The 241,377-nt window shown below is 37.6% G+C and overlaps 6 protein-coding genes and 1 non-coding gene across 10 annotated transcripts; 2 read left to right on the top strand and 5 right to left on the bottom strand.

Moving 5' to 3' along the window:
* Positions 1–1,567: 1,567 nt before the first annotated feature.
* LOC134536841 (uncharacterized) lies at positions 1,568–24,386 on the bottom strand. Its single transcript, XM_063376849.1, has 11 exons — positions 24,111–24,386; positions 20,409–20,555; positions 20,109–20,251; positions 17,578–17,768; positions 16,269–16,439; positions 12,353–12,548; positions 11,262–11,490; positions 9,732–9,871; positions 8,292–8,504; positions 4,741–4,853; positions 1,568–3,753 (listed from the first exon to the last, which is right to left on the bottom strand). The coding sequence occupies exons 1-11, from the start codon at positions 24,211–24,213 to the stop codon at positions 2,793–2,795; spliced, it is 2,607 nt and encodes an 868-aa protein (XP_063232919.1). The 5' UTR covers positions 24,214–24,386; the 3' UTR covers positions 1,568–2,792.
* A 170-nt stretch (positions 24,387–24,556) lies between these two features.
* LOC134536840 (peptidyl-prolyl cis-trans isomerase H) lies at positions 24,557–30,916 on the top strand. Its single transcript, XM_063376848.1, has 4 exons — positions 24,557–24,824; positions 26,748–26,924; positions 29,187–29,282; positions 30,150–30,916. Exons 1-4 carry the CDS (start codon positions 24,741–24,743, stop codon positions 30,345–30,347), a joined length of 555 nt encoding a protein of 184 aa, XP_063232918.1. The 5' UTR covers positions 24,557–24,740; the 3' UTR covers positions 30,348–30,916.
* Positions 30,917–34,084: 3,168 nt separating this feature from the next.
* Positions 34,085–37,408, bottom strand: LOC134536838 (coenzyme Q-binding protein COQ10 homolog B, mitochondrial). Of its 2 annotated transcripts, XM_063376846.1 has the most exons (3): positions 37,320–37,408; positions 36,976–37,143; positions 34,085–35,759 (listed from the first exon to the last, which is right to left on the bottom strand). In XM_063376846.1, exons 1-3 carry the CDS (start codon positions 37,331–37,333, stop codon positions 35,300–35,302), a joined length of 642 nt encoding a protein of 213 aa, XP_063232916.1. In that variant the 5' UTR covers positions 37,334–37,408; the 3' UTR covers positions 34,085–35,299. The 2 variants fall into 2 exon arrangements, with proteins under 2 accessions (XP_063232916.1, XP_063232917.1); XM_063376847.1 differs by lacking the exon at positions 36,976–37,143 and having other exon boundaries at positions 37,320–37,399.
* A 7,614-nt stretch (positions 37,409–45,022) lies between these two features.
* Positions 45,023–93,892, top strand: LOC134536842 (splicing factor 3B subunit 1). 2 transcript variants are annotated; one of them, XM_063376851.1, is made up of 21 exons: positions 45,023–45,129; positions 49,554–49,732; positions 50,676–50,762; positions 53,414–53,540; positions 73,790–73,869; positions 74,305–74,496; positions 75,254–75,467; positions 76,411–76,707; positions 77,247–77,387; positions 77,594–77,775; positions 78,541–78,822; positions 79,703–80,060; positions 81,598–81,743; positions 82,599–82,871; positions 84,042–84,263; positions 85,635–85,817; positions 86,376–86,564; positions 87,528–87,703; positions 88,965–89,237; positions 90,170–90,386; positions 92,789–93,892. In XM_063376851.1, exons 1-21 carry the CDS (start codon positions 45,102–45,104, stop codon positions 92,945–92,947), a joined length of 4,005 nt encoding a protein of 1,334 aa, XP_063232921.1. In that variant the 5' UTR covers positions 45,023–45,101; the 3' UTR covers positions 92,948–93,892. The 2 variants fall into 2 exon arrangements, with proteins under 2 accessions (XP_063232921.1, XP_063232922.1); XM_063376852.1 differs by lacking the exons at positions 45,023–45,129; positions 49,554–49,732; positions 50,676–50,762 and adding an exon at positions 61,390–61,465 and having other exon boundaries at positions 53,525–53,540.
* A 2,758-nt stretch (positions 93,893–96,650) lies between these two features.
* LOC134536843 (corepressor interacting with RBPJ 1) lies at positions 96,651–107,941 on the bottom strand. The gene is made up of 7 exons (XM_063376853.1): positions 107,701–107,941; positions 105,714–105,808; positions 103,702–103,851; positions 103,294–103,394; positions 101,632–101,792; positions 100,418–100,518; positions 96,651–99,509 (listed from the first exon to the last, which is right to left on the bottom strand). Exons 1-7 carry the CDS (start codon positions 107,770–107,772, stop codon positions 99,101–99,103), a joined length of 1,089 nt encoding a protein of 362 aa, XP_063232923.1. The 5' UTR covers positions 107,773–107,941; the 3' UTR covers positions 96,651–99,100.
* A 7,127-nt stretch (positions 107,942–115,068) lies between these two features.
* LOC134536837 (transmembrane protein 107-like) lies at positions 115,069–124,738 on the bottom strand. Of its 2 annotated transcripts, none has more exons than XM_063376845.1 (5): positions 124,554–124,738; positions 122,125–122,192; positions 120,808–120,908; positions 118,192–118,471; positions 115,069–117,460 (listed from the first exon to the last, which is right to left on the bottom strand). In XM_063376845.1, the coding sequence occupies exons 1-4, from the start codon at positions 124,641–124,643 to the stop codon at positions 118,311–118,313; spliced, it is 420 nt and encodes a 139-aa protein (XP_063232915.1). In that variant the 5' UTR covers positions 124,644–124,738; the 3' UTR covers positions 115,069–117,460; positions 118,192–118,310. The 2 variants fall into 2 exon arrangements, with proteins under 2 accessions (XP_063232915.1, XP_063232914.1); XM_063376844.1 differs by having other exon boundaries at positions 118,192–118,510; positions 124,554–124,729.
* A 29,890-nt stretch (positions 124,739–154,628) lies between these two features.
* Trnal-cag (transfer RNA leucine (anticodon CAG)) lies at positions 154,629–154,712 on the bottom strand. The gene has a single exon. It is a non-coding gene; the product is annotated as a tRNA-Leu (tRNA).
* Between the last annotated feature and the right edge of the window lie 86,665 nt (positions 154,713–241,377).

The raw sequence follows: 241,377 nt of genomic DNA, 5'->3' as shown, positions 1-241,377 counted from the left end.
GGTGATTGTATACGGGAGTGAGGACTGCAACCTAAATATGTGTTGAGGGACATAACAATAATTATAATTATGTTATTGCTTTTGGCACATTTGTACCCAAAACTCAAGAGAAAAAATTATCTCTTAAAATAATTACAGACACGAAACACTCATTTAGTATCTTTTCAAAAATTTTATAGTTATGAATAATGGATTGATTAACAGTTGAAGTTCAATTATTTCTTTGAAGTTCTTTGAAATTTTTTTAGCTACTACGCTGCATTTAACATAGGTGGCATGGCAGGCTTTTGTCAGCAGAAGCTGCAGATACAACTCTATTCAGTTGGAAATCCTAACTGTGTAGATAGATAAAACTGTAATGGACTCCCTCAACAGCTGGCTACTAATTAGACAAATAATACAAAATGTTTTTGAATAAAGAATAAATATACATAGTATTTATATCATACAATCAGTTTTCATAAATAAGAAATTAATATGGCATTTCTGTTTAGTACTGGAGCTCTCAAATGATAAGAAGTAAAGGACTACGTCAGGCTAGACTTTCTGTTGAATCATGACACAGGGCTTTTCATGTAGCGTTACTAATTTTGAGGGATGGCGTAACCAACCAAACAATGAGCAAACATGATAAGCTGCCATTTGAAATGTGTAGTTTTATCTGGTTGTAGGCTGTTTGGTTGAAAATCTAGATGAGTACAAAAATTCTGCCTGGAAGCAAAATACATATACTACTTAATAACTGAGCTACAAATAACATTTCTAGGGTTATTATCTTATTTATAGGGACAAGGTTATATGGTGCGTTGTCATAAAACCGAACAAACAACAAAAAGCACGTCTAAACTGAAAACACTGCATAACAACCAAAATGCAAGTTTATACATCATATAGTACTGAAATGCAAATATATCATGGAATTAAGTAACATTTATCCAATTCTTAATTCAAATCATAAAAATAAATTTTTAATGTTTGAAATTCATTAAATGTCCTTATTTCGGGACAAAAAATTGTGCCAAGGCATGGATCAGAAAAATTAACTTAATATGTTTAACTGTGCATCTCTTATTGAATCACTTTTGAACCACAAATTTTGTTCTGGATGTATCTGTTTTATACAAATTATTTTATCGTCAAAATGCAGCATGTAAATTTTACCAAAATTCTGGTGGAATAAGTATAACAAAACAGCTTTTTTTTAAAAATAAAACCATATCATCTTGTCTCTACTTACTGAAGATATTATCAAGCTATTGCAGCTAAAATTTATATTCAGAATTTTTTCATACAAAATAAATAAAGAAATACATAAAGATTCTGTATCACTGGAGTTGGCTTTTTAATTTTTTCTTGTAATTAATATTAACTAAGGCATTTTCCTTCAAATTATTTCCGTTAAATCTTTTGCATTTGGAGTTGGTTCACAATTTTTTTTATACCAGATAGTTACTTAATCACGAAAATTGTGTGAACTTCAACCAATTTTAGAAATGAAACAAAAAAGAACATTATTTATTTCTAACCACGTGAGTGCCTGAGAATGGGAAGAAAGTAAATATTTGTAGACATTACTAGTCACTTTTTAAAACCACTATGTCACATACACAAAAAATCAAAACATTATAACATTCAACATACTGTAATATTATAAGATAACAAACCCCAGTTCAATTATTCTGGAACCACTGTCAAAAATTGTACACATATTTTACTACAATTAAAATAGCTGAGTGGTATCTAAAAAAGACAATATAAGCTTTCTCATGAAATATCAAGATTTTAAAAATAACTTTCAAACTAAACTAAAAGCTGTATTAACATGGCTGCACCAACGGAATCAAGCAAAAATAATGAAATAGTATGCTTTAGTATGTCTATGAATAAAATTTTATTTAATGTGATACATATGAAACACAAGTATGAAAATCCTTTCAAGAAGTTCCACCCAGAACATTTTCTCCTCAAAAATATCTGAATATTTTTTTTTACTTTATACACACGCAGTTATTTCCTGGTAAATAGTTAGGTAATAAGGCAAAAATTTAAATCCCTTAAACTTCTCAGGAAAGTTTTACAATTTTTTTTGCCAACAAATTTTCCAACATAGTTGTGAAACTTGACTGTCTGGACTTAGTTTTTAACAGGTCAATGTGCTCGTAAAACAACCAAGTCAAGAGCTATTTTTGGAACTAGGGGAAGTAACTGTGATGGTACCATATTTTTAATAATAAAAAAACTGATGAAACAACAGAAGTATACAAAGATGATTTTTAAAGGAAAATTCATGCATATGTTTATAGCATGTAACTATCAATAAAATTCATGAGCCAGAGAGGAACATATATGATGATTGATCACTTCTGTTACGAGTTTTCTTTCTCTCTTACCCCAAAAGCAGGTACTCAACAGCAAAACACACCCGATCATGATTTAAGATTATCCAATACTGTTTTCAATACATTATTATGTACAGTATACATAAAACATGTGTGTTTCAGAGTTTTTTTGGAGAGAAATCTACAATTTCTAATAACAATAATTATTTTATGCTTTCAAATTAATGAAGTTAATGATTCACACTAAGAGAGTTCACTGAAACAAAATACTTTGAGCAATGCAGATTTCCCACTAACAACTGTATCAAAAAGTTTCTGCTTGAACGATAATCTTTTTATGTTGTATAAATAAAACTTACGCTGGTACCATGGATCTGGCATATTCTGGCTGACACTTACTGGAAACAAAAACTGGACCAGCGAATGAATGTTTCAAACAAGACCCCAGATTTATCATCTCTTTTTGATTTTTCCTTTCATTTTACCTTTCATTTTCAACTTGAGCTTCAACTTCTTTGTTTTCAACTTCTTCTCCCGCAGCATCTGCTTTGCTTCTATCAGGTTGAACGTTACCTTCTTCGCGCTGCTCATCGGCGATATTGCAGACTTCAGCAAGGACTTCCGTGGGAACCCGTTGACTATTGGTGCATCAACAGAAACTGGTTCCTCGATGTTCGCAGATGCTTTCAGATTTCTTTTGGCAGGTGAAATAACCATAGGGAATTGTGATGCCCGCAAAAATTTCTCCGTTTTCGCATTCTGAGATCTGAGCCTAATCTCTGAAGGATTTTGTTTACTTGTGTTAGTGTTGTCATTTTTTTCCTCCTCTAGTTTTTTAAGTACATTCTCATTATTTAACTTCTGACCCCCCTTCTTAAAGTTGATTTTCGTTTCCTTCAGACTCACTGTGCATTGCAATTTAGCTCTGGAACCCTTTTCCTGAATTATATTATGTTTTAATTTCTTTTTCTTTGTGGACGTACCATTTACAAGTGTTACAAGAGATGCACCTCTCATCACCGATTTATTTTTGGATTTTCCCGACACGTCTGGACCAGAAACCACGTTCAGATGCTGTTGGGCTTGATCTTCCTCGCTTTCCGACTTTGTTTCCATCACGTCCGAATCTTCATTGCTTTCTGGCTCAATCTCTTTCACGTCTGGATTTTCGTTGCTTCTAGATTTAGTACTCTTCGTCTTTTTCTTCACGACCGGTTTACCGTCTCCAGCGACACCCGGATCACCTTGATCCTGATTTTGTTCCTGCTCCAGCGTAGGCTCCATGTCATCCTCGACATCGTTGACGGGCTGGCGGATGACATTGGAGAACTTCTTCAGCTTGGCGACGAAAAAGCCGTCCATGTTGTGGGTGTGAGGGTAGAACCTCCGTGTCAGCTTCATGTTCGGGTGAAACCTGCAGAAATAAAAAATGTGAAAGATTTAAATAAAAAAATTTAAAAAAGCTGCAGCAAGTGTACACTACAATCTGTGTAAAATTTGAGGTGGAGCGATTCAGATGCACGTTCATTCGATATGGCTACATTGGTAAGTAACTGGTACACTAAGAGTCCTGATTAACTGTGCTTAAATTAACCGAGGTTCTGTTTGATTCAAGCCGACTTAAAAGTGCTATTCCTGGCACAGAAAGTTTAAAAAATATGCTTAAGGACCTAGAAAATGATCTAATCATTGATGAAAGCCTCAATACTATCACCTCAATGATACTGCTAACTAGCAAAGCGAAACCTGGAGTGACGCGACAGAATTTACACTGAAGAAAAGCTATACAGATATTTTTCTTCAAAAAATTATACCACTGGACCAAGTGAAAACCCATGACGGTTCACAAATTATATCCTTGTTATAAGAGATTTTGCTTACCCGAGTTTTCCGCGGCTTGGTTAACTTGAGACACTACTGTATCTGCAAAATTCAATAAATAAACAATTTACAGAAGCTCAGATTGATGAAACAGCATTCTGAGTGTTTGTTCTGTGATGACAGTGAATGATTGCTAAGAACTGAAGTACAAAAGAAGAATATAACTTTTCTTCAGAACTGTTCTTATAAATTTATGTATCAAAAATCCATATAATAAGTAATTATATTACGGTACTGAATCATTACTTAATAATATTGAATTTTTAGAAGCTTTAACTGTGATTTTTTCAAAAAGTTTTGATTCTGTGTGTATCAGTTATTGGCTCGGTTAAAGAAATGTATCGGTATTTGATTTTATCCATACCGCCCATCACTAGTAGTTCTATGTACAAGAATACCTCGACAACTACTTGAAACAAATACTGGGCCATAGTAACAAAGGTGAAACATGTTAGGAAGTGCATGATATCTCGAGTACAAATCATTTACAGAAACTTTGGGTTGTTTGTTTGTGACCGACCTGAACTGGCGATAGTTGGCGAAGCCCTCGGTGCCGAAATCCAACCCCGTCGGGACGATCTTGACATCGCGCTTCTTGAGGGCGTACTCCACCACCCACTCGTTCTCTTCCGGCTGAAACACATTCGCACATGTCCTCAGCACACGAGCGAGACCAATGGGGCATGCTCTCGTGACGTGATAGCGCGAAGCAGGCAGGAGTGTGCTGACCAGAGTGAAGGAAGTTGCTGTCCCCCTGTAAGTAATATAAGGGGGGAAAATTGTGTATGTATCTCACAAACCCCCCACCCCCATTTCCCCACATTTACATTTATATTAAATATCTACTCTTCCACAAGAAACCATTTCAATTGTAATTAGGGACAAGATTTTATGGTTTTCTTTTTTTTAGGTCAATTGCACTTTTTAAAACAGGGAGATTTCCGATGTTGTTGTTTTTATTCTTATACATCTGTCTTCATTCATAAAAAAAAATTGTGTTTTATTCTCCATATATGAAACTAATATTTATTTACTAATGTGTATTTCACCAAAATTGTCACATTTTGACTGACACGTTTGCTTATTAATACTCGACATAGTATTCCTAGTGAGTTTGTCATATATATTTTTAATGGTACTTAAAAATCAAAAACATGAACAATAAGCGATGTTTGAACATTTAACAAGTAGGTATTAAAAGCTTTTTCTGCTACTATCTCACTAAACAGTAATGAAAAAAATCAAGTAAACAATTCAGAACATGCCATATTTGTCATTCCAAACTTGAAAACAAAATAATATTTGTATTCTTTCCATCAAACACACTACCAGTGGGCAAAAAATCAAACGTCAAAAACCATGGACTACAACACCACAAAACATGGACACTCCACTGAGATGGGCAATAAAAGAAGTAATCGTCATAGTTTCAACAGGGTGTAAATTGATAGCCAGAAACGATCTAACACCATGTGATACAGTACTTGCTTACTTGCTGTAACTATCTATGACCAAAGAGACGTTTCATCTCAAAAGTATATTAAAAAGTAGATAATGGTTAAGATTCAAGATGAAAGTAGCAAAAATTCTGTTTATAATATTGCTGAAATAAAATACAATTTACCTTACGCCAGTAACAACTAAAACTCTGGAATAACTAGGGTTTAAAAATGTAAATATAAGCTCACTAATTTGTGAATACATAATTTTTAAAAAAATTCACATTTTTCATAAAATAGATTGCAATGGATTTCAAGGTACTTTATGGCTAGCAAAAATTTTCTGAATCAATATGTAGAGTAGCAGGTTGACAAAAATAAGGCAATTAATTAGGAACTGAAAAGAAAGTTTGGTTGAGTTAGGTTCGGTTAGATTAAGTTAGGTTAGCTGCATTACTAAAAAAAAATATATTTCATAATTTAAATATTTAACAAAAATTTTTGATATAATTATTGTAGCCAAATTAACCAACCTTCATTTTAGATAACATTAAATTATTTTTTAATATTCTGATATATGTATATTTGATTCAAATCAAAAAACTGATGTTCGCACAGGCCTACATATTTGTCATTTCAAACTTTAAACAACCATGGACTACAACACAACAAAACATGGACAGTCCATTGTGTTGGCCATTAAAAGAAATAAATGACAGTTTCAATGGTACAAAAATTGATAGTAGCTTACTTATCTATGATGAAACAGACATTCCGAATAAAAAGTAAAAAAACTTTCAAATATTAGCAGAAATTGTGTTCAAAATACTGCTGAACTAATATAAAATTTACATGGCTGCCGTTAACAACAACTTGTGAATAATGAATAACTAAAGTTTAAAAATGTAAATATGAAATCATTTAATCACTAATTTTGGAAATACAGCATTACACAAAAAAAAAACACACATGTTTTTCGTGAAATTGCATTGGATTTCACAGTATTTTGCGGTTTGCGAAAACTTTCTGGATCAATTATGTAGAGAAGTAGGTTGAGGAATTTAAGGTGAATAGGAACTGAAGTGAAAGGTAGGTTTGGTTAAGTTAGGTTAGCTGCATAAATAAAATTACAATTTTTAATTTCATAATTTAAATGTTTTAACAAACATTTTCCATGAACCTAATTATTGTACCTGAGTTAACCAACCTTACAATTTAGTATTTTTTGTCTAATTTTCCAGAATTTGTCACATGAGTGAAAACATTTTTCTAGTGGGGTTCTAATCTTAAATAGTAAATAGGTATGTATCAGATTCGAACTAAAAAACTGATATTTGCACAAGCATAGTTATTTCTGTTTTTAATTTTTCACATTTGTTCAGTATATAATTTTAGTTGTTATGCATTTAAGTTTAAGTAATATGTATGTTTTTATCCACTTCTTTTGTGTCACGTAACGTAATAGAAGAAATGTTATGTAAAACCAAGTATCAGTAAAAGACACATTACTTAGTGTTGTACACACAGTACAAAGAGCGAAGCATCACATTTAAGGCATTCATATATAATATTGAATGGTGCTGTAAAAAAAAATTATTTTAGAGATACTGAAATACTTTGTTAATGAAATTGGTTGGTTTCATATGTTAAAAGCCTATGCTGTACAGTGTGGCATATTAAAAACGACAGGGACCAACTCATGTATAAACAGCTGTATTTCGGGCCAAACTTTGTTTTTCCACAAAAACGTTTAAAATTTTGCAAATAATTTTGTCACTTTTCACGAATTTCGCAGTTGACAATTTTTCAGGGTACCTAAAGATAATATATTAAAATGAAAAGTAGGGATGTGCGAATCCTTGATTTTCAGTTTGGTTTGAATCTGATTCGAATCCCTGGCAATATTTGAAATATGAATCAGATTCCGAATATTAAGCACAGAATAATTAAAAATAACTGATTAATTTAAAAATAATGTGTGTTCTCTTTTTTCTAACTGTAACTACTGGCAATTATTTATTACACTGAGATTGAAATGTTTATAATTATGTAAACTTAATTAATAATAAACACTTTAAAATATGAAAACCAAAACATATTCAATTCTCCAACTCAATCGTAATAAACTGCATGCCACAGGGAAATCTCAGTTTTATAAACGTTTCAGCAAACAAAACCATTTTTTTCTCCAATAAGTAGCCAAGATGTTTTTTTCTTGTAGGTATGTAATTGATTTGGTTTATAGTTTGCTATACGACGAAATTCGTAATTATAGTTTAAGCTCTCGAAATCACGAAATTCTTTTAATGTCACTGTGTTAATTATTTAATTTACATATCTTTCTTTGATACATCATATTATAAATACTTACATAATAGTAGCCTAATTTTATTTTTCACTGCTAGTATTGTTGAGCCATATTAAATTAATTTATAACTTTTGTGAATATTCGTAATACTGTTCAAACCCATGTACGTACAACGATTCCGGGTTCGAGTAATGGTGGATTTGAACCGTACCCGAAAATATCGGGTACTCGCACATCCCTAATGAAAAGAATAACATCGAAACTGACCTAAAAATAAATCCACGAGATGTTTTCTCTCTACTCATGAGACGAGGAAAGACTCACCAGCACGGAGCAGGTGGAGTAGACGACGTAGCCGCCCGTGGGCGAGCGCGCGTTGACGCAGTCTATGGCCGCCAGCAGCAGCTGCCTCTGCAGGTTGTAGCAGCGCTGCACGTCCACCTTGCCCTTGGTGCTCTTGACGCTCGGGTCCTTGGCCACCACGCCCGTCCCGGTGCACGGCGCGTCGCACAGCGCCCGGTCGAAGCCCTTCATCACCTGCGACACACACCACCCGCGCACGTGCTCGTTGCCGGCAAACCATGCTGCCGTTGAATTATAGCACGTCATATCCTTACTTTCGAAGCGTGCATTTAAATGAAGCATTTAAGGCTCCCACCACAGGATCAGTCCGAACTTAACAGTCGGAACTGCCGTTGTGTGTGTGTGCGCGAATGGTGGACTGATCAGTCGGAACTGATGGACTGCTGACGAATTGATGGCTTCTCATCAGATCAGACTGTGGGCTCCAGAGCCCTCAATCCGAACTGACGTGTGTGGTGTAATCAGTGAGACTGTTTCCAGTTTCATTTTTATTATCTTTATTATTGTTTTAAACTAATTTGCATCATGGGGAACAGTAAAAGTAATTTACGTTATGTGAAGTCCTACATATTATTTGGTTATTAATTTCTTTACTCAATTTTAAAAAACTTTATGTAAGTTAATTAAAAAAAAATGTCTCTACGAACATTTCTTTGCAGTTCAAGCAGTTGGTATTTTACATTGTGTGTAGTGGTACCCATGCTCTAAATAAAGCAAGTTTTGTTTTATTATCTAACTTTACTGTGCTGGTGATATATTTATTTATGATGTATTAGATTCAAGAACTTTATGTAATTACGTTATTTACTTTTGAAATTTATGCAAGACCCAATCTCAATTACAAGGAAATTTTTGTCTTAATAGAAACAAATTTTAAAATAAATAAAAATTATTTATTTAATTTAGTATTTACTAATGTCCATAACATATATAAATAGAAGAAAATTTAGACTGGATAAGAAATATCCAAAACAACAAAGACTTTTAAAATGTGTCGATTGTAAAACTGGGATGCAAAAAAAAACTTAATTATATACTACTATTTAGTATCACTTAGTGAAAATGAAATAATTGAAATGTAGTTTCAAGCCCGAGGCACAGTATACATGGATTGAATGGGGCTGACACTCACAGGAGCCGGCTGTTCTACCCGAGGGACAGGCCTGTCGTTCCAGCCACCCTGGAGAATGCGTGAGGTGAGATGGGATGGGGTACGGAGTAGCGACAAATGAATTGGTGGGTGAAACGGAAGTACCCCAAGAAAACCCACAGGTCAGGGCAAAGTCCGCCATGTTTCCCACTTACGAAAAATCTAGGTTAGACCCCCCCGCCAAAAACTGAACCTGGCACATCTTTGTGGGATGTTGGAAATGAGTGTTCCAACAGTGTAACCCAACTCACGGAAGGAAAATTACGACCGTCGTAGCTGCAGATGACGGAGTTGACGATGCCAAGGCGATGGAAATTGCCGACGACAGCCTTCACCCTCTCCTTGTTGGCGTCGTTGGCGAATAGCACCCCTGTGTTTTTCATCACCGCAGCTGAAACAAAATTAGTTGCATATGCAATCCAATCACAGTCATATGAAACCCAAAAAAAACATGGTACTAGGACTAGCAAATAAACTGTATCATCAACAGTCATGATTTTGAATGGATGGTTCCCAATAAAAGGGATAATATCCTTAAAAAGACAGACCGGCACTAATGGAAGGCATTTTTAATATTTAAAATTTTTCTACATTAAACACAGTTACATATGTACGATTATATTTGATTTAAAAAATTGGACATTTATGAGGTCTCTGAAATTTGATTCTACATATTTGAATTTAAAACAATATGTTTCATAGAAGCTTACACCTAATATCAACTACAGTGAAACTCAGACAAAGCAATGCGAGATTATGTAATCTCAACCATGTACCAGTGGCATCTGCCATGACTAGGGACTAGATTAGTACCTACACTGTAAATTGTGATGAAACCGAAATAACACAGAAATGGAAGTCATCACACTGCTTAACACAGAAAGGCAGGGCAAGACACATAAAACATAATACAACAAAATTTACTTGACTTACGTATATTACAATGTAAAAAAATTAATAGATCTCTAGTTTAGGCTATTATTTTAAAATCAAAATAATTAATTACTATGCACAAAATAAAATATAACATTTTCTAAAACAAAACTAGTACATTTAAATCTAAAATATAAATATAAATCTTCACTAAATATTTTCAATTTTTTTATAATTTTCTGAACTAAGGAACATTACAAATGAATACTGAATTTTTTGTTTCTAATTTTTGTTTGCTCCCATAAATAAGTATTCTTTTATGTACATAATTTAAGTTTCTCACCACCAATAGTTGAAGCAGTTGATTAATGCAATTGTTCTTGATATGTAATTATTATTACGTGCATTAAACATTTTTTTGTTTTATTTTTAGTACAATTTGGTTGATTTTAAAAGAGGATAAATTTGAGTGTGGTTATTTTTATAAAAGCTCTTTTGTAATACGTACTCCACCTAAATAGGAATAAAATTTATTTGCTGCATTTTTTTGATAAAATAATTTGTCATAAACTGGTCTGAAACAGACACATTCAGAAACAATAAAAATAAATTATTGAGCATTTGAGGTTTAAAAGTGGTTCAATAAGAGATGCTCTTTGGTACAATTTTTTTGTTTGGTAATAATGACATTCCTTGAATTTCAAACATTAAAAGATTACGTGTTTCTATGATTTGAATTAAGTTTCAGTTAAATACTGCTAAATGCTACTTAATCCCACGATATAACCTGTACCTAGGGTCTACATGGTGTATAAACTTGCATTTCGGTGTTATTTCGGTTTGATCGCAATTCGCCAGGGAGTCCTGTCCCCAACCACGAGGAACACACACAAAACGCGGGCCGTCACCTATGTGGGAGGCCTTGCCGCCGGGGGCGGAGCACAGGTCCAGCACTCGCTCGCTCTCCTGCGGGGCCAGCGCCATGACGGGCAGCAGGCTCGACGCCCCCTGCAGGATGTAGTGGCCCGCCAGGTACTCGGGCGTCGCGCCCACGGGCACCGAGCTCGAGTACACCACCAGCCCCACCTTGGTCCACTTGCCCACCGGGTCCAGGTTCACCCCGCGGTTGATCAGCGCCTGGGCACGCCAACAACCGCGCTCTCACTCCACTAGCGTCGACAAACACAATAAATACATATATTCACTTTACTAACCCTTCAGGCCTATAATCAGATTCAATAGGTAGATTTGATGGTACTCTTTGTGATCACAATTTGGACAGCTTTGATAAAAAAAAGAAGTGACTTTTTTTTTTTAAATTACCTAAAATAAAGACCTAGAACATATGTATGTTTAGATAAATAGAACCACTCTCCTTGTACCCTGTGCTGCCATCTGAAACGGAATGAACCACAATCACGTAATATTTAAATAAAACAACAGTAACTTCTTTACAACGTGTTTTCTCGGTCCCAGGCATAGGTTGCTTGGGGTCCACTTGAGAACTGGATTTGAAAAAAAAAAAGTGTTCACAAAACACAGAGGTGTGACTCACCCCCACTAACCTAATGATGCCCCCCCACCCCCCGAAATTTTTTATGCCATTTTCACAATGATTTACTCAATTATTTTATAATATACTTTTTTAGTATTATATTTTATCACATTTTGCATTAATTAAAACTGATTTTCTAATAATAATTTTGGTCATATCAGGTAATATTTCCATCCTGAACCGACAGATGCCAAACTGCTTTTGTTGAGGGAAGTGCGGGGTTGCCAATTTGATTTACAAGATCCCTTTCAATTATCAAAGCACCACAAACGTATTTTCACATTAGAAGCTATAATTATGTAAATAATATATACATTTTTCTCGTCTTTTAACCCCCCCTGAAATTTTAATGACGCAGTCTGCGTCGTTACCCGCCCTTGTGGGCACCCCTGCAATACAGAAGATCCAGCCCCGGAGCAGCAGGCGAGGGAGCCAGCTAGCTACCTGGGCGAGGTCCCTGCGGCGGGTCTTGAGGCTGTTGGTCCGGACGGTGAGCGGCCGCTGCACCTCGCTGGCCTCCAGGAACTCCAGCAGCTCCGAGACGGGGAACAGCTCCATCAGCCGGCCCATGAGGAACTCGTTGTAGCTGTAGTACTCGCACAGGCTCGACATCAGCAGGTCCGTGTACTCCTTGCGGGACCTGCGGCACGCACCACAATCCTGCTCTCTTCCGCACGGTAACGTCACACCGACGCTGGGATCACGGTAGCGCGACGGTGGCGACACCAAAATCGCTTAACAATCAACCTTCGACACATATATGACGTAAGCACTACAACGACCCCACATGAAAGAATTCCCAGTTAAAAATATTTTTACGGATGTGTGAATCCTTGATTTTCAGTTCGGTTCGAATCCGATTCGAATCCCTGGCAATATATGAGATATGAATCCCTTTCCGAATACTAAGCACAGAATAATTAAAAATAACTGATTAATTTAAAAATGTGTTCTCTTTTTTCTAATTGTAACTACTGGCAATTATTTATTACACTGAGATTGAAATGTTTATAATTATGTAAACTTAATTAATAATAAACACTTTAAAATATGAAAACCAAAACATATTCAATTCTCCAACGCAATTGTAAAAAAACTGCACGCCACAGGTAAATCTCAGTTTTATAAACGTTTCAGCAAACGAAACCATTTTTTCTCCTATAAATAGCCACGACGTATTTTTCTTGTAGGTATGTAATTGATTTTAGTTTATAGTTTGCTATACAACGAAATTCGTAATTATAGTTTAAGTTCTCGAAATCTCGAAATTATTTTAATGTCACAGTGTTAATTATTTAATTTACATATCTTTCTTTGATACATCATATTATAAATATTATAAATACTTACGTATTAGTAGCCTAATTTTATTTTTCACTGCTAGTATTTTTGAGCTGTATTAAATTAATTTATAACTTTTGTGAATATTCGTAATACTGTTCGAATCCATGTACGTACAACGATTCCGGGTTCGGGTAACTGTGGATTCGAACCGTACCCAAAAATATCGGGTACTCGCACATCCCTAAATATTTTCTATTTCAATAGTGACATTACCGAAATGTGCATCAGAATTTTGGTTTTCGAGAGATGGTTAAAATCTCTGAAATGTGATTACGCTCAGTGAATGTTAAATTTTAAATCAAATAAAATTCCTCCCGAACATATCAATGAGAAAACCTGCGAGCATCGATGATGATCATACGTTTGGTAAGTATGCAACAGCAAGAAAAATTTCATATACAATAATTTATTTTTAGTTGCTGCATGAGTAAAATCTGTATGTTTACAACAACGCTATATGTTGCAGTTGCAACAAAAATTTTCTAACGCATCATCCCGCTAATGATTCGAGCATTAAGTGTGGTTTAATCAAGTACACGCTTTGTTGAAAGAGAGGTCATTAGGCACAGACAACAGAAAAAAAAATTACAAAGACAGAAACAAAGAACACAATTCTGGGATGATGAGGAACGAATGAGCCACGGCCTGTAGTGAACGATTCTGCCTATCTGAAGACCCAGCCATGCTACATGATAGAAATTAACATGTTAATAGGTATTTCTCGACATGATTAATCCACTCTTCAAAATGTCACTTCCAAACAAAAAACCACATTCTGCATTGCTCACAGGAGAGGGCTATAAAATGAAAATAATGACAAAAAAATTATTTTAGATTTGTGTTAATAAATTTTAAACATTTCAATACAGCATTTATGCTCCAAAAAATAAAAAATATTTTATGAAACATGCATAATTGGGATGTTTTTCTATTTAATATATTAAACTAATTTTTAGTGGTGCACCGATGCGGATACCGATTAATCGTAATCGGCGATTATGAGTACTTTCCGATTAATCGTAATCTGCGATTATCTTAACGATTACTTTGCCGATTATCTACGTCCCGGCGTAATTAAGTAGGTTTTTACCGTGTAATATTTTGTTACACATTTTAGGACGAAATATGGTAATATTTGTATATATTAAAAAATTCATCTAATTCCGTCATATCATGATTACAGATATTTCGTACAGATATTAAGTTTAATAAATCTCATTGCCTCGAACAATAAAAAATACGTTTTTCCTACACGTTTATTTACGTTTCGTCTTTTGTTCTGTCTTTTGTTTAGTGGCCTTGTACATTACCTATAGCCAGAGACGTAAAAAAGATGGCACGCAATCAAAATACCACATGCAGTTCCAGTGGATTCTATGACAATCGATCTTTTCGAGTAGTAATAGCGGTTCAAAATCGTGGTCCCGATACCTTCTAGAGTTTATCACTGCGTTTTACAAACTCGTTATGGGTATCTTTGGGAACATTATCCGTTGTGTTATTTGTATGTGACGTGAAAAGTGTAAAAGTATTTATAATTTTATATATTCAGTCAACATAAATAAAATCACATGTGCTAGAATTGGTTTTGAGTCATTTTTATATAATTATCGTGAGATGGCGAGTAGGGAGAAAAAAAAGTGAAGTGTGGAAACATTTTTCTATAAACTCAAGTGAACAAAATAAAGCAACATGTTTACATTGTTTAAACGGTAATTTCTCTATGCAACCTTATGTGATACTCGATAATAATGCTAGTTTTCCGCAACAAAAACTTACCCATTGTAAATTACAATTATTAGACTGTAGTTCAAGTTGTTTACAATAACAAATATAAATAGAAGTTAATTTAATTTACACTTTGCAATGACTTAATAGTGTATTTTATATATTTTTATACTGTTGTTATAACTGTATTCTCAATTTTACCTAATCTTGTTATTAAATTCACATGGGAATAAAAAATTTTGTGTGCATTATTACACTTAAAAATTTGTTCATTATAATCGGTAACTGAATCGGTATCTGCCGATTATTGCTCTCATAATCGGTAATCGAATCGGTAATCTGTAAAGTCATATCGGTGCACCACTACTAATTTTGTACTTGAGCTACAAACATTAAGTTATTTATACTTTTGCGAATCTAATTTTGAATTGAATACCATAATAGTCATGAATATTGAATATTTTTTAAATCAAAATTTAAAACTCACTAGATTTTTTTCCTCCAAAATACAGTAAAATAAAAAAAAAGATATGCACATGGAACCATAACAAAGAGGTGTAGGATGTAGGAAAATAAAAAAAAATCTGGCATACAGTATTATTTACAATTTTAAATCATTATCACCAGTTTGTTAAATATAAAAACAAAGTGTGAATGTTACAGAAAACAAATCTAGATTTATCAATAAATCATCTTAATCTCATACCGGTTACTTTTTTTTTCTAAATGATTTTTTTTGTGAATGATTCCGGATTCCCACATGGTAACAAATAATTAAATATGGTATATACGATTTGAAATGTTGAATCGAATACGAAATTCTTCAGAATACTGAATAATTTTTCGAGCACTCACAGACCCTTAGTTATTTAACCTTGTTGAGACGTGTTCCTGCTAGTAAAGTCTAAAGTTCCTTTAAAACAACCTTCTTAACAGAGTTTCCCTGCAGACACGAGAGACAAGGGGACACCTGAAGTGAGTTCCGTGCCGCTGCAAACGCCCTCACACACTGCGACGACCGCGACGAACACGCCGCCTCACCGGGGCGACTGAATTGTTGCCCACTGGAAGGGCAGCCCTTCAGGATTTTTCTGACAGTAGTGTTTTTAAAAGGTTGTCTGAATTGTTGCCCATTGGATGGGCAGCCCTTCAGGATTTTGCTGACACTGGTTGGTTTGTAAAGTGACCTAACCTGACCTGACCTAACCTAACCTAAACTAACCACTTTCAGAAAAATCCTGAAGGGCTGCCCATCCGAGGGGCAACAATTCAGCTCCCTCCGCCTCACCTGCCCTCCTCGCGCAGGCGCCCAAAGTCGGACAGCACCATGACGAGGTCCTTGATCTGCTGCTGCACCTCGGGCAGGCCGGCCGGCTGCTTCGCCTCCTCCTCCGACGGGAACGCGAACACCTCGCGGCTCGCCACGTTCATCTGCAGCTCCTCCTCGCGGGCCAGACGCCTGCGGGCGCGACGACACACACGTTCCCCTCCTTCCCTCCCTTCGGCACTTCTACAATCTCTCTCTCGTGCACCACCAGCAAAACTTACTTCGTGATCCGCCTAAACGATAATTCCTTAATAGAAGACTCGTGTAGCGAGTGTAGGGTCTGTATTACGTACCACCTTTTAACCAAGTCCCGAATGAATTTCTTCAATGGGATAGTTTCAAAATGTGCGTTACTAAACCTTGAATATGGAATATCTATTGGTTTATCACAACTTCTGTAGAGATGTTTTGATCTTTCCTAAAATAAATAATGTTCATGATTGGAAAAATATAAAAAAACTTTTTTAATTATTGCAAGTTTCAAAAAAATAATGTGGAAGAGTGGAAGAGAAGCATACATGCCTTAATTAACTGTGCCAATAATAAATTTAATAAAATTCCAAAATTTTTTAATGTATAATTCTATCTCTAATGTAATGAAGGAGCACCAACTTTCAATGACTGAACCGTCCGAACTGACAGTTAGACCGAACTGAAGCCTCCTCCACACACGATCAGTCTTGTGGTTGCTGTTGCTGTTGGATGTATCGTTTCATCTTAGAATATGGGAAAAAAAAACTTTGAATATTGCAATTGCAGTTTCACTTTCGGTTAGAAAAAGGCAGGGGGAAAAAAAAAAGCAAAGCAACCAAAGAGAACAAACAAAGAAATCTGCCATGACACTCACCTGGACCAATTTTTTTTTTTGACTGACGGTTTGGACTGGCGAGACACCGTTCCCACAAACAGCAGGACTTTAGTGCCCACAGTCCGATTTAATGGGACGCCATTGTCAGTTCATCAGAACCATCATCTATCTTTGCTCACACACTGCAGTTCTAAATGTACAGTTCCAAGTGATAAGTCCGAATTGATCGTGTGTGGGGGTCTTAAGTGATTTTGTCTTCAACTTCGTCTTTGGCAAAGAATTCAGTCTTTGTCTCCGATTCGAAAAAAAAATTGGTCTTCGGATACCCCCAGGATCTTATTTTTAACTGACTGTAATGCACACCAAAATAAATATTAAGAGACAGCAAACCTCTAAGACTACGGGAAAGTCAGCTCCAAAAGGGAGACGTGTGTATGACAGCGAACAGAAGCGTGCTTTTACATGTCTTTCTCGTGCTTCTTCTTCAGCTTCTTCGCGGCCCTCTCGATGGGCAGCTCGTCATCCGCCCCTCTCTTGCCCGCTGCGGCGCTGCCCTCCGAGTCGGAGCCCTCGCCCCCCGAGCTGCCCGAGAACTCGTCCGGGACCTCGCCGTCCGAGTCTCCGCTGTCCGCCAGGGCGTCCAGGGTCCCCGCCTGTGGGGCAGCACGCTCAGTGTCGGAGCGACGCGACCGAACAATCAAACTGAAGTGTGAAATCGTCACGCAGTTCCGAACCGCAGCCAGGATCTCGTGAAGGAGGGGATGCACCGTAACCATTCTATCATTTTTTTATGAATAAATTTTCTTTATAATTTAAATTTTTTTTTTAAAAAAATGTGTCACACAAAAATATTAGGGAATAGTAAACTCTAAACCTTACACATAGAAATTTATAAGTTATGATCCTACTTGAGTAAAGTAAACTGAACCTTAATGTTTTAATTGTTTTTAGTATTTTGTTCTTAAGTCAACTGTTTGAAGATTTCACTAAAGCAAGTCATAAATACATACATACATACAAACAAATGTTATTAAATACAGGCAACACACATGTCAAGTTTGTACGAAAGACATGCTTACAGCAACACGTGTGTAAACTGGAATTAAAAACAAACTACTTGGAATCACGATTTCTGCCACTTCTGTGTGTGAGTAATGTCGGGCTACAAAGGGAAGGAAATACATCATTGAAACCCACTAAGGATTACAGTAACTGTTCCAAAATAATCTCTCTGGATCCTTATGTAGATAAGCTGTTATAATTATCCTATTGTCTTTGTTTATTTTTCTTTTGAATTCTCAAAGGGAAGGGTTCGGACCCCACGCACCAACTCCCTGGCTAAGTCCCTTATGCAGTTACGTAGTGCACAAACATACATACAGTGGAACTTCACAAAGTAATATGCCTACCTCAATTTACAATTTCTCACTTTACTTCAAAATATCTGCAAGATGTTTAATATTAAGTAAGGATGGTAAGTACAAAACCTCAAACACAGTGGAATATCTAGTATTTGAAAGTACAGTACACTCCAGATTATCCGCAAAATTAAGTGGCAGGTCCACTGCGGATAATCCGCAAAGAGCCGAAAATGGGAAACAAAAAAGGAAACATTAATTTAAACTTAAAAATCTAAAAATGTATGTACAGTAAACGTTACAATTAACAGTAAAAAATTTTTAATCATGCTAAAATTTTTGTATTTTACTGAATAATTACGCATGCCAGCCTATTGTGTGAGTTCCGAGAAGGCCTGTGACGTTTTACTGTATACTGAACACAATACACTCGTCAGTAGAGTTCAAATTTGCTCACTTGTAATAAAATACAGATTTACATATTTGCTGTATTTTTTCATAGCATGCGCAGATCATCCGCACCGCGGATCATCCGCCCGCGGATAATAGGGAGTTTACTGTACTTAAGATTATAGGAAAAGTATTCTAAGAAACATTTTGGAGTAAATACAATACATTGAAAAATAGTACACTCAACTTTAAAATGTAGACAGTCTATTTCTGTTTTCTTTGTATCCATCCAATTCTCATTGCCAAAATTTTGTACTTTTAATATGAAATTATGTCATTAAAACTATGATATGTAATTAGATTGTGTTACAAAAATGGGTGCATGATTCTATAGTTAATATTTATGTTATAAATTGCATGATTTTATTTTTAAATCCTGAATCATATATTTGGATTCAAGGAGTATATTCAAGGTATTCTTTGTGATTCAAATCACTTATATTTAGTAACAACTCAGTATAAAATACTATTATGTGGGTACTTAAAATACATGCTGTGGGTATTTTTCAGGTTAATTGCAATCAGATTTTACACCACAAAAATTAATCCCCAAAACTTCAATACACAAAACAATGGTAAACACAGACCAATAAAATGCTGACTTAAATAGAAAATGTCGATAAGCCTAACACAAGAACACGCAAAATATGTCAGTGGGCTTGCGGTTACGACAATTTTCTGGTTGGACCAGCTTCCTCAGCAAGAAGAACACATGTTTTCTCAGCACTCAAGAAGACAAAGTAATCAGGATAAAATGTGTATTTTTTAATGTCTTTTGTCTTTTAGATCAAACTTGTGCCGTATTTACATTCATTTTTCTCTCTTTAAATTAACACATAAAACTTTCAGTCACTACACCATAATATTCGCCGGTTTGAAGGCAGTTTGAAATCACTATGGGTTGTCAATTGTTCATTATGGCATCGTGTAACCAAACAAAACTGAAATTAAAACAAAACTGAGGTGTCCGTGAGTATCTAAGCTTACCCAGCACTGATCTGCTTTAAAAAATAATGAATTAACAATTAAGGCACAATATTATGAACAAACAGAGATGGAATATTTATAAATTGGTAAAACTGTTAATGTTAATGACTGAAAATTTTTTAGGAAGGAACTTGATATTCTTTGATTAATATGAGATTCTGGTTATGAGATTCATGCAGGTTAACACAAAGTACAAACCTGGACTTCCTCATCACTTGCTGCCTCGTCTTCTTCCTCACTTTCTCCTTCATCGTCAGACCCTAACGGCAACTCCTTTCCTTTCGCTGGCTTCAACCACAGTTTATTATCATCCGTAAACCCAACATTTCCCTTCGCTGCCTCTGTAACAGTGCAAGGAAATCTTGAAATACATGCTCCTTAGGACCCAACAACTTAAAAACTTCTAGCTAGCTATTTTTTTTTTTAAAAAAAAGGGGGGGGGGGGGGTGGAAATTAAAAAAAAGCACACACTCATTAATTAGTAATTAACAAACTCACTTGAAGTAAGAGGCTCATCCTTTTTTTGCTTGTTAAGTTTGGCTGCTTTCCCTCTCTCGATTTGAGCAAGACGCTTCTTTGCCCTCCGATTAGCTCGCTGCTTCTGTCTGTGACTTAAGGGCTTTGCTTCCTTTGCTTCGCTTGTAGCTGCATAAAACAAAGTACAATACATACTGCACTTTAGAAAATACCTTTTTGGAAAGGCAACTTATACATAAGCGAATTTAATTTGAAAAAAATAATAATAATAATAATAATAATACTAGCCACCCTGAATATTCATCTATTTCTTCCAGTCTGCTACACTGTGGCCTTCTAGGACTGCAAGGTATGCTATCTAGTTTAAAAATAAATGGCTGATAGGTGGCAACAATTTGCTATACAAAAACACACTGGCAGAATTTTTTTTTTTGCCTTGTGTTATTGTTATCTGACCAAGTGCATAATAAAGAGGAACCACGGACCAGCACTCATTAATACGGTAAATATGTAGTTGAGCGGTATTTGCGAAAAAAAAAATGTTAAAAATCCGAAAATACCTTTATTAGATGCTCAACTTCCTCTTTTCATTAAAAGCGGCGGAGGTAAGAAATTCCAAATACTTTAGGAGATATCGAATTTTTTAATTTCATCATATGTAATTGAGCGGTATTTGCGAGAAAAAAAAATGTTAAAAATCTGAAAATACTTTTATTAGATGCTCTTCAACTTCCTCTTTCATTAAAAGCGGCGGAGATAAGAAATTCCAAATACTTTAGGAGATATCGCCGTTCTTATTTTGCTATACACGACCTGTGTAATCAATTAACCGACGTGAATTTTTTTTTATTGCAGTGTGTTTGTGAATTCCTAATTTATGAAAATGGTTGATTAGGTCAGGTCAGTGACATTATAAATACTTTGAAACTAAGCGTACATTAAAAATAATATGAATTAATTTCAATGGTTCTTTAGTTTTAAAGTATTTATAATGTAACTGACCTGACCTAACAAACCGGGACAAAGGTTGAACAGTAACAACTCACGTAAATTTTTTTTTTACTTATTACTTGCGCAACAATAACAAATAAGTCTTCAAAATTAGAAACGTTAAAAACTCGCCTAAGTTGGAGGCGATAATTAAACACAGTTTTAAACAATAAATGAACTAAATAATCACGTATTGGTTCATTTGAATTCTGGCCTATCACGAACAATCACATGACATCATTATCCAATAAAAAAATAGATACTCGTAAACAAGAAACAATTGTGAATTCCACATGAATGCACTGGTATAATTGTGATGAAATTTAAAAATTCGATATCTCCTAAAGTATTTGGAATTTCTTATCTCTGTCGCTTTCAATGAAAAGAGGAAGTTGAAGAGCATCTAATAAAGGTATTTTCGGATTTTTAACATTTTTTTTTCTCGCAAATACCGCTCAACTACATATGATGAAATTTAAAAATTCGATATCTCCTAAAGTATTTGGAATCTCTTACCTCTGCCGCTTTTAATGAAAACAGGAAGTTGAAGAGCATAGAATAAAAGTATTTTCGGATTTTTAACATTTTTTTTCGGAAATACCGCCCAACTACATATTACCATTAATACAGGTAAATGTACGAATGAATGTACGGGCTTAACATCTTATAAACGTCAACAAGGTAGGTCTGAAGAATACTTTATGATACCTGAGAAGTTTAAACAATAGTAAAAAACAATAAATAGTTTAAATATACAAATATGGTATGGCAAAATGGTAAATATGTACAGTCGCCATAGATGCCAAAAAAAATGCTAAAAATCCGAAAACACTTTTATTCTGTGCTCTTTCACTTCCTCTTTTCAAATCAACTGGCGGAGATAAGAAATTCCAACTACTTTCGGAGATATCGAATTTTTTAATTTTCATCACAATACCTGCGTATTCATGCAGAAAAAAATGCTAACAATCCGAAAATACTTTTATTCTATGCTATTTCACTTCCTCTTTTCAAATCAACCGGCGGAGATACGAAATTCCAAATACTTTATGAGATATCAAATTTTTTAATTTAGCAATACAACGCCCGTTTAACCCTTCGAACGTGGCCATTTTTTATTTTGACGTGTGTTAGTGAATGCGTAATAAATAAAATGGTTGATTATGTCAGGTCAGTTACATTATAAATACTTTCAAACTAAGCGGACATTAAAAATAATGTGAATTTAATTTAATGGTTCTTTAGTTTTAAATTATTTATAATGTAACTGACCTGACCTAACAAAACCCGGACAAATGATGAACATTAACAACTCACATAATTTTTTTTTTTACTTATTACTTGCGCAACAATATCCAAATAAAAAAATAATACTTTAAAATTAGAAACGTTAAAAACTCACCTAAGTTGGAGGCGGGTACATTTCCTTTGCCACTATAAGGAAATGATGTAGTCGTTCACGGCAGAAGTTGACCGATTAATTAAACATCGTATTGAACAATAAATGAATAAATAATCACGTATTGGTTCATTTGAATACTGACCAATCACGGAATAAATAATCACCTATTGGTTCGTATGAATACTGGCCAATCACGGAACAGTCACGTGACAAAATTGTCCAATAAGAAATATGATACTCGTAAACAAGAAACCTTATTATCTATGACAAGAAACAATGGTGATCGCCGCATACTACGCAGGTATTGTGATGAAAATTAAAAAATTCGATATCTCCTAAAGTATTTGGAATTTCTTACCTCCGCCGGTTGATTTGAAAAGAGGAAGTGAAAGGGCACAGAATAAAAGTATTTTCAGATTTTTAGCATTTTTTTTGGCATCTACCGCGACTGTACATATTTACCGGCAAAATATATCAAACCGGGTGGGACTTTACCACAGAATATGATCCCACAAATACTATTAGCACAATATTGTGGTCAGTACGTATGGGCAGAACTGTTACTGTAGTACATAATATCATACTCAAAAGTTATTTAATAAAAAAAAAAATTGTGCGTGGAGTCCCTCCGCACGAAAGAAGTGAAACTTCACTGTTTACTTCGCTGCATAGCAAGAATACCACGTGCATGTGCTTGGGATCTACCGACTCACTCTCTTTCTCTCTCCTACTTTCTACCTTTATGTATCTTTCTTTCTCTCTCCCTCTTGCGTTGGAATATTGGACGCTACTCGTTGCTAACACTCGCGCTGGCCTGTAACAGGTATACTACGCACATGTGTTCGAGTGCCACACATTCAATCTCGCTCTCTCTTTCTATTCTCCCTCCCCAGGAGCGTTGAACGTTTTAACGCAACAGTGCTTTCTCCATGGTAGCGTTAAACATTTAACGCAACCTTGTTGGAAGTCGCATTAGAAGTTTCACTTCAATAAATGTATTCTGCGTGATGGGGGGGGGGGGGGGGGACATGTGAATGCTCCCCGTCCAAAACTTCCATGTTCCTGGCGTGTTCTGTAAGAAAGTAGAGGTAGTTACGACGTCAGCGTCTCCACGTTTGTGACGTGATATAAGACTACTCACTAACGGCTTTAAGTTTTACTAACGCAGGTAACCTAACCAACCTTACGAGTTACTAGCCACCTCATTAAACAAAAGCCACTCTTAGCAGAATTACTCTACGTTCACCAAGTATTCAAATATGATTTCATATCAAAGTTTACAAATAATGCTATAAATTTGACTTCGAATGCCCAAAAGATACCGTACTTACAAAGCAAATGTTGAGGTATTACTGGATCTTTCTGTTTTTTTGCTTTTCTGCCACGACCTTTTTTTGGTCTGGTCAGATCAGAGAACTTTCCTTTTCTCCCCATTTAAATGGAAGATATGCGTATATAAAGTACCAAATCAACTAAATTTATTACTTCACCATGTGGTTAACTACTGACGTAAACATTACATAGACTACTAGACTACATATATAATGAAAAGGTAAAAACAAAATAGTTAAGTAAGTACACACTCATCTGTGATGTAAGATATCTGCAATATCGATATTTATCTACCTCAATAATATTTGAATTAGTTGTTTAAATAAAAGGGTTAAAATAATTTTAGGTAAAGAAAATAAATTTGTTCTAAAAAATGTTTTTCCTCAATAAAGTAACTAAATTTAGTCAATATTATTTTGTATTGCTGTACTATTGCCACCTCTGTATTGCTATGAATTCTAGCAGTGGCATCATTGAACATGTAGAGTATTCATTTTATAACCGTTTTTTTCTATGGTTAAATAGTTTGTTTACAAATACAATGCGTTTGAAAACTTACCCTGAATTATACTGAAATTTTTTTTTTTCTTTAATTGTGTTATATTAGCGGTTAACCTGGGTTAATAAAAATGCCAACTTGGAATCAGATACAGTCTCAATTAAGGAATACAAATAATCCTGTTGTATTTTTCGATATAAGTGTGGGGACAACTGTGAGTTTTATTACGCTTACCTTATCGCTTTTGCCTAAAATAGTAATGAAATAAAATGTTTTATTTATTATTATTTTTTGTTTAGTAGGTGAGTTTGTTCTATTGAGGTTTTTTTAATCCAGAAGAATTAAAGCAAATACTCTTTATCTTTAGTTATGTTAGGAAAATAGTCAAATTGTGGAAATTGCATATTGTAATACTGCTAATGTTTCAATCATCCCACATAACCGTGTTTTTAATCTCAACAAATATTTTGACTTTTTAAATGAAAATTTCCATTATAAATTTCTGCAGCTTTGAGGGCACCCATATAACTGTCGTTTTTTGTTAATTATTTAAAATTGTAACCCATAAAACATAGCTGAATAAACTCTTGAGGGTCAGCAAATGATAATTATGTTTTAGTTCAGTCTGAAATATATTCACACAATATACATGTGGCATTTAACAAAAGATTAGGCTCATAATACTCATCATAAGCGTGTATCATGATGATAGCTTAATAACTCTGTTATAGGAAAAAATATAACTGAACACAAATGTGATCATAACCGACCACCTAAAACAGTGGGCAAGTACGCAATTCATTCTCAAGGGGAACATAGCTCATCCTCACACTAATCCACATATAGGCCTGTCACTAGGAAATGTAATATAAATGCTAATAAGCAACTTCGAAAATCAAGCAAAGTGACTTCACAAGGGTGGCCAGGGTGCCCACATTCTGGAAAGTTAGAGGATTTCCTTGAAAACCTGGAAAAAGTAATTGAAAATTCCCAGTGATATTAATTTGACAGGGAAATGTCTTGCTCTAGTCTGCTGTCAGACAGACTGTGAAAGCATTTGTTTTTCGAATGGTGTTTTAGTACATAGTCATGTACATTATAAAATTGTGTATGAAAGGTTCTGTTTTAACTAGCTATGAGGATTGTGGAGACTGGATTTTATTTATTTCAGAAAATTTCAAAATAGGTAACAGGCCTATATTAAAAAAAAATTAGCAGGGGAAGTTTGGAATTGTGGTGATGGGAAAGTCAGCCAAATTTTATTGCAGATTTTTGTGGACACTGTGCCTGCACAGGTTGGCCCCATAAAAATTTGGTAATAACACTTAAACAAGCTTCGTTACAGTTCACAAACCCTATTTAAAATGACAGTACAAAAGACCAACTTATCCACATCCCTCGAGCAAGCTGATCCCAATGAGGGAGAGTGCAGCCAGGCTTAAACGCAGTGCAATAACCGCACTCCCCCGTTCCCCGTCCTCATGCTTGCTGCTGACGACTGTCACCCACACCAACTCGTCAATCTAAACTTAGAATGGGACGGCCTGTGGCCACACACACCTCTAGAGATGAAGGCCACTGGTAAAGTTAAAGTCCCACATGAAATAAATATTTGATTGGTTGTTATTGCATCATTGTGTTTTTATAGTTTGACGCTAACATGACTCATCCATTAACTTTGTACCAATTTGTACAGATTTAAAATAATTACTGGATGCCATAAACTTAAGTTAAAGTATATTCCGCATTTGTTCCCAGGAGTTGAATTTTTGACAGAATTACTGTTTTTTTTGTCTTATTTAGTTGTAACCTACATTTATTTATATTTATGTTTTATAGAAAAGTTACATAAAATTTTTTTTAGTTATAACATATAATGATGACCGTATACCATGATTAATTTTATTGTAAATAAAATATGAATTGTTTATAAATTTGTACTGCCAGAATCATCCTGGCTTTTAACAGAAATAGCAAAAGCACAATACCTACTAAGAGTCGTAATGTAGTGTTAATTTAATTGCTGTTAAGTGATTGCCTGATTTTGGCTATCTTGAAAGGTAATTATAATAATTGCAATCACCTGTAAATAGTGCAGAATGCTTTGAGGTTGAGTTTCCTGGACTTTGATCCCCAGGAAATAGGGAGGATGATCATGGAGCTGTTTGCCGACGTGGTCCCCAAGACGTGCGAGAACTTCCGCGAGTTCTGCACGGGGGAGTACCGGAGAGACGGGGTGCCGTTGGGCTACAAGGGCGCCACCTTCCACCGGGTCATTAAGGACTTCATGATCCAGGGTGGAGATTTCGTAAACGTGAGTCATAAGAAGAGAGAATATATTATGGTCTAAAAACTACTTGCTGGCTTCAGGTTTGACATGATGATGTGCACAGCATTTGAGTGTGCCTCATTGCAGACATTATCAAGAGCGATTAACAACTAAGACGTGGTAATTAATTTTTTTTGGCTCGCCAGCTAAAAGCTCTAACCTTGAACTCAGCAAACAAAAATAACATGCGAAACTCTATTCCCAATTTACAACAGAAAAAAAAAGATGATCAAAATCTTCTTCATATATTAAGGGCCCCGCCTACTTGGGCGCACATACAGTGTGCAGGGCTTCAGAAAAAACCACGGGATTTGTAAACTGCAAAAGTTATCAGATTGGTGTCTGTTTATGAAAAGTGTTTAAGAATACGCTGAGGGCAGGGCTGTTTTCGTATTTTATTTTCAAACTATTTTTATAAGAGTGAAAATGGCTGAAATGTCCCCCATCCCCCTCGACCCCCTTCCAGAATAATATTTACGTATAGATTTTCGAAAGTACTTGAGAATTGCAAAACATCTTTATCTTCATTTCTCTGCCATATACCGTATTTACTCGCATAATGTCCGCAGTAATTTGGCTTCATTTTTGACAAAAAAAATGGGGTGCGGACATTATGAGGTGAAGTTCGAAAAAAAAAAATTTTTCCTCAAAATTTTACGTTTTGTGTAGAGTAAAAAAATTGTTCTCTCATAATTAGTTTACTAGCAGAGCGCTGGTGACTGGCGACCCTCCGCAGCGGATGTGAGAAATGTGACAGGTGTCGAGATAATTGGGTGCCGGCGATTAGTGGAAGACGTCACTCATTTTTTTCTTCTTCTCTGACTCGCGTGTGCGCTCTTACGTTCAGAAGCCGCAGCCAGCCTACACAAAATAAACGCTTTGCGTGAAAAGATATTTTTTTAATCTTTTATTGAGATGGCCACTGACGGCACGGGGCAGATGTCTAATGTCTGCATTAGCCGGAGCCGGCGAGCCTCCCTCCCTGTCCCTTGCCATTGTCTGTATAAAAAACCCGTGCGCATGTACCCCCACCACTTCTCCGCTACCTCCCCTACTTTGTGACGTATGTAGTGTGAGTTGACGTGTACTGGCTTGTGCTATATATAGCCCATCCCCTTGCAACTCGCGTGACGTCGCAGTGAGTCCGGACGGTTTCACCACAAAACCCTCTCAGCGACCGCTCCGGAGAAATGAACAACTCAAGGTCAAAGCATTGTTGACAGCGTCTGTAATTTTCCATCCCGTTACTGTGCCTTTCAGGGGTGGCCAAGGTTTCTTTGTCTGGTGAGGACTTTATGCGGATTTTAAAAAATTCCTTTTCAAGTATTTAAAAAGAAATGAGCAGACATTAAGCGATGGCGGACATTATGTGATTAAATACGGTAGTGTTATGGTCCCTACTCGGATCTCTTAGTCGCCCTATGCACGACGAAACGACTGCGTGCCAGTCCACAGTCTTGCGCTTGTAGGAGATACCGTGCTAGAAGCACCACAGAGCATCGCGCTTATCATCCCACCTAAACACAAACACACCCCTGACTAGCCGGGCCCCTTAAACTGCTGGTAGGTGACTAGGTACTTGTAGAAAAAAATTATTTCATAACTCTTTGTAGGGACAAAGATTTCATTTCTAGACCAATTTTGTAATAAATCAGTAGGTTTTGGTGTTATTGTTTTTATTTTCTATGAATAGTTTTTTATTCACAAAGATAGCATATTATTGAACACATATGACTCCTTATTTCACCAAGTACTCGTTTCAAAAATGTACCGTCATAGTCTAAAAATAAGTTACTAATCACAGTTGTGAGATCAAAAAAGAGTAAAATAAATTTTTCCTGTCTATTTAGTGCATACATTTTTTTGTAAAAACTTCATGTTGAATACATTACATTCATTGAATTTAATTATTACATTTTTGTGATTCAAGTCAAGTTTTCAGTAAAAAATGCTGATGAAATTTCATAGTAGTATAGTAGCATTTTGGTGCTTTGTGGTGAATTAACTTACATTTCGGTGTTTTATGGTGTTTTGAAATGCTTTATGGCGTTATTTGAATTCACCATATTATCTTGTCCCTGCCGAATGGCTTGCAAAATTACATGTCACACCAAGGGATGGTACCGCAGTGGTCTTGAAGTGCCCCTGGACGTAGCGGCAGGTTCGTTCGCACGTTGTGACCGGTGGAGCTGGGAAGCCAGTCGCAGACGATGCTGAGGTTCTTGTCGTAACGGGACTGTCTGGCAGGGCGACGGCACGGGAGTGATGAGCGTGTACGGGGGAGGGAGCTTCTCGGACGAGAACTTCAACCTCAAACACGATGCTCCTGGCCTGCTGTCCATGGTGAGTTTCAGTAGAGTTGGAAGTTATTTGTCAATTTTTCTAAAAAAAATTTTTATATACTTTTTGATTAATACAGCAGAAACAATTTATTAACATATTCATAATAATTTGAATGTGATTCCTGGGTTTTACTTGTTCATTACGTGATATTGCATTTAATATTACATACACTATAGCCAACACACCACACTACTGTATAGTGATAAATCCTGTGGGCTGGTATAGGCACGTTGTTAAGAGATTTTGCATATAGCATGGGCTGTGCCACCAGCTGTGTAAAATACTGTTTTACAATGGCTACAACAAAAAAAAAAAAATATTTTTTTACTGTATAAAATTGAAAAGAATTTTAAGACAGAAGAATAAAGCTAAGGTTTGGAAATTACCTTAAAAAAAATACTGGCATAATTTGGAAGAATGACATTTACAAGCATTTTTTTCTTTCTTTTTATTTCAGTTGAAAACTTCACATTCTTTCTTTACATTATAGATATTTGTACTAACCATCTTTATTACATGTAATTGTCTAACCTTTCAACAAAAATTTGTTCTTACGTCTATACATCTGTGTTTATCTTATGTATGTTTTTGTGTTGTTATAAGCTTTTTTATTGTATTCTGTATTCTAATTTCCTTCCCATGCCCACCATAAAAGTGTCATAGCTGTCGGTAGGCATGTCGCAAATGCAATGAACAATAACCATACCATTGTGTTGAACAAATAAATCTTGCACTATAACTCCTGTGTCATTTCTAGGGACTTTTTAAACACTTTGTATTAACAGAGTTTGTATTAATGAAAGGTTTCGCTGTGTGCTATTTTTTTTTGTAAAGGAAACCAGTGTTAATTGCTGGTTGTTTCGGCAGGCGAACAGCGGCAAGGACACGAACGGCTGCCAGTTCTTCATCACGTGCGCCAAGTGCAACTTCCTGGACAGCAAACACGTGGTGTTCGGCAGGGTCATCGACGGGCTGCTCGTCATGCGCAAGATAGAGAACGTGCCGACGGGACCCAACAACAAGCCCAAGATCCCGGTCGTGATATCGCAGTGCGGTCAGATGTGACGTGGCCTGCCGCCTCGGTCGGACATCCGCACGTCCGAGTCTCGGCGAGGTGGTGGCGTCAAGAAGGTTTTTTTATTTCCTCAGACGTTCCTCGCGCAAACGCACTCGCGTATTTTTGTATTGGCTTCAGCCGTTACCCTCGCAAGGGACTGGTAAAAACTTTTAATTTATACTTGTTGTAATGTTGGCACTTTATTTTGCTGATTGGATTTTTTTTTTTATCTGAAGAATCTAATAGCTGTCCTTCCTTCGAACCTTCCTAATCTCTAAAAGGTTTAGAACAGAGGTCTCGCAGATATTGAGGAGTTATCGAAAAGTTTTTTGTTTTCTCCCCATCTTCATTTTGTTATACTTGCTCCACCCTTGCTTAATCAATGAAAGTGACTTATCAGTCTCTTGATACAATAGCCTGTTCCGTGTACTGTCTGTGTCTTGTGTAGGTGTTATTTTTTTACGGAAGGCCACACTGATGTACAATTAATTTAACATATGTTGTGAAACAAGTTTATGTGTTGCTTTTCATAAATTTTAAGTATAAAAGTACTTTTTCAGTACCAAGTCAAAAATTACTGCTGCTTTTCTAGAAAAAGTCATGTTTGATAATCTCATTCTTTCCTTATCTCAGTTTATTTCTTAAGTGTGAATTTTTTTTCCAGGAACCACTTGTGATCCCTGTCCTAAACCACCCCATGCTTTTATACAGACTTGTGGTGCATTATTCGGCTGTTGGACAAAAAACTTAATTTTTTTTTTTAATTTTTAGTTCACTCAACTATAAGAGCTGTTTTCTTTACTATAAGTTTATGTTTATTACTGTGCCGTTTATTATGTTAGTTTAGGTTTACATTTTTTATTCTTGGTGATATTAATACATTGAGGCCTTATATTACGGATTTCACGCCAAGTTATAAAGGAGAGCTTGTCATCTCCAGTTTCACAAAATGTAGCGTCCCCATGTACATGAAGCTGTACAGAATTTATAAATGTCACTTCCACCAGTTTAAAGTTTGACTGGACTATCAATAAGTGACATTTTTGGAAGTTACCAGGAAAATGTACACAGTAATGTTTAGTTTAAATCTCTTCCCTACCTCAAACTATATTATGATTACTTCAAATTCATTACTAAGGTTTTTATTGTTGTGTCGTTTCTGTAGATATCTGTTTCAACAATGCATGTTGACATTTTAATTTTTATTATTACAGAGCCGTTCATTGTATTATATTATTTTATCTTAGTTTAGGTTTACATTATTTTTATTCTTTATACCTAGTTTTCGTACTATTATTTTCAAAGCAAAAAAATAGTTCAATTTTAGTTGCTACACAGTTTTCACTCGAGCAGCTACTTCATCACCAACAGTTCTGCATATATGGTACTTTATAACTACATAATATTTTCATCTGTATACACACTCATGTTGGCATTAAATAAAATAATATATTTTAGTAGTTACATAACAAGAAATTATAAAAAATTTATTATGAGAACAATTGAAGCGTATTATAAACATCTTTATAATTCATTCCACTGCCACGGTACTTCACAATGTTGCTAATTGAAACAACGCATGAAATTGAATGATTCTTTCGTACTTTTAGTGGGTGCCACTCTGAGTCGTATCATATTGTCAGGCTGAACTTCACTCAGATGAATCATTTTGACACGTACATCTCTAGTCGCTAAGTAATTGTTGAGGATACAAGTGACCTTCACTGTCTTATCAACTAATGCCACTGATATTCACAACGGTTTGTAGAAGACGTTCTATCAAACAGCCAATACGTCAAACACATTTTATACAAATCTTCTTGCACGTGAAAACATGTAATTATATACTAAATTCTCTCTACTTAGAGACTTTCCTGGGTAAGGATGCATAAAACATTTTAAGAAAGAAACGCCTCATCTGCAACTGCTATGTAAGGCATTGATTCCCCTCCATCATTTATAATTATAATGCATTATCAAAAGGTATTTTCTGTTCTGTCTTAAACAGCTCTCCTATAAAATTACTGGAGAAAATTCCACCAACATCCATCATGGTAAATGCATAGTTGGCATCTACTAAGGCCAACAATTAAATCGAAAATGTTTTCTTGTAGTGTAATTCCGACAAACCTGAATTGGGAGGAGCTTTAATTTGTGTGTGTTTGCCGTCCAACACATCAATACAGTAACCAAAGTTCCACTTCTTAAACCCTTCAGTTGTTTGGTTGTAGGTTCAGGTATTTCAGTTGGATGCGAACGAAGGCAAATAGCATCGCACACTGTAACTGACAATACGTGCTACGCTTTTGTATCGAAGTCTACAGCTATATTCCAGTGATTTGAATGAATTTCCAGTAGCCGTGTACCTGTCCAACAGAGACGACACATTAAAATACATACTATGAAAAACACTTTTTAGCATTTAGAGGATAAGAAAAAGTGACAACCTAAATAAATCAAAAATATATACTGACAATCAGCAATTTATTATGTCTACATATAAACTAAAATTTTTAATAACCTGTTTTACTATAGGTATATTTGACTTCTTAGCTTACAAAAAAACAACAAGTTTGAGAACTTATTTGGCTTCCACCAGTTTTTAATCATATTACTTATATCAGCAGTAATAATTTTGTGAACATCTTCAAACTGGGACCTGCTTAGCCTAAAAAATAGTTCTTTACGGCTCATCAGTCACTAATGTGTGAAATTAAAAAAAAAAAATTATAATAATTCTCTTTGCCTTATGTACTCTATCAAATCCTCTCATTATTCACTACTAATGCACTAACTGAAAATTCTTTATTTTCTGTTATGGATTGTGAACTCAGATCCAGAAGCACATCTTTACAGCTTGCATCCATATCTCAGAATGAAGTGCAATCGCCTGTCACCTGTTCACTCAGGTCTGGTGGCTGTGGCGCATAGCCAACATAGTGGGCTCAAGTCGGTACAAGTCAACTCCAGTCTGTTCTCTGTGGTGCTTTAGCTTTATCCTAATTTGGCACAAAAGTCATTTTTACACATCTCTGGCAGAGAAACAAGGAACACCAGCAGCATCGTATCCGTAATATGAATCGACAGTACTTGAATTAAGACTGAAAAGTTACTATCGCAATGGGGGTTAAAGTGTTCGTCGAATCCTAGGGCGCCACCACGTGTATAATGGGCATGTGGACCCGGCTACTCTGTTCACAGGGCCGTGACGTAGCCCGTTTCCCCCTGTATCACTAAAAAGCTTCGAAAACTATGACAGGTGCACGAAGCTCTTTCCTCCAGCAGCAATCGCGACTCACTGCGCGTTCGTCCTCGTTCTGCAACTTTCGGGAGCAGAGCAATGACATCACATCGGGGTGTGCGGCCCGACACACGCACACACGGGCGGGCGATTTTAAATGCCGGGGTCATTAGAGGGTGGTGGTGCAAGGAGGGGGCTCACAGCGTGTAAGGGGTGAGGTGGCTCAGAAGGGTACAGCCTGGGACGATGTCAATGTAAGTATGGTTTCATTGTTTTTCGATATAAAAAAAATCAACGTAGTGAGAATGCGACATTTCTAACGAATCTTGTGGTCTTTTTTTTTTTTAGACAAACCAATACAATTTCCTTTATTTGTTACCAGTTGGCCAGAATATGAAGTCACACCAGCAATCGTTATTTATCACTGTTTAGTATAATAAAAAAAAATTCCTAAACTTGAATTTTTATTAAATAAAACTAATATTTTTAAATAACAAAACATTATTATCAAGCTTAGCACACTTTAATTCTCTACTGACTTTGTAGTTTAATAAGTAAACAAATAAACCAGGTTACTATGTACATATTTTTAATTAGGTAATTTGGCAAGACATTTAGTCGAGAGTTTGAAGTAAAACTTGTTAACAGTGAAGGAATCATTAAAAAAAAGCAAGATTGTGTTTGCCAAAAAAAAAGTTTTTTTTTTAAAAAAAAAAAGCTAATACGTTCAAAATTAATGTTGCCATGGAGATATAAAATATAATTTTTTTTAAAACAATTTTGTTTTAAACATACACTTAGATTCTAAAACCCTTTCAGCATAGACCAATTCAGGGAATTGAAAAGGTGTCCTTAAAACCTGGGAAGGCAGGGAAATTCACCAAATGTTAGTTACCAACTTGGATTAATAATTTTAAATATTAATTTTCTTTTAACATCTTAAAATAAGTTTGTATTTATATCACAAATTGACAGCATTAGTTGATTAGCATTGATGTAAATAACAGTGTAAACTGTGTTTTCTGCAAAAAAATATTTTATGGTTATTTTGACATGTTACATGCTGTTAAAATGTGTTTTGATAATAATTGCTTATACTTGATTATTTTTATGTCATTTTGTCAGGAAAAAAATGACTGAACATGGGAAATGGGTATCAATCAGGATAACTGGATGATGTAAGAGTGTAGGAACACAATATTTAAATAAGACACCGGTTCACGAAATTTTGACTTCAAATGTTACTATCAGTAATTGAAACTTAAATTTAACGATGATAATTAGCCTAACTATAATTATTGAACTGACACTATGTGCATATTTTATTCATTCAAAATATTCAAAAGATATAGGTAATGTCATTTGCTGGTTTCATATGAACAACTCAGCATTATTATTAATTTACAGACACACCCATATTACTCACAATTTTTTAATGTATTATAAATATAAATTTTAACCAAATATTAAGTTCATCACACACATTATAGTTAACAAGCATAATGGCAACAAGAGAGCTTTAAAATTACAGCTTCTCTACGTTTATCTGATTAATTAAGATCATTGGCAACATGTTTCGCTTGTCACATAGTTGAACAACATGTTCAATAGTCGCTGCATCGAAATAAATTAGGGCATATGAATAAAATCTTGCATGTTGGTACAATTAATTCAATATGTAACTCTATACAACCAATGGGTACCTAAAGACGTCTACTATCACGAGTTAAAGTGAACATTCTTCAGCATACGGCTCTTCACGGACGCCTTCCCGTACCGGTTGGCGACCTCTTGGATGAAGGCGTTCTCCATCTGGCGGACCAGCTCGTTGAAGAAGAAGTGCGCGAGTTGAGAGTGCAGCAGGGAGCGGAACTCGAACGACACAAAGAAGTCGATGATGCAGGTTTGCTGATTGTCCGCCATCCCGGGGCTGAACTTCCACACGGTCTGCAGGTGGTCGAACAGCTTTCCCTCCGTGCACTCGGCCCGGACCAGGGTCGGTCGCTCCAAGGTGACGTCCGAGGTGTAGCGTTCCACGACCGGCGGGAAGCCGATCTCCAGGTTTGCCCGCATCCGCGTGGGCAGCTTCAGGAACACGTCCGACTTCTTGCAGAACGGGACGAAACTGGTGTAGTTCTCCACGTCTGACACCACGTTGAACATCTGTTCCATCGAGTACCTGAGAGTTACAAAAAAAATGTACTTGAAACACCCAGTGTGTCTACACCCTGGAATGTCAGGGAACATAAGGGAAGTTGGAATTGGTCAGGGAAAGTCAGGAAATTTACTTTAAATCATGGAGAAGTCATGGGAATTCCCCAGTGATAATTATTTGAGGAAAATGTCATGCTTGAGTCTGCTTTCACCCAGACTGAACACATTATTATTTGTTTTTTGCAGATGGTGTTTTTGGGCATAGTCATATCCACTATAAAATGGTGTGTACAAGGCTGGATTTTCTTTATTTCTTTTTTGAAAAATACAAGATAAATATTTTTGAAATATTGTTCACGTAAATATATAATTTAGGTCAGGGAAAAGTCAGGGAGATTATATTCCAGATTTGTGTGGCCATCCCGTTAACAAAAAAAAATAATAAAGATGAACACCATGATTACATACTCGACGATACTAATTCAAAAGATGTTTAAATGTAGTGACCAATATGTCCATCATGCCTTTATCATGATTACACACTAATAAAAGGTAGTAAGAATGTACACCTGATTCATTTAATTTGATTGATAAACAATATAGTACATTCTATAGACCAGCCCCAGAGGATGTTTTTATTCTTGTGCTTCTGTTGTGGACAAACTCTGCTGTGTATTAACACATTTCTGATACATTTATCAAACCCAATACGCCTCACATTCTTGCTGACATTTCAGCCAATTTGGGGCTCCCGGCCTTTATTTTTTGCAACCTACGCTAGTATAGTATTTCTTGGTTGTGAAGGCGGGAATGAATCCAAGCATTAATTTAACAAAAGTAATTTCAGTATTATTTGTTTCTTTATTTATAGATATAACATACCCACAGACAGTTGGAAAAATTCTGAGATGGGCATGACAAAAAAGACAGCTAAATAAATACATATAGATAACACAAATGCGCAATGTGGAATGTAGGCCCTGCAAGCAGGCAGGCACATACAGGGAAAGGTCTACATGCAGGTAGGCACCACTGGTATTATTTGTGCATGACCAGGTATTACAACCTCTCCTTATCACCCTCCCATCTCATCCTGTCATTGGTAAATCATTCTTCAATTGTATTACTGTTCTTAGATGATGCAACAACAGGTATCAACTAAGAAGACCCTATTACTGAAAGTGATTATTCTTGCATAACACACAGATATACAAGAATCGAAAGAAAAGTGTTCTGCTTACCCTACTAGCTTCCGCCCATAATATTCTTTCTTTTTACTCTTTTTTCCTCCCATTCCTGGCATAGACATAAATTTTCTGTAAATTGCAGCATGTCTTCTGTTCACCTCAAGCTTTAATAAAGCTTTACTCAGCCTCAAACCAGCTACGAAGATATTTTGATGAAGAACCCTGAAAGTTGAAAAGACCTTGTGATCATGGTCAGTGATAAAAATACATCTACAATATTACATAAGGAAAAATTGATGTTTAAGTTAGGAAATAACTATGTATCACAAATGTGCAGACACATATGGATTACCAAAATTAAAAATCTTTTAAATATTAGCTTAATATATCTAATATACCTCCCAGCTAACATGACATTAAACTGTCAACAGCAAATTACTTCGTCTGCACAGAAAACGTTCCTAAAGTTTACTACTCTGCCTCCAAAGACGACACAATAATAATAAAAAAAGATTGACTCTCTAATACAATCAAAGATTAAATAAGCAGAACATTATATTGTTATTAGAAATTTTCATAAAAAAATAAATAATAAATAATCATATTAAAAAAATAAAAATGAAAACGCCACACACTCCACTTACTCAGCAAAATAGTGGAGACCAAAATTTATTATTTTAACGAGTTCTCTTGTGACATTTTCTAGAATGATCATTTAATTTAATTAATGTATATAATTGACAGGGTAGAAATAAATTTATAGAAATCATTTTGTTTTCAATATTATTTAGACGAAATAATTTTTTTTATGTTTTAATTTTCGTAAACTTTTTTAATAAAATTTACAAAGATGATAATTTGACTTAAGAGGCCACTCCAGTGTTTCAGGGGCACTACGCAACTCGCGTTAACCACATAAGATTCAATGCTATTTTCATTTTGCTTATAACTAATTAACTAATATAGATTTCGAAATGATGCTTGCTTGATATGTAAGACAAAGATGCACTTATCAAAGCCCCTTTCTTCATAAACGTGCATAAATTATGGTTTTAAACTAATCTTTACTAATATGAATAAGTGTATATTGTCTAGGTTTGAACCATAATTTATGTACGTTTTTGAAGAAAGGGGCTTTGATAAGAGCATCGTTGTTTTACATATCAAGCAAGCATCATTTCGAAATCTATATTAGTTAATAAGTTATAAGCAAAATTAAAATAGCATTGAATCTTATGAAGTTAACACGGGTTGCGTAGTGCCCCTGAAACACTGGAGTGGCCTCTTAATCTCTCAAGTTCATGAGTTCAAGAGCTGTTAAATTTAGAACAGGAGCCTAAGGTGGGGCTGTTTGCATATAGAGTGGTTTTGATATTTAAGTATTAAGCAATAACTTCGTCAAGAATATCTTGATGTCCCTCTGCATTAGGTCTCTGATTTCCTGTTAGAGTAAATGTCTTGTTTTGCCCGTGTAGCTCTCGTTGGTGAGGAGTGAGTTCAGGCCAACGTGGCCGGGACTGGAAATTACGGGACCTGGAGGGAATTTAGGTGGGAAGGAGGAATGGTAGGCCGCTCCAAGGATAACTCGGTGATGTTCGTTTCAACGAGCCCCTTTTATTTTCGCATAGAGAACCTGCCACAACCTGGCGGACACGTCACGGAATGAGGGCCTTCCCGCCGCGACCCGGACTCCCGGAAATAAGTCTCGTCTTTAGAATACGTCCCGACACGAACTGGGAAGGTAATCCCGTAACTATGGTTCCGGTTACGATTGTTCTGTAATGATGCACAGCGCGTGCGCGGTCCGTCACGTAAGAGATTCGTACTGACTGAGAGGTTCGGCGGTCCATAGATGCGCGTACACGGCCTATGACGTTCGGCTGATGACGTCCCGGAAAAACTCGTAAAACTCAATACGGCCAGCGTTACAACGAATGCAGCTCAGCTGCAGAGACGACCTGTGATGTTTCACTGTCGGCGGACTAAGATATGAGAAAACGCGCCTCACGAGCAGCTCGGAGCGGCGTGCACGTCTGCTCTCTATCGCGCCCAGAACACCACTGCGCTCCCCCGCCCGCCAGCGGACCGAGGCCCACGGGCCGCGGAGGAGGGGAGGGGAAATCGGCCAGCGTGGGAGAGGCCCGCCCCGCGACGCGCCAGGCTGCGATTACATTACTAGCATGGCATAAGCACTTGAGAAAAATCACAGAATTATTAACACCACACAATGAGTAATTAATTAAAAAGTGAATTTACACATGAATTAATTAGCTACGATTAAATGACAAACAAAGTATTTACACAGTGTTTCAGACGTGAGAGTTTTGTTATGTTTCAAAATATACACAATTGTTGAGGCTCGTGACCATTTAAAAATACATAATAAGCATAATTATTTACAACACAGAAAGAAGCCCACTGGCATGCTAGGGCGCACGCGGGTGCGTCCCTGCTCGTCGCACTTCACAGTCGGTGCACTAGTATTGCAAGGGAGGACGTTGACGGGGCATAACGACCTGAAGGAGCCGAGGAGACACTTGAGTCGACGTCAATCTTTTATGCATTCTTATTTAAATGTTTGTGTGCCATTGACATTCCTTAAAATTTTCTCTAAATGATTGCAAACAAGACGGTGTTGATGAAAACAACTGTACGATAGTACCATATTCTTGTATCTAAAAGGGCATTCATTCTCTTGACTCATAGTCCTGGATGAGAATACCATCGCGGAAGAATGCTTCATAGTTTCAGAGACTGACGTTGCCTAAGATTACGAAATAAGTGTTTCTGCCAAGACCACTGACGTCGACCCAGGTGTCGACCCAGCTCTCACAGCCCGTTATGCCGCGCCAACACCTTCTCATGCCCTGTGTTGCGTGTGCGACGACAGTGTTGTGCGGCTAGGACAGGGGGGCGGGAAAGAGAGGTTCACACGCCAGTGAAAAGTAATGTAAATACTTAATAACTGGATGGGACGAATTGTTGTATATATTTTTTAACATTACTTATTGTTACTTGTGTATTTTATTATTTAAAGGGTCGTGTTTTCTTTATTGTAAATAGTTTATTATATTGTATGAAATGTTATGTAGAATAAGTTCTCACGTGTTCACCAGGCGCCAAGGCCGTGGCTTCCGCCTGTGACCAATGAGCGTGTTCCGCGGGCTCGCGAGGAGAGGTGGGACGCGGGCGCTGGGTCGCGCGAGGCGGGGAGGTAGTCAGTCGGCAGCTGGGCGCTGGAGACAGCGGACGTGTCTGCGGCATCGCTCCAAGATGGTGAGAACGGGCGCGGTGTCTCGCTGGAGTCCAGGCCTTGCCGAGAGGAAGTAATTCCTACCTTTACAGTCGTGTTGTCATTTAGGCGCGTGTGTCACCGAGTCATTCAGTCGCGGCGTGCAGTCAGTCACTTCTCTCGCATGCGTGTTTTCTCCGGTGGTTTACGAGTCGCGGAGTTCTGTTTGCGGACTGGATTTTCGCCATCGTTTGCACTGTAATTTACGGGCCCTCCCGGGCACCGTGTTGTCTGGTCAGTCGCTCAGCTTAGGGGGCGAGTCATATAGAGTTCAAGTTTTAGCGACGCGGGTATTGCTTGTCACGAACGGGACGTCACGTATTTTTCCCATACAGTAACAGTGCGCGGAACCGGGTTTCGCCCTACAGAATCAGTCACAGGCGGAAACGCGGCAGCCCCCTGTAAAGGGTTTGATTTACCGTATATAAAGAACCTGGAAACTGTCTTCGAGTGTGTCAATTGCTATCCTGGTGACTAAGTCCCTTGGCCACGCGGCCCGAACCCCTCTCTACAGAACACTGGGTAGCCGGCAAAATACTATCATTCAGGGGCTAGTCAGCCAGGCGACGACACCACCACATACATGTTTCAAGCAATCACAGTGTATAAAGTGGCTGATTCTTTTAAACCTAGTATTTTTAACATACATAAGTTAAGTATTAATTGCTGAAGCTTTTTTATATTAATTTAAAACAGGTTAAGTGTTTGATTGTGACCAAAGGTTACATTTTCCAGTGCTAAAAAGACTTGTTTATTTACATATCGATAACAGAACGAATACAATAGAGTTGAAAAAGATTATGTGTTTTGATGTGCAATAGCTTACCCTCCTGACTTTTGAAACTGTAATAGAACGCCACCAATCAACCCGAACACATGTATTCCAAGATAGTGTAGAGGTATTCAGCAGCGGAAACAACTTGCTGTAACTGTTAAGTAATTATATCTAGACTAAAATTATTTAAATACATTTGTACTGTTGACCTGCTGCCAACTGCCACTGAAAAGATAATCGCGATGATTTTGGTTGTTGTAGGTGCCAACTGTGCTGTGCTTTTCCCCACTCAGCTACTTTCTAATATTATTATGCTAGATAGGTTTGACTGTTGGTTACTATTACTTTCTGCCGATATTGATATCTATATATATATATATATATAATTTGTAATAGTGTATAAGGGTAGGTCAAACAACACAGATATTATTCAGGTTCTGGTAATTATGTGTAATATTTAATTACATGTGTGGCAATTTATTACATCGGCGCCTATTGCTGCACAAGGGCCTAACCCACTTAACACAAATGAGTATTAGACACAACACAAAACATAGGTTAATATGACAGGTTCATTCATATCTCGGTAAATTGGTAAGGAAAATTAACATACGTTGAAACTTTATTAATTGCAAAAATTTTAAATAAAATATTTAAATAAAATTTATTATCAATAAATTACTGAACTGGGTTGTGGAATGACTATCATGTTCGTTAATCATCTGGATATTTACATCGCACACATGATTACGATACAACAGTTCATTTAGGTCCATTCAAAAATACGTAATATTATGTTGCACTTTTGCGTGATCAACGAGTTAGCAATCCACAAAATCAAGTATTTAAATAACAATTTCAGTTCGTTGTAGAGTTCGTGTACCTAGGCTTTAGCTCAGTTTTACGATCGGTAGAACACAAAACTATCTCTCTCGTTTCACCTCTGGGTTAAAATTGATAAATTAGATAGTTTACAATTACAATTATCTTTACTGTTTTTGGTTATTTAAAGTCTTTTAAAATGTTGATAATATAATTTAAACTCAATGTTCTTTCAATTAGTACGTCGCTATAACAACTTTAGTATGGCGCTGTTTCACATGGTATGGAGGGTTTTTACTTACATAAACTAATCACTCCTGGGTACATATTCGTCAGAATATGCCCTAACAAACTAGTAAACATTTAACAACACGACGAAAAAAACTCATCCTTTGTTGCGGATGGTCTGAAATAGCTAATATCTTTTTTTCTTTTGAATTTTTGACAGGCTCCGCGCCCTTGCATCTCACTGGGACGCCATCTCTTACATAACTCTTTCTCAAATAGAAACGTTCCAGACGCCTTCTACTTGAAACATGGCCTCTGATTGGCCGGGGCGGAATGCTGTTAACGAAATTTACAAAATCACATCTTGTAAACAAAAGGTATTAACAAAGTTGCAAACACAAAACTGAATTAAATTTAAAAACAGAATTTCCAACAATGCCACATCCTTCGTTATGACACGTATAATAACACAGTTTATACGTTTTGTTCAATTGGTCCTTAGAGGGGTATATCTAATTGCCGGTCCATAATATATGTCTTCCCCACTGCATAGAGCATATCTCTCATAGATATACCTAATTAATAGGAATATATATTTAATAACTTTTGCGGGCGAACAATATACAAATTAAATAATAAAATTTCATAATAATAATAGTCAATATAATAAGTTTTTATAAATAATAGTATCATTAAAATAAGTCATAACTTTCTGTGCATTCTGAAAATAGTAACAGCACACAACTAGCATTTATGCCTGTGTGCTAGTGATGTCGACACATGGCAGCAGTAGGTGTTGGCCCAACATAAACACCCCAGGCTATTGTAGCCAAAAAAAAGATGCTATGCTAAATTATGCTCGAAGCGCGGGTGAAGGGGTGGTGTCGGTGCTCCCGCCCTGCTAGTATGCTTGCTAAATTAAGGCCCCTGGAGGGTGTGGGGGAATTGCCTATCATGGATTAGCCCCATTGAACAATTTGTATTTATCAGATAAGTAATTGAAAGCTGTTACAAGTTTTAGTTTATCCCTGAAAATAAATACAAAAACCCTTTTACTTAGTTCGGCGGAAGCATCTTGTCACACACTGCGGAGTGATACTGCCAACGTGGCTGGTAGCGGCACTGTCTTTGTAGGGTTCACGCATTGCTTACACGTGCACTACGCTGCGCGCACGGGCGCGTTCGTCGCACACGCTTCAGGACAGGTGTTAATAATGCATAATGGCCTGTGCAACGAGAGGAGCACCGATGGGTGGCGTAAACTTGTTAAAGTGATGGTTAGTATACAATTAAAGTATTTAAATTTGAATATAATATTAGTTTTGGATATAAATTTTAAACCAATTTTAATAAAACGCAAGTTCCCTTTGGAAATAATGGTGGTATTCCATGGCATCCGGGAAAGTTAGTGAATAAGCACTACCTTGTTGGGATTCGACCTTAAACAAACTCGCAGAACATTTTCCAGAATGTGTAAAAACCCAACCCCTGTTACGTAAAGAAAAAGTAAACGTGCCTAGCACGTGGCTAGAAACTAATTTAAATGCATTCTAGCTGATATTTGTCAACGTTCAATACATTTTCTATGATAAATATCCTACATATAGCAGCTAAATCATGCGAATTAAATGGTGTAATTGTAATATTCTCTAGTATTTTTAGTCACGATTAATCGTTTTTATGACCATTAATGTGTATAAACTCAGCATATAAAGTACTTTGTCCGATGATAAAAAAATGATTATGTACGAGATGATGGAAATATATGTTTTTTTGCCATCTGGACAAAATAAACGAAATTTTGTGTCCCTTACATGCTCGTAATATGGGCAACGGCTAGAGGTCACCATTATCCGTTGCCTAGAAATAAACGCCTATCGGTGTTCTATTTGCACTAGGAATATTCTTTGTGTTTTACCTTTACTATTTAAATAACGTAAAATGTGTTTTTGTCTCTTGGAATATCGGGTTTATTAAGGGCGCGGTTACACGGGAGTCTGAACTACTTCAGGTGAACATGTTCAGCTGTTGAGTGTGGTTACACACAGTCTAAACATGTTTCGTTCGAGGCCATTTCCCATTTAACTTAAACAGGTTGGCAAAGTAGTTCAGATCGACATATCTTCTACATTAGCCTCTGATTGGCTGTTTAGAATATAAACAGTCCTTTGCAGAAATTCAAGATGGAAAGTGTTCCTGGCACAAGTTCGAGAATATTTTACCTAATGCAACAAAAAAAAATCAACAGGTAATTATATTATTTATATTTTTTTAATTGATCCTGACCTTAATTTTCTTAAAACTGAGATAGGTACTCTCGCTCAAAAAAAAAAAAAAATATTGAGCAATATGAAAACACATTCCATTTATGCTGATAATGCTGTATAAACAAGTGAGAAAATCCCGCGTTTTCTGGATACAAAATAGAGAAGATCAACAACACTGTTATTCGTTGACAGTAGACAATCGGTTTTAGAGCTGAACACACTTTTCAGCAACTACCGTGTAACCGTACACTTTCGCGTTTGTAAACGTGTTTACTTAAACATGTTCACCTGAAGTAGTTCAGGGTCCCGTGTAACCGCGCCCTAACTCCTTGTCTGTAAACTGGATATTTACCTTAACCCTTTCCTGCCTAGAAATGTAAAAAAATTGAATTTTGTAATTTTTATTTCATTTTTATATTTAATAGGCATAAAAGGAGGCCATATTTTTTTCCAAATTTTTTTATTTATATTTAATATTTTTTTTAATGATGGGACTTTTAAGTCCTGACAGGCATTTATCATATGTCCAGCTCAACAAACAAAAAAAGGGCGCTCCAGACTGGTGCAGTGCTGCCGTTTTAGTGCTGCAACCTCTTGGCTGTCAATAGAACTTCTTCGACAACTGGCAGAGCGGAGCTATACAGGGACCCAGAGGTCCCGACAGGCAGCATGTGATTTCAAACATGCACACACTATTTCTATGGGGCTTCAAACATTGTGGGACTCACAAGTACCGCCAGGCAGGAAAGGGTTAAAACGGAAAGCGGTCTATAGATTATGTGTTGCTTTTAACAAAATGGCTGCGATTCCTCGTACTCATGAAGGTAAACTCTAAATAACGTTTTTAGATGTAATACTCCCCTTACAGTCCCCTTTTTAAGCATGCTAATATATTTTTTAGTGTTGCTTTCACGAACTGTTTGTATTAGTAATTTTAAAGTTGGAATTTCCCGTATTAAATGTCCTACGTGTAAGTTTATTGATAGCTGCTTAGTGTTCAGTTAATTTTTTATGTTTGTGTTTTTACCTGATCTTATCCGAGAGTAAGTTAATACATTTACGTTAATATGTTATTACTAGCAGTTTTTTTGTTTTTCTTATGTCTGAATAAGTATTATCAGGCTAAGGCATTTTGACGACACAATAACGGAGTTAGTTCACGTAAACCAATCTCCCGTAAACCAATCTCCCGGAACATTTCACTATTGCGTCTACTGCTTCCACAGTCCACGGAAACATAACACAAGGCATCCTAAGAAAATAAATTCTAAAAGAAAATTTAGCCTTGTGATCATAAATTGGTCAGGATTTACGTATATTTTAAAAACATGACAGTCATAATAGAACACTAGTCGACTCGTGCGGTATTACGCAGTGCGCACCAAATCGTTTTGTGTGGCGTTCAATTCTCTAAAAATTTAATCGAAATTACATTTTGAAGAAGAATAGATAAAAGTAAACAGGTGTTGGTTCAAAAGAAGACATGTAATTGAACACAACAGTACAAATAGCTGTTACACATTTTTTTACAGAAGTACGTATTATTTTCAAACATACCAATATACGCGTAAAAGGGTAAATATGTAGTGTACGGATTAGCGCCAAAAAAATCGTAAAAATCTGAAATAACTTTCATTATATGCTCTTTTACGTCCTCTTTTCATAACCGCTTGCGGAGATAAGAAATTCATATTACTTTTGGAGATATCGAATTTTTTAATTTTCATATTTGGGCGATATTTGTTAAAACATTATTTAAAATTCCGAAAATACCTTTATTCTGTGCTCTTTAACTTCCTCTTTTCATTAAACCCGGCGGAGATCAGAAATTCCAAATACTTTAGGAGATATCGAATTTTTAAATTTTAATCACTATACCTGCACATTCACACAGCGTCGACCATTGTTTTTTTGTTTACGAGTATCAATTGTTTTTTTTTATTGGATAATGTTGTCACGTGATAGTTCGTGATAGGCCAATATTCAAATGAACCAATAGGCCGCCTCCAACTTATGTGAGTTTTTAACGTTTCAAATTTTTATGCTTTAAAAAATTACGTTCGTTCCTAATGTTAATGCGGTAAATATTTACAATTGCGGTAGATGCCAAAAAAAATGCTAAAAATCCGAAAATACTTTTATTCTATGCTCTTTCACTTCCTCTTTCCAAATCAACCGGCGGAGATAAGAAATTCCAAATTCTTTAGGAGATATCGAATTTTTTAATTTTGCAATACAAGACCTGTGGAACCATTCGAGCGGCGCCATTTTTGTTATTTTGCCGTGTGTTCGTGAATACGTGAATCGTGAATGCGTAATTAATAAAATGGTTGATTAGGTCAGGTCAGTTACATTATTAATACTTTCAAACTAAGCCGACATTAAAAATTATTTTGTGAATTAATTTTAATGGCTGTTTAGTTTTAAAATATTTATAATGTAACTGACCTGACCAAACAAACCCGGACAGAGGGTGAACAGTAAACTAAAATGGTCGATTAGGTCAGGTCAGTTACATTATAAATACTTTAAAACTAAGGTGATATTAAAAATAATGTGAATTAATTTTAATTATTCTTTAGTTTTAAATTATTTATAATGTAACTGACCTTACCTAACAAACCCGTAACAAAGGATGTACAATAACAACTCACGTAAATTTTTTTGTTACTTATTACTTGCGCAGCAATATCAAAATAACAAATAAGACTATAAAATTAGAAACGTTAAAAACTCACGTAAGTTGGAGGCGGTAATTAAACATCGTTTTAAACAATAATTGAACTAAATAATCACGTATTAGTTCATTTGAATTCTGGCCTATCACGAACAATCACGTGACATCATTATCCAATAAAAAAATAGATACTCGTACGTAAACAAGAAACAATGGTGCACGCACGCCACAGGAATGCGCTGGTTTTGTGCTGAAATTTAAAAATTCGATATCTCCTAAAGTATTTGGAATTTCTAATCTCCGCCGCTTTTAATGAAAAGAGGAAGTTGAAGAGCATATAATAAAGGTATTTTCAGATGTTTAGCATTTTTTTTGGCATATACCGCGACTCTACATATGATGAAATTAAAAAATTCGATATCTCCTAAAGTATTTGGAATTTCTTACCTCCGCCGGTTGTTTTGAAAAGAGGAAGTGAAAGGGCACAGAATAAAAGTATTTTCAGATTTTTAGCATTTTTTTTGGCATCTACCGCGATTGTAAATATTTACCGTTAATGCTTTGTTCCGGTTTGTTAGGTTAGGTCAGCTACATTATAAATACTTTAAAACTTAACAACCGTTAAAATTAATTTTATTATTTTTAATGTCCGTTCAGTTTCAAAGTATTTATAATGTAGCTGACCTGACCTAATCTACCTTTGTCCCGTTGTGATGATGAACATTAACTCACGTAAAATTTTTTTGTTACTTATTACTTGCGCAACAATATCCAAATAAAAAATAAGACTTTAAAATTAGAAACGTTAAAAACCCACCTAAGTTGGAGGCGGGTACATTTCCTTTGCCATTAGAAGGAAATGGTGTGTTCACCTACGTCGCGATACCTCAGATGGAACATTAATAAATAAATAAATAATCACGTATTGGTTCATTTGAATACTGGCCAATCACGGAACTGTCACGTGACAAAATTGTCCAATAAGAAACATAATAGATACTCGTAAACCAGAAACAATGTTAATCGCCGCATGAATACACAGGTACTATTGTGATGAAAATTAAAAAATTCTATATCTCCTAAAGTATTTGGAATTTCTTATCTCCGCCGGTTGATTTGAAAAGAGGAAGTGAAAGAGCATAGAATAAAAGTATTTTTGGATTTCTAGCATTTTTTTCTGCATATACCACGACTCTACATATTTACCCAAATAATATCTAAAGTGAGTGATGTGTTAGTTTAGGTGGTAATTCAGGAGAGTAGCAGCTTTGGAGAAGTAAGTGTAATAATAATGTGGAAGGTTTGTTTGTTTATGTGGTAAAATAAGAAGGCAGTGGCTTTGAGGAATAAGTTCGGTAATAAGTTATGTGAAATTTTCATTTAGAAAAAAAAAACAATTGAATGTTTAAATATTTCAAAAATATTTTATGTACAATTAATGTAGGCTATCTGACTAAATATATCCAAATTTTCAGTTAGGTTATTTTTCGCCCTATTTCAGGAAAGATGTTCTGCAGAGTTAAACCACACAGATTTATTTACTTGTACATCTGCATACTTTAGGTACTTCCACTTGAGACAGTTCTCATGATCTTACTTCTATGGAGAAGTCGATGGAAGTATGTATTTTAGACAGCAATCTTAGACCTCCCCAGTCAACAATTTTAATATTATTTCATTCAGGTTTCCATTATAAGCCTTTGAAAATAGATTTCATGCATGGATTTCTCTAAAACTTAATATCACACTCTGCTTATCCTTAGTAATTTGTGTTAATTTTAGGTTAATATGATCTTCTGTGGTATCCTTTTGTTTGGAAGACATGCAGCTACTAAAATTAAATGTAGTTTAAGAATAATTTCTTGCAACTGGCTAGGTATTTAAAATGCACTTTGCACTGGCCGCTTGCCTAAAGTTCACCACGACACCGTTTTATGGTAGCATTGGTAATGAGATCCTAGTATATACATTTATAAAATATTTAGAAAAGTACTGCATTGAAATAAATCATCCAATTTTTGCATTAGAAACCACTCACCTATTATAGTTATTATGTAATTTGAGATAAAATGCTATATTAGGCTTGTGTATCACATGTGCACTACTTCGCAAATTTCCGTGGTATCCCTGTTTAAACATCAAGGTTCAATAATCTGGCAAAATCTACTCCATTACCACCTTGGTCGTAAATGTGGGAGATTCTAAAGCTTTTACTGTAATACCCTTACAGATTTTTAGAATTATTTTTAGGGTGAAGATGCACTTACCTGTTACTATGCAATTTATTTTTAATGCTGTGCTTGCTACACCACCAGTGTTGGCATTTTAGAATTTTAAATAAATATTTGTAAGGTTTATGTGCATATTTAATTTGTTGTCATTATATTATTGTGTTTTTTATACCATGACTTTTCCAAGAACTTTGTGCAAACCTGATCAGCCCCACCCCTTCTCTTTCCCTTACTTTTTTACTTTTTACTTTCTCTCTCTATATTTCTTTCTCCTTTTCATTCTATCTCACTTTTTTCTCTATAACATTATGCAAGACTTGAGCTGTGTTCAATATTGCAGATATCGAGTCACAGATCCGAGATATCCAGTCCAGAAAAAAAGACCTTGCAGATGGGTTGACTGAGAAAGACCGAGTGGGTCTGGGAGAGAGTGGATATTATGACCGAGACATTTATGATGGTGGAGGAGGGAAGTTTGATGGTTACGTGACATCCATTGCTGCCAATGATGAAGTGGAGGTAAGTGCTGCATAACTATAATGATTCACATAGGTACCAATTTTATTCACTTGTCAAATTTAAGGATCAACTCTAATTTATGTATACTGCCTCGTGGTGTTGTTATGTTATAATTTAATGGCAGTGGTAAGTTTTTTTTGTTTTTCATTGTAAATCCAATGTGATAACTCCATTTAAAAGTTACATTTGCTTTTACACTTTTATTCCCAGTTTTAACAAAGCTGCCATCATTTATTTAGTTTGCGATTGGAGGATGGTTCACAATACCAGTTGGCAGAAAACCTACCCCATTTCTACCTCTTCATTGAATTTTGTCCATTTACAAACTCAACCAAGACTAGAAGTTATTTGTGCAAAAGTATTGCATTTATCGTGTCCACAGAAAAGTGAAATACATACGGAAGATTGCAAACTGACCTGACTTTATTTATTGAGTTGGCCAACTTGTCTGGGTAATCAAAGGGTGTGCTAGTTAACTATCGTTTTTTGACGTGATAACGTCTTATAAATTGATGAACGCCTGCTGCACGTACGAAAAAGCATGACGTCATTGCCACGTTCCGCCTGAGCCGAGCGTGCAAGAACCGGTCAACCACCGTGCGAGAAAATCTTCTATAATATCAAACAGGTTAAGGCGGGCTCTTTAAAAGCAGCAATTTAAAAAATTTGATTTATTTGTCCAATTTCGTTCATTTCAAATTAACAATTTATTGACATTGATTTGATTTCAGTTTTTTTCTCTAACTTAATTATTGTTCATGAATATATTTAAACAAATTATTTAAACAAATTATTTAAATTAAATTTGCAAAAAGTTTAAATAATATTTGAAAATTAAAAAGCATGCAATTTTTCATCTATGTTTTCTTATGACGTTATCACGTAAAATTATCGTCCGTAAACAGACTTTACAGACAACCCGCCCCCCGCCTTTTTTTTTTAGGATGAAGATTATGATGTGGTGCCATTCACTCAGAACAAGAGGCCTGGCTACACTGCGCCAGCAGCCCTGCTCAATGATGTTGCTCAGGTGAGTAGTTGTGATGCATCCCCACCTTGAACATTTTTTTTAGTTTATTTCCCTCTTAACGAGTGTTGTATTGAGCGTTAGTGAAGTCCCCAAAATTCATGAATTGTTTAAGTTTTAAGTCTTCATTAAAACTTCTTGATCACCTTAAAATTAAACGTGTTTTGAAAGTTAATGTGATGTCTGATGTGTTAACTCTTTAGCTGCGGAAAAACAAAATGAAATTTTTACCTAGAAATTGTAGCGGTGGGTGCCTAGCTTGCTGGCAAAGATAACAACACACAGAAATATAACACAATATGTAAATACACATTTCTATGAAGGAAAAAAGACACATCACTTTGAGGTATCGATTTTACAAATGGCAGCACCAAAAACACTTTGACTACAGACATGATGCATCACAGCATTGGAAAACACTCCATTCAACAAAAGTTGCATGCCACAAGCAAGCAATATTTTGTGCATTCAAGATAAGTCGAACAATGCAGTTAGAGAGTTACTAAGAGTACTATTTGTACTATGCTCCTCATTTAAAAATAGGTTTAGTAAAAGCTAATTATTAGCTAGACTGCAACCAAGTAAGACATACTGTATCTGCATTTGTATGAAATAATTTTGTGTATTATAGAAAAACCTCATGGAATCTTAGGAAATGAAGATTAACCTGGAAAATAATACAGATAAAAGTTAGCACCATGAATAAAATTATATTTTATTGCCAAACATTTTAAAACTGTACTGTCTTGTAGATGTAATTACATCTGCCCTCAAAGTAACACCCTAATTCAATCCAGGAAAACAGAGTGCTAATCAAATATGTTTTTTTCTTTGAGAATGTATATTAATAAAAAAATGATTTTGTGCATAACATTTACCTACTAAAGCTGGACTCGCAACGATCCATTGCATCCGTCTATTTACAATCTATCAGTTTGTCAATCTAGTGACCCCAAGCCAATCAGAAGGCCTCCAAAATTCCAGCTGTCTATCAAAAGCTTCACAGGCTTTGACTTTTGACAACAGACGGATAAAATTATAACCTCAGAAATGTTTGCAAGGCATTGCCTTTATCTTATAGGTTTTAAAGTTGATTTGTTTAGCTTTTTCCATAGCATATTTTTAAATTGCTTGTGAACACATTATAAAATTTTGTATTTCAAACAAAGTTGACCACAACACACAAATTTAATTAATAATGTAGAGTCACTTGAAAATATATTTAATTAAATATCAGAGCAAAATAATTTTTTTTAAATTATAAGTTTTTAGCTTGCATGATCGTAGCTCATTATTCTTTACAAGATAATTTTTCTCCAAAATTTAAGCCTTATATTTTGTTGGCATTCAAGTGAAAAAAATATTATGACGGACGTGCTAGTGTTGGGAATCTGTCGCCTAGTTGACGGGTGAACGGATGGCAAATGGACAAATGTGATGTCATGAGAGTTCACATCCAACATATATGAGTACCAAAATTATTATGTTATTGATATTGAAGCTGTGTTTCACTGTGTAATAAGATTAATGAAGCATAAACTTACATTTTCTGAAAACAAGAAAGATTATTTAATCTGTTAACGTAATTCCCTACTCTATTTTGAACTGAATGTACATCTGCCAACTGTAACACTTTGAATCACTAACCACATGACTAGCCACTTGCGCATTCTTGTTTCCAAGTTGTAAACTTCCCCTTAAAGCACTCACCAAAGCTGCTGCTGAGTGGTGACATGCAGGACAGTGTAGTACAAATATTGGCTGAACACACATTGGCATTGGAGATATTTTTTGTGTAATAAAAATCATACTACCATTTTAATGGGGCTCAAGTAATTAGACAATGAAGGCTATTAAGAAAAGGGTTAGCTATCAATTTGATTATTTATATTAATTTGTTGCATTGTGTTTAATGTACACAAGTGCTATTGCCTTTGTGTGTGCATAGTAATTCAAAATTCACATACAGTGAAATTCCTCCAATCCGGACTAGATAGGACTGCACCCAGTCCGGATCACTGAAAGTCCGGATGGAACTGAATTTCCCTTAAAATAAGTGAAATACAAGTTTTAAATGAGTAAAATAATATATTTATAGATATTCATAAATACAACTACAACTTTACCTATAGCTTAATTATAGTTCTAATACCACTGTATATTTAGTTCAGTTTTTAACCTACAATTGATGTAGTATTAACAAAACAAAACATTTTTGTAATCAAATTCAATCTGGATTAATCAGATATACAGACGAGCAGGGTCCGGATTAGTGGCTCTATTCTGTAGATGAAAAACAGCTATATTTAGAATCATTGTCTTTACTACTTCAAGTCGTTACCTAATTCATTGCTTAATGATATCGTTAACTTTGAAACAGCACAAATTGGATAGTTTTACACTAAGGGGCTGGTGTAGATATATGATCAAGCATAAAAATTTATTTTATTACCATATTTAAGAGTGCTATTTATGAAGTAAATATTATGTAATGATTTTTGTCAATGCTAAACATTTCTTAATATCAGTTATCAGTGCTAATTTACTTGTTAGTGGAGTGCAGTTTTTTTTTATAATTTTCACAAAATTAAATTGTTCTTTTATGTCTTTGCAAGTGTTACGGCAAACTGAACTGATGTAACGTTTGTGTGCAGAGTGAGAAGGATTATGACCCATTCGCCGAACGGCGCCGGCCCACAATTGCCGAGAAGGAAGATGAGTACCGGCAGTACCGCAGGCGGATGGTCATATCCCCAGAGAGAGTGGATCCCTTCGCTCAAGGTTTGTTCACCACAAGCTCATTAGCAGTTCGCAGCGTTTGACGATTCCTGTTGTTGTGCCTGCCAGTGTTTTGTTTCTTATGTAAGCGAATGTGTTGCTGTCAGTTCATTTTCATGTCGATGTTTTTTTCCTTCCAAATATTGTACTAATTCGTGCATAAAATATATGATTGGGATAAGTACTATAACCTGGATTATATTTATATTATATACGATTAAATATTGTTCGTCCAACTATAAAACAAGACGTAAAACTTAAAAATTTTATAAGCTGGATTTTTTTTTATGGCCACAGTGGCTTTCGGTTGCAATCAAAGTGTTGAAAACCTATGAAAACAATGTTATGAAATTTTGTAAAACTTAAATATAATTATTTAAAACATGATTTTTTTTTTATCGAAGATGACAAATGAAACCGACAGCAAGCAGATGGCATTACATTGAGGTTAGGTTTGTGTGTGGATGTGGGCGAGATTGCGTGTGTGTTTGTGGTCAAGGGAAGACTGATGTAGTATTGGAGGAGGCGTGAGACTCAGTGGCAGTTTGGATGAAATGCTGTATATTTAAATGCTTTTAATTTTTGAATTGTTCTGATCAGTTCATTAAAATTTTTTTAATCAGTCAAGTTTTGAGAAGTCTTGAAATGTGGGTGGGGTACATAAATCAGTTAAAAGTAAATTTTTTTTTTCTTTTGAGGGTGGTGGGGTATTGTGGGGCTACAGTTTTCACCTCTTACTAATTGATACTCGATTTTCTTTCCCCCTGAGGACGATCTACAGCGCTGTCCAGGGACGTGCATCACCAAAGTGGAAAGTTATGAAGCAAAAGGTTATGGTGCGTTGCTTGCGCCAATTATTTTGAGCCACTTCGAACAGCTTTCAGGTTTATGTAGTTTAGCTAGATTGGAAGAAAAAAAAAATTTTTGCTCTAAAAGGTAAAGAAAAAAAAATTTAGGGAAAAGACATCAAAGGATTATTTAATTAATTAGCTTTTTGAGATTATTAATTACTCAAGTTAAAAACTAGCAATCACTAGTTGGTGTTCAAGGTTGTCATGAAGTTGTCAGAGCAGTGCTCATGTGTAGGAGAAATAGCTTACGCTGTTAGGAAATACGTTGTAGTCATTCGTACACTTATAAATTAAAGCTGACTACCGTAGATTAGCGCATGTAACAACACTGCGAATAAAATGTCATCTTTTTAGTCATGAAAATTGGAAAATGATTTTGCTACCTCTAGGCATGTGGCCACTTGGTCTTGAGTGTAGAAGTAGCACAGCTTTAGTTAAAAAAAACTTCTGGGCTGCATTTTATGAGGAAAATACATTACTCTCTCTGTGTAGGATATGTCTGTGTGTGCTCACTTTTTTCTGGCATAAAGGCATAATCTAGAAAATTAAAAAGAAAAGACATTTACAGTCATGATAGATGGATAGGGTAAGATATTTGTTTTGTGGTCTGCAAAAAAATCCCCCTTCCCTCCACCCCAATCTCACCAAGATAGTACTGTCAAATACTGTGTGAGAGAGATAAGAATAGGTTTAATATTGAAAGATGAATGGGAAGGATTGATGCCTGGAATCTTTCAAATGGCAGTTTCCAGAGTTCATACACGTCCTTAATATTCTTTTAAAGTTCTTAGTTTGATTTTTATTTCTAAATAGTTCTTAAAATGTCCTTAAATTTTCAGTGGGTCTTGCATAAACTTCTTAGGTAGTGTTATTTTCCAGTTTGTTGCTTAAATTTTTTTATTCCTTTGTTTCGACCCCGGCAGAAAACAATGTTTCACACACACACAATGTTGTATGCGTAGCGTCTAAAATTCTCATGTGTTCCTGCATTTATTTTGTCTGTGACGAAGCAGATAATCTCGTAAGTTAACTCTTTGTATAATAATAATTTTACTAATTTTGAAGTTTGAGTTGATCGTAAATTTATGAACTTTCATTTTCATTTTAATTTATTAAAATGCCTTAAGTTTTATTAATGTTTAAAGTAGGGATGGGGCGAATCCTGATTTCCTCGAATCCGAATCCTAACTCGAATCCTCGACTGGAATTGCAGAATCTCGAACCCAAACCCGAATCTTTTAACAGATGATGTCCACATATCTAATGTAAGTGAGATGTATTCTGCTTGCACTAAAAGTCCCTTGACTTTATCACATGTAGATTGGTACATTTCTGGTATAAGTGTATATAAAGACAACAATTTTTTCTTGAGAAATTTCAGTTTTAGTACATACCGTATATACTCGTGTATAGCGCGCCCTTTTTTCCCCTCAAGTAAAGGAAAAAAATAAGGATGCGCGCTATACACGGGAAAAAATTTTTTTGGGGGGGGGGGGGAGGCGGGGAGGAGTGGAAGTCGTTAACTGCCGGGTGACGGGTGAGTGACGGGTGACGTTTCTGGCCAGCCTCCACACATACGCACAAGCAACAAGGCCTCTGTTTCACACACACACACACACAAACGCACACGCGCGCGCGCAAGCTCGCACATCATGGTCTCTTGTTTATTTTTAGACCTCCCCCCTTTACAGAAAGCCAGCTCAGAAGCTAGTAAAAAGAGAGAGAGAGAAAGAGAGAATGTTGTCACCAGTTCCCCCCCCCCCCCCCCCCCCCCTCCCGGCAACTTCTTCGCTTCCTCCATTCCTCACCGGTGAGTCATCAAGTTCTCCGCGCCAGCTTAAGGCCCTGTCACACTGTCAAATATATTGTATCCAATAAATTGGACAACAAAATTTGAAGGGTGATTTTGGATGAAATACGTCTTCAAATATATTGTATTCAATATTATTTGACGAGCAATGTAAAATATATTTGAAGTCATTTCACACTATCAATTTTCTTTGAGTGAGCTCGTTTTACCAAACATTCTGTAGAGAACTGTAAATGACAGTATTTAGAATCAAAAACAAATTTTGGGTCAAGGAACGCGGGCTTTTTTAAGTAGGTTATATTCCAATTTAGGTATATTGTGATCATACACAGTTTAAAATTTACGTTTTCCAGGTGTTTGCAATGCCTGCATTAAGAGCATCAAAGTGTTTCAAAAGCTGTAGCTGTAATTGCAATTGTAGCAAGTCTCAGTAAACTAGAAGAGAAATCTAAGAAAAGGAAACGCAGATGGTGGACGAGACAGTGGATACTTTCCCGGCAAACAAATGGTGTTTTACCCCTTTTTGTCATGAACTTCGATACGAAGATGCCGATTCATTTCCGAACTATGTAATAATGGATTCTGAAAGTTTTGATCTTCTTCTTTCAGTTGTGGAGTCTCGCATTGCAAAGAAGGATACTCATTTGTGCCAGTCTATACCAGCAAAGCAGAGGCTGGCAATTACATTAAGATTTTTGGCGACAGGGGAATCATTTAAGTCCCTTATGTTCTCTACAAGTATTCCACACAACACCATCTCAAAATTTTTACCTGAAATTTGTAGTGCAATTTATAGTGCTCTTCAAAAACAATATTTAAAGGTATGTTTAGTAAGAATAAAACATATTATTAAATGTAAATCTGCAAGTAGGCATATCCCTTCTCATTCCCACTTATTTTCTCACCCAACTAGCTGCTGTTGTATGGACACTTTCACTTGTATTTCATCAAAATTGTTCCTATACTTTAAAGTGAATGTGTTAATTTTTGCTGTGTTTAGAAATTGGCAATTTTGTTTTATTTTGAATTAAGTGTATTTACTGTTACAAACCTCAACCTGAGCCTTTAAGCTAACTTCACCTCAGTCACATTATCTTTTTAAAATAATTTTTTAACGAGATATTAGACCAGGTATGCTTGTTTCGTACAGCCTGGGAAGTATAGGCTTACTGACAAGGATCTGCTACACAAATATTTACATTCACGAAAAATGATATTACTTTCAAAACTTAAATAATAATAATTGAACACGTAGGCAGAATTTATATTTCTAGGCCTTTCTTGCAAATCACCAGAGCTACTTGCTTACTCAGAGATGCTGCTTTAACATAAGTCAGTACCATCTATTGTCAGGAAATTGTGAGTCTATATTCCAGAAAATTCCAGACAATACTTACAGAGTAGTAGCTATTGTGAAATAAGGAGAACAATGACTTATAAGAAAGATTGATTGGGTAAGCCAAAATAATTTTAGTTACATTAAGTCTCTGAATTGAAATATTTTAAAATTTATTTTAGGTGTTATTAATTTGGATTTGCAGGTAAAAGTTCCGAAATGCATATCCTAGTTTTGATACCTCATTCCTGATGACACATTTTGTACGCAATGCTTGCTGTTTTAATTTAGTGTATCAACAATACATGAACATAAGCAGAACTGGTATAGCAGTCAAATAACGATCGTAAGTTGAATATAAGATGTTTTCTGGTTTAAGGACCATAATATTCCAAAACTACAGTAACTTCTTTTAGTCAAATGTATTAACCTGCACTTCCGTACATTCAGATTCAATTGGAGGAAAATATACAATAACAATTACATATTCCAGCAGGAAATAAAATAGTATTAATTCAATTACTGCATTTATTTCCCATTCGCCATTGCTGATATTTAAACTATTACACTTCGGAAACGGAAACAAAAGCGGCCGCTTTATTTTAGATAACTCTGATTGGCTGATCCCATCCAACATCCAACATATTTTAGAACCAGTCCTATACGTAAAATATTTGAAGGAAACTCTAGACATTCAATCTCTCAAATAAACATGGCTGCGATAGTGACGTTTAACGTGACGTCACAACCCTCAAAGATATTGGATCCAACATATTGGAAGGAGTTGGAAGCTAAAATTTGACAGTGTGACAGGGCCTTTAGCAACGTAGCGCGGCACGCCTCCCTCCCTTCCTTCCTTCCACGTACCAGTTGTGACGATATAGCGCTTCATTATCTTCCGTTTAGACAGCAGAGTTTATGTATTTTCCTGACGCATCACCACACATCAATTTAAATAATCAGGTACCACAAAATGTTAGTAAAATTTATTTATGGGGGGAAAAAAAATTTCAATTTTTTTTTTCTTTGGAATTAGTTGCAAAAATCGTGGTGCGCGCTATACACGAGGGCGCGCTATACACGAGTAAATACGGTATTAGCGGTTAGGATTTTTTCTATAAATAAGCTAGAGGTCTGCGAGCCTAAGAATTTTACTTCGAGCCGATCTCGAGCTTTTGTGGTACAGTTACACTTTTGGGAAATTATTTTTATCTTAAACTTAATATCATGTTTGAATAAAGTATTAAAATGAAGTGGGCTTATTAATTTTGGGTAACTATTTACAGAGTGTGTTTACATTTTGCACTGCTAGAAAAAAAAATAACATTTTTTTTCATTGAATCTTACCTGTTTCCATTGGTTCATTAGTAACTGATATCATCCAACTAACATAACCAAGTATATGTTTGTGTAAATGTAACATATCTTTGGAAAAATTTCACCCTTGTCAATTTTTCTGGAGTCCTTACTGAGCTTCAACAAACTTAGCACCAAAAATCATGTTGTTTGAAAAGTACATTCACATTGTTTCAACATTTCCACTTTTCAGCACAATAATTCTGAGAGAGATTGTCACAGAGTATTAAATTCTGTTCTTTAATCTATCATTCAGAACAATAATTTGTTCTGCACGTTCAGGAGTTAAATTAGCTCTACGATTGGAGATAGTGTTTCCAGCAAAAGAGAAGTGTCTCTCGCTGGCAACCTGCTTGGCTGGAATGCTTTAGTAAAATTGCTTAACCTCAAAATTAGTGTCATAAATATCTGTAACTGGTCATTAAAGTTTAATCAATTGAAAGTAATAAAAATAAAAACATTTTACTTCATTCAATTTACACTTGCAAAAAAAAACATACACACAATAAACCTACATGGAAATTAAAGTCTTTTTCAATATCCTGAAGTCTGAAATATGTTTACTCGTCATTAAATGTAGAGCTGTATTGAAGAAGCAGATTTTGCCAATATTTAGTTGAATCGGCATTTCTGCCGACTTCCGATACAGTACGCTCGTTAATTTTCGGCCGATATTACTGAAAAACGAAAGAGACTGCCATAACCTAAAAATCCACGAGTACCATTTTCACTTTTCGTAGTAGTACTGCATTCTTTCAGATCGCATTATTTCGTAGCAACATGTGCCAACCGTACATATCAAAGTTTAACATCCTTTTTTTTTTTTAACAATGTTCTTTAATTTAATATGTCATAAATAAATAATACATTACTATCACGGTAAATATACATCTCAGTTGTTACGGTAACTATAGTGCAAATATGGTAGCTATCATGCTTCTGTAGTAATTATGGTATTCTACAAAGAATCTTTAGTTCTTTTTATGGTAATTATCTTAAAATAACTATTGGGTTTGTACTGTAGTTATGGTACATCATCCATATTTCTTCGTATGTTGTTGTTCATTTGTCTTTTCTTCATATTTACGTGTGCCATTATTTGAGACAAGAAGTTTCAGAAAAAAATTTAACGGACATTATATCACACATTTAATGGCGTAAATGACGAGACCTCGGGCAATTTAAACGCTTTATACGGAAAAACCTACCATGCGGGACCTCGTAAGCGAGTTTTACTGTATTTTTTCCCCGTAAATAGTGAAAACCGAATCCTTTGACGAATCCTATATCAGACCCGCCGAACCTTCGAATCCCTAGGATTCGGCGGATTCGGCGGATATTGGATTCGGTCGCCCCATCCCTAGTTTAAAGCTACGAGACATGGTGCCATTAAAAAATGGGTGGAGATCAGTTAAACTAACTTGCTTTAATTTGTGCAATGTATGAAAAAAGCATACACTATCATTGTGTGAAATACAACAGATACAGCACCGAACATCCTGCCCGGTGATTGTAAGTGTATATACATATTGTAAAAAAAAGTTTGTGTTATTCTAAAAATAGTTATTCATTGTTCTCTGCATTTTAAAGTACCCATGTTCAAATTTCGTGCTGAGTGACGTAAGACGTCGCATCATAAAAGACAAATACAGGGTGGCCACAGTTTGGGAATACAGGAAAAACAAATGAAAAGCCTGGAAATTTAAAACAGGTAAGGGAAAACCCGGAAAAGCAGTTTTTTTTAATAGGTGAGGGAAATTTTTGATTCTGCATTGTAATTATTTATTTAGTGACCATTTGTTATAAAAATATGAGTTAGTTGTATCATTTTCAAAAAATTGTGCCTGCATATTACCATACTTACCTGAATAACCGACGCACAATTTTTCTTAAAATGTGTGTTGAAAAAACACGGTTGTGGCTTATTCAAAACTTGACAATGCTGCAAGGCAATGCTGCATAGCACAAGTTCCCTAAAGCTTCAAAGTCTCAAATGACTCAAATGGTTTATTAGCCCAATGTATCACATTCACATTAACTTTGTGGAAAATTAGTTGATATTTTTAGGTATTCCCATGAAAAACTATGTGTATTGGCGTTCAATAACTCTGCCAAAATTGCAAATCCTGTACAGCTGTGGTCACAAAAATGCTTAATTAAAGTTTCTGCTGTATTAGATCAATTCTTATTAAACATGGTTGCCTAAAATTTAGTATTTTATGACCACATGTGAGTTTTGAATTGTAGGTCTTCGACACATGACACGCCTTTGTACTTTTTGGCAACTCAGAACACCATCTTTACAATATAAGTAGGTCTCATTCTGGTAGGACCAGAGGTTAGGCTAGTAAGTTCAGCAACTTGTGGCTGCAGGTGATGAAGTTGCCTGTTCAACGGAGACGGATCTTCAACATCAGCAAGTGTCCTTCCTTCCCTTGGGTGTGAAAGAGAGTGTGTGTGATATTCAGAAAATTATTAATCACCCCAGCTTTTTTCTAGGTTTGCTAGTCTACGTTTGAAGATGTTTGAAATATTCCAACCGTTATTCGGCGGAGAGGGCAGACCGCTGTGCCACGTACGTATCTTGCAGATGTCACAGCCACTCACGGTACTCAAAACCAAAGTCTGTATTTATGTTAACGTTGGTGAATGTGGCAAGTATTTCTGGCGCCATTAATCAATTAAATTTTTCGGTTATCGTTGGGTTCTTTGGTTTTGAGTATTGTGTGTGGAAAAGTTTTTGAAAATAAAACAGTTCAAAAGAAGTACTGTAAATTATTTACCCTACATATGAAATATAAAATGTAATCATGCATTTAAAAAACACAGTCGTTTCATTGATGTTTTGTATTGACATTGAGCACCATGTGTGTTATTTCTGGCATAAATGTTTTAGATAAGTTGTCTATGTTACATTATATTTGTATGTAATGTATGTAAAACTATTCACAGAATTATTTGGAAGGTACTTTATGTATGGTTTTGTCTCTTATTAACAAGAATCAGTTATTTGAAATTTTTTAATTTTCTCTTGAATTTGGTGTGTGAGATAGAAACAGTGCAAGTGAGAGTGTAAGGTACTGAGAGAGAGCATGAGATACAGATGGGAGATAGTATGAATGTGTGACAGATAGGTCTATGCAAATATAAGTTTTTTAGTTCGATTCAGATTCAAATACTAAATTATTATCGAACACGAATATTGAATTCAGATGGTAAGAATGAGAATTAGAATTCCACTAATTTTTTTTTTCCATGCCATGTAACAAATATATATAGAGAAAGAATAAGTAAATGTGTAGTGGCTTCAGGAAATTAGACAAATAATACTAAAGTGAAAAGTTGGTTAGGTTAAGTCAGCTACAATTACACATAAAATATTTAAATTATGAAACAAAAAATATATATTTTTTAGTGATAGTTAACTTTCTGCAACTTACTTTGAATACTTTTTGCATGTTAAAATGTTACTTATTGTTTATGTTTTTGATTATAAAGTCCCCTTAAAACATAAATAAAATATATTTATATTGCATCAATGACTTGACCTCAACAGCTAGCTAGTGAAAGTTGGTATGCATCAAACAAGGTATGCTTGTGTCAAATATTTGTAAGCAAACTGTTCGCATCACGCGAAATAATTGACTGTACAAACAACGATTGCAACGGATTGCGTTACGAGACGAAAAACAATGGTGAGCGGGCCCGATAGCCACACTTACCATCACGAAAACACACGATGAACTGACTTCCTGACGGAAGTTCGACGCGCTGCCAACCTTGGAAGCGTTGCCAACTCTGGAACCATGGTGGCCAACTGTGAAGGGGTGGCGCTGCTACTTGTGCAGCGCGGGAATTCAAATGTTCGAATGTTCAGTCTCGAATTTGTTGCACACGTAAAATCAGCAAAAGTACTTAAATACCTATGTACACTATACACACTCCAAACATTCCGCCCACCTTGAAATGACCCATTTCAACACTACTCAAGAGGCAATGGGCACAACTTCACTACAGGGCGTTTTAGACTCCCAGAGGTGGTACGCACTGTAGCGACCCTAGGCACACCATCAGATCCAGGATGAAGATGCAGGACGCGTCCCAACTTCCATTGCAGGGGAGGTACTCTATCTTCCTTTATCAACACCAATTGGTTTGGTGTGAGAGCTATCGTTTGATCTTGCCACTTCGAACGCTGCTGCAGTGTGTGCAGATATTCGCGGTGCCACCGGTGCCAAAAGTCCTGATGCAACCGCGATACTAGTTGCCAACGCTGCAGTCTGTTAAGTTGTACCTGTTCCAATTCGGGTTCAGGATGCGACACCAGCGGCTCCATGGTCAAGAAGTGTCCTGGGGTGAGAGCACGCAGATCATTGGGATCGGAACTTAATGGACAAAGTGGCCTAGAATTCAGTATGGCCTCCACTTGGACCACGACCGTGTAGAGTTCCTCAAAGCTGAGAATCTGTTCACCAATGACCCGATTTAAATGTGACTTGAACGCCTTAACTGCAGCCTCCCACAAGCCTCCGAAATGAGGAGCGGCTGGAGGGTTGAAGTGCCACCTCACTCCAAAGGGAGCCAAACAATCCACTATGGTCTGCTGATGCGATGAGGATGACAACATGCGTTGCAGTTCTGTCAGCTGGTTGTGGGCTCCAACAAAGTTCGTCCCGCAATCGCTATAGAGGTCAGAGGATCTCCCTCTGCGGGCGATGAAACGTTTGTATGCAGCAAGGAACACCTCAGTCGACAGGTCAGACGCCAACTCCACATGAACCGCCTTAGTGGTACAACATACAAATATACACAGATAGGCCTTTAACAGAGTGACCTTGCGCACACGAGCCAGTTTTATGAAAAAGGGGCCAGCGTAATCCACGCCGGCCTTCGAAAATGGTTTCACTTGCTGAACTCTCATGGCCGGGAGACTTCCCATGAGGGGTGTGAAAGTGGGTGGCTGTGCCTTGAAACACTTCAAGCAGCGGTGAACACAGCTGGTGATTGCCTGCTTATCTGAGAGAATCCAAAATTTCTCTCTAAGAATACTTTGAAGTGCTTGTATCCCGGGATGTTGATTGACGTTGTGATAGTGTTGTATAATCCTGCTCGTCAAGGGGTTTGATTTAGGAAGCAAGGCCGGGTGTTTGTGTTGAAACGGGAGCTTCGACTGGTCAAGCCTGCCACCCACCCTAAGAAACCCATCAGAGTCGAGGAAAGGATGAAGTTTCCGTATCTGTGGTGAGGTTCGCTTATTCTTTCTCAAAGAGGCCAGGTCATCTTTGAACACCATCGACTGAACTCGAAGTATCCAGAAATTTAAGGCAGTCTCCAACTCACGAGGACACGGGGTCCCTGATTCACGAGCACTTTGTGAGTGACGACAATTAGCAACAAAACGCAGAATATAGGCAGTCACTCTCAGTAACTTCATTAGACTGCTGAAACGTTCGACCAGTGACTCAATGTCTTCAGTATACAGAATAGTTGCCAATGCCAACGACTTCTTCTCCTGTTGGACCAAATCGGAAATGTCACTACACGAAGCACTTGCAGGCCATTCATCTGCAGGTAACGTCAACCATGCAGGGCCTGTCCACCAAAGGTGGTGGTCAAGTATCTGGGCAGGTAACAATCCACGTGAGCCACAGTCAGCAGGGTTGTGTTCTGAACGCACGTGCCTCCACCAACTTGAAGGGGTCAGGTCCTGAATCTCACTAACCCTATTTGCCACAAATGTTTTTAACTCATGAGATGAAGAGTGGATCCACGCTAGGGCTACTTGTGAATCAGTTCAGGCAACAATGGAGGTGAATTCAAGTTCCATTCCATGCACATTTATCATGTGACGAAGCAACCGAGACAAGAGAAGAGCTCCACACAACTCCAACCGAGGTAGAGACTGGGCCTTGACAGGGGCTACTTTAGATTTGCCAGCGAGCAGGTGTACCGTGATTGTCCCATCAACATCAACCACACGAAGGTAGACACTTGCTGCGTAACCCAATTCTGAACTGTCTGAAAATCCATGAAGTTGATAGGAACAGCCCTGTTTTCCCCTGACAAGGCGAGAGATGTTGAGTGCAGACAGAAGAGGGAGCTGGCTGTTGAACTTGTTCCAGCTGTCTAATATGTTTGGTGGTGGTTTTGCATCTCAGTCGAGATTTTGAACCCAAAGGACTTGAATGAGACATTTTGCAAACATGCTGATAGGTGTCAACCAACCGAGAGGATCGAAAATCCTTGCCACATTCGATAAAATTGTCCTTTTTGTCGCAGGGCAGGCGCTGGCTCGGACCTTGTATGAATATGTGTCGGAGGTGGGGTTCCACTGTAGTCCCAGTACCTTGATTACAGTGCAGCTGTCCTGATCCAAGGCTAACGGTTGGAGGGTTTCAATATCCTCAGCAGGAAGCCAATTCAGGAGTGTCGGATGGTTGCTCATGAATTTTCGGAGTTGAAATCCCCCTTTCGCTAAAAGCTTGATGAGCTCTTGCTGCATGGCCACGGCAGAGTCCACAGACGGCGCACCCGTAACAACATCGTCCACATACACATCCGACAACAACACTCGAGAGGCAGTGGGAAATTGTTCTCTCTCATCTTCAGCCAGCTGCTTAAGAGTGCGGAGTGCCAAGAATGGGGCTGAAGACACTCCATAGGTCACAGTTTTCAGCCTGTAGTCCTGGACTGGAGCTGCGTCACTAGAGCGCCACACAATACGTTGATAATCCTGATGATGACGATGGACATGGATCTGGCGATACATTTGTTTTACGTCTGCCGTGAAAACTACAACATGTAAACGAAAGCTCAATAGTAGATTAAAAATATCTTGCTGCAATTTTGGCCCTGTTAACAAAGTATCATTAAGCGACACACCTGTGGAACTCTTGGCTGATGCATCAAAAACAACGCGCACCTTTGTAGTGGAGCTGTCTGGTTTCACGACAGCGTGGTGAGGTATATAGAAGGCATGGGCACAGTCCATTTCTGACTCAGCGACTCTTTCCATGTGGCCCATCGCGAGATAATCCTCCATAAACTCGGAATACTTCTGCTTGAGGGCAGGGTCCCCTTTGAGACGTCTTTCCAGGCGAAGCAAACGATTAATGGCTTGAGGTCTAGAGGACCCTAACTCTGGCTCAGGCTGACAAAACGGTAACGCAACGCTGTACCGGCCGGTCTCATGCCTTGTGTAAGACTTCACAAACAGCTCTTCACAGTGTACATCCTCGGGAGACTGATGCTTCACAAGGGGAAATTCTTCAATCTCCCAAAACCTTCTCATGACATCAGGTAATGGGGGATGAGAGGTCACCAGCGAAACACAAAGGGATGTCATGTTGGTTGAAGTCTGTTCAATTTCCACCTTCCCCATCAGGATCCAACCTAGTACAGAGTCTAGAGCCACTGGAGACCCATCAATCTTTCCACCTTTCATTAAATACGGAACCAGGTCAGCACCAATAAGTAGGTCGACTGGACCAGGAGTGTCAAAGGCAGGATCAGCAAGGTGCAAGTGTGCCACAGATTTACGAACCCTATCAGACAACTTTGTACCTGGCACGCTACTGGTTATACGAGGAAGCACAAAAACATCCAGCGCAAACTGAGACGCTAAGATGCCAACTGGTGTGATAACAACTGAAACATAGGATTTGGCCACATTGACAGGGGTGTTGGATAAGCCCTGTATGGGCAAATGCGTCCCCCTTTTTGCTAACCGCAGGTTCTGAACACACTTCTCTGAAATGAAGCTAGCTTGGCTAGCAGTGTCAAGCAGTGCCCGAACAACAAATGGTGTACCAGTGCGGTCGAGGATGTTTACCTGAGCAGTTGACAACAGGACAGTCTTAGAACAGCTCGGGGCTGCGGCGGTAACGGCAACTGTCGCAGAATTAGCTTCTGTTGACAAAGCGTTGAAGCCTTCTGGAGATGTACAGCTGCCTTCGGGAGGTTGCTGCTTAAAATGTAACAAAGTATGGTGGCGAGCTCCACAATGACGACATGCTGACGATGGACAACCTTTGGCTCGATGTGCAGGCGAAAGACAATTCAAGCACAGATCCTGTCTTTTCACAATGGTATACCTATCTTTAGGGTCACTTTGATTAAACTTACTGCATTTTACAAGAGCATGTGGGCCACCACACAGACCGCAGGTCTGTGAGGAGCTGACTAAACTATTCAGCGCTTGACCACGAGATTGCTTCCAGCCAGCGAATGGTGGAGAAGATTTTCTCATGGGCGGCTGCAGTCCTGACGACTTGCCACGCGACTGAGCAACAGCCTCCTGAGCGCGACAGTGCTTTTCCAAAAACTTTACGAAATCACTCACTGTAGGGAACTCATTAGTAAGCGACATTTCCCACTGTGTCTGAAGAAAAGAATCTAAGCGCTTGCATAGGATAGGAAGCAGGATCAAGTCCCACTGAGTCACTGGCACATCCAGTGCCGTCAGGGCAGAAATGCTCTCAGTGATGTTTGTCAACAATTGGCGTAGTGCTTTAGGTGAGTCAGAGGTAACAGCTGGTGCGTGCAAGAGTGCATCTACGTGTATTGCCACGACAAGTCGCTTATTTTCATACCGCCCTGCGAGTAGCTTCCAGGCCACATCAAAGTTGGCATTGGACATAGTCAAGGAACTGATCATCTCTAAAGGCTCACTGAGGGCAGATCTCAGATAGGCTAACTTTTCTACAGGGGAAAGCTCACTATTATTGGTGATAAGTGTACTGAACAAGTTCGAAAAGTTGGGCCATTGCTGTGGACTACCATCAAAACTTGGAAGTGATATCTTCGGCAGGGCCACCCGTGGTTTGCTCACCTGAGACTGTGGTTGGCTGGAGGGCTGTACCTTTGAGTCCTCTATGCCGGCTACAACGGCCCTGATTTGGAAGTATTTATCATCGAAAGCTTCCATGCGAGAAGCGTGCTCAGCTACGTCCACATCTGTTTCGCCGATGGCTGCTTCCACCGCGACGCAGTCAACTTCGAACTGCTCCTTTATGTTTTCCAAGTCGCGCACTGTTGCAAGAAATAAGTTTCTTTGCGAGGGGTCCTCACGCGCGCTTTGAGAAAGGTCAAATGCCCGCTTCAGGCGACTCTCTGCGATGCGCACGCGTATCAGCGCTGACCGTTTATCTGCCATAGTAAATAGTCACGTAGTACAATGACTCAACACATAACCTAAAACACCACCACGTGAAAAGTATGCCGGTAAATGCTACCTCGGTGACGCACGAGTAACTACAGCGGAGACAAGCTCAACGTTCAACGAAGCACAAAAGGTTAGAGAAAATTACATACCCAAGAAATTCGCCCTACACACAAAAACGTTCACCACGCGGCACACGACACGCCGAAACAACGAAAGCGACGCCGGCACAAATAGATCCGGCCCGGAGGACCAAATGTTCGCATCACGCGAAATAATTGACTGTACAAACAACGATTGCAACGGATTGCGTTACGAGACGAAAAACAATGGTGAGCGGGCCCGATAGCCACACTTACCATCACGAAAACACACGATGAACTGACTTCCTGACGGAAGTTCGACGCGCTGCCAACCTTGGAAGCGTTGCCAACTCTGGAACCATGGTGGCCAACTGTGAAGGGGTGGCGCTGCTACTTGTGCAGCGCGGGAATTCAAATGTTCGAATGTTCAGTCTCGAATTTGTTGCACACGTAAAATCAGCAAAAGTACTTAAATACCTATGTACACTATACACACTCCAAACACAAACAAATATTTGTAATTTCGAAGTGTTAGTATTCGAGGTCGAATCAAATACGAATAGGTAATAAACTATTAATATTCAAAAAGTGAATGCATGGATATGTTTATGTGTGGGCGAATGAGTGAGAATTTGAATGTGTAGGCTAGTGTGAGAGCATGCATGTGCTATTAAGATGATAATGTGTGTATGAGTATAAGGTATAAGAATATATACAAGTGAGATTGTGAGAGTAAGAATTTTATTTATAATGTTGGCAGCAAGGATAAAATATTAAGCCTATAGTAATCTCTTGTAAGAAAAACCAGTTTAGGTTTTTTCAAGAGTGCTGCTCAGAACTCAGCAAGTGTTTGAAAGGGGCATGAAGAGCAAGAAAATTTATAATTTCAGAAAAGTGTGTAGACACTCTTGGGATAAAGAAAATACACCCATGATTCATCATGTTTGCAGAAATTGAGGATATTCCGGACTTGAGAATGGAGAGAAATGAGCATGTAAACAACTATCAAAAGTTGTTAATGTGCATGAAAACTTTGTCGTGTGAGCACTTATTTGATCTTCACCATATAAAGAATTTTCCCAGCAAAAAGGAATAGAAAAAAGGATCAGTGAAGCTTCAAAAATTTCCCTCATTAGACATTTTATTGCATTATTGAGTAATCACTAATCACCTGTTTCTTAGAGGCTTTGAACCAGGTGCTCAAAAAAGACTTCACCATATCATGTTTTATTTCATATACTAATTTTTTTTTTATATTTAGGTTTATTAAATTTTTGTGATAATTGGTTATTTCTCAACAATAAATTACACACAATTATTTTATGATGAATATTGTTGAAATTGATTACAAATTTTGTGCAGAACAAGTCTTACAAAAACCAAATAAAGTGGGCAGACACTGATGTATAGTCGCCGCACGGTAAGTTCATACTTTTAGGAAGCCCTGCTTCAAGCTGGGATCTATTTTCAAGGTGACTATGTATCCTTCCGCCAAATATCAACAATAACATTGCCATGTGGAAAACCATGTGACTACCACATGACAATGTTTTGGTTGGGTAACTGTCAAATAGGGATGTAATTAATGGATAATAAAATTACACTGCAATTTTTATAATTGGTTAAATGTCAGTAGAAAATGTCATAACACCATGTTTAATAATTCAAATATTAAATATAAAAAAAATCTAAGCAAATTTTTATAGTTTAGAGTTTAAACCCAGCGTGGTGCTGTGTCTTCACATAATATCTATAAAAATTGATGTTAAGTTTTACTAAAGAAATTTTGCTGCTTCGAGATTACTATATCACAAAGTGCTATGGTTGAAAGCATGAAAATTGTCAGTATCATTTATGAAGAATTTAACTTTAAGAAATTATTCAGTATGAGGTAGCTATGTAAACTGTTAGTTTCCTAAAGCCGTGAGTGCCAGGCACATCACTGCCATTACATCGAGAGGTCATTTGTGAATAAAAAATAACAAGTTGGGGTAAATATGTAGTTGGGCGGTATTTGCGGAAAAAAATGTTAAAAATCCGAAAATACCTTTATTGTATGCTCTTCAACTTCCTCTTTTCATTAAAAGCGGCGGAGGTAAGAAATTCCAAATACTTTAGAAGATATCGAATTTTAAAATTTCATCCTATGTAGTTGAGCGGTATTTGCGAAAAAAAAATGTTAAAAATCCGAAAATACCTTTATTATATGCTCTTCAACTTCATCTTTTCATTAAAAGCGGCGGAGGTAAGAAATTCCAAATACTTTAGAAGATATCGAATTTTAAAATTTCATCCTATGTAGTTGAGCGGTATTTGCGAAAAAAAAAATGTTAAAAATCCGAAAATACCTTTATTATATGCTCTTCAACTTCATCTTTTCATTAAAAGCGGCAGAGATAAGAAATTCCAAATACTTTAGGGGATATAGAATTTTTAAATTTCATCACAATACCAGTGCATTGATGTGGCGATTATCATTGTTTCTTGTTTACGTACGAGTATCTACTTTTTTTATTGGATAACGATGTCACGTGATTGTTCGTGATAGGCCAGAATTCAAACGAACCAATACGTGATTATTTAGTTCATTTATTGTTTAAAACGGTGTTTAATTACAGCCTCCAACTTAGGGGTGAGTTTTTAACGTTTCTAATTTTAAAGTCTTATTTGTTATTTTGATATTGTTGTGCAAGTAATAAGTAACAAAAAAAAAATACGTGAGTTATTACTGTGAATCCTTTGTTACGGGTTTGTTAGGCAAGGTCAGTTACATTATAAATAATTTAAAACTAAAGAATAATTAAAATTAATTCACATTATTTTTAATGTCGGCTTAGTTTGAAAGTATTAATAATGTAACTGACCTGACCTAATCAACCATTTTATTAATTACGCATTGACGATTCGCGTATTCACGAACACACGGCAAAATAACAAAAATGGCGCCGCTCGAATGGTTCCACAGGTCTTGTATTGCAAAATTAAAAAATTAGATATCTCCTAAAGTATTTGGAATTTCTTATCTCCGCCGCTTTTAATGAAAAGAGGAAGTTGAAGAGCATATAATAAAGATATTTTCGGATTTTTAACATTTTTTTTTCGCAAATACCGCTCAACTACATATTTACCCAAGTGAGTAACACTTTTCTGGCACTACGAACCGAGTCAAGTATCGGTTAAAGGTTATGGCTAACCAACATGTGTTATGTAATTAGAGGCATTATTTTCTATCAAGCAGAATAATTTTAAATTCAAATTCTAAGTTATACATTAAACATTTCTGTAAGTGTGTATTTTTATGTGTCTATGTGGTTTGTCTCATATAAAAACTATATCACTTAAGTATGTACAATGCAGAAAAGAAATTGTTGCCATAAAAAACTTAACTTAAGAATCTGTAATAAAATAAAGATATTAAATAAATCGAAACTCGGCAATAAATTATCACTACCATCAATATTATGTTATATCCTGTAATGAAAGTAATGTTTAAGAATCACATATAAACACAGCAGAGAAATTACATATCACTAAACACGTTATCCAGAAAACCTGTAATTAAAAAGCATACATTAGCACATTTACCCTGAGCATATATTCAAATGCTGTATTTTTTTATGGTTACAGGTGTTAACAAAAAGTCATGACTACAACCTACATAGAGTTGAATTTCTACTCAAGTTTTTTAAAATGCGTTCTAATTATTGACAATTATGTTTCCTAACCTAACCAAAATTAACCTAATTTCATGTAAATAAACCTCATTTGGGTTGGGTTAGGTTACATTATGTTGGTTGAGGATAGGTTATGTTAGGTTAGTATCTGTGTACATGCCCTTACATTTAATATGTTTTGCTTGTGGGACATTACCTAATATATAAACGAAAATATAAGAACGTGTCTGTTTGTAATTTTCCCGACATTCAAAACAAGAAAGCTGCGAGGAAGGTACTTTTACACTATTTTACAAACATGCCCCATTCTAACGGAACGTTTTCACGCACATACTTTCATAACGTGTTAATTAGTCACTCACTTATTCACGGTCGTGACGCCCAGATCTAGAAGAAATGCTGTTATTTCTGCGACATCACCCTGTTCCAGTTGACCTGTATTCATTAACATCGTAACTCTTCGTGCCACGTTGATAATATTGTGGTCTCCTTCTTTACATTCATTTTAATAACCTAACAAACCTTAATAACTAACACAAAGTTACACTGTAAAAGCAATAGTTCACTACAAGTTACAATTAAGACAACCCTTTAAAATTAGAAAATTAATTAGTACACAAATACACTGGATGTTTTCGGAAAATCAGAAGTCGTTTTGAGCAAACAAGCGTTCAACATGGCTCGGGCCGACACACAGTTACGTAGGTGATTCATCCGCAACAGCTTGTAACGTCATCTGTAAACAAAATAACTTAACTTTCGTATATATTAAACAATATTACTCCAGGATCTGGAAGTAAACATATGTGAAACATTTTAAGCAATATTTATCGTTATTTCAGCTGTTCAAAATTACATACTAAGGAACTATTTCTTCAAGTGTGTAGCCAACATACCAATAAATATCGTTGCCACGCGTGTTTAAAAACTTACATATAAAATTAACAAATACAAATTATTTCAGTATTCATACACACGTACAGAAATGTAATAGCTTGATAAATTATGTCGTCCTATTTTGTTTATTTATTTGTCAAACAAATTGCACAATAGTAAACCAAGTATTCTTAGTTCCATTTTTCAACAGTTCTTCCCAAAAGTACGAACTTACCGTGCGGCGACTATAGTTATTTTCTGTGTTGCAATTTAATATTTGAATTGCAAAATCAAGAATGAAGATTTATAAAGGATGACATAAACACACCCTTGCAAGTCCTTCTCATTGAAAATCAGTATGGACAGGGATACGAGTGAACAAGATGACACCATATAGTCATCCACCTTCTGAATTTACGTCATGCTACTGGCTAGTAATATCCAGTATACAGTCGTTAGAACATTTTTTAGTTGCCTGTTATCAACAGTTGGTGGTTCATCAAGCAACGTTATGCAGGTAAGATTAGTGAACCTTCAGTTAGGCTTGTGCATATAACAAAACAATGTTGTGTGCTGGAGTTCAGTAATTTTCATTGAGGTAAGAAAAAATTTCTTTTTGAACAATGAAAAGTTTGTATATATTAAGTGCCAGATAAAAATAAAAAAACACTGTGATTTTTATTCATCAAAAATTATAGTACTTCTTGAACTGTTTTCTAATTTTTGAAGAAACACACAAATAAATTTAGTTAATGAAAAAAATATTTTCACAATTGCTATGGCAGCATTGATGCATTTAGCATACATGCATTAAAACACTTAAAATGTGCAAGCATCAGTTGTTATATATATTATGTAGGTGTATATAAATATTCAGTCTCACTTTATACTTGGATTCTAAAAAAAAATTCAATTTTGTCATCAGAATTATTACAATATTTTAGTTTTTTCTGCTTGATTTTAAATCTGGCTTGATTTGTGTAAATGGCAGATGCTGATGCTTGTACTCTGACGTTGCATAGTCTTCTTCAGTGCGCCAGTAAGAAACTTTGAGTTCCATGAATGCTAATCCCGGTGGTCGGCATGACCTTGCTCTGTATTTGCAGGCGGCAAGACCCCGGACACTGGTTCCAGGACATACACTGAGATTATGCGGGAGCAGATGCTTCACGGGGAAGAAGCAGAGGTAAAAATCTTGTCATTGTATCTTCTGTTAACCAACTTAACTTTTTTTCAAACACTCAGTGAATATTTTAAACTACCAAGAAAATTTTGGAAAGGACAGTCAAGTTTAAAATCGCACAAAAGTTGTGCGATTGATTGAAAATTGATTGAAAAATTACTGTGAATAACATACATTCTGTTTGTTTGTGTTTGTGTTGGATTGTTCCTTTTGTTTAAGCTACTATATATTTCAGAAAGCTCACATACTTGATTATGATAGTATTTAAGTCGTATTTTGGTGCGGCTTATGTCTGTATTACTTTTCCTCTGTCGTTGACCCAGCCTGTTGATTCAGGTCTCGGAGAGACACTTGCACTTGTGTAATGTTCGTAAGGCACTGTGTGCTGCGAAGTACCACAGTGATCACCATGCTCGTGTTGTTGTTTCGGACCGCCAGCTGCGCAAGAAGATCTCTGACAAGTCCCGGGACGGCACGCTGAAGCCGGTCGCGAACGGCGACGTCCCCAAGTCTGCCCCCAAGAAGCGGGGCCGCTGGGACCAGACCACCGGCGACGACACGCCCACGCCGGCCAAGAAGAAAGCCACGGGGCCCACCGTCGTTTCCAACTCGTCCTGGGAGAAGGAGGATGTGAGTCATCCCTTTATTCTGTCGAGTTGCACTGCCATGACATCCTTTTTATAATTTCTATCTTGGTCAGATTTATACAAGAGGGACAAAAGATGTAGGCTTGCGTTACCTAGAATTAGAGTTAAAAAAAAATCCTTGTTTGTTCTCTGCTATATTAAAGAAACCTGTTAAGGGCTCCGCCTACCGGGACACACATACGGTGGGCAGAGCTTCAGGAAAAACAACGCGATTTTAAAACCACTCGAGATATCCGAGTGGGGTCTGTTTACGAAAAGCATTTAAGAGTTCGCTGAGGGCCGAAAAGTACTTTTGATTTAGGATTAAATTTTTAAACTGTATTTTTAGAAGAGTTAAAATGGCTAAAATGCATGTTTTCAGAGTAATTTTTAGGCGTAAAACAAGCAGTACAGATTCTTGAAAGCACTTAAGGGACTTGCATTACACCTTTATCTTCATTTCTCCACCATATAATGTCAGGGTCACCGCTCAAATTTCACAGTTATCCCGTGACGACGAGAAGACTGCGCGTCAGTTCAGAGCCTTGCGCTTAGAGGCGATACCGCGCTGGAAATATCAGCGTGCGTCGCGCTTATCATCTTGCCTCACTAACACACATACACCTCTGACGAGGCGTGCAGCTTAACGGACTTCAACTTCGATGAACACTTCTTTACTCGAATCAATCATTCGGCAGAGACAAAACACAATACATCATAATGTAAACATGTACTAGTAAGAAGCTGTGCATATTTTGCAGGCCACGCCTGCCTCGACGCGCTGGGACGAGACGCCTGGCCACGGAAAGGGCGGGGAGACGCCCGGGGCGACCCCTGGCCAGAGCACGAGGATGTGGGAGGCCACCCCGGGCCACGCCACCCCGGGGCACGCCACCCCGGGCCGGGAGACACCCAGCCAGGACAAGGCGTCCGCCCGCAGGAACCGCTGGGACGAGACGCCCAAGACAGAGCGTGGTACGAAGCTACTACCTGCATCGTTTCCACTTCTTTTTTTCCTTGGTGTTCATGTTGGGCATAACAGTGGTTTGAATTGCTGTTTCAAGTACTGTTTAGGGCAGTGGTCCTCAAACTTTTTAAAATCGGGAAAATGTTGTTAGGCCTGTGCGAATGTTCAAATTTTTGAATATCAAAACAAATTTTTAATTATTCGTTTTCACTTCAGAAAAACGATTATTACTGGTTCTTTCAGTATGTATTTGTTATGATATCTAGGTGTAAAAAATTTTTTTAGTGGAATTTTTATACTTACTATTCAAATTCAATATTTGTATCTGAGAATAATTTGATATTTATATTCAATTCAAACTAAAAAAAACTGGTATTCGCACGGGCCTACGAATTGTATCTTCAGCTAAAGTTTTGCAGCCTACACTATCTTTTTTTCAAAAGGAATATGTGCTGTTATGTTGCAACTTGACAAAAGTAACAAATAAAATTATTTACATTTCAATAAAACATGTTCTCAATATTACAACCAATTTTTTTTTCTAGAGTTTATAAAATAATTTCTGATACAAAGAAGTTGTGGGTAAACTATATATTGAAACAAAACAGAAGTAAAGGATTTAATTAGGAATTTGTAACATTTCATGTTTGAGACTCACACTTGGATAAAGGAAAATTTATTTTATTTATTCATTTGGTTAACAAATTATGATGAAAACTTAGTGCTAAATGTTTTTTTTTTTTTAACTACAAACTTAATTTGATTGATCTTAGCGTACGAAAAACTGAACTGTTATGATTGGAGTTAATGTTTGAAATGCTGGTTAGTTTTATGATTTATTTGGCACTTGATTGCTTGTATTTGAGTGGTATATTGACAGGCCACAAGGCCTTGTGGGTGAGGTAGCTAGTGTGCCAGCGTGCCAATGTGTGTGCGGGGGCCCGGTCGCAGAGACGCCCGGCCACAACAGCGGCTGGGCGGAGACGCCGCGCACGGACCGCACCGGCGCGGGGGGCTCCGCGGGGGACCTGATCCAGGAGACGCCCACGCCCTCCGCCAGCAAGCGCCGCAGCCGCTGGGACGAGACCCCCGGCAGCCAGATGACCCCCGGCGCCATGACGCCCACCACGCCGGGGACGCCGCACACCCCGCACGGCACCCCGCACGCCTCCACCCCATCCATGCTCACCCCCAGCGGCATCACCCCGACGGGGACCAAGGCCATGGCCATGCCCACGCCCACTCCAGGTACGAGTCCTGCTGTAGATGTGCACTGCTCTTTAATTGTCACAAGAGTTTTTTTTATCGTAAATTCATAAAAAAATTTTTTTTTAGCGATGTAAGTTATTTTATGGTCATTTAGTTTGAAGTTGCCAAATGTCATGATGGCACTGGCTTCAGTGCATCTACAGTTGTTCAAATAAATTTTTTTGGTAGTGAATTCGTTTTAATTTTTAAACGTCATGATAATGGTGGTAAAGACTGAATCTGTGTCAGTAACTTTGGCATGATTCATGCAATCCAAGTGGGTGCTGACTTAATTTTTTATTTTGAAAGTCCCCTCTTTTTTTTTTCCTTCGGTCTAAATGTTTTTAGTGTCTTAATGTTAATGTTCCTAAATGCCTAATTTAAAATCTATTTTTGCACACTTGAAATTTCTGTAGTTGAACCAAAGCATGATTTTAAATTTTGGAAAAAAATGTGTAATTTGCAAGTGTTTTTGACTTGTGGCTGTGTTTTGAGACTTGCGAGGCGTGTCTCCTCCGAGCAGCTGTGTCTTCTCTCAGGTCACCTGGCGGCCATGACCCCTGAGCAGCTCCAGGCGTACCGCTGGGAGCGGGAGATCGACGAGCGGAACCGGCCCCTCTCCGACGACGAGCTGGATACCATGTTCCCACCGGGATACAAAGTGCTGGCCCCACCTGCCGGTAATACTCGTCATTAGCTCACTTTCGCTAGAGCTAAGTTTTAAAACGTTTCATGTACTATTTAGAGATTAATTTGGTTACACCATACAGATTTTATACAACTTTTATAGATTTTTGTTTATTAATATTTTTTTTTAATACTAAATACAATGGCCACTTGCTAATTGGATGTCGCAACTTGTGCCAATACAATTTTTTTTTTGTAGGGTACATTCCCATCCGCACCCCAGCCCGCAAGTTGACCGCCACACCGACCCCGATAGTCGGCACCCCGGCGGGATTCTTCATGCAGACGGAGGACAAGTCCACCAAGTTCATGGACAACCAGCCCAAAGGCAACCTGCCCTTCATGAAGCCGGAGGATGCTCAGTATTTCGATAAGTTGCTGGTGAGTGTCGCCGCCACGAACTTAGCTGTCGAGCCTGTGTTCATTTGTGGGGTGATAATTTATTTATTTATTTATTTATAATTGTGACATGCACACAAACACCCCACAAGGAGGTTGTTAGTTGTTACACGAGGGCACAAGACGAAAAACAACGCAGTAAAACAATTATAACACGAAATAAGATACAAATAAAACAAGACACAAAGGTCAAAAACAATGGATATGGACACAATAAACCATCGAATAACGAAACAAACACACTCTTACACACATTGTGATAAACAATGATAGACAGACATTTATACATTATATAGTATATACGATATACCTGTGTTCATTATATCAATAGAGCATGTACTAATTATAGTAACATTAAAATATCGAAATACATATAGTAAATAAACAGTAGCTATTGATACATGTTAATGGGTTGTTTAAAATGGGATATTTAAATCTGAATTGATTAGTAATTAGTTTTGTTTACAATTTGATCAAATTTGTTGAAGTTCTTGACTAATCTGGAAATTATATTTTTTTTTTTGTTAATTGTTCTGAAGCTATGTTTGAACCCTATAGAACCATAGAGAAATAGTTTTAGTATCAGACTTTCAGTAGGTGTGTGTAGAAACTTTGAATTAAATCACAGTGGTAGAGAGGCTTGCGTTAAGGAAGATGTCATATAAACAGTTTTGGCATGTGAAGGGTTTGCCGTCAGCAGGTGTCGTGCAAGGACGTTAACCACTCTGGGTTTTTCGCGGTGGGCAGGTGGACGTGGACGAGGAGAGCCTCAGCCCGGAGGAGCAGAAGGAGCGCAAGATCATGAAGCTGCTGCTGAAGATCAAGAACGGCACGCCGCCGATGCGGAAGGCCGCCCTGCGGCAGATCACGGACAAGGCGCGGGAGTTCGGGGCCGGCCCGCTGTTCAACCAGATCCTGCCGCTGCTCATGTCGCCCACGCTGGAGGACCAGGAGCGCCACCTGCTGGTCAAGGTCATCGACCGCATCCTCTACAAGCTGGACGACCTGGTCCGGCCGTACGTGCACAAGGTCGGTCCCTGCCTCTCTACGTTTCTGGCACTTGGCTGGGCAGTGAGTTGAGTGAGTCCAGTGAAAGGTCTTTAATCCATCGTGTTTAGGGTTTTGCCACATTCTGTAGTCCTGCAACAATCGAGCCGCTTGCGTTCAGATTGTGTTTGGAACTTAGTGTTAACTCTTGTATATAGAACTGTGTTGTGAGTTGACTTTGTGGCACTTGTACCGGGCCAAGTGATAGACACAGTTTAAATATCCCGTGCCCAAGCTTTTTACAGTTGGCACCATGTTGGAACACTGCAAGTGTTGGCGTCCATAAACCGTGAGGGTGGTATCCCTGCAGTGAGAAACAAAAAGCAGTCTTCGTTTCGATCGGCATGAGGGCGGTAGGTCGCAATGGTGCGGGCGGATGCTATCTTGTAATTTAGGTTGCATCGTCGGTTAAAACTTTTTCGATACAGTCCACATATATTTATCAACATTAACAGATTGATTGGGTCAATTCCGGCCGTTGACTTAGGATGCCACGTCGCATTACTGCGCTGCCGGGAACTTTCCGTTCGCTCGTAGTTTATCGTTGCTGTCTGCTGATATTTCAGTGCATTGTTTACTGTTGGTTGCGTTTCACACTTCAACACTTCCACGCTTGGTATACACCTGATAAAACATTCTTGACGTTCGATAATCGGGCAAAATCGTTAATCTGGCACAGCTGCGCTCTTGAGCATGTTGGATTGAAGACTTTTCATTCTGTATGTATTAGTATCCACAGTGGATGAATTTTTGGTGGTTGTTTTTGTATGTTTATTTGATATACTGTGTTTTTTTTTTTTTTTTTTTAATTATTTTTGAACTGTTTTTGTGAAGTGAGTACCGGCACGTCTTGCTTTTCTAGATCCTGGTGGTGATTGAGCCGCTGCTGATTGACGAGGACTACTACGCCCGCGTGGAGGGTCGTGAGATCATCTCCAACCTGGCCAAGGCGGCCGGCCTGGCCACCATGATCTCCACCATGCGACCCGACATAGACAACATAGACGAGTACGTGCGCAACACGACGGCGCGGGCCTTCGCGGTCGTGGCCTCCGCCCTCGGCATCCCCTCGCTGCTGCCTTTCCTGAAGGCCGTGTGCCGCAGCAAGAAGTCGTGGCAGGCCCGTCACACTGGCATCAAGATCGTGCAGCAGATTGCGATACTCATGGGCTGCGCCATCCTGCCCCATCTCAAGTCCTTGGTGGAGATCATCGAGCACGGTGAGTGGTGCTCTCCGGCGTGGCTCTGAAAACTTTGATGGTGACGTGAACATTTTATGGGTTCAAATTTTTTTAACACTATTCCATTTATTTGTTATTTCTCGTATGTTATTTTATTTTTTGATCCTTGAGACATAGATTTGGATATGATGGGTAGATTCGAGAAAATATTTGTAATTTGAACTTGAGAAAATTTGATTTTGAATTTATTTGATACTTCAATTTTAGAATTTCTTGTTATTGATAAATACAAGTGGGACTCAATTCACAAGAAAATTTAAATGTATGAAAGCCAAGAATAATTATTCGGAAATTTCTATTTGTTTTCCATTTGCATTTTCTATTTGCATTTCACATGTTAGAAGTAATCTGTAATGATTTACATATTACTCTTTTTTAATTAATCTGTATTTTGCAAATAAGAATATGAAATATAAAAAAAATTTCACTGCATGTTAAATTTGATTAAAAATTTTTTTATTTTAGTTTCACAAATATCAAATTATTTTGCTGTGCAATTGAATTTAAAGAAAAAAAATATATATATTTAGCATAAGCCTGGCCATCAGTAGTTTCAGAAGGTTATCAGCGTGTAATGCTTCGGGATCGTTCAGGTCGAGCCTTGGGTTGGTGGTGTTCTTTGTTTTAGCCCGACCGCAAAAGCAAACAAAGAAACATTTGCGATTCTTAGCATCGCTATAGTACCAGCTCCTTGACGCCGTTTTCCTTTTCCTCTTTGTTATTTCGTTGCTCGTAGTAACACCTTACGATACCACTCACAAATGACAAAATGCTCAGGTTTTTTAGTTCCAAAGACCTTTTTTTATTTCTATTCGCAACGTAACACAAACCCAAGCTTCTTCATCACTCTCCACCACCATTGTTATATCTCTTTTGTGTTCCAAAAAAATAAAAAAAATAAAAACCAAAAACACGTCTGGCCACACCAACATTCCCAATCTAAAATTCTCTTGCACCGCATCTTACTTCGCCGAATTTCCCAACACAAATAAAAACATCTTCCGGGTACAAAAAAAACGCGTAAAGAAAACCGTTAGTCCGGGAGTGCAAACACTTTACAAGTTTAAAGTATACACAGTATTTTCTGGTTGTTTATGGTTGTTACGTGACCGAAATAGTGGGATGAATTCGATTTTTGAGACGTTATTTGCGTGAAGGTATTGTATTGGACTAAATGGGAACGAAACGGGACCTGAAGAATATAGTGCAAATAATGGGAAAACGTAAATAACGGTAACGTAAATAAGGGGTTTCGCTGTATGTGCACATTGTAAATAAATTTGCCTATACCTATATAAACTTCTTTTTTGCATTTTAAAGCAAAATATTGCAAAAAAAAATTCCTAAAAAATTAAAAAAAAATTTTTCTTTGCATATAGGTCGCACTTCATTTTTTCCCCATCAAATCTGGTAAAATTGCCGCGACCTATATGCGAGTAAATACGGTATATATTTAGCATGAGCCTGGCCATCAGCAGTTTCAGAATGTTTGTCAGCGCGCGTGTGCTGCCTGCAGGTTTGGTGGATGAGCAGCAGAAGGTGCGTACCATCACCGCCCTGGCGATAGCAGCTCTGGCCGAGGCGGCCACGCCCTACGGCATCGAGAGCTTCGACTCGGTGCTCAAGCCCCTGTGGAAGGGCATCAGGACGCACAGAGGAAAGGTCAGCTGCAATCCGGATTCAGTTTCCATTTCCGTGTCCCGACCCGTAAACAGAATTAATTCTGTGCTTTCCAAAGTTTTGGTATAGCGATTGCCATATTTTTGCTCATTTTCAAAGGGGGTGGTCCTCTTTAGAAACGTTACACGGTAGACTCTGGATATAATATTTTTGAAGGGATTCCTGTAATTTATATAATTTTATTTATTTAAATTAGAAAACCACCTTCACAGAAATGTACTTAACAAGGTTTAGGGGTTAAAAAAAGAATTGTAATTTAGTAAAGGGTTGTTGTCTTAAGGTAGGATATAAATGAGAAACACAGAGATAGAATTTTTTAAGCTTGTAATAGTTATAAGTTGTGTGTTTCTAAGCTGTGACAGTAGTTCTAAGTTAGTGGATTATTTATAGATTTATAAGTGATGGTTTTATAAGTTCTTTGTGGATCCTGTAACAATCCTCTGGCTAGCTCATGATTGGTCTATATTGTACATTTTTAAACACTGGAATAGAGTTCTGTAGATTATTACTTTCTGAATTTAAGTAATATTTAGAAAGTGAGGAGGACAATAGCATGGGGTGTTACCATCGCTTTATTAACCTAGATGTTATTAGATAAAATAACTGGGTTCTGCTTAAAATAAGAAAGGTATTGGTAGGTTTATTAATTTATATATTTTAATGGTGGTACAAATTCTAAAGTTTTTTTTTTGAGTTTTTTATACTGCAGATAGGTAGATGTATTAGATTTACTTAAACAAATTTAATTTGGCAAATGAAAGCTGTTCTGTAATTTAAGTTGGGATTTATTCCAATATATTGTATACTCAAATGTCGCAAATGCTGGTTTTTTTCTAGGGTTTGGCTGCATTCCTGAAAGCTATTGGCTACCTGATTCCTTTGATGGATGCCGAGTACGCTAACTACTACACCAGGGAAGTGATGTTGATCCTGATCAGAGAGTTTCAGTCTCCTGACGAGGAGATGAAGAAGATCGTGTTAAAAGTGGTGAAGCAGTGTTGCGGCACCGATGGTGTTGAGTCTCAGTACATCAAGGATGAAATCCTGCCCCACTTCTTCAAGCACTTCTGGAACCACCGGATGGCTTTGGATCGCCGTAATTACAGACAGGTAAGGTAGTTTGCTTAATCACATTACTATCGAAGGAAACATTTAGTAACTTTTGCACTTTAGCTGATAACAGCTTTACGTTGTCCAGTTATGATCAGTACAGTGCAACCACATTATCAAACTTTTTGTTATGCTGTTTTTTCACAAACCCATGTAACTGGAATCTTCTGTGCAATCCTCTTGCACTGATATTTCTTTTTAATTAAATTTTTTTTCAATGTTGTAGGGTTAGATAAGTTAAATCGCAGGTAACATTAAATATATATTTTTCACACTTTTTTTTTTTAATTGGTTTGATAATACTAAAAAGTTAACATTTTGCTTATTTATTTCACAAAAATAGTTTCTGTCAAATATGTACTATATATTTAAAAAAAAATGTTTAAATTAATTTGTTTTAGCTTCAAATCTAAAGTTTAAATTTAAACATTTTGTCTTAACTTAATTTTTTTTCAGTGGAAGTATTTCAATAGTATACAATCCCCTGAAAATATCTTAGACTGTGTAATATACTTTTTGACTACTTTAGTTGCAGGTAAACTGGTAATTATTTTTTTGTTTGTGTTGAAATACACACCAAATAGCTTTCTTGAAATAAGCATCTTTTTAAGTTAAAATTTAATATATTGTTAATGTAACTACATGTACTGAATTATTCCGTTGGCTCTGTAATCAGTGCGTCCATTTCACATGCTGCTGTATTACTGTCTGCAAGTTTTCCACATTCTGGAAAGTCAGGGAAGTTGGAATTGGCCGGAGAAAGACATGGAATTTACATTGAAACCTGGAGAAGTCGTGGTAATTACTCACTGATGGTAATTTGAGGGAGAAATGCCATACTCTGGTATCCCATCACCGAGACTCTGAGGGCATTTTTTATTTTCCAGCTTGTGTTTTAGTGTGTTGTTTATACATACTATAAAATGGTGTATGTAAGGTTCTGTTTGAACTAGGCAGGCCAGTTACGGGGATAATGGAGCTTGGGAGTTTATGTATTTTAGAGATTTTTGCAATACGTAAATTACTATAAAAAATGATTTTTCAGGAAATTTGTAACTTTGGTCGTGGAAATGTGAATGTCTATAATCTCATCTGTGTAGCCAGTTGGCACTTTGTGCTGGCCGGCAGGAGAGCGTGATTGTTCTGACGTGAGTGCTGGTTTGTCGACAGCTGGTGGACACGACGGTGGAGATAGCCAACAAGGTGGGGGCGTCCGAGATCATCAACCGCGTGGTGGACGACCTTAAAGACGAGAACGAGCAGTACCGCAAGATGGTGATGGAGACCATCGAGAAGATAATGGGCAACCTGGGGGCCGCGGACATAGACTCCCGCCTCGAGGAGCAGCTGATAGACGGCATACTGTACGCTTTCCAGGAGCAGACGCTCGAGGTTTGTCGGCAGCGTCGAACGTACATGTCTCATAACAACTTGAAGCATTCGCTAGTACGGTTAAAACTTTCAAACAACAAAAACTGAAGGGAATGAATTTTTGTATGTTTATTAAGAGTTGGAATGAAAAAGGCTAGTAAGTAGGGCTCTGTGAATATTCAAATTTTTTATTATGAATAACATTTATTCCTATTTGATTAGACTTTTAATACTAACACTGTGAAATAATTAATATTTGACATAACCGATTCACAAAATTTTGCCAATACACCGATATAACTGTTGCCGATTCACTGATTCCGAACCGTTACAGGAGAAAACACATTTTTGTTAAAAATTTATTAAATTACCCAAAATAACTCATTCTAGAAAGGCATGGAACATAACATCTCTTTTTTTTAACTCTTATTTTTATCTTGTTTTCATTTGTTTGTTGACGACCCGTTAGTTGCTTATGGAAACATGAATTTACTAATGGAGGCTGGAAGATGTAATTATTTAGTTGTATAAAATAAGAATATTTAATAATTAATAGGTAACTATGAAATATATTGATTCACTAAAGACAAAGTTTATAAAAACAAATTTAAAATGTGTAAAATTGCGAGACTTTGTACATGTTTACAATGCGTTAAAAAATGCAGCCTGCACTAGTTGGCATCATTCATGTTTGGTTACATTGATGCCAAATTGCATGCAACGCACGTGCTCTTGTCTCGTGCCGAGTATACTGCATGTTATAGCCCTCACTCTTTCATGGTTAGTGTGTACCATGATGATAGTTACATGTTAGTTCCAACTCACGTTCGGGTCACAGTTTAAATTTTTCTATTTTAAGTTGAATAAAATATGTTTTTGTTGCATTGCTAATAATTTAAATTGTTGGGCATGTTTTTTTATAAACTTTTAACTTGAAAATATTGCTTTTCTCACATAAAAGTCACACCCCTACTTTTTTTGTTTTCAGATTTGATTTTAGCATAAAATTATGTGGTGATTAAAAAATTAATTAATCTTTTATTATTGTCAGGTACATAAAATTTAAATTTCATACTTTACATAACTTACGTATGGTTGAATCTGGTTTGTTACAGTTGGTGACTACACAATATATGTTGAGTGATTTTAATGTTTTTATACGTAAAAAAACAAAATTATTAGTATATTTTAAATACAACTATTATTTTTCTGTTTTTGAGTCTTGAATTGTTAGTGGTTCTGTTTCTAAAAGTTTGTAACATTGTATGAACTGTGCAAAATCTTCGAATGCTCACATGTACATTGTATTAATAATTATAGCTATCTATGTAAGAAGTTGGATTGTATTATCTTGATTAATTGTCATATCTTGATGGGTTCTTTGTTCCTCAGGATGTGGTAATGCTGAATGGGTTCGGCACCATAGTGAATCAGCTTGGTAAGCGAGTGAAGCCGTACCTGCCTCAGATCTGCGGAACCATCCTGTGGAGACTGAACAACAAGTCTGCGAAAGTGCGTCAGCAAGCTGCAGACCTTATTTCCAGGATTGCTGTCGTGATGAAGACCTGCCAAGAGGCTAGTGTTACTTAAATTTTTTGAAAATTTCTGATTGTAACACTCTAGGCCTCTGACTAGCTCAAAATTGGTCTAGAGTGCATATATATATTTATAAACACTTGAAATCTTGTTGAATTTTGAAAAAAATATTTCAGTTTCCAAAATAAACTATATTGTCGATAATTGATTGCTGAAATAACGTCTCTGGGACATAAATTTGATTTTAACATTAATCAGTTGAGAAAATTCACAAGTATCTATGGCTGCCATCTTCCGACCATGAAAAGTACATGTCGAAACTATGAACTTTTTGTATAAAACATCTGCATCAACTCAAAAAAGCACAAATTTCTTGTTTGAGGTGACTGAAGATTGAAAATCATGTACTATTCACAAGTAAATCCAGTGGTTGGTTGCAACTCACTGTACAAGCCGCTGGACTCCATCCTCGGGAAAATGATGAAGTAACTCGTTTGCTTGTGTGAGATGTTGCTTACTTATGCTATAGAAAGTAACCAGTGCTGTGGGAAATGCTTCGAAACGGCTGATTGTCGTGTTGCCTGTTGTGCTCGACAGGAGAAGCTGATGGGTCACTTGGGCGTGGTGTTGTACGAATACCTGGGCGAGGAGTACCCAGAGGTGCTGGGCAGCATCCTCGGCGCGCTCAAGGCCATCGTGAACGTGATAGGCATGACCAAGATGACCCCGCCGATCAAGGACCTTCTGCCGAGACTCACCCCCATTCTCAAGAACAGGCACGAGAAGGTGAGATGCGCACAGCTCGGGACATCGGGAGGCTGTGCCTTAACATTCCCTGCTTACTGAAGAAGAACAGAGTGAAGGATTTAAAGTTTTTTTTTTGGCTGTACATCTCCTTTCAGTTGCAACTTACACTGGAGAGATGTAAAATTGGGGGAAAAGAACATTAACGCCTGGACCCGAGCCCTTTTCCTTCTCCTCATCAGTGGCTCTTGGACCTGTCATTTTCCTGTTGTGTAATAAGTAGACAAGATGATATGGTTTTATTTTTAGGCAGATTTCGTGTTTTTATTAACAGGAGGTTATGGTGTTAATGTTTTTAATTTTTGTTTTGCAAAATCTTTTTATTTTAAAAAGATCAACTTATTACTGTACAAATATGATACTTAAATGTTCCATGATGCTGATCTCTCCAAAACAAGTTTCATTTTGACTGATACACGTTGCACTTATTCAATAGAATAATTTGTAATACGCATGTCTTAAGTTTTTGGAACAAACAAAATAATTCTGTTAAAATTTTTGTCATAAAAATTTTCTAAAGTCATAATGTAAAAAATGAGTAACTAATTGTGCAAATGTCATGCTAAATAAATCACCTTCATTGACTTTAATATTTAAAAGATTAGGATTGAAAATACTGATTAGTCTCGTGATTTTAATAGCATTTCGGTGCTTTGTTATGTATAAAATTGAATTTCTGTGTTAAATGGTGTATTCACATGTTTTTTCTGTGTTATTTCTGTTTTATCAGCAACCTCATGCAAGCCTACAAAATTTTACATGGTGATTAAATGACTTTCTTTGTTACATTTTATGTATTAATCCAGGTAGTAAATGTAAATGTGATTTGGGAAGGACCAGCTTCACCAAGCAGAAGTTTGGTTCGGTATTGTGACGAGCCCAAGAGACAGCAGCAGGGGGTGTCAAGGGCAAGGTTCGTTACGGGACGGTTGTTTGTGTTCGCAGGTGCAAGAGAACTGCATAGACTTGGTGGGCCGCATCGCGGACAGAGGGCCGGAGTACGTGTCGGCGAGAGAGTGGATGAGGATATGCTTCGAGCTGCTGGAACTGCTGAAAGCGCACAAGAAGGCCATCAGGAGAGCCACTGTCAACACCTTCGGCTACATTGCCAAGGCTATCGGGTATGCTTCTCTTACTTGTCTATTTGTTTTTCGTTCTGCGAGTCAGGTGGTCTGTTAATTGTTAAAAAACTTTTTTTTTTTTAAGGAAATTCTGTGAATCTTGTAAGTAGAACCCTAAAATCAAAATTAGAATGAAAACAAAATCATGAGTACATGCGTACCTCTACAGTAGAATATTCTGTAGTCTAGAAAAAAAATGTGTACAAAGCACGCTGTAAAGTTCAGAAAATTGATCTTTTTTTTAGCAGATATGAAATGAATGATTTTTTTAAAATTGAAGCTACCCCTAATCTGATTCTAGTTCTTTTAAATAAAATATTATATGAGCCGAGCGAAAACACAAAACTTCAGTTTTAAGGACACATTCAACTCAAACATGCCATGCCTACAAGCCTACAAACTGTCACATACCATTTTCAACTGATATTTTATACATCACACATTGCACTTGTACTTTCTTTAGTTTTCATGGTAGCGACTGCAGACTCAACATAATTGTAAAATACAGGCATACAAATGATGTGCAATATGACAAATAAAAATCTAAAAGAACTCTATTGATGGAAAACTGTAAAATATTTAGTATAGGAGATACTACTCTGTTAATTGATGCTGGCATTATTTTTCTCTGTGTTTGCAAAAAGAAAAAAGGCCAGATTTCTAGCCAGCCTTAACGTAAGTCTCCCATAGGTGTTGAATCTAAAACTACTAACAGCGCATGTCTTAGCATATGCCTACCATCTAATGCTGATTATTATTTTGTTTATTCTCGTGAGTGGAAAATGGCTTACAAACTAGTTAAAAATAAAATTAAATCTTTTTTCTAGATGGTATTCGAACCAGTGACCAAATGGTAAGGAGAGTGAGGGGCTGACCTCTGTATCACCATTACTGTCTTCATTGTGTCAAGAGTGGCACCTGTAAATTTTATCTGTGAAAAAATTTAATTCAAGAGTGATATGCTTTGCTACCAACGAACCTATTGCTATGTAGTGGTGAACAAACATTCTGAAAACACTGTAGTTGTTTGCAAATTCAGTTATTTTTCTAGTTTAAACAGATAAAACTAATAAAGTCTGTTTATCATTGTAGGAATTTTTCCTTTGTTAAATATTTTTTGTCTTCTGGAATAGCAATTCACTCGGATACTAAGTATTTGATTCAGTTTGGGAATTTGACTAACCCGTAGTGTGCCAGGTTGTGGCGGAAGGGTAGGTGCAGGACCGTGCGAGACGTGACACTGTGCGCGCCCTGCTTGCAGTCCCCACGACGTGCTGGCCACGCTGCTCAACAACCTGAAGGTGCAGGAGCGCCAGAACCGCGTGTGCACCACGGTCGCCATCGCCATCGTGGCGGAGACGTGCTCCCCCTTCACGGTGCTGCCCGCGCTCATGAACGAGTACCGCGTGCCGGAGCTCAACGTGCAGAACGGAGTGCTCAAGTCGCTGTCCTTCCTCTTCGAGTACATCGGCGAGATGGGCAAGGACTACATCTACGCAGTCACCCCGCTGCTCGAGGACGCGCTGATGGACAGGTGCGGACACAGTCATGGGCGTCGCAAGGATATATTTTTTTTGAGGGGGGGGGGGGGGGGACTTCAATTGATTTGGTTGTTGAGGAATATCCATCCCTTGGAAGAAAAAAAAGCAGTGGTTGGGGGGGTCCTCCCCCGGGAAAATTTGGGGTTTGAAGGTGCAAAAAAAAAGTGGTCTTTAGGCATTTTTCTTTCCTTAATATTCTAATTATTGTTGGTTGCAATATATAATTTATTTTTTATAAAAAAATATTTTCAGAGAACAAATTTGTAAAAAACACAGTGCTCACATTTACCACGATTGGACTAAATGCACCATTGGCAACATATGGGTATATCACAGAAATCATATTTTTAATATAACTACGAAACTAAATATATTATTGGAGGGGACGAAATTGAAGACGTATTATTGGGGGGGGGGGGGGGGGGGGCGTGTCCCCCCGTCCTCCCCGGTTGCGACACCCATGTCCACATTTACAACCGTTTCCTGAGCCTGCTGGTTTTCTGGCACTCACGTTCGTCACGGATAGGTTTCACATCCAGATAATTTAGTTTTTTTTAAAGCATATTTGACTTAATGGTAAATTACATTTGAGATCATCCTTGCATGACTGGATGGACGTGATGCTGAAAGGGTTACTATCCTAAGCCAATACTTCTAATGTTTTCTGTTTTTGCACATGATTAAAATAAATTTATAATATAACTATTATATGGTGAATATTACATGGTGAAATGTGATAAAACTCGAATAATACCGCAAAGCATGTCAATGATGAAGGAAAAAATTTTATTAACATAATCTAATCCCTATAAAAAAAGTTGCAAATGAATGTTTCAGTTGGTCATCACTCATTCAGCTGTGATATCTAGAAGGCCACCGGTTGATGATTGCTCGGGTGTGACAAGAGTGGTGTGTTGCCCCCCAGGGACCTGGTGCACCGGCAGACGGCGTGCGCCGCCATCAAGCACATGGCCCTGGGCGTGTACGGCTTCGGCTGCGAGGACGCCCTGATCCACCTGCTGAACCACGTGTGGCCCAACATATTCGAGACCTCCCCCCACCTGGTGCAGGCGTTCATGGACTCCATCGAGGGCCTGCGCGTCGCCCTGGGCTCCAACAAGATCCTGCAATACGTGCTGCAGGTGACGTGCCGTCGCTGCCCCCGTTGCTTTGGCTGTGGACTGATAGCACCATCTTCCTGACGGAACGACTTACCGCGGCGGCGCGATGACAGAGACCGACTAGTTGCCGGCACTGCCGGCTAGTGGCGCTACTGCAGCACAACACAGTCTTGATACAAGGAGTGTTTCAAAGTCCCAACACATTTACACAAATTTAAAAAACATCACAAGTCCAAACACCCGTGTTCTGGGACAGTCGGTGACAGTGATAAGTCTGCCACCACCAGACTGTGGATGCATTTCTTTTCTGATGCCCCACGTGCAATGTTCTGGTGGAGACTAAAACAGTGGAGCGAGAACCAGGCAGCTATGGGAATCCACGGAGGGCGGTTTTTCCTTATTTCTTCCAGAATGTTGTAAAATACAGTTTGCGTGACACTCCAGACCTTCCAACTGGCTCAATGTTTGGTCTAGGGTGCACCTTCATGATCACTTGAACAGTTTAGTTGGATGCCGAGATAATATTTTTTCCAACATAACAGTTGCTGTTGGTTGATGCTTTATATCTAGGCCTCGTGGGTCAAAAATGAAATAATTATGGATGGGTTGAGACTTGAAAACTTGAGTGAGTGGCTAAAGCTCGACTTGACTTGAACATTGAGTTTATCGTACTTGACAGTACAGGAGACTACAATTTTTTTTTTAAATTATTGACTATTCATTTTTGACATGTGCAATGAACATAAAATCTTGTACCATAATTTTTCAGACACTTCACAGCATAATCTTATACTTGCATTTGCACAGTTTTCTTAAATTACAGTTAATTTAACTTAATTATACTGCCTGAAAAACAAGACATTTCTTCCGCTATTTTGTCCAAAAAAAATACTAAAAAAGTTGCTATTTTAGAATAGCATGATCTACGGCATAGATTTGTAACAGCATGATGAACTATGAAATGAATATATTTTAATACAGTACAACCCGGTTATAACATTCCCGTTTTTAACATTTTCCCGCCTATAACACCATTTTTTCATGGTCCCGTCATTTCTCCATTTATCACAATGCTTTAATTTCCCGCCTGTAACAATATTAAAATTTCTACATTCCCGCCTTTAACGTTCAAATTTGCTTTGATAACTGCCACAATTTGCAGTATCCCTTCCTTCAAAGTCATAATTTAGAGCGAAACCATAGCTAGAAAATACAGCACGCATATACAAACATCAGATGTTTACATTTGAGTAGTTCACCATAGACGTGGTACACACGCACTCCACAACTTGCACCGGATCGACTATCAATATGGCGTCCTGTTCGCTCTTATTGGCCTATGACTTGTTCCTTTATACTTATGATGCGCATATTGTGCACTGATACATGGTCGGAAACAGTGCTACTATAGTCTATGGTGCTGGTTTTTGTTTCAAAGGTTTAACACCTTGAGATGGTTAACTGTTCTATGGATATATTCACGGCTTTTGTTTGTGGTTAACCTTTACCGTAATTATTTTTTTTTTTTTTTACTTATTGTAGTCACGGTCATATTTAATTAAAATACGCCGTATTGAAATTTTATTCAGGTTTTTGTACGGTTATGATGGCCGATAAATATAAGCGAAAATATATTCTGTAGCTGAAAAAATTCAGTTTATTAACCAAGTGGACAGGAACCCCAACAAAACGTGTGTTGTGATTGCAAAAGAGTTGAATATTTCTGTTTCGACTCTGAACTGTATCGTACAAAACATTTTTTTTTTCTTTAGCATATTATTAGGTATTATCTATAAATAAAATTAACCAATTTTCCACTCTATTGCTGTACTTAGTGTAATACTCCTGTATTTTGTGTTGTTTTACCTATACTTTTTAATTTAATCAATCCACGTGTAATTTTTACAAAGTGAAGATGATTTCCTGCTTATAACATTTTCCTGCTTATAACATTTTTTTATGTTGGTCCCTTGGAGAATGTTATAACAGGGTTGTACTGTACTTGGAATTTGTTCCCCCCCCTCCCCCCCCCCCCCCTTCTACAGTGGCTATCAACAATATCACTGTTCAGCACAAATGTGAAAATGTTGCACCTTGTATTTCATATCTTTTTCTATCTAGTAATAATTGTGTACTGATTTATTCTTAGCAACAAAAAAAGTTATTACTAATTTCACACATGTGTACTCAGGAAATCGTGGCAAGGGGAACTAACTGACTTTGGTGCTCTTTATGGGGTTGTGACATAGGTTTTTTCAAAATTTGTACAGCCATTTATTTATTTTTCAACGTACGGTAGGTATGTTTTATCTTTGAAAAAACTAGTGAAAAATGGCAGTGGCACTGCTAAGGATGCTAAAATGTGGTGTGGTTTCCTATAGGGTTTGTTTAACTCATTAGTGCTGTTTGGTGTTTGTTTCCAGGGCCTTTTTCACCCCGCTCGAAAGGTTCGAGACGTGTACTGGAAGATCTACAACTCACTGTATATTGGTGGTCAAGATGCGCTTGTCGCTGGCTACCCGAGGATAGCAAATGATCCCAAAAATCAGTACATCCGTTACGAACTGGACTATGTCTTGTGAATATAAATAAACTGCATTTTTCTTGTATGCTTTGTGTTTGTGTAAATATTGTAAATGTGGCATTGTATGCTCTTTATTTCTGCACACTTTTTTTATACCAAACTAAGTGATAGTGTAGTTAGTGATATCCTGGCCAGTAAGTGCAGGACATCAAATGAGTTTTTTTAACCGTTTTCAAAAGTGTATGGTTTTTGTAAATGGTTTACATACACTCACTAAAGAATTTAAGGTTAATTATTATTTGTCTGCATTTTATTTAATCCAATTTTGTTTCAAGACTTAAGCTTAATAGTTAATACCCGTCATGGGATGCAGATTCTGCTGAGTTTGTAACTTCATATTCAAAGTTAAAATAAACTTTCAAAAGAATGTGACAGCTTAAGATATTTAATTTCACTTTAATTGTTTAACCCATGATGAGTAGTCAGTAAAACCATTTTTTGAAAAATATATTTGATTCCTAAATATCTTCAATCTTCATTTCAAATTCTGGCTTATTCTCTAGCTAAGGTATTTTATCTTAAGTCACAGTCTGGTTTTGTTTTAAAGGGTATTAGTAGGGCTGTGCAGGATCTTCAAGGGTTTTTCATCCTTTAGAGGAAAATTTAGAGGAAACTAATACTGATCTGTAAAACAACCTATTAGTATGCAGGTATTTATGTTAAAATTTTTAATTACATTCCAATGGAATTAAATAAAGGGATTCAAGATAGTCGAAGGTAACATATGTATTTCAGTTTATCGTGTTTTTTAAATCAAAAGCTCCTGCCAGGTAATTAAGTTTGTTTTAAGTGTTGCAAGGAGAAAGAAATTAGTAAATACTGGGGTGGGTGAATCAAATCCTCAAAACCATCAAAAGATTCAATATTTGAGGAAAATGATTTAAAGAAAAATATTGTAAGGAAATAAAGTAAATTAAAAAATTCAACACCAATAACCTTTAAACTTTACTAGGTTCATTTTTTCCTTCATACCTATCCTGTTACTATTTCCCAAGATATTGTACTTATAATGTGTAATTATATAAATAAAATTACAATATGTATTGATTCTGGAAATTTAGCTCATGATAAAAAAAAAAAGATTAAATTTTTCTACACCATAGTTAACATTTTCCATTTCTTTGGGATTCGGATCCGAGGAAATTGGGTTTTGACTCATCATTAATAAATACAGAAATTGCCGCTGGAAATTTTTATGTTGATAATTTAGCCAACTAACGTTTTTCACGAGGCACAGTGCAACAGAAAATGTTTGTCCCTTTTACCCAAGCATGCATAAAAAGAAAGGTATATGCAAAGCTTCATCTGTTTTCCTGCACTTTAGTTAGAAGAAATTTTAAAAAAAGTTAAATGTTAGGTGTAATGTAACAAAATAATAATCAATTTTTACAGAATGAAATGTCAAAAGTTTTTCAATGTAAATAACACTCTTTCCATAAGCTTTGTAGTTCTGAAGAAATAGATGGAATAGAATTGTGGCCAACAGTATGAAATAATTATACCTATCCAAGCCTAATAATTTATGGACAGTTCAGGAAATACTATCGTTCTGAAGGTTTGCACAGCCCTAGTATTTGGTAAATGTTAACGAAACCTGTAAACATGTTAATTTTAAGCTTCGTATCTACCCATGAGGAATTATGTCATTACACAAGTTACGAAACTTAGATATTTACATTAATTTATAGAATAAAACCATTACTATTTAATTTAAAGAAATTGTTATTTGTGTTCTGTTGTTTCATTAATATTTTGATTTTTGATTTGTCCATTGATAAGAGTATTCACTTTGTTTTATAAGTTACTATGTATAGCCATACTTGAAAATATTAAGTTGATATGGCTATTTATTTTTTCCTATGACATAAATTAGTAAGTTCGTATGTAGTAAAAATTAGTAAATAAATCATTTTATATTATGGAATGAAGGAATCCCGTATGTGGGACCAACCTTAGAACTTTACTTCTTTGCTGTAAAAATGATAGAAGAAAAGTTTAAAACTTATTACAAGCACATACACTTGTAAAGCCCACCTGTATTTCTGTTATTTCAGGAAGTCTGTAGTTGTTTTGGATAATATCAAGTATAAGTAACAAATCTAGCATTTAAAAAAGAAATAGATATAAGTTGTAGTTTTGGACATATACCATTGCTAGGGACAAGAGTTTATGTGGTTTTTTTTTAGGTGATTTTATAAAAGATTTATGTGCTATTGTTTTTATATTCAAATATTGTCTTTATTCTTGAAAATAGTGAATTTTTTTAACAAATAAGTAAATTAATATTTCTCAATACTTACTTCAACATGAAGTTACATTTTTACTGAAAATAAATACTCCAATACCTTTACAGCCACTTGAAAACTGTTGCATGGTGCTTTATCATGTCATGTTTACTACCTATATAAAGCCCTCGGAATCTAATAATGGGACCAAAAACATCATGCAAAGTTTATGCTAGAAATTGTTTCTCCAAATTTTGATGCCCTAAAATAACTGAACGGTGCAACGATTATGCTATAAAACACGGTATTTGAAAAATGTGCCGTCATTAATGTAAAAAGTGGTGCTAATGCAGGATGCAAATTGAAACAAAGTGAAATTGATTTTTTTTGCATTTAATTTAATTTTTTTTTGGTACACACTTTATACTAAATTTATTACATTCATTTAATTTATTGTATTAAAAGAGTACATTTTTGTATTATGAGTAAAGTTTTGTCAAATTCATGGTTGATTTCATGATTTTTAGTTGCATGCTTTTCGGTGTTATTTCGGTTTTATCACAATTCACCATATAATTTTGTTGTTAGCCAATGCAGCAATGCTGATTACACTGTATGTCATAAGACCTCAATTGTAAAAATAAATATGTAAGCATACAGAAAACAATCCAAAATCTTGCTATAACAAAATAATTAAATAAACATAGACATTAAAGAAAATTCTGTGGAACAAAAAATTATTAAAGCACAAATGGACACAGTGGGCTTCGTGAGACAACAGTTGCAACGTTTCGGGAACTGAGGTCTGTTCCCGTACTCGGGCACAAACACACTGTCCATGTGTCTGTGTTGGGTCTTTCTTTTTTTTCATTTTTTGTCAAGGTCTTACGACGTACAATATAATCAGGAATGGCATGTGTCCAAAACTACAAAAAGTACTCTTCCACATTGCAAGAACCATTCAAAGTACTTACAGGAAATATTTTTATTTACTGGAGAATGTTGGAAAAATGTATTATTTAAAAATAAAAATAGCAACTATTAGGGCTGAGTGGAAGATTAGTATCTAGAAATGTATCCATCACTATAGTATGTAGCTAAATGTTAAAATATTTCATTCTTTAAGTAGATTTTTTTTATACTCCTTTGAATTGGGAGAATTTAACATTGCTCTTCAGGTTTTAACACTTTAAGCAATGATTTGATAGCCCATCAAAGTGGATTTGAAACACTTCTGCTGAAAATTAATATATCAAGCTGCAGCAAGTGTATTTTCAGTCACTGCTTGATTATCAAAATAAGACTTTGCATTTTATGCAAGAACCTAAATAATTATTTCCTGGTCCTGCATATTTCAGATTAGAGTTGAATTAGGACTTTTTCATTGTGTGTCGTGTGTTCCCTATGAAGTAATTATTTTTAAATAAATCTGAATGTTTTCATGTATTGTTTTTTTTTAATAATATATGATGCACATTTTAATGAAATACTTTATTTATCCACACATGGTTACACCTAGACGTTACAAACTATTGAAACCCATTTTACTGATTTACGGGTGGCTGGTGGAATGTCCAGAAATAAATTACAGTAGAACCCTGTTTCAATATTTTTCAAAGAAGCACAAGAAAAAGTATTTAAAGCAGGAAATATTAATTTAGCCCTCATCAGTGTTTAGTCACCAGTTTCAGTAATTTTCTGTGGTCAGATAATATTTCAGGCAGGACATATTATGAACACATTTTCTGCCAATATTCTTGGGATTCTGGAACCACTGTTTAATTTAATTTTTTTATTCACATTGCAACATCTGTTTTGCCAAAGTTAATTATATGCAATTAAGCTACTTTTGTATTGCAAGGTGGTAGATCGATAGTGACTACTAACTTATGCACTATTGCAACTACGTTGCTCTTTTAATGGCTGTATTTCGCAAGGCAGTAGTAAAATAACTAAATAGTTTTTGTGATTAAAATGCTGCATAAGTTCATGTTTTTGGTTTAAAATGGGTATCTATATCGCACAAATGACTTAACCACAATGAATATAGAATTTAAATTAGCTAATTCATTATATGCTTAATCAGGTTGGCCACACAAAATCTCAAATGAAATTCCATGAATTTTCCAAGTTTTCCCTGACCCTTATTTTGCACTGTTACACCACTACACTTTTAAAAATGAATCGGTGTTCTTTAATCAAGCAGCAGTATTCAACAGACAAATGAGTAAACAAAGATTGAACTTAATTTTATTTAATATAGGGCAATATAAATGTCATATGTACATATTTCTATTTGTTTATTATCCATGTAGAAAAACATTATGAGAATATGCAAGTAACACTAATGAATTGTAGCGGACAATTAAGTTTCCAAAATAAGAGACAGTAATTCTAAAGGAGAGCCACTTTTCCGCAAAAATTATAATAAAAATTCATACTTTTTTTTCACTTCCTAACATGTTTTCCAATTATGTATATTCTTTAAGAGGGCATTGTGATAATACAAGTAGTTTACTAGTAATTTACCATTTTAAAGAGTGGTTAAGTTAGCTTCATTAAAAACACTATAATATAATAAATATGTTTGGTTAGTTTAAGTTAGCTTCATTATATTGGTAATTCCTAACCAATTAGTTCAAACAATATCTCAGGATTATTAATGCAGATAACCTAACTGATAATTCTCACAATATCACAGTACATATGTATTTGTAATATGTAATCTAACCTAACCACTTGTATCACAACACCTATTAAAGAATATTGTAAAATATATTGAAAAAAAAATGCTACTTGGAGTTTCTAATTAATAATTTTTACAGAAAAGCTATTGATTATCCTTTGGAATTACTTGTATAAGTCTCACACCCCTGATATTTGATTAGAATAAGCCTCATACCAAACTTAAACAAAGACCTTAGAATCATATTTCAATTATTATTGTGTAATCATTCCAAAATTATAAAATGCCTTAAAGGTTTACCGTAGCATTCTCGGTACTGTTTTAGACGTCTACCAGTTATTTTTAGACGCTATATTCTTGCTGCAAGAATACTATTAAAAGTTTCAATACTTCCATTAATATTCTTGAAGTAAACTGTAAATTCATGTCTCTACAGATATTAGGCAGAAAATATTTTATCTGTGGATTAACTGTGAATGATATGTTTACCTTAAAGAGAGGGGGAAAAAAAATGGTCATGACTGAAAAATGAGTACCGTGCCTAATGAAGATGTTTTGTTTACTGAAGTGAAGCACCGTTACAAGTTTGGCCACAATTTAATTTTTTCCCCCAGTCACATATATGTCGACTTTATTCCTGTAACATGATTTTACATTTCCTCATAAATTGTTATCATTTTAGAGATTATCAGCCGCCATATATAATAATTGCAAAGTCTTTTTTCAAAAATATATGCACTTTCAAACCATATGCAAGATGTCTGCTGTCATTCAAACAACAGCAAGTTAATTAACATTGGAGCTTGAAGAAACTTGTGTGCAGCATTGTCAAGTTTTGAATAAATATGGTAAAATGCACACACTGTTTTGAAAATGAAACAGCTAACTCACGTTTGTGTAACAAATGGCCATTAAAGAAGCCATTACAATTCTGAAACAAGCTTATCTAAAATAAAAAATACTGACTTTTCTAGGTTTTCCCTGACTTGCTTCAAATTCCCTGACTTTTCCCGGTTTGTGGCCATCCTGTTAATCAGCACACTAATAATACATACATAGTGTACTATTTAATTTGTGGAAATACGTAAACACATTTAACAAAAGAAAAAAAAATTCTTTGAATATATACATATTGTTACGTCTGTACATTGTAGTAGATAGTTTACATGTCTACATTTTGGTAGAAAAAATCACAAGTCTTTCTGAAAAATGCAATAGTTTACATATGAAACTAGTCTAGTCATTTGCGAGCATGCTTGCGAGAGCTAGCATCGTTGCTGACGGCCGACGTATGTTTCCGTTCGACCAATGTATGTTTCCGTTCGGTCGATGTATGTTTCCGTTTGTGCTCGTGCTTTTTTTCGCTCTTCCCACCGCCCGAGTGCTTGTGGCTGTGACCTTCGAACTTGATGCTGCGCCCCAACACTTGCTCCAAGGACTTGTCCTGGTCGCTGCTGTCGCACTTCTCTCTCTTATTCTCACCCTTGACTCGCACCCCGTTCACCTTCTTCTCTCTCTTGTGCTTCCTTTCGTGCTCGGTGTCGGAACTACTGCCGCTGCTCTTCGCCTCCTTCTTAACCTTCTTCAGTCCTGTTTTATCTTTGCCAGATTTCCCATTCCTTCCTTTCTTCTCAAGTTTTTCAAGTTTCCTTATGGACAGAAAAACAAATAATACTATGTAATTAAAAAATTATTAACATTTGATCAGATTCATTTCCCTGTTATGAATGCAAAACTCCCAAAATAACAGGTTTATCGCATAGTATCCCCATAAGATTATAATTGATGACAAATTATGCATGGATATCAGACTGTGAAAAAACAATTCTACTAAAAAGTTATAACTTATACTTTAACCTTTGAAGTTTAAGATTTCAGAATTTGACTTCGACCCTAAAAAAGTGAACTTTAAACACCCCTGTTAGCTATCATAAATGTTAAATTTTTGTGAATATTTTTTGCATTTTCGATTGGATTTCAAATGTCAGAATACTCCCCCTCCCTTCCACCAAAGAAATTGATAGCTGCTCAAACAGGGCCAGATTACAAGTTTTTCCAACCAAAGCATGCTGGATTAACGAGTGTCCACTACACAAAGAAATATATTTCAGTAATATTCAGTCTGGCTACTAGTCTAGTTAGTTGAACCTGTAAATACCGTAGTATTACAACTCAGAATTTTTGCATTAGACTGACTTGCACAATACTCTATTTGATCTACCAAAAATGTTTTTGGTTAAATTTTTCTTTCCAAAATCTGCCTTAAAGACTTGTTGCAATTCATTCTGAATTCATTCTAACAGTTTCTCTAGGTCTATCCAATATGATCATCTTTACACATGCACAATCAATGAAACAGTGCAATAACAGACTGTTCTGACCACAGTCCAATGATGTGCTCAACACAAAAACCATACAAAAATTACACAAAAAACTGAGACAAAAATTACACAAAAAACTGAGCCAATCCAAAACTTTGCCTTTTGTCAAGTCACAGCTTCAGCAGTAATAAAATTGCTTGCGAGCATGAAAAAATAGGCACTACAGGGAGACCTACTTGAGAAGTTTCCGCTTCTGCTTAGTCGACAGCGACTTGAGAAATTCTAATTCGGACTTCTTGGCACCTTCACAGTCATCTTCGCTGTCACTGTCCACCAGCTGCAACACCCACAGAGATACACAATAACAGGCCAAGGTTTGAAGATGCTGACAACTAAAACCACTAAAAACACATAATAAATAAGCCTTATTTCCTTATAGAGAAAACAACAGAAAAGAATTGCTATTCAAAACATAGGGCATAAGTGGGTAATTAGAAAGAAAAAAAAAAGTTTAACTAAACATAAACCGCAACAACATAAGAATGAATTTTCATCACCGTTGTAATATGTTCAAGGGGTGAATAAACATTAGCCACAACGACTGACTGTTAAAAGGGATGAAGACTAGTCAAAAGGACAGTGTACAAGACATTAGCCACAATGAATGAACATTAGCTACAATGACTGGCTGTTCAAGGGGTGAACATTAGCCACAATGACTGGCTGTTCAAGGAGTGAACATTAGCCACAATGACTGGCTGTTCAAGGGGTGAACATTAGCCACAATGACTGGCTGTTCAAGGAGTGAACATTAGCCACAATGACTGGCTGTTCAAGGAGTGAACATTAGCCACAATGACTGGCTGTTCAAGGGGTGAACATTAGCCACAATAACTGACTGTTCAAGGGGTGAACATTAGCCACAATGATTGGCTGTTCAAGGGGTGAACATTAGCCACAATGACTGGCTGTTCAAGGAGTGAACATTAGCCACAATGACTGACTGTTCAAGGGGTGAACATTAGTCACAATGACTGGCTGTACAAGGGGTGAACATTAGCCACAATGAATAAACATTAGGAACAATGACTGCCTGTTCAAGGGGTAAACATTAGGAACAATGACTGCCTGTTCAAGGGGTGAACATTAGCCACAATGACTGGCTGTTCAAGGAGTGAACATTAGCCACAATGACTGGCTGTTCAAGGGGTGAACATTAGCCACAATGACTGGCTGTTCAAGGAGTGAACATTAGCCACAATGACTGGCTGTTCAAGGGGTGAACATTAGCCACAATTACTGACTGTTCAAGGGGGTCAACTCTAGCCACAATGACCGACAAGGCAAATAGATAAAGTGTCTTGTAGACAGCAAGGTCACTGGGAAGGAATCGACTACGGTCTACAGCGAGGACCAGGACTTGAGCCCAGACGCGGGGAAGAGCACGCACCTGGTGGTTGGCCGGCACGAACGACTGCTGCTGCATGTCCAAGGCGGATCTCTTCATGGCGAGGCCATCCTCCCTCATCTGCTGCACCAGCAGCAGTGGGTCCAGGGAGCTCGTGTTGGTGTCGGCGCTCGACGACTGGTTGTACATCGGACACTCCTTGTCTGCAAGCAGGGCACCAAGTCACAACGTTTATGACTACAAGGCCCCCGCCCATCGCAGAACTCCACAAGAAACCATACGCAATTTGAAAACTGCACAAGATATCCGAGTGGTGTCTGTTTACGAAGAGCATTCCAGAATTTGCTGAGGATGCATGAGTACTTCTGTTGGTGAATTTCATTTTTTGAACTGCAGTTTTATAAGAGTGAAAATGGCTAAAATATGTTTTTTTTTTCCGAATAATTTTTTTGGCATGAAAGATCCTGTTCAGATTCTTGAAAGCACTCAAGGGACTTGCATTACACCTTAATCTTCATTTGTCCATCATACAATGTTATGGTTACCACTCAAATATCATAGTTGTCGTATGCACGAGAAGATTGCAACACCAGTCCACAGCTTTGCGCTTAGAGGCGACACCGCGCTAGAAGCACCAGCTCACCTCACTAACACAAATACACCCCTTATTAAACCAGAAGACCATCGTAATTTTGTACATTTTGCTGTAATTGTTGACTCACGTTTCATTAAATCAACCAAAATAAAGACCTTTTCGTCCCAAAAAACGGTAGCCATTATTTTTTGACTCAAGTACGGAGATTGATTAAACTTTTTTCCGAAGAAGTTTATTGAACGCCTGTACTTAAGCTACATGCATTGCGAATTCAAAGTCCATGATGCCTATGGCCAAGGTGTCCATTCCATTTCCAGGCTGTGAACTTCTATGCAGAGGGGTCAAATAAACTGGTAGAATGTTGCGAAAAGTGCTTGGAACCGAATGGATGTCATGTGATGTAGAAATGTAGTAAACTAAAACTTTCAACAAAACGTTTTTTCATGAGTTAACTTTTTTTAATGACCAAATGGTACTTACTTTCCGGAGATGCTTCGTACTTCTAAAATAAACTACAGGGTTCCCACTCTATTACTTCAGCAGATTTCCCTGAGTTTTCTGTTTTCTCTGTTCCAACACACATTACTTTCCCTGTGTAGGCCTAGCTAGCAAAAAAAACACGTACCTATAAAAAATACACATCATATTTTTTTTAAATTCAACAAACATACACAATGTGCAGAATTGACTTTAAATATTATCCTCCAAAATATACAGAGTCTGCGCTGCTATTATTTTCATCAACACTTTGCAACCAACACTGTCAGTCTGAAAACAAATTAATATATTCGTCTGATGAAATCTTCAAAACAATACATTGATTGTGATAAGGCAAAAAACTATATTTATTTGATTGAACTTCAAATTGACAACTATAGATATGATTTCATACATAGTTTTTATGACATATGTCGTTAACAGATTTGTTGGTTTAGCTGTGTAACTTAATAACACCATCAGTCAGTCATTGAGCTGTTCAATCTTTACATATCACACAGCAAAGAATATAAATGTTATATTGTTACAACTAGGAATCAATGTAAATGCACACACAAGTTTTCCTACTTTTAGAAATGAAAGAATAACTAATTAATCTGGCTCACTCTTACCTGTGTTGATGTGGCCCCACTTGTGGCACTTGATGCAGCGGACATTACGCACTTGAATTCCAAAAGGCTGGTCCCTGATTTCAGAATCTCCTTTACAGTAGCTGCAATAAAAAATAATAATGTTAAATACAAGTGAATTCCAAATAACTATAGCGTTAATTTTATCGTTCAAAGACCAACAATATCATCCTTTAACTTGTCTGTGAATAATCAAGTGGTGTAAAACCTTTCTCAAAACATTTGATTCAGAAAAACTAAAAAAAATGATGCTTCTAAATTCCATGCCTCATGCAATTGCACTGGTACAAAGTAGGCAGAGAAATTCAGGACGACACGAAAGGAACTAGTCGTAAACGAATGGCGACTGAAACCGCTTCAAGGTGGGACGGATGGGGCGGGACGGCTTACTCTTCTCTCGGGGCGTTGAACTTGCGCTGCCACTCAAACTTGTACTCTGGCTCGTCGTCTTCCCGCTCCCGCTCCTTCTTGGTGCCCGGCGGGGGCTCGTACATGAAGTTCACACTGAGCTTGTCTTTGCTCTCCTTGCTCAGCAGGGCCCTGGCGGGAGCAAACAGCCAACACTTCAGCGCTCACACTGGCACCAAGTGGGATCAGCAATGTTGAAAGCTATGATTTACTGAGACTAAATGGGACATATTTACAAAAAAAAATAAAACAGTTTCGAGGCTTAATAAACAATTTTTTTTCCCCAAGGCGGCATTAAAACACTGCAAAGGAGTTTTTACTTGTGAAAGTTGTAGTCACGGCTTCTTGAAATTAAGGTGAAAATTAATAAAGTGAAGAATGATTAGATCAGGTCAGCTATAACAGGTAAGTAAACCACTTTTAATATTTCCAAGCCCCTTGCAGCAAACAACGTGGTATTGTTTCTGCATGCCAATACAGTTCATTTTGTATTTACATCACTCAGTTTCAATAAACAACTTTCAACATATACCATTTGATTAACAGTGCAAGATATTAAAAAAAAAAAAAAAATTACTTATAAGTGACTGATCCAAATGCAAACAGGAACATGCAATGATCAGTATTAACACAGTATAATAAAATAACTATCAGGCTGATTGTGCAGTTTGATTGCTCAAATGAAAGAATATAAATTCACTTGCTAAAAAAATTGATTCAGCATCTGCACTTAAATGCTTAACTTGTGATATCACTGAGAGACATTGTGAATTTTCATATTTTAGGTGCAATTAATTTTTTTATTAAGTACTAACCCACCATATTTACATAACATACAGAGACTTCACATGATCATTATTCATGCCCCATATTTAAAATTTGTTACCAAATTGCTAGCAATAATTTTTTATATTTTACAATTCATATAGGTAACCATTAAAAAATGCTACTTAAGTTATTTTTTAAAAAAGTGCACAATTAGAGTGAAAAACAGTCTTGGACTAAGCCATTATGTAATGACATTAAACATACCTGTCTTTTAGAAAACAGCCTTAGTTATGATGTATTCCTAATGATCTCTGCAGAACCACAGGATCAAGTTGCAGTTAGTATCAAGGGAACAGTAGAGTGGCAACAACAATCAAGCCAATCTCTCGTGGAAAAAAAGTCTCTCCTATGCTAAAATAGCACATGCGATCAGGCCATTATCTCATTGAAAAATGTCTCGGTTACGCTAACAAAAAATAATGAACATGGAGATAGCAGTGTCATTGCACAGGCTACCTAATGTAACCTATGAAAATAATTTCTCAGAAAACAGTATGAATTCTGAAACACTCTTTTTAGGGTAAATAGAGGTATGCGTGTAGTGTTAAAAAACAACATTCTAAATTTTTTCTATGGAAAAGCTGTGTTGTTAGAAATATACCCCCTCTACATGGTGATGGAGGTGCGTGAATAGGATAAAGTGCAGCAAGATGGGTGAATCATACGTAGGATTGGAGGACAAAGGAGGGCAAGAAGACACATAGGCAGTGTGTGAAGGTCGCAGACCTTGAGTGGGGCCCGTTGCACAAGGATAATACAATAGTTAGTGAAGCTGTTTAGGATAGTCACAGAGGTGAGAGAGGATGAGCTGAACTGGAAAAAATAGCTGCAGATATGGGTAAAGGGGATTACAGGGGAAGGAGAGACCATAAAAAGAAAAAAAAAGATGCTTCAAAGGTTTGACAGAGGGCAGAGAGAGGACTGCACCATTTCTTGGTGAGGTCTGTGAGGGAGAGAAACTAGCTTGGCAGGAAGATGCTTCTCCCCAGCATGAGCTCAGGAGGAAATTAAATGAAGTTTAATTAATATGGAAACTCCTTTACCCACAGGACTGATACACAGCTGCAATAAATAAATAAATAAATAAATAAATAAATAAATAAATAAATAAACAAATAAATAAATATATAGCATTAAATAAGTACTGAGTAATTTAACATTCATACTTGTTTGTATATAGATCTTGTTCCTTTTCATACTGAACTCGAAGTTCTTCTTGTTTCTTTTTATAGGAATCGGCTTTCTGTTCTGCCATCCATACCTGCAACCATTTACATTGTAAACTCACTTTGAAGAAAAGCGTATGTATTAGGCTGGGCACACACAGAATGAGGCATAGTTGACTTCCATGTTTTTTTTTTTACATAAAAGCAATGCACACAGAATCAGATGCGGCATGACACCACAAAACTGATCTGATCAGACATGAGGCACACATCAAATAATGCTCCAAATTCATTGTGAGTTGACTGTCTGAAGGCTCCAATGGGGTCAAGTGCATTTTACAATTCCGGATTCCAACTCGTTGAAAATAATGGAGGGGAAAACGATGATGTCATTTTAGTAGGCCAAAAAGGTTGGATTATAGTATTGGAAAAGAGTATGGAAGTGAAGGTGTTGGTAGTACAATAGGTTAAATGTTTTGATGTTTGTTTGTTCATTTGTTTGTTATTTAGCACGAATGAGGTACAAGGAGTGACGTAATAAGGAAATAACAGTTGTACTGAGTAAATAAATAGGTTGGTCTAAACAATAGGTATTATGAATGTTATAAGAATCGTAGTGAATGTGTGTGCAAATAAGTGTACTTGTATCTAGTAAAGAGGAAGGTGTTGTTTATTTTTAACAGATTGTTATAAAGTTAAAGTGGAGAGAAAGAGAATGTGTAGATTAAGATTGTATTAGTAAATGGATAAACGACGGTTAGCGGTTCGTAAGTGAATGATGCAAATTTAAGAGAAATATTTGTAGTATAGAATCACTGCAGTAAAAACAAGAAAGGTATGTGGGGTTGAATGGATGTGAAGTTTCGTTGATTTTTGATTTGTAGTTGTTTTATGTATTAGGTAACAGTCACATATTTAATTTTTTGAAAGTAAGGGTTTAATAGGAAAAAGAATCACAGTATCATGAAGTAGACTACAGTCCCACCCAGTATAGTGTATTTTGCGATACCAATAATTAATTTATTGAAAGTAAGAAATTATAGGAAATATATTTGTGGTATCGTGAAGACTAAAGTTCCGACCTGTCTATTGTATTTTGCGATACCGGTAAATAATTTATTGAAAGTAGTAATTAATAGAAAAAATCATATTTGCACTATCGTGAAGTAGGCTACACTACAGTCCTGCCCAGTTTACTGTATTTTGCGAAACCGGTAAATAATTTATTGAAAGTAATAAATACTAGAAAAAATATGTGGTATTGTGAAGTAAACTGCAATCCCACCCGTTCTAGTGTATTTTGCGATATTTTGCGATTTTAGTTCTTCATAATTCACGTCTCCCGTAACTTTTATTTTTCAGAATATGAGGTTCTTTAATAAATAGGGCACGTTGTTATGATTCACGATACCAATGTAATTTATATCATGTACAAAAATAGTCTCTTTGATAATGAAATTTTTATATAGCAAATTAAACTAGAGCGAAGGGGGGATTAAGTGTTGTTTACAATACCAATAAAACATATTCAAAAAATGCAATACGTAAGAAATAGTATTCCCCATATTCCCGTGCTTGTCCCATAAGAACGTAGGGTGGCAATGACGTAAGACGACATCTTGGTGACATCATTAAAGTATTGTTATGGAATCATAAAATGCACTAGTCCCCTCCAGTGTACTGTGCATAAGGCCCTTATTAATCTGTAGTTGTGTTTTTAAACCTGGCTAGTTAAATACTTTTTTCATCATTACTATTACTTTGAGTAAATATTCACTTGTGAATTCTTTTAGTTGATATTTTTTTCTCATCATGGAACTGGATGCCAATTAATAAGTATGCTTAGTAATGGAAAGACATATTTTATATTACTCATTTTGAAGAAGTATCATAACAATTTGATTTCACGAATACAGGAAAAAAATAACGTAACTGAAATACGGTTTTAAGCTGAAAAAAAAAATGATATTTTGACATTTATACATACTCTCTTCAGATTGTCACGAGACGCAGGATGGAAAAATTTCTTGCACATGTAATTATTAAACCCTTTACCCATTTTGATTAACTAATGTAAACGTTAATACAACTATATAACTATTTCCTACTCAAAACATAAGATAAAGAACAAAATATAATTCTTGCTTCAGTATCATTTACAACACAAACATCTATTACAACGTTCGTTTGTCTCCATAGAACAAAACAGTCAAGATACATCTCTAAACAAATATATAAACACCATAAAGTCATTAACTTAGGAATAAAAAAGTATATTTTATTAAAATGCTAACATGCTTTGTGATATAAAATAAACAACAATAATATTTTTTGACGAAGCATTGCATTGTGGAGGTCAATAAAAGTGTCAAAAACCGGAGCTATAGAACAATTGTTTAGAAAATTTAATGGTATTCCGTTTCGTGAAATCTGTAAACGGGCATAATACGAGATCGTGTATGCAGAACCTACGATATAAACATAATATATGTTTATATTGACGTAAAATAAACTCGACATTGTAAGAAAACTAATTAACCAAACTCCACGAAAATTTTAGGTTCTATTTCTTGGAGAGAGTGGTGTACGGTGTGACAAATGCGAAGGCTGGGTCCATACGGAGTGTGCAGGACTAGAGGAGGGGGAGCTGGGTAGTCTGGGGCAGGAGTGGATGTGTAAGGATTGTGACAAGGATAACAAGGGTTCAGGAAGTGTAGTGGCAATGGCAGGAAGCAGTGGTAGCCAGGAGCTGGTAGGTGGGGTGTCAGGAACTCAGAGGGAAGGAGGGAATGTAGATGTGGGTAAGGACTGGGCACTCAATTTCATTGGTGATATTCTGGGAGGAAAGATTGTTGAGGGTCTGAGTGGGACAAGGAGGGAAGTCGATTTGGAAGAAGGATTAGGTGAGGTGTTGTACAGGAAGGAGATGGAAATAAAACATAGATTAGAGAGGGTAGAGGAAGAAGTAAAAAGGGAGGATGGGTTGAGAAGTGTGTTAGTAAGGGTCGAAAGGCTGGAGTGCGAGCTGAAGAGGACAAAGGAGGAAGTTGAGAAGGAAAGGCAGATGAGAAAGGAGGCAGATGTGGAGGTAGATAGGCTGCGCAGGAGGGTGGAGGAGCTGGAAGGGAGGGAGAAAGTAAGGACTCAAGCTGTTAAGGCCACATATGCAGAGGCATGTACTGGGGAAGTTCAGGAAACAGGTGTCAGGTTGCAGAATGAAGGGGTAGCAAGGAGGGTGCGGGAGGAGGCTGTGGGTACAAGCAACGTAGATGTGAACAGGAATGAAGAGGGCAGGGATACGAAAAGGGGTACAATAGTTAGACAGGAGCCCGAAGTGATTTTCCTGGGCAGCTCTATTGTGAAGGGGGTAGAATTGCAGGGGGTGGGGAAAGGAAGTATATATAAAGCTGCGTTTGGGGGTGCAAAGATTAGGAACTTGGGGGAGAGGGTAGGCTGCATGAAAGGAAGCAGTAAAGTTAAGGTGGTGGTTGTTCATGTAGGGGGAAATGATGTGGCTGGTAGAGTGGTGGGGAGGGAAGTAGAGGAGGATATGAGGGGGCTAGTGGGCAAGGTGAAGGAGAAGTTCCCTGTAGCCAGAGTTGTGGTCAGTGGGGTACTAGTAAGGAGGGGTATAAACTATGTCAAGGCTGCGGCGGTCAGCGAGGTGTATGAGAGGGTGTGTAGGGACTTGGGAGCCATGTTGGTAGATAGCAGGAAATGGGTGGGGCAGGACTGTGTGGGCAGGGATCAGGTTCACCTAACAGAGAGGGGAAAATGGATGCTAGGAGACCTGCTAGGAAGGGAGACTTCTGGCCATTTGGAAAGGGCAAGGTTTGAGCAGCAGGGAAGAAGATAGCAACTAGATAGTGAGGAAGGTGGAGAGAAGGGGGGTGATTGTGAATATAGTGCCGATAGCAATGCTAGGGAGGAGGTGACAGCTAAAGTCAACAAAACTCAGATTGGTTGGACGGGGAGCGAGGAAGGAGGAAAGAGGGGGGTGGAGTTGGATAGGGCTGCAAGAGTGCTGGAAATCGGGGTTCTAAGGGGAAGGGGCACTCGTATCAGGGCGGAAGGGACAGAGGCGCAAGGGGGAAAATGCCAATATGTAAAAGTCGCAGTTATAAACTGTAGAAGTATATATAAGAAGGTGGAGGAGTTCTGGGGCAGGGTGGAAGCCTATGGGGCGGATATCATTGTAGCGGTGGAGACATGGTTGGACGAGGAAATTAGAGATGGGGAACTGAAGAGAGCACACTTTGAAATATTTAGAAGGGACAGGAACAGGAATGGAGGAGGGGTAATGGTGTGCATGCGAGAGGGACTCTGTGGTAGGGTTGTATGGGTTGGGGGGAGAGCGGAGTTATTGGAGATGCAGTTCCAGGTAGGAGAGAAAAATGTACGGCTGATTGCGGTGTACCGGCCACCAGGGCAAGGGGATGAAGCCATACGGGAGGTGCAGGACAGGTTGGACATGCTAGGGGAAGGCAAGTGGGTGATAGTGGCGGGGGATCTGAACATGCCAGGGGTGGCATGGGAAAAGGGGCCGGAGGGGATGGGGTCAAGGGAACAGAGATGGGCATCTCAACTGGCAAACAGAGGACTGGAGCAGGTGGTGACTGAAAGCACCAGAAAAGGTGCCAGGAGAGGAGAGCAGGATGACGGGAACCTGTTGGATGTGGTACTTGTGAGACCAATGGAGGCGGTCAGGGGAAGTGTGGTAATGGAGGGCATCAGTGATCACAGGATCCCAGTAGTGGAGTTAGACGTGGGCTGGAGGGAGAAAAGGGTAAGGAGGGGAAACGTGGTAAACTGTTGGGGTAAGGCTGATAGAGTGGGGGCAGAGGCATTCCTGAAGGGGGAATACAGTAGATGGGTAGATATAGAGGACCTCGAAGGTAGATGGGCTGCCTTAAGAAATATTCTGCTGCAGATGGCTACACGTTTTGAACCTCAGAGGAGGGTAGGCCAAGGAGGTGACCCTCCCTACTATGGAAGGGAGTTGAAAGTGTTGAAAAGGAAATGTAGGAGGCTGCATGCGAGGGCAAGGAAGCTTGGGGGAGAGGAGATAGAGGCGGAAATGAAGGCGCTTGGGAAGGAACTAGGGAGGAAATCGCGGGAAGCAAGGGATGCTTACATGGAACAGCTGATGGGGGAAGGGGGGACGGTAAATGGGACGGAGCTCTACAGATACATAAGAAGAGTGAAGGGTGAGGAGGGAATAGGGGTTCTCCGAGGAGGAGGGGGGCAGGAATATACAGAGGACAGGGAAAAGGCAGACTTACTGCAGGAGCAATATCTGGCAGTATTTACAAAGGGGGAGGCATGGGAGGGTAAAGAGGACGACAGTTTAATGGGCAGGAAGGCCTTTGAGCTGCGACTGACAGATGTAATTAAGGTGATCAGGAGGTTGAAAGGGAGAAAGGCAGCTGGGCCAGATGGTATAGGGAATAGTCATTTGAAGTTGGGTGATAGGGAGATTGGGAAGTACCTGTTGGAGGTTTTCAAGCAGTCTCTGGAGGAGGGGAAACTACCAATGGAATGGAAGGAGGCAGTGGTAGTTCCCATCTACAAGGGGGGAAATGATAAGGCGGAGCCAGGAAGTTACAGGCCGGTCAGTTTGACGTCCTGTGTAGGAAAAGTGATGGAGAGGTTGGTAGGAAGGTACGTAAAGGGGGAAATGGAAGATCTGGGGTGGGTGGATAACAGGCAGCATGGATTCAGGATGGGGTTCTCATGCGAGACCCAGATGGCTGGGCTGTTGGAAGACCTGGTGGAAGCGGTGGACGGGGGGAAGCAGATAGATGCAATCTTTATAGATTTTGAAAAGGCGTTTGATAAGGTCCCCCATAGGAGGTTAATGGAAAAGGTTGAGTTGCTGGTGAGGGATGGAAGGGTGGTAAACTGGGTGGGTGATTTCCTGAGGAATAGAAGACAAAGAGTGAGAGTGGGTGAGGAAAGCTCCGAGGAGGGGGAAGTGACGTCGGGGGTGCCACAGGGGAGTGTGCTGGGGCCTCTGTTGTTCACAATTATGATAAACGATCTGGGGGAGGGCATGAAAGCCAGATGGAGGCTATTTGCAGATGACTGTGTAGTGTATGAGGTTGTGGGGGAAGGGGGATGTTTAGCAGAGGACTTGATAAGGTTGGAGCAATGGACGGAGAAAAATGGAATGTCCTTGAATGTTGGTAAGACAAAAGTTGTCAGATTTACAAAGAGGAGGAAAGTCACACGAAATGTATATTACTGGAAGGGGCAGGAGATAAGAGAGGCAGCAGGATATAAGTACCTGGGGGTGACACTGAAAAATGACCTAGGATGGGCGGAGCACATAGAGGGGGTGGTCAGGAGGGGAAGGCAGGCGCTGGGGTTGCTTGGTAGGACCCTGCAGGGAGCTGGGAGGAGGACAAAGGAGAAGGCATACTCCACATTGGTCAGGCCAATGTTGGAGTATGCGGCGGCGGTCTGGGACCCCTACCTGGTGACTGAGGTGAAGGAGCTGGAAGGGGTGCAGCGCAGAGCGGCTAGGTGGGTGATGGGAATGTGGAGAAGGAGGGAGGGGCAGGATGGGAAACTGCATAGCCCAACGGAAATGATTAAGGAGTTGGGGTGGGAAACGTTACAGAGGAGAAGAAGAGTGGAAAGGTTGGTCAGGATGTTCAAGGTGCTGAAGGGGGAAGGGGGATGGGGGCAATTGGGAAGCAAAGTACATAGAGGGGAGTACAGAGGACGAAGAGACCACAGATGTAAGCTCCAGAGGGTGTGGAGGCGGACAGAGAGAGGGCGGAACACCTTCCTGGTGAGGACGGGGAGGGAGTGGAATGGGCTGGGGGAGGAAATGGTGGAGGTCAGGGATGGGAGGGAGCTGAGGAGAAAGCTGATGGAGGGAGGGGGGGAGAGGGGAGTGAGTGGGAGTTCTTGCCACCGGGTGAAAGCCCAATTGCAGGTTAAGTAATAATAATAATAATAAAAAGGTACATAGCCGTCAACAGTTCAGATTTCACCACTCCAAAAACAGTACTTTATTTACTCTATGCCAAAAACTTTAATACAACAGTAGAAATAACATATACTTCTCCATGTATTTTTAAGGTCTATGAATGTTTTAGTACATTTTTCGTTTTTGTTTTCAAAATTATTAGGCAGGTAATGTAAGAGTACTAAATATGCATCATGGGTCAAATATCAAATCGAAGTTTACTAAATGTTGATAAACATCGTATTGTATGTTTTGCGGTTCCCGCGGGCTTTCGTCCATGCACAATGGATGTGGTTTCCGAAACAGCTGTTTATAAAAATGCCCCTTAATTTCCATTGTGATAATACTTTGACGCCGTCCCCACTACCCCCATTGAATTTTACGTGATTTTTATATAGTTCGTGATCTCAGGGAAGGTTCGGCCTTGTGGCTAGAGGTAGGGGTTAACGCAGTAGGGCCCCCCGAGCTGTTATGGCCACTCGGGACGCCTGAAGAAGAACACAAAGTTACTGATTGATGCCCGATGAATTTATTACGGCACAGCCCTATACATAGTCCTGGCCGTAACGGTTGTCCCGAATTGAATAGTCACACGTGCAGCCACTTTCTCAGTGGCGGCTCATGATTTTACTATGCGTGAAGGACATACTCTTGCACACGATGCGGCGGTTACAGAATAAACCCTAACATGACATATTATACCCTGACGAATAAAACACTTCACTATTACACTTTACGTATTACACTGGGCTGACACGTAGGCCCGTAACTCCGGCGACTCTACCTGACTCTTAGACTTGTCCCAGATATTGACTCGTTAGTAAGTTTGGTGGCACGTGTCGCCTACTGGCTGCCCCGTGCGGGCTGAAACTATTTAGCCGGTCGGCTAGGTTGTTGCATGAAGCGCTGACGTAACTTCTCGTAGATTCCCCACAGTACTTACGTGTTATGCTGAACACTCGTCTTGGAGCACTGAATAATTTAAGTGAAATACCACATGGTAAATTGAGGCCAACCACGAAACTGTACGAAAGAGATTGAGAAAGATTACGACTATTGAAACTACATGTCGGTGAAAACAAAAGTTGCTGGTTCCGTGTTGTGCGGAGGCTGCCGGCCTCTCTGATCTCCAGAAGGATACTGCCGCTCTCACCGTGCGCGACCCCCCTCGCCCGCCAGCCCTCCCGCGGAAACGTGTGAATTTCGCGGGAAACTGAACCGGCCAGGTTCGGGACAAGGCGCACAGTGAAACATAATTTTTGAGAGGACTGAAATATGAAATTATGAAAATAATGTCAAATAAAAACCTACGGAAAAATAACATAATTACATTTGTTGTAGTTCGGTGGAAGGATATGCCACACCCGGCCGGATCCTTCCGCCGACGTAGCACTTGTTGCCTGGCGTTCGCCTTGTTGCACGATCTACACTTTGGTGCACGCACGAGCGCGTTCGGTGCACATGCCTTTGCGAGACATTGATGAGGCATAGCGGTCTATGCGACATAGAGGAGCATTGGCGGTCGGCTTCATCATCGGTTATTTACATAAGTCTACAAAGAAGTTCCACTTAAAAAAAAAAGTAGGTAACATTTTCAATATTTAAAACTCCCAAGAGTGAGAAATAGCTGGTTCTGATCTCTTGCTGACATATCATTGGTGGCATTCCCAGGGGTGGTTGCGACTCCTTCCTCCCAATATCTATCCTATCATAACTAAAAATAACTAGGATGTGAAGATATAAAAAAGTGCATTATAAAACTTCAGAAATGTGTTTAAATAGCTTAAGGGATTATTAATTTTACAAATTTCTGACCCCATTTAACTGGGAGGTAATCCATACCTACCTCCCCCTACCCACCAGGTCATCCCCTGGACATTCCCATTGCATTTGCAATATAACTGCCTACCTATTGATTCCAACAACTTCAATAAAGCTAGCCAAAGTTGGAATATGACACAACCAAAACATCACTAAGAGGGCACATGATTGACAAGTTAGATGTTATAAAATATTTTGAACATAAAGACTGGTCCTAAACTACCTATGTTGGACTCTCTATAAAATAAGACAATCAGAACAGTGCCCAGCAAAAATGAAATTGAGTTTTCCAATTTGTTTTAAAAGTAGAAAAAATAAATATGTTCAATTGCCAATTAATCATGAAAACCTTTTGATTGTGCTGATTACACCCGGGCAAGTTGTCATTTCAAGATGTGGGAGTGAAGGGTATTCTTACAACTGCTGCAGCAGTTTTCTTTTTGCTGAAAGCAAGACAACCTTTGAAGGCTGTTTTAGCTATGCCTTTCTTTAATGGATATTTGGACATAGGTACAGTAGTCATAATGACTGAATGAGTGACTTAGGTAATAAGAACACTTTCAAGGAAAAAATGTTTTTATTAAAAAATAAACAAACAGTACAAATTTGAAATCATCACAGTCTCCAAAATTTGACAAATCGCAAACATATGAAACACAGTGAGTCACATACATAAAAATAAAAAATCTCGATAAGTGTGTGGTTACAGGCTTGCAACACAGTCACATTACACACACCAACATACATGGAACAGATGCAATTTGTTAGTCTTCATGTTGGCCCTACTGACAAATTATAAACAAAATTTGACTATTTTAGGTTCATATTTTTTAACTACTACGTTTACATACCAACTCACTTTCTATAAACATCCTTTTTTTCTTTTCAGTATTTTATAAAACATAAAAAAATTACAATTTTTAAAATACAATGTTTATTCATCCTATTATCAATTTTTCCTCCAAATTATTTTCAACCTAATTTCTCCATTTAAACACTTCACACTCAGAAATAAAATATCTAATTGACTAAGAGAGACACAATAATAAATATAAAAAACTTATCAAATAAAAAAAAAATACAACTTGTCATTATTGGGGAGCCTCCAAAAAATCAAACTTTCATATTTGCTTTTTAGATTTCACACAATACAGATGCAATAAACACAACTTACTGTTTAGATTAGTCTAAATTTTCAACCAACCGTATCAACTACAATTTGCAAATTTTTTAAGTTACAGTGCCCACTATTTTGTCTTCTATAAAATTTCAATTTAGGCATTCTAGTCACTACTGGGCACTTGACACTCAGTTATGATCACGAGTACTCAAAATGTACCGTATTTACTCGTGTATAGCGCGCCCTCGTGTATAGCGCGCACCACGATTTTTGCAACTAATTCCAAAGAAAAAAAAATGAAATTTTTTTTTCCCCCATAAATAAATTTTACTAACATTTTGTGGTACCTGATTATTTAAATTGATGTGTGGTGATGCGTCAGGAAAATACATAAACTCTGCTGTCTAAACGGAAGATAATGAAGCGCTATATCGTCACAACTGGTACGTGGAAGGAAGGAAGGGAGGGAGGCGTGCCGAGCTACGTTGCTAAGCTGGCGCGGAGAACTTGATGACTCACCGGTGAGGAATGGAGGAAGCGAAGAAGCTGGCCGGGGGGGGGGAGGGAACTGGTGACAACATTCTCTCTTTCTCTCTCTCTCTCTTTTTACTACTTCTGAGCTGGCTATCTGAAAAGGGGGGAGGTCTAAAAATAAACAAGAGACCATGATGTGCGAGCTTGCGCGCGCACGCGTGTGTGTGTGTGTGTGTGTGTGTGTGTGTGTGTGTGTGTGTGTGTGTGTGTGTGTGTGTGTGTGTGTGTGTGTGTGAAACAGAGGCCTTGTTGCTTGTGCGTATGTGTGGGGGCTGGCCAGAAACATCACCCGTCACCCGGCAGTTAACGACTTCCACTCCTCCCCGCCTCCCCCCCACCCTAAAATTTTTTTTTCCGTGTATAGCGCGCATCCTTATTTTTTTCCTTTACTTGAGGGGAAAAAAGGGCGCGCTATACACGAGTATATACGGTATTTAGTAATTATTTTAATCTCTTTCATTAATCTTTCAAAAAAGTGTTCTCGCTGTTAGGACAGACAATTAAATAACACTGCAACTATCTAGGTACTCCTTAAATTAATAGCATGACAAAGAACATTAAGATTTGAATAATGAATAAAAAAAAATCACTCTTGGCTCTGCCTACAAGTGCAGGTAAATCATGAAGTTCAGATTTATGTACATTTGAACATAATGGACTATTGTCCCACTCCTGGAGATGATTTTTTGTGTAATAAAAAAACCCTTTTAGACAAAAGTTATTGGTACTAGTTTTAGGAGGTATACTAACTTCAGAAGGGTGAAAAAAAAAAAAAAACACACACACACATTCACAGCTTCTAAACCCTGAATCAGATTTTTCCCCATTAACACACTCAACCTAGAATCTAGAATTACAGTAATTATTGTGTCCATAAAATTGATATATATTGTGGTCATAAGGCCTTGTCCATTCTACACATGATAGTCAGTTTGAGATATATGGGTGCCACCGTATGTTTAAAGGGCACACAAACCTGGCGCAGACTCTGTACGGTTCCATTTTGAAAAGGAATAACCATACACCCTCTACTACAAATCAGTTTACAATGGTGAATATGAGTTCCTTACGTATGAACTAAGAAAACCTGGCAGAAAAAGCAAACCTCCGACGAATGTCACGTTGTTACCTCTGTTCAAACCAAGCTTCCTAAATATAAAATCTTCTGGACTTGCTTCCATTCTTCCCACCTATCCATCACAAATTCTTCCCCTCGCTTCCACATAATGAAGAACAACTAAGAACAACTAGGCATACCCGCTTGAAGGAGGTGAACCAGATGCTGAGAAAGACTTTCTGCAATCAGATTATGAATAGAAGTAGACTATTTATTATTTTTAATGTTGTATATATAAATAACCTTAACATGATACACAAAAAGAGAGAAGTGACCTAGATGCTGTGAAATATTTTCTATAATCAAATAATGCACTGAACAGTATTCATTCTTATTTTGTTTCTTTATTGTAAGACACAAAAAGTATTGTGTTCATGTAGCATTACAAAGATTTTTTTTGTAACTCTAAATAAAAAAATTGATTATAAATAAATTGATAACAATTAATAAGAAAGCATTATAGAGGAAATAATTTAACATTCTTCCTATTTCACAATATTCTGGAAGCAAAGGGGTATAGGTGCATACAGACTTTTAACAAATTGTGATATAAAAACCGGTCATTTATATTAAATTGTTATTTCAACAAGCAAACAGAATATGCTACAAAGTACATTTAAGTCTAATAATACATAATAAATAAAAAAATTGAAATGAAATTCCATTTTGCGATCTCAAGACAATTCTGAAAACTTGTGAACTTTTACTTCAGTTTTCTCAAAAGTACAAGAAGTGTACTTATACCCCTTTGCTTCCGAACCCCATACACACACACACACACACACACACACATGCATAATGTTTTTGTAGGTAAAGTTATTCACATATCCTACAGATATCAATCAACAAGATAAAAAATAAATATTAAAAAAATTTATATAAATTCAGATCCCTGGCCTCTTGGACTTACCGTCTGCTCTGTTCCAACCAGCATATCGTCTTGCAACGTCACTTGAACTCCACGAGGTTTCGACGAATGAAAAATCTATTCAGTTTGGTTCACCGAGAGCTGCAACTCCCCCGAAGCGACTAGCTCCTCCTGAACAGCAGCAGGGCTGCCCCGGAGGCGAGGTCGACCGCCGCCGGGAGCACGCTGCACAGCGCGAACACCCACCAGTACAGCCGGCAGTTCCACGCGTCGAACAGGAAGTGCGACAGCAGCACGCTCCCGCTCGAGTGGCACAGCACGGCTACGTCGTCAAGGTCACAAACCGTGCAACGAGAGTTCACTAGCAGGAAAATACAGTCAATAGAATATCTGTTGGCCAATATTTTTTATACAAATGGGTGTAAAAACGGTGAGGGAGGAGAGAGGTAGGGGGGGGGGGAAAGAACACCCCCCCCACCCTAACGGAATTAAAAATCTCCCCACTGTGGGGGTCCACTTGTGCTTATAAGATCACAACTGTGAAACGGGAACGATAAACAATATCTGCGCCCCTGCCGTTGAAGGATAGTTACCACTGTCAAAAATGTTTTTTTTTTTTTATGATTCTGCATCAGAACGATGTAGGTTCACATACAACTGCAAGTACAAGTGTATATATATATATATATATATATATATATATATATATATAATATATATATATATATATATATACTGCACACATCAGTTTACATTAAATGCTTGCTTTTTCTTTATTTGTGACTAACAATCATGGTTGAAGTAAAATTGAACAAAAATGCAAATGCACGATCATGTGTTTATTACTGTAATATCTGTGCATAATATATTATTGTATAATTTACCTCATATAATATACAAAAGTACAAATAAACAAATGGAAGGATAAACGCAGAAGCATTATGTTTACTACAGATAGCGTAAGATAAAGTCTCCAAAACAAAAAAAATCTGGTAAATATTATGGCTAAAGTGGAACCTTGCTAATTCAGATAGTGTTAGAAGCCATAACCGTTGACATGGTCGCACCATGTATCTCTGCCCATAGGTTCCCTGGAGTCATTTACAACAGAGACCAGCACGTGTCCCCCCGACAAATAAGTCCAAGGGTGTCAGATTTGGAGATCTTGGGGGAAGGGGTGGGCATGGAATGAGTTCACTGCAACCAATCCGTCAACAGGCAAACCTTTAATTCAAGTAATAAAACACCACTGGACTATATGCTCACATTTACCCAGCCAGCCAGAAAAACCATCAGGTGACTTGTCCCGGGTGTCAGCCAGGGACTTCAGACTGATATCTGTGACGAGAATTCCAGGGTAAGTGAACAGGCAGGGGAAGGAGAGGAGAATGCTGTGGTCTCCGAAAAGTCGCTAGCAGGAGAGAAAGGAGAGAAATGAGTAAATTAAAATAATAACAGCCAAATATTATTTCTCAGGTTTGTTTCCCCCCCGATTTCGGAACATTTGTTCAAGTTAGATAAAAAACCAGGCCGTACTTTTGTCTCTGACATATCTTTATATTACATGTCTATATACCAGATTTAAGCATTATATCTTATTGTATAGGATACACAATACACAATATACAGATGGCAACTACAGTTATCATCCTAAATAACACTTGATGTTGTCGTAGATCAATTTACGATGTTAATCATGAATGTTGGTAACTGCCATCTACGGGTGTCTAGGTAATATCTTTGCAAAGATGTGGAGACACTACAGTTGGGAAGACTTAAGTCATAGGTCTTTCTCTAATGTGTTGAAGCACTGGGCAAGGCCAAAATGGTGGATATGACAAGGGTAAGAGAAATCGGCGCACATGGAATCAGATCTCGTGGCACAGATCGCATGGTGCAGCTAGACGTGACAAGTCTAGTCCATTATTCAATGATGTAACGCGCAAAGCCGTGCGAACAGGCTAATGAACGATCACTTCCAACCGGTTTTTAAAAAATGAAATTTCTTACTAATTGTTTTGTACAAACAATCAAATATCATAAATCCTAGCTTTAAAGATTTGAATTTGCCATTTTTTTTAGTGCCATGCAAATTGATCTTATCAAAATACACTGACACCCCTAACCGTTAACCAAAGTATATGCACTCTTTTGGACATAATGTAGGGCCTTTAAACATATACTTACATCAAAATTAGAGTTTATGCACAGAGAATTCTATCACACGAATATTCATGAGAGGGAGGAAAATATATAAGAAGATATTCAAGCCGAGTCCCTACATTCAGAGGTTTATAAAAAAAAAACTGGGTTACACATAAGATAATAAATTTTTAAATAATGAATAATTATTCACAATTTTTTAGCTTAAGATTTGGGATTATGATTTATGTAGCTTTTATTTTCAGCCAAAGGTTTAAAATTAGAAGACGAATATAGTGGCAGTTAGTGGTATAGTATTTTCAATTGCCTAAAGTATGTTGTTTGGTCAGGCACATTTCCATGATCATAGAAATATAGGCTCTGGTAAAACCTAAATGTTGATTTATTGGTGGCCAGTTTTTAGTATTGCTTACAGTGTCACGTGTTATAAATGCCAAGATGTAAAGCAATGTAATCACGGTCTGTAAGCTTGAAAATGTGCTGTTGAAAGGATACAAATAGTTGACGTGGTCGGCATGAACATGGTCACCCCGAACAGGAAGGTGACCAGCTCCAGCCCAATCAGCGCCAAGGCAACGCACAAGCCGACTGTCATTCTGAAACAATCAAGACCCGTCCTTTGTTCGGCAGTCGTGGAGCCTTGTCTGTTCTACACATGATAGTCAGTATATAGATATATATGGGCGCCACCGTATGTTTAAAGGATACCCAGACTCTGCGGAGACTTTGCACAGGGCTGTGACGTCGCCCGTGTGTGATAAAGATACTCGAGATGCCCTACTTATTCCGACCCAAACCTTGCAGATCTGGCCTGTTTTGAGCGTCGGGTACGCTTTTTAGATGTTATATTAGAACACTGCGTGGGCTCTTAAAGGCATCCCACATGCCTGGTACTGTAGATGATTGACACGTGGTCAAGAAGTTAAACGTTTTACCAGACACGTATTTATTGAGAATCACAAGTTACAATCCGCCTCCCCACATGTTTATATCATTTAAAAGCCCTATGGCACTAATCAGTTTACAATAAGTGCAGTCCACACTTTTAGGTCTTTAATTTTTTCGTCTGTCTAGAGCAAGAGGGGAGGCTACTCCTCCAAAGCCCTTCCCTCGCATTAAGTCCACCCCTGGTGGTTCCAGTAACTCCAAACAGAAAGCGTTGGCTGATGTACAAAAAAAAATTAATCTTCTTGCTCAGGAAAAACTAAACAGGGAAGTTTATAACTTACTAAATTGGGAGAAAATTAAGGGAAAAAAAATAGTGAATGCATACCCATTACTTGCAAAGTGTTTGATAACTGTAAAAAAAAAAAGGTTATATCATGTAAAAGATTGGAGCATGTATTTTCTGCGGGAAGCTGTGTGTTAAAACACTTTAGCATCGTCTAAGTTTGGTGATTTGTTGAACTTGTTTCAGGTGTATGTCGGCTGTCAGTGTACGAATCACAGCCAATTCTGTACGGAAGAAAACTTGTTTTCAGTGGCCCAACTAGACAATGCAATGCAATGGTTTCTCTTGAAAATGGCCTCCAAATACTTGGTAGAAACCATTGGTGTGGGTATACTTTATTGCAGTCTAATGATGGGTCAGTTTTTTTTTCATGAAAATTGCTTGCCCCTAAAAATTAGTATCCCATTTGTATACGTACTGCATATTAGTACAAAGGCAATTTAATTAAAACTTTCAAATGAAATTCTATAATCTTTCAAACCAAGTACAGAATTTTAACTGAAGAGGACTACACAGTTATAACTTGTCATTGTAAAGGAAGAAATATTTTACACTACCGCATGCTATTTTATGATACTTACTGATAATCCCTTGCAGCGTACTCTATTACAGAATACTCTAAGGGCAACGAAGACTTGACGTTCTCATCCTGAAACAACACAACACTATCCGTTTGCGGCAATACAAGTCAAGTATTTGGAAAGTACCACATGCAGGAGTAACAGAGCCTAATGACCAGTGCTCCATTAACTGCAAAGAATTATTTTTAACTGCAATCATTTCAGAGAAACCTGTCACAAGAGTTAATATTAAAGCACATTAGCTTAGCCAATTCAGTCATCATGCAAAAATTAATTCAACCTATTTGGCAGAAAGTTTTCTACTGCTATAAACAAACTGATTGTATAACCCCTGATCAATTTCACAACCAACTACAGAAAGGTACTTAAATCACAAGTGACAATGCTGTATTGGGACCTTTAAAGTTTAAGTTTACATTCCAATATGTTTTCATTGCCCATTTTTAGATCACTATTCTTTCAGATGGAGCAGCAGTAGAATACTTTGATGGGGAAAACAGGAACCCCCAAAGCAAACCCAATGACACATTGAAACCTCAGTATTGCATCCACTTGCTACAGATCTCAGTTTGAACCCATCTGGAATCAGACCGGGATCACTAGGTTCGTTTTACTCGAAGTCTCTTTTTTACCTTTCAACTTTAGGAGGGGGGCCCTTGCACGTTTCACACTTGCTGGAAAACAGTATGGCGGATGGCCATGTTACTTGAGGAAGCAAGATGCTGCTCCTCTCGAGGAAGAATTGCGAGGGCAAGTCGTCTGCTGGTTGTTTCGGTGCGATCATCTACTTCTGTGTTGTTCATAACGTTCAGTATAGGCTTATTGTAATTTTTTAGGGAAATAAATAACTTATGTATCAAGTTACAAATGACAATGATGATGGCATATTTAAAATCATGATATTTTGAATAAACTATTTTTATTAACATGTTTTTTTATTTCATTACTAAAAGGTTAGGTATGTGGAATATATTTGTTTTGACAATCTTACGTTAAAACACATACAACATAATTTGAATAAGCCCACATTATTTGTGGCACAATATTAGGTATTGACTAAGCAATTTCACCTTTAGACAAATCTTACTACACAATTTAATTTTTTAAGACGTCTGCTTTTAAGCCATGTAAAAAAATTAAAATAAAATAAACACCAAGTTGTTCTCTTGAGACGAATGAACTTAGGTCAAAAAGAATTACCAACTCTTATGCTCCTAACTCTTACAGCTACTAGGGAGTAAAAGAGACTGTGAGTAAAACAAACCTTGTATCTAACACAAGGCATTTGCACCTCTATATAAGAAACAGTTTTCTACTCCTTTGATATGAACTCCTTTATAACAAAGGGACAGAAATTTGTTTTGAAATCGTCAAAGAGGTAATAACAATAAGAAAGCTTTGGTGAGGGTAGGTCAGCTAATTATAAAAGAAAATTATTTGTTTACATCATGAAATGGTAGGGATATTGATGAAATCTCAAGGCAGTGCTTAAGTAATTGCAACCTGTACATTCATACTGTACAAGCACAGGGATAGGGGTTTTGGACGGGGAAGATTCATACACTTATTTTGCACAAGATATAGTTGTTGAACAAATTAAACTGGAGTTCGGAATATATTTTAGGTATCATGTTCTGTAAGAGAAAAGGTACATGTATATATAAAAAGTAACATACTTTATGATATTCGGAACGTTAAATTAATTTTAAAAAGAATAAGTAAATTATAATACATGATCATAAAATGTAACAAACAGGGCAGGATTATATTATACAATACTATACTGTGGGAAATACATATTCAGTAACGTGTTCTAAACTAAAATAGGACAAGACTTCAATACCTGTAAGTTAGTTTAATAAAGAAACATATTTTGTGTAAAATAAGCAAGAGAATTCTCACCACCCGAAACCCCCATACTACCCGCACTTGTCCCGTAAGAATGTAGGGGTAGTAATGACATCAGTGCTACCACATTAGTGACATCATCAATACTATATGGTATCGGTACTATATGTACATCAATACTATATGGTAACTCCCCACACACATTGCGACACCCGTTTAAGTGCACAGGCGAATGTTAAAAGGCTAATTAATTGTTCTTGAAATATCGCTATGCCACATAATGATTAGAAAATAAATAAGGAACTGAATAAATCCATTTTCGGACGTTTATTTTTGTTTTAGAGTGGTATCAAACTCAAATCTAACAGACCATTCTTACGATATCACAGTAATTGTAATGTAGGTGGCCTAACCTAACCACTCGTTAAAACAGTAAAATACTTGAATATCACAACGCCCTCTTAGGAAATTATTTAAACACATCTTATAAAATAGAAAATGAATTACTTTTCTTAAAAAAAAAAAATGGGCAAGTGGCTTTCCAGAATTATATCATGCATTCTAAACAACATGAAACTTACTCGGGACCACAACAGCAATATGGTAATAACAAGATGTGATATGAGAGACAGAAATCTCGCTGGGATAAGGCCGCTAGGACTAAACACCATCCTGAAATTTATAATATCTAAATATAAAATAAACAACTCTCATTTCACGGTAAAAAATACGCGCTTCCACAAACCTGACAAAAACAAAGACATATATTAACCACGGGCATATAGATAGGTCTAACAACACTAACAACTTTTTATTGAATACAATGTTAATAACTACTAGCGCTCTTAGTTTGTAGGCCACCGCGAGTTTAAGTAAGCAGACGGAAAATGAATGAAGGTAAGTTTATAGACCTACTTATATGACCGTGATATTGAAAAACCCTCTTCCTTGTTCACCAGGCTCGCACAACCCGTTTGTCCAAATGATTTCTCTCATGGGGCGTATGCGGGAGTGCGCGACTCAAACAAATGCAGTGCGGCACAGTGCAGTGTGACGACATGAATGAGCTCCACCACTGGCTCAGTGTACGAAGGCTGTGGGTGTAATAGACGTAGTTCTGGAAAACCACATTTTATTTCATTAATAATAGAGCATCCGGAGTGGATTACTGCTCGGGGTGTCTTTGCCGAGACACCAACCCTCTGCCTCGACCCGTGAGGCCAAGAACCACTGCTGAGAAATGTCTCATGGCTATGGAGCATCCCACTCTTAGATTGCAGTGTGGAAGTAAATGGGCGCATTCTCCCTCTCTCTCTAACACACACCGATTGCCGTTAGCGCTGTCCTTGTTTCTTCGTGCATTGTTGCCAAACATCAAACGAAACTAAAATTTTAATTTTTGGACCAAGCTTTTTTTTCATATTGTATAGCATCGAAATACGCATCAGGCAATGCTTATTTTGAATACTTAACAATATTTTAAGTGTCCGAAAAAATTAAAAAAACATAAATTATTCACTGCGAACTGTTTTGAAGTATTCCGAGATGTTTCACATAAAAAAAAAAAAACCTACATGTGTATTTCATTCAGATTTTTTAAAATAATAAATTAATGCCTTAGGACGCCACCGAACAAATGTTAAGACAAAAACTGTACAGGTTTCACTTAAATAATTTTTTAAATATATTGAAATGCATTTTCTCACAAACTGACACATCAAAAAGTTGACCAGCGGAAAACTTTTTTTCTATTAAAGATAGATGAGGGACGAAAGCGTGAAAAATGTTCACAATGAATTGAATTAGTTTTTAAAAGCAGCTCCATCTCAATTGCTTCTACAGTTTCCGTGGAAATAGCTGTTAAAGATGTGTCTTATCAGTACAAGAGCGCGCTGCAATAGAGGTTTCTCTCACAAGCTGCCGACGTAAGAGGAAACAGGGTCGTGTGTTTAGATAATTGGGGTTCTGTCCTGCAAGCAAGGAACCGCACCGGGACTCGAGCCCGAGACCCCGGACGATGGCATATATGTATGGGATTTTTAGAACATAAAAGAAAACTATAAGAAATTTTAATCTACAATAGGTAGTTTTTATTTGAAATTTACATAAAAGTAGCATTATTACAAATTTATATGTGTAATAGTATAAAATATTATAAATTACGATATGATTTCTTAAAATGCTTCTTATTCGATACGAATTACAAAGACACACAGCTCCTGAAATTCGTAATGTGTTAGAGATTTGGCAACAGCGCGCGCCATAAGCCGTGTACTCATGGAGGTAATAGACTATTACCTCCATGCGTGTACTGCAATCTAAGAGTGGGATGCTCTATAGCACATGTAACATCTTGCTATTTGGCACTCAGGGCAAGTGCCATCAGTACATTAACCGAGGCAACCAGGATGATGTCAATGTGTTAACTTACACACTATAAAAACCATGAAATCGTCGAGTTTATAATGAACAATTAGTCATGTTCTTTCGATATGACTGTATATGATGTATACTAGTAGAATAGAGAAGTTTTGACGGGTGGTTTGTGCGAATCATAAGCTGTCTTAAGAATTAACAGTGATGTTTTTATTTTTTTTATTTGAGAATTATAGGAATCACCAATCGAAGCACAATACAATGCGTTTTTGGCGCGAAATAATGTTTTATTGAAGAAATCAGGTTATGAAATAGTACGAAAGGAGTAGGGAATGCGGAATTATTTTGAACATGTTGACGTGTCCCGTCAGCAGCGTCGGGTGATGGAGTGGCATGAGGTGGGGCGACAGGCCCCACTGGTAGGTTGGCAGCTGCTCCTTGACGCACAGATATTGGTCTAGCCTGCCCTCTTGCTTGGTATGAGCGATGATAGGGGAAAAGGGGGTAGTAACAGGAGCCTAGAGCGAAATCCCCGAGGGGCCGCTCCGAGGGGGGAAAGGAGTCTAGAGCGTAATCCCGAAGGCCGCTCCAGGGGAAGAAGGATGCTAGAGCGTAATCCCGAAGGCCGCTCCAGCAAAGGATTCCAGAGCGTAATCCCGAAGGCCGCTCATGAGGAAGAGGAGAGAGAGTGAGTAGGGAGAGGAGAGGAGAGCAGTAAATAAACACCAATTCAATAATACAGCTATATTTCCCTAGCTTACTCTGAGGTAAGGATCTCTGGCTAGGCACATTTCGACCTAGCTTAAATACAGCTCCTTCAGACATTGGTCACTGACAAAGCGACAATCTTTCCCCAATACAGAAAAACAGGCCATCCTGTGCCCTCCCCAGTAATTCACACACTAGGATATTATTTACTTATAACATATATAGCACTGACACACATTTTATATTATACAGTCATTAATAAATCTATATGCACTGCTATAACCGTTCAAAAGATGCGTGCTGCCATCTATGATATGTTCGCGGCACCACTCGTAGCCTATATCCCACGGCTGGTGTAGAGAAGCCTGTTGAGATACGGCTTTCTTGGCGCAGCGGCCATGTTGGTTGCAGAGAGAGGCCGAGGACAAATATAGGACACAACAATTCGCCCCCTCCCTCTGTGGCCTCGGCCTGGATCGTTGCACCTGCCAGAGGTCAGTACGCTGGGCTTCAGTCCCAGGGCTGACCTCCCTACACTGGCCACTGCACTATGCGGAGGCTAGTCGGTAGCGGGCCGGTCTGACCAGCCGGTCCCGTGGTCTGAGGATTCTGGAGGCACAATCTTGTCCCGGTGAGGAGGGACTAGCAGGTTCCTGGGGTTGTGGGGTATTGTTGACAGATCTGTTTTCTGTCTCCATGGCTGCAGGTGAATCTTGTTCTGGGGAATCCATAATCCTCGGTCTTGTAAGGACTCCCTATTCCAGTTGCACCCTGCTTTTAAGGAGGCATCGCTCAACGGCTGTCTCCACGACTGCATGGTGGATTTCCCCTTTGGGGTTCCTCCTTTCTGACGCCATTGAAAACCACTGCCTGAGTTATTTTGGCTCAGCTTGGTTGTGGCCGAGCGTGGGGAAGGAGTTTCTTGGGGTCGCTGGTCTCCTTGCGTCAACACAACCATAGGTTGGTCTCTGTGTTGTTCAGTGCAGATTCCAGGATTAGGGTTAACACCACTTTGATTAGGGGCATTCGGATCACCCATTCCTTTGGTGCCCCAGTTAAGAGTTCGGCGGGACGTTCGTCCGAAGTGTATAGTTTTATCTTCGAAGTCCAATGTCGCCTGCTGTTGGGTGAGCCAATCTTGGCCCAACACGAGTTCTTCTCGAAGGTCCTTCGCGACCAGACATGGGATCTCCATCTCCACATCGGCTATGCAGCATTGTACCACAGCATTGCCCAGTAAGGTCATGGTGGATCCCTGGGTGGCAAGCTGGGCCATTTGGGGTTGGGACTTAATAGGGGTCCCTGTTCTCTGCACAATACTCTCGTGCACAAAATTAGTGGTGGCGGCTGAGTCGATAAGAGCCTGAATGGGCTGTGAGTCCACTTGCACCTTGACTCTTGGCAGTTCTTGTTGTGGGTGGTGCTGTACGCACATAAGGCTCGGGGTCGGTCTACTTTCGAGCTGAGCTTGGGAGTTGAGGTTTTCTACCTTCAGTGTAGGGGTAGGGCTCGTTGGCACCACTCTTTCCCTCCAGGGGTCTACTGTGTTGAGGCTGTTCCTTTCAGACTGTTGGCAGCGGAGCACCGGGCAGTCTTGATGAAAGTGCTGTTCAGGACAGTGCCAACACTTAGGCAATCTTTTGTTGGGGGTAGCATATTCCTGTACCGGGGTTGGTGGTGACCACGGTTTGCTGGTTACAGTGCCCCTAGTTTCGAGACAGTCTCGCTGCACGGTAGGGGCTCGAACCATAAGTTCGGATAAATTCTCGGGAGGTGGATGCCGCAGAAATGCCCGAAGGTTGGGCCGCACCAGCTCCAACAAGGTAGGAAGAAATTCATTTGGGTCTCTCCCTGGGTGTAGCCTCTTATAAAGTTTTCTTTTCTGTAGTAAGAAACTTTCGACATCCTCTCCTTCCTTTTGTTTGGTACCATATAATTGGGCAGTAAGATTTGCCAATCTTGATTGGTTTCCAAACTGGTTCAGGAAGCTCCCTGTGAACTCTTCCCAGGTGTCATACAGCCCTTCATGGTTATTCCACCATCTAGAGGCTTCCCCAAGTAGTAATGGACCTATCTGGTCCACCCATTCGGTGGGGTGGATTGCATGTGCCCGTAGGGCTTGCTCCCATTGGTGTACAGCTTGCACAGGGTCCTCATGATCCTGACCCCTAAAGGGCCGAGGTACACTTGCAGATCTTGTACTTGAAGGTAAAGTGGGATTCACTCTACACTGGGCGCAGGTAAACGACATCCCAGCAAGGTCCAGTGGTGTATCTTCCCAGCCTAGACAGGCGAGATGGTAGTCGCGCTGGCAGGCCTGGCAGGTGACGAGAACTAGGGCTGTCCCAGGGCAGTTCGGCGCAAAGCAGCGCCGGGGAGCTGGAACTGTTGGCTTCTTCTCTACCAGAAGTTGTCTGCAGGGCTGGCATATGTGGATATACGCCTGTTCAATGACTTGTTCCACGATACCAAGGCATTGTAGGTGAAACTGGGCATTGCAGCATACACAGGAAACGCTGGGTCCATCCGGTACACTGCAGCGGGGTGCTGCACAGGATCCAGAAGACATCCTTCAGTTGGGTTGGGCGCCACCAGGTGTTTTCTGCACTCCTGGAAGTGGGTGTTGGTCCGGCAGTGATGCGAAGCTCTAGCAGCGATAGGTCGTGGTCCTCAGCCTATCCAGACTGTTGCTGGCCCCACGTTGGGCGCCAAATTGACGCGTCCCGGCAGCAGCGTCGGGTGATGGAGTGGCATGAGGTGGGGCGACAGGCCCCACTGGTAGGTTGGCAGCTGCTCCTTGACGCACAGATATTGGTCCAGGGATGTTAGACAGTGGCTCAACGAACCTGGTACAGATGTCACTAAAAGCTGGTATCTGAAGAAAAAAAACTGGTACACTCCAAGATCTTACACTGACAAAGATCCTGTAGATTTAGTTTCATAGGTTTTATATATATATATATATAATGATATTTATATAAACTGCTTTAATACGATATATACTATGGAAACATAAAAGGTTACACAATTGTCAACAAATAAAGTATGATAAGGTTGGTAACCTATTTTTTATTCAATCCGCACGCCATGACGGCAATACGGCATGGCGCTGTGATCAATTTCTACAGAACTAGCTTCTGAAATTATAAGATGGCCATAAAAACTTTAGCACCTAGTATGAATGGTTTCAATTAAATTGGCACTTAAAAATTTCTCTTAAAATGCAGTTTTATTAAACGTATACAGATGGAATTATTAAAACGCAACTATTCGAATTATTCGTCCACACCTAATGTTAATTGGTAATGCATGGCGCATCGCGTATGGTCGATGTTCAAAGTTGGTATTTCTGCATACCAGCACAAATTATACTTGGTACATGGTACAAGACCCTGAAGAATGGTATGTGTACCAACAAGTTGGTACGTCTAACATCCCTGTATTGGTCTAGCCTGCCCTCTTGCTTGGTATGAGCGATGATAGGGGAAAAGGGGGTAGTAACAGGAGCCTAGAGCGTAATCCCGAAGGCCGCTCCAGGGGAAGAAGGATGCTAGAGCGTAATCCCGAAGGCCGCTCCAGCAAAGGATTCCAGAGCGTAATCCCGAAGGCCGCTCCGGAGGAAGAGGAGAGAGAGTGAGTAGGGAGAGGAGAGGAGAGCAGTAAATAAACACCAATTCAATAATACAGCTATATTTCCCTAGCTTACTCTGAGGTAAGGATCTCTGGCTAGGCACATTTCGACCTAGCTTAAATACAGCTCCTTCAGACATTGGTCACTGACAAAGCGACAATCTTTCCCCAATACAGAAAAACAGGCCATCCTGTGCCCTCCCCAGTAATTCACACACTAGGATATTATTTACTTATAACATATATAGCACTGACACACATTTTATATTATACAGTCATTAATAAATCTATATGCACTGCTATAACCGTTCAAAAGATGCGTGCTGCCATCTATGATATGTTCGCGGCACCACTCGTAGCCTATATCCCACGGCTGGTGTAGAGAAGCCTGTTGAGATACGGCTTTCTTGGCGCAGCGGCCATGTTGGTTGCAGAGAGAGGCCGAGGACAAATATAGGACACAACAATGTAAATAAACAAAAGATACTTAGAAGAAAATTGCATAATATATTAAAAAAAAAAAAGTCTTGATGGGAATCTTTATATTGTTTTATGATTTCGGAAATTGATTATTAGGTGTTTCTGGTTGTTTGTGTTATGATATGAGTATCTAAAAAATATTTACAATTTATTAATTTATATTTTTTAAATGTACATTCATTTTTCATGCCACAGTTCTTTGTTGATGAGGACGCGAGGTTAAGGCAGTGGGAAAGAGGAGAAAGCACAGGGGAAAGGGTGCCAGCTGGTGTAAATGGAACGGTAATGCCATGCACAAGCTCACAGCAGAGCATAAGTAAAATAATTGTTAGGGGGTGAGTTGACCAATGTGGCTAAGGGTTCTTGAATGTGGTAGACCAACTAAGATGGGTGCGAGTCCTTTTACAGGCCACTGGAAAGCCTTAATGTCAACATGGGATAACATGAATGTAGGCGATCAGAAATGCTTTTGAGTAAAACACGAACATGAATATAATATGCTCGTTTAATGACTATAAATTATGTCAATGCACCCGTATGGCTACCCGGACTAATTTTAACATCCTTGAATAACACTAGTTTCTATATATAAATATACAGGGGCATAGCCAGGGGGGGGGGGGGGTTTTAGGGGTTAACCCCCCCCCCCCCCCCCTTAGCCACAAATCTTTAATTAAATTTCTTATTCATCATTAAAAAAAATTTCATATTAAAAATTAATCAAATTTTTACCATTACAATATTTAAATTTAAGTACCAAAAACTGCTAAAATAGCACGACTTTACACCTTAAAATCCAAATTTTCTCGGGGGAGGACCCCTGGACCCCCCGCTTTAATACGTGGGGGGGGGGGGGGGGGGGGCGCATGCTTCTTAACACCCCCTATACACAAATCCTGGCTACGCCACTGTAAATATATATCTATGTAAACAGTTAACTTGCAGCGATAGTTTAAACGCGTTCGCACTATTACAACCGGGAATTCTTCGCACAGAGTAAGTTACAGTCTTAACACCAATCAAACAGAAGAGACACAAGGATGAACATCAAAATCGGGTCTCCTCGATCGCAGGAGGATGCGAGTCGTAGAGCAAACACGCGGCACATCCATCCTCCTACATATAGCGACATTTATTTTGGCATGGTGTAGTGACCTTGTATCTAAATTTGCATTTACGCTACATTAATATTTGCTAACAAACATTGGCTGAAGGGTCTATGAATGATGTTCTTGTCAAATACAGAGTTTTTATAATTTACTTATCACTATTTTACAAGGGTGTATTGCTCACAAAAATGAAGATAGAACCTCGTGGCAAATGTGAAAATACACATGGAAACGTCAGGATTTCCGAGTTGTAGGCTGACATTGCCGGTTTACTTGGTTGCCAATTGGTGTCACCCTGGTGCAGTGACAGATGTTACTGCTAGCGCACATGTTCTGTATGCATCGAGATGTCGACAACACAGCAAAAAAAGTGATTTTTATTCTACGTTTCAATAAGTTTGAGTCATTCTAGCTGTTCAGCATGATTTTTCATCAACATTAAGACAGTGAACCTCCTCCTGTTTAGAGCATTCAATTGAGGCACCAGCAGTTTGAAGATCTTGGTAGTTTATGTAAAAGGGAAATCCTCAGGTCAATCCCGTATGCCTGTGAAAGACGCTCCAACTATGAATCTTTAACGACAGATCTGCCGTCATGGGAGTATGGATTGCCCATTGTGTCACTGGCTTCAAAGGCCACCCGATGTGATTATTTCTTGGGGGATTTGTCAAGTAGGCATGAGAAAAAGCCTGAAAAATACAGATTTAAAGTAACTTAAATTATTTTTTCATTTACTAATAAATATATTTGGTATAAAATCACAAAGTATGCATTGTGACATTAATATAGGTACATCTCTAGTAATATTTTAGGTCTTACAGTCATCATATAAGTGTTCATATTTATGAAATGTCGCTGCATTATTTTACTGAGATCGCACATCCTTTCCAGCTTCAGTAAACAGTAGAATAAATGGCTTACAGGAGCTGAGAAAATATGGTTACCTGACCTCTTTCTCAATTACTAAATAATAAATACTAGAATTAAAGGGAACATTTCGCAGTAAATGTATGATTATGTATAAATTCAGGAATAAGCCTAATATTTTGCAGAATTTTCGAATAGTGTTTATTTTTGTTATATGATGAAAGACAGGAGAAAATAAAATATTGGTACGAGTACAATGTGGGGGAACTGGGTTCGTAATGGATAACACAATTAAGTTTGATTACAGTTTTATTAATTACTAATATTTACATTACAAATAAATAATTGTAGTTAAAAATGTCTGATCGCCAATCACTTAAACTTACAAATGTTTATTCGCAAGTCACTCAATGTCTGTCAAGTTGCACAGTTCGCACTCCTCACTGGAGCTAGGCTCGACAGTGGTTCGCTCCTTACCTCGCACTTGTCCACACACACATACACACACACAGTCTCGCAACACTCAGTCGCACTTTCACGGTCCCGTCGCTCCACATAGCGCTACTATCTAGTGGGTCTCTCACCCTCTTCGCCGATGTCGCACTTACCTTCACTCGCGGAAATCTCCGAACTCTCGGAACATCCGCGGAGGCCGGCGTCGTCGTTCATATCCCCGTGTCGTCCTTCTCGAAGGGGACGAGAGCGGTTTTGACGTGTCGCGTCATCCCGGGCCGAACCGACGCCCGAAAAGTCCAGAAAGGCGGCGTTCATTCGCGCCACTCCGCGCGGCGGCCTCGGGAAACCCGCAGAATTTACCAGGCCGCCAAAAGTGTCGGCGACAATAATCCGAGGCTTGAATGTGAGCGGGGAGCGGAGGGGGAAGGGTAGAGAGACTCTTGTGATCCGGCCGGGCACATGTGGCATGCGTGACGTCAGCGCCCGTGCGGGGCTGCTGGCCAGACTCGCTGGAACCTGGCATACGTCACGGCCTTGCCTCCTAGCATGCATATACATTTTTTTTTGATGATGGTTACATTGATGACATAACAAAACACAGAGATAATTAAAAAAAAAAAGAGGAGGTCACAATGTTATAAGTGTGTACATACTAGCCGCAGAACTTTCACATTTTAGAGAAAATGAAATTTAATTAATTTATTTACCTAACCTGCAGCAGTTTATTTTTTAAATAAAAAAATGTAACTTGTGTGATTTTTTTCTTTACGTTCATTCTTTTTGATTCATTCTAGAATTGAAATATAAACTGGCATTTAAAGAGATTAAAAACCATTATACAAGGACTTAATTACTTGATAAAACAATTTATAAATAATCCCCAGAGCATGAGCAAAAAAAAATACCGAATGTTTTGAGCCGGGATTATTCGTGTCGTGTGTTTCTGCCGGGAATTTCTCATCGGCTCTCCTGATCCCTATTCCTCTTATCCTCTCATTATTTTTTTTCCCTCTTTTGTTCTGCTCCCCTCTTTACGATGCGTCCTCTCGCTTGCCGTTTTCAGTCCCTCCCCTTCCCCGCGTAACGTCTCTAACCAACCCCCCCTTCTTTTCGCCGAGTTATGAGACGTTGTAGGTCGTTAGCATGGCGGCGCTAGTGGCGCGGCAAGCGGCTGTTTCAACCATAAACCTCCCCTCCTTCCCCTCTCCTTGCGCTCGTCTTCTGTGACTCCGGGTCACAGCGAGGATCTTAATCCGACGAAAATCTCCTCTTGTCAATTCTCCACGAACTGCGTTCTCTTTTTGTGGGAGCGGATGGAGGAAGAGAAACAAGGAGACGATGAAACATCTCGCTCAATTTCCATGTGCTTGTTAATGGAAGTTGTTCACGTGTATATTCGCTCTTGACAAGTTTCATAGAATGTTACCCTCCCCCTTTTATTTCTCACAACATTTAACCCCCCCCCCCCCCCCCTCAATTACACCAAAATTTTCCTCGAAAGGAACTCCTAAAGTGATACAGAACAAGCACACAAGTTTAAAAGGGAGTTAAAGGAGTTAAGTAATAAATGTGTATTTGTTTGAAAAGGTGAAAAAGGTTAGGGGAGGGGGGGGGGGGTGATGGTTCACCTCTAATTTAACTAATAACTTAGTTTAGTGTTTTGTACTCTTTTAGAATTCTTCGTTCACAGGTAGGAGATTATCAGACTAAGTGCAGCTAAAAAAAAACCTGTGTAAATAAGAGAAAAAAAATTATGTTATGGTTGAGGTGTTCAATTAGCCAAATTTAGTAAGTTGAAATGATTCTTCGCTGTTTAAGTAAGGGTTGGGAGATGAGGACATATCAAAAGTTTTGTCAAGTCAGTATAGCAATATTATATACTACTCTGATATTCAGCGAAATCGCTAGTAATTTAGGCGCACCGTGTTTGGTTTATCAGGGTACAACAATAACAAAAAAAAATATAGCTGTAAAAGTTATGCTACTGAAATATTACTAAAATATATATTTATATATTCGTTTTAGTAGAAAAAAATCGAAATTGTCGATATTATAGTGTCATAAGAACTGTTTATTTACCTATGAATTATTGCATTGTGATTAACTGTAAACTCTACTGCCCCAGTTATGTTTCTTGGTATATTTCATCGAAATTATTATTCAGATGAAACTTGATTGGATTTCTTTCGCGAAGCATTTCATTGTCTTACGAATGATTTTCCAAGTGAAAAAGTTTTGTTTCCTTATAGTACATCATAAAATTCCAATACACATACACAAAAAAAATCACCTGCATATCGCGTTGTCACGCGGCGAGAGAGCTCCTATTGGCTGAGAGCTGCTCCAATCCCCGTTTGACGGCCATGCACACTTCCACTTCAGGTTTGACAACCCGCGTGCGTCTGCGGTCACAAAAACCTGAGGTCTTAGTGCCAAGTTGTTTCTCAAGGGGAAAATGTTGCAATCGCGGTATTTTTTTAATATCCTATATTTAAGGAAAAAAAAATGGTTCCCACGCGTTGAAGTTTTGGCTGAAGATAAATGAATACTTAATTTTTAGAACTTTACATATGAAACCCTAGTGGATGTATCGATCTAAGATAGTGACAGGGTTCCTTTGGAGACAAACTCCCGAATATGAATTTTTCAACTTTGGAGAGTACACTGAAAGTCATCGCGGTCCTTATTCTCAAAACAATCTCAAAAATCAAAGCTGCGTTGTTTATGGACCACTATTTCAACGACGCTCACGCAGGCTGCGAAATGATCCAAAGTTACCAGACGATTCTACAAATACTCAGGACGTTGAACACACTAACCGCCATCAAGTGATGAGGTAGAAAAGCTTTTCTTCTATGCAAAAATGATCAACAAGCAAAACTCCTTTCCACTTAGTGATGAAAAATGCGAAAAAAAAAAAAAATTACGCGATATATTTCATTCTAATTCATCGTTAAACTCTTAAGTGAGTGAACTGTACTTTAGGAAAGTTTTTATGAATTTGCTAAAGAATATAAATTTTTAATGAATTAATTTAAGCCATATGTATTTATATAATTGTTTCAAAATGTAAGGATATCTTTAATTCATTATAATGTTGTAATATTACATCAACCTATTAGTTTTACCATAACTGAAAAAAAAAAAACAAAATTGTTCCACAACAAACATTTCATCTGCTAGTAATTTCTATAACTTTCTAAAACTTTTTTTTAGAATTAATGTTCTGTTATTTGTATTTCCATGTATTTTTGAAACACTTGATAACATTTCTTTCCAACTGAAGCGGAGGCGGGCGTCCGAGCTTAAAAAGTCCCTGGCGCCCTTCTAGAACTGACGAGCGCAGCTGGGGCCAGTCGCGTCATCCCGTGCCGACCCGATGCCTTAAGCGTCAAGAAAAGCAGCGTCTATTCGCTGCGGCGACCCGCGGAATTACCCAGGTTGTCCACTGACAGATAACGGCGTGCGCAGAGTTGGGGGGGGGATTAGAGACGACCCTTGTAATCCGGCTAGGCATGCTTGGCTTGCCTTAAGTCAGTGGCGGCCACGTGATACGCGCAGGGCCGCCAAGCCAGCTCCGAACCTGGCATCGCGGTCTGGCTTCTCGCGCTCGTAACAATAATTACAATTGATCATTGAGTATGTTTTGACATTAAATAAATAAACATTAAAATGACTTTATGACCAGCAATGGAGTATGTATAAAAAAATTTCAAACGTTCTTTCGTATTGCAATAATCATTCAAAGCATGTAATAAAAATTTCTACATTTAGAAAAAAAATAAACATTTTATTAGATGCTGATTTTTATATTAATTGATTTGATGTTCTCTTTGCCCACGAGATCTTAATTTGTTTCACAAGACATATGCTTGTTTCTGTTGTTGAAAAACAAAAGAATGTTTAGAAGCAAACACCAAACAATGCGACCTGTTACCTATCAAAACTAATTAATTGCACAGGAGCCTTTGTATCGTTTGGGTGTGTTTTTGAGAGGACTGATCGAGTCTGATTTATAAGCACAGGGGGATTGTTAGTTAAGAGTAACCAACAGCACGAGAAGATGAAGTGAAAGCTGGAAGCGCTAGAAGATGAGAGCTGGCCAGACAGGGAGTTCTGCAACATGCTTGAACATCCTCTTGCCATGGACTTAGACGTGTCATGGGAGCCTATCATGGATGTAGAAGAGTCATGTGAGCCACCTACCATGGACGTAGATGCACCATGAGATCCTCCAGACATGGACGAAGACGAGTCGACGCATCTTCCGGCCATGGACATTGAAGACTAGATGTGAAGCATACCACTACTTAAAACAGCCCTTTTCCGGGCCCACCAAACGGCCTTTTTCAGGTCCAAAACGCCAATAAACATAAATGCATTTTCCGAAATTTATATGTGACAGAAGGTATTTTTTTTACGGAGTTTCACGCTGTGTTAATTTAGTTAATTAATTCTAACATTATTTCCAGACTTTATAAATCTATTAACATCTATACGCAGAAAGGAATTATTTAATTATTTCATCCAGGTTCACGAAACTTAAAACTAATTAGAGCAGGAGCGCTATTGGGCAGTATTCTCGAACATTTGAACATTTCGATGATAGAGATGCAACTATTAAAAAAAAAAAATCATTGATATAGTTTTTTTATACCAGAAAAAAATTTACGGTATTTATCTTTGTAAATATGAATTCTTTTTGCGCATAGTTTAGCAATAATTTACAAGTACCTAAATATAATTAATTTTAGGCTGAATTTTTAAATGAAGAAGTGAGGTACCAGCAGGCCACCCACATCATTCTGTGGGCCCCGTTGCTAGAAGTCATGATGCCCCCCCCTTTTTTTCTAACAGAATTTTTTTTTTCCTTTATGTACATTGTTTTAGTTATATATTTTTTAACCTTTTCACAATTATTTTTAAAACACATTAAAACTAGTTTTAAGTCAGTGTTTCGATTGTCAACGTAAATTTATTTTCAATAATGGCAAATAAATGAGTGTAAGTGTTCTGCACTGTCAACATGGTGTCACGTCATTTTTTTTCTTTTCTTCGCAGGCCCCCTAGATCCATGGGCCCCGTTGCCATAGCAACGGTAGCACCGGCCATGTGGGGGCCCTGGGTACCAGTAAATGGAGACGTGAGTTTTTACATATGCTGTGTTGAAGTAATGGTAGACTCTTTCATGGGGAATTCAGCTCGACAGGACTTATAGGTACTAGCGCGAGAGAGCGCGTGTTTGAAATGCGCGCAAACTGAAACGTCTTTGGTGTCTTTCCTGAGAAAGATAGTCACGTTATCTGCTAATCTTCGGTAGTACGCCGTATTGTATTACAGAGTGACCTTGTAGCCTTATTTATAATAAATTTTGGGTTTAAAAGTCTTCATAACGCCTAGATTTGTTAAATAACATAAACGAAGTTTTAATAGGTTTTTTTTATATTTCCTGAAGAGGCTGGCGTTATTGTGTTGAATGTTTTTCTGCTTTAAATCTATTATGCATAGCCCAAAGAGGGTGGAAATATTTCTTATTTATCTTATAAGATTTTACTATATATAAATTTAGACATCACTGTTTAACATAAGCCTTTAGTGGGGCGTTTTACTTTAATCAGAGTAGTAGCCTACATATTTTCATCGTGATAGAATCGAAAGAGTTATACCTACCCTGGATAAATTGTTTGCTTTACTTATCTTTTCTAAAGTACATTACACAACTATCGATAGATTAATAAATAAGTTAATTGTTCTCAAAACTCTTATGGGCTTGTTTAAATTTAATTATAATATATATGATGTTTGCTATTTTAAAGGAGGATATCCTGCTCGGAAATAGTTAGGGCTGCCAAAAATAGAAATTAAAAACTTGTAAACTTTGACATATTTCGAGTTATACGGTCAGAACGTTTTGTATGGTTATTATAACAAAAGGTCGGTTCTCTTATCTGTATTAGAAATACTGCGGGCCAGTCACGGACTCAGGTTGGCCATGCCGAGAAGAATTTAGGGGTCCGGCCTTCGTTCCCGAAGTCGCATAGAAAAAAAAATCTGTACTTTTACGAAAGATCCCGTTGGAAACCAGTTGCTGAGAAATAGTTCGTAACACTACAATAGTGTTATTGTAGCTTTGTACAACACATGGATATGGTTATTTTTTGCATTATGAAATACGTACTGAGTATTTATCACGAAAATTGGTGCATGATTTTATATTTGGATCGAAGTTTCATTCAAGCATAATGTTTTTTTTTTTAAACCGTGGACTAGTTGACTGAATATTCAACAGTTTGATTCGATTTTGTTTTATGGTGCTTATTAATGTTGTGCGCAATTATTACTGAAAAAAAAAATATTCAGTGAACGGTTTACATATAACTTCAACTATTGGAGGTACTGGGACAACACAGAGCATAAATTACCCGGGTAAGAATCCGAACCCAGTATTACGGCGAGCACTGTTTTGTAGTGATACAGTTGTTGAAATGCAAATGTACAAATTTGAATATTTTTTTTTGTAATTTATAATGAACATTTCTGTTCCATTTACTAAAAAAAAAAAAAAAAAAAAAAATAACAGTGTGGCAATTCGGAACTCGATGTGGAGGTCCAGATTGAATAGACCTACTTGGAAGGGTGATTATTCGGACAGTTAAGCCTACTGCACGGGAAAGTCACGTAGTGTTAATGAAAAAGGTAACCAAACGTGCCAATCGCGAGTAAAGATAAAAAAAAAAAATCGTTGAGTGGTTATTTTACTTTGAATTCTTCCACTTGCCAATCATACGTGGTGTTTCAGCGCCCTCGTAACGTGTGCAAAAAATGGAAATACGCGTTCTGTCGCGAAGGAAAAGCACAATCCAGGAAGAGAAAAATATTTGCAGAAAACCATAACCGGCGCTGTGCAATGCGATAGGAAGGTTGGCGCTTGGGGAAAAAAAAAAAAAAAAAAACTGTTCCCGCACCTAACGTGACTTGACATTGCGTTTGAGTGTTCGCACACGAGCAACGCGATAATTGGGTGATTGAAGCACTACAGGATGGCCACTCCGCATGATTGCAACATTTTAACCTACTGAAGTGCACTTTGTTTAATTCTTCTTTTCATTGTGCAAATATTTTTAAGCGACTGCAGTTAATGGAATTTTACAACCACCATGAATTTTATTTTTGCTGTCGCAAAATGACTTCTTGTTCTAATAAAGTTAGGCATATGCCTCGGCTGACAATTTTTTTTTAAATCTTTACTTCAAAAGGAAAAAAAAATATATCTGGCAAAGTCTTAAAATTTTTATATCTTACAGCCTTTTTGTTTTTCCGACCTACTTTGTATATTTTCATGAATATTAAAAATGTAAAATAAAATACATTCAGTAATTTTTTTCAACAATATTAAAACGTACGATGATTTCTGTGGTAAAACTGCAGTAAAGAAGACAATTACGTAAATTTTATCTGAAAAAAAAATGTAGAAGTTGTAGGAAACACGTTCAACGTTCAATTCCGCATCAAATGCCTGGACCAGTGACGGCTTTAAATAATTGGGGGTAGCAACTGTATTTTTATATACTTTTATAAACCCCCCCCCCCCCCCCCCCACCAGCGACAGCGACAAAATTTGGTGGTTGTAGAACTTCATTCCATTAAACATAATCCAGACGCCCAGTGTTCAGTCATAAATTATTTATCTATTATTTACAAATAAAATTGTTGTTCAGCTTCAACTTCAAAGACATATACAGCCTTGGGAAGCAATGTAGACAATATGTCGTCTAACGTTTTCAACTTATTTTTTTCGTGATGGACCTGTAGCTGAAATTTTCGGTCGAATTCAGACTCACTCTGTATATGATCCACAATTCACCTTCCTCAAAAAATTACATTTAATTAAGTGCTTTTGCTAGAATTATTTATGTAAATCTTAACTTATTTAATAAAAATAATATTATCAATAGTTCGTGTTTCTGAAGAGATATCAAAACAGTGGATAAGAAAAATTCCTTTTTTTTTTTTTTTTTTTTTTTTGAAAATGTTATAGTGTAATCTGTCCATAGTTGTAAAATTAATCCTAGGTCGTTCTATTAGTGAAAACTTACTTTACATTTCTAATCATAAACTACTTACATAAACATAAATATGTTTATTAGACACAAAACATAAGCTTTAGAATGTAAACAATCATTAAAATATATATTTGAAGATTTTTTTTGAAATGTTTCTTGTCCTAAATAGAAAATGTAATCGGTATTTCCTTTTCGCGGACTCCAGAAACTGGATTTTGTCCATGATGGTGAAAGGGTGTTATTAGCTCGAAAATTCCCCCTACGAATAGAATTCGAAAAAAAAAGAAGCGGGAAAGAAATGGATGAAAGACGGAAGAATAAGTGCACGCCAGATGTGACATTCAACGGACAATATTCCGAGCACGATTCAATTCTACGGGCGACATATTTATGGCTGTTTTTCCTTCTCCTTTCCTTCGTGAAATTCTCCGGCATGCCTCCTTCCACTATTCCGATTCTTCACGTTTTGCAGTTCGCCGCCGCACTTGTTTCCTAGATATATATAACTTTATTTTGTGCGTACGGTAAAATTTGAAGATGAATTTCAAGTTCCGCCATGAAACTATTTTTTACGTGACCAGTGAGTGGGGGAATTACGTCGCCCATTTCACCTGAAATATGTCTGCATAAAAAAAAATTCTGTACATTTACAAATGATTCCTTTGGTAACCAGTTACCAAGAAAAGGTTTGTAGGCCTAAAGCTACAAGAAAAAATTTGCAGCTTAGTAAAAAAATGGCTATGGCTATTTTTTTGCATACATGAAATACGTTTTTTTGAGGATAATAGTGTGTATTTATTATGACATTTTTTTAAATTAATGTTTAATTCAAGCATATTTTTTGTTTAAATAAACATTGGGAAGAATATTCGAACATGTAAAAATTTGACTTAATTTTGTTTTTTTATGCTTATTAATGTGCGCACGTAAAACTGGCAAGTTTTCAGAAAACTGTTTGCAAATAACATTAGCTCTTGGACGTACTGGGACAACACAAAGCATAAATGCCCGGGCAAGAAACCGAACCCGGAATACTCAGAAAACACTATTTTGTAGTGACGCAATTGTTTTTCTGTAAGTGTACAAATATACAAATAACTGTAATCATTGATGAATATTTCAGTTCATTTAGGCTACAAAAAAAAATGTATCACGAAAACGGAAATTTTCCCCTTATTTTTTGTTTGCGCATACTCAGGATTTTTCGTGAATGGCGAAACGTGGTGGAAGTTCAAGCTTGGCCAATTTTCACCTGTTCATTGGTTGCCGACTTGAGAGATTCGACAATTCTTTTGCTGAGGGTTTCATATTGGCCTAAAGTCACTAAGATAATTTGAGGGGAAAAGAATGACACGAGCAACGGAAAAGTATTTTCGCGTGTAACGAAGTGAATCCGCAAATTTTTCTGGCCTCTACTAATAAGGTAATGAACTATCTTGGCTTTCGAGGTTGAGCCACGTGAAGTGGTAGATTGTACCGACGTTTCGATGTGTACTGCAGCAGGCATCTTCAGGATTGAGAAATCAACCCTGAAGTCGTATGCTGCAATGCAGAGTGAAACATTGGTACAAAATACCCAAAGGTAAGGAAATTTCGTGGATTCATCTGAAAGTAATCTAGGATGTAAAATCTTCCTACGCTTGCATCGTGTTCATGATTGAATGGCAGCTTCTTGGACACCTCTCTACGACGTAAGCCAACTATGCTTAGCTTGGAGAGAGTACAGAAAATTTTTCTGTACTTTTACAAAAATATTCCTTTGGGAACCAGTTTCCAAGAACTAGTTAGTTATAATACAAGAAATATATTACACATTTGTGTTACACATAGCTATGGTTATTTCTGCAGAAAATTTAATCAGTTTTTCGAAATAATACCGAGTATTTCTTACGAAAATTGGCGCAAAATGTTATAATTTAACTGATGTTTAATTCAAGCATGATTATTTTAAACATGAAAACGATGATGGAATATTCAACAATTTGACTTTGATTTTTTATTATGCTAAATTAATGTGCGTTTTTTTAATGATGGGAAGCTATTCATAGAAGGATTACAAACATCTTTAACTATTTTAGGTATTGGACAATACAAAGCATAAATGCTGGGTAAGAATCCGAACCCAGTATTACTGTGAACACTATTTTTTAGTGATACAGTTGATGTAATGTAACTGTACAAACTTACAAATATCTGTTCTTTTACATGAATATTTCTGTTACAAAAAAAAACAAAACAAATACAGTGAAATAAACGAAACAGAAAGTGACGATCAAATAGAAAAAAAAATGTTATTACGTGGGAATCAGCCAATGGGAAAGTAAACATCGGTAGAGCAAATATAAGGCTTTGAATTTTTAGTCTGAGGCCAAGCGAATTCGCGAAATTTCCGTGTGTCTAAAAATACCACTTGTGAGCCTCGAAAGCCAATATAGTTTATTGAACGCCCTTTTTTTCGGATATGTGGCTATTATTTCGTCACCGGCTCTGGACGGCGAAAGAATCTCGTTCCGATTTTGACGAAGCTGTCGTTTTACAGTTACAGTTCTTATTGCCTCCGGGAAGGGGAAACTAGGGAGTTAGTTAGAGCGCACAAAAAAACTGTGTTGTGAGAGTAGCTAATATTTATTAAAATGCATTAACGCAAGATAACAATGAACATATTTAATACTCAAGCTGTCTTCTAAAATTATTATTCTTTCTTGGGATTGTCCCGCTGGAATATACTTTCTGGCTGTCAGCACAAAATAATAAGACATGTGTTAACAATTGGCGTGACACACAAAACGACAGCGTTTTTAACTGTAACAAAAGAATGGTAAATCTCTCTGAAGTTCTTAACTTCGCTTTCCTCTAAAAAAACAATAACGAGTCACACAAAATACATTAAATATAAATTTACGGGAGAAAAATTATAAAAGAATATTAAGAATTTGTTTTACCAAAATCTTAAGTTAAAAAATAGCTGCTTTGTGGCTTAAAACACCGTACTTAGGGTAATGTATAGGGAGTGTAAAATATTGCGACTTCGATGAATTCTTGGATGTAATACACGATCCTCCACATACTCAGGCAAGTGAAACCTGCTCATCAGCCACTGATCTGTGACACCTGTTGACTTTTATGCCTGCGATTCAATTCTACCACAGTTGAATGTTTTTTAATTGGCTCAGAGTCCTCTTGAAAAAAACTGTTGTCCGAGCATAGAAGCAGCACGGAGTTAAACGTACTTTGATTATAGCATATCTCTAAATGAATACGCGAATTTTTCAGGTCTCTAGTCATGTATTTTTCACGAATTTCCCCCTCCCCCCGGGACTAGTTATGTTTTAAAACACTGTAGCATAGTCTTTTATGTGATTGGTTAAGTATCTTTTTCAGGGAAATGCCGAATGCCAGCAGATGAATCAAAGAGATTCTGTGCGGAAGCACAGTCCTGAATGGCCAGACCAAATTAAGCGATGGCTTCTCTTGCATACGACCACCAATTGCTACGAAGAATCCGGTTGCGTGGGCACACCTTTTTGCAGTCTAACTAGCTATCATAAATTTTTTTACAGCAATAATTACCTGCTCGTGTGTTATTTGTAATTTTTTTTGCCAAAAGATTTTGAGACTGAGAGAGTTGGAACACTATAACATCGTCCGTGTTTCGTGATTGGTTGAGTTTTATTTTAAGGTACATGTCTGCTGCCAGAATACCAATCACAGTGATTCAGTGCCAGAACCAAACACGTACTGAATGGCCCGATCAAAAAAGGCAATGTCTTCTCTTGCAGACGGCCGCCAATTACAAGATAAAAACATCTTGTTTACAGTCTAACGAGCGGTCATATCAGATTTGTGATTTTTTCCTCGCAAAAAACGCCTGCCCATAGTTATATATTTAACCTCCAGGATAGATTACACAGTCGTACTCGCAATCCGGAAATGGCAAGATGTTCGTTGAATGCCGCTTGATTAAGAAGTCATTTTCTTTTTTTGAAACGATCCACACATAATTTACACACTCTAAAGTTTTACGTTTACAGTTGGCCCGAGGTGTTCTGGAGCGTGCCAAGTTGACTAGGGCTGATTGAGTTAGTGATAAGAAACACACATTTGTTAAATAGCATCATAAAGATTAAAACATGCTGATAAATAGTACAGTTAATAGTAGTGATGGGCCAAATCCTGATTTTCTCGCATCCGAATCTAGAATGCGAATCCCAAAGAGTACCTACAATATTCCCCTTGCATTTTAATCTAGGTGTCAAAGGTCAAAATTCAAATAATGCGCAATAAATACAAAAAATAACATAGTTATAGTGTTTAAACATACATAGATGTTTCGAAAATTAAGTTTCAAGGATCAATAAATATTGTGATTTTTTAATATAATTACATATAAAGGTACAATATATAGAGGAATGGTAACAGGATAGGTATGAATAGAAAAACAAATTGATATTCTAAACTTCAGAGGTTATGATTTTTAAATTTTTTAAATCTACTTTATTTCCTCTAATATTGTCCTAAGAATCTTTCCCCTCGAATATAGAATCCTTTGAATACTAAGGATTTGATGTTATTTGAGGGTTTGAGGATTTTATTGGACCCTCCCGAGTTTATAGTCGTTTTAAAAATATTTCTTTCAACCATGAGACTGCCTTTGTGCAACATATATTTTTTATCAAAAAATAAATAAAATAAGTAAGTATTTTTAGTTAAAGTTTAACGGTCGCAAGTGCGTACGGTATAATTCACAGCTCCCTTTTCCCCTGCCAAGAGTTACTTCCCTTCATCCGTCTGCTTGAATGCGTGCTTAGCAGGCCCCGCCCCTTAACACACCCTCGCCCACCGCCAGGTTGCGGACAGCAAGGGGGCGGACAGAGTAATTAGGCTTCAAGTCAGCCCCTTGATTTGCTGTTCGTTAAAGAGGAGTGAATGCGGGAGGCGTAGCTGAGGGGCTTGATTAACTGAGGGTCGAGGTGGAAGGTAGGTACTGCTGCCACAAAAAAAAAAATGGGTGCGTGTGTACTTATGTACGCATACTTACTTGGCGGAACAAAAAAAACTAATTTTTAATTTTGCATGTAAATAATTAATAGTGTTACGACTTATGTATGGAGAACTGGGTTCGTAAGGGATAGCCCAATTAGGTTTTTTTTCACAGTTTTATTAATGACTCATGTTTACATTAATAACAAATAATTGTTCTTCAAAATGTCCGATCACGAATCACTAGCACTTAAAAGAATGTTTATTCGCAAGCCACTCAACGTCTGTCAAATTCCGCAGTTCGCATTCCTCACCGGTACTAGGCTCAAAAATGGTTCGCCCCTAACACACACGCAGTCTCACGCCACTCAGTCGCACTCTCTGGATCCCGTCACTTCGCGTCGCGCCACTCTCGAGGAGGTCTCTAAACCCTCTTCGCCGATGTCGCACTTACCTTCGCACTCGGAACTCCGGAACTGTCACGGGACTGCCTCGCTCGGAACTCGTCGCGGAAGCCGGCGTCGCTGCTCAAGTACTGGGACGCCCTTCTAGAACCGACGAGAGCGGCTGTGGCGAGTCGCGCCGTCCCGGGCCGACCCGACGCCCGAACAGTCCAGAAGAGTGGCGTCAATTCGCGCCGCTCCACGCGGCGGTCCGCGGAATTTCCAAGGCCGATCAGCGATGGATAACAGCGCCGAGGGATGACGATGCGCGGGGAACGGAGGGGGGAGGGGGTAGCGACGAACCTCGTGACGACCTCCGCGGTGCAGACGGACGCTCGCCGGATTTTCAGTGCAGGAGGCTCTGGGTTCGAGTCCCGAGCGAGGCATGTGTGTAAATTTGAAATCATCGAAATTGGTCACAAAAAAAAAGTCAAAGACAATTGAAACGTCTGAATGTCAGTAACAAGTCCTCAAGGAGGGAAATGGTTGTCTCCTTGATGAATGTGAAAGAGTTCTCTAATGATGAGTGCGCCAGGATTATTTAGCGGATTTTCATTGCACTGCAGCGCTCTCGTTATGAACACACATTTTGCAACACGAGCCACGGCAAACATCGAAGGTCGTTTATATTACCACAGGAAGAAGCTGCGTCATTATGAACACAACTTATTTAACCCCGAACATTAATGACGTTCTGACGGTATGTACCGTAACATTTTAGTATGGGACACACACTTCGGACGCTATTAACCCACCGGTGCTACATTATATACCACGTGTATATAATTTGGTGGTGTGAAACGCATAAGAGATTAGCAATGTGATCAAACTATAGTATTAAATAATTTGAAATTTTAGTGGCACGATGTTGTTTTTTTTAATCATAACTGGGACTTTTAAGGAGCCAAACATATTTACACTGAAGATCAACGTAAACAATATTTGAGCTTAGGAATTGTTACGGTAGTATTTTTATCTAAGTTTTTTTTCTTTGCCGTGGAAATGCTATTGCAACATTGACAACACAAATTTATTTTACTCCATCTTTAAATTAAATAACTATCAAATAAATCACCGTAAGTTGAAATGTCCGAAATAAAAAAAATAAAAAAAGATGTTTAGTTTATCAGTGAAACGATATTTCACATTTCACTGGTAAAAAGTGGAGTTAACGCACACGTTAATTATTTCGTGGTTGTGGGCCCTACTTTGACGTCACTGATTTATTCCGTTGATCACACACCGCATGTTGGTTCGTCATCACTAAGTGCGGTACGTGTTCCCGTAGAGCGTGAAGAATACCGCAAGTCTCATGCGAGTGTTCGCAATAAGCCCGCAGGATAGACTATATAATATAATAAAGCCTTTTTATAATACCCGTTAATCACATACTTTGGCGTGTTACACGTGATTGTGTAACCAATCCTTCCACATTGTTGTCAAGGGCGTGAAGCATGTGCATATGTGCTTCAAGTAAACCTCGCTACCCAAAGAATCCGCGAGAAATAATCGTGTCTGTACCAATATTCGAGACACGTACTATGAATACATTTTCCAGGTCTCTTGCCCGACTTTGGGTCGATCCACGGTTCTATTTTGCGTGCGGTCATAGCCTGTTTTTCTTTCACAGGAAGAGATGTATCGGACGTTGCCGTGGCTGGTTTTTTTTTTCTCGGAATGCTCTCTCGTTTCCCCCATCCGATGCAGTATGACGGTGCTCACACCAGTCTTTCATCTGTCACTCGTCCATTACACATGTACTTTTCTACATTCCGTTACACTGATAGAAATCTTCACCTTAAATTTACGAAGAAAGCTGGTCACATATTATTCTGGGATCTGCGTAAATTTACAGTAATCGTCATTAATTTTTAAGGGTTTTGAGTTGACTTTGAACGCGAATCAACGACAATAATCTTACTACTTTAACAAAACATTCAATAATCCTTTGAGTCTACAGCAAAAACTTCCTTTTTTTAACCGCGCGTGTGTTTACTTTGTTTACAACGAAAAAAAGCGAATCTGTAGTTTGAAACCGGATCAATTTTTTACGATGATCGAGTCATCTGAGATTACGTTTATTTGAGGTTAGTTCTTCGTTATGTCGTAAATCTGCTGTGATTTCTAACAGTGTAGCTGCGCACAGAGATTTTCATTCGCACAACAGTTTTTCATTCATCTCACACCATTGATCGTCAAACCCTAACAGGAATTAATTTCCAGCGGTTGGTAGCATTAAAATTCTCACTTGCTAAGCGATTAAATAAATACGATGAAATTTCTGATGGATTTCTTCACGTTAACCAAAATGACAGGCGATGTAATTTGATAATAAACTAAACAGACACACACACACAGTTGTCCTATATATATATACACATATATATGTATATATTTCATAATTTAATCAAATGACTGCCTTCATTAGGCTCTCAATTTGAAGACTGGATTCACAAACTGAATCAATTGTTTCTTAAGCCGGGAAATTAAAAAAAAAAAAATTTGTGACTCTGTTACCAGTATTTTCTCTCAGAATATCACCCCTATATCCCGTGAAAACTGGTGATATCATATATTTATTTGACTACATTTTTTTTCCTTCTGAGTGAAATCGATTAATTTTTATCCTGTGTGAATCGGTTTATTTACCTCGACTTTTAAAAAAACCCATCGGCTTTAAACAGTTGCGTGAAAGAATTTAAAGCGAAAAGCCAGTTAATGAGCTTGCTTTGATGTAAAGTTTTTTCGGTTGTGAATGTTTTCCACCACCTAAATTTAAAAAAAAAAATGCCCAGGCAATTATATATATATATAAAGAAACGGTTAAAAAAGTCAATCATTCGAAAATGAAAGCTGCAGCCCGGAACCAGCTAAAAGCCGGACCCACAATTCCCAGCGCGAATATTCCGGTCGCGTTCCGAAAGGCTAGGCGGCCGAGGAAATACATGAGCGCGCCGCGCGTGGGCCCGCGAATTACTCAGCGCCCTCGATCACTGTCGCGATCGCCGCTTAAATCGAGCCGCAACGGCGTAACGCCCACGCGACCCAGGATGCCTCACTCCCGCTCTCCTGCGACCCGCCATGATGCAAGTCACGCGCACGACAGAGATTGTGGTAGAGCAGCGACAACTTTCATCAAGACCAGCGGTTCCCAAACTTTTTCAGCTGGCGACCTACCTTTCCTTTTAGGAATATCTCCACGGTCTATCGGTCCATGGTGGAGTAAAAAACCTTATTTGTATCGTATCCCTATATAATTTACCATCAACTATTGCATATTTTTGCCTTTTTTTTAAAGATACCGATTGATTATTGATAAACAATTTGTGTTCTGATTTGAAAATGCTTGACAAAATATAAGCACTTTGTAAAAAAAAAAAACAGTTATTTATTTAACAATAGATATGTATTCGCACACAATTCGATTTGTTTCGATTTTTCTTATCTTTTCTGATGGTTTATTCGATGGTTTCTGATGGTTTTGGGATCGAGTCGCGACCCACCGTTTGGGAACCGCTGATCCGCCACGTGGAGTCCACGTGCGAAAGAAGTGAAACTTCTTTCCTATCAGTTACAGATAAAGATAAATTACTAATAGAAGAAGAGATAATAACTGAGAACAGCAAGGACGCGGGTACTATCTCAAATTCAATAATTTTTTTCCACATGAATAAATAAATTCAATGGCATAATAAAAGAGAGTCTTTCGGTTCTTGTCCTTAAGATGCCATAGTTTCACGGAACAAGTCTTTGTACATTGATAGCGTGGAATTTTAACGATGGAGCCTCCACCGGCAGTCCCGAAGTTGCGCGAAGCAGGACGGAAACACTTCATCCCCGTTTGGCGTCGTGAGCATAGAGGCGACGAGGTATAAGATTTGCGCGTTTACTGTCGCCCGTACCGCACCCTTTGTTTCACACTTCCAAAGTAACAAACACTTCTTGGGAAAGTTTCAGTAAAGGCGTCGATTAGGGGCTGCAAAACACAAGACCACCAGTCTCTGCAACCCCTGCGTCACAACATAAGATTTTTAAATCGTTTAAATTGCTCCATTTAAATATATTTTTTTTTGATTTCAGGGTTATTAGAACCACTCACCTTGAACTAGATGATACTACAGTAATTTTCAGTGACTATTACCCTCGCTAATATTCGTGGCGAAATCTCCTGATTTATCAGCCACTGGCAACTGGTCAGAAAATATTTCGGCCACTTAAAAATATTTTATTGGCAAACTAATATTCGGCTGTGAATTCAACTTGAGTGAATATTCCGTAATTTTAATATTTCTTTTTTTTTATTAAGCGTATGAGGACCTTTAGCGGAAACTCAAAGGACTGAAACCAGGTCCTTACACATTTGAATATAAAACTGTAAAAAAAAAATAATAACTACTGAAAATAATTGAAGTTGCTTTTTTTTATGAATCTGTTTTTTATAGTCGTTTCGGAGGGAAGTTACGATGATTCGCGGAAGTTTCAGCCGTTTCGCGTTCAGGGGTTGGCACCCCCGAGACGCCGGTGACTGGGGAGGCTGTGCTGGACCAATAGGAGCGCCTCCGGCCGCCAGGCGGGCAATGAATATTAGCAGCCGACAACCGCAGACGATCGCGAACAAGAGAACATCGGACGGACGGACGGAGGACCGAGGCGAACAAAGCGACTGGTCTTACGGCAGATTGCAAGGAGGAGGGGGGGGGGGAAGGGGTTTACGACCAACGACGTATTTCAGCGAGCCTTTCTATTAGGCACCCTTCCGCACAGTTCCACTGCGCCCCTTTCCGAGGGTAAAGAGAGCTTTTTCTTCTAATTTTTTCTTTTCCTCGGGGTTGGTTGAATGTGGTTGTTATAGCTTTCCCCTCCTCGTATAGTACCTTGCGAGTTGGCACCGTACAAGGACCATAAAGCAAATCTGCGAGACTTCTGTCCTTCCGTGAAAGGCAGTATATTTCTGCCCCGGCCAAGTCGTTTGAGTTTGATCGACAGTAAAAAAAAAAAAAAAAACCCCTTCGTTCAGAACGGTAAACTTTTTTTTTTTTGGCTGGAAACTGAAAAAAAAAATTCCACGGGACCTGTATAGTACCAAAGATTTGGGCCTTAACAAAACACATATCAATGAATGACACACGTAATTTTTTTATTTATTCAGATACATTCGGGCATGAAAATGTTAACTTTAGTCACACGTGTGAATAGAAGAAAAACGTTCTTGTTAAGTATGCATACTGAATCAGTGAATTAATCTTTTCTTCACCTGATTTTGGCTAATATAACATTCTCGAAATGACACGGTGGACTTAAACAAATGTTTCGAAATGCACAGAATATCATTGCATTTTTCTGCAGCAAGTTTTAAAATGTATGAGAAACTTTACGATTGTTTTGATTGTACTGGCGTTTGGTATCAAAGTTTAGTTGGTCGAGAAAAATTGCAAAAAAATTCAAGTACTTCAAATGTGTAAATTATCTCGTCTACTTGAACTAGTTAAAATTATGTTATTTAATTTTACAGTAGTAGTAGGCATATATCGGATCCTCCTGCAGCTGGTGCCAGTGCTCAGTGTTGATGTTGGTGTCCGCCATTTTGAATCCTGACGTCATGGACACCATCTTGGATGACATTGACATTGACCTTGAACGTGACCCGGCCGCCAATTTGGATTATACTATCTTGATTCTGACATCACAGACGTCATTTTGTTGTCCAGAACTTTTCGCCATATTACATTCGAGAACTTTTTGCCATTGTGATTTCTTTATTTCAAAACGTTTATGCAGCGCATGTGGATACATTAACCATGTAGCTAGTTTTTTTAAACTTCAATTACAGTTATTGGGATTTCTTACTGAAAACACATCTTTACCAGAATATAAAATATCCTATAGCAGTCAAGGATAATGCAGCTAGCTTCCAATCAGTGACAGAATTGTCAGAATAGGATCAGTAGTTTCAGAGATTACCCCCTACATACATACCTACAAACTTACAACAAACGTACTTTACCTCTTTATAATATTCGTATAGATTATTTATGGGGTTAAAACTAAAAAAAAAATTAAAACTAAATTACGAAGTTTCAGTTGGAGGCGAACTACTAGTTTAAAATTGGCCTGTACGAACGCTAGATTTTTTGATGCGAAGCAAATTTCAAATCGAATTTTGAAATTATTCGCGAAGTCAAATCGAAATGCGAAAATCATCGGTGAAACTGAATTACACTTATTTTACGAAATAAATTATTGTAGTCAAAAAAAGTTTGAAGTTTGTAATGTTTGAACTGATTTATTAACCATGTATATTATTAATATTGAATATCCATAAAAGTCAAAGGAGAACTTTTTTTAAGTAACCAACTACATTCAAGCAAAACATATACAACTCAAAAAAAAATATTTTTATGAGCTCATCGTAGGCTTTACATATTTCAAATCTTTCAACAAACGCGAAGTTTCACAACAGATGCGAAGATTTGCGTCAGAACATAAGTTTCACATACAAAGCGAACAGGAAATTTCGAAGAAAAATCGAATATTTAAAAGAGTTTCGATTGATTCGCTTGTTCGAAGCTACGCATGGGCCTAGTTTGATCTGTATCCGAGTGGCGTATTGATTCGCTGATAAAACCGCTCAGCTTCTAGAGAGCCGTGTGATGGGTGTGGCACGCAACCAGGCTGTCTGCCGCGAATTGCGGGTTGCGGCGGTTGCAGGCGTCGCGAAGACGCGCGCAAAGAGACAACGTGACGAAGACGAGGAAAGTTCAGACGGGCGGAACAGGAAAATGCAACGTCAAAGCTGCCCTGTGATTCGCTTTACGCACGCTGCCTTCCGAGGGTGGCGATATGACGTAGACGGTCATATTTGTTGGACCATCACGTTGGCAGGCTCGGATAACAGTTGATCCAATTCATCCTCCGCATCTCAAGACATATCAAAAATTTTTTGACGTGATAACGTCTAATAAATCGATCAACGCCGGCTGCACGCACGAAAAAGTGTCCCGTTACGCACATTGTCCCATTACGCTGTGTCCCGTTACGCTGTTTCCCGTTACGCTCATTGTACGCTTGCGCCGCATCTATCTCTCTTCCACTCGATTGGAACAACCATCGATTTGACTTTTTCGAGGCACATTAAACTTGAAACACTCCCATTTGTTTCATACTTTTCCTATAATCTTCCTATCCTTAACAGAATAACACAGATTGTAAGAAGTTAAATAGCAAACATGTATAAAAGTGATAGTTAAAATAATCTCTTCGTTAAAGTAATAAACATATTTGAAATAATGAGTGCAAATAAAAGTAAATTTATCAATTAAATTGTAGATTTCATTTCACTCATTCTTTGTATCCATACAAAATAGTGATAATTCAATAAAAATGATTCAATTTTATTCATAAAAGTATGCAATCACTTCATCAACGTTTTGTTATGACGTTGTCACGTTAAACTATCGTCGGTAAACCGACTTTTCAGACAACCAATTTTTATACTTATCTTATTTACCAAGGTGATCAGTTAATTTAGACAATAACAAAATGTGTGTCAGAAGTGGGATTCGAACCCACGCCCACAGAAGTGGACTGCGACCTGAACGCAGCGCCTTAGACCGCTCGGCCATCCTGACCTACCGATAGTACGATCTGCATGTAGTCAAGTTCGAAAGGTCTTGTGCCTTTGCGGCGAACAACCACTTACGTAAAAGTTAAACACCAGTTTTCGGTAAATATTTACAATCGCGGTAGATGCCAAAAAAAATGCTAAAAATCCGAAAATACTGTTATTCTATGCTCTTTCACTTCCTCTTTTCAAATCAACCGGCGGAGATAAGAAATTCCAAATACTTTAGGAGATATGGAATTTTTAAATTTTGAACATGTAGAGTAGCGGTATTTGCGAAAAATAATTCTAAAAATCTGAAATTACTTTTATTATATGCTCTTTCACTTCCTCTTTACATTAAAACCGGCGGAGATAAGAAATTCCAAATACTTTAGGAGATATCGAATTTTTAGATTTTCATCACAATACCTGTGAATTCAGGCGGCCACCATTGTTTCTTGTTTACGAGACGAGTATGATTTTTTTCCGCGTAGGTGAACCGACCATTGTTGCTTGTTTACGTTTATGATTTTTTATTTTCGCGACGTAGGTAGAACGACATCATTTTCTACTAATGGCAAAGGAATGTACCCGCCTCTAACGTATCTGAGTTTTTAACGTTTCAAATTTTAATGTTTTATTTGTTGCGCAAGTAATAAGTAAAAAAATTACGTGAGTTCCTACCGTTCATCCTTTGTCCCGGTTTGTCAGGTCAGCTACATTATAAATACTTTAAAACTAAACAACCATTAAAATTAATTTATATTATTTTTAATGTCTGCTTAGTTTGAGAGTATTAATAATGTAACTGACCTGACCTAATCGACCATTTTAATTAATTAGGCATTCACGGGAACGGTAAATCAAGACGCACATAAAGTTCTGCCATTCCCGATTACACCCGAACCATTTACCTTCGGCCAACCTCGGTTTTATTTATTAATATTTATATTTCTCTGTTTATTTTAATGTAGCTATACTAACCTAACTAACCGTCCATAGTGTTTTAACGTGTTTTAATGTAGCTAACCTAACATAACTATAATAAAAGTATTTTCAGATTTTAATAGATACTCCTAAACAAGCAACAATGTAGTCGTTCACCTACGTCGCGGAAAAAAAAATTGTACTCGTCTCGTAAACAAGAAACAATGGTGGCCGCCTGAATTCACAGGTATTGTGATGAAAATTTAAAAATTCGATATCTCCTAAAGTATTTGGAATTTCTTACCTCCGCCGGTTGATTTGAAAAGAGGAAGTGAAAGAGCACAGAATAAAAGTATTTTCAGATTTTTAGCATTTTTTTGCATCTACTGCGATTCTACATATGATGAAATTAAAAAATTCTATATCTCCTAAAGTATTTGGAATTTCTTACCTCCGCCGGTTGTTTTGAAAAGAGGAAGTGAAAGGGCACAGAATAAAAGTATTTTCAGATTTTTAGCATTTTCTTTGGCATCTACTGCGATTGTAAATATTTACCCAGTTTTCCTATGTGATCTGTATTGACCATAATTCGTGGGGTTACTGGAAAAAGTGGTAAACATGTAGTGTACGGATTATCGTCAATTTTTTTTTTAAAAATCTGAAATAACTTTCATTATATGCTCTTTTACGTCCTCTTTTCATTACAGCCTGCGGAGATAAGAAATTCCAATTACTTTTGGAGATATCGCCGTTCTTATTTTGCAATACAAGACCTATGTAATCATTCGACAGTCACAATTTTATATTTTGCCGTGTGTGCGTGAATGCCTAAATAACAGAAATTTTCCATTAGGTAAGGTTAGTTACATTATAAATACTTCAAAATAAACGGAAATTAAAAATAATATTAATTAATTTTACTTGTATAGTTTTAAGTATATATAATGTAACTGACCTGACCTAACAAAACGGGACAAAGGTAGATTAGGTCAGGTCAGATACCTTATAAATACTTTGAAACTGAACGGACATTAAAAATAATAAAATTAATTTTAATGGTTGTTTAGTTCTTAGTATTTATAATGTAGCTGACCTGACCAAACAAACCGGGACAAAGTATGAACAGTAGGAACTCACGTAATTTTCTTTTTACTTATTACTTGCGCAACAAATAAAACATTAAAATTTGAAACGTTAAAAACTCACCTAAGTTAGAGGCGGGTACAATTCCTTTGCCATTAGTAGAAAATGATGTAGTCGTTCACCTACGTCGCGAAAAAAAATCATAAACGTAAACAAGCAACAATGGTTCATGCCGCATGAGTGCACAGGTTGAAAATTAAAAAATTCGATATCTCCTAAAGTATTTAGAATTTCTTATCTCCGCAGGTTTTAATGAAAAGAGGAAGTTAAAGAGCACAGAATAAAAGTATTTTCGGAATTTTAATTTTTTTTTAACAAATATCGCCCAAATATGAAAATTAAAAAATTCGATATCTCCTAAAGTATTTGGAATTTCTTATCTCCGCAGGCTGTAATGAAAAGAGGACGTAAAAGAGCATATAATGGAAGTTATTTGAGATTTTAAATTTTTTTTGACGATAATCCGTACACTACATATTTACCGAAAAAGTCGTTAATTAGAGGGTGTGATAACAAACGAAAGATGCCATTTTTTTTTCGTTATCCTTTCATAACTCAGCATTTCTTTTTTCAAGTGTTCCAGACCGTAACATATAAATATTTTTTGAAGTAAACAGTGGTAAGGGCTCAAAATCACTAATAAATAATTATTAATCTAATTAATAATGAATTATTGATTAGTATGCTGTACAGACACAACCACTAAGATTTTACGTTTAGTGACAAATACAAACTAAACAGAATGTTTCTGTGTTGACTCATCATTACCTTTCTCGACCAACACCAGTCCTATATTCGGGGAGGTAATATTCCTCACGTGGAAAAAATAAAAAATTGGATCGAGTATTTCAGTACTCGCAAGTGATGTGTAACATCTAACCTAGGTAACAAGCAAATTTATGTATTATCATTTTGAAAATACACTTATAATTCTAAATTCGGACACGAAAATAATGCCGAGCATAATACACTCAAATTGTGTTTTCAACTAAATGTTTTAGTCGTGAATCCCACACAGGTTCCGTATAATGGTTACACATATCCGCTACATGTGTCTTACGTTCCATTCACGAATTACTCCAACTAAATGCCGTATACTGAGGGCTAAGATGTTATACATTAAAAAAACTTGCAGCCAAGAGCTGAACCCCATACTTCATACTCGCTGGTCAGGTGTCACGACTGATAAAAAAAAAAAAAAACCAGGGTTGGGTAGTATTAAAATATTCAGCATCGATATTCAAAGTTCAAACACCCTTGTTTTGCGAAACCCGATTCCAATTAATGACATGGGATGCATTAAACCACGGTCATATTTGAAACGCAAAAGAGGCTTTGAGCTCGCCGGAAAATCCCTACCAAAAGAGGATTCACTCACCCCACTCCGACAGAGAGAGAGAGAGAGAGAGAGAGAGAGAGAGAGAGAGGTGGAATGTCACATGACATCCTTTGTTCCTTTGAGTGCTCGTAAAAATGCAACGATCCATCTGGACCCACAACCTGGTGCGAATCTACAATCCAAAAAAGCAGTATGAAAAATTAATAAATTGCGTTGATAATTAGTTCTTCTCAGAAATATTAAACTAGAATACAGTGGTTTTGCGCTAACTCAAACAAATTATTGTCACAAGCTTTTGAAAAAATTAATTGGGCGTTACCAACCATAATAAAATTTCGTAGGCATAACCTAGTCTGTACCTAGTTAATTTCACAGCAAGCTAAGAGATGTAATACCATATAAAAATAAAAACATAAAAATATTAAGTCAGTGGAATAAACTGAAATCCACCATGTTTTCGTTACATACCATTTAATAATGGCTGCAACCATAACATATATATGATTATAGCATATATATGATTAAAACATATATATGATTATAACATATAAATATTATTATAACAATTCCCCCTCGTAACCAACGCATGAATACAATTCTCAAGCTCCTATCGATGTTAATTATTATGAGCTGTGAAAGAATTATATATTGAGATAAAAGCAGATCCTAAGAAATGCTTATTTAAAAAGGTAAAATCGAAACATAAATTATCAACCTATGATTCAGTGATTTTGAAAATAAATTTTTGCTTTAAAATTTATTTCTAAAAGTTTGTTTTCGTTAAAGCATATAGAGCACATAAAATATTTTCTGAGACAGAAAATATTGAAGATACTACAGCCTAACAGTTTAAAAAATTTTTTCAATTAAATACCCTACTAATATTAAAAGAAAATTTTGATACAAAACACTATCAACTTCAAGTATCAAATACATTTTATGAGCTTTACTTAAACGATCTCAAATTTTCTACAAAAAAAGATGCAATATTTGTTGTCACCTTAAGATTGTTGAATAAATGATACGTATTTTATTTTCAATATATTTCCTCTTAATAGCGAACCTAATACACATGCTAGTGTGGTTTGATATAGTCTGAGGTATATAACTCAATTTGACAGTTCTCAAAGAGGTACCAAGGTTTTTTCTAACCATTTTAAAATAAGTTTTATTTGTGGCTGTGACAATTTTTTTGAAAACCTTATAACTAAATATTTTTGCAGGATTATATATAATATTTAGTTACAAACAATTTTTATTACAAAGGAAGGCATTAATATATAGTAGGGATTTTGGAGTATGTATGAATATTTTAATATTTATTTGACTTAAGCGTTAATTTTGAATAAGGGATTTTTAAATTAATAGTATTTTTACTACCAACTATTTTGCTCTTCATCATAATTTGTTTAGGTTAGCATAACCACCTATCTATATGAGTGATATCTGTTTAAATATTTATTTGGCGTTTTTGTATTATTTTACATAAGTAATTCACTACTTTAAGGGCTTATCAATATTTTAATGTTTTGCACGTTTTAACGTGTTTTAATTAATATTGACATTGTAGTTATAAATTACATTAAACTATTTAATATTTGTTGCAAGAAACAATTTTGGGCTTTGTTTACCAACACATGATCAAGTCATTACGTATTCACGATGTACCTGAAATTAAATTAGTTTGGGTTTTACCGGTGTTGATTAAATGTTTACATTAAAAGTCTGTTGGTCTTAGTCTTCGCGTATCTGTGTTTCTTTGTTTGCCTTGATTTTATAGTTTACCATTTAATTTAATTAATCTGTTGACTGAACAACTGAGTTGTACTTCCAGTTGTGAATTTAGCTAAAGCACCAGTCTTAACTCCTTTAAAGAGACATCTGAAGCAGGGGAGAAATGATAAAAAGTGTGATGATTTCGAGGTGGGATTGTAAAAGGGGCGGGAGGGAAGGAGGGGGGCAGAGGAGGATAAGGGTTTAAGGCAGAACAGGAAGATCGAGAGAGAAAGAATCTGAGACAGGCTGTTCGTTCAGTCCCGGCGCGTGCGAGGCAAGTGCGCGCACAAAAGAAAAGTTCAAGTGTAGTTGAAGGGCCTTTCGACCTCTCCCCTCCCAACACAGAATCTCCCTTCCCCCGGCAGCTCCCTCATCCACAGAGAACTGCCTGTGTACGTGTTCGGGGCGATTGCTTTTGTCGCTAAAGTAGCTCTCGGAGGAGGCGGGCTGGCGCGCCGAACCCACGCCTCATAGCTGACGCCTTCGGTCACGGCCCCCGGCTGAAAACCCCGCCGCTAAGGATCACCGAGTGTCCTGAATGCGAAGGCACAGTTACGTAGTAAGGCATTTGTTTGGCACGTTCTTTAAACTATTCATGCAATGGGAAATTTTAAACTAATGCAAATTTTCTGGAAATACACCATTTCAGTTTTGCACTGTTTTACATGGGAAACATTTTCAAGAATAAAAAAAAAAAAAACAAATCCACAGAGAACAAACTTAAAAAGTTGATTTCACACATATGGAACAATCGATGAACCTTACCTGGTATTATGGGTTTGATGGTGGTGGTGGGGGGGGGGGGGGGGGGGGGGTGGAGGAACACTAAGGAACACAATTTCGAGTGCCGCGAGAGAAGTCAGCAGTCTGACTGCCAGTCTCCACGGTGCAGCAGAATGAACTTAAGCATTCGGCGAGAAGTTTCTCGAGTTCGAGTCAATAAGAGAGTACAATAAATTCTTGTCGTCCGAATCCGCCAAAAATGTTTTACAAAATAAATGAAAATGTCATTCTAAAGAAACTAATGTCGATAAAAAAAGGCAAATAAAAAGGGAATGGTTGGCTAGTTGACGATGAAAATTACCAGTTAGACAAACATTTTATCTAAAAAAAAAAAAAAAAAAAAAAAAAAAAAAAAAAAAAAAAATTGGTTGTCTGTAAAGTCGGTTTACGGACGATAGTTTAACGTGACAACGTCATAACAAAACATTGATGAAATGATTTCATACTTTATAAATAAAATTGAATAATTTTTATTTTAATAATAAAAGAATAAATACTTGAAATTATACTAGTAATCAGATTTTTAAAATGCAAGGATAATTATCCTTTATTGCCGAAATTGTTGTTGTAATAAGCAATGAAAACCACATTAATTTTTCTCTTCACTTTATAAACAGTCGAGTGGAAGAGAGATAGATGCGGCGCAAGCGTACAATGAGCGTAACGGGACACAGCATAACGGAACAATTTGCGTAACGGGAGACTTTTTCGTGCGTGCAGCCGGCGTTCATCGATTTATTAGACGTTGTCACGTAAAAAGAATTAAAACACACGTGATTGAGTCCTTCAGTACTCGCCAGAGTTGTGTAACACCTAACCCCTGTAACGAGCAAATTCATGTGTTGCAATGTTACAAATACACTTATAATACAAAACTCTGACACGAAAATTAACGTAGAATTCCGAGTGAGGTAAATATACCTATACGCAAAAATGCGTTTTCAACGTCATTTCTGGACACGATTCACACGCAGATTACACGCCCGCCGCTAGAATTCGCTGCCGGAGCAGCTACGTTGACAATCGAATCATTTGATTTGCAGACCGAAACGTTAAACTATATAATGAAACTCCTCCGATAAAAGCGAAAAAACCTTTTGGACCAATAACGGTCCCTTATCCAGTTAATACTATAAAAATCCAATTATTATTTGTGAATTTGGTTCAGGTCATCCGCCATAGATGACAACACCGTGGTTACACATTTCCGTTCCATTCACGAAATTACCCCTTCCAAGCGTCCGTCGTACACAAAGAGCTAAGATTTTTACACATCAAAAATATGGCGTGACGGGTTTATAAACAACTCGGGAGGGAAAATTGTTTCTGTCTGCACTTTGTGAAGATTGAAATGGTTAATCTTACGAATGAGCGCGAACAATTCGCCTCGGTTTCTCTCACCCGACGAGAGGTCGTTACTTAACATTTTTTTCTTTTTTTTTTTCCTTGCGTTTAGCTCGCCATTAGACTCGCGACCTGCCGGGAAAGAAGTAAATTGAGATTGACTGATGTTTCGCGTGACTTCTCGTTCTGCGCCGCCAGCCGTGTTGGATGACAGCACACTGCGCCCATAAAGGTTTGATATGGAGTTCGTTGTAATCAACAACAACACACGTGGACATTCAAGATGCAGCCGGAAAAAAAATTCTTAAATCTAACCGCATCATGGAGGTAAGACGTTTGTGTGTGTGTGTGTGTGTGTGTGTGTGTGTGTGTGTGTGGGTGTGGGTGTGTGTGCGCGCGCGCCCTTGTGCAATCATTGCAATGTTAATAATTGAAGTAAAATTGAGAACGAACGATTTTTAGGTAAAACTAAGTTTATAGTTAATTCCTTGCAGATGTGTTGTTTTTATGTTTGTTCAGCAATACTCACTATTTAAGGCTGTTTTTTACGAACATTCCTAGCTAGTTCCTTTCATTATTAACAAATTTATAGCATACTAGCAGAACCCGGAAGAAATTTTACTGTCTGTTTATATTTATTTTATTTTTATATATAAAAATATTTTTTTAACCTGTGTAACGCCCCTCGTGCCCTAAAATTAGATTATTTGAAATGTATAAAAAAATCATAGGAAACAGCTGAGCAAAATTATAAAGAAAAATACAAGTATTACCAGAGGTGGCACGAGGTGGTGAACAAGACAATTTGATACTCCCTGAACACAAACAACTTGGGAGCTAGTGGATCGTTTAAATATACATAGGTAAATAAGAAATAAATAAATCACTACATAAGTATATTGGTTTATAGGTTTCCTGGTTTATTTTTAAAAAAATTAAATTAAATCTGTTTTCCCTTTGTTTTGGTTTCACAATAAAATGTATTAACAAGTTACTAAAATGAGGGGCCGGCCCGATATGATTAACACACGTTATACTATACTTTTAACAACAAATCAAGCACAGAAAAACCATTTAAAAATGTCCCTGACATGTTATAGCATGTTAGATTCGTCCACTAATTACTGTAATTCTCGTTTCATTTAAACAATTTCACATACTCTTATTTGTTAAGTTCCCTATGGCACTGCTCGCTGGTATTCATTTAAATAATTTCTTTCGTTGGTTGTAGGGAGAAGTTATATTTTTAAATATCACCCGGGGCTTCAAAGTTGGTCGTCTGAACGGGATAAAGCTCTTCTTAAAGAGACTCGAAGTTCGAGGTCCTGGAAAACATGTTGGGTGCAATTTCGGCGCCAAAATGTTGGACCCTGTCTGAAACACAAAACAAATTCAGACGAATTAGACCTGCTTCCAGACATTCAAACACAGTCGGCACGAAAAGGCCAACAAACGGGAATTCGGGGAGGAAAATAGACCAAAGTACTCACCAAACAGGGTGTAGCTCCTGGACTCAGGAATAGTCTCGCGCAGAAATCCAAAAGGCGCGGACCGAGAATAGCGTGGATGTCGCGGAAGAAACCATAATTTAGGAAGATAAAAAAATTAATAAAATTTAAACTAAAACATTATTTGTTGCCTAATTACAACGACTGACTGACTACTACTAAATTTTGAAACTGCAATCACATCCCTTATCACCGATGACTACATTTCTTATTCGAATGAATAGTGCGTCGTTGCCGCGAAAAAGCCTCTTAACTGAGGAGACGCCGAGATGATACAGGCCGTCCTGCTCCGCGGTAAGTAGCCGAAGTCTAAGTGTCGCAATGACGGGCAAAGCTCCTTATTAAAACGGACGCTCGGCCCTAGGGAAAAGAGGGGGAAGGTTCGGCTCTGGGCCGAAAACTTCCGGAGGTGACCGATGTGGGCGTAACCACAACTTCAGTTGTTGCGCCGAAGAACGACCACTGCGCTTTCTACCGGTGGGCACAGAAAGCTACATAGGATGGACTTTTACTGGATGCGAGTTGAAAGCATAGGGCCTTATGGCACAGCCGGTGCTGCTCTCTGGCGGCCTAAAGGGGAAAGAAAGGGGAGGTTAGCAAGGTCGTCAACAGGTGTCGCGGGCGTTAGCTCCCCTCGCTGGCGACAAGTGAAGAAGTTACTATTTCTGTCACTAGATGTCATGTGTGGTCCATATTTGCACATATTTTTTCTGTGGCAAATCGTCCTTGAAGTAGGCCACTGCCTGGCGAGTTCACGCCAGGGCAATGATCCTCTGAATTCTGAGAACCAAAAGGGGGGGGGGCTGGGGGGGGGGGGAGGGTGGACAAAAAACGCAATGAGGCTGGGAAAGAGGGTCCACTAGATACTCGTTCGTGCCGAGACTCACTGGGCTCAGCGAGGCCTCTAAGAAATAGAGCTTGCAAACCAGAAGCTGCTCTATGCACGTTTAGTCATGTAGGGAAATAATATTACACGCCCCGGGCGTGATTGCAAGCGGGAGAAATGTCATCCGGGCTGCTAACGACGTCTTTGGACTTGTAAAAGATCAGATTGGCCCCTGAGAAAAGGTGCCTCGGGCCCCTGCAGCAAAGTTTAACTAAGTAGAGTACACCAGCCTAACAAAGTGTAAATCACCCTTTTGTAACCAATTTACGTGTAAAATAAAATTTGCAAATATAATTTAAAATTATAATAAAAATAAAAAAGTACTGAAATACCTAATTTCCGGCACACCTGAAATTTATAATAAACGGTTGTAATTAACACTTGGCCTTCAAATTTTACTCCCATCACGCCAAAATAAGTTTTACTTCTAACAAATTATTAATACTTTAAACTTTACAACGGCAATAAACTATAAACGTGATCTGTGCGTATAGCAATACTTGTAAGGTTTCCCTATGAAATGTTTTAACAGAATTCTTCATCATTTTGATTAAACCAGGGTAAACGCAAGCATTAGAAAATTTTTCGAAAATTTAACAGTTTTCCTTGGTGTATAACTCCACTTGTCGCATCCTTTGTAAGACTCTGACTGTACATTCATGAAGCCAGTGTGCACGGGTGTATTGGGATCTAAGGGTCTCCGCCGTCTAGCGCTAGGGGGAGACTGCGTGACAGTCTATATTCCTCAGAGCAAACTTCTCGATTTCTCACTCCCGCCCCTTCACCACTTTCCCCCCTCCTTTCCCCTAACAACCCTATCTTCTAGTAGAAGGAAGGGGGAGAAAAAAAACTCTCCCCTGACGCTTTGGCAGCTTCTGCACGCGTTGGCGTCGCACAGGGGCGTCCAAAATGCAACGGAGCGAGAACCCAAACACAGGTTTACACTGATCGACGTGGAAAACCTAACGTGAATGTGACACCAAGACGAGTACGTTAAAAAAATAACGCGGAGGACGAGTCAGTATTAGCTGATGCCAGATGTTTCATGCTTGGTCAACACACAAGATTATGTGGAAAAGAATTTATATATAAAAAAAAATTACAGCACATACAAACACATTGGGCTGATGACGACGAACCAGTGACAAAAAAGAACAGAAAAAAAACAACAAACAAACGACCTTGGACATCAAACGACGAACAGTGGAACCCAGCATTTTAGTGATATTTGCTAGAGAGTTCCTTTACAGCTCTCAAACCACCTACTAGAAATGAAGCTTAGATGTAGCTGCGGTGGGTTTTCCTAGATAACAATTTTTTTTGTACTTCTACAAAATATTCTTTTGGAAAACTGTAGCCGAGAAATAGTTTGTAATATTACAAGAAAATAACGTATATCTGTACAACACGTCGCTATGACTATTTTTGCACGTAAACAATACGATTTTGGATGCAATACTGAAAAATTATTGACGCGCTTACGAAAATTAACGCATAATTAAAAATTTTATTTGAGGTTTTTAACAAACCAGAATTTTTGAAACCACGGAAATGAAAATCGAGTTTTCAACTAGTGTACTTTAATTTTTTTTTAATTTGCGCCGTTAATACTGGAAAGCTATTCAGAGAACTGGTACAACACAAAACATAAATTCCCGGACAAGAATTCAAACCCAGTATTACTATGAACAATTTTTTTGTAGAAATACAGGATGCTTTCATGTAAATTTACAAATATTGAAATATCTGTAATTTTAATTTATTTAAAATTTATTTACAAAACAAAAACCCTTACTGTGTGATATGGTAGCCAGACTGACTTCAACTTCGGAACAGACACCCATTCCATGGAATAATATGTACCTCCACGGCGCAAACACTATCTTGTTCAATCTCCTGCCGACGATACATTTCGCTGCTTCCTGTGGGAATGAATAACGCGAGGAGACCCTTCAAAATCCAATCTCTTCCAAGCACTTCCGTGGTAACCAACTTTCTGCTCCCTATATCGATTCGGAACCACCCCAATTCCCCCCCCCCCCCTTCCCCACAAAACGTATTCAATTAACCTTGTAAAAGTAGAACGTAGCTTCTTGTTCGACACGCCATGTAATTAAATTTAAGACTTTCTATAACTCCTTCGCCAAAGATCCCGAATCGTTCGCCCCCTCTCTCAGGTTCCGCACCAACTAGAGAAGCTAAAACGAGATCGTTTTGATTCGTGATCACGTTCCAATCACAGGCGCAATTCTCTTAGTCATTGCGGGATAAGTTACTCGGAGCAAATATTTCACCAAGTAGCTGAAATAGTTTCTAATACTGACATTTCTGAAGAAAATATAAGGTCATCAATGTATAACAGAAAATAAAATACAATGATAATACATGCGTTAATTTTATTTAGTTAAAATATATATTTTTTTATTTATACAAGTACAGTTCGACCAAAGGCCAGTTTTCTTCAAAAGTTTTAATATCAATAGCATGATGAAATCTTATGTATAAACATTTAAAAAGAAAAAAAAAATGGTTACACTAACTATGCATAGTTGCATACCAATAGTTAACCTAGATTTAAAATTGGAATGCTGAAGTAAAACTCGCAGATAAATTTTTATTTACCCAATTAAGTTATTTGATGTCATTCCGCAGCTTGCTGGTTGAGTAAGTAAATAATATTTTTGTATACTGCACTTTTATGAGCAGGAAGTCTTAAATTATTTTTGTGCATGACGAAATGACCAAGTTAAGGTGCTAGTTGTAATTACTTATTTAAGAGGTCTTTAACAGGGATGAGCCAATTAAATCCTATAAACTTCTCTTACCATAAAATACTTAATATTCAATGCATTCCATGAATTCATTGGATTCAATATTCGAGGGAAAAGATTTGGAGTAAAATATTAGAGAAAATTAAGTAAATAAAAAAATTCAACAATGATAAACTCTGAGGTAAATTTATTCCTTCATACACATACTGTTACCATCCCCCAAAATACTGTACTTTTAACACGTAATGATATAAATAAAATTACAGTACCTATTGTTTCTAAAAATTTAGTCTGTGAAAGCATTATCAAAGAATAGAACATTTCAACACCATAGTTAATATTTTTCATTTACTGTACATTATTTTATTTTTGATCCTTGACACCTAGATTTGGATTTGAGTGGTATATTCGAGGTAGACTACTACTCTCTGGGATTCGATTTTCAGATTAGAGAAATTTGGGATTTTGATCCATGACTAGTTTTAAGCTGAAACAATCGCCTCTTTCACCACATTCTTTCATTTAGGCATTCTAATAATTTTTACGTAGTACAGACATGTCAAAATTTTCTGGTGTGTCCTGGCTTATGGAGAAGTGACTCACTTATAGAGATTAGATTTGAAGGACAGAACTCTATCTGGAATGCCATAATTGACGCCAAAAAACTGCAATATGTAGTATGATTTTACTCCCTGCACGTATAATTTCCGATAATTTAAACCTCGAGCTACTTGAATCATATGTGTTCTTCATTTTTACAGTATAAACATTATTTGACCTTATGTTTATAAATGGCCTCATGACTGCAATCAGGGAATAGAGAACAGCTTCAGTTTAGCTAACTGCGAACTAACAACCTCTATAAAATGTCAAAAACTGCTGATTTAGATCGTAGGCTTTCTTGTACAGAGTTACCAAGTACTTCTGGGCTTCTTATTAAGGCCACGCCTGTGTAATTAATGTTTTTTTCCCGACGTTTCGGCGTGATTTGTTGTAGCCATCTTCAGTAACCTCTGAAGACGGCTGCAATAAGGCATGCAGAAACTTAGAGCATACCATAACTTATACAGGCGTGGATCAGTACAGAAGCCGAAGTAGTTTATCCAGTTGATTGTGAATAAGCGCATTTTTCTCCTCAGGCGTACGGGTTAGTCATGAAAAAGAAACTCTCAAGGGTGGTATTCCAAAATTTTCGGTTGACGTAGCGAAAAAGCACCGGCATTCTGGGAAACAACCATAACCTGATTAGTGGGCCGTATTCCAGAACGTGTCCAAACCGAATCCCAGTGAGGGAACAGAAAGGCAACTGTTTTAATAAACCGTGTCTTGTGCGAGGCTAGACTTTGGTTCCAACGCATTCTAGAGGACGTTTCGCAACCATCGATAATATTGTTACGGCAAAAATACTGTAGACAGCAGCACCGTTACACGGATTAAATGATGTCATCATAATTTTCTCAAGTTAATTTTAATTTGCAGTTATTTCTTGTTACGACCGTTAAAGTATTTCAATATAGTTTCGCTTCCGTAAGTATTTTGGTACGTTCCTCGTTTTCACAAAGTTGAATATATACGAGTTAATGGCAGCAGATACGGTTCAGCCATCTGGAAGAAATAAACGCAAAAGTTAGCTCTGCGCATGCGCAGAATTCGGGCAATAGCTATACAACGGATAGGCCACCGAAATCCGTTACTTAAAAATAATGGACTGGCCGTGTCCTATCGTGCACTAGGAATACGGTTAGGATACACCTAAACCCTTATTTATGCGTCTTGGAATACCGGCCTTAATATTCCTGGAAACTGTTTTGTTCGCCTCATTAGTCTCACAAGGATTAAGGTTCACAAATAGAGCCAATACGAGTAAGATAAAATCTCAGCTTGGTTAATATTTTATAGAGCGAACTAATATTTAAAGTAGGTTTTAATCAAGGACAGCAAAAGTTGAAATAAACGAAAACGAATTTCAGTTGCATGGACAATTATCCTTTATTTGATATCAAATGAACATTGGTGCAGTAATTTTATTTAAATTTATAATATTTAATACATGTAAAAGTTTTTGAAAATACACTTATTTACAGCTGACAGGGTAGGTTTTGAGCGATGACGTCACCAGAGTGTACCAAATGGCAGCAGCGCTGTTAGTGAGCTGAAGTAGAACTAGATCAGAAATTCGTTCTCCTGCACCAACACCAGCTGTCTGCGTTCAAACCGACTTCCTGCGAACTCTGCGTGGGAATATTTAAGTTCGAACACTTAAGTCAATATGGCTATAAGGACAGGGTTGTTACCTTTCATTTCAACCTGCTTGAGTGTTATTATGTGTTTTGCATACAATTTAAGTTATATATTCTACCATGAGGTCAAACATAATTTTGAGGTGCTACAGTTATTACAAACTTATTATCAGCAATACCATACTTAGGAAAAGATTTAGTACAATGAGTATGAAGAGAATATTGTAGTAGATAATGCAACGTTAAACAGATTTTCACTTTACATTTTCTAATGCCACTCGTAATATTAGCAATAGTTGCAATTAAATTATTATTTTTACATCAAACAGGATAAAATAATCCAATAGGAATAAAAAGAAATATTAATATATTATCTTGAATATTTTTGATTATATTGAACTAATTTTAGTGTAAACTAACAAAGTTTTAACTTACTTTTTATGTTTTCAAAATATGTTTCTAGAAACTTATTAGTTAGTTTAGTATTTTATCTCATTATATTTTGATAATATTATCCATTAGAAAATATCTGACGCATAAAATTGTTATAATTTGACTTATTATAATGTAAGGGTCTCGGTTGCCTTCGTAGGGCTTACTGTATATACAATTTTCGAGAGATTTCGTTCAGTTCCGTATATCGTTTGTACTCACAAGCCCAAATGCTCGGCTTATACTGGGACGTTGCGCAATTTTATTGAAGTGAAACTTCTTCACAGCCGATAAGGTAAGTCGAGACGATGACGTCATCACCGTGTCACCAAAGAGTTATGCGCAGAGGGAAACGAGAAGTGTAAAAACCAGGAGTGGGGCGATCGATGCTGCAGAGCGGAAGGGGGACTCAGGAGTGGAGGTCTCGATGGAACGTTTGTATTACGTCACACTTTAAAAATATTTCATTTTTTTTGCGTAATTTCTCTACTCACATACTGTTACACGCTTTTTTTTTAAACATTCTCATACCGTTATCTGTGAATGTCAATTATAATGCATTTGGAAGCCAAGCCAAGTTGGCATTTTGGTGTTTTCTCGTCCGAAACAGCAGAGAGAGTAAAAAAAAAAAAAAATCACATACACGTTTCTGTAACGTTGCAGCAAACATAGCGATGTTTCAGCAAGGTAGCGTAACGGTTTCCGAAACGCAACTGAAACAACGCGGAGGTGAGGTACGCGCTAGGCCGTGTCGAAGTAAACTGGATGACCAGCTTCCCGGAGTTTATATCGATCTCCGCCAGATGGGGATGGAACTGGGGGGGGGGGGGGGACGACGACACGAACATATATCCTCGCAAATGTAACGGACTCTGCCCCGAAGGCATCATCTCTTCCAACCCACGCGGGCGCAAGGGGAGAGAGCGAGAGCGAGAGAGAGAGAGAGAGAGAGAGAGAGAAAAAAAAAGTGGAAATTTTCCATACCACTGGGACGAGATCGTTTCCTTCCAACTGCCGTAGTAAAAAAAAAAATCCTCCCCCCCCCCTCTTTTTCGATAATGTGACGTGATGAATTACGAGGAAGTATTAATATCGCTGGCATGGGCAGGAGTCGCCGACGTGTTTGGGGGGTGGGGGAAGGGGGGCGGACAAAAAACCAATCGATCAACGGATTCTGCCCCCCCCCCTCCCCCGGGGGAGAGCGCGCCCTTAAGCATCCCTTAGGGAGCGGAGAATAAGACGTGTGGTCAGCCGCCCCCAGAACTACATGTTTCACCCGCAAGTCATCGGAGAAACGGTTATTTTTCTCCTTCTTCCTTTGTTTCGTGGAGGGCAAGATATATATATATATATAAAAAAGCCCACACACATAAGCATTACGGTTTATTTGCTCTCCTACGGAACGAAAAAAAAATGTGCTGTGGTAAGACAGTCTACTCGCATAGGGCCTATGTGATTTTTTTATCCTTGCAAAATATTTGGAAATATGCTATTGAATGTTTATTACATAGTTACTTTTGCTCTCGTCGGGTTAAAACTTATGACTCCGAACTCCATGATGTAAGCACGCACATTAATTAGTATTTATACTTATTTACACACATTATATTATATTTTATAATTTTTTTTTTAGATCGAATGTGCCGGCCGAATAGGCATCTGTGAAATACTGGTGGCTGGTATATATAATACTAAAATACATCAAGGATTAATATGTCACTTTGGCTAAAATCTAAACCATTTAGAGAGGGGGATTTCGAGTTTTTAAATTTTATGGTGGGACACTTAAAAAAAAAGGAATTTTTCCTTCGACTGACTTCACACGCAGACTTCGGCCATAGTAACCTTGGTTTGTGTCTTTCCGTGTGACCGCCTCGGAAGATATCGGCGTCGGTAAGGAGTTCAAGCTAAAACTAACCAAACGTGTTTCCTCAGCAGAATAATCAAGGCCAATCATTGGACATCTCCTGACAATAACTAACTTATGCGGGGTAGCACGGCACCAAGATCAGCTCAGTTAGCCTTCGCCACACGCTTCGCCTGCGACTTGCGAGACGCAACACGCCGCACACGATGATGCAACCCGCCAAACTTAGGCGCTTCGCGGAGCGGCCGACCTTTTAACGTCGTTTGAGAAACGACACATGTTTATTATCGATGTTAACCTGCACTCACAATGATGCGCCAATAAGCCGAGCGATTCACAATCATCCGCGCGGCCTTCAAGCACTTTTACATTTCAAGGCTGCCAACTAACAAGAAGGTCACATGTGGAGGTTAAAGATAATTTTGGTTATTGAATTATAAATGATTATAATTTTTTTTATTTAGCTCTGATATTTTTTTAAATTTATTTTCAGTTTTACCATAACGTAATTTATTACACTCACATGTCTCGGCCCATTTTTGTTCGTAACCTTAAAATGTGTTCAAATGTAAGTTAAAAACTTTTTAAATGAAAGCAACTAAATGAATAAACAAACTAAAAGAAAACACTTTTATGATAGTGAAGGTTGCCAGCCTCAGGTACTTTGCAAACATTTTTTGAGGGTTTTTCATCCGTCCGTCCGAAGTTAAAGCTTCTTAAGATTTTGACGGACGCACGGATGTAATTTTCCAGGTCATCTGATTGGCAGAAGGTCACGTGATCGACGGACGGACGGGCGACGGACGAATGAGACGGGTCGTTGTGAGTCCAGCTTTAATAAAGGAAAGAGTTTGTCTGATGCAGTTCACGCAGCAAAGAGAGGGACACCTCTAGCATTGAAATTCGGCACTTGGGTTCTCTGGGGTCAGTTTGCACCTCAAAGATATGTTTTAAAAATTCAACTTAATTATTTTTTTTTTAGCGATTTTGAACCACATTTTACCAGAGACTAGGATATGATACAGAAGGAGCATTAGTCGTCAGACGTGAAGCCGTTTTCCCCCCTCGTTTTTTCTGATTTTCACATACCAAAATGGTGGAGTTTGTTTATATTTATATCAGCTGTTCTAGCCTGCTTTCATTAACAACTGTAGTTAAGCTGTTCGAAAAAAAAATTAGATCAAAATATTATTGATTAATAAGTTTATCTAAATATAAATGTCCAAAACGAACTTCATAATACAAATGTAATGATATGATTTGGCATTTTTTTGCAATTTAACCTCCAATACAGGTACAACTGATACATTTGTAAACAAACGGCCGCCATATTGAACTGAAAACCCCATCCCCTTTTTGGCTTCAGCCTCTTCGTCCAGAATCCTACCTTATGCTCCATTTGTATATTTCCCTAATCTTTGCTTTTCCCCCCGATAATCTCCATAGCAACAGCTATCGTATTGCGAAATTGAAGGTTATTAAAAATTGTTAAATTCAGTTGGCGTCTTTTGTTTGTATTTATTTAAGTTATATTATTTTAATGTTTTTTTTCATAAGTTGAGCTTATATATTTAACTTTTTTTGACGTGACAACGTCTAATAAACCGATGAACGCCGACTGCACGCACGAAAAAGTGTCCCGTTACGCACATTGTTCCGTTACGCTGTATCCCGTTACGCTCATTGTACGCTTGCGCCGCATCTATCTCTCTTCCTTTCGACTGTTTATAAAGTGAAGTGAAAAGTTAATGTGGTTTTCATTGCTTATTACAACAACAATTTAGGAAAAACAAATGTTAATTATTCTTGCATTTTAAAAATCTGATTAATAGTATAATTTCAAGTATTTATTCTTTTATTATGAAAATACAAATGATTAAATTTTATTCATAAATATATGCAATCATTTCATCAATGTTTTGTTATGACGTTGTCACGTTAAACCATCGTCCGTAAACCGACTTTACAGACAACCAATTTTTTTTAGTTTGGTTCGAGGCGCGGCAGTGGCGTACCCACAAAGAGGGGCATGTCCAGTGAGCAGCGCGGGAGTTTTCCGCAGCAAGGGAGCAACAACGAGCCTGATGGCCACTGCAGGGAATTTTTTCCAAATTTCAAATTTAAATTTAAATTAAATTTTGTAATGATAAATTGTCAAATTTTTAAAGTTTGCTATGCTGGCATATTTTCATGTGGTGACCATGCACCCATACCTATTCTTTACTTTAGTTTTTCTTTAAATTTTAGTTGTTAAAAATGTGATAATTACTGCATGAATTAACATTTTTGTTTAAAATAAAATTGTTTCGTACCACTTGAAGCACATCGTTGGGAATACATTATAGTCATCGGCTCAGCAGACGCACTGAGGCCAGTGCAAGAGGCGTCGAGAGTATTGCTGGTTTGTTCGCTCGTGAAGGAGGGGACGAAAGGAGGTAATGCATGAAGGGGAAAGAGGTGGGTGGTGTTGGACGCTTCTCGCCGCAGTTTCGCCGCGACGAGGAGGTGGGAAGGGGGAAGGAGGGGGAGGGAGGTGAGGTCCCATGGCGCAGATGTGTGGTGAGTCCCGTGGGAAGAACTCGGAACAATATCCTCTCACGTTTCTCGCCCTACCCCCCCCCCCTCTTTTCCCTTCTCCACCTATATTCCCCTCACCTACCCGACGCTACCCCGGGATATCCCCCGATATCCGCAGTCCATTACGGGCTCTGTCGGCTCCCCTGACCACACTCCGCCGCTGTGTGCTTCTTGCTGTCTCTCCCCGCCCCCTTCGTCCTTCTTCTCCCTTCGTGTCTGTGGCGTACACGGGATTTCGTATAACTGAGGCGAGGGCCAACTAAAAAAAAAAAAATGAAACCACGAAGCAGAAGACATTTATATTTTACACTTCGTTAAGAAGAAACCTCCCAAAATTAGCCTCCAACACATTTTAACCGGCATTACACTTGTATCAGATCAGCGTGTGAGTACATCAAGCTTTGCGTAACTGATTTATTCAAAAACAAATATATATAGACAAACAAAAAAAAAACATTAACAGGCAAATATAAGAAATTTACAGTTGAAAAAATTGGGTGCGTGGTATCATGTGCATGCGTTAGAAGTTTTACATATTTGGTGTTAAAATAACCAACTTTAATTTTGCATGCAAATAATTAATAAAAATAATAAATAAAAATAAAACATTAAAAAGATTGGAGGGATATTATTAATACAGTTGGTAAAATTAAAATTCAAATAAATTAAAAAACTAAATACTCAATATTACATATTAATATAAACACGTGTATATGTTTATTTAATTTTTTTAAATAAACGAGATTAATTTTAACTATAAGTGAAAATCAATAAATATGCTGAATGCTTTTTTGAATTAACTAATTTGAATTATTTATTTAATAATAATTTGATAATTCATAATTTATAATTAAAATACAGTAAACATAAAGCAACATAACCTTACATACATAAATACACTTGAAAATACACCTGAAAATGTTTATAAACATAATTATCTTGTGGCGGCTTGACAATCGTCAGGATTCGGTCATGTTCGACCTGGCAATAAATTATTTCTGCACTCTAGTGGGTAAAAATTAAACTAACATGGCGGTAGTGTCCTCTAGCAGACGAAAACAATGTCAGATCCAAGATGGTGGCCTCCATCAGGCAAAGAAAGATGGGGGACTTGACATCATACCAACTGGCGATATATCTACCTTGGTATTGGTGGTGGGAGGTCAGTCTGTCAGTAGCTTCCGTGGAGGAAGTTTCTGCCGCCATTTTCTTGCTCTCGCCGAGTTCGAACCGAAGTCTTCATGACGTTAGTGTGTTTTATAATTCAAATTGTACTAAAATTGTATTTAAACGATTTTTTTTATTAATTTGATATATTTTCTTAATATTTTTGGCTAATAATTACGTATTTTCAATATGGCAGAGATGACATCATAATTTCAACAAATATTTCAACAGCACATCAGCAAGTTATTGACGTTGCACTTCGTTATAACAAAACATAGGGTTGTCTGTAAAGTCGGTTTACGGACGATAATTTTACGTGATAACGTCATAAGAAAACACTGATGAAAAATTGCATACTTTTTAATTTTTTGAATATTATTTATAGTTTTCGAAAATTTAATTTAAATAATTTGTTTAAATATAATCACGAACAATTAGTTAAAAAGCCCGCATTAACCTGTTTCATATTGTAGAAGATTTTCTCGCACGGTGGTTGGCCGGTTCTTGCACGCTCGGCTCAGGCGGAAAGTGACAATTTTTCGTGCGTGCAGCCGGCGTTCATCGATTCATAACACGTTATGACGTCAAAAAAAAGCGAGCTATTCTTTCAGTACTCGCCAGTGATGTACGAGCAAATTCACGTGTTCCCATGTTGCAAATACGATTACAATACGAAACTCAGACACGAAAATTAACGCTGAATTCTTTAAAATAAATGCCAAGCCTTATAGATGAACGCAAAATGTGTGTTTTTTTTTACTACATTTCTTGACGTGAATCACTCGTAGTTTCCGTACTCGCCGCTAGAATTCGCTGCCGGAGCAGCTACGTAGACTATTGAATCCTTTTGATTAGCAGACCGAAATTTTAAACTATTCAACGAAACGGCTCCGATGAAAGCGATAAAAGTCTTGAAAAAAAATACTGAACCCCAGATTTGGACGTGATTTTCGACAAGAAATATAATTTAAATACTGTCATCTTGTTATACAGGATCACGCCCTAACGGGATCATATGCCTGGGGGAGTATTGATGAATATGTGGTGTGAACTTAATGTACATGTCACCTTGTTAAAATTCTTTAAACGGTTAGTACTACAAAGCTTCACTTTGGTTCGCGCCATTCGCCACAGATGGCAGCACGTACCGTGGTTACGCATTTCCGTTCTACGTGACTTCCGTTACGTTTGTGAAGTTACTCCGCTCCAATTCACGAAAGACACTTCCACCAAAATGCCACGTGACGCGATCTAAGATGTTACACTCCAAAAAATGTTTTTTTTCTCTTCCAGGATAGGAAATTCTATTCTTAACATGGCGAAGATTTTTTTCGACACCCTAACTTATTATCTCCACGCAAAAAAAAAAATCACAGCGCATCTCCGCTAACCTGATCTCCGGAATACATCTCCTTGCTTCTTCCACTCACGGATGGCCCGATTGCGCGGAAGACAAGCACCAAGGGAAGAACTAATTCGCGAGGACGAAGCGGAGGAAATTCGCTTGTTTACGAGCCTCCATTCTTCACCGGAGAGTGCGGGAACTTATGGCAGGGGCGGATAAGCAAGTTCTTCAGGGAATCCGTCTACAGCCGCCTCGCGTCACAGCGGGGAACGCTCCAAACAGGCTTCAGTCGCCGGAGGAGAAGCCTAAGATGTACATCAAGTTCCGTCCCTGCCCGAACACGCCCGAATATTCACCTTCGGCCAACCTCGGGACTTGTCTTATTTTTTGCGCAGGAAAAATGAATTCAAATATTAAAAAGTGGTCGGTTAGGTTAGCTACATTAAAACACTTTAAAACACTATGGACGGTTAGTTAGGTTAGTATAGCTACATTTAAATAAACAGAGAAATATAAATATATGTATAAATAAACCCGAGGTTGGCCGAAGGTGAATATTCGGGCGTGTTCGGGCTGGGACAGAACTTGATGTACATCTTAGGCTTCCCTCGGCGGAGAGCCTACGTTTCGCTGCCACCTCCCCCCCCCCCCACACGGCTGTAAGTACCCGAACATGTCCGAAGTTCACCGATCGCTCGTGTAGCTTCGCGGTTACAATCAAATTCACAATTGTTTTTTTTTTTGCGAGATTTAATACTTTTTTTTTCACGATCCAACCTCTCCTAATTTAATTTCATCAATCTGACAATCGAAAAAGCTACCCTCCCTCCAGAAATCAAAATAATAATAATAATGATAGTTTTTGCAAAAAAAAATATTAATTCTTTATAAACGAATTATTTATGTGATTAAGCTAACCGAGAACAACCTTCTGTTTTAGTCACGATAACCTACGCGTGCCAAAACCTGACTTACCATAAATAAAGAACAAATATTTCCGAGAGATTTTTTTGATGTAAAACACCTAACCTATACTTTAATTTTACTTTATTTGTAACAACAGAAAAATAATAATGATCCAAAGATACACGAACGTAGTTTCAATGCAGCCGCCAAGCCAGGCTATGGGACTTTTCGTCATTTTTTTTTTTTTAGAGGTATTTCCTACTGACTTTTCTCTGTGCAAGCATTTCATATGATATTTTCCTACAAATTTTGTAGCTAAAAACATGCTGCATTTTATTTTCTCTTTGTAAAAAATGTCATGCAAAAAATGAAATAAAAGAATTTGTTTAACAGACCGTGTGTCATGGATGTCTACGGATTAAACGTTTTCATTCTGTGTTTGCTCAGTTGGGTAACACATGCAACTTATCTTTTATGATTACATCTTCCAATAATTCTTTTAAAAAAAAAATTCTGTGCTTTGCAAATATCCAATGTAGTAGGTTTAACAGTAAAATACTAGTGCAAATAATTGGATACATTTTGCAACTATTCCATTGTGAATACTCACGAAGGCGTTTTAACAGTTTTTTTCGGTGAATGTCTATAATTTTCATTCTTTAGTTTTTTTATGAGTAAACTTCTTGGCTCTCGGTATAAGACATTTGGGCCGGAAGTCAAAAATCTGCGTGATAGTCTCAGAAATCTTGAAAACATGGCGGCCACGAGTATCCATATATATATAACCCTTGTGCGTATATACACACACATACCTATTGGGAAAGGGATTTATTATTTTCATGGGTCGTGATTAATTTATTATTTATAGTTATCCACGTGAAAGTGTTTAAGTTCGCCTGTTGTTACCAACGATGCTGTTTTATGTGTAAGATTTAAAGATAACCAGCATTTAAACATATCCTTTATTTACTTTATTGTCGCGAGTAAATTTTTTTTTAATTTCGACTCTGAAATTAATTTGCAAGTATTTATTACTTATCACTTGTAAATTGTTTCCGTGAAAACTTCTGTGCTTTCTATAATTCCGCTATTTTAAACGATCTTTTTTACCCAGACCGTGGGACCGTTGTGGTATGTTTTAAGTAGATTTTCCCACGGAATTTAATACCAGAATGAAGCAAATATTGACTACACACTTGCTTACACCGTAACCACCCAAAGCGAATTAAATGCACCAAATTTGAAAAAGATTAGTAGGAAATTAATAAAAATTAGCCTAAAATAACCTAGGTTGTGTTGGTTGAAATTGGTTAGGCTAAGTTAGGTTATTACCATATTGTTAAACAGAATTATAGTTAGATTTTAGAAAGGGAAAATGTTTTTATGGTTTTTGTCTAAGGTAAATACTTTTCTTATACTTATCACGCTCGGCATTATTTTATTTCGTATCCGATTTTCGTATTATAAGTGTATTTGCAACATGAGAACACACGAATGCGCTCTTTACCGAGGTTAGATGTCTACACATTACTGGCGTGTACTATGACTCGCGCACATTATTTTTAAAATCATTGTTTCTTATTCATTGAGAAGACCACTGTGAATGGCAGAATGTTCTGAACGCAGGACTTCAATCTCCTTTCCAATCAGAAATTTTGTTGTGAATCCTGCGTTCCTATTTTCTTCCCTCGAAAAAAATTGTGCCATCCTCGGTCAGTACGACATGGCGCTGTTGCTTCGAAGACAGGCGGGTGCCGTCCGCATCTGCAGACGAGAAACGTGACGGACGTTGCAGAAAGCATGTGGTTTTACTGGAGGTTAAAATATTCCAGATCTCCTTATCCCATGAGTACAATTATACTCATAATATATATACATATAACAACAATTCTAATTTAAGAAAATACAGACATAGGGTCCCTATTCTTTTCGAGTTTATGTTAGATAAAAAACACACTCTATAAGTATTTATGAATATTTACTATCACGTAACAATCATTTACGGATGCTCCCATAAATCGTAACATTTTTTTTCTAGTTTACCTTTAAGATATAATTAGTATAATTGTGCTCATTGTTTCAAAAATGCCTGCGACTGTTAAAATTTAAAATAATTTTTCCCTCCCGTTCACCCTATTGATCACATTTTTGGTTCTTTCAAGCTTGTTCATTGTAATCAAGATTTCCCCCCGAAAGAATGGAAAAAAATTAATACCAAATCTAATTATTTCTAATGTGATGAGTAAATTTTCTAAAACTTGCTTGCCTGTAATTTATAATTTTCCCTGAAAATCAACCCAAAAATTAGTTTTTAGAATCCTCTCTTTGTAAGTACCTATGTGTCTCCCACAGTGGCTCCCTACAACCTTGTTGGGAAACCACCAGCAACGACAAAGTGTGGAAAACCTATTCACATTTCCTCGCGACTAAACGATTTCACAAGCTTTCCCATTTGTATGACTATATTTTTCTTTTTTTTTTTTCTTTCAAGACTCCCCGAAAGGTGGCGAAGCCCCACAAAAGTCTGTCTCTCTTGGCGCGAGGTTGAATATAGTATTACATCCTGCGCCTCATTGTCTGTCCGGTGATACAGACACCAGACACCGCGGGGGGGGGGGGGGGGGGGGGGTGAAGAGGGTTTTTATCTCTCTCTCTCTAAGGACGCGGTGTTGGTTGTTTTGGGGGGGGGGGGGTTGAGAGGGGGTAAAAAAGAACACCCTCCAGGGCCTCATCTTGTGTCGGCCGACCATTCATCATCGCCCGCGCGCGAGAGAGGTTGGCGAACCTGCGGGGGAGGCGGTTAGGGGGGTTTAGTCGGCCCCTGCGCCGAGTTGTTGAGGCGGGAGGAAGGATTAAGGAAGGCGTGATGAAGGCCCAAGGAAAACAAAAATGGAGAAACTTCTTCACAAGCCGCGGGAAAATAAAAAAAAAATATAATAAAAAAACCAACACGGGGCAAAGGTGGCGTGGGGTGAATTTATTTCTCCTTTCCATAGCACGCGCGTGGAAAAAAAAAAATTACCTGTAAACAAACCTCGAAAAAATTGTGATATTTTTAGCTTCTTTTTTTTTTTTTTTTTTTTCCTGTTGTGTGTGCTTGGAGATAGAAACTTTCAAATGTTCTTTTTTTTACCCTGACAGTATTATTATTTTTAAAAGAATATTTTAAGGACTGTTTCCTGAGTTAAGAAAATTATTTTCAAGGTGAAAATGTTTCGTGTTAGCTAGAGGTGTTTTAAATTTTTTTTATAGCAAATTACAACAAATAACGCTGGTTACAAACATTCCAGGGATTTTCTTAAATTTGTCATTACCTTCGTAAAATTACGGGTCCTAAGTTAACTTTATTTGAACAAACCCACCATATAAATCCACCCACTGGATAAATTAAAAAAAATTTACAAGAACTTGCTAAGACTCGTGCAAAAAAAAAAAACACACACATTCTTTTCTGTGTGCATTTATCCTGTTCATACCAAAACAACCAAACTCAAAAGTTTAAATACCGCTTTAGATTCTATGAAGAACTAGTTATTAAAATTACAAAGAACTTTCTGTTTATTTAAGGTGCAATATTCGTTGAAAAAATCGCCAATTTACTTTGAATTCCAGCAGTGTGCCACACTGTTATTTTTTTTTGTAAATGAAACATAAATTTTCATGTAAATTTCAAATGTTTGTACATTTGTACATATACATTAAAACAATTGTAGCACTACAAAATAGTGTTTGCAGCAATACTTCAATAATTCATTAATTACGTAAGCTGCTTATATTATATTTCCGATCTTAAACCTCAAAGGCAGTGATACAGAAGTACATTGTTTTTTTTATAGTAATAATAACTTATTTTGTAAACACGCCTAATTAAGTGTAACATGAAAAAAAAAAGATAGTGTTTCTGGTTCATCCTTCTCGCCCGACTCACTCCGCCCTCGTCGCGAGTGCAGGTGAGTGCGCACACTCACGCTCGCACACTCACGCTCGCACACTCACGCACGCACACTCGCACACTCGCACGTCAGCTAATCCCAGCCAGTTTTCCTGCTCGGCCCAGTACGTGGAAACGCAGGCGCGGGTTCGCGTATCGCGTTGGCTGCTTGCTTTGTCTTCGGGGCCGGCTAGTCTCCCGAGGGATTTACGCCCCGTAAAACAACCCGCGCGCCGGCGCCGTCGTGTTTTACAAATTCCAACGTGTTATCCCCGCCTGCCTCCCTCCCTTTACCCCCCACCCCAACACCCTCATCCTTCCAGCGAGCACGTATTCGTCGGGTTAGAAGGGGGAAGGGTATACTTCCTCGAGGGGATCATACTCGTCTGTCCTTTGTTGCCGCGCGTGTTCCCCTCCTTTGTCGGGGGGAGACGAGCACAGAGGAAGATCTAACGAAGCATAACAACCCCCCATCCCTTATCCTCGGTCTTCTCGCTAGGGGTTGCTACATCCACCACTATCACGGTACCTGTACAATCACTGGAGCTTATGTGACACGCACCGCGATGAAGCCAATGCTGAGGAAAATACGAGACATTTTCTTCGCGAATTTAAAACAGAATTAAAAAGTTGAGATTTAATATATTTTGAAACGATGGCTTATGTTAAATGAGAAACCCTTAGATCCACTGAACCCGAGTCAAATCCCCCGAAGATTTCCGCGTTCGTGCATTATTTTTTTTCTATTATTAAAGTAAAAGTTAGATTATGTTTACTTGATGTAAGTTTTTGGACATACGCCATTGCTAAGAACTTTTTCTGTTGAAGAAAAACTAATAAATAAAAATACCCAAAAAAGACAAAAAACACACAAAATTAAGCAAACAATTGCTGTTGTCAACAAGGATATGAACACCACAAAATATTCCGAAACAGGAATATGGTCAACAAACAAAGAAAAACTAAGAAAAATGTACTAAGAGAACAAAAAAAATTATGTTCTAGCAAAAAAAAAATTGTTCTTTATTTTATTTGGGAGTGTAAGTTAACGCTCTTCTAGAATATCATAACTTAAATTAAATTTTGGTTGTACGAGGGATATTCATAAAGTAAGGTTCATTTGATCATTAAAAAGATGAACTCGCGAAAAAAAAGTTTTCATATACAGTTTTGTTTGCTATATATATCAACTTCATTTTTCTACATGATCGGCCTTCAGTTTTAAACTTTTTTTTTTTTTTTTTCCGTACCGCTGCACCAGTTTCTTTAACTCCTCTGCAAAGAAGTTCGCCGCCTGGGAGTGAAACCGCAGCGCAGTGCAGACGAGTGAGGCGGGCAGCCCGCTCACAGGGGCAGTTATCCCAGACCTTGTGACGAACCAGCTGATGGCATCTTCGCGAGCCACACGCCCGGCAGGCATGGCCCAGGAGACGAGGAGGGCGTGGTCAGTCATGCGAGGACCTGCCCCTGTGTGCGGGCTTCCCGCTTCACTCGTCTGCACTGCGACCGTAACGGGGGTAGTTTCACCATCGTAAAGTTTAATTTGGCACACCTTTTTCGTTTGGTATGTTTACGGAAATTTTCTACATACGTGTTTATGTAGCTCCACGGGGCCTGCCACCTTTGTGTCGCATTTCCGTTCATCGATTTCCGTTCCATTTTTTTCCGATATTGTTACCACCGAATGCCGTGCACCGATAGCTCAGATGTTTACACATCACTAACCAGTTATTGCCTCCAGGTTAACACAGATTGTTAATGTATAGGGACCGGAAAAATTCGCGGGTTCAACGACCTCTAGGATGAACTTTATAGTTCTACGTACACTCGGTCAAATGTCACCCTCTCGTTGGCTGCTGTCTTGTGAAGGTGTCCCAACGTAGCGGCCTGTGATTCGACACAGCTTCGGTTGAGTGTTTCTCACTGGCCCAGAGTCGCCCAGGTGAGTTGTGAGCCAGTAGCAGAGGCAGCACTGAGGTACAACTATTTGAATTTCAGGCTGTCATGAAATGAATACGCGAATTTTTCCGGTCTCTAATAATGTAGGGCCAATTACATGCTATACAATTCCTATCCCGTTTACTCTACCCGTGTGCTCCTTTACGGAATGTTTCGTCCGGTGGACGATTGGGAGGAAGGACCACGCTGGGTGATCCCGCTGTGGCTCACCGTTGCCTTTCGCAGTCCGGAGGCGAACAGACGACACGACACACAGTCCTCGACCCGGGGAAGGAATTTTCCCACATGAGAAAAATAAAATATATCCGGCCCGTTCAATAATCGAACCCGAGTCCTTTGGTCTCACCAGCCAGAAGCTGTGGCACCATCCCCCCCCCTCTTCAAGTCTTTCTTCGTCAGCAACACTCAGTGCCCTACCTGGGACTCGAACCCTGCACCCTCGAGAGCAGGCGAACATTCAGATGCGCTATAGAGGTCCGGCAACCACTCACCCAACAGACCGGACTGCAGACGAACATTCACATTATATTCAAAACATTTTTATGGCCATACACCATTGCTGGTTTTCAGTGTACTTCATAGAGAGACCACAAGAGTTGAAAAGAAAGAAAGAAAAACTAAAAAAAACTTGGTTTTCTGTAAAGTCGGTTTACGGACGATAGTTTAACGTGATGTCATAACAAAACATTGATGAAATGATTGCATACTTTAATGAATAAAATTGAATAATTTTTATTGAATTATCACTATTTTGTATGGGTACAAAGAAGGAATGAAATGAAATCTACAATTTAATTGATAAATTTACTTTATTTGCACTCATTAATTCAAAAATGTTTATTACTTTAACGAAGAGATTATTTTAACTATAACTTTTATACATGTTTGCTATTTAACTTCTTTCTATCTGTGTTATTCTGTTAAGGAAAGGACGATGATAGGAAAAGTAGGAAACGAATGGGAGTGTTTCAAGTTTAATGTGCCTCGAAAAAGTCAAATCGATGGTTGTTCCAATCGAGTGGAAGAGAGATGGATGCGGCGCAAGCGTACAATGAGCGTAACTGGACAATGTGCGTAACGGGACAATGAGTCATCCGTTTTCTTGCGTGCAGCCGGCGTTCATCGATTTATTAGACGTTGTCACGTCAAAAACACACACTGTTAAATAAATAGATATTTAAGAAAATTCCGTTTAAAAAATAGGCCGGGAAAACAAATATCACTACACAGACGTACACTGTGGTATGACAACTACGAGGAAATTTAAACAAGAACAAAAAAAAAAAGACAAAGAACAACCTTAGACAACTCAAAAAAGCACCGACGAAACAGCGATGGCAATAAAAAGATAAACACGGCACAGACATAGAGTAGTCGTTGGAAACTATAAATTGTGTCCTTTGGTGATTAAAAAATTTAAAGAACACGTAATTTTAAATTAAAATGAAAACAAAAAAAATAGCGGAAGAAAATTAATCCCCCCTTTTGAACATATTGGTAAATGTGTTCCCGCCTAGTTTCTGTGCACGAACTTAACTCGATGTGTAAAGGCAAGGAGGCCAGATATCTCAAAAGCCTTCCGGGAGGCGCGCAGACGTGTGTGTGTGTGTGTGCGCGCGCGAATGGAAAGTCTGCTTCGCGAGTTCCTCTGTTCGCCGAATTTCGTCCGCTTCATTTCTTCCGGGACCTTACCCCCCCCCCCCCCTACCTTCCCAACACCCTTGATCCACAAACTCATCCCGAGACCGAACATTTTACAGACATCGCGCGAAAGTCGCATCGTTCCCGGGAGACATCTCGTATCAGTAGAAATTACGTTTTTTTTCGGGCCTGCCATTTACAACAAAGCAAACTAAACTGTCTGTTACAATTTCTCCCCCCCCCCTCCACCACGTTTTTGTGGCGGTTGCCGCGTATTTACTCCTGTTTTAAGTCTAATCTCGGGTTCTTGTATCATTGAAATATTTAAAAAAAAAAAAAATGAAATTTTCACGTCTGTGCCGTCGTCATTGTGTCGCACAGATTATCTGTTCAGTGTAATCGTTGGTTCTGGTGCGGCGCGGTGATGTCCAATGTTGTTGCTTGTCTTTAGGCAGATTTCAAAGAAATTTTACCTATTGTAGCCGTTACCATGGCGCGACTTTCGGAAAATTTTTATATAGTTTTTTTTTTGTTTCATGGTCCATAGACACCATAAACATCGTCAACTCAAAAGTATGTGTGTATATGTATGTGTGTGTATACACAAACACACACACACACACATACAGTTTTGTGGGCAAGATAACTGTTGAAATTTTTCACAAATCACTTTCAAACTGATACATAAAATCTAGTGGTGGAAAATCTCGGTATAGTTTGTTAATGGGCAATATCCGACCAAAGGGGTAGCAAGAGGGAAGTTTTTTTAAAAAAAAACAACAGAATATTCGCTGTAACTCCCATAGTATAGAAAATATCACATACGTTTGAATGCATTATAATTCGAAGGAGTAATATCAACATATTTTGTCTGAATAAGTTTTTCGATATGAACAAACATAACTGCAAGGGGTTGAAAAAACGAAACGGTTGGAGGACACAAAAATGCCACAACTTCCTTCGTAGGCACAACAGAAAATTCGTTCAAATATTTTGTAAATCTTACAATTTTTTATCTAACACGATTGTCTGAAACGAACCATTACTGCATGGGGTTGAAAAAAATGATGGGTTAGAATTAAAAAAAAATCATAAATCCCTTAGCAGGTACACTACCAAATCTGTTCGAATTGTTCGTAAATCATATAATTTTTTATCGAAATCTATTGTCTGAAATAATAAAATTAATAAAACTACCCTACCATGTAGGTACTCTATCAAATAAGTTTCTTTTTAAATTTTTTGTTTAACTTTTCAATTATTGTTGAAAACTTTTATCTGAATTTAATTTTTAGTAACAAATCATTACTGAAAGAGGTGGAAATAAAAAAAGGGTAGGAAGACAAAACAAGTAATTTCGTTATTTTTATATATATATATATATATATATATATATATAAACACACACACACATACACTATCGAAATCTACCTACGCCTGTAGGCTGTGCCCGAAATGGATTTTATTTTACTGCTTCGACCGAATTCATTTCGTACTTCCAGTGATGTTACCAGCATTTTTTAAGTATCTAGTCATATTCGTGGGCGTGAAGAGTATTATTGCACGCCGTGTGGGAAACTGGTTCCGCATCACGCCAGGTGTCGCTCTGCTGTCATCACGGCCGGGCGTGCAGCTGCCAGCAAGTCGCACCGCCGCGCCGGGCAGGCAGTGTTTGGACGGGATTCGTGTAGCAGAGTTCGCGCATAGTGCCGGAGTGCGCGCCTCAAACCCCGCGGGAAACTCTGTGGTGTTACGGAAGAGAGGGGGTTAAGTCAAAAAAACATCAAATTTTAAGAGAGGTGGAAGAAAGTCTAATATTATTTTCACGATCAAATATCAGTCGTTATATTATTAATTATTATTGATGTTTTATACAGGCGACACAAAACTACAAACCATATAAAGGTGTCAAAAGGCATATCCTACAAAATAATCCTTGACTTTCTTTCACCTCTCTTAAAATTTGATGTTTTTGACTTAACCCTCTCTTCCATAACACTACAACTTTCTTTTTGTTGTAGACGTGACCGATCGGACTCGGGCAACGTGGTGTGTGCTTTTTATGTGCTTTAAGACTTAACGGCCATCTTGTTAAAGCTGTGCTCTTTTTTTTTTTTTTTGCTTTACGTGATGTTTACTCCGCTGAGATGGCTGCACATCGAAACCTGAAGGTAAAAAAAAAATAATTCTGATCCATTTTTGAAGTGAAAAAAACGTCTTTGCCGAAAGGGGATACAATTTTCGAGCTCTACGTAAATTCCGATCTCATGAGGGGAACGTGGTGGGGGAACCGGCAAAGGAGACTGCATGGGGGAGAGGTGTAAATGACGTAGCAGTGATGCTACGGAATTCTCGTAGCGCTGCTTGTGCTTGTCTACTCAGTTTTAGTAATGGATAACGTGTCACTCTACCATATTTATTTTATTTTAATTAATTAAAGTATATACAACTTATATATTCACGTGGGAAATACTTTATTAGTATCTTCATAAGAAAATGTTTATTACATTATGTGTGATCGTTTATTAAATAACAATATAAATAAAATAAACAATATGCGCATGTATTGCGAGTTAGAAATAGTTTTTTTATTTATTATTACAGCAAACGCGATTAAAACAATAACAAAGGTATTTTAGCGACTTTCCAGTACTTTGCGCAACATAATTATGACTTTTAAGGTAAAAATGGTCACTTGGGTGTTACGTAACGTTTAAGGAGGGGGAAGGGGGTACAGAAAAAAAATGTTACAGCGCGTTACATAAAGGGGGGGGGGGGTGAGGGAGGGTCAAAAATATCTTCAAAAATTGCGTTACGTAATACTTGAACGCCCCCTAAGCAAGAAGTGCGTGGACTCCACGCACAATTGGTTTTTCTCTCCCGTCATGGACCTCGTATCATCTGCATTGACGGCAGTGAGCAAGTTCAGTGCAAGCAATTTTTGGATTCCACGTTTCGGTAGCTGCTCGTTTACAGTATTGTATTGAAAAAAATAAATACTTTTTAGACGAATGCGGCATACGAACGGTTTATGCTTTTAGTACATGCTAGGAATCACATGAAAATTCGCCTTCAAGTTCATAAAAACCTTTTATTAAAAGATTAATGCGGTTTTTATTAATGATTAAATGAAAATAATTTGCAAAACCAAGAAATATCGGAAGCCAAATAATTTAAGATACCACCCTTTAAATGCGGTCTGGCCAGCACCGCGCCTGTATCACGAGGGAGGAAGAAGAAAACGCCCACAGAACTAGGAGGGAGATATAGATGTGCGACACTTACAATGGAAACTGAAACCATGTTTCGCGCGACGTGTGGCGCTATCTGTTGGGTGGGCCCATAACTACTAGCAAAAAAAAAAAAACTCCGGATAGATGTTCTAATACAAAAGTATGTTAATTTATCTACTTAAGTAGTAAAAAATTTTTTATAGTGAGAAAAACAATTAATGCTGTTTTGCAATAAAAAGTCATGTTATATATAAATGAGAAGGAGATGCAAAAATTTCTGGTACATACGACATCACAAAATAGAGTTAAATAATTTTCACTGGTTTGTTTGCCTGATAATAGCCTGTGTATTACTTCTCACAAACAATGCAGCTATGTTAGCAATAGATTACAAACGCTGCTATCTAGTGGGTGGGCCCAAAACTACTTAAAAAAATTGGTTGTTTGTTACGGACGATAGTTTAACGTGACAACGTCATAACAAAACACTGATGAAATGATTGCATACTTTTATGAATAAAATTGAATCATTTTTATTGAATTATCACTATTTTGTATGGATACAAAGAAGGAGTGAAATGAAATCTACAAATTAATATATAAATTTACTTTTATTTGCACTCATTAATTCATAATTGTTTATTACTTTAACGAACAGATTATTTTAACTAAGTATAACTTTTATACATGTTTGCTATTTAACTTCTTCCAATCTGTGTTATTCTGTTAAGGATAGGACGACGATAGGAAAAGTAGGAAACGAATGGGAGTGTTTCAAGTTTAATGTGCCTCGAAAAAGTCAAATCGATGGTTGTTCCAATCGATTGGAAGAGAGATAGATGCGGCGCAGGCGTACAATGAGCGTAACGGGACAAAGCGTAACGGGACAATGTGCGTAACGGGACCATGAGTCATCCTTTTTCTTGCGTGCAGCTGGCGTTCATCGATTTATTAGACGTTGTCACGTCAGAAAAACTAAGTCTCAGTCTCGTCAATCAGAGTTTCTCCCCCATGAAAACGCCCCACGCCGTGTGGTCGAACGACCACCCACCTGTGGTGCATGCTACAGATGATCGCGTGGACGGGTACGGCTGATGATCGTCTCGCGTGTCGCGGGATTCTTATCCCCGCGATAAGGATAAGGCGTGAGCGCTGGTTTCCATGCGTCGTCAAATCTGACTCCTTGGCTCGAGAGTAATTCGAAGGCGTAGTCAGGGACGGACAAGGAGGGGCCATGGCCCCAACTCTGAAAAAAAAAACCAACTCATTAAGCAGCTTAAAATTAACAAATTATGGTTCAATGCATGACCAAAACTAAAGAATAGCCTTATCGTGGACATAATAGGACATAATAATAAGCAGTGGTAGCGTAAAGGGCTACGTTTTATAAGAAGCATTATTTTAAAGGTTTTTAAAAATCATCCAACCAAGCAGACAGACTCAAAATGTGTTTTAAATCTATTCATTTATGCCACTAACCACAGAAACAGGTCAATAAAAAAAAGTATTGTTTTAGCTTCGTTCGGCCCATTCTTCCACGAATGATGGATTCGCTCATGGCGCACTTAATACAACACCACGAGCTCGCTCTCTCTTCAAGTTCCTTTCCCGAGCCTTGCTCGTGAGTTGAAGCCTCGAAACTGCACAGTAGGCAAGATGGGCGGTGTTTACCTCTCCTTACTCGGGCCGGCGTCACACGTTGCAGTTGACAGTTTCTTCACGGTGATTGTTTGCATACCATCATAAGGCAGGGCCTACATGAGTGACACGGGGCTGATAGTTATAGGAGCCGGCTGCTCTACCCTAAGGACGGACTTGTCGTTCCGGCCGGCCTAAAGAATGTGCGACGTAAGATGAGATGAGTGTGGAGCAGCGAGGGAAATTAAGTTGGTGGGAGAAAGATGAGTACCCGGAGAAAACCTTTAATGTCACAGAAACGTCCGCCACGTTTAGGAAATCCTGAAAATCGCCCCTGCGGGGAACCGAACCCCAGGCGCAATGGTGGGAAGCGAGTGTTCTAACCACTCGACCACCGCGCTTCTTCTGTTAACATGTTATTATTTGACAAATATACTTAGTGCATTCTTGAGATACCTGCAATGTGCACCGTATGAATATTGATATAAAGAATATTCAGAAAAAAAAAACACTGCTGAAATGTTAGCCTCAGCGACAGAAACACTTGGCAAGACAAGAGCCACTTACAGCAGTTGCTTAGCTTCTGGGTTCTTAACCTCTTCGAAGGCAGAGATTGCACCTAAGTTTCGAACAAACTTTCAGCCGCCATCTTCAGGGAAGCAGTCGACCGAAACATCGGTGAAATTCTCGCCTTCGACGCGGTTATAAACCCAGAAAGCAAGCAGCTACAGACAACGGCCGCGAAAGCCTGAGACACTTATTGGCCACTGGTCCCTTTTGATTAACCTGAAAAGATTTTGCTTAAATTTTACTTGCCCGACTCGGGCCGAACTAAGGCCGACTTGCACAGTCATAACTGAAAACAAAAGAAAGTATTTCTCGATTCGATAACCTGAAAAGATTTTTCTTACATTTTCTTAACCTAAATCTGTCCGGACTAAGTGCATTTGATTGGTTGAGGTCCATATTGGAGAAAACACTTAAGGGGACGCCTGAAGAGGCAGGCAAGAAAAATTTTATGCAAAAAAACATTGCAGCTTAATAAAATGGAGTAATAATTTCCTTTGTCGCAAGTGACGAGTGTGCAAACCGGCCTATAGGCCTAATTTCTGAAAACCCGGGTTCGAATTCTGGCGTTGCCATCCTGATTTTGGCAGGAGAACACAGCGTCACGTTGTGTTTCGTAGAGCCATTCTTTCGCGCTGCAGGCGAGAAAACAACAAAGCAGTACTCGCGGATAACGCTTTATCTTAAAAAAAAATTGTTTGAATTACCCTTTAATATTGACCTCGAACCAACATACCCTTCGATGCTTACAGTTGATGCTATTATTATTTTATAATTCGGACATTTCTTTTGTGGACAGACTGTATTATCCCGCGGCGCAGCAAGTCTGCGCGCGTCGCGGCACGTCTCACAGACTTCGCGTCTGTGGCCGGCCGTCATGCACGGGAAGCCTACAACTCACATAGTTTCGGTTCCCTGCAAGAATTTCCGAATATTTCCGAAGTTTTGCGTTTTGGTATTAACGCCACTTCAGCCGCTAAATCAGAAGTTTCCAATGAAAACAAGCATGTTGTGACTGACCTAACTTAACCTAATCCTTCGATTTTTTTTTAATTTCAATTTTTGAGAGAAATCCGAAGTTGCACGAACGTGGTATAGAGGTATTTGAGAAGCCCTCAATAGAAATGAATTTTATGTTTATTATTTTACTTCTTACCTCTATGACTTTGTCTTAGTCCTGTTATGAATTATATTTACCAGTATTGTATCTCTATGGTCAGGTCAATTTGGTTTTACTCTTTAAGTATTTTCATGTTTTATCTAAGTAATAATTTTATGAAATGTCTTTGCAAACATTTGTTAAACGGCGACGAATAGGAAATGAGCTTACACCTTTTAATATTGTTTTTGGGTCATTACTGAGGAAAGAGTATATGTGATTGGACGCTCGACTGCGCATATATTTTATTTAAAAAATTTAGTAATTTCCAGTGTGATTTCGGAGAGTGTTCAATAGAGAGAGCTTTGACTGTTTGAAACAAATTGGAACTTGAGTTTCTGTTCTACTATCATGGGAGAAGGATTAGAGAGAAAGAGCTCCGTGATTTAGTCATAAATGAATGTAAGAATATCACGTAAAACATTGGTACGACGACTGAATAGCTAGAATCTACGTAAAATTGATGATTTTATAATAAATACCGGAACTACACAATGAAGAAGAGGTAGTTACCGATGTTCGAAGCTCTACTAAAGAATCGACGACGACGATAAGTTTTGACTAACAGCATAAATAGAACTGGATCAACGACGAATTAAGAAGAAAAGAAGAAAAGGACTATCAATCTTCGAGATGGAAGGAGTTCGACAGCGGTAGACGGCATCGTAGACGGTGTACCGGAGGACATCATCCTTCTAGACGACTCCAGGTGACCGACGCCAGTCCTGCTGGAGTACCAGCAGCACGAGAGGAGGTGCATCAAGACGGAGACCCAACCAGCGACATCGGAGGAGAGTGAGATCTAACCAGCAACATCGGAGGAGAGACAGGGGTTCGGAGAGGTTTTCCACAGCCTCTTGGTATTGTAACGACGCGACGAGGTTTGTTTGTCCCATCCCCGAATTAACAAGAACAGCGAGAAGTTACCTGTCCTATTTTAATGGCAAGATATCTTAAACTATGATGTTTACGATCAAGACCTAATTTGAAACTCGCAAAAACAACTTAATACTACTTAACTACGTAAAGACTTGTAGCTTGTACATACTGGACCTGGTTAACTGACATTGATCAGTAATATGTACGATATCAAAGTTAAAATCTGTTAAAGTCATTAATTGTCTTGAATGTTTAAAGAATAGCCCCAGGTCCAGAAGTCTTGAGACAGTTTGATCTACCGAAAGAGACTGAGCTAGTAAAAACAAAGAAAAGACTAATTTGCCAGTTAAAATGTGTTTCAATAATATTTAAAATATTGACTGATAACCAAACTATTATTCAGTGATATAATTACGTAAAACGTAATTAGTTCTGAAAGACATTTAAGTATAACGGATATTGAAATTTTGTTTGATGAAAAACCTATTTAAATATGAATAATTGTCTCAAAGGTATTTGTATGTTGCTTGCTAATCATTGACTCTGTCACTTTTCATGTTACAGTTGGATATGTTGCAAAAGAGTATTGTCACCCATACAACCATGATTTTGACCCTAGTAAAAAGTTAAATTTTCATTATATTTTATTTTTCCGATTGATAACCATACTTACATATCATGTGTATGTTAAACCAGATAGACAGAAATATTTAGCTTGGATTGTCTTGAAAGAATAATTAGTTTTTATTACACTGAGATCAGCAGTCATAGAGAAGTTAATGCTTTTAAACACACTACTTATATTTGTTGATTTTAAGGTCAGAATACTTACACCAAAGAGAAGGAGACATACTGCTAAGGAATTATACGACATTTTATTGTTTGGTATTCACACTGAGTCAAACTACAACAGTACATACAACTTGAGAATAATTTATTTTCACTATCAACATAACAAGACATATTTTAGTTAATATTCTGTAGAGGTTAGTAGTTGTGCTACCTACACAATCACAGCACTAGTACTTTATAGAGTTTTCACGGCACCCAACTAGACCACATTTTACATTATAGATATTGGCATTTTAGGAAATATACTCCATAGAGTAATTCTGAAAATACTTATAGAATTTTTGATCACCCAACGGTGGCACACCCTTTTGAAATTTTGGTCGCTCATCCTTGGAGCTGTCTGAAAAATAACAGAAGAAAAGGGAAAATTCTGAAAACACTTCAGAATTTTTGGCGCACAACGTGTAAGCCAACGTTAGGGACTATTTTATGATCTTTTTTTGAACAACTCAAGACACTTTGAAAAATACAGACAGTAATTTTATTTTGTCAAGATGACAGACACAGGTAGGAAGTCATATTTTTTGAGAGGTAGCAATGACACTTCTGACTCTAGTCCTGAACGAGAACCTAGAGAAGTAGTACCAGAACAGCACATCGAGACTACTGGTATGGAGTCACAGCAGGAAATGGAGTTGGGTCATTCGCCGCCGACACCAACTGTTACCCTAGATGCACTGTTCCAGTTCATGAATAAGGAGAAATTAGAACGGGAGCGTAAAGAACAGGAGGAGAAACTAGAACGGGAACGGGAGAAACAAGAACGGGAGCGTAAAGAACAGGAGGAGAAACTAGAACGGGAACGGGAGAAACAAGAACGGGAGCGTAAAGAACAGGAGGAGAAACTAGAACGGGAACGGGAGAAACAAGAACGGGAGCGTATAGAACAGGAGGAGAAGTTAGAAAGGGAACAAAAGGAGCGAGAAAACGCCGAAAGACTAGACAATTTAGTGCAAGTCTTAAATAACACTTTAGGCAGGATTGCAGATGAAACAGCAGAAATCAGGCATGACTTAACTGAAACACAGCACGAGATGCAACAGAAGTTTTCCAGTGTACACACTCGTATTGAAGGTGTAGAAATATTCAGTAAATGCACTGACGATAAAGTAGTACACTTAAGCGAGCGTCTAACAGGAAGGTTAGATATGGTAGAGGCGAAAATAGGGGAAATAGAAAGAGAATCCAGACACATCGCAACATTCTCGCCCCAACTAACGACTCACCACACTAGCGAATGTAATACCGACAAGGAAGACACGCCGGTAAACAAATCGATAACGATAGAAGCCGAGCGAAATCCCGCGAATATTAGTACTGCAATTATGTCAGCAGATCCGGTACTTACACTACACCACCCTTCTAAGAAATGGTTGGATGACGTTCCAACATATTCAGGGAAAAGTAATGAAAACCCTCGAAGATTCTTAAATCAGTTTGGAGAATATTGCCACACATTTAAGTTAACAGACGCAGAAAAATTGAAATGCGTTAGCCACTGCTTGAAAAACACGGCATATTATTGGTGGGAGTTGGCGAAAGATTCGGTACACGCATACGAATCGTTTCAGAAAGCTTTCATATCCCAATTTTGGAATACTCGTATCCAAAGCAATTTGCGAATACAGTTGCATTCTGAAAAATTCGAAAATCGTAAATTTCAAAATTTAGAGGCGCATATCAGCGATATGTACGAGAGAACTCGTTATCTTGATTGCCGTATGGAAGACGAAGAGTTTATTGCCATGATAATTTCGCAATTACCACTCAATTATCAATTACAACTTAGTGGACGGCAATACAGTAATATTGTAGATTTCAAGGAACAACTGTTAACGTATGAACGACTCGTTAAGCTCGATAAAACGGTAACGCACAAAGAAACTAACGAGCGCAAGAACACGAACCAACAGACACCGTTATACAATAACTGGCGCAACCGAAATGAAGGGCAGAACAGCGGACACAAACAACCTCAAATTCACACACTGAACGTTGAAAACTGCGGAAGTAATTGGTATCACAATAGATATCGAGGTCAGCGATATGGTAACGGATTTTATAAACCACAGTACTATCGTCGTAGAAACGAGAAGCGACAAGACAGACGCGAAAATGAATCACAGTGGGAGAATAAACGTCAGGAGGGGACAGTTAATTTCAGAGAGAATTCAGGCGAAAATCGAACAACGAAAGAACGATCGGCAAATTACAATAATCATTCCGGAGGTCAGTACAGCATAAATGCACAAACGTTTGTACCGTCTGAAAAAGGGAACAGCTTTAGCACCACCATTCACGACGCGCGACAAGGAGAAAGAAATTCATATTCTATAGCGCCAAGTCACGAGCAAAGCAACACGGAATGGCCGCGCATGCAATCTAGCAGACGCTTAGATACAAACCAAGGAGGTAATAACACATTTTTGATTTCACCGAATGCAAATAATGGATTTGCTAATTTGTCACAAGAGCAAATTAGAGGATTTAAGGACAGTGCGGTAAACTAATTAGGGATGGCGAAAACCCGCTCCGCACGTCAGTCCCTAATTGTAAGTTAGACGGGGCTAGTATAAAATTGGATCCCGACGCAAATGACAAGAATAATTGTCGAAGCATACACACCATTATGTTCAAAGAAAACGAGCGTGAATTTTTACTCAGCGAGCCCACAGAAACCGAAGTTCAAGCGAAACAAGCACTATGTCCGGAGATATCGTTAACTTTAAACGGAGTTAAAGTGCCTGTACTATTAGACAGCGGCGCAGAGATATCCTGCATCAGCGAAGACTGCGTAGCCATGATAGAGAGCACCGGAATATCATTACCGAGAATGCCAGTACCGAGTTTAAAGATTCTAGGGGTTACATCAAGGGCTAGTCCCATCATTAATCGTCAGACCTTATTGGAAGTAGAAGGTTTAGGTAGCACCAAGTACATTAATGTATTAATCGTAAAAGGATTGGCTAAACCAGTAATTTTCGGTGTAGACTTTCTAACTAGCCATAAAATAATTTTGAATTTTGCAGGTTGGATGGTAACTGCTATGGATGACACAGAAAATACGAAAACTACTGAAAATTGGGAAGTTTCGGAAAAATGCATTGCAATCATTCATAAGGAAACTTCGTGTATTAATAGTGACATAAATTTGATGGCGACCGGAGCTGATTTAATAGAAGCTGTAAAGGGAATTACCATGGTAAATGAAACCGGTAGAAATAATCTTCTTCATGTCTTAAGAAATTTTCAAAATATATTTTCCGAAAAACCTGGGTTAAACAAATTATATACAGCTAGTATTCAGGTCATACCCGGTGAACCATTCCATAAAAAGTCGTATCCCATCCCGGCGAAATATTTGAAAGAGGCTGAAGAATATCTAGACTTAATGTTGGAATGGAATGTAATAAAGCGAGCGCCTAGCCCATTCACGAATGCGATACTCTGTGTGCGAAAGAAAGACGGAACAGTACGTTTATGCCTTGACGCGAGGGAGATCAACAAAATTACTGTTCGAGATCGGGAAAGTCCGAGACCAACGAATGATATTCTGCGATTATATCAGGGTGTCAAGTTTCTAACCACACTTGATTTGTCGGCAGGGTACTGGCAAATACCCTTAGAAGAAAGATCTAGACAGTACACATCATTCCTATTCAAGAACTCGCAGTATGTGTTCCAAGTCATGCCGTTCGGCTTATGTAATGCGGTAGCTGAGTTTACTCGTTGTCTGGACGAAACGCTAGGATCTGAGTGCAAAGGATTCGCGCGAGCATATGTCGACGACATTTTGATTACATCGTCATCATTCGAAGAACACCTGGAGCATATCGGCATTGTCCTAACGAAACTACGTGACGCAGGAATGACGGTGAAACTGCGAAAATCCGTATTTTGCCGACAAGAGTTACCATTTCTAGGGCATATTCTGACACCGACCGGAATTCATACCGATCCTGAAAAATTGAACAGTATTTCCAACTTCCCTACACCAAAGAATGTTAAACAACTACGTACATTCCTGGGAGTTATCGGGTTTTACCGAAATTACAGCGACAAGATAGCCAAGATCGCAGTCCCATTGTTTGATCTACTCAAGAAGGACAAGCTGTGGAAATGGGAAGCAGAACAGCGGGAAGCTTTTGAAGAACTCAAGAAGGTATTTCTCGAAGAACGAGTCATCTATCATCCCATGTTAGGTCGGGAATTTCTACTATACACAGACGCATCTGATTATGCCTTAGGGGCGAAGCTAGCGCAAATGGACGATGAGGGAGTAGAACGTACCGTAGCGATGGCGAGTAGAACATTGAATTCGGCAGAGCGAAATTACACGGTCACGGAGAAAGAGACACTAGCAATAATATGGGCTCTGCAGAAGTTTCGAGACCTGCTTCTGGGAGAACATATAAAGCTAATGACTGACCATCAAGCCCTGATGTGTCTAAAAGCAGGCAAAATTTTTGGTAGCAGGCTGACACGATGGTGCTTGCTGATGCAAGAGTTTGACTTGGAAATATGCCACATTAAAGGGAAAGAGAATGTAGTCGCCGATTACCTAAGTCGAATACCCGATGTATTGAATGATGAATTGACACCGAGGAAGAACTCCAAGGAATTTTTGGTAGCTAATCTTGTGACACAACAACTTAAAGATAACGCAACAATCAAGAATGTTTTTGACCAGATAGCTCAACTGCAACAGGAAGATGAATTCTGCAAGGTCATAATAGATAAATTGAAGGGTTCAGAGGTTCCAACTAGGTTAGAGGAGAGATACTGCATGTCGGAGGGAGTATTGTTCAATCATAGCAAGGGAAAAGCCAGATTTGAAGAGCCATGGAAGCCGGTAATACCGAAGCGAAACATCAACTCGATTATTTGGGAGGTTCATAGGAATTGCGGGCATATTGGTTCAAAGAAGCTGACACAGTCATTGATTGGGCAGCTATACTCTCCGAATCTGCACAAGTCAGTCGCCGCCATTACTCGATCGTGCGACTTGTGTCAGAAAGCGAAACATGCCCAACAAAATCTCGAAGGTGAGTTTAAACCTATCCTTCCGGAGAGACCACTGCAGTTGGTATCAGTGGATGTATTGGGACCATTACCTAGATCAACAGCCGGGGTGAAATATGTGTTCGTGATGGTAGATTTATTTACAAAATACACCAAGTTGTATCCCATAGTCAATGCCACCAGCAAGATAGTATTCCAGAAAGTTAAACAGTTTATCGCGGAAGTGGGTCGACCGGAGAAAATTATTTCAGATCATGCCACACAATTCATGAGTCAAGTTTGGCAAGAAGGACTCAGAAAACTGCAAATCGTACCCACCACGTCTTCGGTGAGACACCCGCAGAGTAATCCTGTGGAGAGACAAATGCGCACACTTGGTAATATGTTGCGGACATTCTGCCACGATACACAGCAGAACTGGATGAGTAAATTAACGTTCATTGAATGCATTTTGAATAATACTGTACACAGTTCTACCAGTGTTACTCCATATGAAGCGTTAACAGGAAAAAGATCATTGATAATACCGTCATCGTTACTACCGAGACATCACGATGAAGCTCTGGCCGCAGAAGATAAAGAATTAGTCGAGATACAGAAGGAAACTGAAGAGTTGGTCGCAGCCAAGTTGACATCCACGGCGGATCTTCGGAGAAAATACCAGAAAGATTCCCGCAAGATGAGTTTTAATTGTGGAGATTTAGTACTCAAGAGAACGAATCCAGTAAGCCAATTTTGGAAGTACGTTACTAAGAAGCTATTTCTACTCTTCGATGGACCATATATGATCACGAAGATTATTAGAAGTAACTGTTACGAACTGTCTGACATTAAAACGAAACAAGTAATAGGACACTATAATATAACGCAGTTGAGGAAATATTACACTCCTGTAGAATAGTATACACTGTTACACATATGTCCGTTTGAAGACATATATCGGTGACAATACTCTATGTTTGCAAGTAAGTATGTAAATAAGGTCAATAATATGAAATGTAAATTTTCTGCAAATAATTAGAATATAGATGAGATGTTTGTATGATGAGAAATGGTCCTAAGACCTATATCAGAGTATAGTTCGTTAGTCACATTTCTGAAGGGGACTATTCTATAGAGGTATTTGAGAAGCCCTCAATAGAAATGAATTTTATGTTTATTATTTTACTTCTTACCTCTATGACTTTGTCTTAGTCCTGTTATGAATTATATTTACCAGTATTGTATCTCTATGGTCAGGTCAATTTGGTTTTACTCTTTAAGTATTTTCATGTTTTATCTAAGTAATAATTTTATGAAATGTCTTTGCAAACATTTGTTAAACGGCGACGAATAGGAAATGAGCTTACACCTTTTAATATTGTTTTTGGGTCATTACTGAGGAAAGAGTATATGTGATTGGACGCTCGACTGCGCATATATTTTATTTAAACAATTTAGTAATTTCCAGTGTGATTTCGGAGAGTGTTCAATAGAGAGCTTTGACTGTTTGAAACAAATTGGAACTTGAGTTTCTGTTCTACTATCATGGGAGAAGGATTAGAGAGAAAGAGCTCCGTGATTTAGTCATAAATGAATGTAAGAATATCACGTAAAACATTGGTACGACGACTGAATAGCTAGAATCTACGTGAAATTGATGATTTTATAATAAATACCGGAACTACACAATGAAGAAGAGGTAGTTACCGATGTTCGAAGCTCTACTAAAGAATCGACGACGACGATAAGTTTTGACTAACAGCATAAATAGAACTGGATCAACGACGAATTAAGAAGAAAAGAAGAAAAGGACTATCAATCTTCGAGATGGAAGGAGTTCGACAGCGGTAGACGGCATCGTAGACGGTGTACCGGAGGACATCATCCTTCTAGACGACTCCAGGTGACCGACGCCAGTCCTGCTGGAGTACCAGCAGCACGAGAGGAGGTGCATCAAGACGGAGACCCAACCAGCGACATCGGAGGAGAGTGAGATCTAACCAGCAACATCGGAGGAGAGACAGGGGTTCGGAGAGGTTTTCCACAGCCTCTTGGTATTGTAACGACGCGACGAGGTTTGTTTGTCCCATCCCCGAATTAACAAGAACAGCGAGAAGTTACCTGTCCTATTTTAATGGCAAGATATCTTAAACTATGATGTTTACGATCAAGACCTAATTTGAAACTCGCAAAAACAACTTAATACTACTTAACTACGTAAAGACTTGTAGCTTGTACATACTGGACCTGGTTAACTGACATTGATCAGTAATATGTACGATATCAAAGTTAAAATCTGTTAAAGTCATTAATTGTCTTGAATGTTTAAAGAATAGCCCCAGGTCCAGAAGTCTTGAGACAGTTTGATCTACCGAAAGAGACTGAGCTAGTAAAAACAAAGAAAAGACTAATTTGCCAGTTAAAATGTGTTTCAATAATATTTAAAATATTGACTGATAACCAAACTATTATTCAGTGATATAATTACGTAAAACGTAATTAGTTCTGAAAGACATTTAAGTATAACGGATATTGAAATTTTGTTTAATGAAAAACCTATTTAAATATGAATAATTGTCTCAAAGGTATTTGTATGTTGCTTGCTAATCATTGACTCTGTCACTTTTCATGTTACAGTTGGATATGTTGCAAAAGAGTATTGTCACCCATACAACCATGATTTTGACCCTAGTAAAAAGTTAAATTTTCATTATATTTTATTTTTCCGATTGATAACCATACTTACATATCATGTGTATGTTAAACCAGATAGACAGAAATATTTAGCTTGGATTGTCTTGAAAGAATAATTAGTTTTTATTACACTGAGATCAGTAGTCATAGAGAAGTTAATGCTTTTAAACACACTACTTATATTTGTTGATTTTAAGGTCAGAATACTTACACCAAAGAGAAGGAGACATACTGCTAAGGAATTATACGACATTTTATTGTTTGGTATTCACACTGAGTCAAACTACAACAGTACATACAACTTGAGAATAATTTATTTTCACTATCAACATAACAAGACATATTTTAGTTAATATTCTGTAGAGGTTAGTAGTTGTGCTACCTACACAATCACAGCACTAGTACTTTATAGAGTTTTCACGGCGCCCAACTAGACCACATTTTACATTATAGATATTGGCATTTTAGGAAATATACTCCATAGAGTAATTCTGAAAATACTTATAGAATTTTTGATCACCCAACGGTGGCACACCCTTTTGAAATTTTGGTCGCTCATCCTTGGAGCTGTCTGAAAAATAACAGAAGAAAAGGGAAAATTCTGAAAACACTTCAGTGGTAGGGAACCGAAACTACTATCCATGTCTGATGGGAAGATCCCTGCAAGGAATGCGGTTGCCGAGGCTAGCTCTGACGTCTCAAGGTCAGACAGACAAGGGAATATGCGCTACTACGGAGAGCGAAAACATTTACTCACATCGTACACAACGTTAAATTTTCCAGTTACACGAAACACGAATGTTATAGAAGAAAACCTGAACAATTATTTACTACCAACGTTCAAACCGTTATTTTTTGCTAAAAGATTAAAAAGAGCGGCGACAAAACCACGGAGCGCAGCTATTGAAACCAATTTCGTCAAAAAATCGTCATATTGTCTAAAAACTGAGCGCGTTCCGAAGAATCTGTTATTTTTATACGTATGTATAACTTTTCTCTTTTTCCCGGTAGAAGCCATTGCTAAAATGAGGTTTATTATTACTATTTAAATTTATCTATAGTTACGTAAATAGTAGAGTTTAATAATTAATAATTAAATAACTACCTATAAATTTCAAATATATACATTTAGTAAAAATACTAGCGGACCACGCGTTGCGCCTAAACTTGAAAACAAGAAACGATGTTTGCACGCAGAACTGTACACTGCTCAGGCGACAAGCGATAACTGGCGCCCACTCCCCTTGTTTCCGGGTAGGGACCGGTTCCCTCCCAACTCCACCACACCCGTGTCTAGGGATCTTCCCATAAGTCACGTGAGTTGTAGGCTTCCCGTCATGCACGGCCACGCCTGAGTGACCTTCAACTGTCAGTGCTGACGGCATTTCTTCATCACGGTCACACACGCACGTCTGACAACATCCGGTCCTTTGCCTTGGCTTGTCTCGTCCGCATAGCGCAGCTCGCGGCGGCCTGCGAACTAACAGCGCTAGTAGAAGTTGTCCGCTTCATTAACATTGTGTTAAAAGAAATATACGTATAAAATATAATATAATTTTTTATTGCGTCTCAATTTTTTGAAATTTTTTTTCTATTCGTTTCGGTGCTTGATAAATGTCTTTTTTATGTACTAATTAATGCCTTAACATTTTTCAGCATTAGTTAGTTTAGTTGAAGTGGTGAGAGAGAATGCCTCGCTCTTGTATTGCGCCTGGCTATAAAAAAGGTTATGGCTCAAAACCGTCAATATTTTTTGACGTGAATACGTCTTTAAAAATGCTTCCATAGTGGGAGACAATTCAAAACCACGAATGATAACAAAATGTGGGGATACAGTTTGGTGTTGCAGCTACATATTTATCATCTCCATTCAATATTTAATTAAACCACTGACTAGCTAAAGGATCAACGAATTCGTTACGTTAAGTGAGGACTGTGATGCATCGCGCGCGGTGGAGGGAGAAACGCCGCCATTTTGAAGTCATTTTTCCGCGTTTCGAGATTTCCATTTAGTATAACTTTTGACTCGGAGAAGCTACGACGTTCGTTTGAGATTCAATCGTCAGCTCTCGTCTAAATCTATAGATTGTATAGAAATCATTACCTGTTACGTACACGTGTTCACGTACAACACACGGCCGTGTCCACAACACAGCCTCACCCTTTTTTTTTTTAATTTGAAGGAATAAAAAAAATGTCATCACCTCTTCGAGAGAGAACCGCAATATTTATCTTTTCAATACATGCTAACACGAGCGTTAGTTAACATACATTATCTACCAGAGATTGCTGTTTTCAGTAATCGATACCAGGAGCGCTAGTGCCACGTAATACACACGTCTGTTTAAGAACACAAAGGGACAACTAAAAAAAAACCAACATTCATTTAATATTTATTTATGTAACGTTCTGAAAATCACATAGAAATACTTTGATTATTTAAATATTTTATATTAATATTATTGCGGTGATTATAAACTTTCATGTAAAGCATTTTACAGGTAAATATATAGGTACCACAATTTATAACATATATTTAGTAAAAAAAGATTAACCCTGAAATAAAAGGTTTTTTAACTCCAATTTATAATAGATAATGATTACAAATTCTAATTAAAACTCTGTTCAGCACAGCGAGAATTTAACGAGCGTTTTCACTAAAAACATTTTAATTTCAACTTGAATAATTTTCGTATAATGACATTTTTAGGAAAAAGAGGGCGGGTAAGAGGGGGGGGGTGAGGGGGCTAAGTATTTTTTCTCTCGCCCCTGCACACAGATCAATACCGGGGCAACTGCCCACGCGATGTCTCCCCCTCCCCTAACTGGCCCCACCCCCTCACGGGGCTAATCCTAGGTCCCTGGTGTCCTGTGGTGGGGAGGGGACAGAGGGAGATGGGGTGGCTGATGGTCTGTGGTCACCAAAAAGCCACGCTTGTGCAGCGAGGGTCACGGGTTCGAGCCCAACATCCCAGTATTTCACCACCGAATACAAACAATACTTACAGAATCCGCCGAGCCATTACAGAATTTTTGACGTGGCAACGTCTAATAAATCGATGAACGCCGGCTGTACGCACGAAAAAGTGTCCAGTTACGCACATTGTCCCGTTACGCACATTGTCCCGTTACGCACATTGTCCCGTTACGCTTTGTTCCGTTACGCTCATTGCACGCTTGCGCAGCATCTATCTCTCTCCCACTCGATTGGAACAACCATCAATTTGACTTTTTAGAGGCACATTAAACTTGAAACACTCCCATTCGTTTCTTCTTTTCCTATCATCGTCCTATCTTTAACAGAATAACACAGATTGGAAGAAGTTAAATAGCAAACATGCATAAAAGTTATAGTTAAAGTAATCTCTTCGTTAAAGTAATAAACATATTTGAATTAATGAGTGCAAATAAAAGTAAATTTATCAATTAAATTGTAGATTTCATTTCACTCCTTCTTTGTATCCATACAAAATAGTGATAATTCAATAAAAATGTATTCAATTTTATTCATAAAAGTATGCAATCATTTCATCAATGTTTTGTTATGACGTTGTCACGTCAAACTATCGTCCGTAAACCGACTTTACAGACAACCAATTTTTTAAAATTTGCATTGCGCTCTAGGACGCTAGTAGGGTTGCCGGACACGAGATGGCCTTGCGATCTCCTCGTCTAGCTGGTGGCGCCGTTGTGCGGTAAGCAGGCGGATGTAACCATCCGTTCATAATCCTGTCGTTTTCTTTTTGTCTCAGAAATTACATTTTGCACCTCAAAGTTGTTTTTGAGCTTACATTATTTTCCTTCCTATTTTGATTCTGGCCAAGCAAAGTTTACCTTGATTTTCGATCATTTGATAAATATACTTATGCTTGCAATGATTGTTTGGTTAGGAATGGGACCGACCTCAATGCTAACAAAAATAATTTATGTATTATATATATAAATAACTTTTGTGGTGGGCATAGCTAGTTAAGAATAACTAAATGCATAAAAACCTTATTACTTACAAATAAAACAATTTCTAGCCCACATTATCGGTAAATTATATATAAATCCTTGCAAAAATTAAAAACTAATAATTGGGCACGTGTAATTATGTACGCGCGTTAGAAGTTTTACTTAACTGGCGTTATATAAACCAAACTTTAATTTTGCATGGAAATAATAAATATAAATAAAATAGTAAAGAACTGAAGTGGTAATATAAATACGGGTGGTAAATTAAAAATTCAGTCAAATTAAAAAAACAAACAAATAATCAGTATTAAATATTAATATAAACCCGTGTATAAACTAAATCATTTAATTTAGTAAAATACTCACGTTAAAGTTTAGTTAATAATGAAAATAAATTATGGGTGCTTATTCTAATTTATAAATTTTAATTATTTAGTAACTAATAATAAAATAATAATTCATAATTTAAATTCCAGATGAAATATACATACAGGAACTCACTTAAATACACATGAAAAAAAATTTCTAATCATTAATATTCACAATAAGTAAACGTTTTTAGTTATACGAACCAGTATTCAATATCAAACACCAATGTACAAGATTTAAAAGCACGTACGTAATTTTTTTATTTGTATGCAGCCTTTTTTTTGCATCCCGCCAATTTTAGTTGCGTGTAAAAAATTTCATTCTCATTATTACTTAAAAAAAAAAAAAAAAAAAACCCGCTGGTTTCAAAATTCGAAAGCGGAGAGCGCGCACACAGTTAAAGGCGTGTTGGTAACGGGTGTATGTGGGGTGAAGGAGGGGGGAAGGGGAGAAGGGAGAGATGCGCCAACCTCCCACCACGGGGTGAGCCGTAGAGTGAGAGAGAGAGAGAGAGAGAGAGAGAGAGAGAGAGAGAGATGCGAGATGTCTCCGCCGCCTCCTTGCCCCCCGCGCGTAACACACGCTTCCTGAACACGTATGAATCTGTCACACCCAGCAGCCGGTTCATCGGAGCGAGTATTATCGACAGAAGCCCCCCCCTCCACCCCGCACGCCCCGAGGAATCTTCCCAGGGAGTCCATCCGTCGGGCGAAACAGCCCCCGCGCGATGACAAAAAAAAAACCTCTCCATATAAAATAAAAACATATAAAAAAAAAACCCCGAGAGAAAATCTTATTCCATGTCCCGATGCTGCACTGATGTAAAGATTTTTTTTATTTTTTTTTGGAAATGGAATGGTAATAATCATGTGCAGTTAAATATATTTGTACATTTGTATGTTTTGCACGAAATATACATATATATATTTTTTTTTTCGTTATCGCTACAAAAAATAAAATGAAAACTGGTTTCGAACGATTGCCCCGCTGAATTTATATTTTGTTTTGTCCCAGTACCTACATCTGTTCCATAACTGCGGACATTATTAAGCACAGTAAAAATAAATTAACCCTAATTGCGGAATATACGCTTATATTTTCCATGGGTTGAAAATTCGTTGCTTTGATAATTTTAAATGATGCACCAATTTTTGTAACCGCAACAAGAAATACTCACTCAGTATTGATTCCAAAGAATGTATTTTACATATGCAAAAATAAATAAAATATTTAAATTGTATTTCTTTAAAACTACTGTATGGAAACTGGGTCTTAAAGAAATATTTTGTAAAAGTATAAAACTTTTTCTTATTTTGTATGGAAAATACTATCAGTTCGCTGATTAAAAAATAGTCAATAGTAATACGCCACTGCCGGCGTACACTGGTTGCCACAGAAAGAATACTCAAGGATGGACAGCAAAACTCAATGCATAAACACTCGGGGAACAAGCCAATAACAGCTGATGTCAAAAAATTTCATGTCTATACAGCATAGAGAATTACGTGAAAGGAATGTAGTGAAAATAATATATTGAGCGAGTCTTTTAGCACTCGCCAGATATGTGTAACATCTAACCTCGTTAATGAAAAATATCACGCGTTCTCAAGTTGCAAATACACTTATAATACGAAAATTGGACAGGAACTTAACTTATAATTCTTTAACATAATGCTGAACGTGATAAATATATGCAAATTATGTTTTAATTTACATTTATTGACGCGAATCACACGTAGTTTCCGCACCCACCGCTAGAATTCGCTACCGGTGCAGTTACGTTAACTAATGTACATTCGATTCGCAGAGTGAAATTTTAAACTACATGATGAAACGGCTCCGATAAAAGCGAAAGAGACTTTAAAAAAAAAAAATACTATACCCTGGCTTTGGACCTGATTTTAGACAAAGAATTTTATTGAAATACTACCCATTCTGTTAAAATTCACTAAACAGTTAATACTATCAAGTACCCCTTTGTCTTTGTGATTTTTGTTCGCACCATCAGCCACAGATGGCAGCACCGTGGTTACACATTTACATTAGGTACCTGCGACTTCCATTCAATTCACGAAATTACTACCAAATGCCATACACCGAGAGCTATGATATCTAGGGACAGGAAAAATTCGCGGGTTCAATGACCTCCAGGATGAACTCCATTGTTCTACGTACACTCGGTCAAATGCCACCCACTTATTGGCTGCTGTCTTGTGAGACGTCCCAACGTAGCAGCCTGTGACTCGATAAAGCTTTGGTCGGGTGTTTCCCATTGGCCCAGAGTCATCCAGGTGAGTTGTGAGCCAATATCAGAGGCAGTAATGAGGTATAACTATTTGTATTTTAGCCTATCGCGAAATGAATTCGCGAATTTTTCCTGTCTCTAGATATTACACATCAAAAATACTGCTAAGATGAACACAGGCTGACGAGGAAATATTGCAACTCTATTTTAATTAAAATTTATAACATCACTGAATTTTCCGGTTTTAATAAATTAGTTGCTGTACTGAATTAGTACGGGGCGTAGAGACGTACTAAATTCCATTCTGTCCCAAAGTATTTCAATTCTTATCTTCACGTAACAACCGTCTTATAAAGTTAGATGTTTCATGTGAACATAACAGCCGCATGCAATTTGCCGTAACTCTTTCAATTATAAAATTAATATCTTTTCTTTCCAATGGTCATCATTAATGTTCGTCATCAAGCCATGTCAGCACACCGAGCGTTGTAAAATCAGCTGTAGGCTACTGACGTTTGGCCATAAAACTTAAATAATGTCTCTGAGTTGTGTTGTCGTTAATTTGTCACTGACACTAATCTTGCTTAAAAAATTATAATAAACGTGCTGAACATAATTTTAGTGGCTTCAAGCAGGAAAAAAAATAAGTTCAACTAAACAACATAACAATCTGGAATGCAAATATGAATGAAGAACTTAATAAGTCTTTGATATATATTAAGACAGTTTCAAAACAATATAAAATATCACTGCCGTATTTTAAAACGTAATGCTTTAAAACAATGCAGGAATTTAATACTATCGATGAAGACGTCTTTTCCAAAGGTTGAACAGAATTATTGCTTTTCTCCAAAGTAATTTTCCAAGCTTTAACGTTTATTCCCATAACTCGGTAACGCAGCAAAATCTTGACATAACATGAACGTACACACAGTACACACACTACACACACTGGACGCACAGTAAACACAATGAACACACGGTACACGCAATGTCCACGCAATGTACACGCAATGTACACGCAATGTCCACGAAATGTACACGCAATGACCAAGCAATGTACACGTAATGCACTCATTAAATTATATTTCTTAAGTTAAAATTTTAAAATACATTTAACTGTAGTAAATTCCACTAATAAACTTTAAATTATATATATTTTTTTGGAAAACATATCTCTGGTTTCCAAACAATGTTATTTTATCCGTAGTCGCTGTTGTTCGCAGAGTGCAATGAAGTAAGTTCGTTTGTTTCTAGACGGAGTATTTCAGATGGATAATGCCATTCTTACTAACTTCTGTTTCCCGAGAAGGTCGTCTCGAGACTACGAGAAACATTCGAAGGGGAAATTGAGTGAAAGGAATTGGAACTCAAAACGAATAAAACAGCAGCAAAATAAAGTTAAAAAGAGGAACAAACTGCGTGGACAAAGGAAACGCTCGAGTCGGCAAAGGTAATCCAATAAACCTTTTGTGCAGGCAAAATCGGAATCGAGTCAAAGAGCAGTTTAAATGTCTTACAAGAAACAAGAGAGGACACGAAAAGGATAAAAAAAAAGGTTAAAAAAAAAGTCAGTAAATTGTTGAACCTACGGAGAATGTGAAAGACGTTGAAAGAACATCGAAAGAAATGTTCTGCTTAGTTAAGTGGAACGAATTTCAGTGCAGGATGTTGAGTACAATTACGTTAATGTGTGTACTATGTGTGGTACCCGGTGTTGACAAGTTGAATTCCATTTTCATCCTTCTCCGTGTTTATCCGCAAGTCTATGAAAACAACTCATATGCTCGCATTATCGTCACGTACGTTAGTATAGTCGTAATTCGTGCTCAGTTTAGTCACCTCTCGCTTCGGGGATTGGGGATTAATATTTTTATACAATTCCAAAATATGAGGGGGAAATAAAAAATAGATACTAACTTTGTGTGCAAATGTTCATGCTTTGTTTCTTATCTCCTGCTTGAGTTCATTTATAGTCTGTAATTTTTTTATGTACATTATTCATACCTTATACCTTTTCTTTCGCTTTAATATCTTTGGAGATATGAATAACTATTAACAAACAACATTTACCCCATTTAAACTAACTTAGGGCTAGAATTTCATAACGATATATAAGCCTATGTGTAAATCCAGTTTACGGTTTACCTCGCTTCCAAATTTAATCGAAATAGGCCAAGTAGCAAAAAAGCGATTGAGTACCAGTCACACTAACTTTCACAGTTATGTATTATAAGGATTATCAGAGTAATGATTAATTCCATTTTCTTATTCTAGCACAAACGTTCTCAGTGTTGATTTATAGGTCAAAATTACTCATATACATATGTACGCCGGTTAATATTCATTTAGTTATTTGTGATTATAATTACGTCTGTGACTTTGTAGGAGGGCTTTCAGAGGACGGCACGCAAACTAATTCTTAACTACGCCCGCGAAAAATAAGGTATTCAAATTCACGATATCGGGATCAGAATTCAGGCAGTTTATACGTTTTTGTATAATGATATTAATTAACAGGCTCTAGGATGAATAATAAAATGGAGTTATAAATTATTTTGTCCTTCTACCCAAGTTTATTAATCCCTTTGCAGCAATTTTTGTTTGTGTCAAAAATTATTTCGGACAAAAGTTTTAGCTAATATTAATAAGAACGTGTGCTCATAACAAGTCGGGAACCCAGGTACTGAAACATATAGGCAAGAGAGGTTGGAGACCGTGTCGTCAATTTTTTTCCTATGCAGTAAAAGGAAATTAAATTGTTATACTTATTTTGTTAAATCATTAATTTTTTGAAGTGAAACTTCTTTGCTTGATGGGGCTTCAATTTTCGAGCGTTACGAAAATTCCGATCGCACGAGGAGAATATTTAGGTACGTGGTGGGGGAACCGGTAGAGGAGGAGACGCCCAGGGAAGAGTTAGAAATGACGCAGCATAGTTGCACACTTGCATACTTGCACACTTACATATTTGCGCAGTAGCATAATATAGCGCTCGCATACTTGCATATATACATATATATTTTTTCTGCGACCTCAGCCAAAGAGAAGTATGTTTATTACACCTAATAATATAATAAGCAAGAAGTTTCACTTCTGTCAAGCTCGGTCTACACACACACATTTTTTTATTTGTTAGATTTTTTTGTAAATATAATTTTTAAAAGACTTATTTTTCGTTACTTTTTCACATGCCGCAATTTAATTAATTAGTCAATAGGGCATATTAGCTTGTTAACATCAAAACTTTAATATACGCTGTTGCAGCTGGACTTACCGCGGATACCGGCGGAAGACTTACCCTCCAAAGGATAGTCGTTAAAGGGTTTAAAGTGTTCTTATTCCGCTTATAACTCGGATGAGTCCCGTGCCGTTATTTCTTCTTTACTGCCTGCCCGGGCCGGGAGTGCGCAATTTGCGCGCCTGCCGCCTTCTTTTGTTCTGGTAGCCGTTTCTCCGCGTTATTAAATAATAAAAAAAAGGTGCGTGTACCTACTTATGTACGCGCGTTAGAAGTTATACTTCTTTTTGATTCGAGACACAGAACTGTTTTGAAATTTACTGTAAAAAAATATGAATTAAATGAATTCTCAGTATTAAATATTAATATAAACATGTGTGTAAAATTAAAATATTTGATTTTAATTAATATATCTAATGAAAATCAAACAATATGCTTATGCTAATTTTGTCAATTTTAATTATTTATTAAATAATAATGTTTTAAAGTAGCTTGGCTTCTAGGTTGTAGCCGTGTTCTTGGCAAATAATTCACCAACGTTTTGGTCTGCATTGCAGTCACCATCATCAGGGAGCAGTTACCACCTGATGATGGTGACTGCAATGTCGACCGAAACGTTTGTGAATTATTTGCCAAGGACACGTCTACAACCCAGAAGCCAAGCTACTTCAGACAACGGCCGTGAAAGCCTGCGAACATTAATGTTTTTAATTTATAATGCAAATAAATTATACACACGGAACCATAACCTCACTTATACAAGTTTATAAACACAATATCTATCAATAATACTCACAATAAATAAATGTTTTTTTATTACATGAACCAGTTTTCAATATCAATCACTACATTTCTGAACGGGACTCACACTTAGTTCCACACCCCGCCGCTTGGATTCACTACTGGATCAGCTACGACGACTACCGAATCATTCTATATTTGCAGAGCGAAAGGATAAACGTCTGCGATAAAAACGAAAAAAAAAAAAACCTTGAAAAAATTTCTAAACCTTTGAATCTTACCCCCCCGTTACCCCTTTAATACCATGGTGGGCGAAAAACCTACCGTCAACGGTTGATAAGATAGGCATTTGAAAGGTTCTTATTCTTTTGTTGTAAAATAACGATATTAATGAATACGTGCATGGCCCTCGGATTAGTTTCAAAAATCTACATCTGGCATTCATTGGTCTGCAGTAGGAAAACAGCCCAGATTTTGCCTGGATTGACTCAGGAGAAAGCACGGACCGCAGAAAGCACGGACCAGGATGTCGGAAGCTGTGCCCTCTCGGGCTCTCCTGCCTCAATATATCGTAAATATCGATATTTCAGGTCTAAACAATGCCGATTTATTTTTAATGTCGATATTTTGTTATTGAGATACCGAATTTTTTTTTAAAAAATAATTTTTACTGTATTTTTTGCAACTTAAAAAATATGTAATACCACGTCGATTGTACACCATTACATTTAAATAATACATAATATGAAAGTGAAAATAAGGAATACTATAATATTTAAAAATTTTGAGTAGTATAATTTCGATACTAAGAGCCAATTTTTTTTAGATAGCTAGAAGCTTAGATGTATAAAAAAACGAAATATTAAATGAAATTAAATAAAAAAAGAGCGTTTATAATTCAGAACACGTGATAGAAGTGAAACTTCTTTGCAAATTAAACCTTCGACTCGTAAATATATTGTAAGGGGTAAAACGGCAAAGGGAGAGAGAGAGTGAGTGTGTGTGAGAGAGAGAGAGAGAGAGAGAGAGAGAGAGAGAGAGAGAGAGAAAGTGAGGAAAAGACAATTTTCTAAAAAAAACTTATAGTATGAATATGATTTACGTAAAATATTTAAATGATCAAAATTAAAACTTTGTAGTCAACATATCAGTTAATTTAATTACTCTATATTTACATTAATGTTGATATTATAGTTTTATTGTATCAAAAATATGAAACGTACGTAAGCAACCGTTCACACGTTGTTGACAGTATTTTTAACGTAGCTAAACTAACCTAACCGAGGGTTGAGGTAGTATTTTTAAAGTCACTAACCTAATGTAACCGAATTAATACACTTTTAATTATTGGTAAAGTACTTAAAATATTGATATTACCATTTTACACAGTGATTAGAAACAAGTACATATTGTCTATCCTTTTTGCGTCGAAACATTTCACAATATTGTTTTACGAAAACGTTGCATTAAAATTATACCTTGAAATTTTACTCCCATCGCGCCCAAAGAAGTTTCACATCAAACATTATGATACGTAAAATAAGGGTAAAAGTTTAGGTGTTTTGATAACCCGGTATTTCGAAAAAAAAAAACCCACCGATATTTGATTAAATATGACATCATTAAATCGATGTGTCGAAAGACCGATGTATCGATGTGCGGAAAATGTTAATCATCCCTTGAGGTGGGTCGCCTACGTAGCCAAGCCCAAGATGCGCCTGACCAAGGTTTTTTTTCTTTTTAAGCGGTGGGGAGGGGTGTAAGACCCCTTCGCGGGTCCGAACGCCCATTGATCGAGCGAACCTCTCCCCAACAACCCCTCCCCCCCCCCCCCCCCCCGCTACTCCTTAACCAACATCCGACCGACTCGCGTGTCCCCGACAACATGCTATACGACATCCCTTCATAGCCCAGGGCACAATGCGGCTCTCCCGTAACTTCCTCCTTGGCGGCGAACCTCCTAAGGAATTACAAGCTCCTTGGTGGCCGCAAGGTGCGTTCCGTGAGCCTTGAAGACGGCGAGACACGTATTTAAAAAAAATGCAATCGCTTATAAAAGTATGTTCTAATTCACACAATGATTTAGTGTTCACCGACTCGTTCACAACAAGCAGAAAAAAAAAACACGTCTTCGAGTCTTTCAGTACTCGTCAGTGATGTGTAAAACAACAAACTTCGGTAAATAGCAAATTCATGTGTTCTCGTGTTGCAAATAAATCTATAACGCGAAACTCAAACACCATATTTAACGTAGAATTCTTTAAAAACAATGCCGAGCGTGATTAATATATGAAAATAACTCATTTTATGAAGAAAAAAAAACGGTAAAAATGTTTCCCCTTTAAAAAACCTAAGTATAATTCTGGTTAACAAGATGGTGCATCGTTTTTTGAGGCTATACTTCTTTAGGCGCGTTCAGGGTGAAATTTTAGTATGCACCAGAAATGCAACGAAATAAGCGCACATTACACAACGGAAATCTGACAGGTTGAAAGTCTAATAGCCATGCATGCAGAAACTGCTATAGCCACGAGCCAATGTCGTCAAGAGAGTGGATTCATGGGGGATGTGCTAAGCGTATAAGTGTGCAAAAGTAAACTTTATGGTAGTGAAACTATTCCGCACTTCGTTTGTGAACTGTACTTTTCAGGAGAGAGAAAATTGCTAAAAACGCGTGTTTTCAGATGAACTTTAATTCGGTGCATGTACTTGTAAGTACTCAGGGGACTTCATTTATACCTTTATCTCCATTTCTGAGTCATATGAAGTTATGATCACCGCTAGAATCTTGTATTTAGCTGCCCTATGTTTGACAGCTTTGAACTTAGAGGCTATAACGCGCTAGAAGCACTAGCGAGACGCGACCTTATCATCCCACCTCGCCAACACAAAGTACATCCAGTACTTTTTTTAAATTTCACTTTCATGAAACTGCATACCACTCCAGCTAATTTTAACATTACGGAATCCACTTCCGGTTGACTTTCCTGTTGACAGGCAATATATCAAAATCGTGCATGGTATTATCACTTTCGCGATTGAACCGAACATAATTGGACCCGGCCCAAAAAAGCTCCGAGCCAGCTGCTAATCTGCAATCACCGAACTGATTTTTTTTAAAATTAATATTTTAATCACAATATTGAAATCATCAGAATACATCCAATTACATTCTAGTGATTATAGTACATACTTCCAGTTGTTTGGAACATTTTAGAATATATCGATATAGGCCTAGATGTTTGAAAATTTGCAAGAGAAAGTAATACTGTACTTTATAGTTTACTTAAGTAATTTTAAACTTTGGTTTTTTATTATAAATATTTTAATTTTATATTTATAATGTTTTCCTTTTCTCTGTAATAAATCAGACCACCATTTAGGTGTTAATTTTTCAAATAAATAAATAAATAAAACATTTTTTTCGTAGTTTTGTATGAGCTATTTTCTTAGTAAAGTTTTTTTTTTTTAAGTTTTCACTTCTTTGTTTTTATATTTAATGTTCATTTTTATTTATAAAATAATTTTTTTTTAAAAATTTGTTTTTAAGTGTAAGACTAGCCAGTGTGAAGCCTCAACTTCGCCACATAAAAATATGGAATGTTTAAATAAATTATTGTTGGTGATATTGCGTGCCTGCCAAAACCCACAAAATATACTCACCAAACTGTAAACATCACAGCGACTTACATATGTAATGCAAAGAGACCTGCAAAATTCGCGGATTCATTCGGTGATAGGCTAGAATTCAAATACATATACCTCTTAGATAATTTTGCTATTGCCTTACTGTTCATCTGGACGAATCTCAACCAGTTATAAACCCTCAACCAAAGAAGGATCGAATCACAGACAAACCAGCTGAGACGACTTACAAGTCGGCAGCCAATGAACTTGCGTTATTTGCCCGAGTGTACAGGGGTATGTGCAGTCTATCCTGAAGGCCATCGAAACCGCGAATTTTGCAGGTCTCTAGAATGCAGTACATGTTAGAAGGGAAAAGTTGTTCAATAAATTAAAACAGAATCATATTTATACATTTTTAATTTTTTTACACTAAACTTAAAAAGCTGCAAAAAATATTCATCATAACTTCTCACTATAAAATTTTGTTGATTGGAAACATTTGTTAAAAATTTTCAACAATATCTTTATATTGCCACACGTGGGTCCGCCATATTGACGACTTAGCTTGTGGCTAAAGCATTTTCTGCACCATGCGCTCTGGGTTTTCAACCCGACCAATTTCTGTTGTGTAATGTGAGATTATTTCAGTGAATATACAGTGCATACTAAAATATCACCCTCAAAGGGCCTAAAGAAGTATATAACCTCAAAAATGCAGGCAATGATGATTACGGTCTAGCCTTGAAAAATTAACAGTACCTACCATATTGTTAAACAGAATCATATGTAGATTTTAAAAAAGAAGAAGAATTTTTACCGTACTTTTCGCGTATTTATCACGCTTGGAATTGATTATTTATAAGCATTCTACGTTAAATATGGTGTCCGAGTTTTTTTTATTATAAGTTTATTTGCAACATGAGAACACATAAATTTTGCTCGTAACCGAGGTTAGGTATTGGCGCGTGCAGAAGATTTGCTCACATTTTTGTTTCTCTGTGCGCGCTTATAGGGGTTGCGATATTCGATATTGCGCGATTGCACCCTCAGGCTGACGCAACACAAGATAATATCAGTACGGGATATGAAAACAAACAGTGCTATGTCTTCCGGGCGCTGCTGTTATTTCCTTCTTAGGTAAACATATGTATGTATGAAAGAAACAAACCTGTCGGTTTGTATCTTTCGAATGTAAGGCGTGTCGAATAATAATAATAATAATAAAAATAATATTTCCTGTTGTATGGTTGTGATTCGAACGCTCCAATTGGCTGGTTGCTTCTTACCTACCCCCCCCCCCCCCCCGGCAGATCGAAAACATTTTACACTTTAAAAGCTACGAGCTCAGTTTTCCCTGTAAGTGTATCCTTTCGCCAAAAGACACAGTCATCGTGGCGCTTGTACTAAGGCTGTTTCAGTATACATAACTAGAGGACCATTTAGCCTTAATGATCCTTGAAAAGTGCATATTCAAGGATGTCTGCCATTTTTGTTGGCTTAACGAATAGTTTTATGGATCCTTGAAGCATGCCGGTGAAGTTTTTCGTGAAAGGATGAGTCGTTTCATACTTTCATACATCTTTGTAGTCTTTTGGGAGGTATGTGGCGCTATAGCTAAACTAAAAATAAAACTGTTCTGGGAAAAAAGTTTGTACATTAGTAGAAATGAAGAAAAAATATTGGAAATGTCTAACTACATTATCGAGACCTCAAAAAAAATAGTTTTTAAAAATTATGTCTGTTTGTCTGTTTGTATGTTTTTCGAGCATCATTCGAAAACTACTTGTGAGATATTGATTATTTTTTTTTAATAGAATGTTCTTTGGCTAATTTTAAAACTAGGCTATATTTAATTACAGATTTTCACCCCTAAAGGGGTGAAAAAGGGGTAATATTGTTTTAAGATAATTAATTATATCTATGAAAATAATCAAGCATAAGAAAATATATTTGGTACCAATAATAAACATACTAAAACTACCAACCACAATTGTTATATTTTGCATAATTCAACCCTCAAGGGTTGAAAAAGGGGTAAGAAAGTTTTTAAAAATACAATGTAGATAATTTGCAAAGGGGGTTCCATTATCCAGATTTTGTGTGTAAATTACTGGTCCCTGGTATCTTTTGTTATGTTTGGTTAGCTCCGGAGATATTTTTAAAACATACTTACCCCTTATTCACCCCTTAGGTGTTGAATTTCGCAAAATATTACATTTGTTGTAAGTTTTCGTATAATTACTATTGGTACCCAAAAAAAAAACATTCTTTACGGATAGTTAAATTCTGATATATAATTATCAAACTTTAAATCAAACATAACCCATTTTCATCCCTTAAGATTTGTATTTCGCGAAATATAAACATTGTGGTTTGTAATTTTCGGATTTTTATTATTGGTTCCTAAAACTATTTATACGCTTAATTAAAAGCAGAGATATAATTATTCATTTTTTAGTTTTACTCTCTAATAACGATGCTGCTGACGATACGTTAACTTAAGATTAAAAATAATTCATTTATATGGAGAATGGTCCCAACTATCACATTTAATAAACAACGTTTAGTAGACTATTGCCTTCTTATGCGGATTGTATACTTTTCCTTTACAACGTAATGAAGCCGCATGAAAAGCCAAGTATTTCGCAACACTGTTCAATGCATTTACGGATGGATGAGCTGCGGTACTTTGGATATGCACGGGTGGATGAGGATTTTTAACAGAGCAAGATTTCTTTTAAGAATCACTATTAAAACTAATATATAAATACATGTCAAGTGCCTACAATATTTTGTTTGTATCTAATTTCAAACCAATTTTTATTTCATCTTTACTATGTCGATATTTTGGAAAAGACCCAAGTACTGCATTAAGATCAGAAAAATTATGTAAGATATATAATTTATAGAGAATGTTCGGAAACTGCTGAGCAGAATTTTAAGGGGTGGCAGGGAATGCCACATTAAGCAATTTTCGTTAGGGTTTAAAAGACCGGAAACGTATATATCTTAATAGAACGTATTAAAAAAAACTAATTATCATAGCCTACGTCCATTTGGAATACAATGTATCTCTATAAAAGTGAAGATTTTTTTTGAAAACTGTCTATTAGTCTTCAAGTTTACATCTAACATAAACACTCCAACTTTACAATATTAGCATAGATTAATATATTATTTTCGTAAGATATTCATTCATTTCGGTACTAATTAAAAGTTTTTCCGTTTACAGTTACGAAAATGTATTTGGTACGTATTATAATTTTAAGGTCAATGAATCGTAAAAAAAAATTTCCAATATGAAATTGATTCTTGTTTGGAGGAAAAAAAAAATAAACGAAGATAATGCACAATAAACATTCGTTCAGTCATGGAGTTACCCATTAAGAACCTCGGTGAAAAAAAAAGGTTTATGAACGTTTACGCTGTTGCCCGTCAATAGCATCTCTTTAAACGTATCACCGAGCTGATTAAGCCATGCAGTAATTCTCTATCTGAAAACTTGGCAGCGTCCATTATTCAATGTTCCCGAATGTTAAATAAACGGGAATGCATTTTAATCTGATGTCATTTACGTGAGCAGTCCAGTTTGCATGCCAGCCACATGAAAATTGCGTGGAATTAAATAAAGCCCTCTGGAGATTTCGCTCCATTGAATGTGAAGAAGGGGGTGAAGGGGGAGAGACTATCATTGTATTTCGAACAACGAAGCAAAAACCCGTTTAGCGAGCCACGGACATTTTATGTATAGTTGTGCCTTATCGCGGAAACAATGGCTTTAGGAAATTTTATGAACACTATTAAATTTAAGTGTAATGATAAACAATAATTTGTAAGTTACATTTTTTTTATCTCCACAGACTAAACTGATTATTTAACGCACCGGCCAGAGATTAGGCCTTTCTGTCAAAAAAAAAAAAGGACGCAAAAATGGCAATGAAAAAAAAACATTTTTTAAATTGAAATTTTTTGTAAAGAGTGAAGTTTAGTTCTTCGAAAAGGCAAAATAAGTTGGGCCGTTTGTACGTTACATATATGAATTTATTATAAGTAAAAAATATGTAAATAAACATTAACTAGAAAAAAAACATATGCTTTTAAATCCACAAAGAAATAAATAATACACTCATTCTAAAAGATAATATAAACGTGTTTTAACGTAACACATACAGTATTATTTACGTAATTTATTTCAATCTGATCTTGGTGGAATCATACAATGCCCTTGACATCGCAATGCATTTTTGGACCAATAATTAATCTGAAGATTTTTCACTCCGCTCAGTTACAAGGTAAAGTAGTTACCTCAAAACTATTCGCAGCCAGTGTAAAATGATGAGTCAAAGAGTTACCTTCATTTTTGTATCTTGTCTTAGTGGGTAGGTTTGACAGTTGAACTTAATTTACTAACTTTACTTCGCTGTTTGCACATAGACAGTAACAATAAAATTGTACGTTTTACAAAGAAATTATTCCTAAACCATTACCTGAAATATATACAGGATGACTCTAAATTTGACTGATACACTTCCACTGGAGGCCCATAGCGACAAAAATGAGTTGAAAAACTCCGTACGACTTTCTGTCTAAATTGCTTCCTAAGGCTGGTAAACGTCTTTGAAGTTGGGGCTGAGCGACAGATTTATTGTAAATTATAGATAAAGTATTGTAGAGGGAACTCTAAGCATCTAGATTTTGTTTAATTGTATGAATTACTAAACCACGTGGAATTTTGTGTCTGTAGAAACATTCTTTCATTGAAATAATTGGGGGTAGAAACATGTCACAGAAATACGTGGAAAATAAATATGTTTCTCCCAACCATTTCAATGACATATTTTTGCTAAAGCCACGAGAGTCGCGGTGGTTTTTCGAAAATCATTCAATAAAACATAACTCAGATGCTCTGTATTCCATTAAAAATAATTTCTCTATTATTTACATGAAAATTGTTGTTTAGCCCCAAATTCAAAGACGTTTACCAACCTTGGGAAGCACTTAAGACCATAACTCGTACAGATATTTTCAACCTATTTTTTCCGCGATGAATCTGTAGCCGAAGTTTGTGGGTCAGATTCAGACACTCAAATTGTGTGTATATATATATATATATATATATATATATATATATATATATATATATATATATATATATATATATGTGTGCGCATATATATATTTATACATTGTAATTCTACAAAAAAAATTGTACATTTTCTAACAAATTACTATGAGTGATACAATTTATTTGCTGACATTCCAAGTTCAACAGTTATCTATGAGAATAAAAAGGTTGCTTGACCAGATATTCAATTTAAAAATATCTATAATTTTACATAAATATTTCTGTTACATTTAGAAAAATAATTACATTTTGATAATGTAATCATCTACCGGCAGTGAAGACGTTTGTCTTCAAAAACGCGCAAGTTTTTGCTACCCCACCAAACTACGCGTATATCCAGGATATGCTCTTCGTGGAAGCAACTTATCACACGAAGAGAGAGAGAGACAGAGAAAGTCCTAACCACGCTCTACTACCTACAGGAAACAAGGCTCTGCGAACAGAATAACGCGTGTAATCGTTAAATGTGTGTGTGTTTGTCTGCGTGGTAACATACCGGGCGCAGATTATAATTATTACCATAGCGACCTGCTGCGGGTAGGTATATAGGTTTGCAATCCAACCCCCTCCTTTGGGCGGAAGCGTTTTGAGAACCTGCGCTGGTTCCGGGGGGCCCTGAGAGGGCGGAGATTTATACTCTCTGAATGGGCTGGACCGACTTACGACCGGTTCCTTCGCTGTAGGACAGATGAAGGGGGGGGGGGGGGGTTCATACGTGTGGAGAGAATGGTCGCACATAAAATTACCCCCTCCCCCCCCAACATCCTGGCGTTCGCCGGCCCGACGAGGTGGCTTAAGAGCTCTGGCGTGGGGACACCCTAGCCATTTCCGCAAGAGCGCTGTACCCGCTACACGATCTACCGCCTGCGTTAGAGATCTCGCATACACCCCTCCCCCCTCCCCCTCAGGAGGTGGGGGGCGGCTTCTCGGAAATTATAGCGTGGGAATATTTATGCGTTGGAAGCGCGGGAACGAGAATGAAATTCACATTCGCTTGGATTTTAATTGAATCGCAGGTGGATCCAGACAACTTAAGGGCACGTATGCATATATTTTTTTGTCTTCATTTTCACGTCTTTACTATTATTCAAAGGCTATTATTTATAAAATTTCAACACGTTGAAGTTTTTTTTCCGCAGAATTTTTTTTTTTCCACCAGCAGTTGTTCACAAAGTGTAACGGGTGGAAAAGGTCGCTCAATTTTAGTAATTACAGAGCATTCCTACACTTAGATTGCTGCTTGCAAGTAAATTTGAGGTTTCTCCTCTCTATTTCCAACACACGCCGACTGCCGTAAGCGCTGACACTGTTTCTTCGTGCAACGTAGACTTCGAGGTCATTGATGGAACGAGAACCGAGAATACGCGGAATTGAGTTTGATGAGGAGGTTTGTTAAGAGTGGGGTGGGGGGAAGAGGCTTGCGAGTGTCACCAGAAATTTCCATCGATTTTCCCATCTGCTAAAAAAAGAAAGTAAAGGGGTAACACCTCGTTGGAAATCGAACCCAGATTCACTTTAGTGGACGTGATGTGACCACACGCTGTAAATTTTTGTTTTGAAAATGTATCAGATATATTCATGTAAAATTAAAGATATTTGTAAATTTGAACCTTTAAATGAAAAAAAAAACTATTTCACTACAAAATAGTGTTCGCAGTAATACTAGGTTTTCGGATTCTTCCATCTCGAAAGTACAATTTTTATTTAAATTTTTTAAAATTATAATATTATTTTGAACTTGAAACTTTTAGGATTCATCTAAAAATAATTACGGATTTTCAATATGGTGAACGTGACGTCATTATTTATTGGCGTAAACTAAAATGAATATAATATAATCGAAGGTGGCGGCTGTGACGTCATAATAAAATATGGCGGGAAGTATTAGAAAATAAAATGGTGGAATTCATGATGGCAGAAAACTATAGAATTCAATATTGTGGAAGTGACGTCATAATCCAAAATGGTGGAAGTTTATGGAATCCAAGAAGACGGGAAGTTATAGAATTCAATATAGCGGTTGTGACGTCGTAATAAAAATGGCGGCTGTGACGTCATAATTCAAGATGGCTGCAGGGGTCAAGGTCATCTAATATGGTGGCCGTGACTCAAAATCCAAGATGTTGGATGGAACCAGGCACCACAACAGTGAATCAGTAGCAGTGAGCCCCAAATATACTGCAGACAAAACTTGCTTTATTTAATAAGCAACTTATGTGAGACCAAGCAAGCATGTTTTCGAATGTATGGAATCGACACGTAGCTATATTGCGCCATCGCACAAAGTAGAATGTGGTGTAGAAGCATCTTCAATAACTGACGGAGTGTTGGTTTTCAAAGGATTGAGAACGCTAGCTGCGAGGAGGGGATGGTGAGCCATCGCTTCAAATGGAAATAAAAAAGAACCGTATCATTGCTCATAGAAAAACATGAGGTTATGTGTAAGCTTTACCCGGGATATCTGCGGCGGTATAAGCAGTCGCACACCAGAATGGACCAAGAAATAGAGCACGCAGCACAGACGAGACTGACATTTCTATGTTTACATACGCCGGATAAGAGATGAAACGATGGCTCAGATATGTTCCCGTTGTAACCGATTTCCTAGGAAAACGACTGGAATATTATCCGCACTGTCTGAGAATTGAATTCGCAAAAAAAGCTCTTACTGATGCAGTGCTTGAAAAATAAGCTTGCAATAAAAAAGAAACAAAAAATGTACGGAATATACAAGTTTTGAAACAAGAAACCACTGTTTCAAAGCATTATGATTATTTATTTTATTTCCACATACTAAGTAACTACAAAAAAAAAACCATAAATATTTACCACAATAATTAATTAAGAAACATTTTAATAACGAGAGAAATATAGCCTTTACGAAATGTATTTAATATAAATTCTCTAAATAAGTATTTGTAACATAAAAAGTCTTGAAATAAAGATTAACAAACGTGGATGCAAATTTAATACATATATGAATGATTAAAACTTTTATGAGCTGCTAAATTAAATGTTTATCCAGGAAATGAAATTAATTGGAACATTTCTAACGGAAATGGTAATTGCTTGATTAAATTAGAACTTTTTGTATTACGCAAATAAAAGACCAAATGCTTACTTTGAATTTAATAAAGCTCTCTTTCTAAGAAGAAATATAATAGTAAATAATAGGCCCATAAATTTCACAGAAAAAAATTTAATTGTTTAATAAGTAGTGTGCCGAAACATAGGCCCAGATTGTTTGTTTATATTTACGTTTGCAAACGTTTAATTTAACATTGTGAATCATTACAAAACAGTATGGAGTGTCAATATTATTTGATTATAAACAGAAAACATCTATCGATGTGAATGCTCTCTATGACTCTGTGGACCGAGTCGTTTGCAACAATACATTTAAAAACTTAATTTTTTATTACAACATTTAATAACACGTATTTTTCCTTGGTTAAGTTTTATTTTGAAAAACATTTAATATTTCGGTTATTGTTGTAATTGTGTGTAATTGTTTTGGACTTAAAGCTTAAATCTTACGATTCGTACGGGCCAATAGGAATGCGCCATATGGACGTTTTTGAACGGGCTGGCAACGATCGAAAGAATGTTGGGGACTTTTTGAAGACCGAAGGACGCTCGAAGTTGAAGCCAATATAGTTTGTTAAATAAATATAACAATTGAAAGTAAATAGGATTGTGTGTATTTATGACAAAAGTAGATGTGCAAAGCTACGTGTGTAGAAAATGTTTTAGGGAAATATGTATAATTTATTTAATTATTGTGGATAGAAATTGCGATTGTCGCCGATACCGTAAGTTACGCCATTGTGGTGCTTGTTAATTTCCCTAATTGTCACCGCTACCCAAAACACACATCTGATTTTTATGACCCTATAGACAAATGAACCCTAAGGAACTTAATAGAATTTCGTGACATAATTTTTATAAACAGAATTTTTTTTATTTATTACAAACTTCATTATCTCGTCTAACCCCAGGTGTCTTGTTTTTAAAGTTATCTGCTCACCCTGAACTAACTAGCCGGCGCATTATAAATAGACTAAGCAGTTAAAATAAAACTTTCAAGTGGTGAAAATATTTGGTGACATAAAATCTATCAGGACAAACAAACTTTTGGTTTATGTGTGTGCCCTACATACCTCCGGAAATTACGAATTTAAGGATGATCTGTTAAGCTAATCTATCACTGCCAAAGTTTTTTATTCTGAAATCCAAACTGCCTGTATTTGTACTAGAGTTGAATTTATTTATGTGGGATATTTGTCTAACAGTGAGGGATAAAGTTATTAAAATTATTTGCAGTTTTCCAAACAACATAACTACATAGTGTGTTTTTATTTGTCTACAGCCATTATTGTCCCATGTTTTTATGTGGTTTAAAATTGATTGTCACCAATACCTCATTTGAAAGTAATAATAAAATGATATAGTCCAATTACAAGGTAAAAGTAGAGTAGTTTCAAATTATTTTTGTGTTAGCATTAAAAACAAATAGTGTGAATTTTAAAATCATTTCTGTGAAATATATTAACACGAACTGTGGTACAGAATTTCACACAGGTAGGTAAAGATTTTTAACAAAGCAAGTTTTCTAATCACTATAAACTAATATATAAGTTAATGTCTCTATCCAAATAAATTTTTTCCATCCGATTTTCAAATTCAAATTTATTAAACCAATGACATGTGGATATGATGATAAAGGTAATTACAGAAATACTGGATTAATATTCGAGGATGATTTGGTACCTATATCGTCAACGGTTTAACCAGAAAAAATCCAAAAAAATCAGTAATTATATTTGGGAGATTTTCTCCGGTTATAGTTTATCTTACATAATCATAATCTATATAAAAAAAATTGTGAGCATGTATTCAGTATTTGTTTGCCAGTGATGTGTAACCAACTAACCTCAGTAACGAGTAAATTCATGTTGCAAATAAACTTATTTAACAATTCAACATTCAAGATTTAACAGTAAAAATTTAATCACGAAATTCTTTTATTCAACATGGCCTAGAATATAGCCTATGTAGGCTAACAATTTTTTATGCATCTACAGTATAAAGCACGCTGCACTATATCTACATTTCAGTGTTAACGAAGGATTGTCAAAATTTATTGTAATGCGTATTTTTTAAGTTTTCATTTCTTGTCATGACTATAAATCATAACATAAAGTATTAAAGGAATGCAGTACTATTATTAAGTTTAGTTCGGCACACCAGCTTGCTTAGTAAATCTCCCGAAGTTCACGAAAGTTATATTATACGGATCAATTACGCTGGTCCACCATCTTTTCGAGATTTCTCACACTTCCATAAATTGCAACAACGTGTTTACACATTTCCGTTCCGATCAACTTCGTTCCGTTCACGAAATTACTCCTACATAAAAAATAACACATAGCCCATATCCATACGGAATAAGTAGAGACCTGCAAAATTCGCGGATTCAGTGACCTCCAGGAGACTCTACTACACTCTACACACTCGGGCAAATGCCACCTGTTCATTGGCTGCTGACTTGTGAGTCGTCTCGACTGAGTGTCTGTGATTCGACACTTTTTTGAGCGAGGGTCTCTAATTGGCCCTCAGTCCTCCAGATTAACATTGAACCAATTGCAGAAGCAGCGCTAAGGTATAATTATTTGAATTGTAGCATATCACGAAATGAATCCGCGAATTTTGCAGGTCTCTAGGAATAAGTTATATTTATAACATTGAAAAAAGTTTTAAAATACTTTCAGTAGTTTTCAAGTTTACTTCCTACAAACAAAAAAAAAAAACACTTTCAGTTCTGTATAGTATTTATACAGATATTGCTTAAATTACACAAACAAGTCCTAAATTTGTTTTAATTTTGACAAACGGGCAGTAGTTGTAAATAAATATTTTTTTTTGTGGAACGTACAAAATATTCCATGCAAGAATACTGCAAATTATTTTTGGAGCTAGTTTATGAATAACTGTCCATGGAAACGTACACAACATATTTGTACCGTTTGTACGCAAAGTACAGGTAATAATTGAGTTAGGCTTCAGTATTGTTACGAACGTGGCGGTAATGTCGCGTACGGCCGCCTGACGGGCATGCATGGCTACTGACGTCACGCGCGCTTACATTCGGGATTGGAGAGGTTCACCCTTGCCACTCCCCCCCCCCTACACTACGCCCTCCTTCCTCGGCGCTGTTATCTATCACTTAGTATGACCTGGGAATTCCGTGGGCTTACCGCGTGGAGTGACGTGAATAGGCGCCGCTATTCTGGATGCTTCGAGGGTCAGGTCAGCCCGGGATTAAGAGACACGTCACAAGCACTCCAGTCGGTTCCAGAAAGACGGTCCAACGGATATAAAAGCGGCGACGCCGGCCTTCGCGGTAGTTCACAACAGGCGAGTTGAGGAACTACGTGTTCTGCGAGCGCGGAGCGACGGGACCGCGCGAGTGCGACTGAGTGGCGCGAGACTGTGTGTGCGGACAGATAGGTGAGAGGCGAACTACTGCCGAGCCTAGCTGCAGTGAGGAGTGCGATCTGTGGACTGGACGGATACTTAGTGATTTGTGAACAGACATTAAGTGTGGTGATTTAATTAGTAACGTAAATATTAGAAGCAAATAAAACTGTATAAAATTTTTATGAGCTATCCTTACGAAACCGTTTATCCCACTCGTCACAGTATGTGGTGGAAGACTATGCCATTAAGAGAGGGACATTGTATAACAAGTTGGGATGGAGCGGTGATAGTTCACACGTTCGGTTTTAAAGTAAATTCCCATTACTACTGCGAACATTATTTTGTAGTGATAAAAGTTGTTTTCATTTAAAGGTACAAAATTTTCAAATATCTGTAATTTTACAGGAATATTTTTGTTCCGTTTACAAAGAAAAATAAATAAATAATCACGGTGAAGTGAAGAGTCGGTCTACGGTCGTCGTTAATCCAGGAGCTCGCCCCATCTGCGCGCCCGCTCTCGGAAACCATTCCGCGGCTCGGAGCAGGCGCGAGAACTCACGGACTTGCCCGAACAAGGCAATCGATGGCGCCCGACTGTTTTCGGGTTCGAAAGGCGGACGCAGTTTGAATCGCGCCTGCGAGTCGCGAGGTTGGCCGTTAGCGTGCGGGGGTCTCCATTTTTAAAAGTTTTTTTTTCTCGCGGGCCGGGACGTTAAAGCGAAAAAATTAAAAAAAAAAAAAACCCGTAGTCAAGCAAGAAGTCTTACTACTACATACGTACTGAGTCATTAGCTCACTAAACTACTCGTCTCTGTTCGGTGTAAACTGGTCACAACTCCTTTCTGCTATCGACTCACGTAGATTTTTTTTGAACCCTTAATTTTATTTTAATTATGCTTAAACTTAGGCACTACAAAATCTCGTAAAATTTTTCAAAAAAGGTTTTACGTTGTGAATTTTAAGTGATGGAGCACGATTATGACATTAAGAGCGCGAGCTACGAAGATTTAGGTGAATAATAAGACCGTCACGTTTGGTGTTTGTTTTGTGTCTTGGAGAAGAGTATACGTTTTCCCTCGCCCCCCTTAGAAAGTTTTGGTTGATATTCGAAGGAACTCGGAAAGGCTTCAACAATGGTTTGGAATGTCACCGTCAGCGCTCTTCTGATAGTTACCTTCCTTTGTTGTCAAGGTAGGAAAAAAATATATTATTTTCAATTTTAACATAGCTCTAGTTGTTTAATACTGTTTTGAAATACTTTCTCCACTGTTGAAAACTTTTACCTTAAAATTTACTTAGAACGCTGGTTAGAAATTATGCAGTATCTTCGTAAATTTACGGTTTATCTTGGAAAATGTATTAGCTCGAGAGTGTGATGGAGTATGGCTACTGCCATTTACGTCATCACATCCTCACTGTCGGAGTTGCGGTGCCAGTGGTAGAATCGCTAGTCTCGAAAAACACCATTCCGGATTCGGATGCCGGGCCCACCATCACTCCGACTTCCTCGCAAAGGAAAGAAACGTTGCGGACGTTTCCGCGGGCATCAGGCAAGGATTTTTTCTCGGGGTACTCTCTCCCACCCCGAATACCCTTAACCTTCGCAATTCATCTCTGCTGTGCCGTAGGCACCGAATTATCACCACATAACCAACCGTGGACCTCTGACGATCAAAACCTGCAATTAGGAAATGTGTCGGACGTTTCCGCTAGTCGGAGATTTTTTTTTCTTTGCAGTTTCACCCTTCACCAGTCTCTAATGCTATCGTTTTAGACAATACGTCAAACTCTTATTTATATAGTCATCAATATACGTATTTAAACAACACCCTGAATAATTAAAGTACATGTTTTTCTTATTCAGTTCCATGGTATTTGTAAATTTTCTCTAACAACTATTCTGCATTTTTACAATAACGTATATTGGTAGTTATAAAAAATTGTACCTTGATTAATTTAACATTTGTTGCACATGTAAGTTTATTTATATATCCACACGTGTAATATAACACGTTAGTTATTGTAATAAAAGCTGAACATTCATGTACTTTTACCGAGGACCGTAGTGTACTAGTTTCTTTTAATAACAACATGACAAAAAAGTAAAATTTCTAAAACTATTAATATGTAATTTGACCAATTTTTTTACAGTGTACTATTGTCCTAGGGTTAAACGTACTGCAAGGAGGTAAAATTGTGGAAATATTATTTTAAATATTAATAATGGTAAGACAAAATAATTAGAACCCCTAATAACCATCTCGTATCCGGATAAGAAATAACAATAATGTCTTGAATGTAGCAAATATGTCTTGCTGATGTTTTGTTAACATATATAATGTTACGAACGTGAGCAAGGCCGCGACACGTGCAGGTGCACAGCTGGCTGACATCATGTGGCCGCCGCAACATGAGACGTTCCGCGCGCACCTGGGTCGCCGCTTCCCCTCCCTCCAGCCCAAAGCTCCCCGCGCGGCGCTGTTAGTTTGACATCCGAAACCTGACAGCTGCGGAGTCAACGCGAGCCGCCGACACGTGTTTCGAGAGATTTCTGCCGTCGGGTCGGCGCGGAATGACGCGACTGGCCCCAGCCGCGCTCGTGAATTCGAGAAGGCACCTGGGCTGATATATATTCCCTGGACGCCGGCCTCCGAGTGAGAGTTCAGCCGGGAGTTTTCCCGCGGCGGAGTTTCCGGGGAGATAGTGCCGCGGGTGCGGCAGAGTGGCGAAGTCCTTGGACGAAGGTTCCAGGACGGAGAGTTCGTTTCCGGGCGATAGTGTCGCGGGCGCGGCGGAGTCCCGAGCGAAGTGGCGAGCGAGGCGTCGAGTGGGTCCTCGGCGGAGGATAGTGCGACGGCGGCGGCGGAGTCCCGCGGCGCCGGAGTACCGCGACGGAGGTTCGCGAGGGGTGCTGCGGCGAGAGTTGCGCCAGAGGTGCGGCCCAGCGAGGTGTGCGGTGTGTAAAAACGAGTAACTGGGGAAGCAACATTTTTAAGTGTAATTAATTATTAGGCATTTTATAAGATTATTTAGTGATGTGAATATTGGCGATAAATAAAACTATGTAGTGTAATAAAATCTTTAATTGGGATATCCTTTACGAACCCGCGATCGTAAATATATTTTTAAAATATACTCTCTTCATGATATTTTTTTTCTCCCCTATCCTTCATGCAGCCACGGCTTGTCTTGATAGCCCGTTGCTGAACATAGTGATTTCAACTTTAGAAAATACTCCCACTCCACCAAATAATACCTCCATGACTTATACTTCCCGAGCGATGCAGTTAGGCTAGCCGCTAGGAGTGTCTGTTCCTCTTTCGTGTTGCCATTCACAAAAAAAAAAACATTTTCCCCGCGTGGACGGATGGAGGCCGTGCGTGACACGAGACACTGTGACAGAGATGGCGGAGGTCACGGAAGCACTCCGAGAAAACCCACAGGCGCATGCTTCAAAATTAAACCACAGTTATTACCACCCACGTGACGAGTTCTAAGCTTCCGTTCGAAAGGTAGGCGTTCAGGTCGCACGGAAATATGCGCGGAGGATCGAGACGACGAGAAGCGAACACGAATATGAATTTTACCGACATACTTCAGCCGCGGCAAATGTCGAAACTGGGACAATACGGGAAACTGGTAAGAAATACGCGAGAAAAGTGACTGAAGCGAACCTGGCGGTGTGGATTGTGCCTACGTTTTTTTTTTAAAGTACGTGAAACTAGTTTACATCCAGCGGCGCGGAGTGTTAAATAGCTTGAGAACAATGCATTAAATTGTCTAAATGGCCAGAGTTCCCCTCGTTACCCTATTAATAGAGACCGGAAAAATTCTCGAATTAATTTCACGATAGGCTAAAATACAACTAATTTTACCTCAGTGCTGCCTCTGCTATTGGCTCACAACTCACCTGGATGACTCTGGGCCAATGAGAAACACCCGACCAAAGCTTTATCGAATCACAGGCTGCTACGTTGGGACGTCTCACAAGACAGCAGCCAATGAGTGGCTGGCATTTAACCGAGTGCACGTAGAACTATGGAGTTCATCCTGGAGGTCACTGAACCCGCGAATTTTTCGGGTACCTACCTATTAAGATATTTGGTTGCAGGTATATCACAAACAAATAAGTTTTAAAAACATATATACCTATAGCTACGACTCACGACCTGAAGTGCTTCCAAAGGCTGGACACGCATTTGAAGTTGGACGTGGACAACTGGTTTATTGCCGAAAATAAAAAATAAATAAAATGTATTTAAGATGCAACACTAAACGCCTGGATAATGTTTAACTAAGTAAAGATTTAGGGCCTCTAAAAAAAAATCTTGTCGTAGTCTTGAAATTATTTCATTGAAAAATTTTTGGGAAGTAAGTCTGAGGATGGTTGGAAAAAGTCGTCAAGCTAAACTATGTCTAAAAGTTAAGGGGCCCGCCTACCTGTATGTGCGCGCAGAGCTTCAGAAGAATCCCCGCAATTCGAAAACCTCTCAACATATTCAGAATGATGTCTGTTCACGGAAAGGCATTTAAGAATGCGCAGAGGGCGATTGGGTGATTCTGTTTCCGTGTTTCTCTTTAAAACTGTATTTTTTTCCAGGAAAGTGAAAAAGGTTTAGAACGCCTGATTTCAGAGTATAATTTTTAGACATGAGACGTCCGGTAAAGATTCTTGAAAGCACCCCAGGGCCCTGCATTATACCTTTTTTCTTCATTTCTCCGTCATATAACGCTAAAATTTCATACTTGCTGTATGTGCGACGAGAAGACTGCGTGCCAATTCAGAGCCTCGTGCTTAGAGGCGATACCCCACTAGAAACAACAGCGAGCGTCGCACTTAACGTATCGCCTCACCAACATAGGTGGGACACTTAATTTATTTCTCTGTTATTTGCAGTAAACAAAGTGTTCGGCTCCAACTTCAAAGGCGTAGGAAGTATTTTGAACCAATAGCCGTATTTAATGTTTAATTTTTTTCTCGGTGAAAAGTATTGGTTGAATCCCGACTCATTCAAAATATTCGTGCACGCCGCACGTGGCAACTAAAATCAAGTGTGATTGCCACGCCATTCCTGCTTTACTAGTGTATCATAATCAGAGGAAATGAAAAATGGGGGGGGGGGGGGAGGGGGGGGAGGGGGAAGAGAGAAATACACTTTAGTTTTTGAAATTAAATTTCGAACGTTACGAAAATTCCGTTCGCACGAGGGGAATGGTTAGGTACGTGGTGGGGGAACCGGCAGAGCAGGAGAGTGCGTCAGCGGCGACGCCACTCCAACGCATGCGCCAGCGGTCGAATGGGAAGACGGCAAATGGGGCGACGGCAAATGGGGCGTGGGATAGGTATGCAGCGGAGCATGCTGTATGCCAGTTGTAACGGCCGGATGGGGAGACGGCAGGGGAGAGATAGAAATGACGCAGCAGCGATGCTACGGAATTCTCGTAACGCTGCTTGTGTTTGTCTGCTCCACGGTTTCCGTAACGGCTAACGATTGACGCTACCGTATTTCTTTTATTTAATTTAAAGTATCTACAACTTATTTATTTTGTGGGAAAGAGTTATTGATTTGTACAATTAACATCATATATATCATTCATTTCTATGCGAATAGCGTGATTAAAAATGTAGAAAAGACTTATAGACTAAAAAGGTTAGCTTATAAGTGTAATTTATTTTTGGTGTGTGAACACTGTGATTTAAAATGTTAAAAGAACTTATAAACTTGCGAGATATACTTTATAAGTGTAATTAATGTTCGATTGGAGTGTTCTTTTGTCATTTTAGATCATACCCTCATCCTTACTATTATATTTCAATAAAAAATACTAATAATTTATATTTATCTATTCCTAATAAGTAAGAAGTTTCACTTCTGCCGCGCTCCATATATATATATATATATATATATATATATATATTTATTACAAATAAGTTCTTGGTCTCAAACAGTATATATATTTCTATTTATAATAGAGCCTAAGCAATTTCGTTAGAATATCAAACTTAAACGGTAAAACCGCAATTAAATTGAAGCGGAAACATTCCATGAAGTTTTTTCACGGATTGCAGTAAATAACACAAATTAATGTTTCGAGCAAGAACTTAACTTGATGTAAGCTTTTGGACATACGCCATCGCTAGCACATGTGTATGTCTGTAGAAGAAAACTACAAGAAAACACAAAAGTCTTTTGTGTATTTTTGTAGTTTTCTTCTACAGATATACGCGTGCTTAGCAATGGCGTATGTCCATAAGCTTACATCAAGTCATGCACTCCCACTGCACAAATCTTTCAATGATAAGAACTTAACCATCGTTTCGCATTCTAACATGCACTGTGTGATTTTCCCTCTAAATACAACCGTCTCTTTATCCTACTTTCCGGCCAACCTCGTTCATTTCCCAGATGGTCTGGAGCACAAGCGATTATTGCGGTGTCGACACGAGAGGCGAATTTTCGGAGGGAACGAGTAATTCTCACGTTGGCGAAATTACACATAGGCTGTTTCCGAGCACCTCCATAAACCACCTTTTTAGCATGAGGGACCCTTGAAATGTGCACCTTAAATAGTGCCATTCCATTTTTTTTGTTGAGACCTTCCAAATAGCTTCGACGTATTTGAAGGGTCTGCAACGCAATTTTTGAGTAAAAAATTGTAAATATAGTCTGTTGCTTAGACACCTGACTGTTGTCTTCACACATTTGTGTTTATTTATTAATGAAGAGAATTTTTTTTGTAATATTAAAAAGTATTCCTTTGAAAACCAGTTGCCACAAATAGTTCGTAATACCACAATATATATATATTATAAATTTGTGCAACAACACATGACTATGATTATTTTTACATATATGAAATACGATTTTTTAAAAAATTGGCACATATTTTTATATTTTAATCGATGTTTTATTGAAGCACCATTTTTTAAACCATGGAAAAGATAATACAATATTAAACAATTTGACTTTGCTTTGTTTTATCATGCTTATTGATGCGCACAGTTAATAAAGCTATTCAGGGAACGGTTTACAAATAACTTTAACTATTGGAGATACTGGGACAACATAAAAGCATAAATGCCCATGTAAGAATCTGAACCCAGTAATACTGCGATTTGGCGATACAGTTGTTTTCATGCAAATGTACTAATTTACAAATACCTGAACGTTTACATAAATATTTTCTTTCCATTTGCAAAAAAAAATATATTACAGGGAATAAAATTGCTTCCTTGAAAACAAAAAATAAAAATTACTTAGAAATAGATTGTGAAATATAACACATGTCTGCCAAAAAAGGATGTTGTGTAAGCGTCGAAAAATATAGTGTTTTTTTTTCTTTCACGGCTTGTTTCTTTATGAATACAACCTTTAAATGGAGAGATCCTTCGGTTGAGGTTGCATCGGCAAGAGGACACATCCTTACAATACGGAAACATCAGTAGCTACGTTAAAACCTAATGAGTGCAGTAATATCTGAGGCCAACTTGAAAAGATATAAGAACATCTTGGAGTAAAAGTTACAAGTAAATCTTATTGTAACTTATTTTACAAAAAAAAAAGTGTTCTTTGGAGAGAGTTTGTTATGCTTTACTTTCCCCAAACACACGCAGAGAGTAGTACCATAATCACGTCTACCCTACAGTATGTCCTACACGGTAGAGAAGGGGGAAGGAGGGAAAACCAGAAATTGTCAAGGAATTTTTAATTCATTTAAACATTAGGGAGCAGTCAGGAAATTTATGCTAGGTTAGGTAATTTAAATTAGATAATAGAAGAAATTATAGTTTACTGTATCGTTAGCCAAATAACTGTGTCATACTCATGGTTATTTGAGTACAGTGTTTGTTATTTTGCAATGTTGGCGAGCATTTTGTAGCAGAGTAGTGTATTTTTTTTGGGCACTGACGCTGAATTCAGTCTTTCACGGTACCTCGGAATGTGATGATGTATGAAACATCAATTTGTGCATGATCACCAGGCTTTTAGTTACAGTGTAAACACTTTAGTCACAACATTTTAAATATCTTTTATCACGTTTGAATATGGCAATATTAGTAAGTGGCACAAAAATATATGACATTTGTTTTCTATGGAACTGTTTCATGTTTCGGCAAGAGTGAAAATTATATATATATATATATAAATAAAAAGTTGTTTGGCTTCTTTGTTGTAGCCGCGTACAAGGCGAATGTATCACCGACGTTTCGGTCGACGTTGCAGTCGCCATCATCAGGGTAATATCAACAATAGGTAACTATAACCTGATGATGGCGACTGCAACTTCAACCGAAATGTCTGCGATATATTCGCCTTGGAGGCGGCTACAATCCAGAAGCCAAGCCACTTCAAGACAATGGCCGCGAAAGCCTGCGATCTTTATCAAAATACAGATACCTCGAGAAGTCAGTTAAGAGTCAGGGAATTCTGCATGTGAGGTTTTTTGGGACACCCTGCAGCATGTTAGTGACTTGTGTACGTTACGAGAACAGGGATGAAGATTAAAGTGGGCTCAATAGTTTATTTTTTTGTGAAGTTTCTTCAAAGCTCTCTTAATTATTTTAATATTAATATAATTTTATTTTGGTACTATATTCGTGCACCATTGTCACACTAAAAAGTATATTTACTTTATTTTTTCCCTAAAAAAATTATGAGTTTTGAATTTATTTACTATCTTTATTTCTTTGAATATACGGATTCAATTCCAATTAAATTATTTCGTTTTGTGCTACACATTGATATTTAACATTCGTCTGTACACTCTCTTTGCTCAAACAATATAAATACACTATTTAAAGTTACAAATGAGTGAAGTATTGGAACTTGTTTTTTTTGGAAAGGGGGTGGACAGGTGGAGTGTTGAGCAGCTCAGTTTGAGGCGATGGAATCACCAGGCCGTAGCGAAAGTGTGGAGAGGGCTCGGGATTGGGGGGTGCTTGATGGAATGATTTCATCATCACAGCAGAATGGAATATTTTGCGCACTTGCGCATGCATAAAAATTTCACGCATGCATAACATTGTCCACTCGCATATTTGCTTATGAGTGGTATATAGAGAAGCGGCTACTCAGAATCCGGCGCGAGCAGCACAAAATACTTCTAGCCTGGGCGGAGTTTAGCCTTGGAGGAGTGGCCTACTAGGAGCGCGTCCTGGCGAAATGATGTCGGTGGAGGGGATGGACTCGGTTTACCCTCCCTCACTCCACGGTCATTCCCTCCTCATGACGGCGCGGTACGGGTCGGGATGTCTCGACTGCATTGCTACCTGCCTGCCTGCCTGCCTTCCCCGTACGAGCGGAGCGCCGCGCGAGCTAACAGTGGCTACACACAACGTTTCATTCAACTCAAATGTCAAATAACGCGAAAAGTATGTTTGTCGTAATGGTAGCATTTTTTTACGCGTGTTTAGTAGTTCATAAGTAAAAAAAAAAGATAAAATGGATTACTATGTTTTTGCTAAAAACACAAACTTTTACATGAAGTGGGAAAAGTGATATTACATCGTAATTTTCGAAGTCACGTGGATATTAAACGTTACATATCCTCCAAGGAACATGAAATTACCTTATTCTGCAAACAAATCTTGCCTAAGTTAAATATATTTTCCGAATCGATGTTATGTATTTTTTATAACTCGCATCTGTCAATGATAGTTGTAAAAGCTTTTTGAAATACATACATATTATGTACTATTTTTTTAAAAAAAGTGTTCGTGTTTTTATAACATGGAATAATCTCATTTGTAATTGTTTCACTTGTGTCATGGCAATGAGTTATCATGCAGGTAGCATATATTTTATTTGGACGTGGTTTAAAAAGGCACTATACAAAAAATCGTTACATAATTCCACATTATAAAACATGTATTTATTTCACACGTAATTCATACATTTTGTTTCACACCAATATACAATGTTCATTATGTTATAAAAGACAAATAAATTTAAAAAGAGCACTATAAATTAAACCAACGTGGGCACGAGTTACTTCCAAGAAAGACAAATTAAAAAAAAAACTGTACGGTATAATAGACATTTTAAACACAAATATTTTTACATCACAAAAACCTTTTTCAAAACAGTTTGCAGAAAAGTCCAACAATCTTAAAAGTATGTAGATGGCCTTTAGAGAGGTATTTAAGAGAAACAAATGCTTAAATAGAAATAATTTTACAAATCCGATACAGTAAACGACAACAGATTATTTAAACAAGTTTAGTAGAATTACACACAAATTGGTTTTTACCTGTGACGCACAAAAAATGTACATAAGCTTTATATTTTTAACTAGACAGGCATTTATACTATTCGATTTAATGCACACACACTTTTAAAACAACAAAACACAGAATTTAATTCAGCTTACCACTGAAGCAAAATATTTTTATGGTCGCTATTATACATTTATTTCGTTTCTCCTTTTTGTTAGGACTTACCAGACAAGAAGTTTATGCATACCGAACACTCTTTTTATGAAATTCTCTTGTTTATCATTTAAAAATTTTACAAAATTTCTCAATTGGCTGCCAAATGAATTAATTTCCTTCAAAAGTAACAGTTACGAACACCTCAGTATTTATTCACCTAAACAAGCAATGTCTTCTATAATTTTAAACACCATTGCTCACTTGAGAATTTAACCATTCTGGAAAGCTTAACTCAGCTTTAAAATTTACATTATAGGTAAGACATTTTATTTTTTTACATATCCAAAATAATTACGGTAATGATTCTCTAGGTAGCCACTGAACGTGACCACACGGGCTATACTTTCTTATGCACACGTAGGTGCTGGCATACTAAAAATGAAGGTTCATGAAAATGCTTGGCATGGTTAAACGTTCTAGAAACAATGAGCAAGAATAATTTCCAGTATGAAAGGTGATAGTTTATGAAGCAAAGTGAGCAGGCGACTTAGATTGATAAATCAAACAGGTCACTATAAAAATTAGTTTGAATGATTATCCAAGACCAACATTTTCTTGAAAGTTCTGCAAAAGCTTGAAAAATGTTCACGTTTAATGTAATCAGGGTGTAATATTCGGTTTTGTTTTGGACGATCTTCGTTTTCCCATGCATTTTATCTTATGACTTCTGATAGCCTCTGTTATGTGCGGCGGATCCCGAATTTCCATATTTCTTGTGTGTCTAGGATCAACTAATTCCGGAAGAACGCATTGTGTGTAAAATAAAACGAGTTTTGGTTCCATTTTTTTTTTCCAGAATGTGTCGTCTCTGAAAATTTCCAATAGGTACTTTTAATTTATTTTGGCTCGAAGTCCAGATGCCAAACAAGCAAATATCCCTTCTGGTTATGTGAAGTTGACCCTGGACTTGGTAGAAATATTCAGGATCTTTTTTAAATGAAATGACAGTAGGACTTTCTTCAGAATATTTCAAATACTTTATTTTGCCTTCTCGCATGGCTTCATTTATGTCCATTCCATATGCCGAAGCAGGACACTATTTCTACGAGACGACCTTCGCCAACAAGGCCATCGGGTGTTGCGGCAAGAAATGGGTGTTCTTGGTCAATAAAAAGACCAGCTTTACTTATATTAATTTTTTCCTGGTCTTCTAGCTGTTTGATGACTATTTCTTCGGACTGCCTGCCATGTTGTACTGCTGGAACATTAAGTATGTCATGAGAGTATATTATTGCTCTTACTAGGTTCTAGCAGGTTGTTGTTGGCTTCAAATAGGTTCAAACGTTTTATTACAAAAATTCTAAATCAGCAATAAATGTTTGTTCTAAATACCTTTCTTTCCTGTTGAACACTGCTCATTTCATACGCCATTTTATTAAGTTTTCAACGATGTTGATGTTTTCTATGATGATGGTGTCAGACACTTCCGTGGACCAATGAAAAACACCGGCTTCCGTTTCCAGCAGTTGGATTGGTGGCTGAAGTTTGGCGTACGATTTGGTGACTGTCCTGCAAAGATTAAAACAAAATATATTTGTGACATGTTGAGTATCAAAATTCCAAAAGTAACGAAATTTCCTATTTTGGCTCTCATATTTGAGTACAATTTTATAGTTGTGTGTTCCGCTCAAAAGGTTGATGAATTACTCTTTAAAGGTAGTGAAATATTCAGTTAATTCTATAATCCTGCCTATAAACTCTACCACTGTTCGCAAACTAATCAGTAAATGTGGGATATGATGTAAGAGAGTTTTATTGTACACTAATATGACAAGTCTAATTCCAGAATGTAGGTACAGCACGAGATACGGGCATACACATGCATGCACGTACAAACTTGCATACAAAGAAGTAACATTCAAAAAAAGGAAAGGCTACGTGGAACAATAATAATTTATGTCATCATATATTTACTGAATGTTTTTTGTTTGCAGGAGAGCCATATTGTATATCGTCCTTTACTAGAAAGCCTACGAGGCGAAAATTTTTCGCACTCAATATTTTTTATAAGGAAACATGGACAATCACCCAATGACGCACTTGAATATTGCAACATACAGGAGTAAGGATTCCTGGCGTTTTTTACAGCTAGCGGCTACCACAAGTAACACAATAATTTGTTGATAGTCGAACGCATTTGTAAACTGAGACACGCTCAAACAAGGGAAATGAGGTGGGGGATGAAGAAACTGTCTTTTGGAACCGAACACAGTGAGTTATCAATAGCTTGCCTTCCATTCTCGCAATTATTCCCCCACCCTCATAACTTCACCCATACTGATTAATTTAATTATCTTTCGGCTTGTTTTATAATAGCACTAGTATTTTTCACGTCACATGGACTTTTCTTGGACTGAATAAATGCCCTATTAGTTCACTTTTTAAAATTACTAATTGAAATTGATAATCGATGACGTATGTATGGTCGTCAAGCCATAATAACTTCCTATGACTTGCATACAACAGTAATACCGAGTATCTAACTTTTCTTTAATCTGTCCGTAACACTAGGCCTATATATATTTTTTTTCAAGAACAAATCCATAGAAGTTCAATTACTGAACTGAAAATTATTTATATGAAAAATTTAAGCCTTTCATTAGACTCTGAACGTAATAAAATGCTAATTATAAATGTTATCGTTAAATACAGTTCGCAGTTTGTGTAGTATAAAACACTGGCTACTTACTCCTCATCAGGATTCAGAACCATATTTTCATTCCCTGCGTTGCTTGATCCTGGTAAAGAAAAATGAGCCGTCAAGTTAGCTGTTTGGGGATCAGTTATTGTGCTGTTGACTTCCTCTTGAACTGCACCATATTCTTCAACTCTTCGGATTTTTCTAAAAAATTAAATGCATTGTACAAACTAAGTTGTAAAATATGTTTCTTAAAATAGTTTTTAGCCGGTTTTGGAATTCTCCGGTGTTCTTTTACATTGATAAAAGAAAAATTAATATCGGTATCGCTATATCTTACCTTTGTTTCTGGTACTCAATCAGATCCGTTGGTCTTCTTTTCTTCCGTTTCGCACTTAAATAAAGTCGCCCTAACTTACCGATTAATTTGTCTTGCTTTTTTTCCATGCGTACCGACTAACAGATAATTGCGTCTTTTTTATATTATGCGAAAGCTCACAAACAGCATTAACGAACCATTGAACGAATCAGCAGACTTAAAAATCTTTTACAATGTAGTTTGCTACCGAGTGAAGATTCTTTTCAAGCTACTCGCCAAGGAAATCGTCTGTCCCATGATAGTCCAGGAAAGATATGAAAAAAACATGGACAAATTGCAAGAAAAGGTTTTTTTTACATCAAAATTCGCAGAAAAATTCGTAGAATAACATATCCAAAATCCACCGAAATCCACTTTCTTTTGGTAACTTTTTTCCGGGTTTTGTCCCGGAAAAAACACGAAATAAAATAATAACTCAAAAACGGTGCATGTGACGACAAAACCTGTAGAGGCAAAAATTAAAGAAGATTAACTTTTCCATAACATATCCAAAGTTCAAGAAAATCAGCTTATAAATTCTGCTTCGTTTTCCGGGATTAGTCCCGGAAAAAATATTAAAAATGAAATAAATCGCAAATTGTGCACTTTGCAGCATAATGGTTTAGGAAAAAGATAAAGTAAACAATGTTTATCATAATATATGAGAATTTAACACAGATCAACATTTAATTTTTTTTTGTTTTTCAGGAAATGTCACGGTGAAAAGTTATCGAAAGCAAAAAAAAAACGGAAATCGTGCACTGTACTTCAAAATAAATCGTGAATTAAATTATGGGCAAAAAAATTGCATTATATAATTGACCTTTATCAAATTGTGCTTAAAATTTGTGTACTATTGTCCTGGCTGGTATATGTAGTTACTATTTATACGATTGAATTCCCATTCCC

Source organism: Bacillus rossius, chromosome 11, assembly GCF_032445375.1.
Source record: "Bacillus rossius redtenbacheri isolate Brsri chromosome 11, Brsri_v3, whole genome shotgun sequence".
Taxonomy (NCBI): Eukaryota; Metazoa; Arthropoda; class Insecta; order Phasmatodea; family Bacillidae; genus Bacillus; species Bacillus rossius.
This window is presented reverse-complemented; position numbering and strand designations above follow the sequence as displayed.

What these genes read in the sequence shown, in the direction of transcription:
- LOC134536841 (XM_063376849.1), bottom strand. Translation starts at nt 24,213, where the DNA reads ATGGGGAGAAAAGGAAAGTTCTCTGATCTGACCAGACCAAAAAAAGGT. An exon ending in GGATGAGCCTCTTACTTCAA is followed by an intron (nt 20,252 to 20,408) that starts GTGAGTTTGTTA and finishes GCACTGTTACAG; the next exon opens with AGGCAGCGAAGGGAAATGTT. An exon ending in ACGGTCGTAATTTTCCTTCC is followed by an intron (nt 8,505 to 9,731) that starts GTGAGTTGGGTT and finishes TGTGTGTCGCAG; the next exon opens with GTGATGAAGGGCTTCGACCG.
- LOC134536840 (XM_063376848.1), top strand. Translation starts at nt 24,741, where the DNA reads ATGCCAACTTGGAATCAGATACAGTCTCAATTAAGGAATACAAATAAT. An exon ending in ATATAAGTGTGGGGACAACT is followed by an intron (nt 24,825 to 26,747) that starts GTGAGTTTTATT and finishes TTTGATCCCCAG; the next exon opens with GAAATAGGGAGGATGATCAT. An exon ending in CTCCTGGCCTGCTGTCCATG is followed by an intron (nt 29,283 to 30,149) that starts GTGAGTTTCAGT and finishes TTGTTTCGGCAG; the next exon opens with GCGAACAGCGGCAAGGACAC.
- LOC134536838 (XM_063376846.1), bottom strand. An exon ending in TATGGGCGGAAGCTAGTAGG is followed by an intron (nt 35,760 to 36,975) that starts GTAAGCAGAACA and finishes TGTAACTCTCAG; the next exon opens with GTACTCGATGGAACAGATGT.
- LOC134536842 (XM_063376851.1), top strand. Translation starts at nt 45,102, where the DNA reads ATGGCTGCGATTCCTCGTACTCATGAAG. An exon ending in TTCACGGGGAAGAAGCAGAG is followed by an intron (nt 73,870 to 74,304) that starts GTAAAAATCTTG and finishes TCGGACCGCCAG; the next exon opens with CTGCGCAAGAAGATCTCTGA. An exon ending in TCCGGCCGTACGTGCACAAG is followed by an intron (nt 78,823 to 79,702) that starts GTCGGTCCCTGC and finishes TTGCTTTTCTAG; the next exon opens with ATCCTGGTGGTGATTGAGCC.
- LOC134536843 (XM_063376853.1), bottom strand. Translation starts at nt 107,772, where the DNA reads ATGGGTAAAGGGTTTAATAATTACATGTGCAAGAAATTTTTCCATCCT. An exon ending in CAAGATCTATATACAAACAA is followed by an intron (nt 103,852 to 105,713) that starts GTATGAATGTTA and finishes TGCTCCCGCCAG; the next exon opens with GGCCCTGCTGAGCAAGGAGA. An exon ending in TTCAACGCCCCGAGAGAAGA is followed by an intron (nt 103,395 to 103,701) that starts GTAAGCCGTCCC and finishes TTTTTATTGCAG; the next exon opens with CTACTGTAAAGGAGATTCTG.
- LOC134536837 (XM_063376844.1), bottom strand. Translation starts at nt 124,643, where the DNA reads ATGGTGTTTAGTCCTAGCGGCCTTATCCCAGCGAGATTTCTGTCTCTC. An exon ending in TACGCTGCAAGGGATTATCA is followed by an intron (nt 120,909 to 122,124) that starts GTAAGTATCATA and finishes TGATTGTTTCAG; the next exon opens with AATGACAGTCGGCTTGTGCG. An exon ending in GCCGACCACGTCAACTATTT is followed by an intron (nt 118,511 to 120,807) that starts GTATCCTTTCAA and finishes TTTTCCTGCTAG; the next exon opens with TGAACTCTCGTTGCACGGTT.